Source organism: Schistocerca americana, chromosome 1 (assembly GCF_021461395.2).
Source record: "Schistocerca americana isolate TAMUIC-IGC-003095 chromosome 1, iqSchAmer2.1, whole genome shotgun sequence".
NCBI lineage: Eukaryota > Metazoa > Arthropoda > Insecta > Orthoptera > Acrididae > Schistocerca > Schistocerca americana.
Window position 1 is genome coordinate 554,970,847 of NC_060119.1, and position 213,394 is coordinate 555,184,240.

A 213,394-nucleotide genomic window follows, 5' to 3' on the forward strand; every position below is an offset into this window, starting at 1 on the left:
TCTTATGGAGTGGGTGTGTTGTTGTTGTAGTTGTTGTTGTCTTCAGTCTGAAGATTGGTTTAATGCAGCTCTCCACATTACTCTATCCTACGCAAGCCTCTTCATCTCCAAATAACTACTGCAACCTACACAGTTTTGAACCTGCCTACTTCATCTCTTTGTTTCCCTCTACAAGTTTTACCTCCCACTCTTCCCTCCAGTACTGAAGGGCGATCCCTTGTTGTCTCATAATGTTTCCTATCAACTGATCCCTGCTTCTTGTGAGGTTGTGCAAAAAGTTTTTTTTCTCATCAGTTCTGTAAGTACCTCATTAGTTACTTGATCTACCCATCTAATCGTCAGCATTCTTCTCTAACACCACATTACAAAAGCTTCTGTTCTTTTCTTTTTTACACTGTTTATCATCTATGTTTCACTTTCATATGTGGCAACATTCCAGAAAAATACTCTAGGAAAAGACTTCCTGACACTTAACTTTCTCTTCTTCATAAATGCTTTTCTTGCCAATGACAGTCTACTATCCTCTCTACTTTGGTCATCGTCAGTTGTTTTGCTACCCAAATAGTGAAACTCATCTACTGCTCTAAATGTCTCATTTCCTAATATAGTTCCCTTTCACCTGCTTCATTTACTGCATTTTTATGTTTTCTCCTTTCATCAATTAAATTCAATATCTCCTGAGTTATCAAAGAAATTCTATTAGGCATTGTCTTTTTATGTAATTGATCCTCTGCTGCCTTCACTATTTCATTTTCAAAGCTATTCACTCATCTTCTACAGTATTCTTTTCTGTGTTCTTGTCAATCATGGTCTAATGCTCCCTCTGAAACTCTTAACCACCTCTGGTTCTTTCAACTTATCCAGATCCCATCTCCTTAATTTGTGGGTGTTATGAGTGCACATTTCCAGTCCTTGGTATCTTTTGTGCTTTCCATATTTCTGATATAAGGTACTCCATCTGCAGTGACTTGCCCTTCGATCTTTGTGTTTTTTTTTTTATTTTCAATGTTTGTAAAAATGTCTTGGGGTCCTTTGGATGGCCAGCATCAGTCTTATTCCTTATTACCTTTCAGATATGTTTGATTTTATTGCTAAAAGTTATTTATTTTTTAGCTTAAATGTAAACCTTTGCATTTTTTAATAGTTTTACTTTGTATTTTGCAGTATTTTTAGTAGTAATTTAGCTGGGCTTGGTTGTTGGGAATGATTCATCTGATGTACAAATGTTGCTTTGTTTTACATGGAATCTTTGTAGCAGTAATGATCCTTTGTTTATTGATGGAATCTTTGATCTGAACCCTGTAAGTTCGTTTTGGAAAAGTACTATCAAATATTAGTGGTATTTCACCATTGAAGAAATGGCACTGTCTTCATCATACACAGGTCTCCAATCTTCTACTTCTACATCTACATACTGTAATCTTGCCCTCCCACACATCACCATTAAAATTCTCATTCTCGGCATAAATTTTGAAAACTTCGAGAAGAGTAAGATTACAAAAGAAGAACTTTTTACTTATCTAGTTTATCTCATTGTTGTTGTTGATGCTGGCTCAAAATCTTGTTTTGTCCATGAGTACATTCTTGCTGCCGAAAATTTTGTTTTAACATTGCGGGTTCTTGTTGCACTAAATAACTGATGAAGATCTGCCTGTTGCTGTTAATTTCTTTTTATTTTATTTTATCCCATTTTTCTAAATAACACTGACTTTACAATTTTCACTTCTATCACACCAAAAATTACATTGTTGTTGACAAGTTCATAAAAACGTCTACTTCCATCAGAAGCATGCCCACCACTACCTACTTTCTGCAGTACTAACTATTCCAAAGAGTTTACAAAGCAAAAGAGTTTACATATTTTCTTGACAACAGAAGAATCATCACCAAGATATAACATTATTTTATAGCTGAGCCTGGAAATATATTTATTAATTAGAGTTAGATTGTACAATTAATAATATGAATTTTAAATGTGCCAGAAATTTTGTAATTTCAAATATTTTTAAAAGAAGAGTAATTTTAACTGTTAGTAAATATCGATTATAACACAATAATTTCTTTTTATCCATTTTAGCCTGAAATATAATATATTGTATACAAAATCATATGAATTCTTTCAGTGAAATACTCTACAAGCCACTGTATGGTGCATGGCAGTGGTATCCTGTACCGCTACAACTCATTTGCTTTCCTGTTCCACTTGCAAATAGAGGAAGGGAAAAATGACTGTCTATCTGTCTCCATACAAGACCTAATCTCTCTAATCTTACCTTCATCATTCTGCAGTTACCCTCAAATGACAATTATCTAAATTCTCTCAATAGTTTTCCTTAAAAAGACTGTCCCATTCCCCCTAGTGATTCCAATCGAGTTGCTGAAGCATCTCCATAATCCTGGTGATTTGTTCGAACCTACAGCTTACAAAACATGCAACCCACCTCTTGATGTCTTCCTCAGATCCAACCTCGTGTGGATCCCAAACATAGGGACAATTCTCAACAACAGGTCGCACTGGTGCCCCATATGTGGTATCCTTTACAGATGAATCACACTAAGGCATGTTGGCTCATTCTTGTTTTTATATCCTTGACTACTGGTGAAATCCATCTCTGTCTAGTCACCCATAAGTTGAGTCTTTTGTTGTAGTTCCTTGGAGTAGCTTGTTGACCACATCAGCAGGTAGTCAACTGCAGTCAGGGAAGAGAGAGGTAAGAGACACATGTGACACGTGGTGGCCTGTTCACAGACCTTTCGAGCACACAGTTGTGTAAGTGGCCAGTTGTCACTAGAGTTGTGTTGGTTGGCAATATTTGCGTCTAATGTTGACACAGCCAATTTAACCTGCATTAAGGAGGCACAGTTGCTGTTGTGGGTGTTGGAGTGCTGTTCATTTTCTAGTCCCATCTGTTCTGCCCTTTGGGGTAAAGTATGCGTTACTTGATTGATTTATGTTCCAATGTTGAAGTTGGTCCCGCTACGCTGGACTGCCTGTGGTTCTCCATCACTGTGTCTGAAAAGTTAAATTTACACTTTGTTTCCTCTGTTTTAAATTATATGAGTGCCATATTCATGTATTTTAAAATTTCTTTTAACTACAACTTGTTCAATGTTAGCTTATTTGTCAGTTCTAGGCCATCACATGTGTTAGTGATCACTGAGATTGGAACTGAGTCCTATTTGTATTGGAAATTGTTGCTTGGTTGATTGATGTAGCAACTATAAAATTGTCTATGGCTGTGGTAAGCAAATGCTAGCACCATTGTGAATCTTGGCTCATTTGGGTAATTGAGTTCCATAGCTCAGATGAGATTTTGTCCCTTTAAGGAAAATTAATATTAATTGCTTCAAATATAATTATTATTGCAGTGTTTGGGTGTTTGCCTTCAAGATTTGCCTGTTACCTTTAAGTCACTTAAGTTGATGTGTCTGAGGGCTGTGTGATTTTCTGGTTATTACATTAACTTGTTACATTTTATTGTAAGATTAACTGGTAAACCCTTTTAGTAATTCATATTGTAAAATTCTTGTTGTTACACATAAGGTTTGGTTGGAGCTTAGGGTCATGCTCACATTGACCTTTTTGTCTTGGTCTGAGCATGTTCATATGTTCTACGATCATTATATGTGATTTATATGTTTGCTTGTTTTCTGTCAGCCTTCTGAGCAGTTTGTAGCATTTGGAGGCAGTGCTCTGGGCTGTTATTTGTTATCTGCTGGTCCATCAGGCATAGCCTGTCTGTGTCAGCTGTGTGCAATGTGCTGCGTCCCAGCTCATCACAGCCTCTGAGACATTACGGCGTCCTGGCTTGCTGTAGCATCCCTCATAAGTTGAGTTTCTACCTCTTAGCAATAGGATGTTAATGTACACAGTAGTGCTCATTATTCTAAACCACCTTATTCAGACCAGGCCTGCCATACCTGCACCTTCCATGTTTTCCCCGTCTGAAGTTTAGTTTTTAATGTTATAGTTTAATATTGCTGTAATGGTCAATTGTTAAATGGTATTTTATTATTTTTCCACATCAGTATCTTGAATATGCCCAAGGGCCTACCCTGATTGGCAAAATGTTTTCAGAGTTACGTGATTCAGTTTTGGCCAGTGTCATAAAAAAATATTTTTTATTTATTTACATTGAATCTATTTGTGTGCTGTTTACCTGTAAATCTGAACGGAGTTACCATTTTTAATGTATGTTTGAAAAACACAATGTATGTTTGGTGGTAAGATGGAGTAAGAAAATTCACAAGAAATGTGTTTTTGCCAGGCAACCTTCTCTGGTTGATCAAATATGTTTTCAGAATTATGTGATTCAACTTTGACTAGTGTTTTTTGCCAGGCAGCTGAATGATGAGATTTATCTGTGCAATAAAATATTGATGGACTCTTGTGAAGTAACGAATAGATTGAGATAAATTGCCTGCACCTTTCCATACCTATTCACTTGTTCCTTTATCCTGGGGCATCTGATGACATTTCAATGGTAGCCTCAGAGTGTGGTTGTCCTCTAACAAGTCATTCATTGCTGTTTACCATCTGTATTGTGCCTAACACATGGCATTGTAATTGTTTCAGATTTTGAGTTGGTTGTCTTATGTCTTTGGATCAAGCATCTTCAATATGAATTCTGGCTAGGAAACAAACAAGATGATGACAGAGAGGGAGGGGGGGAGGGAGAGGGTCCCTGAACTTGGGGCTTGTTTGCACGCCATCTGGTCCAGTCTGGTTAACATAACGGCGGACACTATTGGTGAGGTAGGTATTGCAATTTTTATGTTCTTCTGCCCTACAAGAAATTGATCAAAATTTGACCTTTCTCAGAGAGAGCAACCCCACTCAAAAACAATTGCTCAGGATACAAGCTCATCTTTGTCATTAGAACTATCTTTATCATTAGAACAATCTTTATCATTAGAACAATCATTTGGCCAATTTAGGGGGTCTCCAACTTAAGTCAGTCGCAGCAGGGGGTGGTTGATAAATTGCAGGGTGAGGTTTTGAAATTGTTAATCTCAATTGGTACCTCAGGGTTGAAAAAAGATCTCCTTGATAACTGGGTAGGTAGTTTGGCATCGGCTAACTTGGACCAGGGGACTTGGCCTGGGGGTTCTCTTGAAACTGAAGCACATGTTGCCTCTACTTTCGCCAGATTGCCTAATCCCATCATGTATTTGTTGAAGGGTCTGTCAGAATTGTCAGTTGATCAAGAAGATGTGATTTCAAGCATGTATTGTGGTTGGGCGTCCATTTCGAATGCCATACTAATGCTTTTAAGGTATGTCATTGTTTTCCTTAGTTTGTTGTAACCATTAGCTCATGGCTCCTTAAGTGATATTTTGATTGAGGCTCTTCAGAGTTGAGGTCATTCAACTGATCTGGGACAGCATATTCTCCAAGAGAAATTGTCACTATGTGCCTGCAGTGAATTAGAAGGGACACATTACTTGCACATCCAGTTGCCAAATGAGGCTTTGCTTCCCTACATAGAGCATATCTGCACTGCAATTGCCACCCTATAGATAACTATTGCAGAACAGGAGATCATTTCTACTGTCTTAGAAGGGACGAGACCCGAGGACTGGACACACAATTTTTGCCAGTAGACCTCCCACCTTTTCTGTATGACATCTGTTAGTGGGTTCAATTGAAGCCTTAAGGTTTGCTGATGAACAGCAGGGTCTGGATAAGGGGAAGAGAGTTTCAGGTCTTACCTCACGTAACAAATCTCATCCTTTTTCATCTGGCGAACACTCATGGAGACTGTGTTTTTTTTGCAGATTTAAAGATCATTTGGTGTGGGTATGTCTTGTTGAGCACCCACCCTGACAGAGTAGCAGACGCCAACAGAAGAAGGGAGGGAGTCGTCGGTGAAGAGGTCCAGCCAGTTGCACCTGTATCATTGTTGCTAAGGGTTCTTCCCTCCCCTTTGTTTGTGCTGGTCTGAAGGAAGAACTTGTTTGTGCATTCTTGGATTCTGGTAGCGCCATTTCAATTCTTGACTACAGGTAGTATTTAGAGTTCAGGAATATTTATAATTTCCTCCCCTTATAACTTTTCTCTAACTTTTATCGTAATAATGAAGTTGATTATAGTTACTCTTTGTCTGCTGCAGTCATGGTCCTGATAACATTACAGTCACTATAAAACAACTACTGAAGAGTTGACTTAGTTTAAGCTTGCATTAAGTTTCGTAGTTTTTTATTATACTTTCAAAACAAAATTAAAATATTATTACAAAGGCAAATAATACTTACAATACAAAAGGAGCAGTTATATGCTCACTGCTCAAAACCCAAAACCAGACTGATTCCCTATGCCAACATGGCAGTCACTATTTATAATTTCTTAAGAATCCTGAACAATACTCGACATTGTTTAAAATCATTATTTCATTAGTTAACAATTAAAACTCTTATCCTAAAACTAATTGCACATCTCATTGATTACCTAGATTCTTATATATTAAATACACGAGTGAATTCTAATGTTTATATAAGTTGAAGCAACTATAAACATTTAGGTATCAAATGTTAACAATACACTTGTTATATTTACTAATTGCAGGAGATTCATATCATATAAAATGTTCCCACAAATTAACAGACTTCTACGCATTAGTGTAATTAAGATTCCATAGTTATTTCCTTTGTAACTTTTTCACAAGTACATATTTCCATACACCACTATGTCAGAAACTACTGTTTGTGGTTAAAATTTATGTGTTTTTATTAGTTTTAATTGGACTGTTACGTTTCACTCTGTGCTCTCCTTCGCAGATATGTCATACTACAATGGGCAAGCGTTACCTCTGCTTGGAGAAATAAAGGGGAACCTCATGCTTTATTTTGGGCATGACACTTTTTAAATTTTCTTCCTTAGAGAAAATAGTGCTTTTTTGTTTGTGCCGTTTTGCCAGTAGCATTAATTCTGTTCAGCTTTAGGGTCCCCAATTTGATGTTGGCCATCTGGTTGTCAATGAAGTGCAGGAATTGTTAAGTGTTTTGCATGAGTTTTCTGATGTGTTATCTGTTAGACTCAGTGCTACTAATTTGATTCAGTGTAAGATCTGACTAGCTGATGACATTCTGGAACGACAGGCACCTTACCACTTACCTCCACCCAAGCTGGATGTCCTTTGCAAGAAGTTAAATCTTAAGCTTCATCAGGACGTCATTCAACCATCTACTTCACCCTAGGCCTCCCTGACCCTTTTGGTCCCAAAGGGTCAGACAGCAGTTATACAACAGTGGTTGAGTATTGTGTCCTAAATAAGAAAGTAGTGTTAAGAGTCAGTGCCACTTCTCGACGTTCATAATGCCTTTACGTGGTTTTCCAGTGCTGCTTATTTTACAGTGTTAGATTTAAACCAAGCGTATTATCAGTTACCTCTTACAGAGAACTCCAAGCTGGCCACTGCTTCCTGTACTGACTGGAACCTGTATGATTTCAACAGGGTTCCTTTTGGCTTATCTATTGGTGCAGCTATCCCGTCTTAGTTACTGGACCATACGCTGGTGGATTTGAGGTTCTGGTGTGTCTATAACTATGTGGGAAACATACTCTTTTATAGTCAGTCATTCAGTCAACATCCTGAACACCTCCATCAAGTTTTGATCAGGTTACGGAAGCCTGGTCTTGCCACTAAACTGTCGAAGTGGTAAAAAACGAAAGCTATTGCCAGGTTTGTTAGCATGGTTAACTAACCCTCTAGTCTTCGCTATCCCCAACATTGAGAAAAGGTTTACTGCCCAAATCGATGCATCCAGTGCCGGTGTGGCCACGGTGTTGCTTCAGGAAGGTAGAGGAATAGAGACGCACCCTTGCTTATATCTCTAGAAGATTGGCCAGCCCCGAACTTCGATACTCTATTTATGAGTGCGAGGCATTGGCTGTGTTGTTCCCTCTCACACCAGGAATTTGATCTTGAGACAGACAATCAAGATCTTAGGTGGGTCCTTGCTCAGCCTAGAATGACAGAAAGAATTGCTAGGTGGGCTGTCAGTATCTCCGCACTTTGTTGGGTGTTTGGGGAAGATAATGAGCCAGTTCCGCATCCTTCTTACTGAGGTTCCCCTGCTTTTTGATTATTTGAAAGGTTAGCAAGATCAAGACCCCAACCTATCCCGTAATTGTAGGCAGCTCCTTCCTGGTATTTTGGTTCCAGGATATACCTCACAAATGTGCATTCTTTTCCTGGAAGTGGGTAGGCCCTTGCAACCCAAAATTTGTTTGCCCTATCGAGCTCATTCCGTACATTTTTCTTTAGTATCATGGTTCTCTGTTGCAAGACCCCTTAGGCATCCACAAAACTATTGTGAAGATTTGGTACCATGTCACCTGACCCAATCTTTCCAGGGAGGTTCGCTGTCAAGTGTGGGAGTGTGAACTTTGTAAAATCACCAAACCTAACTTCAATTCAAACTGAGGCCTGTTTTGTTCAGAACGAGACAAGTACCCCATGGATAAGCTATTTATTGATAACGTTGGCCCTTACCCTGTACTAAGGATGGGAACCATTACATTCTAGTCATTATGGACACCCGTCTCCCATTTTCTTTGGCTCCTTACTACCTAGGTGATGACATCACCTGTTACTAACAATAGTTTCTCTGTTTGGCCATCCTAGGGCGATAGTGAGTGATAAAGCACTCACTTTCATTTCCAGGGATTTTAAGTGGTTTTGTTTTGGCAGTGGCATCAAGCATATCACCACCACTCCCTGTTACCCGCAGTCTTCCTTTGTGGAAAGGGTTAATAAAAACCTTAAGGCTGCTCTTATGATTTACATTCTAGGTCTCAGACCATGTGGGATAGTTCCATTCCTTGGACCAACCTTGCTTTTAATTCCGCTGAGCACGAAGTCCTCTGGGGCAGTCCCAGCCACCTCAATGCTTGCATTCCCTCTTAATTCTCCCTTGTTCAACCTTTGGAACATCACTTGTCTTCTACCCGAAACAATTGATTAAGCAGAATTGGGGGCAGGCCCAGAGAAATTTTAACTAGCCCATAACCGCCTGAAGAAGCATTATAATCAGGGGAGGTGACTCTTTCAGATTAAGCCAGAACACAGGATCTTCTTCCAAAATTTTAATCCCTTGTGAAACTCAACAGGAGCTGGCTCTAATAAGCTCATCCCCATGATTTCTAAGCCAATGTAGGTTCTGAGGGTTTCGAGTCCGTAAACCTTCTGGTGCATCACCCCTAGACTGGGAAAACTTTGAGGGTCCATGTTAGCCCAATCAGGAGCACTAATTGGGTCCACCTAATGGGCACCTGTAGAGAGGAGCAGGGAGCAGTGTGTTTGTCTGTAGTGGGGGAGTTTGAGCTGTGTTGGCTCATTCTTGTTTTTACATCTTTGCCAACCGGTGCAATCTATCTCTGTCTAGTTGGCAGGTGGTGCTTCGGTCACCTGTTAGTTGAGCCGCCTCCTTCACGTCTGCTGTGCAGCGAGCTACCTTAATTTAAGTATTAACTGTATTTTTATTACTTGTCACTTCTTCTTCCGTGTGTTTTTGCTTTTAGGAAGCTTTAATTGTTGAGTGCTAGTAATAGTGTTCCATAGATTTCGTGTTTGTTTTGAATACAGTCAGAGAGAGTCCCTTTAGTCAGACACAGTAGTGCTAGTGTTTGTCTTGAATACAGTCCAGAGACAGGTAGTGCTATTTTCATTGTTTTCTACAAGAAGTGGCTACCAATCACAGTTTAGTCAACAATCAGCCGCCTTTAGTGAATTAGCAGTCTAGTTAAAAGTTGATTAACTCTCTCCAGTAAATTGATTCCTTAGGATGGATAGGATGTGTGACTGCTGTGTACGGACGCAGGAGGAGCTGGCCACTGTTCGCGAACAGCTGTGCGTGTTGATGGTCGCGGTCAGCCGTCTTCAGGCTGTTGCCTCGGAGTGTATCGGCAGTGGGGAGTGTGGTGCATCGCATGGTACACCCCAGGTGTTACAGCTTCACCCACTGTCCCTGCTGTCGAGACATCTTCGCGGGTACCGGGCGCAGTTGGGCCACCCTCTCCCCAAGGGGAGTGGCAGGTTCAGCGGCGTTCGCGGCACACGAGGCGGAGGGTAAATGTGGAGGCTGGCCGTGTGGCATGGCCTGCTCTGCCTGTGAGTGGACATGTGGCTGCTCCTTCAGCAAGGTCCGAGCAGGGACACGGGGGGAGGGGTTTATTAGTTATTGGGAGCTCCAACGTTAGGCGGGTGATGGAGCCCCTTGGGGAGATAGCGGAAAGGTCAGGGAAGAAGGCCAGTGTTCAGTCTGTCTGCTTGCCGGGGGGTCTCATCTGAGTTGTGGAGGAGGCCCTGCCGGCGGCGATAGGGAGCACTGGGTGCACCTGACTGCAAATTGTTGCTCATGTTGGCACCAATGACTCCTGCCGTCTGGGTTCAGAGGTCATCCTCAGTTCGTACAGGCGGTTGGCGGAAATGGTGAAGGCGGAAAGCCTCGTTCGCGGGGTGGAATCGGAGCTACCTACTTGTAGTATCGTTCCCAGAACCAATCGCGGTCCTCTGGTTTGGAGCCAAGTGGAAGGCTTAAACCAGAGGCTCAGGCGATTCTGCGGAGATCTGGGGTGCAAATTTCTCAACCTCCGCTATCGGATGGAGAAATGTATGGTCCCCCTGAATAGGTCAGGCGTGAACTACACGCCGGAAGTGGCTACAAGGGTAGCGGAGTACGTGTGGAGTGCACATGGGGGTTTTTTAGGTTAGAGAATTCCCTCCCTAGGCCCGACAAGACGCCTCCTGAGACGCGGCAAGGTAGGAGTAGGCAAAATGCAACAGGGAATAACAATATTAATGTGCTAATAGTAAACTGCAGGAGCGTCTATAGAAAGGTCCCAGAACTGCTCTCATTAATAAACGGTCACAACTCCCATATAGTACTAGGGACAGAAAGTTGGCTGAAACCAGACGTAAACAGTAATGAAATCCTAAACTCAGATTGGAATGTATACCGCAGAGACAGGCTGGACAGTGAAGGGGGAGGTGTGTTTATAGCGATTAGAAGTGCAATAGTATCGAAGGAAATTGACGGAGATCCGAAATGTGAAATGATTTGGGTGAAGGTCACGCTTAAAGCAGGCTCAGACATGGAAATTGGATGTCTCTATGGGCCCCCTGGCTCAGCAGCTGTTGTGGCTGAGCACCTGAAGGATAATTTGGAAAATATTTCGAGTAGATTTCCCCACCATGTTATAGTTCTGGGTGGAGATTTTAATTTGCCGGATATAGACTGGGAGACTCAAACGTTCATAACAGGTGGCAGGGACAAAGAATCCAGTGAAATTTTTTTAAGTGCGTTATCTGAAAACTACCTTGAGCAGATAAACAGAGAACCGACTCGTGGCGATAACATATTAGACCTTCTGGTGACAAACAGACCCGAACTATTTGAAACAGTTAACGCAGAACAGGGAATCAGCCATCATAAAGCGGTTACAGCATCCATGATTTCAGCCGTAAATAGAAATATTAAACAAGGTAGGAAGATTTTCCTGTTTAGCAAAAGTGACAAAAAGCAGATTACAGAGTACCTGACGGCTCAACACAAAAGTTTTGTCTCAAGTACAGATAGTGTTGAGGATCAGTGGACAAAGTTCAAAACCATCGTACAATATGTGTTAGATGAGTATGTGCCAAGCAAGATCGTAAGAGATGGAACAGAGCAACCGAGTTAGAAAACTGCTGCGGAAGCAAAGTGAACTTCACAGCAAACATAAACATAGCCAAAGCCTTGCAGACAAACAAAAATTACGGGAAGCGAAATATAGTGTGAGGAGGGCTATGAGAGAGGCGTTCAATGAATTCAAAAGTAAAGTTCTATGTACTGACTTGGCAGAAAATCCTAAGAAATTTTGGTCTTATGTCAAAGTTGTAGGTGGATCAAAACAAAATGTCCAGACACTCTGTGACCAAAATGGTACTGAAACAGAGGATGACAGAATAAAGGCCGAAATACTAAATGTCTTTTTCCAAAGCTGTTTCACAGAGGAAGACTGCACTGTAGTTCCTTCTCTAGATTGTCGCACAGATGACAAAGTGGTAGATATCGAAATAGACGACAGAGGGACAGAGAAACAATTAAAATCGCTCCAAAGAGGGAAGGCCGCTGGACCTGATGGGATACCAGTTCGATTTTACACTGAGTACGCGAAGGAACTTGCCCCCCTTCTTGCAGCAGTGTACCGTAGGTCTCTAGAAGAGCGTAGCATTCCAGAGGATTGGAAAAGGGCACAGGTCATCCCCGTTTTCAAGAAGGGACGTTGAACAGATGTGCAGAACTATAGACCTATATCTCTAACACTGATCAGTTTAGAATTTTGGAACACGTATTATGTTCGAGTATAATGACTTTTCTGGAGACTAGAAATCTACTCTGTAGGAATCAGCATGGGTTTCGAAAAAGACGGTCGTGTGAAACCCAGCTCGCGCTATTCGTCCACGAGACTCAGAGGGCCATAGACACGAGTTCACAGGTAGATGCCGTGTTTCTTGCCTTCCGCAAGGCGTTCGATACAGATCCCCACAGTCATTTAATGAACAAAGTAAGAGCATATGGACTATCAGACCAATTGTGTGATTGGATTGAAGAGTTCCTAGATAACAGAACGCAGCATGTCATTCTCAATGGAGAGAAGTCTTCCGAAGTGAGAGTGACTTCAGGTGTGCCGCAGGGGAGTGTCATAGCACCGTTGCTATTCACAATATACATAAATGACCTTGTGGATGACATCGGAAGTTCACTGAGGCTTTTTGCAGATGATGCTGTGGTGCATCGAGGGGTTGTAACAATGGAAAATTGTACTGAAATACAGGAGGATCTGCAGCAAATTGACGCGTGGTGCAGGGAATGGCAACTGAATCTCAATGTAGGCAAGTGTAATGTGCTGTGAATACATAGAAAGATAGATCCCTTATCATTTAGCTACAAAATAGCAGGTCAGCAACTGGAAGCAGTTAATTCCATAAATTATCTGGGAGTACGCATTAGGAGTGATTTAAAATGGAATGATCATATAAAGTTGATCGTCGGTAAAGCAGATGCCAGACTGAGATTCATTGGAAGAATCCTAAGGAAATGCACGCCGAAAACAAAGGAAGTAGGTTACAGTACGCTTGTTCGCCCACTGCTTGAATACTGCTCAGCAGTGTGGGATCCGTACCAGGTAGGGTTGATAGAAGAGATAGAGAAGATCCAACGGAGAGCAGCGCGCTTCGTTACTGGATCATTTAGTAATCGTGAAAGCGTTACGGAGATGATAGATAAACTCCAGTGGAAGACTCTGCAGGAGAGACGCTCAGTGGCTTGGTACGGGCTTTTGTTAAAGTTTCAAGAACATACCTTCACCGAAGAGTCAAGCAGTAAAGCAGTATGTTGCTCCCTCCTACGTATATCTCGCGAAGAGACCATGAGGAAAAAATCAGAGATATTAGAGACCACACAGAAGGATACCGACAATCCTCCTTTCCACGAACAATACGAGACTGGAATAGAAGGGAGAACCGATAGAGGTACTCAGGGTACCCTCCGCCACACACCGTCAGGTGGCTTGCGGAGTATGGATGTAGATGTAGATGTAGTTCCTTGCAGCAGCTTGTTGACAACAACGACAGGTAGTTGGTCACAGTCAGGGAGAGGGGGCGGTGGGGGGGGGGGGGGGGGGTCTGAGCCTTTTCATATGTTCTGTGATTATTATGTATGATTTATATGTTTGCTTGTTTTCTGTCGGACTTCCAAGCTGTTCACAGCATTTGGAGGCACTGCTCTGGGGTGTTATTTGTTATCTGCTGGTCTACCAGGCGTAGCCTCCGTGCATCGTCTGTGTACATGGGTATGGGCGGCATGTTACTTCCCGTCTCACCATAGCCTTCGATGCATTATGGCATCTTGGCTTGTTGTGGCATCCCACTTCAGTTGAGTTTCTATCTCTTAGCAATAGGACATTAATTTATCCAGTAGTGCTTCTTATTCTAAACCACCTTCTTCAGACCTGGCGTGCCATACCTGCACCTTCCATGGTTTCCCTGTCTGAAGTTTAGTTTTTAATGTTATAGTTTAATATTGCAGTAATGGTCAATTGTTAAATGGTATTTTATTGTTTTTCCACATCAGTATCTTGCAAATATGTTTTCAGAATTATGTGATTCAGTTTTGGCCAGTGTTATAAAAAAAATATTTTTTATTTATTTATATTGAACCTATTTGTGTGTTGTTTAGCTGTAAATCTGAACTGAAGAGTTTCCATTTTTAGTGTATGTTTGAAGAATGCTATTTATGTATGGGGTAAGATGGAGTAAGAGAATTCAGAAGAAACGTTTCTGCCAGGCAGCCTTCTCTGATTGATCAAATATACTTTCAGAATTATGTGACTCAACTTTGGCCAGTGTTTTTTGCCAGGCAGCTGAATTATAAAATTTATCTGTGCAATAAAATATTGTTGGACTCTTGTGAAGTAACAAATGACTTCTGATAAATGGCCTGCATCTTTCCATACCCATTCAGTTGCTCCTTTATCAGGGGTGTCCACTGATATTTCACACACTTACCTAAAATTCTCCCAATAAACCAAAGTTGGCCATTCACCTTCCCTACTACAATCCTTACATGCTCTTTCCATTTCCTATTGCTTTACAGAGTTACACCTAGATATTTAAGCGACATAACTGATGATGTATTCGAACATTAAGGGTTTGTTTTTCCTTAACATCTGCAATTAATTACATTTTTCTATGTTTAGAGCTATCTGACATTCATCAGACCAACTAGAATTGTCTAAGCCATCTTGTATTCTCCTACAGACATTCATCTTCAATGCCTTCCAATATACCACAGTATCATCAGCAAAGAGCCGCAGACCACTACTTACCCTGTCTGCCGTATCATTTACATATATGTCCTATCACACGCCCTTAGGGCACCCCTGATTCTACTCTTGTCTCTGATGAAAACTCATGGTCGAGGGACAACATACTGTGTTCTGTTACTTAAGAAGTCATCAAGCCACTCGCATATCTAGGAACCTGTTCCATATTCTTGTAGCCTCTTTAATAGTCAGCTGGGTGGCACTGTGTCAAGATGCTTTTTGGAAGTCTAGGACTATGGAATCTGGCTGTTGGCCTTCATCTATAGTTCGCAGAATATCTTGTGAGAAAATATCAACCATAGTGCACAAACAATGCTTTATAAAACTGTGCCGATTCGGGGAACGAAAGCTTTTTACCTTCAAGGAAATTTATTATATTCAAACCAAGAATATACTCAAGGATTCTCCAGTAAACTGTAATTTCACGGGTCTGTTCTTTTACCCTTCTTATATACAGCAGTCACCTGCACATTTTTCCAGTTGCTTATGACTTTGCGCGGGTGAGAGATACATGATAAATGCAGGCTAAGTGAGGGGCCAATGCTGTAGAGTACTCTTTGTAAAACTTAATTGGGATTCCATGAGGAACTGGCAACTTCTTTGCTTTCAAATGTTTCAGTTGCTTCTCTATGCCACAGATGCTTACTGCTAAGTCCTCCATATGGGAGTCTGTGTGATGGTCTGTTTGTATTATTTTGCTGCATGAACCATTTCTTAAATGTTAAAGTTAAAACGTCCCTTTTGCTACCTTCTATTGCCACACCAGATTGGTCATTGAGTGACTGGATAGAAGCTTTAGAACCAGTTAGCAACTTTATGTAGGACCAGAATTTTCTCAGGCTCTTGACAAGATCTATTGCTAAGGTGGTGGTCATTGTTAGCTTTGCACATTGACGTTTTTAAAAGATGCACAAATTTCTGTTAATTTTGCCTGTGGTCATTTGCACATTCTCTTTTGAGGTGAGAAGGCAACAGTCTTTGCTTCCTGAGCATTTTTCATTAACCATTGTTAAATCACAGTGGTCCTTTCCATCCTTAATCCATTTACTTGGTACATACTTCTCCAGAGTATGATTCACAGTCTGTTTATCTGTTTGTTTATACTTTGTCCCTAATTCCTCTACATCCATCATACTGCCACTAAATGAGGTCAGTTCATTGTCTAATTGGGACGTTAATAATGTCTGTATGTTCTTTCTAATAGAAATACTCTCCCAACCCTCTTGACTGCTTTATTAACTTTAGTAACCAAAGCCATGGCAATAACATCATGATCACCTCTCTCAATACTGATGCTGTTGATTAGAGCAGGACTGTTCGTAGCTACGAGGTGTAAAATATTTCCATGGCATGTGGGCTGACAAGCTAGCTGCTCAAAACAGTTTTTGGAAAACTGTGTTCAAAAGAACAAGACTTTTGTCTGTAGACACAGCAATGAATCCATAGATGTCCCACTCTGTATTCGATAGGTGAAAGTTGGTTCCAACTAATATTGGATGATCTGGGTATTTCTGCACTATTGACCATAGACTTAATGTCTATGACTAAAACCATTAGAGAGGAGTAAGGTGGCCACTAAAAACATGTGACAAGTAACCCGATTTTCCCTGTTATACATAACCAGATAACTTCACGCCAAATTCAACGTCAGTAGAGAGAAAATTTTTGTAAACTGCAATTCACAGACTCCCTCCTACAGTGCATAATCCATCTCTCTGATATATGTTGCACGAATTACTAAATATCTCAGCTTTCTACTTCAGATTTCAACCAACTCTTGGTCCTGAGAACAATCTGAGCATGAGAAGTTTCCAGGAAGGAAGTAAATTTGGGAACTTTGTTACTAATATTTCACCAATTTACACATACAATTTTGACAGTCAAAGTGTCTACTCTGAATGCAGACTGATTTTGCAATCTGGAAGTCATCTGACAACTATTCACCTGAGAACCTCAACCTGTCACCTAGCCTGAAAGAACACCATGTTCTACTCTGCTACCACAGATGCTGCTTCCTTTTTGTAGTGCCCCCTGACCTGTCAATGGAAGTCCTAATATTACCCCACTGATAACACATGTCCAGAACTCTGCAGCCATGACCATCAGAGTGTCGACAAAACCTTTGGTTGAAATCCTCCACATTGCTCCAAACTTGCAGATGGCTGGCTGCACCCTGTGTGCTCAATAGCTACAGGCTAGGCCTCCTCCACATCACACCTAACTTTGGAGCATCTGATAACTAGGAAATCCATTCCCCACATGCCTGCTTGGACCCTGCTGGAAGAATAGCCACCAGTCCACTTGCAGGATGAATGGGTGAGGCCAGATGGTCAGCCTCCACACTGGATTGGCCCTCCGTCTCAAGGAACACCAACATGTTACCATCGACTACTCGTCTTCCTGTGAGGGCAGATCCTTTGTCTTGGGTACACTGGGAGGTGCCTTGGCAGCAGAGCTCATGTGAGAAACGAACACCACCTGAGGTGCCTCGTGCAGTGCATCATATTCTCTACCAGATTTTCACCACGAGGCAGCAGCCTGAAGACGACTGATTATAGCTAAAAGCACATTCAACAGTTAACAAACTGTGGCCAGCTACTCCTGCATCCATACACAGCATGGACACATCCATCCCATTTCAGTATTACAAACTTAAGAACTATCTATAAAAGCAGAGACAGAAATCCAGATATACAATTTGCTAACCTCCTGACATGGCACCAATGGAGGTTGAGGCCTTATGAGCCGTGAAGCTGGCTGTCCAGCACAAATGAAAACTACGCTACAGACTGCCTGGTAACACTTTAGTTATGTAAATGCAAGAATGAAACTCTCAGACAGAAAAAAAGCACTGAATTTAATAACTATATTACTAAGAAATCAGAGAAGAAGCTAAATATGTAATTTGCTCTTTCCAGGTGTGCATCAGATGGCTGTAGGAACCTGACTGACACACACTAGGCTCAAAATGAAAAATTCCTCGCTCTTCACAAACAAGTGAATGAATAGTGAACTACAGATTGCCTGAATTTAGACTTAGTTACAAAATGAAAGAATAAACCACTTAAATAGAGAAAAAAACACACATTAAATTTAAGGACTATACTACTAAGAGAACACAGAACAGCGAAGTATGTAACTTGCCATTTCTAGGTGTATACCAGATGGCATTTGGGAAACACGAATGCCTGAACAGTTTCTTCTTGTTTTAACCTCTTTACAACATCTTTTCTATAGTTGTTTACATCTACATCTACACACTGCATACCACCATGATGAGCATGGTAGATGGTACGTTGCCATTCCATTCACAGTAATTATTCTAATCTTATCCTCACGATCCTTTTGTGAGCAATACGTAGGAGATTGTAGTTTATTCCTAGAGTCATCATTTAAAGCTGGATCTTTAAACTTTGTTAATAGACATTCTCAGGGTAGTTTACGTCTATCTTCAAGAGGCTTCCAGTTCAGTTCCTTCAGTATCTCCGCAACACACTCCCAAGGATCAAACAAACTTGTGATCATTCGTGCTGCCCTTGTCTGTCTATGTTCAATACCCCCGTTAGTCCTATTTGGTACCATTATTCTAGAATCAGTTACACAAATGATTTGCAAGGAATCTACAGACTGATTGCACTTTCCCAGTATTCTACCAATAAGCCGAAGCTGACTGCCTGCTTTACCCATGACTTAGCCTATGTGATCATTCCATTTCATCCCTACAAATTTTTATGTCCAGGTATTTGTATGAGTTGGCCAATTCCAACAGCACCTTTCTGATGTATAGTCATTGGATACCATGTTCTGTGAAGTGCACAGTTTTAAATGTTTTGAATATTTAAAGGAAGTTTGCCAATCTTTGCATCACTTTGAAATCTTATCAAGATTTGACTGAAAATTTATGCAGCTTCTTTCAATAGTACTTCAATAATAATAACTGCATCACCTGCAAAAATCCTGAGGTTACTATCAGAACTGTCTGCATGGTCAATAACATACAACATGAACAGCAAGTGCCCCAACACACTTCCCTGGGGCACACCTGAAGTTACCTCTACATCTGACAATAATTCTCCATCCAAGATGATATACTGCGTCCTCCCTACCAAAAAGTCTTCGGTCCAGTCACAAATTTAACTTGATACCCCATACAATCTTAGTTTTGACAATAAGCATAGGAGTGGCCCCAAGTCAAATACTTTCCAGAAATCAAGAAATACTGCATCTACATGACAGCCTTGATCCAAGACTGTCAGTATGTCATGTGAGAAAAGTGCAAGTTGGATTTTGCACGATTGATGTTTCCAGAATTTATGCTGATTGGCATTGAGGAGGTCATTCTGTTCAGTTAACTCATTATGTTTGGTTCAGAATATGTTCTAAGATTCTACAACAAATCCATATGAAGGATACTGGGCAGTAGCTTCGTAGATCACTTCTACTACCCTTCTAGTAGATAGGTGGGACGCGTGCTTTTTTCCAAGAACTGGGTATGGTTTTTTGTTTAAGGGATCTACTGTAGATTACAGAAAAGGGGGGGGGGTCTAACTCAGTCACAAATTCAGTATAGAATCTGACAGGAATTTCATCCAGCCTTCGAACTTGGTTCAATTTTAATGATTTCAGCTGTTTCTCAGCACCACAGACACTAATACTTATTTCTTTCATCTTTCCAGTGGTACATTGATTAAACTGGACAATTCTCCTGGGTTTTCCTTTGTAAAGGAACAATTGAAAATGTAGTTAAGCATTTCAGCTTTTGCTTTACTACCCTCATATTCAGTCCCTGTCTCAGATCACAACTGAGTGGACACTAACTTTGGTGCCACATATGATCAAAATTTCTTTGGGTTTAATGAAATATCATTTGACAGTATTCTGCTATGTTAGTTACTGATGGCATCACACATTGTCCTCTTGACAGACAAATGAGTTTCATTTAGCATCTCACTACCTATAGCACTAGACTTTGTTTTATACCTATTATTTAGTAATTTCTGTTTTCTTATAAGTTTTTTACAGTGAGTGTATACTACAGAGGGTCCCTCCCATTACTGGATACATATCTGTCCAGTTCATGATCAATTATTCTTTTAAACTTGAGGCATAGTTGCTCTACATGCTTCTGCCCTGTGCTGAAAGTTTCAAGTTCCTCATTGAGATATGACACTACTGATTTTGTTATCTAGTTTACTGAACATATGTATTTCTTTCTGCTTGTTTTAGTCATCCTTTGTACTTTGGTAATCATTGTTGCTATTACAACTGTGTCATGGTCACTGATACCAGTTTCAATGTGGACATCCTCAAAGCGGTCAGGTCTATTTGTTGTCACTAGATCCAGGATATTTCCATCATGAGTGGTGTTCCTAACTACCAGTTCTAGGTAGTTTCCAGAGAAGGTATTTGGTAATGTTTCACAGGATGTGTTATCATGCCCACCCCAAGCAAAACTATAATTTTTCCAATTAATTATTGGACAATAGTGTCTCCACCTCTGATTACAGTATGTTTGTGGAACTTATGTACAAGTGAACTGAGCCTTTCTATAAAATTTTCATTTACATCAAGAGATGAGTGTTGTGGGAGATAGAAGGATCCAGTTACCATTTTATGCCCCCCCCCCCCCTCCCCCGATACTTAGTCTTGCCCAAACAGTCTCACATGCAGCTTCAGTGTATATCTTGTGGATTTGAGCTTTTTGTCTACTGCTTTAGCTTATCATCATCAGAAAAACCATTCAGAACTTGATAAACAGTGATGTCAAGTATTTCTGTCTGAGTTATAGATACATTAACATTTATATTCTGAAATAAGAAATTATTCTGATGGGAAAATTTACTGAATAGGCAAGATTCAGTGTGGCCATTTAATTTTGCAGACCAGATCTTCCACCTGTGTGTGCCAGAAAATTAACACTTAAGTCTTATAGTGTCATGTTTGAAAATGTACACTAGAAGTGAGTCAGTCTGCTTAAAAAAAAAAAAACTGGAGATACCATGAACACTGTCACAATAGCTAAAAATGATTAATGTACACTTTCACAATATATAATTATTTACACATAATTCTTTAGTAAACATTTCCACAAAATGTTGTTCTAAACAAAAACAGTTTACATAAGTTGACTAAAAGTGATGCTGTTCTCGGCAGATAACAACATCACCTTTTTTTTTAGTTTCAACAAAATGAAATTGCTAAATCAAAACTGTTAATCATTAGTTCTTCAATATCACATGTGACAAGCATACTTACTTCATCCATGTGTTTGCACTGTCCATTCAGTGCCATCAGAACATTGTGGTGATGTCTTAATTCTGGACACTCATTAAATGGAACAACAGAAAGAAACACAGTAGTTTTGTTTAAATGTATATTGTAACTTAAAATCTGACCATGTATCAACAAGTGACATACAGTACACGTTTACACACTAACATATGGAGATCTCTCTCCCTCAACAAACAAATGAACTCATCACAGTGGCAACAAAGTTCTTCCGAGCTATTTCATTAACACATGCAACCACATTGTGTTTTCTTCAAACAGACTTGGCTGTTAAGATTCAAGTTCAAGTGATTCTTCTGGCAATCACTTTTTTATTTGTACGAAATATAGGATAGTTTGTTTACGACTTCTTCCAGTTTCAACATTCTGTACACAACAATCACTATGGTTTCCATCACTGTCTTAATTTTAATTATTACATTTTTATATTAGTTATAATCAAAGATTTTATTCTGACTAGATTATTAGAATGAATGGCCGAAGAAAGAGGAATTACAATGATGCCTCAGAATTTAATTCCTCATAAAAAGATAAAGTAATACTGAACACAAATGTTAAACACCTGTCTCTCAAGAAATGAGAGATTTTAGTCCAAGGTTAGTCTACAAATCAAAGTTATTTCTCAATCTAAATTGCTACTAATAAAATTGTGCAGAATCTATTGTACATGTCAGTTTACTTCTTTTATATTTCACAACAAATGAAATATGACTTCTTCTAATCACATTACTATCACCAAAATAACCAAAAATTAAGGAAATTTTAAGGGGGCAAAATTTATAAAAGTGAAGGCACTGGTGCCAGCAAGTGAAATTTACACAAACCAAATCTTTAAAGAGTGACAGAAAACAACACAGTAAATAAGAAAATGATCCACTCACTTTTTTTTCTATGCCACATATCAATATCTGACTCCGAAGCTGAAGGCTCAAACTGTATTACTAATACAACTGCTAAATGCAGAAAAATGGCTCTTACATTAACTAAACATGCCACAGCTCACTTGTGGTATTATATCTGAAACAACTGTTTTCCATGTATAATTATCAGTCTACTTTTTCATTTTTCCATTTAAAAATAAAGAAGGCACAGACAGAAAGAAGAAGACATTTTTTAAGTCAGCTGTTTCTAGGAACTAAGCTTCATAATACTATTAACAACACAAATGATGTCACTTTCTGTAACTTTTTCCTATAGAGAAACAGATTTATTCAGTTTATCTTGCCGAGAAACAAGTAAATAAGTGAATGACATCCTCTAAGAAGTAAGTGATGTGCCAACTCATGATACAGTAGATAAACACATTACACAACTATTTAAAGTTTTCCATCGCTTCAAAAGTGACAAATGGAGAACTTGGAAATGAAGGGCATGTAAAGTCACATTTTTCCACATGGGGAGTAAATAGCATTTGTCTTCCAAGGCCATCGGAATGTGGAAAGACTTAAAATGACCATTATTCATATTTTCAGAAATTGTTCTGTCCTCTTTTAAAATGATCACAATAATAATATTAGCAATTTTTATGAAATGGTGGTGATCAAAAAGTTTCAATGGTACTGTGTTTTGGTATGTAAGCCTTTCTTCATATATCACATAGTTGTCTCCATGGAATAAGGCTTTGTGGGAGGACAAGGGAACAGTTACTTACAGAAAATAGTATTACACTTCAATAAAGATATTAACCCCAACTTCTAAATGAGTAAAAAAGTCAGTACTTACACCAAACTCAGTTAATGTACCTACGTAGTTAACTGTCTACAAATGTTACTCTATAATGGATAGCTGCCGATTCCAAGGTTCTTCCAAGTCAGATTTATATAATTTCAGGGCATTTTCTGTGTACTCTTCAAACTTGTAATTAACAGTTGTGATCTGTCCTGTTCGATGGAAATGTTTTCTTCCAATTCCCATCAGGTAAATTTTTGCATGCTAGTTCACTCCCTATGTTCTCCATTTGTATACTTTCTGGCACAGATGTCTGATTTTTAAAAACATAAGATAACACTAAACTCCATCTAGTGTAATGTCTCACTCATTTATCCAATCTCTATACTCATTTTTAATTTTTTTGTTTTGATTTGCAACTGTATTCATCATCATATTACAAATAGAAAATATAGTCAGCTACACACACACACACACACACACACACACACACACACACACACACACACACACACACACACACGAGTTTCAAGCATATTGGAAGGAATACAATTATTGTATTGTTACAAAACTGCATTCTGAAAAAATACTGAAATACGGTTGCATATGTGAAATTGGGCATTGAGAGAGAGAGAGGAGTGGGGGGAGGGGGGGAGCAAATATAAGAAAGGTATAGATTAAATACAAATGGAATGGAAGTTGAGAAGGGACAACAATGGATGAGAAGTGGATAAGGAAAGATGACAAACAAGCAGTGCGCAAATTCTAAAAGGAAAGGTAACTAACTTTTTTTTGGGACAGTGAATAGATTAAATAGCTATGTGTTCCACACTGTCAACTGTTTTGTGCCAATTTCACCTATGAACTTAAAAATTTCAGTAAAACATATAATACATAACATAATTCACATTACATTTGGCATTGAAGTATTCATGATTGTAACCTTACAGTCTATCACTTACGTCTATATCAATTAGAAACTGTGAAAAAATTTCTTTACTTTTCTATGTACAAATCTACAAAAGTAAAAACAATATTGACTGTATTAAAGAATGTGGGCTGCTACAAATAAATGTGAAGATATGACACAAATACTGTTAGTAAAAATAGTTATTACATGGCCATTGCTTTCTGACATGAAGACTTTTTAAAGGTGATAATAAAATTATCATGCTTATGCAGTTCATCATAGTTTGTAGTTCTAAAGTGAAATTAATAAAGGTTAAGTGAAGAAAATAGCTGTACTTTCTATTATTAATTTCATAGTTCTCCACAATGATTACATAATGACATTTACCAAAGAGAATACTGCAATTACCACATCTAACCATCCCAGACACACGTTTAACAGTCTTATGAAATCACTAACAGCTGTTGAAACAAGAACCTTTATCATTGTGTGTGTGTGTGTGTGTGTGTGTGTGTGTGTGTGTGTGTGTGACACAGGAAGAGGGAGGAGGGAGAGGGAGGGAGAGAGGGAGGGAAGGGGCAATACTGATGTAAACTATAGAAAGCATCAACTAATTCAAACCATAGCAAGCCATACCATAGTGATTGTGTCAAGAACATGCAAGTAAATAAAAAAAATGAGAGATTTATCAATATCAACAAAACTTTCAACAACTCTATCAAAGCAATTAATCGGGTGCATATTAGTGGCACATACTTTACACAATACCTTCAATGCCGGAAATGACTAGTTACATTGCACAGAGTACCAGAGTACTGGTACGACGTCCATCATCAAAAAATCCAGTGGGTTTTTCTCATAACTGAACTCTATAGAATAAAGATGTCAACGCAACAAATACTCAAGACAATGGGGGAATAAAACTCCACAATGAGGTAACATCAGAAAATTCTTCTTTGTGTCTAGAGACACTTTGAAAAAAACAGATGAAAGGCAATACAACTTTTATATAATTTTTTTCTCTCTCTCTATTTGCTATGAAGTGTATAATATTTCCCAGTGACATTATGCCCTAGTATTATTAGAACTATGCTCAGCACTGTTATTAATCTGCTTATGGATTTCAACAAGATACAGTCAACAATATAAAATGCTCTACAAAAATTTTTTAAAAATCAGTAAGGAACAAGAAGTCTTTTTTGGTAGTCGATGATGAAATTTACTCAGAGCTAACGGTGCAATACAAGTAACTTTTCTGCACTAAAGAACATAGCTTACATGTGAAAAATTTTATTTCCAGAAACATTTAAAGTGTTTTCCAGATACATGAATATTAACACACTGAGTGAAAATTGGTGCTGGAGTTAAATTAAGTATATTCAAAGGATTTTAAAGCATTTCTGTTGTAGTAAGGCACTCAAATCTGCAAAACTGGCAAAATTTCCTGAATTTTCTCAAAAGCAAAGACTGAAATGTGTAGGACATCTACATAGCATAACAATTTACTTATACAATTTTACATCTCACATTTCAGTAATGGACAGATTGTCGCATTGATTAGTGTGTCTGAGATGGTTTCTGGGTTCAGTACACAATGAAAATATTTACAATATGGTTACGTGTTAAAACAGTTCTGCCTCTAAAAATACTTTCATAAAATAAAATGAGGTGATGTCACTAAATAAAATATTTTCATTGCATAAAATGTAAATAAACTTAATGACCATTTATCATAACCATGCACTGAACAATCTTGCACAGTTTCTAAAAAGTCACAAAATTTTATATTATGACAGACAAAAGTCTTAAAGAATTATGGCAAAAATAGTGCTTAGAATATTATACCTTGATAAAATTTAAAAATACTGTGCACTTCCATATCAGAAATGCTTGAGACTAGCCAGACAAAAACTGCAGTTCTTAAGAAATAATTCCTCTTAACAAAATGAGAACTCCGTAGTATGTCACAATGAATGGCAAAAACCCTGTCACTGGCACCCAGAGCAAGCCCTCATTTTCTGGATACCAACAGCCCACTGAACTGCTAAAAAACCATTTCATGGCAACCAGCATCTCCAACTTAACCAGGAAAATATGCAAACTTCAAGCCTGCCTGTATTCATGAAAGCAGATACTTTAACACTGTTTCCATTCCATCTCATTTCAGTAACAATACAGCAGAATCACAAGAAACCCATTCTTTCGAAGCACGACATCGCCATTCAAAGAAGATACTTTAAGGGAAATGTCACAACTGGTAAGGCTTTGAAGTGCATTTTGAGAGCCACTGTTGTGGAACGTGACGTCTGATTTCGATTGCTCCACTCCAGTTCACAGCCAAGATGGCAGGCAGGTTCTGTTCTGCATGAAGCATTCTTCACGGCAACAACCTAGAAAAATTCACTGTCAGCAAAAGAATATATCTTTCATCTGATATTATGGGGTAATCTCTGTAAGAAACTAAAAATTATTTAAGGTAAAATGTATTGGCCACTTAACACTGTTGGTTTTTATGCACTTTTAATCAAATATGGAGTGTCACTTTAGTGAACCAAAATTGTAAGAAAAATTGAATTGTGTTATTGTGACAGTGAATAGCATATAAGAAATACATGGCACACCAGCGTGAGATCGCTTGGTCTACATGCATAATGTATATGGACACAGGTATGCAGTATGATGGTTCTGAGTGTGCACTGTGAATGTCTTAATGACGAAGGATAACACAGCTAATACTTTTGGCTTTCATTAATTATGGCTAGATTAGTGGCAAACTAGAGACCAGCCACAGTCATTACAAATTGAAATAGGAGTTGAACAACATCTTTATCATAATTTTGTTTCTACAGAGAATATTTCAGCAGAGAGAAAACATTCAATGGCAGTGCAGGAATGACTGACAACAAGCCACACCACAAGCTAGTGAAGGATTGTTATCTTGTCTTAAGCACCCAAAAAATTCCAACCAGTGCATCACCTTCCAGGCTACAGATATCACAGCTGACTAGGTCACACACATCCCACCCAACTGTGTACAGCATCTGTATGCACAGTGACCTGCCAGACACATCTGCATCCCCACCCCCAAGCACCACCAAACAGAACACAGCGAGTTACATTTTTGGCCTTGACAATGAGTCCTGTCACCTAAACATCTGATATATTTAATATGCAATACTGCAACTCCATCATGTTAATCTTGGGTGACATCCTAGTTAGGAGGTTAGAATAGTAAGTGTATATTTAGTGCATTCCGAACCACCCCCCAGCTGGTGGTCAAGAACACATGGTACGAGTGCACTGGTCAACTAGAGTGGCTGTGATATGCCCTGGAATTTAATCCAACTGGGCACCAACAGTACACTGAACATCTAAGGATTACATAATTACCACAGATCATGGCTCATCGATGGAAGCCAAAGTGGAGTGCCTGATCTCTAGCTGTTTTGCATCCCATACTTCCTTGACAGGGCATAACTCCCTACTAATATCCTACAACAATGAAAACAATCAATTTTGACAAAATAATGTAACTGGATGGATAAATAAAAAATCTACTCAAAGGTGGCAGCAGAACCCACACATAAAAGAAGGTTACGACTAGGCAAGCTTTCCAAACCAGTGGCTCCTCCTTCAAGCAGAAGGGCTAAAGGAAGAGGGCAGAGGGCTAAAGGAAGAGGGCAGAGGGCTAAAGGAAGAGGGGTAAAGGATGAGGGGTAAAGGATGAGGGGTAAAGGATGAGGGGTAAAGGATGAGGGGTAAAGGATGAGGGGTAAAGGATGAGGGGTAAAGGATGAGGGGTAAAGGATGAGGGGTAAAGGATGAGGGGTAAAGGATGAGGGGTAAAGGATGAGGGGTAAAGGATGAGGGGTAAAGGATGAGGGGTAAAGGATGAGGGGTAAAGGATGAGGGGTAAAGGATGAGGGGTAAAGGATGAGGGGTAAAGGATGAGGGGTAAAGGATGAGGACTGGAGAGGTCTAGGAAAAGGAATAGATTTCAAGAAAATCACCTAAAACAATGGGTCTGGGGAGACGGGATGTCTTTCCTTCTCATCGCCTGCAGTAAGTCTCTCCTGAGCCACGGCTCTGAATGACTTTCCTGGAATCTACCCCTTTTCCTACAACTCTCCAGTCCTTTTACCTTCTTTTAAGTGTGTGTTCTGCTGCCTACTAATATTTTGTATGCCACTAGTACAGGAACACCACATCATACAGTAAGTGACAGATTCTTTAGTACGCCCTATATCTGAAAGTTTATGGCATGTCACAAATTTGTCTGAGCACCTATCAGTGCATATATTACTGCTGTGTTTCGTATTTCAAGAGTGGAGAAGACACTATAACTTACACATTTACTATTTCAATTTGGAAATTAAAACTGGGAGGCAAAATTCTAAGTATTATCAATGGAAATATTTCAAAATAGGAAAACGGTTCTGCTTACAGAACTGTTAGATCCTTTCTCATGAATTATCTGAACCACTTTCCAATCTTCCACACCTGTCTTTTCAGTGTGTGTGTGTGTGTGTGTGTGTGTGTGGGGGGGGGGGGGGGGGGGGGGCTTGTTTATTTTTGTAATTTTACAGATATGAATATAGCTCAGATTATGAAAAAGTCAAAAAATTTGTCAACTGCTAAAATTATTTAATGAAACAACATGCTTTGAGGTACAAAATTTGTCCTCAAGTTGCAACGCAATACAAAACATATTTAATGTAAGTACACACAGATATTAACATTGTTTTTTTGAGTTCTGACGTGCTGCGGTCATCTTGTAGTGAAGGAGTAGAAAAACCTAATAAGAGGTCTGTTCAAATAAAATAAGAATTAGTAATCACTCACTCCATTCACACAAAATGGCTGTCTTCTTGTGGTGTTTTCAGTTACCTGCATTGTTATAGTTCCTTGAGCCTTGCTAACCACTGTTCACAAATTTCCAAAGGACACACAAAACACATCACTCCTCATTTTGTTTTTATTATCAGTAAGTCAATACTGGTGTTGTCAGCCAGTTGCAATGTCTCCTCCACAAAGCTATCTTAGCTATCTTACCTCTGATGTTGAAATATATTACCATAAGAGAGAATGATAATGTTATTTTTGAAAATAGTAGTGTAAAAGTTATTTTAAAGGATTACAAATGTATTGGTCGAACACCAACACTAATACATTATCATTTTTACAGATTTTCTATTTTAATAGTATTGAATTAAAGTTGGTGAAGAAATATGGGTTCTTAACATATTGTAATTACATTTAGGATCTCATTTTTCCACTTGAATATTTCAACTTCCTCCAAGATGTCCATTCTTCAGCTCTTCTCAAAAGTACACATTACTTTAAGATGGTTTCTATTGAAACACTGTGTGTTGTTTCATCTATGTTTTTCACTATAGCTGACTTGTTAACATTATCAAGTCTGAAGTATTTGTTGAAGCGAGTGCATCACGTTACTTTATAAATTCCCGATCAGCTAAGTGTGTCAGCTGATTGCGAGATGTCATGTACAGGTTTCTTCCTAAGTTATTGGTGGCGAGAGTTACAAATGTTTCTGTATTGCCACTGCAGCCTGAAGGTGAGGTTTATACCTCTTAACATGTTGATTAATTAAATAATTTATTAGTCAGCATAATTCTGACTGGTAGCAGCAGTCTCTGAGAAACTTTTTCATATTTTTGAAACAGTCCTAATGTCTCTAAATATTTCACACCACATAACACTTACAACCAAAGAGGTGCAAAGAGTGCAGGCACCATTTTGTCTCATTCCAGCAGTAGTGGTATTTTCAAAGGCTGACCACCAAGGCTATGTGGCTGCTAGTTTAAAGCAAGCAGGCAGGGAGTATCATAGTCTACACCTAGGGTTTCCAACCTGTTAGTTTACCTGGGCCACATTCAAAAAAGACAAGTATTTTAATGTAACACACACTGAAGAACCAAAGAAACTGGTACATCTGCCTAATATTGTGTAGGGCTCCCACAAACAAGCAGAAGTGCTCCAACACAACATGGCATGGATTTGACTAATGTCTGTAGTAGTGCTGGAGGGAACTGACACCATAAATTCTGCGGGGCTGTCCATAAATCCTTAACAGTATGAGGGAGTGGATATCTCTTCTCAACAGCACGTTGCAAGGTATCCCAGATATGCTCAATAATGTCTACGGCTGGGGAGTTTGGCGGCCAGCAAAAGTGTTTGAACTTAGAAGAATGTTCCTGGAGCAACTCTCTAGCAATTCTTGACACATGGGGTATCGCATTGTCCTGCTGGAATATCCCAAGTCTGTTGGAATGCACAATGGACATGAATGGTGCAGGTGATCAGACAGGATGCTTACGTACGTGTCACCTGGAATGTTTCCTTCTATTATATTGATATCACCTGTTAGAGTCATATGCAGATGTATAAGGGGTCCCATATCACTCCAACTGGACATGTCCCATACCATTCTGGAGCCTCCACCAGCTTGAGTAGTCCTCTGCTGACATGCAGGGTCCATGGATTCACAAGGCAGTATTCGCTCGATACAATCTGAAACGACTCATCCGACCAGGCAGCATGTGTCCAGTCACTAACAGTCCAATAGTGGTGTCAATGGGCCCAGGCAAGGTGTAAGGTCTTGTGCCATGCAGTCATTGAGGGTACACAAGTGGGCCTCCAGCTCTGAAAGCCCATATCCATGATGTTTCGATGTATGGTTCACACGCTGACACTCGCTGATGGCTCAGCACTATAATCTTCAACAATTTGCAGAGGGGTTGCACTTCTGTCACACTGAATGATTCTCTTCAGTCATCGTTGCTCCTATTCTTGCAGGATCTTTTTCCAGCCACAGCGATGTTGGATATTTGATGTTTTACTGGATTCCTGATATTCACAGCACACTCATGAAATGGTCATAAGGGAAAAATCCCCACTCCATCACTACCTCGGAGATGCTGTGTCCCATCGCTCTTGCACCAACTATAACACCATGTTCAAACTCACTCAAATCTTAATAACCTGCCATTGTAGCAGCAGCAGCAACTGATCTAACAACTGGCTGGACACTTGTTGTCTTATATAGGTGTTGCCAACCACAGCGCCATATTCTGCCCATTTACATATCTGCCTATAACAGTTTCTTTGGCACTTCAATGTACTAAGCACTAACAATAACTGCTGAGAGGGGGGAGGGGGGGGAGGGGGGGGAACCCACAGGACAGACCAACAAGAGAACAGCATCGTTTGATTGTGTAGCGAGAGTTTCAAATTGAAAATATTCAAGTTACCATAACTTTGCATAAGCAATTGTGTGAGAGATGTTCACCTTTTGAGTATCACTGATACTTGCATTCGGCTGCATGTGGCATGTGTATTGGACACCCCTGATCTAGACGGAATGGCAGGCCAGTACTTACCAGTAGGAGGAAAAATCTACGTGGGTGAGTCAAATGAAAACCTTAAATTTGTAATAACAAATCGAAATTTCACGGCGTTATCCTGCAGGTTGGTAAGCGTGCTACAAACAGCGTGCAGAATGGCCTGTAGGTGGCAGCATAGTGCAGATGCACACCTACCGTCGCAGTATCAGTATATAGACGGCCACCCCACTTGTGACTTGCATCAGGGAAGAATAGCGTTCCATTATTCGGTTTTTGCGTAGTGAAGGTGTGACACCTACTGAAATTCATCGACAAATGAAGGTTCAGTACGGTGATGCATGTTTGTCACAGCAGCAAGTCTATGAATGGAGTAGGAAGTTCACAAATGGTGTGACTTCAGTGGAAGATGCTCCTCGTCTAGGTCACGCACAATGAGTTGTGACTCCACAGAACATTGCAGCAGTTGAAGCCATAGTGAAGGAAAACTGCCAAGTGACACTGAATGACATTGCAGCATGTTTACAGATTAGTCATGGGTCAGTACACCACATTGTGCATTATGCGCTTCAGTTCCGCAAATCTGCAAGATGGGTGCCACGGCAGCTGTCTCCTGAAATGAGAGAATGACATGTTGATGCTTGTGAAGAACTTATTCGGCACTTTGAATGAGAAGGTGATGGCTTCCTTCCAAGAATCGTTACTGGGGATGAAACCTGGGTTCACATTCATCAACCAGAAACAAAGAGAGCGGGCAAGGAATGGTGCAGTTCCTCATCACCAAAACCAAAGAAGTTTCGGACAGAACCATCAGCAGAAGTTCCGTTCTGATGAAGAGGTATGCCATGTGGTGTATGAGTGGTTGCGCACACTACCAAAAGAATTTTTTTCTAACAGAATTTATGCACTTTGTAAGTGCTGGAGAACTTGCATTGAGTGTGGGGGATATTATGTTGAAAAGTGATACAGCTTTGTACCACTTCTGCACAATAAATAATACTTAAAAAATATTTAAGGTTTTCATTTGACTCACCCTCGTAAGTACTGCTAATAGACACACACGAAAGTAGAAATTTTTGCTTCTCCTCAGAGAAGAAAGAGGGACAGGTTGGAAAGGGGGTTCAGCTCACTTCAACCACAGGTAAGAGGTTCTGCCTTTGTTCCCTGAGAAAGAAACTAACAGTTCTGCATGCAGAACAGTTTTTATTATTTTGTGTGTGTCTATTGGCAGTACTTAGAATTTTGCCTCCCAGCCAACAAGCATTCTGTCTCTCTATAATTTTACAGGTTTTTTTTTAGATTAATTTCCCATTTGATATAAAATACCTGTAAGTTAAGGTGGCCTTTCCATTCCTGAAACATGAGGCACCGCAGTAATGTGCGCACTGACATGACAGCTATTTGGATATTGTGTGCTGAAAAATCAACCACTTACACTGGGTGGTGTTCATCTACCAACGGCACACAAAAGATTAGTACGAGGATGATACTCAAAGCAATACAGCATGTAAAACAGCTCCCCATGCCAGGAATCACATAATGACTGACTAAATCCATTTTTCATACTACTTCCTCCCTTTCACAATAAGACAATTGTCTTACGTACTCATGTCACCAATTAACACATGGAGATCATTGCAGCCTGCAGTTCTCACCAACAGAAGATGATATTGATGCCTTGACAAATGCTCCTAATCCTGAACTGTTGTAGGAAATGCTACAACCCTAATTAGAATTTAACAACTGTAATGGAGCGGACAGAAGAGTCCCTAGTATAACGCAACTATGCAGACTAAACTGGTTAGAAACATACTAGAGTTATTTGGTATTTTATTTATTTTGCACCACACCATAGTATTTTTAACCAGCGAAAAATGTAATAATATTATGAAACATTCAGAGCCAAGATGTTCCTACTTTCCCTAAGATTTTCCTCAGTAATGAGTAAAGGTGTAGCAACTTCACACGTCTTTTCTTATGTCATGATTGTGTGTTATTTCTATATGTTCCTAACTTCTATGTACCACAAACAACAGTGTTAGAAATAGTTACCAGTGACAATAGCAACTGCTAAGTACTGCCTTAGGTGCGCCTCACAGAGGGGCGACCTCGATGCCACCTTCAGGATGAATAGTAGAAGTTTGCAGCCCGGTTGATGTCATAATCAGCAGCAAGCGCCAACTGAAAGAGGATCAACTCTTACTAAATGCACAGCACGAGGGCACGGAAGCATAAATGCTGTTTACTTTACATACCAGGTTATGTGCGTCATCCAGAATAATCTTTTATAGAAATATTTTTTGAAGATACATTTGGAGTTTTCTTATTTCAGTTAATATTTATTTCTATTGCTAGTTACTTGAGGAAAAAACCATTAAGTTAATCACAGAGTGACACACTTTTCTCAATTGCTACGAGTTCAGCAATTTCGTTTCACCTGCCTTTTTACGTTATATTTTAAAGAAACCCTTATCCCCATCTTTTTCAGTTGGAAGGTTGTCTCCATAATATGTTTTCAGTCGATTTACTCACAGAAAGACAGTCTACCTTTACATTCTACTGACATTATAAAGAGAAACGATATCGTAAAATTGCAGTTAACCTCTTTTGTACTGTGCTGCATTCACGAACTGACTCACAGACCTACGCTTAATACAGCTGCTGTTTCACCAATACTATGTAATAAAGATTGTTCACCAGCTCCAGTTTTTGCTGAACCTAAGTGATTAAAACACACCAGAATTGAACAGTAGGCATACCTGCCAAGGAAAAAATGTGGGCATGCTACACCAGTTTGAATACTTGTCCCACAATATTTCAGTAAAGACACAATTTCCAGGTCATAAGTGTGAGCTGTTCCATTCTTCTGCCTTCTAGTCACTTCACTGAAGCTACAGACTTGCACTTTGATGATCAATATGAGAAGAATGTATGAAAACACAAGACCTAAGTTCTCTCGGGTACTTATAAAAGCAGCTCAGACTACCCAGAAAGAAATGTCTTTAAAGATTTACTAACTCTATATTCAAATTAATGCTTCAGTATTACAAATGTTTTTATTTACCCACCGGAACTTAAAACATAGTGTCAGTAAGTTGGAAGCTGTACAATATCAAACATTCTGCAACTATATAAAACTCTTCAATTATTCTTAGGGTGTTTTTATAAGATATATAGATTTCATTTGTTGGTGATCTCTCTCTCTCTCTCTCTCTCTCTCTCTCTCTCTCTCTCTCTCTCTCTCTCTCACACACACACACACACACACACACACACACACGCGCGCGCGCGCACGCAAGCAAGCAAGCACGCACGCGCGCACACGCACACGCGCGCGCACACACACACACACACACACACACACACACAACGCACGCACGCACGCACGCACGCACGCACGCGATAAAACTATTACCTGAACAAGTTCTTCACGCGATGCCTGTTCACCAACTATGTCCCTCAGCTGCACAATGCAGCTTTCTAAACGGGCAGAGTCTTGTGTTAGTGGAAGATCCTCCAGTGAACTGCTATCAGATGCTTCTACCTGGTTACAGAGAGGTAAAATGGACTCAAATTTCCATTTCCCTGATATAAGACCAGTTTAGAAACATGCCAACAACAACAAAAATGAGCCCAATGAAAGTTAAAATGTGGAAAATAATGACAGAGTTAGATGAAGTGTTCAGCACTAACAGTGATATATGCCTTAATATCAGCCTTAATTGCAGCAACTGAGATCAGTATTAAAGTATAATGACTTCATGTGAGAAGTTTCATCCATTTTAACAAAATAACTGTAAGCAATGAATAAACACCAAGACCTTGATATTTCAAAGGTGAGTGTGGTAATACTGTGAGAGTAACTAATGAGTGAAGCACGCACTGATATAGTACTGAATGAGTCTGGACAACTAATAATTTCCAAATTCATAATTGTGAAACAAAAATCCCAGAAAACTGCTTCAGACTGACATTTCCAACACAACATACATGATTTTTTTTAAACTGATAATGGAAATGACAGGATTAGTGAACTCTGCTACCAAGGCATTCAACACAAAATAGTTATTATTTTCTCGAATTATTAGTATTTTTGTAACTTTAAACATATAAGATTTACATATAGCAATTTTTCTCACCTTACTTCTGCAGCAAATATTTTGAAAGTATTTCTTATCATAAAATATGCAGTAACGCAATATATTTTTGAGTCAGTGCAAAAGAAGAAATACTGTGTCCTTGTTGCACACTTATTTCCATAATGATAACATCCTAAACCTATTGAAGACAAATACAATGACACGTTTCACTGGCAGCAACTGTAAGACAGACAGAACACCAGTGGGTAAATGGGAATTAATGTTTTACACAACCCCAATTTACATTTCAATTTCACAGTCTTCAGTATACAACAACAGTCTTTTACATACTATATCACGTAAACTGTGAGTCATTCTAAAACAAGATGGTTTGGTGTAAATTCCAGGTTTTTCCCTAAAGTACATACTGAGTGATGGGATAAAGTTCTGGGATCACATATACAATGGAGGGCAAGATAGTGCAAAACAATTTATTTTGAAGAGAAGGGTTCAGATAGAAAAATATGAGAAGACTCAGAAACAGTGTTTTGAGGTAGGTCCTGCATGAATACTTCAGTTATTAATTGCAGTTCAGAAGACAAGCATCAAAAATTGGTAATGAAGATTAGAAAAAATAATTTATATAAATAAGATACAATGCTCTAAGAAACTGCCATGTTAATTGGACTCCAGAAAGGTTGAAACTAATGTCTTAAATAATACATACAGCACCAATTATGTTTACTCACATGCAGCATGATGTGTTTCAGGAATTTCTTCACATTCCCCCCAAAAAAGTACGGTGTTCATTTGCTACAAACTGTTCCGAATGTGGCAAGAAAAGGCAGAAATGACAGTGATTAAAAAAGTACCCTCCACTGATCCCACCTGGGTAGCCGCGCGATCTAACACGCTGCTCCCTGAGCGGTAAGGTGTACCGGGCACCGGCACAAATCCACCCAGTGTATTGCTGTCAAGGTCTGGTGTGCCGGCCATACTGTGGATGGTTTTTAAGGCGGTTTTCCATCTGCCTCAGCGAATACAGGCTGGTTCCCCTTATTCTGCCTCAGTTACACTGTCGGAGATTGCTGCGCAAACACTGTCTCTGCATACGCATACACCATAATTACACTACCACGCAAACATTTGGGGCTACACTTATCTGGTATGAGACATTCCCAGGGAGGGGTCCACTGGGGGCTGAAATGCACAATAACCATGGGTTCGGTGTGGGGCGGCAGTGGGGTGGGTGGACTGCTGTGGCCTATCGTGGGGGGGTGAACCACTGAGGGCTATGCTGAGACAAACCCTCTCCGTCATTTCTAGGTCCCCGGTTCAATACACAATACATGCTCCACTGCACACCATAATATGGACAGAGGAATACAAATATATACAATAAGAAATGGAGACTACAGTATTTATCCAATTTGTGTCAAATAATGGCTTAAGGTAAACTCTTCCATTTTATGGCAAACTTTTATTCAGAATGAATACAAATCATGAAACATAATTCTCTATATTTCTTTCTTGTCCCACCTTTTTATTTGTTCATTTGAATTTCATTGTGAAATTCATCATTGCCAATAAGTGATATGGCTATCTGGAATCTGAAACACTGTATAACAATAATGCAATCTGCCCTTAGCCACATGTAACTTTATTATTTTGAAAAGAAAGTGTGCTGTAATTATTAGTTTAAAATAATGTTTGTGTTTTTCCTCTGATTTTCTTCTAAACTATTTTCTGCTGAAATTCTCTCTCCTTTTCTCCTCTGTCCGGCAGAACAAACATACTGAATGGTAAATGTAGCACAATAGCTTAACACAGGAAATCAGTGTTGGATATAGAAAAACTGGCAATGGGAGTGGGGGATAAATATGACAGAAGTATAAAGAAAGTCTTGAAATAGTCAAAACTCTAAATGGTATGAACACTGGCTGCAAAAGTATAATGGGGACCTGCTTTATATGAATTTCTACAATTGAAATTATTTGGAATTTCCAGTTCTGCTGTCTGTTACATAAGGCCGGAGTGCTTTTAGCACCTGACCTTTATACAATCACAAATTTTACTCTCACACCTATCACAGGAGCAGAACAATTATTTCTCCCACCACCACAAATGACACTTGTTTTTATCATGTTATAAGATTTTAGAAAAAGGTTCTATGTTTGTTTGAATTACTCAGTGAAAACTTCTCTTACCTCACGACTGTTAATATGAATGTTGGAAGCCATTTCTTCTATATCAGCCAGACTGGATGATACAGATGTTGGTGTCTCAGGACTAGGACAATGTGGGAAAAGCAGTAACTTCTCAGTTGTTTGTGATTTCCTGACAAATTGAAATACAAAGAATAGGCATATTTACCTCGACAGTAACACAAAAACATCAAAACAGACACCATTACACAACAACTGAAAATGTGAAATAGCGGATTGCGTCAATTTTGACAAACTCTTGGCCAGTTTAATGAGAGACAGTACCTGTGGAAGCAAGTTTAACACATAATTTCTCACTTTTTCATATGCAAATAAAGTGTGCGAGGAAGATGAGTACCTTTGTCCTCTAAATTTTATTAAAATTGCAGTGCTGCCAACAGAATTTGCCAATAAGAGAGATAATAATTATTTACAATTATTTCTCTATCTTCTCAAAACCAAGCATAATATTTTATGTTAAGCTTTCTCCCTGGTTTGCAGATGAAATTAATAATGCGCACACAGAGGAAGCACACATATGGCAACCTTATATCAAGAACATTTGTTAAAAGATCATGCTGAAACACCACAGGGTCAGTTCCTTGTTCAAAAGTTCCAATTTGCTGCTATATACTGTTCTTCAAAATAATCACAACTTAACAACGTCAGAAATAAAAAAACATTAAGTAATGTGTGCCATGAGAATCAGCCAATCATTATTTCCCTTGCTCCATTTGCAAGTGAAACAGGAAAGCAAATGCCTTGCAGTTGTACAGTGAACCCCCCACCACATGCTCCACAGTGGTTCACAGTTTTTCTAGATGCAACATCCAGAGTACAGGCTGAACATTTTGATTGCAAACTTAAAGAAAACATGTCACTCCTCTTCTCCACAACAAATTTACAATTAAAATAAATAAACAAAAAGTTACATCTAAATTGGTTGCTTACACTGCCACCATTACCACCACATTTGGTATAATATCAGTAAAATAATCTCTCACATACAATATAAGTTGCAAAAGTAAGCATCACTGAGCCACTTCTTAATACACTGTCAACATCAGAACAAAAACAACAACTGAAAGATGTTAAGTATGTGCACCATTACAAGTGAGATACAGCAACTAACCACCTCTCATTGTTGAACTTTTTTTAATTGTAAAAATCCACTGTCTGCAATTATTTTGTATAAAATATGAACTAAGAAAAGAAATTCTTAGTTTATTGTTTAGCACATTTACCTGGGTTTAGCCCATATGACTAGATCATAGATCTCAGCCTGCAGGTTTTGAGGCAGCTCTTCAAATAATTCACTATCCATAATGTCAGGATTCAAGGAGATGAAGTTTAAACAGGCACTCTAGAAGGATACAAATGCAATCCAATGTAACATTTAATTAACCAGAGATGAACACCTTAGATATACACTACAAATATCACTTATAAAATCGTCCATTCTGACCTTAACCTTTACCATAGCACAATCTCATAGTCAGGGGATATCACAAAACGTCGGCTGTAAAAAGTTATATAAGATGTATCATGTACAAATAACGGAGAATTAATAAAGTACTCTGCAATGTTTTGTTGTTTCCATTATGTTCATTGTTATATTTGTCAAACTATTCTAGACTGTTAGGTTTACTAGTTATAAATCATAGAAGTTTGAAGACTCTGGAATGCTACTGTTTTGTATATGCTCACAGCAATCTCCGATCTGACAACTGCAATACTGTATACAGCATTACAGTAACAATTATTGAATGTAATGTTTTGTTGTGCTATCTATTTGATTAGACATGCATGGTCCAACAATTCCAGGCCCGCAGTGGGCTACTCTTCATTTTTACATAATCTTTAAGCTTTTTTTTACTATTTCTGTGCATTACTTCTTTTGCAAATGCTCTGAATGAAGGATGAAGTACAATGTGGTAATGGTACTGCCTGGAGCTTGTTCCTCTTATATCATTACTCTCCCCTCTACTGTGTGTGTACCATACTGAGCCTACTCCAATCCCTTCAGTCATCCACTAGTAACAAAGAAAAATTTGAAAAAGGATGTTAAATACATGTACCAGAGGTTGCAACATTTTTACACAGATATTTTGAATGAAAATATCATGCCAAGTTAAAGAAGAATTATCTTCCTGTCACACTCTACTTTATATCTATTGCATTAAGAACAAAATAAAGTAATTAGAGAGCAGAGAGAATGCAGGATATAGCTATGGCTGTGGACTGAGAAGCAATGGAGTGACAGCATGGTCATGATAACTATTCTGCACATATTTTCCAAGTGGTTTTAACATTGGTATTCATGAGCAGTTCTCACCTAAGTACCTAATACATAATTTCTGAAGTGACTTACAGAAAATGAATGTTTTATCAGAGATGTAGAAGTCACATGACAACTTCAACACCATGTAGCTATAATGTTTTATACTGTAATTACAATGAACCTAAAATAAAGCAGCACATTCAATAAATTTGTAGTAAATCGTACATCAAATTCAGTTCTAAAATGAAATGAAATAAAATCTCTGTAACTTACCCGAAGAGTTTTTGCATTAATTTGGTCACTCATACTCAGGAAATAAAGCACTGAATCTTCATCAATGTGTCTTCTTAATCCCTGTTCGCATGCTTGTTTCAATGAGTCAACCTCGTATCGATCACTGAGAAGCATAAGGTCAGCTAACTGATCAGCAGTCAGCTCTCGGGTACGCAACTGTCCACTGTACAGGTAGTGAAGAAATGTTGAAAAAAGGAATGGATTTGTATCATGAACCACTATTTTCCTGTAAAAATTGAAACATTTACCCCTTTTACCACCATAAATTCAATACAAATACAACATGGAAATTTTGCTATAAATAGAAACATTTTAGGCAACCACTAGGATTATCTGCATTGAAAGCTTTAATATAACATTGAGGGTGTCAATGTAATAGTTCATATGTTTTACTCTTATGGTACACACTTCCTCGGTACATACTGGCTCACTAGTTCTCCAATCTTCAATCAGTTCAGAATACTGTACAAAGACAAGGGTCTATATAAAGTGCTAAGGATATGAAGGAAAGACTAGGGAGGTATTGCTATTAAGACCAGAAACACTGAGAAAATAAAATGTATAAATAGTTGCACCAAATTAGTTACAATTTAAAAAAAAGAAAGCAATCTCAAATGTTGTTTTGTTTTAGGGCACAAAAACAATTAAGGTCGTACGTTCCCTATAACACTAACACAAAAGAGAGAAGTTAAAAAAGACTACATATCAATCCCAATCAATGGATGAGGAGACAGCTAAAAACAGGAACGGGGAGGAAGTTCTATAAAAATGTGCCATAGAGAAACGAAGGTTCAGAACTAAAAATTAAATGGCCTTCGCCATGTTGCTATGACAGACAAAAAGTAAAACGCGGTCAGCAGCTCGCGCATCTTTCACTAAAACGGCCAATAACTACAACAGCAAACACAAACGAGAACATAAGCAGTTAAAAAAAGGTCATTCCATCAGGAAATGGTGGACCATCAAAAGCTGAGTACAATGTGCACAAAGTAGTGATGAGCACCATTTAACAAATGATGATGGCTAAAAAGCCAATGCCCAATATGTAACCTAGTTAAAATGATCTCCTTGTGGCGATGGGGCCACGAGGTGGTCATTCAAGCTGCTGGGAGAGGCTTAATAACCAATAGCTTCTTCCCATGAAGTGAGGACCAGTGGTGATGTCAATAGCCTTGGCAGTAGCGACAGTGGCCTCGTTTCCTGTCAGACCAACATGACCAGAAAACCACGTAGACATCCATCAAGAGTGAGCAAGTGGCATCTTTCCTGGACCCATTGCACTAAGGAATGGACAGTGCACAGCACACAAAAGGCTTTGAAGGGCACCAAGAGAGACTGAGCAGATGATGCAATTGAAAATCCCGTGTGGCCAGATACAGGGCAAAGAGCTCTGCTTTAAATACTGGGAAGTGTTCTGGAATGACAAAGGCACACCCAACACCATGGTCAGTCCGGGAACCATCAATGTACACAAAGATACTATCACGAAGTTTCGTGAGAAGGGGTCATGAAACTGAAAGCAATAGATTGAGGCTGGGGTAGTGTCATCAGGAAGCGAATGAAAGCCAAGGTGAACACAGGCCACAACATGATGTCAGGAAAATTGCAGGTAGTGTGAAGTTATGCTGCCAGAGCAAGAGCTGAAAGCAAACTCCAGGAGATAACAGAGAAGAGGGACGCACCCCATACTGGCAGTCAAAGGAGTCATAGAAGGAGGCGGCACAGGACGGGTGGCCACACATGGCAGACAAACGGCATGCATATATGCAGAGGAGAAAGCCACGGCTGTAGGACAGCCGTAGTTTGGCAGCTTCTGCATACAGAATGGGCTACTATACTATAAAAGGCACCAGCGGCCAAACAGATGCCACGATGGTGGATAGTATTTAGACGCCATAAGAGGGATGGATGTGCAGATGTATATATGAAGTACCCTTAGCCTAGTTTCGAACAGACAGGGGACTGGTGCAAACGGAGGAGGGTGGTTCGATCTGCTCCCCAGGAAGTACCATTGAGGACATCTAGAACATTGAGGGGCTACATACAGTGGGCTGCCAGGTAAGACATGTGGAGGACCCAGACAGTTTCCTATTGAGCAGGAGCCCCAGTAATTTTGTATTTTCAATGAATGGAAGGGCCAGAAATTCATACAAACAGTTTTGTCAGTGGAAAAACGAAAGCCACTGTTGACGTTCCATGAGTAATGACAATCAAGACATCGATGAAGAAACCACTCAATGAGACAAGTCCCTGGAGAACTGCAATAGATGGGAAAATCGTCAATGAAAAGGGAGCTGGAGATGCCTCGCAGGAGACAGACCATCATAGGGTGATAGCAAAGAGGATGGTGCTCACAATGGAATCCTGAGGCACACGAGTTTTCTGGATAAAGGTGTCCGAAAAGGAATAACCCACATATACCTAGAAAACTCGGTCTTTTAAAAATTCCTGAAGGAAATGAGGCATGCAGCCTCGGATGCCCCATGTGTAGAGAGTACGGAGGATACCAGTTCTCCAGTAGGTGTCGTAGGCTGGTTCCAAATTGAAAAACATTGCCACAGTCTGGGATTTCTGCAGAAAACCATTCATGACATGGGTGGACAAGTGACGAGATGGTCAACTGTAGAACGTTGCGTTCAAAATCCTTAATTTCAGTGGTTAGTAAATTGCGAGACTCTAGTCACCATACCAGCCGGGCATGAATCATACGTTCCATCATCTCACAAACACAGCTGGTGAGAGAAGTGGGGCGGTAAATGGAAGGAAGGTGTTCGTCCTTACCGGGCTTAGGTATGGGTATGACAGAGGCTTCACGTCAGCGTCTGGAGAATGTGCCTCTGCCCGGATGCGGTTGTATATATGAAGCAGAAAGTGTTTGCCCACAGGAGAAAGGTGCTGCAACATCAGAATGTGATCATCATCTGGGCCTCGGGTGGAGGATCAAGATGGAGTGAGAGCATGACCTAGATACCTCATAGTAAAGGCAGCTTGTAGCAATCATGATTCAGAGAAGAGAAGGGTATCATCAAAGCCTCCTCCACTCGTTTCCGATAGAGGAAGACAGGGTGAGGAGCTCGAAATCTCCACAAAATGGCGGCCTAAGATGTTGGAGATAGCAATGGGTCCACAAGGACATTGTCTCAGCCATCGGAGGTTGGCCCATATGACGGAAGAGGGAGTGGAACTGTTAAAAGTACTAGCGAAAAAAATCTAGCTAGCTTTTTTGCTATCCTGAATAACAAAACAACAGTGTGCATGCACAGGGTGTCTACGTGGACAAGAAAAAAAATTCCCAGATTTTTCCCGGATTTCCTGGGTAAAAACACAATTTCTCCCGGATGAAATTACGTATAAAGCAGGTGAAAATACATCCATGTTAAGCAACAGTATACTTTCCCTCGGGCTGTAAAACCTATCAGTCCTTTGAATAGTGAAGGTATAATACCGGCACTTAAGGAAACAGGAAAAACAATGCGTTTGGAAAGATGTTTGATGCGAGACAATATAGACAGATTTTATTTTCATATTGCGAAAGTATATACACAAAATCCAGTAGTTACAGCACGGTAGCTTCCAAAGCCTTAAAATAGAGATAGCGTTGATAGATGCACTTTTGTCAGCCAGTCATAGCTCAAGTCATGTGATCTCGCTAGCGAATGACAGCAGTTATTCAGAGCACGAGGCCTACGAGAAAGACAGGCCACTGCGCGTACGTTACGAACGTGGGCCGAGCTCGCTCAACTCAGCAAAGTGCGTTTCTACACCGGTTAGAGTAACTAAACGTGTATGTACGAACGAGAATTGCATCGACTATTGGAATCCACTATTATTAGCCCTACAATGATAGGAAGTCCGTAGGCCTACTAACAGGCTCTAATTTGGCAATTAAAATCATACCAAAATGATTATCAGTTGCGTAAGGCACCACATAATCTATGAAAGGAGAACTGTTACGAAGAAGAGACTAAATGCTGTAAATGAGCGGTTATACCATTTCTATCGAGAATTGATTTTAAATTTTGTTGTAAGAACAGTAATCAGTAAGACTTCATAATAACGGATTCCAGTACAAGATGAAATTCTCGTTAGTATGCACACACCTGGTTGCGAGTTAACAGATTTAAATACGCATTTTGCCCGCTGAGTTACGGGAACAAGCGAGCTCAGGCCGTTCTTCGTGACGTACGCGCCGTGGCCTGTCTTTCTCGTGGGCCTCGATCAGTGCATAATACATGTTATGTACTCAACCACTAGCAGCATCATTGTTAAGTAGCACAACCATACAAAGACGAAAGGTTAATGGGTTAAAGTAATGTAAGTACACTATATCTTCACAAAAAGCTGAACTTTCATGTATAATATTGGGCATTAACAATGTTTTGCTGCTTTTTCTCGAAGTGCTTGGTTAGGCAGGAACCTAAGAATGCTTCAGAAACTAAGCTGCTGTATTTGATGTATTTCATACATATGCTTTCGTATTACGCAAACATGCAGTCCAAATGCCGATGCGAATCAAAGATCTTTCCAAAACGCGTTGTTTTTTGCTGGATTTTGTTTCCTAAAGTGCTCGGAAGTATAAAACCCCTAAACTTTCCATAAGCCATTTTCCAATAACACTATTTCGTTTTTATTTCGTGATCATAGCTGCAGTGATTTAGGAGAACCATTACAAAGTGAAGTTTATACTTAGCTGTAGTCTGTGTCATGTTTTCTCGACGAGTGATGCATCAACTTTTACATTGTTTTTATTCGAAACTCTGAATATACTGTAGAACATTTAAACACCCACTGACGTAACGCTGCGAGCACTCACAACAAGGCCTAGGGATCTTTGAGAGAATTCTGCATTCTGCTTGACTGGGACTGGAGTCGCAATGAAGGATGGGACAGAATAGGAGTAACCATGGCGTCAGCTGGTCAATGCAAAGCGATCTAGTGACTGGATGAAGTGGGAAGAGACATCGCTGCGAGCTGAGGATGCGAGATGAGATGACCAAGCCAGCAATCTATCACACGAAAGACGAGCCATCGCTTTCAGCAGCTAACATCGTTACATGCCTGTTCAAAATCCCAATACCGTGAAACGCCGTAATAATACAGTCGCTGTTACCGTGATTAAATACAAATAAAACAATTGCCGTTTATACATTCAATGCCAAAAACTATAACTTGGTATATGTAAAGAGAGAGAGGGGGGGAAAAAAAAAAAAAAAAAAAAAAAAAAAAAAAAAAAAAAAAAAAAAAAAAAAAAAGTCGAGACAGTATTACAGGAAAATACTAGCTGGCAAATAAGTGGTAAAGAAAACATTACGTAAGTTGGTCAATAATAAAAGAAGAAAAGTCTGGAACAAGAGTCTTGAAATACAAGTTTATTGAGCCGAGTAGCATGTTCTTCAGATGATCATAGACTACCGTGTAGCTAGCACGTTTCGGTTTTTTTTGTGCTCTATCTTTGCAACAAACATTGGCAAATACAGGAGCAGTTACTAGAGCGCACTTCGCAACATCAAAGTTCTCCAGCCATCAGATCACGCAAATCTTCAAGGGCAAACGTTCCGATTCAATGGTCCAAATATACAGAGCTAGTCTGGAATGGAAATCCTTAAATAGGTTTTACAGGGCATGTACAAACTGAATTATCATCCAGAGTGTTTCCTTTACTGCGGACTTGATTAGCAGAAAAATATGGAGAGGGGGCTTGCAAGTACGTCAAAGAACAGCAAGAAAACATAACGTGAAGACAACAATAACAATTGAGCAGGGTTTGTTACGTTGCTAGGTACGGAGGGATACATAAAAAGCGACATTATCAATGTACTGGATGTCAAGTTAAATCATATTTTAAAATGAAGCGGGTAGATCATTCCTCTACAAGTAAATCAACATGTACGCTGCTACAGAATCTAGACTTTAAATTAAAATCAGTATACGTACAACAGAAGGTCTACAAAGTCCTAAAGCACTTCGGAAATTTTACACACAGTAGAGAGCCTCAGCTGTAAAGTAACTGGGAGGCCAAGTCATTCGTAACGAGCAGACTTCATAACTTAGTAATCGTGGATAGAAGACGAGAGCAAGCAACCAATAGCAGCCAATAGAAAGAAAGAAAGAAAGAAAGAAGAGAGAGAGAGAGAGAGAGAGAGAGAGAGAGAGAGAGAGAGAGAGAGAGAGAGAGAGAGAGAGAGAGAGAGAAGGAGAAGCCTCATGGTAAGGAATAAGCTAGAACGAAAAGGTGGCGAAGCCTTCAGAACTTTGGTCGATGAGCGCGGTGGCCTTAATATCTTTCGTCTTTATAATTGAGGTGCTGTGCTGTACATGTAAAATTAGCTAGAAACTTGCAACAGGTTACTGGAGTAAGACTGGTTGATACGTCTTGTCAGTCATAGTTTCTTAAAGGGTCAACAAACGCAGTGCTACTAATAATATCGTAATTAATGCCGATTGTTGCTTGGCAGAGACAGTGTTGTCAAACGTGCCTCGTTCGATTTTCAAATCACACAGTCTGTCAGTAGTCAGTATGCTCGGCTCGCCTGTTGAATTCAGTTCTGCGCACGTGCGGGGCAAAATTTTATAAACTGACAAGGTAGGTAACACTCATTGTATCATATTTCATTATGCACAATAACGAGGCGCAGCCTTATTTACATCCATCGTTCTTCTTTATCCAATAAAGGTTGCCCACCAACAACCACTGTGACTGCGCCATGTCGATTGGTTTTCAAGATAGCTGGCTTTCAGATCCAGCATTCAAGGACTGGTTGGTGAAAGTAGCTACAGACCTTTATAGTGCTAAATGTGGATTATGTCCAGGGACCCTCATTAACATCCGTACTATGGGAAGATCGGCTCTTACAAGTCACATGACAAAATCCAAGAAGCACGTCACGAAAGCAGCTGCCATGAGAAGCACAGCAAGTTTTTATGTCTACACCCGACCGGTGGCGACCACTTCAACCCAGCAGACAGATTCTACTTCCACTACCACATCTGCAGATTCAGCTGGGTCAACAACAGTGGCGTTGGCCGCTGGAATTGTTGCCCCTCCGCAGAAAGATGTCACTGCAATGTCAAAACCCGTGGATAAATTGAGAGGAATTGATCGGATGGCAATAAAGGACGAAGTAACAAAGGCGGAAATACTGTGGTGTTTGGAGTGCATCGTTTCACACAAGTCACTGCGTAGTTCTGCGAACGACGTGTTGCTTTTCCCCACAATGTTCCCCGAGAGTGAAGTGGCCAAGAGCATGCGTTTACAAAAGGACAAAATCGGTTATATCGTGCAATATGGACTAGCTCCCTTCTTTGAGTCTGAAATTAAATCTGACCTCGTAAATGCATCAAGGATTGTTGTTTGTTTTGACGAATCCTTGAACAAGGTGTGCAAAAGAATCCAGATGGACATTTTAGTGCGTTATTGGGACATTAAAAAAAAATCTAGTGTGCACCCGTAACTACGCATAAGCTTTTCCAGGCAGTTCGACGGCAGCTAAGCTACTCGAGTCCTTCAAGAAAAAAATTCCCAGCGAAGCAATGAGAAAACTTTTACAAATAACGATGGATGGCCCTAACGTCAACTTCGCGTTCTTAAGGGAACTTAAAATGTTTTTGAAAGAAATTGAAGGAGTAGACACCGTTTTACTGGAAATTGGAACGTGTGGACTTCACGTTGTTTACGGTGCCTTCTAGTCCGCAATTCAAGAAACACAGTGGATGATAATTCAGTTTTTACGTGCCTCACACAATCTTTTTAAGGATGTCCCTGCCAGAAGAGCTCTGTATATTTCGACAATGGAATCGGAACTGTTTCCCTTAAAGTTTTGTGTGATCCGATGGCTGGAAATGTGGAAGTTGCTGAGTGAGCTCTAGTAATGTTTCCGTTTCTGCGAATATTTGTTGGAAAACTGGAAGAAAAAAACAAACCAAAATGTGCTAGCTACAGATTACTGGAGGATCACCTCAAGGACAAGCTACTTGGTCCGAAAATTGCCTTTTTCAAGACTCTTGTTGGAGACTTGACACCTTTCCTAAAGGATTTCCAATCCGATTGGCCACTAGCACCATTCCTCCACTCTGCTTTGATAGAGATAATGGAGACAACGATGACACGATTTGTCCAGCCGATGAAGATCTCGCCATCAGTTAATTTGGACAAAGAATCCAATCTTTTGGGTGTGAACCACGTCAAGATTGGGTTCACCGTCAAGAATGAATTCAGAAAGTGCAGGTCTCTCACAGCCCTTGAAATCGCTAAGTTCTGGAGCGAATGCAGAAGAGGAATGATCAAGGTTGATGGAGAAATCTCTCTTACACTTTAGGTTGACAAAAGCTGTAAGCTGCTTTGATCCCACAATAGCGTGCAGGGAGGCTGGTCCCAAACGATTTCATTCCTTTCTACAGATTTTGGTGGAGAGCAATTGGATTAACGGTGTATGTGCCGATAAAGCAGAAGCACAATACGCTTCTGTTGTAAAGAAGAACTGCAAAACAAAATTCGAAACATTCAACAAAAAGGAGCAACGGCTGGATGAGTTCTGGATGAATTGTCTCAAGAACCAGAATGCAACGTGCCACGAGCTGGAACATCAAACAATAACTTTTGTGATTAAAAAATATTTGAAAAATAAACCTAATTTAAGAAATTAAGTATTAAAATAAAGACCGGAGCTAAAATTTAGCAACACGAATATCCGAAAAGAAGGGACTGTAAAAATGCACAAAATATTTTATGGAAAAAATCTCTTATTATTCTAAAACGAAAGACAGTAATTAAAGGTCTTTAACAACGACTAAACCGTAAGCTTTTGTATTTAAATAAAAAATAATAAAATAAGAAAAAATGAGGAATGGAAAAGGTAAAAGACATACTTGTCCTTACTGAAAGCAAATTTTCGAGCGGGAAATATAGTAGCTGTTCTTGACACAAGTTTTCGCTCTAAAACTGGACTAATTTCATACGAGAGCAAGGTACGGATGTCCCGCTACCTGTCGTGTGAGTGGTGCTGCCTTCTGTTGTCCATTTATAGGATTAGTTAGAAAGAAGAAGTAGCGAACGTTAGAGCTGTTCGGAGACGAAGATCCAATTCACCGGCAAAAAAGTAGAAAAGAAGCGAACTGGTATTGCTTTGCATGCCAGAACACTTCGTCTTCTCTATACTACAGAAAAGTCGAAGTGCTTTGGCATGAAGAGACTTGTGACATTGCTCAGTAACATATTATTCACTTTTTTTGAAGGTCAATTATACTTTTTGCCATCGATTGCATAATTTTTTATCTATGAAAGAACAACATTAAATATGAAAACTTACTTGAAGCTCGGTCTTTTTTTAACGTGTGTTACACGTTAAGTCTTATCAAATACAAATGTGCGGTAAAATTGTAAATAGTGGCATAAATGACTTCTCTTCTGGGCCCGAAATTTTTCAAATGGCTGATCCTCAAGTGTTACCAGTACGTTTTGAATGAGAGTTATAACGCCCTGTGATTTAAGTAATTCACTGCACATTCTCACACGTAACATACATCATCTTGCGTGGAAATTTACTTTGAAAGTAACGCTTCTCAAGTCACTATTCGTAATATTTTCCAGTGATCTGTTAGAAATATAAACAATTGCGATGCTAGCACATCGAATGCACGTTAGTTGTTATGCACGTACTGCATAATCTTCGACCTAAAGCCTTTGACACTTTTCGGTGTCAGCAAACTGGCCTGTGCATTGTGTAAATTACTCATTTTCTACGCAACTAAACTTTTATTTTGGTGTTATTCTCTGATTAATGTTTCATTGCTGCAGTATTATTCAGCAGTAGTGGGCTAAAGTTCTTTGTCAGCGTATCAGATCTTACATGCCAAAACTACAAAAATTTAACTGAAATCTAAAAGAATGAAAAATCCCGGAATTCTAAAAAATTCCCAAGTTTTTCCGGGATGAAAAAATTCCCGGGTTTTTCCCGGATCTCCCGGGCCGTATACACCCTGATGCAACCGTTTATAACGAATGCAGTTTGATATCTTAGGATGACGGTCAAATACATCGATAGCATGTCTCCGTGCACGAATTGCGTCGGGGCATGCCTCAGTTCACCAATAGACCAGGACATGGCTTGGTAAAGAGGAAGTGCGAGGAATGAAATGTTCTGTGACATCAAGGATAACTTTTTATGGTATTCTACATGCTCAACACAAGTGAGGAGATGTTTTTTGTCGAAGGCCACCAGGGAGGAGTAAAGCCTCCAGTAGACCTTAGTAAGCTGCCATTTGGGTGTGCAAGTTGGTGAGATAGGTGTCAGCAAACTGATAGCACACAGGAAATGGTGGTTCGAGTATGTGTCAGAGGGACCGGACCACTGAAGATGTAGGGCAAGCTGGGCAGTGCTGAAGGATATGTCCAACTGGGAAAAGGTGGGAGTGGAGTCTGAAAGGAATGTGGGTACTCCTGTGTTAAGGCAGAAGTTAAGTTGATTGAGAAGGTCAGCTAAGAGGGCACCTCTCAGACAGCCTCTGTTAGAATCCCAAAGGGGATGGTGCACATTAAAGTAACCAAGCAGCAGAAAAGGGTGAGGTAGCTGCCCAATAAGCTGGACATTGAATGATAGAGGGATATACACAGTACAAAGGGAAAGGACTAAGCGAGGGGGAAAGGACTAAGCGGGGGGGAAAGGACTAAGCGGGGGGGAAAGGACTAAGCGGGGGGGAAAGGACTAAGCGGGGGGGAAAGGACTAAGCGGGGGGGAAAGGACTAAGCGGGGGGGAAAGGACTAAGCGGGGGGGAAAGGACTAAGCGGGGGGGAAAAGGCTAAGCGGGGGGGAAAAGGCTAAGCGGGGGGGGGGGGGGGGGGGGGGGGGGGAAAGGCTAAGCGGGGGGGGGGGGGGGGGGGGAAGGCTAAGCGGGGGGGGAAAAGGCTAAGCGGGGGGGAAAAGGCTAAGCGGGGGGGGGGAAAAGGCTAAGCGGGGGGGGGGGGGGGGAAGGCTAAGCGGGGTGGGGGGGGGGGGGGAGGCTAAGCGGGGGGGGGGGGGAAAGGCTAAGCGGGGGGGGGGGGGGGGGAAGGCTAAGCGGGGGGGGGGGGGGAAAGGCTAAGCGGGGGGGGAAAGGCTAAGCGGGGGGGGAAAGGCTAAGCGGGGGGGAAAGGCTAAGCGGGGGGGGGGGGGGGGGGGGGGGGGGGGGGGGGGAAGGCTAAGCGGGGGGGGGAGGCTAAGCGGGGGGGGGGGGGGAAAGGCTAAGCGGGGGGGGAAAGGCTAAGCGGGGGGGGGGGGGGGGGGGGGAGGCTAAGCGGGGGGGAAAAGGCTAAGCGGGGGGGAAAAGGCTAAGTGGGGGGGGGGGGGGGGGAAAGGCTAAGCGGGGGGGGAAAAGGCTAAGCGGGGGGGGGGGGAAAAGGCTAAGCGGGGGGGAAAAGGCTAAGCGGGGGGGGAAAAGGCTAAGCGGGGGGGAAAAGGCTAAGCGGGGGGGAAAAGGCTAAGCGGGGGGGGGGGGGGGGGGGGGGGGGGGGAAGGCTAAGCGGGGGGGGGGGGAAAGGCTAAGCGGGGGGGGGGGGAAGGCTAAGCGGGGGGGGGGGGGGAAGGCTAAGCGGGGGGGGGGGGGGGGGAAGGCTAAGCGGGGGGGGGGGGGGGAAGGCTAAGCGGGGGGGGGGGGGGGGAAAAGGCTAAGCGGGGGGGGAAAAGGCTAAGCGGGGGGGGAAAAGGCTAAGCGGGGGGGGGGGGGGGGGGGGGGGGGGAAGGCTAAGCGGGGGGGGGAAAAGGCTAAGCGGGGGGGGGGGGGGAAAAGGCTAAGCGGGGGGGAAAAGGCTAAGCGGGGGGGAAAAGGCTAAGCGGGGGGGAAAAGGCTAAGCGGGGGGGGAAAAGGCTAAGCGGGGGGGAAAAGGCTAAGCGGGGGGGAAAAGGCTAAGCGGGGGGGAAAAGGCTAAGCGGGGGGGAAAAGGCTAAGCGAGGGGGAAAAGGCTAAGCGAGGGGGAAAAGGCTAAGCGAGGGGGAAAAGGCTAAGCGAGGGGGAAAAGGCTAAGCGAGGGGGAAAAGGCTAAGCGAGGGGGAAAAGGCTAAGCGAGGGGGAAAAGGCTAAGCGAGGGGGAAAAGGCTAAGCGAGGGGGAAAAGGCTAAGCGAGGGAAAAGACTAAGCGAGGGAAAAGACTAAGCGAGGGAAAAGACTAAGCGAGGGAAAAGACTAAGCGAGGGAAAAGACTAAGCGAGGGAAAAGACTAAGCGAGGGAAAAGACTAAGCGAGGGAAAAGACTAAGCGAGGGAAAAGACTAAGCGAGGGAAAAGACTAAGCGAGGGAAAAGACTAAGCGAGGGAAAAGACTAAGCGAGGGAAAAGACTAAGCGAGGGAAAAGACTAAGCGAGGGAAAAGACTAAGCGAGGGAAAAGACTAAGCGAGGGAAAAGACTAAGCGAGGGAAAAGACTAAGCGAGGGAAAAGACTAAGCGAGGGAAAAGACTAAGCGAGGGAAAAGACTAAGCGAGGGAAAAGACTAAGCGAGGGAAAAGACTAAGCGAGGGAAAAGACTAAGCGAGGGAAAAGACTAAGCGAGGGAAAAGACTAAGCGAGGGAAAAGACTAAGCGAGGGAAAAGACTAAGCGAGGGAAAAGACTAAGCGAGGGAAAAGACTAAGCGAGGGAAAAGACTAAGCGAGGGAAAAGACTAAGCGAGGGAAAAGACTAAGCGAGGGAAAAGACTAAGCGAGGGAAAAGACTAAGCGAGGGAAAAGACTAAGCGAGGGAAAAGACTAAGCGAGGGAAAAGACTAAGCAAGGGAAAAGATTAAGCGAGGGAGGAAACACTGAAATGCAACAGCTTGAAGGTGCATATCAGGTAGATGGGTTGACTATGAACGTCATCTAGTACAAGCACCATGACTCCCCCTCGAGATGGGACACCATCCTCTGGGGAAGGTTAAAGTGGACCAAGAAGAAATACGAGAGCTCAAAGCGGTCATGAGGATACAATTTTGTTTCCGGAAGGCAGAGAACAAGTGGATGCAGCAGTTCTATGAGCAGCAATCAATCCTCTTTGTTGGATCGAAGACTGAACATTCCACTGGCGGAGAGTCAAGACAAGGAAAAAAAACAAAGGGGTAGCTCCTTGGTGGCTGCCGAGTGGCAGCCTCTGAAGACTCGCTGCAGAGGCAGCTCCATGAGGTCTATAGAAGTGTCGGCATTCTTCTCTCAGCCTGTGGAATTCATGGCAGAAAAACAGTTGGTGTTGTGCACCGGTGACATGGATGTTGGCCGGGCAAGGGTAATACACGACAACATTGCTGATGAGGATATTCGAGTCGGCAAAGGACTTAGATGTTGGATGGCTGGAGGGACATAGGAAGTCTTCACGGGAGTAATCCTTCTGTTCTTTCTGGCCTGCCAGTTGTGTAGCTGTTGACTTCACCCCATGAAAAAGAGGAACCTCAAAACCCTAAGCGAAGGAAGAATAGGAGAAGGTGAACAAAGAGAGAGAAAAAAGGAATGAAAAACAGTGGAGGGCATTCTGATATTGACTACTGCAAATGAAGAATACATTTCCAAAAAAAGCCCAGACATGTTCCCCAAGGGAGTGGGAAAAGAACTGCAAGAGGATAGACATGCAGCATGGAAGGAGAAACAGGCTGCTATGGCTGGGGCCTTGTGGTAGCGTATCAGGAACCTGCCAAAGAGTGGCAAGTCCCCTGCAGGGGTGCCGTAAGTTTAGAAGGACGATACGTATCTACATCTGTACTCCCCAAACCACTATGGTGCAAGTGGTGGAGGGTACACTGTGTACCACTTATAGTCATGGAAAGTTCACGGGAAGAACGACTGCCAGTAAACCAATGTTTGGGCTCAAATAACTCTAACTTTATCTTCAGAGTCTTTTCATGAGATTTACAGAGGAAAAAGTAATACACCTGTTGACTCTCCTAGGAATGTACACTCTCAGAGCTTCAACAGTAACCCACACCGTGATGCAGAATATAGATATTTTACGGCAATAAGTGTTTCCAGTGATTGTTCTATGATTGTGTAGTCATAGAATAATGGCTCTTTTTGTCTATGTATACGCAATATGTTACATTTTTTTATGATGAGGGTCAATTGCCACTCCCTGTACTAAACATCAGTCCTCTGCAGGTGATCTTGCATTTTGCTTCAGTTTTGTAGCATTGCAACTTCTCTGTATACAACAGCATCATCTGCACACTTTTACACACACACACACACACACACACACACACACTGAGAATGACATGCTAGAAAGTCCAGAAACTATTTAATCCAATCACACAGTTGGTCTGATAGTCCGTACACTCCTATTTTATTCATTACGTGGCAGAGCAGAACTGTACTAAATGCCTTACAAAAGTTAAGGAACACAGCATCTACCGGGGTGCTGGTATCTGCCGCCTTCAGGGTCTCTTGACGAACAGAGCAAGTTGTGTTTCATGCAATCATTGTTTTTGGAGCCCATGTTTACTCCTTTTCAGAAGAGACTCATAATAATATGCTAGCATAAAACATGTTCCAAAATTCTACAAATGACAGATGTGAGAGATACAGGACTACAGTTTGTTTCCAAGAAGCTATCAGGTATGGAACTTCTCTTTTATTGTTGTGGTATTCTGTTATGAAAGATATCGATGCCTGGTCTGGAAGAATGAAAAAGGAAGAAAAACTGTCTCCATACTTCTAGAGACCAAAAAGCTACCAGCCTGTTTAACCGCTGCTAGACAGGTGTTCAAAATTTATAAGGGGAAAACAATGAAAAAGTCAAGATCTCAAGAAGCAAGCATGATCACTCAAGAACTAAATAAATCTTCCTATTTGACATAGGCCTACAGCTGTTTGCAAATGTGAAAAGTTAACACATAGCTAAAACCAGGGGCCCTATCCTGTATCTTTCTGCCATTTTGCCGATCGCTTCAGTACGCGAGCGCACCTAATGGTCTTGCTTTCGAAACAGAGCCCCAATATTATTCAGTAAGCATTTCGAAAGCGATGCCGAATGATCCTAGCAAACTGAAATGCTGTTGTCAGTTCTCCTCGTGCCAACTAATGAAAAGCAATTTACCTCAGGTCCGCCAACGCGCACTGCAGCGCCTTAGCGGCACGAACTCTAAGTGGGTAGCAGACGACACAGGCATGCCATTCTTCATAGTGCCAAAAAATGTGGTTAGAGTATGAATACTGTTCAAATTTCACTGACCACGGGCTTCCACGAATGCATGATAACAATAGAATATTGACTGTGTTCTGGAAAATGTTGTATATATCACATTATGTCATTTTATTCTCATTCACATCAACGTCTTGTTTTGGATTTTACGTTTCAGAATACAAGTTAGGAATGGAGCGTAGTACCACATTGTACAAATATATCAGTAGAAACCCAAAAAAATTCGTCGTTTTTTTCTGTTTTCCGCTGTTCCTTAGTTGCTTCAAAATTCATGGAGGTACGTTCCTTCTATGCAACTAATTGAAAGCAGTTTCTTTATTGCCACAAACGTTTCGCTTCCTTTATCCCTGATGATGTTTCACAAATAAAAGAAGTGAAACTCACACGGGAATAAACTGTCTTCAATTAGTTGCATGGACACAACACAAATCGACGAACCCGAAAAATTGTTTAAGAGAATGTCAAAGAACAACAAGTTGCATAGAATGTGGTCATAGCTCACTCCTAGAGATCCAAAAGATGAAGCAGCCTGCTTCCCTATTGGGTATATCAACGATTTGGTTCATAAAAACAAAATTTTAAAAATCAACTTTTCGAGCCCGTGTGGTGAGTGCAGCAATAGAACTTTGTTGTTGTTTATAACATGCATCTGATGAATCAAAATGTTTCATATATGGTGGTATAGTCTGAAAATATTGTGGTGGTAACCTTTCATCTCTGCCCACTGTCATTAAGGAATTGATCGCAGATAAATACTTGTGACAAGCCTGAGTATAAAGACGACTGCTGCTAGTTTCATTCGCAGTAAGTAACGTTGTGCTCTTAGATTCCTGTCTGACCACACTGTCGTAAATCGCTATGTATTAAAAAAAAAAAAAAAGGTGAATTATTTGTGACAAGTAGTAGTATAAATGCCAATGTCAGTTGTTTCATGCACAGTAATTTCATCCTTCACTTCTTAAGCATATGGAAGTCACGAAATCGGAGATACTCATTACTGAGAAAGCACGCTCTTATATGTAAATTCCAACGAATATTTCAGAAAAATGCTTAACTTTGATGATTAACGAAGTCTCAGAATGTGTTGGGGGGGGAAAAAAAAAAAAATTTATTCGCATCCAGCTGTATATATGAACCTACGCCCTTTGCCACAGCAGTCCATCGCCTTACCAACTTCGCTGCTACAACTTGCTTGCTGGTGGTGCTGTAGTTTACGTAATTTCATTTGAGAAAGACACAGACTGACTTCGTTGCCGAATGACACGGGCGTAAGCCGTAAATGCTTGAAATTTTGGAAGGTTTCCTCTATCAGACTTCACAAAATTCCTTTGAACTGTCACTTAAAAGTTTTAAACACTTTTTGATAATTAATATGTAAATCATTTGCAGAAAAGTACACAAAGTCACTAGTAATTTCAGCTAACACTCATGTAATATACGTAAGCAGAGCTGGTGTCTTGATATTTAATGATCTTTAAACTCTTAATTGCATAAACATAACACGTATTTTGAGAGAATATTGACCGAAAATGTGTTTTTTTTTATGTTGTAATCATTGGCAGTAACTACCTAACCAACCATATTTCTAACAAAGGATAATAGTCTATTATGAACTCGCTTTCCCACCAGATGCGTCCTATGGTGATTCTTTAATAACACAATCACTAAATCAAAAGCTAAAACTGCTCAATATGTTTAAAATAACAAATGATAGGTGTAAATAAACCACAGGTAACTGAACGACAGGGCCATACCGAAATCCAAAACCTCTCTGTACACTTGTCGAAAAATCGGCAGGAGGACCGTTCGGTAACAGGTCTCAGAAGCTTACTGAATAGGAAATTTGGATAAAGAACTGAAAATGATATCACTACCGAGACTAGCCTATTGCACAGATTGGTATGAACAATATAGAATAGGGCCCCAGTGCATGACTTTTTCAGGCTGCATCTGTTACTAGCAGAGCAGCTGATTCAAGTTGAAATGCTGATATTTTATATGATAAGATAACTGGAAAACCTTCAACCTTTTATTATATTGTACTAATGATCGTAATAAAACAGTTTATCCAAGATTGTGCATTACTCTGTGCCTCATAGACTATGTACCTATCAATTGCTTCTCTCATCCCAGACAAGAGAGCCCGACGAAACCAGTCACATCGAGCAGCAACTATAACTCTGTGTGCCCTCACACTGGCCGCTTCCTCAGGCTGTTCTTCTAACTGTTGAGGTTCCGGCTGTGGCTGTGGCTGCGGCTGTGGCTGGGATAACTGTAGCTGTGGCTCGCTGGAAGGTGATTGTTGTGCTTCTTCAGACCTGCTCCTCTCCTTGCCACCATGTCTTGAAGTTTCATTACCCTCCTCAGCTGCAGTCTGCTTTGTCTGACTAGCTGTGTGATCTATCACACAATCTGGAGCATCTGCAAGTTTACAAGATGGACATTTGCAGCATGGCAGTCACACTGTAAATTTATGTCAACAACTGACAAAGATGGTGATAATGCTGCTGCATCTGTTAGTGACTTGGGTTTAAGAAGTACAAACTACTATCTTATAAATGTTTGAATAAGGTTACCAAACGTCTTCAGTGAAGAACTAATGTTGGTAAAATTTGTGACTATACCCTAACCTTAATCAGATACAGTAAAATGTAATCTGAAATGGCCCATACACAATGAAGTTTTGCGTCCTATAATAAACAACTCCAATTAACTCTTGCTCATCACTACAAACTCTTTTATACTGCAGCATTCAACATCCTCATGCACATTGTTGAAAACAGCATGAAAGTTACAACTGTCTTGCATCACTGGAAAAAATGACACATTTGCAATTGTTGAAGCAAACTTACAGCTCTTATGAGTGGTGATACAATCATGCTGGAAATTCCTAATGTAAGCAATTATCAAGACAATTTCATGGTGAATAATTGATCAAAAAATTGCACATACTCGTTTTTGCATAACTTTTTTAAAAAAAGCATTCATAATTGCCTTTCTAAAAGACAAAGCAGCCATTAACAGAATTATAGAACACACTCATCTTTTAATTTTCAGGCTTTTACATAAATATTACTAAGCTGGTATATGTTAACTAAGGAGGAACCTATTTGTGATACTTGGGGTAGATGTTTCACTCGACTACAAGCCTGCCTGAAACTCACATGTTATGGGTTAATAAAAATTACAGGTTAAAAGTGTTTTGTGGTGTGTAGGCTGTGTTCAAATGTATAATTAGTCCCTAAAGCGAACAATTATCAGCTACCAATGTATAAATACTGCTTTGATTAAAATCAAAGTTTCAAGTTCTCATTACTGGAACATATGTATCACTAGCACTGAATGCTGGAGATCTGAGTATCATGCTGGGTTGCTGTCCTAAAGCCACTCTAAAGACAGTGACAAGTATTTCTTCCAAACAAAAACGTCTGATAGACCTAAACATATGTATTAAATACTGGAAAAATATAAATACCAGCAACCTGTCTTCTTGTTACTGTCCAAGAGTGTAATATTCATACATATTAACATGAATAAAATTTCTGTTGCACCACAACAGATCTGCAACACAAACCACCAATGATGAGAATTGGCCTGAAGGGTGCAGGCAATTAGCCACACTGCACTGCAGCGGGAACGGCCTACAATGCCAGTATCTCCAAGTCCTCTATTCAGGACAACTACCTATCAATCTATAAAATTCATAAACTTTTTTCCATTTGGTGTAACTGTGTAATACAATTAGAAGACAATGTATTCACTGTTTCCTGCATCAGTAAATCTGAGCATTCTGGACAAACTAACAGTATTTTAACAATGAAAATAAGCATGGGGTGTGTTCTCCTGCCGCTGCTTGATGAGTAGATTTTTTTTATCTATCCAGTCACATTAGATCAACAGTATTTTAAGATTTCCCCCCCTTAAGTGTCAAACAGTGAAAAGTCCAGGATGGAACAACAACTAATTGCAAAAGGACAGATTGCCACTCACCACATAGAGAAGACACTGAATCGCAGACAGATACAATGAAAACGCTAAATATTTCAGTTTTCAGATGAAATCCTTCTTCAGAGGTAGAAAACACAGACACATTCACACAAGCCTTTGTGAATTTGTGAGAATTTTCTTCTTTGGAAGAAGGAATTTGTATGGAAACTTAACTATTTAGCATCCTTTCGCATTGTGCCTGTCTGTGACTCAACACCACCTCTATGTAATGAGTAGCAATCTATCCATTTGTGCTTGGTTTTTCCTTGAGTAGTGTTCTCAATGTACAATCAGAGACTGAATTCCAAGCTGCTGAACTTTCGTTTTCATCTCCTATATCTGCTTGTCTGCAGCTGTTTTGTTACCCAGTTTTGACAAATAGATGGCTACTGTTGACATAGTTATCATATATGAGACTTATATAAAAAAAAGCCTTCATAATGTTATGAAAAGTAGAGCTGCCCCTCACCATATAGGGAGATGCTGAGTTGCAGACAGGACCAACAAAAAGACGCTAGAAACACACACACACACACACACACACACACACACACACACACACCCATGCGCGCGCGACTAAGTTTGAGGTCAGAAGGGGTACGAGAACATAGGATATACTGCAGGGAAAGTTCCCACCTGTGCAATCCAGAAAAGCTGGTGTTGATGGGAAGGATCCATGTGGCATAGGCTGTGAAGCAGTCACTGTAATGAAAAATGTCGTGGTGGGCAGTGCGCAGAGCAATAGGATGGCCCACTAGTTTCATGGGCACAGTTTGTCGGTGGACAGACAGCTTGTTGGTTGCCATGTCCACATAGAATGCAGCACAGTGGTTGCAGCTCAGCTTATAGATCATTTGACAGGTTTCACAGGTAGCCCTGCCTTTGATGGAATAGATGATGTTTGTGAATAGACTGGTGTAGGAGGTGGTGGGGGCTGTATAGGACACATCTCACATCTAAGTCTATTACAGAGACATGAGCCATGAGGTAAGGCATTCAGAGCAGGGGTTGTGTAGAGATGTAAGAGTATATTGTGTAGGTACAATGGACAGTGGAATACCACGGTAGGAGGGGTGGGAAGAATAGTGGGCAGGACATTTCTCATTTCAGAGCATAACGAGAGGTAATCAAAACCCTGGTGCAGAATGTAATTCAGTTGGTCCAGTCCCAGATGGTACTGAGTTACGAAGGAAATGCACATATGTGGGCAGACAGTGATACCTTTGGAGATGGTGGGAGACAGGAAAGGCAAGGCATGGGAGATTTGTTTTTGTTCAAGATTGGGAGGAAAGTTAATGTCTATGAAGGTTTCAGTCAGACTGTCAACATATTTTGAGAACAACTATTTGTCACTGCAGGTGTGACGACAGCGGGTGGGTAGGCTGTGTGGAAGGGACTTCTTGGTATGGAATAGGTAGCAGCTGTAGAAGTAGAGGTATTGCTGGTAGTTAGTAGGTTTAATATGGACAGAGGGATACTGATGTAGCCATCTTTAAGGTGGAGGTCAGCATCGAGGATGGGGGGTGGTTGTGTTGAGTAGGACCAGGTGAAGCGAATGGGTGAGAAGGTGTTGAGGTTCTGGAGGAATGTCTATAGCATGTCATCATCCAGATCACGAAGATGTCATCAAAGAATCTGAACCAGGTGAGTGGTTTGGTATTCTGGGTGTTTAGGAAGGATTCCTCTAGATGGCCCATCCTATGCCAACCCATTAATAGGCCATCTAGAGGAATCCTTCCTGAACACCCAGAATCCTAAGCCGCTCATCTGATTCAGATTCGTTGATGACATCTTTGTGATCTGGATCGAGGGTGAGGACACCCTATCCACAATCCTCCACAACGTCAACAGCTTCTCCCTCATTTGCTTCATCTGCTCCTACTCAACCCAACAAGCCACCTTAATAGATGTTGATCTCCACCTAAAAGATGATTACGTCAGTACCTCTGTCCATATCAAACCTACTAATCACCAGCAATACCTCCACTTCGACAGCTGCCACACATTCCATACTAAGACCTCCCTTCCATACAGCCTAGCCACCCATGGCCGTGCATCTGCAGTGATGAGCAGTCCTCCTCAAAATATACCGAGGGTCTCACTGAAGCCTTCACTGTCCGTAATTATCTTCCCAACCTTGTACAAAAACAAATCTCCCATGCCTTATCTTTACATTCTCCGACCACCTCCCGAAGTCCCACAGTCCGGCCACAGAGGAGCATTCCCTCGTAACTCAGTACCATCTGGGACTGGAGCAACTGAATTACATTCTCTGCCAGGGTTTTGATTACCTCTCGTCATGCCCTGAAATGAGAAATGTCCTGCCCACTACCCTTCCCACTCCTCCCACAGTGGTATTCCGTTGTCCACCAAACCGACACAATACACACTTCGATCTGTACACAGCCCCTGCTCCCAACCCCTTACCTCATGGCTCATATCCCTATAATAGATGCAAGATGTTTCCCATACATCCTCCTACCACCTACTCCTGTCCTGCCACAAATATCACCTATCCCATCAGAGGCAGGGCTACCTGTGAAACCCGTTAAGTGCTCTACAACCCAAGCTGCAACCACTGTGCTTCATTCTACGTGGATATGACAACCAACAAGCTGTCTGTTCGCATGAATGGCCACCGACAAACTGTGGCCAAGAAACTAGTGGACCACCCTGTTGCTCAGCACACTGCCAAACAAAACAGCCTTCATTTTCAATGACTGCTTCACAGGCTGTGTGCCACATGGATACTTCCCACCAACACCAGCTTTTCTGGATTGCACACGTGGGAACTTTCCCTGCAACATATCCTACATTCCCGTAACCCTTCTGGCCTCAAACTTCATTAGTCATTGTTCTCACCCATGCAGCTCCTTCCCTATTTCCATTCCAGCACTACACAGTCCTCATTCCACCATCCTACCCAGTCTTTTTACTTCTCTCCATTTCCCCTACTCCCCTCCACCAACCTCTCCCTTGCCCTCTGTCTAACCTTATGACTGCACACAGCTGCCCTACCCTCTCTCTCCACCTCATCCCTATGCAATACCCAGCAGCAGTTCAGTGTCCTCTACCCCTACCCTACTGTCCCTTCCCCTCCCCGCCCCAACCTCCTCCTTACCTCCACCAGTCACCACTTCCATCAGGGACTGGTGCTGCTGTCACACTGTGTGTGTGTGTGTGTGTGTGTGTGTGTGTGTGTGTGTGTGTGTGTGTGCGTGTGTGGAGGGGGGGGGGGGAGGTGTCTATTTTTGATGAAGCCCTTGCTGGCCAAAAACTTATTTGTGACAGTCTTTTTGTTGTGCCATTATATGGTGAGTGGCAACTCTCCTTTGTATAATATTGTTACACTCCATCCTAGATTTTTCACAGTCTTCACAAAGGAGGTATTGTAACACAGATAACAATCTGGAAAGATGTGAAGAGGCAATATTCTTTTACTCTAGAGCGTCACTTGTCTCACCAGCAGGAAAACATTTAAATCCAGAATCCAAATCCTGTTTTGGCCATAATGATCGTCATCCAAGTCAGAAGGGGAGTAGTTACTTGCCTTTTCTTACTCACAACCAAGCACTTATCACAACTGGGAATCAATCGTCTCACCTTGCCAGTCAAATCAGGTATATTCTTGTTTTGCTTCCTTTCAATTCATTTAACAGTGTAATGTACTGTCTCATGAACAAGCTCAATGATTTCATGTTACTAGTGTGTGAAATCACTAAAATTTATCCTCTTTCACTGGAAAGAAGTTTGGTTCTCCTTAACACTGAGGACTGGACAATAACAGTGACAATCAGCTGCCTGATGCCCGATAATGTGCTTTTTCACTGCTTTCTGAATTAGGTGCAGTAGGTTCTACAGCATAGAATTCAAGTCAGATTACTGCATTTGAAAAAGGGGTCCAATTTCTATAAATATTGCAAAGGAAATTAGATGTACGTCTGTGACAGATTTTTTATACTGAAATGCAAATGAGTTCTTTTCACTACAACACATATTTTCTTTCATCTTCTGTTTCCTAAATGGAGACATTGGTGCTTAAATTAAATAAATACGTGAACTTCATGAAACTTGGCAGATACGTAGAGGGTGCAAAATAATGCCTTTTTTTTTTTTTTGGTCCTATTTTACTTTTACGGGACACAACACACCCCAAAGGGTACTTTGACGTATTAGGTTTAGAGGGGATATATTGAAAATGATGATACATAAAAAACGTTTTTCCGTATCAATGTTCTTGAAAACTGTGTAATCAACTTCTGTAGCAGTTCGAAATTTTGCAAAATACCCCACCACTGTTGATTTTGAAAAATGAAAATTTTTGTTACACACAAATTAAAGCAGATTTCACAAGCCACATACATTTTTGTATAATAAAGCTAGTTTCTGAAATACCATTTTTGGAAAATAAACTGTACACAATGTGCTGTCATGCATATTTTCAACATACCTACTTAAATTATCTAAACATTCACTATGAGTCTAATTATTTATTTCACTTATATTTATATTATGTTCCTAAATTGTTATTTCATGTTTTACATTTTTTTCCAAATGTGTATTTTGTTAATTGAAAAGTAGTAATTGTAGTGGTTGTGCATCAAGGTGTAGAAGTGCACAAGCTGTACAGTGATTACACCTAGACATAATATCTTTGACGTCGTTTATTCCTTTTTTTAATAATTATTCTTTTTTTTTACTTTTTTACATTGACGTATTCCTGGATTGTGTTGTATGAACACATTATGCAATAAATGTAGCCTTAAAGTTAATTCCTAACGAGCTACAACATTTGTGGTACCCCAACATGATCGTAGATGGCAGCCAACGTCAACTAAGGTATTATTGGTGCTGTATCATTCCAAACATAAAGCAAAAATCAAGCATGCCAATCACACATCATCTGCATACTGCACCACCGATGTACTTTGAATGTCAAGAGCTGATCTGCAGTGTTAGCTGCACCATGCACCATCCACTTACTGAGATTTAGCCATGACAAAACCAGTACCATTTGCTGACGTGCCCCTAAGCGCTTCAGTTGACTGAGTCGCTGCCAAACTAGCACCTTTTTGGCAGCAGAACCTTTTCCTATGGTTTGCACAACTCAAGAGTCAGTTCATGTTTGCCAACATTACAGCTGATGAAACAAAGTACAGCTACATCGTCGTTGCACTTTATGAAGACACGGCTATCGAGATTCACAACATTTTGGACCTACCATCAAATACTGACTGATACGTGGCTCTGAAGAATGCCCTTGTCATTTGTCTATCACACTTGTGCAGGGCATCCACCAACTATCGAGCAGCAGGCAGGTCTCAATGCTACTCATAGTGCTCAAGAAGAACAATGGATGTTGTCTGTGAGGCAAGGACAATCTGGGACCACTACCTGTACAGCACACTGAGAACTTTACATTTAATATCTGTGATAAGCACAGATTCTCTACCTTAGACTTGATGCCTGCATATTATCAGGTACTGGTACTGCCAGAAGATACTACTAAAACTGCTGTCACCACCTCATTTGGCCTCCAAGTTCACAAAAATGCCATTCAGGTTGTACAATGCCACGCAAACATTCCAATGTTTCGTGGATGAAGCGATAACAGACTTGGACTTTTGCTATGTGTACATTGATGAGATATTAATTATGTCCAGTTCCAAAGCCAAACACATGGAACACCTGCACCAGATATTCCCAAACCTTCCTTCACAATGACTGCTTGTCAATCCTTCGAAATGTGTCTTTGGAGCTTCTGAAGTCTGCTTCCAGGGCAACACAATCAATGCCCATGGAATTCAGCCACCCCAAGACAAGGTAGACAGAACAGTTAATTATCCATGATCGGTGACTATTCTTATTGCAGTGATTTCTACCGTTGCCAGGTGTAGAACCATGCATTGTTAGCTGCTTCTCAGAACGATCTTCAACAAGGTTCACACAGACCAGAGTAGTGAAGATGAGACAGCTTTCAACACTGCAAAGACTGCTACTGCTGAGGCCGTTCTGCTGGTGCACCCTCTTCCAGAAGTGCTGCTTGTCTTAATGGTTGCTGCATCAGTGACCGCAATAGTTGCTGCACTAACAGCAGAGAGACAATCAGCAGCAAACTTTGGCATTCAACAGCAAAAAGCTAACTCCATCACAGAAGAACTGTCTACTTACAACTGTGAACTAAGCAGCATATGCTTCCATCAAGAAATTCAGATGCATGCTCGAAGGTAGACACTTCACTCTTGTCATGCTCAACAAACCACTGACATAAGCATCTCATTAACACCCAGACAAAGGTTTGCCACACCAGCTTCATTGGACAGTTTACAATTTACATTGCCCGCATGGAGGTAGAACTTAATGCCCTGGCAGACACACACTCTCGCATTGAGGTGATCTTGCGTGCAATCTATTATGAGGTACTGGCCTTTGCACATCAGTCCGATGAATGTATAATATACTGGCACAGTCATCTAGTCTTCAGCTCCATCTCATTCAAGTGCCGTCTTGAAGTCGAAGTCATGACCCTTTGTGACTCATGGTTTGCCACAGCAGGGCATCGCATCTCTGAATAACATGTCTCATCCTAGTGTTTGTGCTACAGCGCAGTTGGTGAAAAGAACTTTCATGTGGCTCGACATTGACAGAGACTCTCAAGACATTTGTCCATCAATGCACGGCCTGTCAAAGTAACAAAATCACTCATCTAATTAGCGCACCCCTCGGCATGTTCATTGCCCCTTATCAACAATTCGAAACGTTATTGGACCATTCCTGGCATCAGAGGGATGTAATTACTGTCTCACTGCCATAGACTGATTCACTCACTAATTGGAGGTATTCTCCATGTCCAACATCGTTGCCGAGTCCATCGCAACTACATTCTCCTGGGACTGGATTGCTTATTTCAGCATACCATTGTGCATTACGTAATGGATCTGGGAGATGTGTTATTTTCTACCAGATTTGTTGATACCAAATCTAATGAGGGAGGTTGTAAATGTTTTCTTATATTTTTGTCAGAATATTTTTTGTGAATTGTAATTTGCCTTATTTTATGCTAATTTGCTTATATGTTTGAAGTGACAGCGTATTGATTAATATTAGTATATGTGACGAAGAATATCAAAGAGACTGGTCACAAGTGGAAGCTTGTGTGTTGTGTGAAATGTCTTTGACGCTGGAGTCGTCTTTGACCGTAGTCAGTCGGCAGTGAACTCTTGGTGTGCGACGGTGGAACAGTGTACAGGTCCCCGTTATAATAATTTGCAAGTGGCCAGCAAAAATGAGTTATTCTGTTACTTTTATATAAACATCAAGAAGGAAGCACATTCGGAGAAATGGTATTTGAAGCACCAGAAATGAGGCAAATGCATTGAACCAGGACATTTCCGCAGCCGACGAAACAGCATTATGGAATCATACTTTCACTAGACGACTGAAGCCAACACAAAAATGTCAAATATCATCTAATAAACATTTCACGGAAAAGTGAGTACTGTCACGAAATATGCAAAATTCAAGTACATAAAAATAGTGAGCATATTTCAATTACCACTGAAGAGGGCCAGCAGTTTGAATCTTATCTATTCAAGGCACTCGCCGGCATGTTAGGCACGAACCTGATCTGGACAACTTCTTATCACCCGACAGGGAATGGTTTGGTAAAATGCTTGTACTGTCAGCTCAAAGCATCTCTTCAATATCACGACTAACAGTGTTGCACTGAGACCTTGCCAATCGTGCTACTGAGCCCTCTGCACTAAAGCTCTGTATAAAGGAAAGTATGGCCATTCTTTTCCCCTGCGTTTGCCGCCGTCCGCAGTTCAGGATTGGCTGAAACTGCATCACGTGACATTACCAGCCATTGTGGGCCCAATCATTACGTGTGAAGCATAGGAAGTGCTGTGTATCTTTCAAGTTTTAAGTACAATAATGCCTCAGTGCTATGCTTTTGGCTGCTTGTTTCGAGGCAAAACGGGAGGAAAACTGTACAGATTTCCTTCCAAAGGGAGAGATGCGACAAGAAGGAGAATACTGGTCACAATGGGAAAGGTTGCAGGAACTAGACTTAACCAATCAATTAATTTTATTTATTTCTGGCCTTTTGTCTGTCTCCTTTTTACATTTCTGTTACTTAGTTTCTAGTCCATCTGAACAGCAAAAAAAGTCAGAAGAGCTAATAGGATGGTTTAATGGTAGTTTAATTACAAAATAGAAATCTTAAGAGATAAAACTGCCACTGTTAGCATTTAAAACAAAAAATAGTAAGTGGACTGTACAAAATTAACATGACTGGCAAAATATTTGACCCAATTGACTATGCAATATGTTTTAAACTTACATTTACAATGCTCACAATAATAAATTTTACTTTGTTTCACACAATATAATGTAAAAAAAGAAAAAAAATGTGCACTAGGCAAGTACTGTACCTACCAAAATGGTTCAAACGGCTCTGAGCACTATGGGACTTAACATCTGAGGTCATTAGTCCCCTACAACTTAGAACTACTTAAACCTAACTAACCAAAAGACCTCACACACATCCATGCCCGAGGCAGGATTCGAACCTGCAACCGTAGCAGCAGCGCGGTTCCGGACAGAAGCGCCTAGAACCGCTCCGCCACAGTGGCCGGCACTGTACCTACCATCTTTCATTCAGTAACCATTAACCCGAATGCTAATCTACAGAGTACTAACACAAATACAGTTGTTACTGTTTCCTACAGCCTACTTTTGCTCGTAGGTCTACTTTTATTCGAACACATTTTAAAAATACTGTGTTCTCTTGGACTTTTGTAACTATTCTCCTACTGTCATAGAACAATTTGCAAACAAAGTTTTATGTGATAGTTCTGCCAAAAATATAAATCACGCGTAATCATATATGCATGTTTATTAATTCTATTTACTAAGGCAACGTGCACATATATTTGAATCCAATCCCTCATTTCATATAACAAAGAGACATTGGGCGAATTTTCACAGCACCGAGTAGCAGGAACAAGAAGTAAGTAGATATAGAGATTTAAGTTAGCGATGGATTTTTCCTCGCACTTGTGAACTAATATTGGTTCCCTTTCGTCATGCTGACTATTGGATAGAACCGAAAACAGATGTTCTAACTTCATACCGCAACAATAACTGTGAAATCTGCTTTCGCTTTTAATAAAGGATAGCAGGGGGGAAAAACTGTTTTTCGTGCTTGCCACAACAAAAGCTTTTCAACTCATTAACTTGAATTTGTTGAGATTTTTTGTTGCTAAAAATCCGATATGTTCCGTTTTAAGCCACTGAGCAGTTTTAGCAGTGCATTAGACAGCTAAGTACTCTTTCGATGTACTCAGTCAGTCCTATCTGGTAAGGATCCCACATCGTGCAACAGTATTCTAAAAGTGGACGGACAAGCGTAGTGTTGGCAGTCTCCTTAGTAGGTCTGTTACATTTTCTAAGTGTCCTGCCAATAAAACGCTGTCTTTGGTTAGCCTTCCCCACAACATTTTCTGTGTGTTCCTTCCAATTTAAACTGTTCTTAATTGTAATACCTAGGTATTTAGTTCGATTTACGGCTTTTAGATTAGACTGATTTTTCTTGTAACCGAAGTTTAACGAGTTTCTTTTAGCACTTATGTGGATGATCTCACACTTTTCTTTATTTAGGGTCAACTGCCACTTTTCGCATCATTCAGATATTTTTCCTAAATCATTTTGCAGCTTGTTTTTATCTTCTGATGACTTTATTAGTCGATAAACGGCAGCGTCATCTGCAAACAACCTAAGACGGCTGCTCAGAGTAGAGTATCTAAGTAGTCAGGATCAAATATTCAGTGATGAGGACGAAGACGTGAAGCACAAATGGAAAAAATTAAAGCGTCATTCAGTATGCCTAAGACAAGTATGTTCCGAGCATGGTCTTGAGGGATGGAAAAGACTCACCATGCTTTAATATCCTTTTTAGAAAAGTCCTCAGATTCAAGAGAAGTCAAAAACTAACTACAGACAAAAGCTGAACAAGCGCAAATGAGCGTCATCAGGACCATATGAAATATCTATAAAATTGTGCAAAAGTTATGCGAAGGAACATGCTTCCCTTCTAGCAGTAGTGTATCGTAGTTCGCTGGAGCAGCGAAGTCTCGCGACTGGAGAAAAGCGCACGTCATTCCCGTTTTCATGAACGGCCGCAGGAGACATCCACACAATTATAGACCTGTATCGTTAATGTAAGTATATTGCAGAATTACAGAACATGTTTTATGCATACGAATTATGACGTTTTTGGAGAACGAAAATGTCCTCTATGAAAATCAATATGGATCCGCAAATAGAGATCTTGCGAAACTCAGCTCGATCTGTTTCCCCATGAGATCCATAGCGCCGTGACCAACGGCGCTCAGGTTGATGCCGTGTTCCATGCCTTCATGAAGGTATTTGACAGCTTCTCACACTGTCGTTTAGTGGAAAAAATAACAGCATATCGAGTATCAGATTAGATTTGAGACTGGATTCACAGTTTCCTTGCAGATAGCACTCAGCCCGTCGCTCTTAACGGAACAAAATCTACAGATGTACAGGTAATTTCCGAAGTACCCCAGGGAAGTGTGATAGGACCGTTATTCTTTACAATGCATAAAATTATCTAGTAGACAGTGCCGGATGCTCTTTAGGACTGTTCGCACATGATGCGGCTGTCTGTATCGGAGACAGTATTGATTTGCAGAATGACCTGCAGAGAACTGATTAATTTTGCAGGCTCTGGCAGTTGACTGTGAATGTAAATAAACATAACATACCGCGCATACGTAGTAAACGAAATCCACTACCGTACAACTTACACTATTGATGACAAATTGCTGGAAGTAGTATCTACGTAAAAGATCTAGGATGGTTCAAATGGCTCTGAGCACTATGGGACTTAACATCTGTGGTCATCAGTCCCCTAGAACTTAGAACTACTTAAACCCAGCACACACATCCATGCCCGATTCAGGATTCGAACCTGCGACCGTAGCAGTCACGCGGTTCCAAACTGAAGCGCCTAGAACCACAAAGCCAAACCAAAAGATCTAGGAGTAACTATCTAGAACGGCCTTAAATAGAAAGACCACATAAAAGAAATAATGGGAAAAGCAGGTGCCAGACTGAGATTTATAGGAAGAATTCTAAAGAAATGTAATTCATTGACGAAGGAAGTGGCTTTATTAGGTGCTCGTTGACCGATTATTGAGTATTGTTCGTCAATATGGTACCCTCACTAGGTGCGTCTGGTAGAAGAGACAGAGAAGAGCGGCACATTTCGTCACTGGACCGTTTGGTCGGCATGAGAGTGTTACCGAGATGACCAACACAGCCTATTGGCAGGCGTTACAAGAGAGGCGTGCATCTCAAATATGTTTACTATTGAAATTTCGAGAAAGCACTTCCCGGGAAGAATTGGTTTACATATTACTTCCTCCCACATACTTCCCTCGTAATGGTCACAACAAGAATATTCGATAAATTAGAGCCAATAGAGAGGCTTGCCGACCATGATTTTTCCCACGCGCCATTCGCGAGTGGAACAGGGTAGGGGGTTTCAGTTAGTGGTGCTAGAAGTAACATCCGCCACACACCATTAGGTGGCTTGCGGTGTGTGATGTAGAAGAAGTGGACTTTAATATACACAACTAAATATGCTGCAGAAGGCAATGTTTCACCAGTGGTGCAGTGGGCCCAAAATGGCGGCCACTGGCAAGTTGGCAGTATTTTCCCTATTCAGAGCTTTACTCTGCACAGCCATCAAGAAAAATATGAAAACAACTGCAGTTGACCTTGTCTATGGACAACAAATAGACTACATGACGAATTGCTCTGCAACATGCTGGATACGCCCGTCAATGAAGCAGTCTTCGTCAGCTAGCTACACTCACAGGCACAGCAACTTTGGCCTATTTCAGTAAGAGAACAAGAGACTCAGTGTTCATTTGACATTATGTGGTATGTTAACCTCTGAAACCACTGTACAGTGGGCTATACACAGTACTTAGCACAAAGGATAAAACGTTTAGAACTGATGCCATGCGAACACCAACAACAGTTTCTACTGATCACCTCAAATCTGCGTTCAGTACTGCTTCCACCAAGGCAGACACGATACGTACTGCATCACCTTCAGACATGACAGAACCACCTGCTACCCTGTCACCAACAAAGCACCACAGGCATCAAGTACTACACCTCTGATGGCTCCACAACAGCAAAACCGGTCACCATGCAATCTGGACTAACGTCAAGTTTAATCACAAGTATTGTTAGCACTTAGGGGGAAGGGGGGGTGGCGAGGGGAGGGGGGGCAGTGATGCAGTTGTTGTGCATCAAGATCTAGAAGGCAAAAGTCTTACAGTGATTACGCCTAGATATAATGTCTTTAACATTATTTTTCCTTGTTTTGTATAATTATTATGTTATTGATTTTTCAAATTGCTGTAACACCTCGATTGCGTTGTATGAACACATTATGCAATAAATGTTGCCTTAAAGTTATAATGATGATAATTTGCAGATTAAAGCTTAAAATATAATGGGTTTTTACACCATATACACAAAATGAATAGAATTTCTGCACACAGTATACATGACGGAGAACGCAATAAACATGGTGAGTCCTACTATTGCCACCGAGAATGGGGAATGTAATATGACACTGGTTTTTTGTTGCTAGATGGGGGTCGCTTCAGAGATATGAAGGTCAACTTTGGTTTTTTTTTAATGGGATGCTATAGTTTGGTACTTCTTTTATGATAGCGACTATTGAGACAAATCCAATTATGGGTAACAGTACGGTCTCTGAAGGTCAATAAAAGTCACAAACGTGGTATGAATGTCCATTTACAGAAGGTGTTCGAAGTGATGACCATTGGTATCAATGCAGTGCTGCAATCTTCTTATCATGGATTGAGTGGTATTCCTTATCACTTTGGCACTTATTGAAGCACATGCTCTAACAATTCTCTCTCATTTATCATGCAAATAGTAAATATTCGCCGAATACGGCGTATCCATCTAACTTGCCATTGACATGTAAACACCTCTCTCGCCCCCTCCCTCTTTCACCCCCTCCCTCTCTCGCCCCCTCCTTCCCACCCTATTCTCTGCAAAATACACGTGACAAGCATTTGCAGTTGGTTTCAATAAATTAAGAACACTGGTGCCTCAAAATCCAAGATCCACTTTTTAACTACATACCAGTCACAGCTACTGCACAACTTAAGAGCACCCTCAACACCACACAACGTGGCTATGGCAGAAAGTGGGTTTGGGGTTCTGTGTGTTTTTGAGTGTGTGAAAGCATGTGCTTTTCCTAAAAGAAGAGAAACAGTATGGAAGCTAGTGTGAAGGCAGTTCCCTGTTATGTGTTGCTATGCTCAACAGATCAGTCTGCTATAGGTGAGTTGTGGCCCCACCCCTATTTTACCCCGGAATGTCCATTATTTTTGAACAATTATTTTTTTATTTAAATTTATTGAAGCTCTGCGTCTTCCTGCTGGTTTGCACCCACCACCAACAACTCTCTCTCAGTAAACACAGTGTTATTGTGAACAGAAATTGTTTGATTACATAATCACTTGCTTTTTAAACATGTACTGTCACTTGTCAGAAGTATTTTTTCCGAGAGAAATATGGCACCATTTGTTAACTTACTTTCATTAATGTAGTTTCAGATTATGAATCATCCTTGCTGGTACTGTATATCCCATTGAATTTATCTTCAGGACTACTTTTTATCCAGTCATGCGATTTATTCCATTCCCATGCTACTGAACATACCCACCTCACTGTTAAGTAAACATCTATTCACAAAAAATGGATGAAAAGCTAAACTAAAACCTACTTACCAGCACATACAAAATACCAAGTATCACAATGACAGTAACAGTGCTGACAGGTGATAACCCAGTGCACTCGGAAATAATGATTTAACAATCCCAAATGCATTGAATGTTTCTTCTGAGAACTGAGTGTTCCGGGGATTAGGTGATTGAAATTATCACTCCAAGCAGGCCAAAGGCGAGTTTACAGATTGTTTACAGTGATGGCGAGAGATGGGCTTGTCTATGAAATTGAAGTAATAATGTGTGAATGTGAATAGAACCGATTCACGCCCTGAAATGTTACTTTTCAAAGGCTGTGAAATGCACATTTGTATGCATGGGTAGGATTGGTATGTGTCTAGCAAATAACTTAATTCCCCGCAAAATATATTTACCTTTCAAACAAATGAATGACTTAATAAGAGCTACATTCAAATGATTTTTAATTACTAGACATCATCACACCTTTCCAGTAAAGTGGAATCATGTACCCCTAAGGAAAAATTTATGCTCAACTTTGTATGCCCAATGATTACATGTTAATTGCATCTGGAACAATTTAATATACAGTAATTTATTAATCAGTTTTAAATTATGAAAAGATGAATTAGTCTATTTACAATATAATTAAATAAATATGTATAATGCTTGTATTAACTTTGGCATACCCCTGACGTATCTTCATAAACACCCAAAAGTAGGGCTACCATCTTTAGGTGTGTGTATCCTGGTTGTATACCACTATTTTGTAAGGAATAATGAAAGTACTACAAAAAATGGTTCAAATGGCTCTGAGCACTATGGGACTTAACATCTAAGGTCATCAGTCCCCTAGAACTACTTAGAACTACTTAAACCTAACTAACCTAAGGACATCACACACATCCATGCCCGAGGCAGGATTCGAACCTGCGACCGTAGCGGTCGCGCGGTTCCAGACTGAAGCACCTTTAACCGCTTGGCCACACCGGCCGGCGAAAGTACTACAGACTGGTCTCATTCAGACGAATGAATGGATACCTCAGTCAACTGCAACACTTAAGAGTGGTTTCAATTCAAAGTATGAATAAATGGTTTGACTGGTTGACAAACTGGCAGAGTGCTTTTGCTTGAAAAGAAATAATGAGTAGCTCAGTCAGTATGCAAAACTACAATGTTTTGATTGTTTTCACGTGCTTCCTCCAATAGACCAGATTCACTCGAAAGAACGAACGAATACGTCAATGAAAAACTACAACAAAATGAGTTGACTGTTTTCCTACAACTCACAGAATTGACTTGCTTCATTCAGTTGTTCCCACCACCACTAGTAATGGTCAACAGCTGTCAAGATTGTTTAGGGCCTTTGGACACTGGAGTGGCAGTTGTGTTTAATTTAATTATTTGACATACAATTTTTTTAAATAAATGAGTTTACATTTAGCACTGTTGTGCTTCAGATAATTTCCCATCTTCTAAGAGGAAGACCTGCCTAGCTGCATTCACCAATGCAAATTTTATTTAAGATATGAGGACAGAATATATGTTACATCCAAGCACCTACTGCTGGACATCCTCAAAAAATTAACTTCAAGCCAATGACTTAAAGTAAACTGTTTCAGCTTGCATGCCTATCAACAAACAGTTGGACGTTCATGGGCACAGGTAGCAAGCAGACGGCTGACCTGTGGTGTCTGTAATCATACTACAGCAACCAGGAGCCTGTAGGCAGAGGTGACCAAGTGGCTAGCACAGCACTAAATGTGTGCAACAGGGCCACCAGGTAGGTAGCCTGCGAGAGAGATGATGGGCTGCCAGATGTGCCCGTCCTCTATGGAGCAATGCTGGAAAAGCCTAATTGAAAGTCACAATACACCAAGGAAGGCAGAGAGAGGCAGAGAGGCAGAGAGAGAGAGAGAGAGAGAGAGAGAGAGAGAGAGCGAGTACAAAATGAATGGTGCAACTACTGTAACTGTACTACTTCCCAGGTAACCCTCAACTGTACTGCAGAGTCAGCAGTGTCAAGATAATTATTTACATTGCTGTGGTCACATAATTATTTATCCCACTAAGGGGAAGGAAATCTGCCACAATTTCCAAGAAAGTACTGTCCCAATAGTCACCTTTAGTGTCAGCAGAACACGCCAAAATTGCGCCACTGTATTTTTTCCTATGTGTTCAGATGAAAAGGTACAAAAAGCCTTAACAACTGAATTGACTGAATCTGCGTACACCACACTCTGGTAATGTAGTGAGACATCTAGGGATAGGAAGTGAGCATTGTCACCTCCTCCTAAAAATTCAAAGCAGCATCATCAGGCAAGGTGGTGCCTGGGGTGCTCATGGAGGGAGCGATTCTGCTCCACGGTGACATGTTTCCACCAAGTCTTCAAGATCACAGAAAGTTTAATGGCCAAATTCAATTGGGAATAGCTCGAGCATGTGCCATACAGCCCAGACATGTCACACTGTGACTTCCATGTGTTCAAATCCACTAAAAAACATTTCAGTGAGAAGCACTTCAGCTCAAACTACAAACTGAAGGACACAATGGAGGACTGGCTCCTGTCCCCAACATAGGAATTTTGGGAGCATGGAATCCTTTGGCATGTAAAACAGTGGAGAAGTTGTGCTCAGGCTGCTGGTGATTATTTTGGGGGGGAAAAAACTTCAATTATACCCACAATGTTGTTTTGTACCTTTTTTTGAACACCCCTCACACATCAATTTGCTCAATTGTTCAGAAACTAGAGAATTTCAATACACTGCATTTCTTTGCGTATCACCAGTAGCGTAGTCATAAATGACCAAGTTAACACAATTTTGTGGATGTGCCCCACTGGGCATAAAATTAAAAAAAAAGAAAAAAAAAAAGAGTATAAATTTCCAGTCATCTTACCTGGAGAGGAGACAACTTCAAAGACCATGTCAGTGTCCTGACCCGATCTCAGTAACTGGACGGCAGCCTTAGACAGTCTACTGTTTCGAGAAAGTGGTGGTATACACAATGACTCCACAAGATTTAGCTGGAAATAAAAAATATTATTATTATATGCATGTTTATACGACACTATCATGAAATCTAAAAATGAAAGGAAGAAAGAGCTGTCTGATAACATCACAAATTGCAAATAGTAGTTTACTTGCCATTAAAACAATTTTAATGCAGTGAAATGTGATATTTGATCTAACAGTCATCAAAACGTAACAGACAGAGGTTAAATGATTAGAAGATATGAAATGGTACCAGGAGAAACACTTCTTGTAAACACAGACTGTTGCTGAATAGTGAGTTACTTGCATGTCCCATGTCCCATTCTCATTATGATGTGGAATGAATCAGTTACTTCATCACTAGAATACACTACCAGAAATTTATGGAGGCCAGTAACAAGATTGTGATGCTTTACGAGTGGGAAAAAAAGGGCAAGAAAGGGAAATTTAGAGTAGGTATAAGGAAAACAAATATGCAGAATAAATGACAAGGGAATTAGCAGCAGCAGCAGCAACAGCACTAAAAGGAGAGGGTAAAAATTATTAAACCTTAAAGCTTGTGGTACCAGTATCATTCCCTTCATATTTCATTTATCCATTTCTACTGTCAACTCTGGGAGATTAAACTACCTTAAATACTATCTCCTTCATAATCCATCTACCACCGCTTTTGGTGTCAACAGCGAAAGTGCTACACAAATCATACATCTCTGTGTCTTATTTCCTAACTAACCTACCTTGTACCCATGCTGTTTGGGAGTAGAGTGAAAATGCCCACTTGGATGACTATGATGATCTGCTGAATAATGAGCTGGATCAAGGAGCTCAAGGGCGAAGAGTGATCTCGTGAATGCTTCCCTTTGCACTAAGTCACATAGCTGAACCATAACTTCTTGCAAAGTCTCACGATGTGTCAGTAACTGCTGCAGGATCCCCGACTGCAACACAAAAATAAATGCAATTTTTTAAATTTCCTTCATTCTTGAAATATGTCAACCGTGTTAGTTGTTACATTTGGTACAGCCTCATGTTTAATTTTCATGATAGTTTTAAATATTGGAAATGAACTTATTTGTGAAGACAAAAAGCAGACAGTACTGAAGTAACTAATGAACTTGACACTAAGCCCATACATCAAACAAATCAACAATGAGAGCATATAAATGTGACTTAGCAGTAACAATTTTTTCCCCTTTTTTACTGAATCTCTGAATTTCTATTTTCAACATTTCTATACCAGTTCCAAACTCACTGCAATATTACTACTAACTTCTTCAGAAACTCATTGTTATACAAAATCGTACAGTGGAAATAAGTTTCAAATGTATTATCTGCAATATACGATAACGAAGCAACTGGAAAAGATGGAATGGCAGCATAGACAATAAAGTGGAGAGGGTAAACAACATGATCAAGATTCTCTGATATAAGAAGGGAGATGAGAGGGATGAAACATCTGCAGAGAAACATTACAACTAGATATTGGCTGCAAAGCATTGTCAAAACTATCACTAAAGAAAGCAGAACAGATATACAGTATACTTGGAGAATATCAAGTGAGCCTTAGAAAGGCAAGAAGATGCATGCAATGGATATTTACCCTTGAACGACCAATACATTATAGGATCTTAAAGAACAAAAAGGTGGTAGCAAACTTCCAAGATTATAAGAAATACACAATTCCATCACCAAACGGATTCTGAAGAATCTTTAAGAACAAAGGATCATATGGCACTACACCAAACTGTATATGGGAATTCTAACAGATGCATGGTGAAGGTATGATTGAGAGGAGCACTATCTGAAGAGTTTGAGATCAAGAAAGGTGCAGAACATCAATTTGACTGTCACTAATTTTGCTAAACATGATGATAGTGGAAAGCAATAAACAATGAAATAAGAATGCAAAAGATGCACATATAGCCCAAATGGTCTGCCTAGCCTTTGCAGGCAGTGTACCAATAGACAGCAAGACAAAAGCAGACACAAGGAAACAACTCGACAATCTAAACAAGGTAGCCAGCAGAATGGCACAAGAATGGATCACATTAATGTTCTATACATGGTCGCTTTTAAAGAAGAGTTACACTTTCCTACAAGGCTAATTTGGGCACTACAATTCAGCTACACAATCAGAAGAACAATGCTTTGAAGTGCTGTATTGTTATCAATCATTCATTCATTCATTCAAAGTATTAAAAATCCTTAATACAAATTTAAAATCACTGCAAATGATCTAATTGCAACATACCGCCAATGCACACCATTGATGGACATAAAACACTAAGGTAGCACAACTAAAGCAATTAATATAACGTAATAACCAGACTGTTTGCAACTGATTTTTTGTTTATTCTTTCCAGTTGCACCAAAACAAAACAAACCTTTGCACACTGAACATCTAGTGCTGACAATCTGACAGAGTGGTACTGCACTGTAACTGCAGATTTCAACTCTCCCAATAGAGCCTGCCACTGAAGTACGAACAGTTTCTTAAAGATTTAGTCTACGTAAAAAGTATTTCCATTTGTCATAGGGATATATTTCAGTAGTTTTAGTTACACAGAAACATACATTTTACCTATAAATTTAATCATGTTTAAGTACTAACAATACTACAAAAACTTGGCAATTTTTGGGAAGTAATTGGTATGAATATGGACAGAACCCCCCCCCCCCCCCCCCCCCGAACCATGGACCGTGCCGTTGGTGGGGAGGCTTGTGTGCCTCAGCGATACAGGTAGCCGTACCGTAGGTGCAACCACAATGGATGGGTATCTATTGAGAGGCCAGACAAACGTGTGGTTCCTGAATAGGGGCAGCAGCCTTTTCAGTAGTTGCAGGGGCAACAGTCTGGATGATTGACTGATCTGGCCTTGTAACACTAACCAAAACGGCCTTGCTGTGCTGGTACTGCGAACGGCTGAAAGCAAGGGGAAACTACAGCCGTAATTTTTCCCGAGGGCATGCAGCTTTATTGTATGGATAAATGATGACGACGTCCTCTTGGGTAAAATATTCCGGAGGTAAAATACTCCCCCATTCGGATCTCCGGGCGGGGACTATTCAGGAGGACGTTGTTATCAGGAGAAAGAAACTGGCGCTCTATAGATCGGAACGTGGAATGTCAGATCCCTTAATCGGGCAGGTAGGTTACAAAATTTAAAAAGAGAAATGGATAGGTTAAAGTTGGATATAGTGGGAATTAGTGAAGTTCGGTGGCAGGAGGAACAAGACTTTTGGTCAAGTGAATACAGGGTTATACATATAAAATCAAATAGAAGTAATGCAAGAGTAGGTAGGTTTAATAATGAATTTAAAAAAATTGGAGTGCAGGTAAGCTACTACAAACAGCATAGTGAATGCATTATTGTGGCCAAGATAGACATGAAGCCCATGCCTACTACATTAGTACAAGTTTATATACCAACTAGCTCTGCAGATGATGAAGGAATTGATGAAATTTATGATGAGAAAAAAGAAATTATTCGGATAGTGAAGGGAGATGGGTGACTGGAATTCGAGAGTAGGAAAAGGGAGAGAAGGAAACATAGTAGGCGAATATGGATTGGGGGTAAGAAATGAAAGAGGAAGCCGCCTGGTAGAATTTTGCACAGAGCATAACTTAATCATAGCTAACACTTGGTTCAAGAATCATGAAAGAAGGTTATATACATGGAAGAAGCCTGGAGATACTAGAAGGTATCAGATAGATTATATAATGGTAAGACAGAGATTTAGGAACCAGGTTTTAAATTGTAAGACATTTCCAGGGGCAGATGTGGACTCTGACCACAATCTATTGGTTATGAACTGTAGATTAAAACTGAAGAAACTGCAAAAAGGTGGGAATTTAAGGAGAAGGGACCTGGATAAACTGACTAAACCAGAGGTTGTACAGAGTTTCAGGGAGAGCATAAGGGAACAATTGACAGGAATGGGGGAAAGAAATACAGTAGAAGAAGAATGGATAGCTTTGAGAGATGAAGCAACAGGAGACATTTTGAATTTAATTGATGAAAGGAGAAAATATAAAAATGCAGTAAATGAAGCAGGCAAAAAGGAATACAAACGTCTCAAAAATGAGATCGACAGGAAGTGCAAAATGGCTAAGCAGAGATGGCTCGAGGACAATATAAGGTTGTAGGGGCTTATCTCACTAGGGGTAAGGTACATACCGCCTACAGGAAAATTAAAGAGACCTTTGGAGAAAAGAGAACCTCTTGTATGAATATCAAGAGCTCGGATGGAAACCCAGTTCCAAGCAAGGAAGGGAAAGCAGAAAGGTGGAAAGAGTATATAGAGGGTCTATACAAGGTCGACGTACTTAAGGACAATATTATGGAAATGGAAGAGGATGTGGATGTGGATGAAGATGAAATGGGAGATATGATACTCCGTGAAGAGTTTGACAGAGCACTGAAAGACCTGAGTCGAAACAAGGCCCCGGGAGCAGACTACATTCCATTAGAACTACTGACAGCCTTGGGTGAGCCAGTCCTGACAAAACTCTACGATCTGGTGAGCAGGATGTATGAGACAGGTGAAATACCCTCAGACATAAAGAAGAATATAATAATTCCAATCCTACAGAAAGAAGGTGTTGGCAGATGTGAAAATTACTGAACCATCAGTTTAATAAGTCACAGCTGCAAAATACTTTAATAAGTCACAGCTGCAAAATACTTTAATAAGTCACAGCTGCAAAATACTTTAATAAGTCACAGCTGCAAAATACTTTAATAAGTCACAGCTGCAAAATACTTACACGAATTCTTTACAGACGAATGGAAATACTGGTAGAAGTTGACCTCGGGGAAGATCAGTTTGGATTATGTAGAAATATTGGAACATATGAGGCAATAATGACCCAACGACTTATCTTAGAAGAAAAATTAAGGAAAGGCAAACCTACATTTCTAGCATTTGTAGACTTAGAGAAAGCTTTTGGAGAGCTCCATCAAACCAGTCTCAGGACTGAAGACCACAACAACAAACAATGGACAGAACAAGAGTAAAGACGGGAATAAGTTGTGGGACTGAACTCAGGGTAAAACTAAAAATCTTTTAAAGGCTTGTAAAATTTTTAGAGGTATGAGAATTCATTCTGATAGATATTGGCCTATTCATATATAACTGAGAAGTGGTACTAATCAGTAAGTTTTGTCATTTTCGTGCGTACAGTTCGAAGTATTAATCGCCTTCTGATGTGTTTTTGTCCCATCTGAACCAGATATTAATATTTCTTTTTATTTTTCCATTGACGTATGAAGTTAGCACGTTTCAATTGATTATTTCATTTTTATTTACATACATTTGAACGCAGAAGTATGACAAAAAATTCTACATTGCACATAAATTATTTAATTTTGTAGTCATCTAGGCCCATTGCATCATATATGTCATAGAAGGACATCATGAGACCAAGATGCTATCACAAAATGTCATTATGAAATAATCTTTCATACTTTCACAACAGCATAAATAATGCTCCAGCAAATATTTAACACCTGCCATAACTTCTACATCAAAGGAGCAAACTTATACAACAGTGTGACAGCAATTGAGACACAGACGTCATATGGATACCGAGATCACCTGATGTTTTTAGCAAACCATTATTCTATAAAACATTAAATTATCTACTTAAAAATTTGAAATATTGTACCAAACTATGTACTTTCCACAGATAACTATAGATGGCAGTCACGCTGAAGGCCTATAGTAGTAACACGGGAGTGTCTTTGTCACGGAACTTATGTCGTCATCATTTCATCATCATTGACTCGCAAGTCGCCGAAGTAGTGTCAACTAAAAAGGACTTGCAATACGGCGGCCGAACATCCCCGCATGGGGCCTCCCGGCCAACAACGCCATATGATAATTTCATTTCTTAAAGATTAAAATTTGTTGTTGTTGTTGTTTTTGTCTTCAGTCCTGAAACTGGTTTGATGCAGCTCTCCATGCTACTCTATCCTGTGCAAGTTGATTCATCTCCCAGTACTTACTGCAACCTACATCCTTCTGAATCTGCTTAGTGTATTCATCTCTTGGTCTTCCTCTATGATTTTTACCCTCCACGCTGCCCTCCAATGCTAAATCTTGTGATCCCTTGATGCCTCAGAACATGTCCTACAAACTGGTCCCTTCTTCTTGTCAAGTTGTGCCACAAACTCCCCTTCTCCCCAATTCTATTCAATACCTCCTCAATAGTTAGATGTGATCTATCCATCTAATCTTCAGCATTCCTCTGTAGCACCACATTTCGAAAGCTTCTATTCTCTTACTATCCAAACTATTTATCGTCCATGTTTCACTTCCACACATGGCTACATTCCATACAAATACTTTCAGAACCAACTTCCTGACACTTAAACCTATACTCGATGTCAACAAATTTCTCTTCTTCAGAAACGCTTTCCTTGCCATTGCCAGTATACATTCTATATCTTCTCTACTTCGACCATCCTCAGTTATTTTGCCCTCCAAATAGCAAAACTCCTTTACTACTTTAAGTGCCTCATTTCCTAATCTAATTCCCTCAGCATCACCCGACTTAATTCGACTACATTCCATTATCCTCATTTTGCTTTTGTTAATGTTCATCTTATATCCTCCTTTCATGACACTGTCCATTCTGTTAAACTGCGCTTCAAGTCCTTTGCTGTCTCTGACAGAATTACAATGTCATCGGCAAACCTCAACGTTTTTATTTCTTCTCCACGGACTTTACTACCTACTCCGAATTTTTCTTTTGTTTCATTTACTACTTGCTCAATATACAGATTGAATAAAATCGGGGACAGGCTACAACCCTGTCTCACTCCCTTCCCAACCGCTGCTTCCCTTTCATGCCCCTCGACTCATAATTGCCATCTGGTTTCTGTACAAATTGTGAATAGCCTTTCGCTCCCTGTATTTTACCCCTGCCACCTTTAGAATTTGAAAGAGAGTATTCCGGTCAACATTGTCAAAAGCTTTCTCAAAGTCTACAAATGCTAGAGATGTAGGTTTGCCTTTCCTAATCTATTTTCTAAGATAAGTCGTAGGGTCAGTATTGCCTCACGTGTTCCAACATTTCTGCAGAATCCAAACTGATCTTCGCCGAGGTCGGCTTGTACCAGTTTTTCCATTCATCTGTAAAGAATTCGCAATTTGTACCAATATGTATAATTCTTGGAGAATATTGTGTTGGTACTTTTGACAGTAGTTTTGTAAGTGTAAACAGAGATGGTGCAAGTTATTTAGCTCAGTTCTGTGGGGAAAAGTAATATCTGCTACATAAGATTAAATCAACTAACGGGAATAATGAAAAATCTGGAGAGATTAATTCAAAAATGACCAAAATCACCAATTCCACTTGCGGTATAAAAAAAATAAAAAATTAAAAAAAAAATAATCCGGCACTATTGTGCTTCCTCTTACCAAATACCTTTTTAAAAAACATTATAACATTAACAGAAATTCCAGGATGGAGCAGTATGTAAAATAAGGGAGAGGCAACCATTCACCGAAGACGGGATAGATAGAAATTACAGGATGGAGCAGCATGTAAAATAAGGGAGCTAGGCGACCATTCATCCAATAGGGGAACATTGTGTGGAGCCCAGAAAGACATAACAGAAAACAGCATTCACACTAACTTTCAAGCACTAGCTCCCTCTCTAGCAAAAATTCTCACATTGACACACACACACACACACACACACACACACACACACACACAACCATAACCATGGGAGTGTGTGTGTGTGTGTGTGTGTGTGTGTGTGTGTGTGTGTGTGTGTGTACTTTTGCTGAAAAAGAGCTGGTGCTTGAAGGCGAGTGTAAATGCTGTTTTCTGTTACATGTTTCTGTGCTACACACATTGGTCGGTTTAAAAAAACTTGCAATATACCCAATATGTTAGCATAAGTTGCACTTACAACTGAAGTTTGAACGTATGTTCAGTATTCGAGAAGAGGATGAGCATTCCATGCTTTGGTTATCTGGATCATCTATTGGTGTACGTCTTTTATGTACTAAATTACTTTTACTTTGAGCCCCATTTCTGATGATCAGTTTGTCTTATGAAATTACTCTTACATTCAACAACAGGGAAGGGATAAATTGGTACTCACCACATAGAGAGTAGAAGACCCCCTCCCAAAAACACACACACACACACACACACACACACACACACACACACAGTTTTTGGAGGGGGTATAGTGGAGACAACTGTATCTCGGCACTTGGGGCCCCGTTCCCGGAGACAGTGACCACATGTGAGTTGTGCTTGGAGGACTCTGTGCAAAAGCTTAAACGTTGAGCATTCTTCTTCATTACGCCGTTCCATGATTCAACGTTCCCTAACACAATATAAGCAGCAATCTATCCTTTCCATATTATTATTATTCCATCCTGGGCTAACCATTGTTTAATCTTACAGTCAACCATTCAGGCTGTCTTTTTCTGCTGTCTGATAAGTTAACAATATGGAATTACGATTAGAGTTTCTCAAATATAACTTTGTAAAATAACACAAAGACTTTCTACTCAAGAAAAGTTAAAACAAACTAGCTTAATCACTTCATTTAATTTGTACAAAAAAATGCAACCATATTTCTACTGTAATCAAGTTCCTGTTGACTAATCTGTTTATTTTAGTTCTTAAAATAATTCTATAATTATGACTGAAGGTTGAAAATGCTCATTGGTCAGTTTTAAGTACTACTGTGCATGATACTGCACACACTCACCACTTTGGAAGTTCCAACTTTAAAGCAAAATTTGAATTCATGCCATTCCAATCTATCATCAAGGGCAGCTGTTACTTCTTCCAGCCTCATAAGAAATATAGGCAGTTCCTCTATTAACTGCTCCAGGTTGCGAGCCACAGATCGTACTTTGTTGGCACTAGTCATTTCATTGAAACTCTCCCTGAAAAAGAAGAATATCACCCAGTCACACAGCAGTGGAACAAAAATTACACACTTTGAAGGAACACAATCTTTTCTCGTGTCATTAGCTGTAAACTAGATTCAGAAACAAATGATTTGTAAAAGTAATCAGAAAATAAACTACATTAAGATATACTGACTGGTAACTTTATTACATGCAAGCTTCATAAAATATAATTATGAGAAACTGAATCGGAAACACCTTAACAATGTGTCGAACTTTTTCTCCTTGCAGCAGTGAATTTTGATTCACACGTCTCAAGCCTACATACAGGAGACATCACAAATTATTACTGCAACTCACTCGTTCATTCACATAAAATAGTGGCAAATGAGAGAGTGCCCCCCACCCCCTTTTTTTTTTTTACACATATAATAGTTATCAAAGTTTACTTTACATTAAAAGGTTAATAATACACAACATTATTCTTCTTAAATTACCATCATGAACTCTTCAGTATTAACATCTCTATAGAGTACAGCAATTTCTTATCAATGGACATGTGTTCAAAAATGTTATCACCTTTTAATCTATAAATTTCCTTTCCTGTATACTGAGGAGACAGAACACCTAATGCTAATTTCATTCCAGTATAAAAATTATGTTCTGTTAATATAAGAAGACAATTTCACAGAAGTATAGGAACCAGGTTGTTTAAAGTTCTGGGTTTTAACACACTTTACACAACAGAAAGATTTTCTCAGGCTTGGACAGTACAGATTTCATAGTATGCATATTTGCTATCCTTCATCAGAATACCGTTCGTGCTTAACAGAATCAACAGCAGTTAACCTTGAAGAAGGTTCGGTGGGGTGTTATGGCGCCACTCAATTTCAATAAGTCAATGCTGCCTTTTTAAGAAATTCAGGAGTAATGAGAAAATTTGCTAACGGGCTAAATATTAAAATTTGTAAGATGTTACAGGGGCACAAAGAAGTAGGCATGTTTTTTTTTTTTTTTTTTTTTTGGTAGGGTTTAAGGGCGCTCAACTGCTGAGGTCATTAGCGCCCAGTCACTGGTGTTAGAGCACAAGGAACCTGCTAAAACTCAATGGGATGGGGGGACATCGAAAGGACCTGACAAAGATGCAGATTAAATAAGTAAAAAGGTTAAATGTCTTTGGTCAAGCCAGTTAAAGTTATAAAACGCAGAAGACGAGCAGCTGCTCGAGCGTCATCAGCTAAAACATCCGGTAAGGTAGATGGCAGGGACAGGACAACACGAAATTGGCTGAAACGGGGACACGACAATAAAACATGGCGCACCGTTAATGCCTGACCACAAGGGCACTGCGGGGCTGGGTCACCAGAGAGCAGGTAGCGGTGGCTAAACCGGCAATGCCCAATCCGCAACCTGGTCAGAAGGACCTCCTCGCGCCGAGATGGTCGGGAGGAAGTTGTCCAAGCAGTTGGGAGCGGTTTTACTGCCTGGAGCTTGTTTCCTTGGAGGGATGACCAAGCATCCCACCACAAGGACACAAGCCTCTTACATACATCCCCACAAACGTCAGATGACGGGACACAATGGGAGGCTGGCCGAGGCTGGAGGACTGCAGCCTTGGCTGCAGCATCCGCAGCCTCATTCCCAGGCACTCCTACATGTCCGGGGACCCACAGAAAGCTGACAGAACCGCCATTATCAGCGAAAGAATGGAGGGACTGCTGTATTCGTTGAATCAAGGGATGGACCGGATAGGGAGTCCCAAGGCTCTGAAGAGCACTGAGTGAGTCAGTGCAGAGTACATACGATGAATGGCGGTGGCGGCGGGCATACTGAATGGCCTGATGGAGAGCAAAAAGCTCGGCCGTAAAGCTGGAACATTGGTCAAGGAGCCTGTATTTAAAGGTGGCGGTCCCGACGACAAAGGCACAGCCGACACCATCGTCAGTTTTGGAGCCATCGGTGTAAATAAAGGTGTGACCAGCAAGTCGAGCACGAAGTTCGACAAACCGTGAGCAATACACTGCAGCCGGAGTACCCTCCTTCGGGAGTGAGCTGAGGTCGAGATAAATACGAACCGGAGCCTGGAGCCAAGGTGGTGTCGGGCTCTCACCCTCTCTGAAGGTGGTAGGGAGGGCAAAATCCAATTGTCGAAGCAGGCGACGGAAGCGGACTCCGAGGGGCAGCAGGGCAGACACATACAACCCGTACTGACGGTCGAGAGAATCGGCGAAGAAGGACTTGTAAGAGGGGTGTTCGGGCATAGACAACAGCCGGCAGGCATACCGACACAGCAGTATGTCGCGCCGGTAGGTCAATGGTAACTCGGCAGCTTCAGCATAAAGACTCTCGACAGGACTAGTGTAGAAGGCTCCGGTCGCAAGACGTATCCCCCGATGGTGGATGGAGTTGAGCCGGCGTAAGAGGGATGGCCGAGCGGACGAGTAGACGAAGCTCCCATAATCCAGCTTCGATCGGACTATGGACCGATACAAGCGAAGCAGGACAGTGCGATCCGCTCCCCAAGATGAACCGCTAAGAACTCTGAGGACATTAAGGGAACGTGTACAACGGGCCGCCAAATAAGAGACATGTGGAGACCAACACAGTTTCCGGTCCAACGTGAGCCCTAGAAACTTAGTTGTGTCCACGAATGGGAGAACAACGGGACCGAGATGTAAGGATGGCGGAAGGAACGCTTTATATCGCCAAAAGTTGATACAAACCGTCTTCTCTTCAGAGAACCGGAAGCCATTTGCCACGCTCCATGAGTAGAGGCTGTCTAGACAACGCTGAAGGCAGCGCTCCAGGAGGCATGTTCTCTGGGCACTGCAGTAGATCGCGAAGTCATCGACAAAGAGAGAGCCTGAGACATTAGGTGGAATGCAATCCATAATTGGATTGATCGCGATGGCAAAAAGGGCTACGCTCAAGACGGAGCCCTGAGGCACTCCGTTCTCCTGGAGGAAGACGTCGGACAATACGGAACCCACACGTACCCTAAACTTTCGATCTGTTAAAAAGGAATCAATAAAAAGGGGCAGACGACCGCGTAGGCCCCACTTGTGCATAGTGCGGAGGATACCCCCTCTCCAACAGGTATCATAAGCCTTCTCCAAGTCGAAGAACACGGCTACCGTTTGGCGCCTTCGCAAAAAGTTGTTCATGATGAATGTCGACAAGGTCACAAGGTGGTCAACAGCGGAGCGGCGGCGACGAAAGCCGCATTGGACATTAGTAAGTAGTCGTCGAGATTCAAGAATCCAAACTAACCGAGCATTAACCATGCACTCCATCACCTTACAGACACAGCTTGTAAGAGAAATGGGGCGGTAACTAGAAGGAAGGTGTCTATCCTTCCCGGGTTTGGGTATAGGAACAACAACGGCGTCACGCCAACGCATGGGGACCTGACCTTCGGTCCAGACGCGATTGTAGGTACGAAGAAGGAAGCTTTTGCCCGCCGGAGAAAGGTGTGCCAGCATCTGAACGTGAATGGCATCTGGCCCCGGAGCAGAGGACCGGGACAGTGCAAGCGCACGTTCGAGTTCCCGCATAGTAAAGGGGGCATTGTAAGTTTCCAGATTCAGGGAGTGGAAGGAAGGTCGCCGAGCCTCGTCTGCCTCTTTCCTGGGAAGGAAGGCAGGATGGTAATGGGCGGAGCTTGAAACCTCCGCGAAAAAGCGGCCAAAGGCGTTGGAGACAGCCACAGGATCAACAAGGACCTCATTACCTGAGGTCAGGCCAGGTACTGAGGAGTGGGCCTTAATGCCCGACAGCCGGCGCAGGCTACCCCAAACAACGGAAGAGGGAGTAAAACTGGTAAAGGAGCTCGTGAAAGAGGCCCAGCAAGCTTTTTTACTGTCTTTGATGACTCTACGGCATTGCGCTCGGAGTCGTTTGTATTCAATACAATTCACCAACGTAGGATGGCGGCGAAAGGTGCGTAAAGCACGTCGTCGAGCATGGATAGCGTCCCTACAAGCCTCGTTCCACCAGGGGACGGAAACGCGACGTGAAGAAGAAGAAGTAGTACGAGGTATGGAACGTTCGGCAGCATGGATAATAACAGCCGTGAGGTATTCGACCTGACTGTCACAACTGGGAAAATCGTGGTCCGGAAAGGTCGCCAGGGAGGAGTAAAGTCCCCAGTCAGCTTTCAGTATGTTCCAGCGCGAAGGACGTGGGGATGGGGTGTGGTGCAGGAGACGAACGACACAGGGGAAGTGGTCGCTCGAATAGGTGTCAGAAAGGACATACCACTCGAACCGACGGGCAAGAGTGGTAGAACAGATCGAGAGGTCCAAGTGGGAGTAGGTATGAGTAGAGTCCGAGAGGAAAGTCGGGGCGCCGGTATTGAGGCAGACAAGATTGAGATGGTTGAAGACATCCGCCAAGAGTGAGCCTCTTTGACAGGATGCAGGAGAGCCCCAAAGGGGATGATGGGCATTGAAGCCGCCAAACAATAAGAACGGCGGGGGAAGCTGATCGATCAGGTGCATCATGTCAGCCCGACTAACAGCAGACGACGGTGGAGTGTAGACGGTACAAACTGAAAAAGTAAAAGCAGAAAGAGTAATGCGGATAGCTATTGCTTGGAGTGGGGTGGTCAATGGGATGGGATGGTAATAGACATCGTCCCGAACGAGCAACATGACCCCACCATGAGCTGGGATACCGTCCACAGGGGTGAGGTCATACCGCTCCGAGGTATAGTGGGAAAAGGCAATACGGTCAGTCGGGCGCAACTTGGTTTCCTGGAGACCAAGGACGAGCGGACAGTGCAGGCGGAGGAGCAGTTGTAATTCCTCCCGATTAGATCGAATACCTCTTATGTTCCAATGAAACAACGCCATTGCTAGTCAAAAAGTTGGGGGAACGAGACGGGGAAGAGCTGGTCACCTCGATGGCCGCGGAGGGCCAGGTTGCGAGGCAACAACGCTACAACTGACGGCAGGCGGATCCTGTTCCATCGACTCGTCGCCAGCTGCGGCCGCTGTCCCTGATTGTGTAGGAGGGGCCGCATCATTTGCCGACGAAAGGCTGGCGGAACGCCTGGCAGCAGAGCGTCCCGGCGAAACTGAGGACGGCCGGGAGCAGCGACTCACGGATGAAGCGTCAGATGAAACGCGCCGGGGTGGAGAGGGGGATAGAGACTTCTTCTTGGAGGCCTTCTTGGAAGGCCGAGGAGGCACAGGGATGGTGGGCTGGACCTGAAGAAGGTCCTCACGCGCGGGGTCCGTTTTGGAACGCCGGACCTCGGAAGCTGGGGTCCGGAACGTTTCACCGATGGACGCCTGAGAAGAGGATCGCTTCTCAGGTGGCGTGGGGAGAGGAGGAGGAGGAGGAAGGGTGGCCCCTGGGGCAGGGGGGGTGGGGGCCGCGGGGGAGGAGGATTTGAAAGGGAGGGATTTGGGAGGCGCAGGCAGAGCCCCCTGATGGGCAGAGGAGGCGGAGGGGGGACAGGATAGAGGTGAGGATACAGCGGAAGGAGTGGACACAACTGAGGCAAACAAAGTGGCCAGTGACACGGGATGAAGGCGGTCATACTTCTTCCTGGCCTCAGAATAAGAGAGTCGATCCAAAGTTTTGATTTCTTGTATCTTTTTCTCCTTCTGATAGGCGGGGCAGTCTGGGGATCTAGGCGAGTGGACGCCAGGACAATTAGGGCACCGAGGTGGTGGGGTGCAAGTATGTTCCTCACGAAGAGGACGTCCACAGTCGCCACAAAGGGGCTCAGCCTCACACCGGGACGACATGTGCCCAAAGCGCAAACACCTAAAACAGCGCATAGGAGGCGGGACGTAAGGTCGCACGTCGCACCGGTAGCACATCACCTTTACCTTCTCCGGGAGAACGTCCCCCTCGAAGGCGAGGATAAAGGCCCCGGTGTCGATGCGACGGTCTTTGGGGCCGCGCTGGACTCGCCGGACGAAATGCACGCCGCGGCGCTCCAGGTTGGCCCTGAGCTCCTCATCAGATTGTAGCAGGAGGTCACGATGAAAAATAACCCCCTGCGTCCTATTTAGTGCCAGATGTGGGACAATGGATACGGGGATGTCCCCTAGGCGGTCGCACGCCTGGAGTGCCGCCGACTGGGTGACAGAGGTGGTCTTGATAAGAACGGACCCTGAGCGCATCTTGCTGAGAGCCTCGATTTCCCCGAAGACGTCCTCAATGTGCTGAACAAAGAACATGGGCTTGGAGGTGGCGAACGTCCCCCCATCTGTTCGAAAACAGACCAAATAGCGGGGGAAGTACTTCGCCCCAAGCCAGCGGGCCTGTCCCTCCTCCCATGGAGTGGCCAAGGGGGAAAGGGCAGGAGAACCAGAACTAGAAACAGTACCTTATCTTTTGGAAGACTCGGCCGCAGAGCGACCTGATACGTGTTGACGTTTCATGTGCGAAACGTCCGCCCCGATACCACCCACTCCGACCAGGGGCTCTCCCCACGGGCGCCACCCAGCCGCAGCAAGGGCCACCTGGCAGGATGACCATTGCCGGGAGTCCTGATGCCCCAAGGAGACGGGCATCTACTCCTTGGCCAACGTGGGGAGGGTGCAGCTCAGGTATCGGCAGTACGATCCCTGTGTTGTCAGGGGGCTACAACCTAGAGGGTACATGACGACCCCACCACAACGGGCTGGCTACCGTGCTGGATTTCTGGTGCCATGGAAAGTCCATCATGATCGCTGGTGCAGATGGAGATGCACTATGGGCGTAACTTGGACAACCCATCAGGCGTTTAGGCCCAATTTGAGGAATAATGGGTATGGTGACAACGCCGGTGCAATGCTGAGTGCCAAGGTCTTAGTGCACTTAGGACCAGTGGTACACCATGTAAGGTGTCCTTCCCCAAAAGGCTCGTACTTCTGTAGAATTTTGAAAAATGGAGGTCAAACCCCAAGGGGGACCATCACATAGAAGGCCGAAACGGTTGAAACTCCTTTTAGTCGCCTCTTACGACAGGCAGGAATACCTCGGGCCTATTCTTACCCCGGACCCGCAGGGGGTGAAGTAGGCATGATTTGCCAGAAGGTCCCAGCATAACTTAAATAAATAAATAAGAATGGAAGCTGAGATATCAAGACCATTAACAGTTCAGACCATTAACAGTTACCAACACATACCATCACAGGCCTAAATTCTATAATGCTGACTAGAGAAATGCATGACCACAAATGTGTTCAACACACCTATACAAAAAATTATTGCTGCTCATTAGTCCAGAAAATTAATTTGTATTCTCAATTCATATTCTCAGAGTCCAGTAATAGGATATTAATGACAAAGTCAAAAGCTAGCCCACTTGAGATTATTGTTATAATTCAAGTGTCTTTACCAATGGCGCATACTAATGAAGATGAAACAGAAAACATTTATAATAATAATCCCACTGAAGAATTAATGGAAATGAGAAAAAAACTAAAGACAATGTTATTCTAATGGGTGATTTTAATGTGTTGGTAGGCATACAAGAGAACCACAAGTGACCTGTCAAGTTTGGATTGAGAATTCAAGTGGTGAGAAAATATTACAATTTTGTGAACAAAACACATCATGAAGCTCCAAAGGGAAGATGCTAAATGTGGAAGACACTTGGTGGTAAAATGGGAAACCGATTATACAGGGTGTTACAAAAAGGTACAGCCAAACTTTCAGGAAACATTCTTCACACACAAAGAAAGAAAATATGTTATGTGGACATGTGTCTGGAAACGCTTACTTTCCATGTTAGAGCTCATTTTATTACTTCTCTTCAAATCACATTAATCACGGAATGGAAACACACAGCAACAGAACGTACCAGCATGACTTCAAACACTTGGTTACAGGAAATGTTCAAAATGTCCTCTGTTAGCGAGGATACATGCATCCACCCTCCGTCGCATGGAATCCCTGATGCGCTGATGCAGCCCTGGAGAATGGCGTATTGTATCACAGCTGTCCACAATACGAGCACGAAGAGTGTCTACATTTGGTGCTGGGGTTGCGTAGACAAGAGCTTTCAAACGCCCCCATCAATGAAAGTCAAGATGGTTGAGGTCAGGAGAGCGTGGAGGCAATGGAATTGGTCCACCTCTACCAATCCATCGGTCACCGAATCTGTTGTTGAGAAGCGTACGAACACTTCAACTGAAATGTGCAGGAGCTCCATCATGCATGAACCACATGTTGTGTCGTACTTGTAAAGGCACATGTTCTAGCAGCACAGGTAGAGTATCTCATGAAATCATGATAACGTGCTCCATTGAACGTAGGTGGAAGAACATGGGGCCCAATTAAGACATCACCAACAATGCCTGCCCAAACGTTCACAGAAAATCTGTGTTGATGACGTGATTGCTCAATTGCGTATGGATTCTCGTCAGCCCACACATGTTGATTGTGAAAATTTACAATTTGATCACGTTGGAATGAAGCCTCATCCGTAAAGAGAACATTTTCACTGAAATGAGGACTGACACATTGTTGGATGAACCATTCGCAGAAGTGTACCCGTGGAGGCCAATCAGCTGCTGATAGTGCCTGCACATGATGTACATGGTACGGAAACAACTGGTTCTCCCGTAGCACTCTCCATACAGTGACGTGGTCAACGTCACCTTGTACAGCAGCAACTTCTCTGACGCTGACATTAGGGCTATCGTCAACTGCACGAAGAATTGCCTCGTCCATTGCAGGTGTCCTCGTCATTCTAGGTCTTCCCCAGTTGCGAGTCATAGGCTGGAATGTTCCATGTTCCGTGCTCCCTAAGATGCCGATCAATTGCTTCGAACGTCTTCCTGTCGGGACACCTTCGTTCTGGAAATCTGTCTCGATACAAACGTACCGTGCCACGGCTATTGCCCCGTGGTAATCCATACATCAAATGGGCATCTGCCAACTCCACATTTGTGAACATTGCACTGACTGCAAAACCACGTTCGTGATGAACACTAACCTGTTGATGCTACGTACTGATGTGCTTGATGCTAGTACTGTAGAGTGATGAGTCGCATGTCAACACAAGCACCAAAGTCAACATTACCTTCCATCAATTGGGCCAACTGGTGGTGAATCGAGGAAGTACAGTACATACTGACGAAACTAAAATGAGCTCTAACATGGAAATTAAGTGTTTCCGGACACATGACCACATAACATCTTTTCTTTATTTCTATGTGAGGAATGTTTCCTGAAAGTTTGGCCGTACCTTTTTGTAACACCCTGTATAATAGTGACACACAGGTACAGGAATCAAGTAAAATGTACTCACTGTTACCCTGGCGCTAATATAGATAGTAACCACTTGTTGTGGGAAGATATAATATCAAATTTAAGAAGCACTAGCTGAAATATCCAATGAAATAGGCAATATATAAACTGATGGAAGCAGAGGTTGCACAAGAATTCACTAATAAAACAATGGAATCAGACAGAAAAAACCAGCTTGGATGATACCAAGTCAAATATGACAGTCGAATTAGGAATAATGAAAACAGGACCTTGGATGACCCCAGAAATAACTGAACTCACTGACAAAATGTGACAAAAAGAAAAGACTTAAAGTGCCTGGATCAATATAAACCATTCAAAAAACATAATAACAATGTGCTGTTCAAAGAAAAGTGGCTGGGCAAAATTAGCAAATAAATAGAACATGACTAAGTATGGGGAACAAGATGAAGCTTATTTGAAGATTAAACTGTTGCAGCACAGACAGAACCATGAGTAACATAGTGAGAGATAAAAATGGAACATTGCTGTTTGACATAGGAGATTTAAGTGACAGGTGCCTGTACAGATATGCTAAAACAAAGTTTACATGAGGTTACTGAAGATGAAAAACTGATTGAAAACAATAAAGGACCACTGATAGCGAAAGAAGAGATCCACCTTGCACTAAGCAGGTTAAAATCAAATAAAGCACTGGGTGTAGATGACATACTTGCAGAAGTCTTACAACACAGTTGTGTACCGTTTTATCTAAATGTTATATGGGAGGAATCACACTAGCTGACATAAGAAAAAGTGGACTAGTGCATTACCCAAGATAGCAGGTACAAAGGACTGTCTTAGATATAGAATACCAGCTCTTCTGCCACCTGCATTAAAAATATTACTGTCAATGGTTAAAGAGGGGACTGAAAAGAAAATAGACTGGAACTTAGCCAATCATCAGTTCGGCTCGAGATCAGGGAAAGGAACAAGCAAGGCAATATTGACACAACATCAAATTTTGAAAAGGAAATTAGAAGTAAACAGGAAAACATACATAGTATTTATAGAGCTGCAGGGTGTATACGCGGACAAGGAAAAAATTTCCCGGTTAAAAATACACTTTATACTGGACGAGGTAAGTGACATTATACTTTCCCTCGGAACTGTAAAACGTATCAACCCTTTGAATGGTTGTGGTTTTATATACTGGCGTAGAATTCCCCGGCACTTTAGAAAATAAAACTCACGGGGAGAGGGGGGGGGGGGGGGGGGGGGGAACACGTTTTGGAAAGATCTTTGATGTGTAATAACATGTATGCTGCTTATTTTCATACTACAAAAGTATAAATTCAAATTCCACCAATCACCGCACATTACTTTCCGAAGCATTGAAATTGAGATTGCGATGCACTTTTGTAAGCCAGTCATAGCTCATGTCACATGATCTCGCCAGTTGATGACAGCGGATAGTCAGAGCATAGGACACATGATGTAGTCAGCCAATAGCAACATCTCTGTTAAGTAGTGCAAACACACAAACAGCAAAAGCTAATCATAATTAACATACAGAGTGTCGCAGCAAGAAAAGCATAGCTTTCACTAAGCTTCCACATATAATGTTGATACTTTTTGCGCGTGTTGCACTTTAAGATGTATCACACAAATGTGCCAGTAAAATTTTTAATAACACCTAAATGTCCGATCTTCTGGGCTCTAAATTCTTCTAAATGGCTTATCATCAAAGAGTTATTTTTTAAATGAGAGTCAAATGCTCTGAGATTAAGAAATTCATTGTACATTCTCACACTTATTTCATTTTGCGTAAAAGGAAGTATACTTTGTTAGTAACACTTTTCAAACCGCCATTCCAAACATTTTCCAGCGACCTGTTAGCAATAGGTTTGTTTCAGCAGTCGCCAGAGCGCGCCAGACAACAGGCGTAACCGCGCTTGTGCAGCTACGATGACATAGGAAGCCCGTATTTTTGTATGTGTAAAACATTAAAAGGCATTACATTATGTCATAAAAGAAACAAGACATCAGAGGATACTCCAAGGGCATCAGAATTTCGTGAACCATACTAAAGTGCACACTCGCATGTCCAGATTCCCAATGAAGTAGGATTAAACCTGATATTAAGCTTTTCAATGTGGTTTTCTGGATGCAAATTCTCTTGGAGTACCAGCACTGTATTATCTCATGTTTGGCTCTTTATTATGGCATAATGCCATACGTACTAGTAGATGAAAATGTGCACTTGAAATGCAGTGAACACTTGAAACTAGCCAATAGTGTAGAATTAAACACTTCGTTTCAAATAAATTGACTCCCTCAGCGGAAAAGATTAATAAAAGCCAAATTTCTTTACTTGCTGTTTTGTGTAACATAAAATTACATATAGAGTACATAAAACCTGTAAAGACAGGAGATATGCAAGACAGTACACATTTCTTTAATCCATAGGTCCTAGCATTCCCCTCCCTCCACCCCCCCCCCCCCCCCCCCCCTCAACCCTGTTATGTTGCTACAGCTTTACATGGCATGCTTTCCTTTCCATGAAAGCTACATGAAAAATCGAAATGTCGCTGTATAATACTGAAAAAACTGTTAATACAAATAGTACCCAAGACTGGTGGGGTTTCTCGATCTGATTACATCTATTTTGTAACTGTCTGCTAGATAAACCAAAACAGGCCTTTCTAATAGTACAGCAATTTTAACACACGCCAAATAAACAAGACTGTTTTGGCACAAAAGGTCATTTTTATACCACGACAGAACATAATTCATGAAGTACCAATATCAAATGGCTACTAGCCCTACTACAAGCAAAAAGCTTTATGTTCGGTAGCAGTTTCACATTTCATTCATACACTCCAGTTTCTCAAGCATGAGATCGAAAAGTAGTAGTACGAAATTTTCAAATAAATTTGGAATAATCATATTCATTCACGATTTGTGTGATATCACCGTTTCTTCTACTTCCTCGTTTTAACAAACAATCTTGTCATCCCTAATTCTGTAACTATTCCTGTCATTGTCAAAACGTATTCTCTGGTTAACTTCACTAACCCTGCCACAATCACCAGTTTAGTTATCCTACAATTACTCTCCAGTTAAGTGTTATTACGTGTTCATGTAACGCGTTTTCCACGCTACTCCCAGAATAGAACTTAAGCGGCTGCTGGCCGGGGACTGTACAACTGGCCCTTACTAGTGTAGCAATGTGACCAAAAATTTCCTGCCAAAATTTCATTGTCTTGGATACTCCGAGAAGACAGTATGTAATCTTTCTTACCTGTTATTCCTGTTAGTCATTTATTTCCACACTGGTAGTCTAAATTTATGGATTTTGCTAGTAATTATGAAAATACTGATCATTCACAAACTCAGTGAACCACATAAACAAACAGCAATTGGCATTCATCCGTTTGGTTTTATTTCGCTCAGCTTGTTTAGCCCCATCCCTCTTTGTGGGCAGGACAGTTTATTTCTAGATGCGACAAGGATTCCCGTCAGAGACATCACGTACACTATGCACGCATTCAGAAATCAACTTGCAAGGATAGTCCCAAAAGTGAGGTCTCCTATTTTTTTATAAGTACATAGACCTGTTTATTTCTACAATGTTTTACATCAGTTTACAGCTTGAACATTTAGCTATTTTTCAACATAATCACCATTTCTATCGATGCATTTTTGTAGACGCTGTGGCAGTTTTTGTATGCCCATGTCATACCAGCTCACCACCATGCTGTTCAGAAAGTTATGAACCTCTTCTTTCACCTCGTTGTTGGAGCTGAATCGCTTTCCGGCCAAATGTTCTTTTAACCTAGGGAACAGGTGATAGTCACTGGGCGCCAAGTCAGGACTATAGGGTGGATGGGTGATTATGTTCCACTGAAACTTTTGCAAGAGAGTAACGGCTTGCTGAGCGATGTGTGAGCGAGTGTTGTCATGGAGAATGTTTACACCCTTGCTCAACATTCCTCTTCTCCGGTTCTGAATTGTCCATTTGAGTTTTTTCAGAGTCTCTCAGTACCTGTCAGCATTAATTATGGTCCCAGTGATTCACCTCCAATGACGAGTGAAAGAAGAGGTTCATAACTTTCTGAACAGCATGGCGGCAGGCTGGTATGATGTGGGCATACAAAAACTGCCACAGTGTTTACAAAACACTGCGCATGCGTGAATCTGGCAGCTTTGACGCACCAGTAAAATTTTTCCAGGTAGCATCTGGCTGCTTGCTGCCACTACTTCATAGCCCAAGGTCACATTTCTGCAGCCAGAAGTGAGAGAAGGTGGTAGTCATACGCGACTCAACTGTGCATGGGCACGAGCCCACTTGTAAGTGATCAAACGAATCTAATGTAAACAGTTGTGATGTCATGCTAATCAGAGGCAATTTGTTGTTACAAAGCACTGCATAGTCTTCTTATAGCCTTTGACACAGTTTGCTGTTGGCAGATGCTTGTATGAACACCGAGTTTTGTTACTGTATATGGGGCATTTCCTTTGCAATTTAAGTTTTGTTTTTGTTTTTTCTCTCATTCATGTTTTATTGCTGCAGCATTGTTCTGCAGTAGTGGGATATAATAATATCCTTTGTTACAGTATCAGTTCTTATCAGTCAAAATCACAAAAATGCAAGCGAAAACTCAAACAATGAAAAATTCCCGGGTTTTTCCCAGTTTTCTCCCGGATGTAAAAATTCCTGGATTTTTCCTGGTTTTCTCCCAGATGTCCCTGGTCATATACACCCTGTAAGAGAAAGTCGAACTATTGCATTACCCAAGATAGCAGGTATAAAGGACTTTCTTAGATATAGAACACCAGCTCTTCTGCCACCTGCATAAAAAATATTACTGTCAATGGTTAAAGAGGGGATTAAAAAGAAAAGACTGGAACTTAGCCAATCATTAGTTTGGCTTCAGATCAGGGAAAGGAACAAGCAAGGCAATATTGACACAACATCAAATTTTGGAATGGAAATTAGAAGTAAACAGGAAAACATATGTAGTATTTATTGACTTAGGAAAAGCATTATATGTGGTTGACTGAAAAAGTATGTCATTTACTGACCTAGTGAAAGCGTTTGATTTGGTTGATGGGAACTATCATTTAAGGCAAGGACAATTTGACTGGAAGAACAGCCAACTAATTTTGACTACACGCAAAAGTCAAAGTACTGCACTAGATATTAATGATGGCAAGAAAAAAGCAGAAATCAGGAGGGGAATTGGACAGTGGTGTCCTCTATTGCCTTATTTAATGTGTTCATTGAGGAGATACTAACAATAACGAAACGAGAGATGACTGGAATCAAAATTCATGGTATGCAGATTTACTGCCTCAGATTCGCACACTCGCAGAAAGAACTAAATCAAGGGATAACCAAACCGAAAATAAATACTAAGAAGACAAAAGTCAAACAATGGAAAATCCAGGATGGAATGTAACAATATCAAAAAAAGGAAACTTGCTACTCACCATATAGTGGAGATACTGAGTCACAGGTAGGCACAGCAAAAAGCCTCTCACAATTAAAGCTTTTGGCCATTAAGGCCTTCATCAACAATAGACGACACACACACACACACACACACACACACACACACACACACACACACACACACACACACAGGACTGCAGTCTCATGCAACTGAAACCACACTGCCAAGAACGATAAAAGTCATAGAAGACTTAAATAAAACCAGGCAGTGAGCAACATGTGGAAATAAACGAATTTTGCTATTTCTGTAGCACTGTGGAGGAAAACAACAAGTATCTCAAGGAAATCAAGAGAGGAATACGAATGGCCAAGAATGCTTTCCATATAAGAATACTCTTTTGCTTAAGAAACATATAAGTATCTAACTACGGAAAGACTTGTTAAGACCTTTGCATGGAATGTTCTGACATACAGACAGTAAAACAAATGAGATAGTACTATGAAAAAATCACTGGACACTTGATCACATAAGATATTCTTCTGTAAAAGATCTTCAAAGGCAAAGTCTTAGAGCAAAAAATTTGGGGACAACTGAGAACATTTATTTAAAAATATAACCTGTGAAATAGAATGATGTTATACATGAAGATGAAAATGACTGCTGAGGAGAGAAGGCTGAGCCTTTTAGAAAAGAAGGAGGAGGAGGAGGAGGAGGAGGAGGAAGAAGAAGAAGAAGAAGAAGACGAAGACAGTCCAGTGCCAGCATTACACCTTTCCTTTTGCTGACTGCAAGAGACAGATAACAGACAGTGGAAAAGCAGCTTTTGTACATCACAGTAAGGAGATGATTCTGAATGGCATGGTATTTCAAAAAATGATGAGTTATTGTTATTAATAATCCAGCACTGCAAAAGCAAATGATCACTAAACTGAGTACTTAAGAACATTTGTTTGTTTGTTCTCCCTACATATTACTTTACATATTGCTATATTTTCATGTTATCTACTTACTTCTTTTGTAGAAGATGAACTAAACTGAAAGTTATTCTCTGATGAAAATTTCTCAGTTTGCTAAGTTCTCTTCTGTACAAAACCTGTAAAATATGAAGTGTCTATCATAAAAACTGATATCCAGAAAACAGAAGAAAAGATAATAAATACAGTTCACTTACATTTTTCAAAGATTTAGTGAGTACTTCACCAACTTTTTCCTTCTGACTTTTTGGGTTTTCTGATGGAGAAAGAACAGTTATAATATGTTCCAGGGCTGATTTCACTTGTACTACTAGTGTAGAAACAGTATCCAAAATAGTTTCAATCTGTGTGCAAGAAGAAACCAGAATGAAGTTAGATAACTCACCATATTCTCTATCTGCAATATAACAGTGACTTACAATTTATCTTACACATACTTTCATTAACACAGTTTTATAAGTCCTTTATAGATTACTTATTCATTTAGTATACAACTATTTCTATCATCTTCATCATGTTCCATCCTAATCTATAATTTTGGAAACAATATTTTAAAAATTTTAAAATTTATCTAGATGATTTTTTAACACCAAATTTTTGCATATTTTTAATATTTTGTAGCACTTTGTGTGCAAAATACTTTTGCTCCTTAGGTTTTATACAGAGTATCTTAATTCAAATTCAGCATACCTTGGCAATTCTCGACAGACCATGTCACACATTTCAGTTTTCAGCTAGAACACACATGCATACTAAAGGTACTTAGTTGACATAAGATATTTTATGTACAAAACAAATTACAAGCCTATACATCCGCACAAGTAGAGAGTATAGACCAACACCCATTTAAAATCTTATTATTTGAACAAACTAAATTCTGTTATTTAGTTACTACTGCATATTTTTTTAAAAAGCAAAACTGAACTTAAGTTCCAAGGAAAATTTGTATTAAATAGGATGACAATTACTGGAGTCCAAAGCACATTCAAAAATCAAGATACATACAAGGGTGTTAAAACACTATTTGGGTTTCAGTGTAGCTTCAAATGTGGTAGAATATATGCCCTCACCTAATTAACAGTGATTTCCATTTTGAACTAATTACTGGCTCTAGTATGATAATAACTGTGACATTAACCTCAGGCACAAGATAAGTAGCGACTTCCTGTCGCTGGCTGGGTGACATACTGCTGAAAGTTGATTTTACACCTTGCAGGAAACGTTGGAGCTGGCTCATGAAAACCGGTAACCGCGACTTCGCATAGCGGATGATTTCATGCCGTTCCTCACGTGAGAGTTCAGCCTTGCGCTTTGTGAAAAGATCACAAAGCAACAACAATTTTGCACCAGCTGGGGAAAAAATCCCACATTAGTTCTGTTACAAAATGTATTCTTGTGCCAGTTTACACAACAAACAACAAGAACACAGTTACATAATAGATATGTTCCTCTATAAATCCTATCTGGTAAGTGCCCTGACTGACAAGCAATACTCCATAATTGGCTGAACCAGTGTTTAATAAGCCACTTTTGTGTATGAACTACACTTCCTTAGAACTCAGACAATCCACTGCAAATCACTCACGACAAATATTCCCAGGTATTTTATGGCTGCTACTGTATCCAGAGATTTATTTTCAACAATGCAATGAAACAAACACAGGTCTTCACAACTGTGTAAGCACGATGTATTACATGCCAATAACCTGTCCCTGCACCAATCATCAATCCTCTGCAGTTTTTATTACATGAAATAGTTTTCTGTCTTCAAAAATTTTCTGTATACAGCAGCAACACATGTGAATAGCCTTACAGACCTTCCTACTTTATTCACTGGATCATTTTTGAGTTTTGTATGTATGAGGTAGTTCTGAATACAGTTACAAAGCCGACAGCTATTTCCCTCGAAGATATCCGGGGTTAGTTTCATGTCAGTGCAACACAGAAAACATTTTCTACCAGAGCATCATGGATTTATTTCAAATTTGGTGCATACAATTATCCAGATGGAAAACTACCAATTTGCAGAGGTATAAAGGTCTTGTGAAGAAAGTTAAAGGTCTGAAAAATTTGGAAATTGTGTGAAATTTATGAGTTTCTCTCTCAACATAAATGACTATAATTCTGGTCCTAATCCAGATATAGCAATGAACATTATATAATTGAAAAAATAATGAGTACAGCTTCATGTTGATACACAACATGGTAGGTTTCTAAGAATCTCCACATCCAAGGTGACACTGAATCCTCAAAACACCCAAGTTCAGAAAATATATTGTATTGCCACAGTAAGCTACTATAAACATGGTAAATATCAACATGGAACATCAACGCATCATGCCCAAAAATTTATTTTGTCGGGAACAGCACACTATCAAATAGCACAATAAATATGAAAAGCAAACTATTAAAAACTACAAGTCATAAGTAATTACTGCAGTGATATTACATCCCATTTACCTTGTAGCTTCAAAGAAAAGGCAATAAAAATTGGTTACATCTCGTTTCACAAGTCTCCAATAATTAAATTGTTAATGTTCACCTTATCTGATATAGGGAGAGAGTACTTTCTTCCAGTCGATATCACTGGATCAGTCTTGTGAGAATGTCAAATCTTCTGATAACCAAAGTGTCTGGTATGGCAGAAAACACACAAGTCGTAGAGGTGATCCACGTAAATGCAGGAAGCTGGTCCGCACTTCATTTGCTTCTCCACAAGTCTACAAGACTTATGCAACCCACAAATGAATGTCAAACACATACGCCTGTTAACAGCATTTCTTTCCACATAGCAATCACTGACTGTCCACCGAAGAATGCAATATTTACACCAGGATATGTATCTTTGAGACATGCATACAATTCCTTAAGATTGTGCAACCCTAGCTGCCTCTGCTTATGTATGCCAATTCCATTTTCTTTCACAGACACAGTCTTCCACAGGAGACATGGGCGATGTGTCCGCGTCCATAGGAGGAGGAGGCGAGTAGAGTTGCTCTGACAGATGATGGTCATCTGGTTCCTGCATGGGTGCATCTCCTGTTGGTGTCAGTTCTTGTGCTGGCACCGATATGATGGTGAGAGGACTGTGTTGTAAGTAATGAGAGATTCCAGGATCCCGAGTGTCAGGTAGAGCCGAAGGTGGTGTAGCAGCATCTGGAACAGGCGTTGCCGGCACACGAGGCCGAAGCTGGTCCGAATGACGTACTGCAACACCCGTGTCCGCCTGGATTTCATAAAGGTGTTGGCCACGGTGTTGTAAGATGCTATATCCCCGTACCCATACAAGGTTGCTGGTGGTGAACCGGCCAAGCGAAGGCACCCGCTGCCGTGAGATGGAAGGCCGCAGAATTTGAAGTAGTGTGCAGGGCTGTCGGCCATGTAAGAGCTCAGCCGGGCTGTGGTCGCCCATTGGGTGAAACAGTAAGAAGCCAGAAATTGGAGAAGCGCATCATCAGCAGCAGAAGAAGCCAGGAGTTTCCTCATCTGATCCTTAAATGTGCGGACCAGTCATTCAACCTCACCGTTTGGCTGTGGATGGAACAGAGGGGCTGTGACATGCATGACGCCGTGACGGGCACAAAAATCCGCAAAATCAGAAGAGGCAAATTGCGGACCATTATCAGTAACAAGAGTAGAGGAAGGCCTTCCAAAGAGAAAATGCGAGCTAGAGCATTGGTGGTTGCCGCGGTGGTAGGCGACGTGCAACGCACAATGAAAGGAAAGTTAGAGTAGGCATCAATAACGAGAAGCCAATAAGTACCTAAAAAAGGTCCCGTGAAGTCAGTATGAATACGGTCCGAGGGCTTCTCAGGCGAAGGCCACGGTGGCAAAGATGACTTCGGGGCGGTGGCCTGTGACGTGACGCACAGGGGCCGCAGGCAGCGACCATGTGTGCGATTTCAGAGTCGATGCCGGGCCAGTACACATGACAGCGCGCCAGAGAGTTTGTGCGAGAGACACCCCAGTGCCCTTGGTGAAGGAGGCATAAGACCGAAGCCCGCAAAGACGCAGGGACCACAACACACTGCGAAGCATTTTCGGTGGAAAGGAGGGTAACACCATCCCTAGCCGTGAGGTGGTAACGCAAAGCGTAGTAGTTCCACAACGGATCAGAAGTCTTAGTGGACGGACGATCTGGCCAACCCTTCTGAATACAGCGTAAAACCCGGGAGAGGGTAGGGTCAGAACCCGTAGCAACCGCCAGCCGGTCCCCGGTGATGGGGAACCCATCCACAACCCGCTGCTCGGCAACATCCAGGTGGAAACACAAAAGTTCGTCCCTATCGAACGCCAGATCAGGACCCATGGGAAGACAAGACAGTGCATCAGCATTCGCATGTTGAGCCGTCGGCCGGAAATGAATCTCATAATTGAAACGAGACAAGTAAAGAGCCCAATGCTGGAGGCGGTGTGCAGCCTTGTCGGGAAGTGACATTGATGGATGAAACAAGGAAACAAGTGGTTTGTGATCCGTAACAAGATGTAATTTGGATCCATAGAGAAAAACACCAAACTTATGAAGAGCATAAATAATGGCCAAAGCTTCTCTTTCAATTTGAGAATACTTTTGTTGGGCATGCATGAGTGTTTTGGAGGCATAAGCAATGGGTTGTTCAGAACCGTCAGAAAAACGGTGCGCAAGGACTGCACCAACCCCATATTGAGAGGTGTCTGTGGCAAGAACAAGATGTTGGCCAGGTTGATAAGTAGCCACGCACAGGGCCTGTTTCAGCATAGTCTTCAATTTCTGGAAAGTCACATCACACGACGCGGACCAGTGAAAAGGCACATTTTTATGCAACAGGCGATGCATTGGCTGAGCCACCGAAGCAGCAGACAGTAAAAACCTGTGATAGTATGCTATTTTCCCCAAGAAGGCCTGCAGTGCCTTAACAGATGTAGGGCGAGGAACGGCATCGATCGCAGCGACAGTTTGCTGAAGCGGACGAATACCATCCCGAGAGAGTTGAAACCCCAAGTACATGATATATGCCTGAAAAAAATTTTGATTTCTGAAGATTACACTTAATACCGGCAGTCTGTAAGACATGAAAAAGTGTGCAGAGATTCTGAAGATATTCTTCAGTGGTGGAGCCAGTGACAACAATGCCGTCCATGTAATTTATACACCCAGGGACAGTGAGCAATAATTGTTCCAAGAATCGCTGAAAGAGAGCAGGGGCGCTGGCAACCCCGAATGGCAATCGTTGGTATTGATAGAGGCCGAAAGGCGTGTTAAGGACAAGAAACTGCCGGGAAGCAGTGTCAAGAGGAAGTTGATGATAAGCTTCTGACAGGTCAAGTTTAGAAAAATACTGGCCTCCAGCAAGTTTAGTGAACAATTCTTCAGGTCGAGGCATAGGGTAAGTGCCAATAAGGCATTGAGCATTTACAGTGGCTTTGAAATCGCCACAGAGACAAAGATCACCATTTGCCTTAGCAACGACAATAGGAGAGGACCACTCACTGGAAGTGACAGGAAGCAAGACCCCTGAAGCAGTGAGACGATCCAGCTCCCATTTAACCTGATAACGAAGGGCCACAGGAATGGGCCGAGCCCAAAAAAACTTAGACCGAGCAGTGGGTTTAAGCGTGAGACGAGCTTCAAAGTCGTTTGCACTACCTAACCCAGGAGAATAAAAGGGACGAAAATGTCATCGACAAGGAATCCAACTGAGCATAAGGAATAGCATCAGAGACGATATTGACAGAGTCATCTATGGAGAACACAAAAACGGGAAAGGCATCGAGACCAAAAAAAAATTCTCCACATTACTATGGTCGACCACAAATATGGAAACAGTGCGAACGACAGATTTGTAAGATACCTCAGCATCAAATTGTCCCAAGAGAGAAATCTTTTGTTTATTGTAAGTCCGTAATTGCCTAGTGGCAGGTGACAGGATTGGAGAACCAAACTGAAGACACATCTGAGAATTGATGATAGTGGCAGCAGAACCAGTATCCACCTGCATGCGAACATCTCAACCAAGTATTTGGACAGCGAGGAAAAACTTCCCTGAAAGGGAAGAAGTACAATTGACAGACAACACAGAATCAGAATCAGCGCAATCGTCATGAACATCATGTATGGAGGAGGAGGAGGAGATTAGTGTTTAACGTCCCGTCGACAACGAGGTCATTAGAGATGGAGCGCAAGCTCGGGTGAGGGAAGGACGGGGAAGGAAATCGGCCGTGCCCTTTCAAAAGAACCATCCCGGCATTTGCCTGAAGCGATTTAGGGAAATCACGGAAAACCTAAATCAGGATGGCTGGAGACGGGATTGAACCATCGTCCTCCCGAATGCGAGTCCAGTGTGCTAAGAACACCATGTATGCAGTCGGATTTGCAAACGGATGACACATGACCCTTTTTTTTGCATTTGTGACACACGGCCCAACGTTGTGGACAATCCTCTCGTGAATGTTTCGTAAAACACCGTGGACATGAAGGAAGTTGCCGGGGGTTTTGCTGCAGTTTCTTAGAGGGTTGTTTACGGTTAGGCCGAGGCTGCACTTGGGAGCGTACTGCGGCCACGTCGGCCAGCGGGGACACGCCACACGTTTCGTCAACAGCGCACAGAGGTTGCATTTCCCCGACATCACCCCATGCCTCTATTTGTGCTCCAGCGGCACGAGAAATTTCAAAAGACTGAGCGATGGATAGGACTTCATCTACAGTTGGATTTGCCAACTGAAGGGCACGTTGCCTAACTTCTTTGTCTGGCACCAACCGGATAATGGCATCCCGTACCATGGAATCGGCGTAGGATTCTTTGTGAACTTCAGTAACAAATGTACACTCTTGACTGAGGCCATGAAGTTCAGCAGCCCAAGCACGATAGGACTGATGCGGTTGTTTCTGACAACGATAAAAGGCAACACGAGAGGTGACCACATGCATATGCTTTTGAAAATAGACGGACAGAAGTGAGCACATTTCAGCAAAGGACAAAGACGCAGGCTCTTTCAAAGGAGCCAATTGCGACAACAAGCGATACATTTGAGGTGAAGTCCATGAAAGGAACAGAGACTTACATGTTTGGTCGTCCGCGACATGAAATGCCAAGAAGTGCTGTCGAAGACGTTTTTCGTAATCAGACCAGTCTTCCGCCGTCTTGTCATCAGGAGGAAAAGGAGGTAGAGACAATGACGAGAGACGCCCCGCGTTTGGTGCCGCAACGAAATCACGAATCGCATTTCTGAGAAGCATTTGCTGTTCAATGAGACCTTGCAATAGTTGCTCTAAAGTACCCATGGAAAATGTGGGTCAACGATGAAAAAGAAAAATTCACTACCTCGTCGCCAATTGTTATAACTTCAAGTTGAACAAATATATTTCAAAGACGACGCAATACATGTAAGTCACAGATCAAGTAAACAGAGTAAGACATGTATACACTTTAACAGTCAAATGATAACCAAGTCCGAGTCTAGCGGCCGCTGGCTGGCTGGCCGCTTAGGTGGCGCTGCTGCTGCATGGCTGGCAGACAGCGCCGCATGTAGAGGACGCGCGTAACAGCGCGGCGGCAGTTTGAAAGATCAGCGAGTCACAACAGGTATCTTGAGACATACAAGGTCAATGACCTTGAACTCATTAGCTTTTTCAATAATATAAGTTTCATTCCTATATCTGGATTAAAACCAGTATTACAGTCATTTATGAGACACTTATGTAAATTTCACAAAGTTTCCAAACTTTGCTGACCTGTGACTTTCGTCACAATTCTCAAATATATTTGAAAATTAGTAGTTTTCTATCTCTTATTGGGCTCATGGAATGCACTAAATTTCAAAGAAATCAGAGTGGGTCAGGTTGAGTGTTACATTTAAATGACATGGAATTAGCCCAGTGGAAATATCCAGAGAAGTCTCACTGTCTCCTTCATAATGTTTTTACTACTTTTTACAAAAAAAAAAAAAACAGTAAATTCAACATTGCTTTGTAACTACAAAGCTCTGCTGCAAGCAAAGGTAATATATTTCACTATTCTCTTTTCCAATACTTTCAAGTTGTCTAACTTTTGATTGAGCACATGTTATCTGCCATACAAGAATTCTTACTTCATTGATTTACTACAGTGTTTCACAATAAGATCCTTACATGAAGTCTTTCTATTGCTTGTTATCCTTTCCAGGAGATAGACTTGTGTAGCAGAATCTGTCAAGCTTTCAGAAAGTATGTAAAAAAATCTTCTGAAAATATTTGGCAACTCATCTACCTTTGTTTTTCCTCCTACTTGTTTTAATTTGTAAATTTTTCCCCAGATACAGTTGAAGAGAGGAAAAATAATCACTTTGCATTAAACCTTTCAACTGAAGCTATATTATTATATTCAGTCACTCTGGCACAGATAAAACTGATATTGCTTCTGGTCATTCAAGATTTATGTATAAATGACTAATAATGCAAGATTAAAAAATTAATTATTATTAATCAGAGTGATATTTTCACTCAGCAGTGGAGTGTGCACTGCTATGAAACTTCCTGGCAGATTAAAACTGTGTGCTAGACCGAGACTCGAACTTGAGACTGTTGCCTTTCGTGGGCAAGTGCTCTACCATCTGAGTTACCCAAGCACGACTCACACCCCGTCCTCACATCTTTACTTCTGCCAGTATCACCCTCCTACCTTCCAAACTACACACAAGTTCTCCTGAGAGGTCCTGAGTTCAAGTCTCAGTCCAGCACACAGTTTTAATCTGCCAGGAAGTTTCAATTATTGTTAATGTAAATTTAAGTAAAAAAACTGTAAGAACAAACCTACGGCAGCTTCTCTCACAGATTGCTTCACAACAAAACATAATTTGGCCGGATTAGAATTAAGGCTATCTGCAGAATGCTCGCCTGTGGAGGATTTGGCGCTGAAATGTTCGATGATTTGACTGGCACTGGCATGCATGTCGGAAACTAGGCCAATTATTTCTGTAAGAAACAAAGAAAAACATGTAGTATGCCAATTAGTTTCACATAATTGACTCAAAACTGTCAAAATATATGTAGGTTTTTTCTTTTAGTCATCATAAATCACCATCATTTACAGAAGCCAAAACACTGTAAATGAACATCAATGGCAGAATTATCTTAACTGTGCAACAAAATAGAAGTAAACTCCATTAACATGATTATACCTTGCATAAAATACTAGGTACCTCTGTGATTGACAGATTGCAGTTCACAAGACTCTGCATGTACCTACAAAATAGGCAACACTGCAGTACATGACACTCAAGAAAGACTGACTATTGGCTGGTGGCAGGCCTCTACAGCTTGACTAGCTGATATGTCAATCACAAAGATATTTTAATCAAAGTACGAGACTGCTGGAGAGCTAATTGTTCTGAGTGTTCACCTCTACATGTACTTCAGTGCTTTTCTTGATCAAGTTGGTAAATTTCATAATGAAACAGCTGTGGACTTCCTCTTTTGAAATAGTATTGCTATGAAAAATCCCAATTTTATCTCTTGTGTAGTGCTATTTGTTTTTGAACAGATAGAAATCCCTTCACACTTAGACACTATTTGTTCCCCTTAGTTCACTGGTATATCAATAACTGGAAGCTTGTGGCCAACATAGTGACAACAAAGAAATATCATGCATCGAATCAAAAACAGCGAATGTCTCCACATTTGCACTGGAGAAAAGAGATTTGACTCAAACACACGATCAATTGTTCTTTCAAGGCACTTCTTGATTTAGTTTTCCTTCCCCCTGGAGGGCACCTTGCTGAAGCTAGACTGGAGTACTGTATGAAATGCATTCCCAAATCTCATCCAGGTCTCTCAGTCACTGCCCCTTCTTGTTAGACAACCTCCTAACATGGGACGACAAATGTTATGTACAGTATTTTTGCATTAGTGGTGCTGATTTTTCACGATTCTTTCACGATTCGTAACAAAACTGGTATGTTTATGGTCAATGTGTATAATAATTCTGGCAAGGGCTGATGTTCTCTGAACAGATTATAGAAGTAGAGGCTGGAGCTTCAGGAAGTGTGTCTGTTAACTTCAGCCAGCACATATCTCAGTGAGATGACTATGGCCCTTAATGTGAGGTTAGAAGAACTAAAACTTATATTCCTTTTCTGGCGCTACAAAAAACCACACTCTTTCTAAGGGCAAATGACTAATTACACATATGGTACATAGTTTTACATTATCTTAATGCCATAAATAGTGTTAATACGTTATAACAACACAGATTAACACTGATTATGCCACATGGGGTTCTTTAATTTCAGGTAATTTTGATTTCCAGAATACAAAAATAACAATATTTTTGTTGAATTAATTCTACTTTTTGAGATAAAGGCAATCCATTTATAATGGCAATTAAATTATTAAAAAAAAAAAAATAGGAGAATATTTTTAAATCTTTTATTTTAAAGTTATCAGATTATTTCAACAAGCAAATTGCTGTAAATTATACAAGGAATAATAACATTAATCATAACAACAAAAACATATCAATAAGAATTAAGAAAAAGGTTTTGTATGAGATTTTCTTCAGTGTTTTTGGTCTGGCCAGTCTCTCTGCAAATTCCAGCAGTAGTCTGCCATCATATGGTGATCCCAACGGCATTGATATCTTTTCTTGACGTCCAACTGGAACTGTTCCCCTTGTTCTTGGCTGTAATTGCCCAAGTTCTCAGAAAATTTATCTAAATGACCGTGGATAAAAAAAAAAAAATGCAATTTGTCACTCATACTAGCTCCTAGTTTTTGGAAATTCTGGAGCACTTTGTCTGCTATTGAAGAACTGATAAAAAGCTTGTCCACACCTTTAATTCAACTTGAGTCGCTGTTTGTGAAATCATCATTGTTTATAAGAGTACAGATTTGTGGCCCATCAAAAATTCCTGCTTTTAACCAGAGAATGATTGACAAATGTATTTGAAGCCATTGCCATTCCTTTGTAAAGCTTTAACAAAATGTTTTATAGGAGCAGTGGAGCAAGAATGATTTTTTCCCGAATGACCAATGGTTCACGAATGATGTTATCTTTTCCTACAGTCAGGTTCATCCCCTGTGGCCAGTCTTTGCTCTCCAATGCTCATTTTTCGCACGACTATCCCACAGACAAAGAAAACGAGGATATTTAATGGTTCGCTGGTTGATTGGTTGGTTTAGAAGAGGGGAGAAGGGACCAAACTACGAGGTCATTGGTCCCTTGTACCTAATAAAGCAATGTGTGTCCGCTACAGTGAGTGGATCGTCATTAAAAGTGCTGGTTCCGGATGAACGGTACAATGCCGACAGAAATGCATGACACACGTCTCCATGGCGGAAAACTGGAAGCCATGGGCTAAAGCCCATGCTTGCACATTGTGGATGGCTTCCTGTAGGCGACGCTCAGGAACACCAGGACTGGAGCAGCCGAACAAAATGCAGAAGTCGTCTGCATACAGAGAAGGTGACACGGAGGGCCAAACAGTTGCTGCTAGACCATTAATGGCCACTAAAAAGAGAGAGACGCTCAATACAAAGCCCTGAAGGACTCCATTCTCCTGTATTTTGCTGGAACTATGGGAGGCACCAACTTGGGCACCCACAGTATGAAGCTAGATGAAGTTTTGGATAAAAATCGGGAGCAGGATCCGGAGACCTCATTCATGCAATATAAGATTATAAGTGGTAGAGCGACCCTGGCGGAAGCCACCCTGACATGAAGCCAGCATGCCATGTGACTCCATGACCCAACCCAACTGCCGACACACCATACGTTCCAGCAACCTCTCAAACAACGTGGGTGAGGCTGATGGGCCGATAGCTATCCACATCAAGTGGGTTTTTAACGGGTTTGAGCACTGGTATGACTGCTCTCCCACCATGCGATTGAAAGATCCCATTGCATCAGACCCAATTGAAGATTATGAAGATATGTCGCTTGTAGTCGATGAGAGATGTTTAATCATCTGGTTGTGGATCCGATCAGGCCCAGGAGCTGTGTCGGGGCAATGTGCAGGGGCACTAAGGTGCTCCCACTCTGTAAATGGGGTGTTATAGGATTCACTGTGGCGTGCAGTGCATGAGAGGACTTTCACTTCCACCCGCCGTTTGAGAGTGCAAAAGGCTGGGGGGTAATTCTTCGGCAAACAGAGTGCTCGGCAAACAGAGTGCTCGGCAAACAGAGTGCTCGGCAAACAGAGTGCTCGGCAAACAGAGTGCTCGGCAAACAGAGTGCTCGGCAAACAGAGTGCTCGGCAAACAGAGTGCTCGGCAAACAGAGTGCTCGGCAAACAGAGTGCTCGGCAAACAGAGTGCTCGGCAAACAGAGTGCTCGGCAAACAGAGTGCTCGGCATTAAAATCTCCCAAAAGTAGGAAATGTTTAGGTAGTTGATCAATCAGTGCAGTTAATACATTCAGGGGTACTGCACCATCTGGAGGAAGATATACATTGCAGACAGTTATTTTCTGTGTCGTCCTTATTCTGACAGCCACAGCTTCAAGAGGGGTTTGTAGGACCACAGTGTCACTACAGACTGAGTTTAGGACATGAACACAAACTCCACCTGACACTAGATTATAGTCGCTACGGTTCCTGTAACATTCCTTAGAGCCACGGAGAACCGGGATCCACATATCTGGGAACCAGGTTTCCTGGAGGGCAATGCAAACAGCAGGTGTAAAGCTTAACAGTTGCCGTAGCTCAGCCAGGCGGTGGAAAAAAGCGCCGCATTTCCTCAGAAGGATGACGTCATCGTGAGACTGGGAAGGAATGGAACATTCAATGAGGCAGTTTACGCATCAGGGTCACCTGCTGCCACTAACTTTTTGCCTGAGCAGTCTATATCCATTGTGTCTGAGGGTCTGGCAAGATCTAGGTCCTCAGCGGATGTGAGAATCTCCACCCTTTCCTCAGATGGCTAAATGGCTGATTGGTTCGTTGGTTTAAAGGTGGGAGAAGGGACCAAACTAAGATGCCATCGGTCCCTTGTTCCTAATAAAACAATGCCACATGTGTGAGAATAAAGTGGACGAAACACACAACACAAATGGAAAGAAAGGAAAAGCCACAAAAACGAAGGGAAGTCAATGAACACTAAAAGGAACAAAAGAGGACAAGAAAACAACAGTGAGATGCTAGAAACAGAAGAGAGTAAAACATGAAAGCAGATTACAGTGGCTGGCCAACCACAAGGATAAAAAGGAAAAGCCAGCCACTCTGCTCCCACCTCAAAAACTCCACCCTAAAAGCACTAGGGTGGAGGACACAGAGGGACAAAGGACATGCGCTAAAACCTATGTAGAAGTATAAAACCCACTCTCACGGATAAAACGTAAAACTGAAGGTGCTGTGGAGGCATTGTCACCCAACACCAAAGGCAGGGTGCTGAGAAAGTTGTAAGTCTGCCGCAGAGCGGCTAAAAGTGGGCAGTCCAGCAAGAGGTGGATGACTATCATTTGGGAGCCACAGCGACACTGAGGTGGGTCCTCGCAACGTAGTAGGTAACCATGCGTTAGCCACATATGGCCAATGCGGAGCCGGCAGAAAACAACCGATTCCCTGCAAGAGGCCTGCATGGAAGACTTCCACACATTCGTAGTCTCCTTAATGACACACAGTTTGTTGTGCATGCTGTTATGCCATTCCGTCTCCCAAAGCCAGAAAACCCTGCGGTGTAAGACAGAACACAGGTCTGCTTCGGAGATGCCTATATCTAGAAGCTGTTTCCGCATCGTCTATTTGGCCAGCCTGTCGGCAAGTTCATTGTCGGGGATTCAGACATGTCCTGGGGTCCACAAAAACACCACGGAACGGCAGGACTATTCCAGAGCATAGATGGACTCCTGAATGAATGCTACCAGAGGGTGGCGAGGGTAGCACTGGTTGATAGCTTGTAGGCTGCTCAGTGAGTCAGTACACAGGAGAAATGACTCACCAGGACATGAGCGGATGTATTCAAGAGCACGAGATATGGCCACCAGCTCTGCAGTGAAAACACTGCAGCCAACTGGCAAGGAATACTGCTCAATATGTCCTCCATGAACATATGCAAAGCCTACGTGACAGTCAGCCATTGAGTCATCGGTGTAAACCACTTCAGAGCCCCGAAACACGTTAAGAATTGAGAGGACATGACAGCGGAGAGTGGCAGGGTTAATGGAGTCCTTAGGGCCATACAAAAGGTCCAGACAAAGCTGCAGCCAAAGTGTTCACCATGGAGGCGTACATGAACAGACTGCAAGTAGAGGTGGTAAAGGAAAGGACTACAGTTCGGAGAGATGGGACGGCACGCAAACCGCAATCAATAGCCCCAATCTGGGCAGCCGATGCAGGAGATGGACTGCCACAGGCGGTAAAAGGAGATGGTAATTCGGATGCTCAGCGGAACTATGAATGTGTGCTGCATAACTGGTGAGCAGTTGTGCACGTCTGATCTGCAGTGGAGGGACACCAGCCTCTACCAGTACGGTGGTCACTGGACTCCTAAAAGCTCCTGTCGCTAATCAAACCCCACAGTGGTGCACAGGGTTGAGTAAATGCAATGCTGAAGGCGCTGCTGAACCATAAACCACACTCCCATAGTCAATTCGGGATTGGACAAGGGCTCTGTAGAGCTGCAGCAGAATACACCGATCTGCACCCCAATTGGTGTTACTCAGGCAATGGAGGGCATTGAGGTGCTACCAGCACTTCTGCTTAATCTGACAAAGATGAGAGAGCCAAGTCAATCGAGTGTCAAAAACCAGTCCTAGAAATTGATATGTCTCCACTACAGTGTGTGGATTGTCATTAAGGTAAAGTGCGGGTTCCAGATGAATGGTACGACGCCGACAGAAGTGCATGACACACGACTTTGCAGCTGAAAACTGGAAGCCGTGGGCTAGAGCCCATGACTGTACCTTGTGGATGGCTCCCTGGAGGCGCCGCCACTCAGCAACAACAGTACTGGAGCACCCGTACAAAATGCAGAAGTCATACATAGAAGGTGAGACGGAAGGCCCAACAGCTGCAGATAGACCGTTAATGGCCACTAAAAATAAAGAGACACTCAATACAGGGCCCTGCAGGACTCCATTCTCCTGGATATGGATGGAACTATGGGGGTCACCAACTTGGACAAGGAAAGTTCGGAGCAACAGGAAGTTTTGGATAAAAATCGGGAGAGGTCCCCGGAGACCCCACTCATACAATGTGGCAAGGATATGATGTCACCAAGTCGTGTCGTATGCTTCACGTAAGTCAAAAAAGACGGCAAGCAGGTGTTGCCATCTGAAAAAGACTGTTCGGATGCCAGACTCTACGGACACAAGATTATCAGTAGTACAGCGACCTTGGCGGAAGCCGCCCTGACATGGAGTCAGCAAGCCAAGTGACTCCACGACCCAACCCAACCGCCGCCATACCATACGTTCCAGCAGATTACAAAGAATGTTGGTGAGACTGATGGGCCAATAGCTATCCACATCGGGCGGGTTTTTACCAGTTTTGAGCACCGTAATAACAATGCTCTCCCACCACTGTGATGGAAAGACACCATCGCACCAGATCCGGTTGAAGATGAGAAGATGGCTGTGGATGCGATCAGGCCCAGGAGCTGTGTCGGGTCAATGTGCAAGGGTACTGAGGAGCTCCCACACTGTAAATGAGGCGTTATAGGATTCACTGTAGCGTGTAGTGAATGAGAGGACGTTCCCTTCCAGCCGCCGTTTGAGTGTGTGAAAGGCTGGGGGGTAATTCTCTGACGCAGAGGCTCGAGCATAGTGCACAGCAAAGTGTTTGACAATCGCGTTTGTGCCGGTACATAGCTCGCCATTTATGGTAACACCGGGGACACCTGTTGGGGCCTGGTACCCCGAAAGATGTTTTATCTTTGCCCAGACTTGGAAAGGTGACGTGTGGTACCCAATGGTGGAGACGTATCTCTCCCAGCATTCTTTCTTCCATTGTTTGATAAGGTAACGAACAGGGGCACGGAACCGTTTAAAGACTATGAGGTGCTCCAGAGAAGGGTGCCACTTATGCCGCTGTAGAAATTGCTTCAGCGACTTCTAGCAACCACCAAGGGACTGCCTTACACCTCGAGCACCCTAAATAGCGAGGGATCGCGTTTTCTGCCGCAGAAACAATTGTGCTAGTCACCTGCTCAACCATCACATTGATGTTACTGGGGAGGGGGGGGGGGGGGGGGGAGAGATTCTGCGGTGACAGCAGGGGTGAAAGTTCCCCAGTCCGCCTTCTTCAAAGTCCATCTAGGCAGGCATCCATTCGTCTGATGCTGGGGCAGTGATGACAGGAAGATGGGAACGTGGTCACTACCACACAGGTCATCATGTGCTCTCCAGTGGATAGATGGTAGAAGTTCTGGGATGCAAATTGATAAATCAATGGCCGAGTAACTACCATGAGCCACACTGAAATGTGTGGTGACCCCAGTACTGGAAAGGCATGGAACATTCAGTGAGGCACTTTACACCTCAGAGTCACCTGCTGCCACCAATTTATTGCCTGACCAATCTATACGCATTGTGTCTGAGGGTCTGGCAAGATCTAGGTCCTCAGCGGACGCCAAAATCTCCAAACCCATCCTAAGCCGCACTGCTTGTAGATAGCGGTGGTGTGGGTGCCAGCGCAATTTCCTTGGTATTAGGGGTTTTCTTTTTGGATTTCTCTCGTTGCTCCTTGGGTTTCCCTGGCTGGGAGGACTTCACTGGCTCAGTCTCGGGGACTGAGAATGAGCATGAAGCCCTACAACCAGCTGCTTTTGGGCTCTTCAGCCACTGGCGGGTGTCTTCTTTCCCACTAGACGAAACGTGGGAAGGGAGTGACCCAAGGGACCCCTTCCTAGTGAGAGAAGCCAAAGATACTTCTCCAGCTTAGAAGTGGTGACTGATGTCCCCGATGGTTGGGGGGGGGGGGGGGGGGGGGGGGGGGGGGGGTTGCCCCAGAAGTATGTGGAACAGGAGCAACAGGGAGGGAAATGCTCCCCACCATCTAGGGGGCAGGTGTGGTCTTCCGGCTAGGAGAGGTGACCTGGGATGGTGGAGCTCGTGGTGCCAGAACTGTTGTAGCAATGGCATAAGGCGATGTCATATGTACAGGATGCAGGCGTTCAAATTTTCTCTTAGCCTCAGTGTAGGTCAATCGGTCCAGGGTCTTTTACTCCACGATTTTCCTTTCTTTCTGGAGAATCCTGCAGTCTGGCGAACAAGGCGAATAGTGCTGTCCGCAGTTGACACAGATAGGAGGCATGGTACATGAAGTATTGGGATGTGATGGGCATCTGCAATCTCGACATGTGACACTGGAAGTACAGTGGGAAGACATGGCTAAACTTCCAGCACTTAAAGCACCGCATCGGGGGAGGAACATAGGGCTTTACATCACAGTGGTAGACCATCACCTTGACCTTCTCGTGCAAAGTATCACCCTCAAAGGCCAAGATGATGGCACCAGTGGCAACCTGATTATCCTTCGGGCCCCGGTGGACACGCCGGACGAAATATACACCTCGCCACTCTAAATTGGCGCGCAGCTCATCATCAGACTGTAAGAGAAGGTATCTGTGAAATATGATACCCTGGACCATATTTAAGCTCTTATGAGGCGTGATGGTTACAGAAACATTCCCCAGCTTGTCACAAGCGAGTAATTCCTGTGACTGGACAGAGGATGCTGTTTTGATCAAGACTGACCCAGATCTCATTTTGGACAAGCCCTCCACCTCCCCAAGGTATTCCTGCCTGTCTTCAGAGGCGACTAAAAGGAGTCTCACATGTTTTGGCCTTTGTGATGGTCCCCTGTAGGGTTTGACCTCCATTATTCCAAAATTTTCCCGAAGAGCGAGCCAATTAGGGAAGGGCGCCTAACTTGGTGCATCATGTCCATCATGCGCCGAGACCAATCACATCCTTTGTCACTGTGGATCTGCACTTCTGTTCATTCTCCAACTGTTGGGCGAGGTCACCCTCCTGGGTGCGTAATTTTCCATCAAGTATCATTTTCTACACTGATGATGATAATGGACTTGTATTCTTGGTTGATTCTGATATCCAGCATGGTAGCCAGTCCGTTGTGTTGGAGCCGCCTTGTACCCTGTTGGTTGTATCCCCCTGACTACACAGGGATTGCTCTGCTGATGCCTGCACTGCTAACCTCCCACAAATGCCAAGGGGTAGATGCCCACCAGGGGCATCGGGACTCCCAGCACTGGCCATCCTGTCAGGTGGCCTTTGCTGTGGCTGGGTGGCACCTGTGGAGAGGGCCCCTGGTCGGAGTGGGTGGCATCAGGGTGGATGACATGCAATGAAGCGTAGTCCATCATCTCTTGCTGGTGGTGAAACACCAGCAGTCTCTAAGCATTCATGAGCTCAATTCAATGCACAGAAGTACAACCCCAAATTGTTCCCCTGGCCACACCATGGGGGGATGTCAGGCTAAGGATGGCAGCGGATCTTATTTGCCCCGGTACCTTGTATGTTCGAGACCTAATAGTGAATCTTTCTTGACAATGAAGCCTTAGTTCCTTGTTGATCATTTAGAGAAGTTGGTAGAGCACTTGCCTGAGAAAGGCAAAGGTCCCAAGTTCGAGTCTCGGTCCGGAACACAGTTTTAATCTGCCAGGAAGTTTCATATCAGCGCACACTCCGCTGCAGAGTGAAAATCTCATTCTGGAATCCACCTCCTGTACAAGTCAATAAGAATGGGTTGAACAGAATAGACTCCCTAATTGTTCCAGGTTGTCTTGCAATTTATCATTTTTCTGAAATGAAAGATCTCAGTGGAAAAAGATACCTTGCATGATGTTAACACTATTAGGGGAACAACGGTGACTGGAATGTCCCCCACATTATCATACTTTTGAAGTGACAGTAATTGGGTAGTAGCTGATCATTAATCAGTAGATAACAAATTTTTATCTGTAAACTTACTTCAATGTGTCCCACAAAGAATAATAGTTTTATTACTATCTAGGAATCTTCTTCAGTTTTAGGGCACTTCTAAAAATGGATAAATTATTTAGTTCTTTTTCTCCAAGCATTTCTCTTGTCCCACCTTCTAAAATAGAATTGTTAACCCCAACAAGGGCTCAAGGGTACCACATTCACAAACAACATCCACACTAAAGAATTGTATGTGCATTAAGGAGTTTATTGAACTGTAGGAAACTGCAGTCATCAGTAAGGAAAACTTCGAATTCATCTGCTGAATAAAGGAACTCACTCTTTCCAACTCAAAGTTGCGGGTTACACCACACATTTTATGTGGGCAGTTGAAGAATCTGCATCTTAAGCATACATTCCAGTTTCCAATAGAATGTACAACAAAGTACTCACGCTGCTTGAGTGCCATGTTCTTGAGGTAGAGTTCGCAGAGACGAGCGAGAGGTTGCAGGCCTGGCAGAGCATGGGTGGCGACAGCACACTGGCGTGCAGTGCCCTCTGCCAGATTCGCTGGGAGGCACTCTGAATAAAGGTAGTGTAGCACAGTGCCCAATACATCCTCTGGAAGACCAGCCAATTGACGCCCCCAATCCACCTGTGCAAGCACAAGTTTTAACAGGTATTCCAATGAAGCATTTGTGGTAATCTTCTTTCTAAATTGCAGAAACATACTTATTATGGTCACAAAATAATTCAGAGAATGATTTCAAAATCAGATTTATTGCTTTCCACTGCCAGTTTTTTGTTTTTTTCCCCATCTTTTGAACAGTTCCTGGATGACCTTCCTGCACCTATCCCATCACTACTAAAAATTATCACCTTATCTCTCCCTTGTATATATGAAGGAAAATTAGAGAGAAAAGTATTGTCAACAGTGAGGTCATTAGGGACAGAGTACAATATATGATTATAAAAGTACATATAAGGAAATCTACTGTGCCCTCTTCAAAGGAACCATCCTGACATTTACCTGGAGCAATTTAGAGAAGTTTCTATAAACTTAAATCTGGATAACCATTGTCCTCCTAAATGCAAGTCCACTGTGCTAACCAACGTGCCACCTCACTCAGTGTCTTTTTGTAAATATGAAAATTTCATCACTTTGTGTGTAAGTATATTGCCATATTCCAACTAGTCACGTCTTTTATCTAACTCCTATACTGAAGTTTTCTTGTTGGCTAATATTCCCTCACCAGATACCCAAGTGCACAATTTTAGAGACAAATTTTTCATTTTGTAATAGACAAGATAAACATCCTAGTCTAACTTTCAATCTGACAGTTTTAAAATGTCACCAAGTTTCAGCCTCTTATTTCATTTCCACTTTATACTGGCAAGAACCACACAAATATATACACATAGTTATTATTTTCTTCCAATCTGTATATTATTCCATGAAATACATAAAAATTTAATTATAAGGGAAAAAACTGACAAACACCATAAAAAACGTAACCAAAGTTTTCTATTCACTGTCTACATATTTGGTTGGTTAGTGGGTTAAAGGGCTAAACAGCAAGCTACATCAGACCTCTGTCAATAGATAGGTCATCTGGAGTCACTGACATCCATCTAGTCAGCGATGGCAGCCAAAAATTTGCTCAAATTATGAAAGTATGCAGGAGAGGTTAAATCAAGGCACTGAAGGCAATACTGACACCAGAGCTGAGAAAAAATTTGGAGAGAGATTGGACCAGTTAAGCAGGTCAGAAGCAGACCAAGGCTCTCCCAGGGCTCGTCTTTGGCAAGAGAAGGCTCACCTGCTTCTGACTCCCGGGCTAAAACGGTAACAGAGGAAAGAAAGGCCGTGCCAGGAGATTCATAATAGTAAATGAGAGGAAGCTAAAAATGTAAAGAATATTATATGGCCTGACAATAATAAAATAAGGTGAGACAAATTAGATCAGCAAGTGGGTGGTGCCAGAAGAGTGTCCGTATGGACTCTGTATGTGGCAGGGGTCATCCTTCCCACAGTCATCCCACTCCTGATCCACTATCAAGTGTTACAGAGCAGACCACCACCACCAGTCACTGGAGTGTTAACCCTAAAACAGAATAAATGGTGTGACAGAATAAGCAGTTAACCGCATCTGAAAATGGGGTGACTAATGCAGCCAGCAAAGGATGGTCAAGGTCTCCAGAACCAGCATGCGACAGAAGCCACACCTACCCCATCTACCTTGCCCCGGATCAAAACTAGTTCAAAACATTAGATCTGAGAATAAAAACCACTTTCGCAGAGAAAAGAGATAACCAGTTCAACTGTCCGCCAATATTAGAGGCAGAGAATACGGAAGATCATGGTTCGCATGGAGACCCAGAAGGAGGGGTATTACACCTAGAGACCACTGTCTGAGAGACTCTTCAAGCGCAATGCAGTGGCAGCTCATTATATAAAATAATACTACAAGTTAATCCAATATGACACGAGAGGGCAACACAGGACGGTGGAATCCTTCCACGAGGAATAGAATGAGGATCACCATGCAGCAGTAGTCTCCTGGATAATGCAAAGATTATTAAAGGAGGCAGTAGCCTGCCAGATGATGTTTCAACTGTGAGTGAGTTGTTATTGACAAAGACCCTGAGTAGATGGAGTCTTTGAGTAACATTAAGATTTTGGATTGCCTGATTAAAAGTCAGGGTCTGGGACCATATCATGTGATGAGTGAAGAGCTTGAAGGAGATCCCACTTGATGAAAAGTCGCAAATGATAGGGGGATGTCTCCATCTTGTCTCGTGTGTTCAGAAGCTACAGTGTGTAAACTTTTAGATGGCAGACCTCTCCCTAGACCTGAATCGGTAGAAGTCGGTAAACGTCGGGAGGCTTCGGTAGGCACGCAGTTTCGACTGCTGCCAACATTACGTAGCTGACTGTGTTGTACAAGGTAGCCATTGTCGTCTGCTTCGTTATTGTTTTGCGCTGTATTGTTCTGCGTGTTTTTATTGTGCAGTTGTGCTAAAAATTATCAAAATGAGTGAAGAGGCAGTTGCTGGCCCATCTCGGGAGTCACCAATAACCCTACCGGTAGGCTTACGGTTAGAAGGAAACCGATATTACATAGCAATGCTCACAAAATTATATTGCGTGTGACTGAATGCTGCGAAAGAAAAAGGGAGCAGAAAAAATTGCTTCACCCCATTTACAAATCTGACGATTTCAGTTTCGTTTACGAACAACATTTTAAGCGAGTTTTACTTCCAAGCCTTTCGTCTGCTTTCGTGTAAGCATGACGCGCAACTTGTAGTGTCAGTACTGCAACTGGTAGGCGTGTCTTGTCCCCCCCCCACCAACGGCTCCTCTCCCCTCGCCAGCCAATGCTTGCTTCCTCCTCTCCCCGCACTCCCCTCACAACTCTGCCATCTTACAGTTAACACACTGTAGATGCATAAGAAGAGAATGCCAATACTGTTGCAAAATGACCCGCAAGGTGTTTAGCAAGAACAGATGCATCAGTAGAAATACAACCATAAAGGAGGGAACTTGGAACATTTGTTGATCTGTGGCAACACAGCAGGCTATGGAGCTTGGTCCACCTCGGATAAAGATGCATACATTCGGAAGGAGGGGGTGTAGCACTCCCAGCATTCTTTCTTACTGTGTTTAATTAGACAGTGAGGCTTAGTACGAAGCTCCTTGAAAGTTATGAGAGTTGTCTGACAGATACTCTTGAGACATAACAGGGCCCTTCGATGATCTACACAACCGCTGCAATGTCTTTAGTCCACTACAGCACCATTCGGGGTGGAGGTGGGGAGCCTGCAGATAGACAAATAGTACTTACTGTGAGGGATCATGTACGAAATGTCTCCTACAACCTTGTCAATACTATCTGACAGATGATGGAAGTGAGGGAAGAGGTGTACAACAGTCAGTTGACTCTTCAAACAACTCAATGTGAATGGTGACAACGTACGACACGATCACCAGAAAGTGATCACTGCCACGAATATCATCGTAGAATGACCATTCTAGTGAAGCCAAAGTTTCAGGGAAGATGCTGTAAGGGTGATGGCCAAATCAGCACCATGGATGGCAATGAAGTGGGTATGGATACAATCACTGAGGAGAGAGATCAAGATTGGAGAGAAGCTGGTTGATCAGAAGGCCCCTGTCAGACAACACGCTACTTCCCCACAGGGAGTGGAGCACAATGAAATCCCCAACCAGGAGGAAAGGGGAGGGAGAGGGGGCAGGGAAAGTTGTTGGACTGAAGTGATCATCTCAAAGTATTTAAATGCCATGCCTCATGGTAAAGAAAGGTTACAAATGACTGCTTCCACTGCACTATGGAGGAGAATCCACTCACTGATGGACATCTGTACAGACCAATAGACAGACCCCTCCAGATGCTCTTATGAGCAATGCATTTCTGATAGAACACATAGTAACTTCAAAGATATGGAGAATGGTCATCAGTGAGATGTGTTTCTTGGGGAGCAACACAGGTCACAGAACAGGATGAAATTAGTTGTTTTACAATGAAGCGCCAAAGAAACTGATAAATGCATGCATATTCAAATACAGGCAGGAAACAGTACTGCGATCGGCAGCACCTATATAAGACAACAAGCGTCTGGTGCAGTTGTTAGATTGGTTACTGCTGCTACAATGGCAGGTTATCAAGATTTAAGTGAGTTTAAAAGGGACACGAGTGATGGGACACAGCATATTCGAGTTAGCAATGAAGTGGGGAATTTCCTGTACGACCATTTGACGAGTGTGCTGTGAATATCAGGAATCCAGTAAAACATGAAAACTCCGACATCACTGTGGCTGTAAAAAGAACCTGCAAGAACAGAACAAACGATGATTGAAGAGAATCGTTCAATGTGACAGAAGTGCAACCCTTCCACAAATTGCTGCAGATTTCAATGCTGGGCCATCAACAAGTGTCAGTGTACAAACCATTCAATGAAACATCACCAATATGGGCTTTTGGAGCCGAAGGCCAGTCGCATGCCCTATGATTGCACAACACGAAGCTTTACACTTCACCAGGGCCTGACAACATGGACATTGGACTGTTGATGACTGGATAGATGTTTCCTGGTTGGACAAGTCTTGTGTCAAATTGTATCAAGTGGATGGACGTGTACATGCATGGAAACAACCTCATGAATCCATGGGCCCTGTATGTCACCAGGGGACTGATCAAGCTGGTGGAGGCTCTGTAATGGTGTGGGGCGTGTGCAGTTGGAGTGATATGGGACCCCTGATACATCTAGATACAACTCTGACAGGTGACACATATGTAAGCATCCTGCCTTATTACCTGCATCTATGCATGTCCTTTGTGCATTCTGACAGATTTGGGCTATTCCATCAGGACAATGTGACACCCCACATGTCCAGGATTTCTGCAGAGTGGTTTAGGAACACTCTTCTGAGCTTAAAAACTTCCACTGGCCACCAAACTCCCCAGACATAAGCATTATTGAGCATATCTGAGATGCCTCGCAACGTGCTGTTCTCAAGAGATCTCCACCCCCTCGCACTCTTATGGATTTATGGACAGCCTTGCAGGATACATGGTGTCAGTTTCCACCAGCACTCCTTCAGACTTTAGTTGAATCCATGCCACATCATGTTGGGTACTTCTGCATGCTTGCGGGGGCCCTACACAATATTAGGCAGGTGTACCAGTTTCTTTGGCTCTGCAGTTTAGTTCTCACAGGTGACAGTAATACATATTGAGTTCCATTGAATTATGTCATCATGGGCGTTCTGATTAAGTGTGGAGGAGTCAGGTAAACAGGTCATGTCCCAAGACAGAGGTGAGAGTGGAAAAAATATCAACTAACACCAGTTCAGAGTCTGTGTGGGAGGAACAGGAATCTCTGAGGACACCCCAGTAGCCTTCTTCCAAGATTTTTCTCTCTCTCTTTCACTGCTTCTGTCTGTCAATATTCTTGTAATAGCTTATCCAGTGTGGGTGTAGCAGAGAAAATGGAGAGAGCACTTCTGAACAGGTTTCCTGAGGGGAGTTCCTGGAAGGTAACCCTGTCACTATTTGTCAATGGAGGATGATGCTGTTTCTCTGGCTAGGAGGGTGGCCTTGTTCCTGAATATGGTGCTGCAGGAACCATGAGATGAGAGGGCTTATCACCCCCACAGTCGTCTAATTTATCTGCATAACTACTGGAAGTTGATGTTGAGTGAGTGAGTATACCAGGTACTGCCAATGTTTCGGCCACGGTAGTGGTAAAAGTCAATACCCTTCACACGATATTATCAATCATAAAAGTTTCAAAATATGAGAGGTAATTGGAGATCTCCCTGGATGTCACTTTCTTTAAACAAAGTAGCACATTTCGGGAATTGGGCAGGATGACTGATCCCACAATTGACACAGACACATGGCAGTGGACAGGGCTGTCACGAAGTGGCCAGGAACAGTCTCCACAAATTGGGTCACATGAATACTGGGAAACATATGCCTGATATGTTGGTGTTTAGATCATCACAGTTTCACATCACAGCCATAAAGCAAGATTTTGATCTTCTCTCGAAATGAATCCCCCCCACCCTCGAAAGTAGGGACAAATATTACAGTATCAACCTTGTCGTCTGGCAGGCTTGTGACATACGAAGTGTATTCATCACTTTATGAAGTGTTTGTATGATTCTTCGTTCACCTGCAGCATTAGGTAGTGGTGAAAATTAAACCTTGCACCACCTTTAGGTTCTTATAAGTTATGAGGTACATCACCAAGTTGTTTACAAGACAATAATGCCCAGGATTTGGTGGGAACTGCACCTTAATTAAGGACCCTCCGTCTGCTCAGGCACGAACTAGAAAAATACAAGAGTATGTGGCTGCATTCCTCCCTGGTGTGCCAAGGTGGAAAAATTCATGTGTTTGTAACAATTGGCACTAAATTGCAATCTATGGAAAGAGATTGCCAGGGCCTTATGATCATAGCTGATAACTTCAGTCTTTTCATACCACCAGATACCCACCATGAACCTGCTTGCTCTCAGTGCCAGCTCTCCCCATGGATGCCACAAAGCAGTGATGGGAGACCCAGTGCTCCTAACTGACAGGCACCTATACATTGGCATGTACAGGAAAGTGACAGCTCAGGCATTTATAGTGCGATCTCTGCATTATCAGGGGTCTACTACTTTGTGGGTGCATCACAAAACCCCATACGGACTGGCTACCATGCTGGATGTTTGGTAATCTTTCTCTAATGGCTTCTAATTCCATACAAAGTTTTGAAAAGGTGGAGGTCAAACCCAAATGTGGGGACTGAACTTATGTTAATCAAAATATACAATGCAAAATAAGAAACAAAGTGGGAGAAGTCATAACATATATCATACAAGCGAGCTAAGTTGTCAGCAGAGAATCAGTCCTAGAAAACGAGTCTGAGAAAAGATCCTCTGAGAATAAAATTGCAGCAAGGGGAAGGAAGAAGTACTGCAGTAGCTTGGGGACCCAACCTCACCACACAAATACCAACAAGAGAGTTGCGAGCCTCCTGGGAGGAAGTTTGCAGTACTTGAAAATTCTAAAGCAAAAATGCACTTAACATATCATTCCCAAATTCCTAGTTTTGAAAAACATGAAGACTGTTTAGTAGGCAACTCACTTGGAACTGAGATTGAATTTTACCTTTCTCTCTCAGCTCAGACACGAACTGAATTTACTGATTTCTTGTTAGAACTTCATTAACGACATCTGAAAGTAGATAAAGTGGGTCTTTGGTGAAACTGTGTAAATGAATTTTGAGTGTCCACAGAGCACTACTTACTGCTTGTAGAAACGAAGGAGGAAACAGAAGAAGAGCTGACAAATTATAATTGATACTCTGCTGCCAGGTTGTAATCCGTGAACAACTCACTGAAATTCGGAATGATCTTATGAGTATACATGACGGTAAGTGCCCAAGACAACTTGGCCAACTTGACAAACAAGTGGTACAACAACATCATAATTATTTGTATGAAGGTTGCTAAGTGAAGTCCACATGCTGGAATATACTGAAAGTACCCAGGTGAACAGGAATTTAATATCCATTTGAATGTGGTTGTGATGTCAACAAGGTAAGTATACAGACTGATTATGCATGACATAAAATTGAATTGCATGAATATTTCTCAGCAGTGCAACCCCTATCGGTTTTTGAGGCACTGTTGTAGACATGGCAAAATATGAATAAGTTACAGCCCACCCTCAAGAAAGAAACAATAAAACATGCAGACTTGGCCCACTGTAATATGCTACAATGCAGACAAAAACTATTCTGTCAACTGATAAACAAGGTCCATATTAAACCTTTCCACAGAATTTCACAAATGACTAGTCGAAAAGTAAACCCTTTTAGTGAACAATAAGATTTTCGTTAACCAATCTGAAACATCCACGATCTTGTTTAGTTGCTACAACAAAAATTGTCATGGTGTCCTACAGTTATTTCATCTGCTCTGCCTCCAAATTTGGGACACTGCAATAATTTACTGTTACAGTTGAAAAGTGATTTGGTGGATAAAAATTCACAATGGATGAAATAGCACACATTTTATAGAGTTCAAGGAATCATTTACTGGCAAGGCTTCTACTAATCACAAAAATGTTGACATTCCTCACTCAAAAGTCACTGTCTTTTTTACTTTTTTACCCACCAATTTGTGTGATATTTGCAGATAGTGCACAAAAATTAATTATGTGAAAGATATAAATAAATTTCTTTTGTACATATATTTCATAATAAAAGTTGAATTACATGTGACAAGAACTGAAAATAATGGCCAACACGTACCCCAGGAGCAGACAAATTGAGCACACACGAATGTGCCGCAAAGATGCGACCATTACTGGCAGTGATGGAGACATCAGAAAAATAGCCATCCTCAAGAGCTGGTAACAGTGAGAATGGAGCATCTCCAGGTGGGTCAGGGTCAGATTCCACCACACGTTTGCACCGCAGCATGCACCAAGCATCACAAGTCAGCACCATTGTATCCTGACCATCAGGATGGTCTACCTGCAATAAAAAGTACATATACCAATTCTTCAGACCCAAAACTTCAGACGAGTACAACAGAACAATTTGGGCTAAAAATGTGAAATGAAACTAGAGAGAAGGACACTATATTTATAGTCGGAAAGAAATTATGTCTAGATGGCAAAGACTGTATTAAACACTATGAATAAATTTTGAAACTCTAGCAAATATTTCTTTACATCTCTTACCAATTATAAAGGACAGTCAAATGAAAATGAGACAATGGACAAAAAGGAAGTGAACTGTCTATTATTGCAATAGAAATCACCATAACCATTAATACATTTATTCCACTATGAGACAAAATGGTCAATGCCCTAACGGAAAAATGTTTGTAGTTGCCTAAAGAACCCCGACTGTACTCAGACATGCTCCTCGTCATCCAAAGCTTATCATTGGCTATGAATGTCTTTCTTCAGGGCTCCAAAAATATGAGAATCACACAGGGAGAGGTTGAGACCGTATGGAGGATGTGTAAGGGCTTCCCAGCAACACTCCCTGCAGCATAGTTGAAACAACATGCCAAAAAAATGCCCACACGTGTTGGCAAGGTAGTTTCGACTATGCTGCAGAAGATTCACTAGGAAGCCCTTATACACCCTCCATACAGTCCTGATCTCTCCCCATACAGTTTTGATATTTTCGGTGACCTAAAGAAAAGATGTTTGAGGCCGTCAAGATGCTTTCAAGAGGTGTATGCCTGTGTACCATCATTGTTCCACAGACAACTGCAAACAGTATAAGGCTGGATGTGCATTCCTAGTGTATGTAAGGATAATTCATACCATTCTGTAGTTACTAATTTCACAGCTAATCTAACAGTTACCAATGAAACAGCACACACAGTGAAGTGTGAAATTTGTTACATAACAAAATAATGACTGCCAATTAGGTTATTAACCTATCGAGACACTACCACCATTAAATCATCTTTTATGTGAAACATGACAATATCAGGTAGAAACAGTCTGTCACACACTAACAAACTACAAAGCAGACACAATTTGAGCTTTGACATCTTTTCACTCACAAATCTTAGAAACATTGTGCAAGCTCCAATTTGACAAGAACGGAAAACAGAATCACCCATGTCCTTTTCAGAGGAACTACCCCCGTGTGTGTCTTAAGCAAAAGAGAAAAACCACGAAACTGTTACAATGAGTCAGCAATTGTAAATTTTCCTATGATTAGTGTGGACGAGACTAGAAACATAGTAGATAACATTCCTGTGTTAAAGACTATAAACAATAGATTAACATTTAGATTGAAAAATGAGATTTTGAACCATGTTGAGCTGCAAGAACACGACAATATCGCAGCCAAGTATTAACATGAAAAAGTACCTCATGATTTCACAACAGATTGATTTATGGGGAGTCTGTGCAGTGACAAGTGAAATGATACAAACCAAAACCTGTCATAGTAATACTAAATTTAACGCATTTCTAGATACATATTTCCATAGATTAAGGCTGCTTCCCAATAAAAACTAATTAAAAAACCACATCCAAATGAATAAATTATTTGGCATTCAATGGCTCACACAGGTTAACAGTTCTTGTAGGTTTCTGTGCCTGAAATGTTCCACAAACTCAGTAAACCACCTTTCAATGGCCACTATCAACAATTTTTACTCAGATGTCTGGTTTTGAGATTTTAAACTTCATTCTGAAATATTTTGTAGATCATTTTGTCATGCGGCCAAAAATTAGACATGGAAGTGATACAACACATCATCATTACATGACTGAATTGCTTTTAACGAATGCCAAACAAAAAATGACACTGTCAATGACTACAGGAGGCCACATTCAACCTCTAGTATAGCAATGGTAAATGGGTGAACAGGCAAAAGCCAATCAAAAACATTAATATAACTCCATATCTTTTTCACATTCATTGTTTTCAATCAACTCTCTCATCAATTTTTTGACTACATCTCTTGTTAACTGCCCAACAGTTCCCTTTATCACAGCATACTCTAAGATATTCCTATCATTTGCTTGAAACTTGCTTTATTGTTATCTCGTTCCAACTGAGATTTTATTTCTTTTACCTTCTTAAAGCCTACAGTAGCTTTGGGTGTTTCCCAAAGCATCCATGTTAAATAGCTGTACTTTTTATATCTGAACAAACTTGTTTTCTAAGACCCTGTGGCAAAACTTAACTCACTATAGGGAAACCTTATTCTTAAGAACACAGTCATGATATACAATTTGGACTTCCTGTCTAATCAATTTCTTTCCAACTTTGAATTTATTTCTACTCTCTATCTGATGATCTTTGATCACTTTAAATGCTAGAACGATTAAAAAATCATAATATTCTGCACAAAATTTAAAACAGTCCACTCACATTGGCAACATTAAAATTCCTACCTAGACAAAAGCCTTACATGGGTAAACCACATAAGCTTGATACGAGGGGAAAATTAGCTGTGGCATATCTGCTCACGCACCTACGGTATCAAAAGCAGCTGCCAGCGAAACATTAAGAATAGTTTCACAAGGCAAAATTTTCCCATACCTTAATTTACGGCATGCAATTGTGAAGTTGAGGTGCAGAATACTAATACCGCAGAAAATTACAATAAGTATAATGCAGGGATCAGGACACTGGTTCTCAGCCTGTGTGTTATCACCCCTAGAGGAGGCTTTTTCAATTCTTGATGACGACGACAATGATGATTATTTTGGATGTGGGGTATTCAACTTCATTAATGTCAATGCCCTGATGAAAAGTCAACATGCCATTCTCATGAGGGGAGTGGGGTGGGCGGCAGAGTAGTTTGTAATGCATTATAGTCCACCTTTCCTTCCCAACACTATAGGAATGAGGACTGACAATTCACAAAACAACAGGACCTGTGTAACACTGGTGTCAGTGTCTGTGAGCATGGTGAACAGGTCTCCAGCTAAACCAAGGGCTTCTCCGATGTCATACACAAGATATACAAAGCCAAATATGCTAAACCAAATGTGGTACACCACAAACTTCACAGAGTGGTGGACCCTCCTGCCACAAGAGGAAACCGTGTATTAAATGCCCATGTCCCATGTGAAGCTTGATGAGCACTACTACCTTCCACTGGTGAGGTGGGCATGACGTCTGCCAGCACCTTGAGTGACCACAGTTTATTTTCTGTCACCTCCAAACATTCAATTTCCCACAGACGTGTTATTCATCTGTCAAAAAGGAGATGACAGCATGTAAGGGAACGGCACATCAACATAAAACTCCATCCTGACATGCTTCTTCGGCTGCTTTATCACTATCGTGCTATCGTTTATGTCATTTCCTTGTTTCCCAATGTGTCCAGATAGTCAGCAAAAGATCACCACCTTGCCATGGTGTTGGGGCCACTGTAATGAGTTATGAATGATATGAATCAATTAGTGTGTGGACAGCTTGTAGCACACTGAGCAAGGCAGAATGGACAAGAAACTTTGTACTGTGATACCTGTATATTCACTCCAGTATCATCATAATGCCACATAACACCACTTCATAATTTGTACATTGATCCAAAATGTGCACTCTAAAAACCCAATCAGAGAAACAGCTGAACAACCTAGGGCATTCTCCTGCTAAGATCCATCCATATGAACAATAAAACTGTGTTAAGTTCTTAAAATGGAAGAAAACAGTTGTATAAATGTAATCTGAAGTACAAGTTTTCTTGTATTGTGTCAAGCTAAAAATCAGTTTGGGCCTATGAAGACACCAAGGCTACAATCTGTCCCTTCACCAAATGTGTATTCTGAGGTCTGGTATAACCAAATCCTCGAGACAGTCAACAGCACATATCTCTAAAGGCTTAGTCACATTGTGTCTAACTCTGAACAGCCACTCAAAGTTGGGATGGACTACTGCACTAAATGCCAATGACCAACACAGATTTTCAGGGTCTGCTGAGCCAGAAAGAGGTGCCACCAAATCTAGAGTGGTGGTTTACCAGCCTTTGCACACAGAGACTGAAGACAGTGTCTAACATCTTGAGACAAGAAATATGGGCTGATCCATAAATCACACTGCCATAAAATAACAGTGATCTGACAAATGCCATATAAAGTTGCAGGAGGAGAAACATGTCAGCTCCCCTCATCTTTCTGCCGAGGCATTTCAAATTATTCAATGATCTGAAGCCCTTTATTTGCAGATCTTTCAGGTGCAGGAGCCAGGTTAATTTTGATTCAAATTACAGGCCCAAAAAGTGCACTTTACCTTTAAGATGTGACAAATTTTTCCCTATTGTGAGCTCTGGATGAATAAAACATCAACAAGCACAGTTAAAACTGACATACATAGTCTTCTCTTGTGAGACCCTAAAACTAATTTTATTGGCCCAAGCTTCCAGCCTCCTGATGCTCAGCTGCAGTAGCTATGTTGTCATTTTACACCTGGAGGAATAGTAGAAGATTGCAAATTTATCCACAAATAAAGAGCTACGGAATGCTGAACAGATGCCATTGATAGGGATTGTAAACAGTGTGACACTTAGTGCAGTTCATAGGAGGACCCCATTCTCCTGAACACAGCAACCAGTCAAAGTATCATCAATGTAATATCGAAAGCACTAGTCCTTGAGGAATGACTGGATAAAAAGTGGCAGATGTCCACGTAGTCCTCATTCATGAAGTTGGCAAAGGGTGTTATACCTCCAAGCAGGTACACTTTTGCGAGCTCAAAAAAACACACCAACCAATTTCAGAGAGGGAATACTGTATTGCCGTCTCCAGCAGAATTAAGTTGTCAAGGGCAGAACAGTAGCACAATGGGAGGGCACAGGTGACCTCGGAATTCCGACAAGGTGGCATTTGTGGTGGTGGTTAACCACATGCTCTAAAGTGTTACCTGTACAACTGATACGGTCTCACTCTGGTAACTGTTAGGGTCAGTAGATCCTTGCCTGGTTTCCATGATGAAATTAATATTGCCTCTTTCCAAGTCACGGGGTACGGCCCATCAAACCAGATGTTATTGAAACAAGATAGGAGCTCCTTTGGCTCCAGAGCACAGATAACAGAGCCTGTCTTAAGGAATCTGATCCGGTCTTGGAGTAATGTCTCTGGCTATGCACAGAGATGATCCCACTTCCTACAAGGAGAATGGAAGATTGTAGACCATCTCAATATCTGAGAAGAAGGGTACTGCCTTATCTCCACAGTGCTCAGAACGCCTGATATGCAGGAGTTTGTCTGGATAACACATTGATGGTAAAAACATAATCAGCTAAAACCTGAGCTATATCTTTACACGCATCCAACGAGACCAAATTTCTCAACAAGGCCGTAAGGGGATGTGAAATGCCCTTGCCTGAAATCCAGCTTATTAAGTCCCAAGAATGAGCAGTGGAAGTGGACTGATTAATGGAAGTCATAAATTCCTTCCAGGAGTTCCTCTTCCATTTTTTTATCACTCACCTAACTTGCGCTCTCACAGATCTGAAGGTACAAAGCTTTTCAGTAATTGGACGGTGTGTGAATTTCCACAAAGCTGTACACTTGGCTCCAATTGCCAGTGACAATCATCATTCCACTAAGGGACAGGCTGTCCTCTGAGGTGGTTGCTAGATTGGGGAATAGAATCTGTGGCAGATTGTTGGATCATACAGGTGATACAGTCGACCATCTCCTGGGCACAATCCTGTTGTTCGAAGATGGCCTGCTGAATTTGCCTCTGAACCATCCACTTTTGTGGCCTCCTGTCAACCACCATCTGAGTCAGCAGAAAAATCCACACTGGAAAGTGGTTACTGGAATGCAAATCTGTAGAAATTTCCCACTGAACTGAGTCTGCAATAGCTGGGAAGCAAACACAAAGGTCAGTGGCTGATAATCACACTGTAGCTGTAGGAAAGTGTGTCACTTGACCAGAGTGCAACAGGCAGATATTCTCTGGATGGATGAAGTGCTCGATAATTTGACCCCCGCAGCAAGTGGTAGTGAAGTCCCACTGCACATTCTGTGCAATGAAGTCACCCACAAGAAGGAATGGATGGGGGGAGAGCCCCAAAGAGTTCTGTCTGTCCATCTGCATCCAGTGGCTCATTTAGTGGGATAGTAAGCATCCCAGGATGACTCATTGTGTCCAGTTTTAATGATGCCACAGAGAGAATTTCTACTCCAGTACACCAACTCATTCAGTCTATTACCTGCAACCTGCCCACCTATATTAAAAATACCAGCCAATTCGTCCACTGACTCTCCACAGTTCCTGTTCCTTTACCACTACTGATGCGACCTCCCTTACATTAACATCTCTAATACCCATGGCCTTACTGCTATTGACCACTACCTTTCCCAACACCCAATGAATTACAAAGCTATAGCCTTCCTAGTTGCCATGACAAACTATATCCTCACTTCCTTAAAAGACATTACCTACAAACAAATCCGAGGTACAGCTACGAGCACCCGCATGGCGTCCTCCTACGCCAACCTATTCATGGGTCATCTAGAGGAAACCTTCCTAAACACACAGGATTCCAAACCTGTCACCTTGTTCAGATTCAGTGATGATATCTTTGTGACCTGGATCGAGGGTATGATCACCCTATCCACAGTCCCCCAGACTCTCAACATCATCTCCCCCACTTGCTTTACCTGGTCCAACTCAACACAACACCTTTCCTTACGTTGACATCCACCTCAAAGACAGCTAAATTAGTATGTACAACTATATCAAACCTATAAGCCATCAGCAATATCCACTTCAAGAGCTGCCACCCATTCCATACCAATAAGTCCCTTCTGTACACCTAGCCACATGAGGCTGTTGCGTCTGTAGTGTCATGTGGTCCCTCTAGAAGTATTCCAAAGGTCTCACAGAGGCCTTCACAGGCCATAATTACCCTCCCAATCTAGTACAAATATGGATCTCCCATGCCTTATCTCTCCAGTCACCTGTCATCTTCCAAAGTCCCACCATGCATCCACAGAGCAGCATTCCCCTCATATCTCAAAACCACCCAGGACTAGAGAAACTGAATCACTTTCTCGACCAGAGTTTTGACTACCTCTTATTGTGCCCTAACATAATGAATGTCCAACTCATTACTCTTCCCACCCTCTCTTACTCCGAACCCATCCTCATTCATCCCTACATGAGTCCTGCTCCCAACCCCTTGCCTCATGGCTCATATATCCCTGTAATAGACCTAGATTCAAGACCTGCCCCACATCCTCCCACCACCATCACCACTCCAGTCTGGTCATAAGTGTCATCTATCCCACCAAAGGCAGGGTTACCTGCACAAACAGTCATGTGATCTACAACTAAGTTGCAACCACTACACTTCATTTAATGTTGGCATGACAGCCATAAGCTGTCATGTCTGCATGAATGGCCACCGATGAACTGTGGCCTCTAAACAGCTAGATCACCCTGCTGCTGAGCACTCCGTCCAATGTGAAGTTCTTCATTTCAATGACTGCTTCACTGTCTGTGACATCTGTATCCTTCCCACCAACACGAGCTTTTCTGAATTGTGGAGATGGGAACTCTTCCTTCAATATATCCTACATTCCCGTAACCCTCTCGGCTTCAACCTTTGTTAGTCATTGTCCTTACCAATCAGCCCCGTTCCGGTCCCCACTCCAACGTTATACAGGCCTCTATCCCACCAATGGACCCTCAGCCCATTCACTTCTCTCCTTTTCTGCTAGCCCCCCCCCCCTCCCCCAAACTTTGTCTACCTCCCGACTGCACCTAGCTGTGCTATCGTCTCTCCACCTCATCCCTGTATGCTCCCACAGGCAGCACTTTACTATCCGCGACCCGTACCCTGCTATCCTTCCCCCTCCCTGCCCCAGCCACCTCCTTATCCCACCACCTGGTTGCCTCTCACAACATGCGCTGTTGCTTGTACCTGGCTTCAGTAGCCATAGACTGTGGGCACGTGTGTGTGTGTGTGTGTGTGTGTGTGTGTGTGTGTGTGTGTGTGTGTGTGTTGGTTTTGGGGTTTGATGGGAGCTAAACATCGAGGTCATCAGTCCCCTGTTCCAAACAGACATACTTGTAAAAGGCCTACACAGTAAAAGCGTAACCTCTACACCCAGCTAAAATGAACACTGCAACAACACAAAATAGAGGACACTTAAAAGGAGCAGAGCAAATAGTTGACGAGAGAGAAACAGACTACAGTAGTTGATGGATCAGGTAAAAGCTCAACCAATCAACTACAAACGAAGAACCTCCAGCTGAAAAGCGTTGATAGAGGTAGCAACACAACCTGTTACCATAAAAGACACTATATTGGTATCCACATCACAATTAAAAGTCGCTGGAGTGGGTGTAGCCTGAGAAAGCATGCGCGAACACCCATACTAGAGCAAGTGATAAAACCCAGCTGCACGGATAAAACATAAAACTGAGTCAGCTATAGAGACATCGTCACCTAGAATTAAAGGAAGTGCAGCTGGTAAATTAAAGGACTGCCGCAAGGGGGCTAAAAGGGGGCAGTCCATCAGAAGATGTACCATGTCAGCCCTGCATCACAACGAATGAGATAGCTGTGGGTCAACTGCGTATGTCCAATTCGGAGACAGCAGAGAATAACTGAGTCCCTACGCGTGCCCCTCAAGGATGAGTTCCATACAGCCATGGACGACTTGACCATGCGGAGCTTATTTGGCATGTTCAAGACAGACCATTCAGAGCTCCAGACATCGCAGACCTGGCGATCTAGGGCTGACCAGAGGTCTCTTTCCACAAGACCAAGCTCCAGGGGTGGCGAAGTGGTGACCTGCTTGGCCAACCGATCGACATGTTCATTTCCTGGAATGCCGATGTGGCCCAGGGTCCACACAAACTTCACTGAACGACCACACTCAGCGAGAGCAAAAACAGCATCTTGAATACCGCGCACCAAAGGGTCCCGAGAAAAACACTGGTCAAGTGCTTGCAATACACTCAGGGAGTCACTGCATATGACAAATGACTCCCCAGGGCAGGAGGAAAGATGAGCGAGTGCACGATAAAGAGCAACCAGCTCCGCAGTGAAAACGCTGCTCCCACAAGGCAGGAAATGCTGCTCAACATAGTCTCTGTGGGTGAAAGCAAACCCAGTGCATCCATCGACCACAGAACCATCGGTGTAGACTACATCTGCATCGCGAAACGAGGCAAGAAGAGCCAGGAATTGTTGGCGAAGACTGGCAGGTGGAACAGAGGACTTGGAGTCGCAGGACAAATCCAAGCAAAGCCGCAAGCAAGGGAGGGACCAAGGAGGGGTAGAAGAAGAGGGCCGGAAGGATGGACGAAGGGGAAAGGACTCTAGTGACTAGAGAAGGGAACGAACACGGACTGCGATCGGGAGACCCGACCTAGGCCACCGTCGTGGGGAGGGGAGTGCAGAAGATGGAAAAGGAGCCTGCAGTTTGGGTGGTCGGGCGAGGCATGGACTCAGGCGATGTGTGACGCAAGCAACGTTGTCGGTGGAATCGTAGGGGAGGGATTCCAGCTTCTACAAGAAGGCTAGTCACCGAACTAGTGCGGAAGGCACCTGTCGCCAGTCTGATGCCACAATGGAGAATCGGGCCGAGGATCTGCAATGTTGAAGGTACTGCTGAGTCATACACCATGCTCCTGTAGTCGAGATGGAACTGGACTAAGGCCTTATAGAGCTGTAGGAGGGTTGTTCGTGCAGCCCTGAAACAGTGTGGCTGAGGCAGCGAAGGATGTTGAGGTGCCACCAGCACCGTTGTTTAAGCTCACGAAGATGAGGTGTCCAAGTGAGCTGAACATCAAACAACATGCCAAGGAAGTGATGCGTCTCCTCAATACGAAGGAGTTCATTAGCAAGGTATAGCTCTGGATGGAGGCGGACTGTTCGGCGACGACAGAAATGCATCACTCGGGCTGAGAACTGAAAACCATGGTTGGATGCCCAAAAATGTGCCTTATGGATACCTCCCTGCAGCCGCCGGTCAGCGACACTGATGCTTGGGGGACTGTAATAAAGACAAAAGTCATCGGCATATAGAGAGGAACAGACCAATGAGCCCACCGCAGCCGTAAGACCATTAATCGCCACCAAAAAGAGAACACTGAGAACCAAGCCCTGCAGGACACGGTTCTCCTGAATATGAGCAGAGCTAAAATAAGTGCCAACTGTAACCCGAAAGGAGCAATTGGAGAGAAAATTCTGTAGAAAAATTGCAAGTGGACCCCTTAAGCCCCATTTGTGCAGCGTAGCAAGGATATGATGGTGCCAGGTGGTATCGTACGCCTTCCGAAGAGCAAAGAAAACAGCAACTAGATGTTCTCGCCAGGTAAAAGCTGTACGAATAGCCGACTCTAGCGAGACTAAATTGTCGATCGCTGAGCGGCCCTGACGGAAGCCCCCCTGTTGCTGGGCTAGGAGGCCCTGAGCTTCGAGGATCCACATGAGCCGCCGACTCACCATCTGTTCCAGGAGTTTGCACATAACGTTGGTAAGGCTGATAGGGCGATAGCTATCAACCACCAGCGGATCTGCACCAGGTTTCAGCACCGGGATGGTAACGCTATCCTGCCAACGAGTTAGGAAAACGCCCTCCGTCCAGATGCGGTTAAACAGGGCGAGTAATTCACCCTGACAGTGCGCCTAGAGATGGCGAAGAAACTGGTTGTGCATTCGGTCTGGACATGGAGAGGTATCGGGGCAAGCTGTAAGGGCACTCTGGAACTCCCATTCACTAAACGGGGCATTGTATCATTCCAAACGGTGCGTGCAAAACGACAACTGCGTACTCTCAGCTTGCTCTTTTATGGTGCGGAATTCTGCGCTGTAGCCTGCTGTCACAGAAATACGACCGAAGTACTCCGCCAGATGCTCGACAATGGTGATTGGGTGAGTACAAAGTGAACCCTGAAGAGAAAGGCAAGGGACGGACGCATGAGGGCGAAAGCCAAAAATCCGCCGAACCCACGACCACACCTGAGATGGGGAGGTGCGAGAACCTATGGTGGCAACATATCGTTCCCAACAGCCCCGTTTGCTCCACCGGATTAACTGCCGAGCCCGGGCCCGCAGCCGTTTAAAGGCAACCAGATTCTCTAGGGAAGGATGACGCTGGTGTTGTCGTAGGGCTCGCTGGCGGTCCTGGATAGCTTCTGCAATCTCTGGTGTCCACCAAGGGACTGACTTATGCCTTAGGGAACTTTAAGAGCGGGGGACAGTTGCCTCGGCAGCAGAAACAATGGCCATAGTGACCTCGTCCACTGCCAAATCAATGTCACCAGGAAGCGGGGCAATGGCCATGGTAGCTGAGGTGTAGGCTGCCCAATCAGCTCCACGAAGAGACCATCGTAGCAGCTGCTCAGGGGGTTCGGATTGAAGAAGAGAAACCAGGATAGGAAAGTGGTCGCTATCACAGAGGTCGTCATGGACCATCCAACTGAGATATGGAAGAAGACCTGGGCTACTAAGAGTGAGGTCAATGGCCGAGTATGTGCCATGAGTCAAGCTAAAATATGTAGGAGCACCAGTGTTAAGGAGGCAAATGTCCTGCTGTGACAAGAGAGCCTCAACGTTCCTACCCTGGCCCGAGGTCTGGGCCCCACCCCATAAAGGGTGGTGGACATTAAAGTCCCCCAAAAGGAGGAATGGCGGGGGGAGCTGGGCGAACAAGGCAGCCAGGTCGGCAAGAGGGAGAACCGCATCCAGGGGAAGGTAGAGGGAACAGAGGGTAAGCTCCATTCCTGCCCGGATTTTAACAGCCACAGCCTCGAGAGCCGTGTGAAGTGGCACTGGGGCACTAGGAACAGTGGCAAGAACATAAACACAGACACCGCCAGACACCCTGTCATATTCTACGTGGTTCTTATAGTAACCCCGGTAGCCACAGAGGGAGGGGGTCCGCCAAACAGGAAACCAGGTTTCCTGTAGGGCCAGACAAGTGGCAGGGAAGCAGCACAAAAGCTGTTTAGCACAAAAGCTGTTTCAACACAGCAAGGTGGTGGAAAAAACCACGGCAATTCCATTGAAGGATAATGGTATCCGACTGTGAAGACATGAAAGAACCTGGGAGGAGGGGGGGGGGGGGGGGGGAGGGGGGGAGAGATAGGTCACACCTTAGATGTGCTCACCGCCACTGATTGCGAAGTAGCCTGATCAACTTCCATAGGAACTGCGGGTCGAGCAACATCTAGCTCCTGAGTGGATGCTAGATGTTCCACATCATCTTCTGGTGCAGTGGTGAACTCCTTTTCTGTCTCTACCTCCTTCTCCTTTTTCTTCTTTTTGGTAGGGTCCCGTTTGTACTTTGGTTTATCAGGCTGGGTGGGCTTTTCCGACCCAGTCTCATGGACCGAGGAAGACCTGGAAGCCCTACGGCCCACAGGTAGTGGCTTTTTCAGCCACTTGCTGACGTCTGGAGGGGCAGTAACCATGGAAGGGAGGGCACCAAGCGATCCCTTCCGTGCGAGGTCTTATACTCCATAATCTTCCGTTCCTTTTGATAAACCATGCAGTCCGACGAGCAAGGTGAATGATTCTGTCCGCAGTTGACACAAACAAGGGGCGGCGAACATGGAGCGTTGGGGTGGGAGGCACGTCCACAATCCCGACAGGTAGGGTTGGTGTCACATCTCGATGACATATGCCCATACCTCCAGCACTTAAAGCAGCGCATGGGACGAGGGACATAAGGCTTAACATCACATCAATATATCACCACCTTGACCTTCTCGGGCAGTGTGTCGCCCTCGGAAGCCAAGATGAAGGCACTGGTGGCGACCCTATTATCTTTAGGTTCCCTCAAGACACGTCATACAAAGTGGACACCCCGGCGTTCCAGATTTGCACAGAGCACGTCGTCAGACTGCAACAACAGATCACAATGAAAAATAAGTCCCTGAACCATATTGAGGCTCTTATGAGGCGTAATGGGAGACTGCAACATCACCGAGCTTGTCAGAAGCAAGCAATGCCCATGACTGTGCTGGGGATGCTGTCTGTATGAGGACTGCTCCAGACCTCATTTTAGACATGCCCTCAACTTCTCCAAACTTGTCCTCTAAATTTTCCACAAAAAACTGAGGCTTTGTGGTCAGAAATGAGTCCCCATCTGTTCGGCTGCAAACCAGAAATCGAGGAGAATACGTCTCACCAGGTAATTTAGACCACCGTTCCTCCCCTGGTGTGAGCAGGGAAGGGAACGATTGGGGGTCATACTTTGAAGCATTGAACTTTCCTTTCTTAGAGTCTTGTGCTTGCACACTATTCATATTTCATTTCATGGTGGTCCCACGAGCAGCTAGGGAAAGGAATGTCCACCCAGACAGAGCCCCACTTGCCTGGGTAAGCCTAATACAACCGGGGGGCGGCAGGTTCCCCAGAGGTCGCCCGCTAGCAACTGTTCTACCTCAACAGCCATGTGTCTCCTCAGCGCGCAGCACACCTCGAGATTGAAGTTTTTTTTATAGAGGTTTATACCATCCTCGCGACCCAGGCAGTTAAGCCAAGATCCCCAGGCTCTGTACCGTACAACGTTCCACCGTCGCACCTTACAGTGGTCGTTGAAGCACGCTCAGAGGTTACGGTATTGAAGACTGGTGGCGCTTTCCAGTCCCCAGCTCAGGGACCCCGGGGTCGCCAAGCCCGTACCAGCAACTAAACGCTGAGCCCCCTGAGGGGTGTGTGTGTGTGTGTGTGTGTGTGTGTGTGTGTGTGTGTGTGTGTGTGTTTTGTCTATTTAAGAAGAAGGCCTAGTTGGCTGAAAGCTCACTTCTGACAATTTTTTGCTGTGGCTATCTGCGACTCAGCATCTCCCCGATATGGTGAGTAGCAAAACTACTACAAATTGGAGAGTTGTAAGTGTAATTACTTTACTGCGAGGTAACACACTGTCAAGAGCGAAAAAGGAAAGCAATATTGTCAAGAATAAATACGGCAGTCACCGTCATGAAAGTGTATTTTTGTGAGGTAGTTTATTTATTTCATTCAAAATGTTCTGTGCACCCAATCAAAAGTGAGAACCCTCACAAATGCGCTAGGAGTTAAGACATTAGCAAAAGAAAAACTTGGGAATTTTATCAGAACACACTGTAACAACAAGCAATCCAAATATTGCTTAGTACTCTTTGTGATAATACCATCCAAAGTATCTTAGTCAATAAGCAGGATGGCCACCACTTCGGAAAAAAATAAATAAAGAAATAAAATCTGCTTCTTCGGGTTTCTGCTGTTGTTTCTATCTCAGTAGTAGGTTGAAAACATTGGCATTTTCAAAGAAAATAGTTTCATCCATAACATAAGAGGCTCATTTACAACACATTATTTCTTGTGCAACTTTGCAATGAGCATTGCCAATTGCCACGGAGCAAAAAGGGCATTTCTAACCTCAACTTTTGACACTGATCTCCCTGTAGGAATAGTTAACAATAAATCACTATTGTGACGTAAAGCCAAGTGGAAGAAAAAAATCACTGCTGCCATAAATAAAAATAAAAAAAACTATGCAAAGAAGTTATGTCCAACATAGTGCAGCAGGAATAAACTTTTTTTAAAAAATCAACCTTTCAGCAGTTGTATGACACAGCTCAGTGTCCCTCCCGCCATCAGAGCATTTGAAGTGAAGATACATTCATAAGTTGATCATTAACCTGAATGTATTACAAATATACAATATACACCAAATTTAATCAAGCAGCAGAGGCAGCAAAGAAATGATGTCATTCACCCCCATCTCACAACACAGCCACAAGATTTGTTTTCTTACAAAAGAAAGGAAGCTGATAGGCTTGTGGAGGACAGGCATTAGCAAAAGTTGAGAGAAAGACCCTCTCCTTCCCTGTCTTAGCAGAGTTTCTGACACCTCCCCACTGAAATATCCTTGACCATCCCTATTCCACCTCTGCTCTCAAAAAACTTGCCCCAGCTCATATCCCTGCAATACACCTAAATACAAAATCTGTCCCTAATGTCATCATCCTACTACCTACTCCAGCCCAGTCAAACGCACCTCCCATCCAATTAAAGGTAGGGCCACATGTACGCAACCATGTGGTCTACCAACTTAGCCGCAACCACAATGCTACATTCTATGTGGGCATGACCACTAACAAGGTGTTTGACTGTAATAATAGCCACAGCCAAACTATGGACAAGAGACAGCGGAACCATCCAGTTGCTGAAGATACCACCACACACAATGTGCTTGCCTTCAATGGCTGCTTCAAAGCCTTCCCATCTGGATTCTTTCCATCAACACCAACTTTTATGAACTGTGCATGTGGGAACTCTCGTTGCAACACATCCGCCTTTACTGTAATCCATCTGGCCTCAATCTTCACTGGTCCCTGTCCTCCACCTATCTATCCCATTACATGCTTCCATTCCAGCCTTACATACACCTATCTCACTAGTGCAACACCTGTAGAGTCCTTTGCCTGTCTACCTCTCTCCTCTCCCCTTCCTCCCCATCCCACAACACAGCCTCCCATAGCACAGTCTCCTGATGCCATATCTAACAGCCCACTATCCTGTCCCCACCACAGCCCTGCATGCTCCTGCAGCACTAGCTTTTACCGGCCTTCACCTTCCCTGTCTGATACCATCCAACACAGTAAATATCACTCGGCGGGGTGGCTTTTGTACTGTCTATGTCTGATGAATGACATAATCCAGCATCTGATTAATATTTAGCAGTCTTTTTCATTGTTTCTGTTTGTCACTCAATATCACTTGCATGTAGTGAAGAACATTGTATCTTTCTCATAATATTGGCATTTCATCCAGTGATTTTCCATTGTTTGGAGATCCTAAAAAGAAATTTCAAACAAAGTATTGACAAACAAGCAAAGATCTAACTACAGGCACCTAGAGTTGTAATTCAACATTTCAATTCACAAGGAAAGGAGTTTTATAGAATAAAGTAAATTATGTTTTTTTTTTCTTCTTCAGAATGATAAAAACAAAAAAATAAAAAAAATTCTGTTATCAATCTTGTCAGTGTTCCATTAGGAAAGTAAGTGCTTGCAAGCTATTAGCTGTAATGCTCACTGTTGTTAAACACACAAATCCTTTCTAAGAGCATCATAAGGAAAATTTTACTAATGCAGCGAATAAAAATAGGTAAAAATTTCTGGTTCATTCACAAAAGAGGAAACCATACAAATATTTTTCTAGTTTCAGCTGCTTTAGCTATTTCATAATGTAGTTTGAAAACTGGTAATGGGAGAAAGGAAGTTCTACTTCTATATCTATATCTATACTCAGCAAATCCCCGTATGGAGTGCGGGAAGAATGATTGTTTGAATGCCTCTGTGCATGCAGAATTATTCTAATCTTATCCTCACAATTCTCGTGTGAGTGATACTAGGGGTTGTCGTATATTCCTAGAGTAATCTTTTAAATCCAGCTCTTGAAATTTTGTTAATAGACTTTCTTGGGATAACTTACATCTATCTTCAAGAGTCTTCCAGTTCAGTTCCTACAGTATCTCCGAGACACTCTCCCAGGAATTAAACAAATCTGTGACCATTCAAGCTGTCCTTCTCAGTATACATTCAATATCCCCCTTAGTCCTGTCTGGTATGGGTGCCATAAACTTGAGCAATATTCTAGAACTGGCAACAATATCCTTTGTAGACTGACTGCACTTCCCCAGTATTCCACCAATAAACTGAAGTCTACCACCTGCTTTACTCACGACTGTACCTATGTCATCATTCCATTTCATATCCCTAAAAAGTGTTACACCCAGGTATTTGTATGAGTTGGCCGATTCCCACAGTGAATCACTGATATTATGGTCATAGGATACTACATTTTTTCGTTTTGTAAAGGGCAAAATTTTACATTTCTGAACATACAGAACAAGTTTCCAATCTCTGCACAAAGTTGCCTGAATATTTATGCAGCTTTTCCAATATTAATTCATTACAGATAACTGCATAATTCGCAAAATGCCTGATTTTAATATTAATTTTGTCTGCAAGTTCATTAATTGATCATATGAACAGAAAGAGCACCAACACACTTCCTTGGGGCACACCCGAAGTTACTTCTACATCTGATGAAGACTCTCCATCATTTCAATGAGGCTGTGTAAAGAAATTCACATTTCCTATAGGCCTACACGTATTGACAGTTTTTAGCCAGATCCTCCAAATCTTTATATTTATCTTTGGATCACAAGACATGTATCCCAACAAAACTTCAGTTACCTACTGGTTCATCTTGCAGCTTAAAAGGAGCAACTAGGTCATATCTCTATGAACATATCAAGTCTAAAAAAATTTTAAGAATTTCAGTTTCTCTTTAAATCTCAAGCAACATTTTTCTAACAAAGCCACTGGTTACAATGAACATTTCAAGCTTACAGTGTCATTAAGACTTCCTGTTCTCCATTTATTTACCTGAGTCAAAAGATAATGCTTGTTTCATCTGTGTACAGCAACCAATCTAAAATCAACGAAAATAGTTACTACACAAATTTAGTCTCTATTTAACAACTCAGCACTCCTTCTGAGGATAGCGATCTTTCACCAACCTTGTTTGCACAAATTAGTAGTTTGTTACCTCTACCGACAACTGCTCGTCATATGATAAACAGGATAATGTGGTAAATACATTCCAAATAAGACCAAGAAGCTTTATTCGATAAAGGAATGGATCCTATTTTAAGAAATACTACTGATACTCAGGTTAAGGAATTTTAAAACCGCAAAAACTTTAAATGTTAAAAAACCCACCCGAAACTCAATGACGTGACCCGCATACGCTCCGAATCTTATCACAACGCCCATGGGAGGTGAATTATAAACTTCATATGTTTCACAGTTAAACAGAGGTATAGCCTCAGCGTCATCCGGAACTGTCCACGTAACATCACCACTCTCATCCAGGCAAAAGCGGGTCCTAAAATGCAAACACAAATCTAGTTAAGAAAAATACTCTGCACATAAAGCATTTGTTTTGTTTTATTATTTTTTAAATACGAGATTCACTACTTACCCATCAACACCAGTGTTTTCCACCAGTCCAGTCTGGCGAGGAGTGCATGAAACAACCTGTAAAGCAGTATACGAACTCAGCTATATCCCGCACCTTTTCGTACAACACGAAGTTGTCAAACCTCTACATGTTATGTGTTGTGACAATTGCAACCAAAACATCACAACAGCTTCTCTGACGGCATCAGCTATCACACTAACCACAAAGTTCTGTCTAAACATGTCACTAACACAAAACTACACAAATGTTCCGCACTTTGCTTACCTCCCATGTCCCAAGTAGCTGGGAATCCATTGCTTACTCTCTACAAGATTGCCATATACTAGAGTGCACTACTTGTCATTTCAACACCAAAGCGGACAGTCAAAGACATTCGATAGTAAGTAACCTGTCTGCGCTTCTGCTGCTAATGAGCTAGAATCAATGATCACAGGCTTCATGTTATCTCGTAGGCGAAGAAAAAACCTAAACTGTTCTACGTGTAAAAGGAAGGGCACCAACTACAGTATGACAGTTCACTGATTAAAAACTGAAACTCTTAACATAAAACGCTGATCCCGAATATTTTTAAAAGATGTTGGAAATAGCTAATGTTTCAACATCAGGATCACTGATGTAATCAGGTTTAACGTGATAACAATAATCAGAAATAAAACAACTGCGCAAAAAATAAAATCAGTGAGCAATAGGAATCGAACTACAATGGGAAATGAGAGCATAGTAGCGGCTCAAAGAGGCTACGACGAGGAAACTTTTGTTCAGTCTATGGTACGTCTAAAACGTGGAAAAGTGGCGAGCTTAAAACAGTGTCAGAATAAAATTAGTCTCTAATCTGATGTAGAGATAATTATAATTTTAGGAAGAATAATTCCTCTTTATACAGAAAAGCGCCACTACAAAACATTTGTCATGGCAAGAAGAACACTGAACCATCTCCCGATTACAAGAAGGGTAACAGACGGGATACGCGAAACTACTGTCCACTATCGTTGACATCCATCTGTATAAGTATCTTGGATAGTATTCTGAGGTCCAACCAGGGATTTTGCAGTCCCATGCGAAAATTTCAGGTCCAGCCGCTCTTCGTATTTTCACACCTTTATCATAATATCATTCACCCATGACGTCTTATTTTCACATATAATATTTAATCATGCATATTTCTGACTTGATACGTATTTAAAGCCCGAGATAGTCAGAGAAACAGAACTGAAATGTTTGCAGTATAATACATTTTCAATTAAAACCTCAAAATAAACTGTTTTAACCGAAATTAAGAATATACAACTAACGTATGTTGGGAGGAGCACCAGGGCAGCCACAGGGAGATTAACAAGTGGGGAGTAGAGGTGTGTATTGAGTTGTTAGATGTCTGGCTATAACCAGTTATGAAACTTCCTGGCAGATTAAAACTGTGTACCGGACCGAGACTCGAACTCGGGACCTTTGCCTTTCGCAGGCAAGTGCTCTACCACTGAGCTACCCAAGCACGACTCACGCCCCGTCCTCACAGCTTTACTTCTGCCAGTACCTCGTCTCCTACCTTCCAAACTTTACAGAAGCTCTCCTGTGAACCTTGCAGAACCAGCACTCCTGAAAGAAAGGATATTGCGGAGACATGGCTTAGCCACAGCCTGGGGGATGTTTCCAGAATGAGATTTTCACTCTGCAGCGGAGTGTGCGCTGATATGAAACTTCCTGGCAGATTAAAAGTGTGTGCCAGACCGAGACTCGAACTCGGGACCTTTGCCTTTCGCGGGCAAGTGCTCTACCACTGAGCTACCCAAGCACGACTCACGCCCCGTCCTCACAGCTTTACTTCTGCCAGTACCTCGTCTCCTACCTTCCAAACTTTACAGAAGTTCTCCTGCGAACCTTGCAGAACTAGCACTCCTGAAAGAAAGGATATTGCGGAGACATGGCTTAGCCTATAACCAGTTATGTCCGGTTTTTTACGGTCGTGTCCAGCCAAATATGTAAGAGTCCGGCCAACCCGAGGTTTCTTAGGCTTTTTAGTTATGAACTGCAGAAAGCACAAGTTATGCTGCACAACAGAGACCTGTACCAAACTAATGATGCAAGTACGTGGAAAAGTATGAAGCAGATTAAGGAGATATTCTGTAAGAACTTAAAAATATATGTGTTAAGAAGTCTGAGCACCTGGTGATATTATAATTGGCGGATTATAAAGCTGTTTACTAATTTTGCTTTTTTAGTTTTTGCATGTTTAAGGTCAGTCTTGCAACAAACTGAGACTGTATTTCATTATTAATAACCGAGTGAAAATATCTAACTGTTTCTACTTCTATTTAATATCGGTAGTCTGACTTTTCGGAACAAATGTCCAACTAAATATAGCGCCGAGTTCGATTTATCTATTTTTATGACCTGGCTTTCATAGGTGAGTAGAGTTCTTGCAGTACTTTCAACGTTCACATTTTGTGTTGCATACTGATAGCTTGTGGACATGTAAATGATGTGCAGGATAGACAATATTCGTGAAAGTGCGTATATATCTCCACATGCAGTACATATTCACAGCACACCACAAAGTAAAAGAAACAAATGCACACCTGTTCACTGCGCACTGGAACGCCTCACTGCAGGGCAGGGCAGTGGTAGGTCGCTTACGTTGCCGAAGTTGGAAAAGGCACAAAACGTACTGAATTATGTCAGCGAGTTCTGAGCAGGGCTATGGGGTTCAAGGAACAAGAAACAGTAAACAGGCTATAGTATGTGAAATGGCACTTCCAATATTTCTGTGACAGAAACTGAGCTTGTATCTTAGATTCAGCGTTGTATGGTCATCATCTGGTTAGAATAAAACGAAACAACATCGTTACGATTTGGCTGCTGGCAGCAAGCAAATTTACAACGCAACCGTCAGGACAGAGTGACAGTTCTGGAGACAATAATTACGGCAAGAGACCTGTAGCGACATGCACATTTGAGTACTGCATTGTCGGTAATAACATTGCCGCTTCTCCTGTATGACGTGGAAGGTTGTAGAAGTGGTGGTGGTGGTGGTGGTTAGTGTTTAACGTCCCGTCGACAACGAGGTCATTAGAGACGGAGCGCAAGCTCGGGTTAGGAAAGGAAATCGGCCGTGCCCTTTCAAAGGAACCATCCCGGCATTTGCCTGAAACGATTTAGGAAAATCACGAAAAACCTAAATCAGGATGGCTGGAGACGGGATTGAACCTTCGTCCTCCCGAATGCGAGTCCAGTGTGCTAACCACTGCGCCACCTCGCTCGGTGGTTGTAGAACTAAGTGACTTTCCGATAAATGCTTTATTTATTGAAAAAGTCTATAAATCCTCAGTGCCTGTTTAATTTGTCTGTAGGATGTAAAACAAAAATGACGGTCGTCGGATATCGAAAGGGTATTATTTATAGCTCAAAACAAGCTTTTTTGAAAGAACTTTCATTTATTGTAGCGAAAAATAAATAAGGTTTAGGACGCAAACACTGTGAAGTACGACGAAACTGGATATACAATTCGTGCAGTGCAGATTAGTTGCTTCAGTTCCAAAGTAAGGATTTATATTTCTTTTCCATAAGACCTTAATGTTAGTATCTGTTGATTAGTGATTCAACACAGAGAAAGAAAATGGAATGAAAGAAAACTTGTTACAAGCAAACCAGAAAAAATTAATTAGAGAAGAGTGGCAAGAACGAGAATAATGTCACATCTAAAGGAGAGGGAGTTGTGTGAGAAGGATGCCATTCAATTTTCCCTGTGTAAACGCCACATAAACACGAAGTCTGGAATCAAAAGACTATCGCATGTGATGGGCAGTCCATATTTTACTAACTCTCTGCTTATTTATAACAAAGTGTTTGTCTCACAGATATTAGTATAGTTGGTTACATTTCCTGCATAGGAACTGTTAGTCTATAATGTGCTGACACTTATCTTTATTTTTTCGCCATAAAGTTTTCCATTTATGTACGAGGTTTTCAAGCTGGTGCAGCTATATTTCAAGAGTTGTGTAGGCACATGGTAGAAAATGAGTTGGCAAAACTGCCTCAAGCAAGCGTTGCTATTTTGAAAGATGCACCCAAGGTGACCAGCGTTTCATTTCTTGTCTATTTCACAATACTATAGATATTTTCCAGATTATATGAATGATTTGTACTTCCAACTTCTTTTCACAATTCTTCATTTATGCAAAACACAATTCATTGTCAAGTTTAAATTGTCCTTTTGGGCCCATATTAACATTCAAGAATCTGCTGCTCCCCTGAAAAGCAGCCATACTGGTCAGTGGCTCAGTTCGCCTGACTCCCCCCCCCCCCCTGACCGCCCCACTACATCTGGCCCTGGCTCAAATGAATCACTGGCAACACGAAACTAAATATGTACTTTTCTCACATGACATCTTAAGAGCTATGGATCAAGGCAGTCCTGTGGATGTAGTATTTCTAGGCTTTCAAAAAGTATTTAACTCACAGGCGTATCAATGCTTATTAATGTAAGTAGGAACTAATCACAACTGACTTTATACAAGCTGGAGTCTTGGCAAGAGCCAAAGCTGTGAAGAAAGCCTACAACTGAGGCAGTGTTGTATTCAGTGAAATACGAATTTTGACTTCAGTTGTTGTAATACGAGCAACGTCTGGTAAAATGTCTCTCCTAGGCAACCACAGACTACTGATTTGCCTGTAAAGCCGGGTTCTCTTCCTCATAGAACATATCTTGAACAGAATGACCTCATCAATGTCAACCAGCACAGATTCCAAAAACAACGGTCATGTGAAACCCAATTCGCACTTTTCTCACATGACATACTGAAAGCTTTGGATCAAATGGAGTATCAACAGAAATTTGTGACCGGATTGAGAATTTTTTGGTAGGGAGGACGCAGCATGTTATCTTATATGGAGAGTCGTCTTCATATGTAGAAGTAGCTTCAGATCTGCCCCATGGAAGTGTGTTGGAACCCTTGCTGTTCATCTTGTCTATTAATGACCTTGCAGACAATATTAAGGGGGGATGGAATGGATTTTGGTCCAAAAACTCGATTTTTCCAAAATATTATTTTCTTGATCTATGCAGTTTAATCTATTTTGTGTGTGAATTTTATCGTGATAGCAGGTATAGAAATGCCTTTAAATTGTTAAACTGTTTAACTCTGACATCTATATCTCTGGCTGACATCTATATATTTGCCTGCAAACTTTCTTGCATCTGGAAGGTTGAATTCGCAAACCTTTACGTGTAACTCAAGATTTATGCGTAATGGGTGGTGGAAAAACTGTGTTTAGGAAACGGAGATTTCATAGAAATCGGTTTATCAACAAAAAAGAGGAAGCAGCTCGAAATGAAGAACATAAGCTCTCAGATTCAGCATTGAAACTTGGGACAGGAGAATTGTACAGGTGTGTGAATGGTGTTGATATGAACTCCAGTGGATTCAGACTTATTGGTTTAGAGAATCTCTGCCAGGCTATAAAGTTTTAATGTTCATGTGTTAGCTGTAAAAATACACAATGCACGATTGTTATTGAAGAAAGATGAGTGGGAATAGCTTGTGATTTTTAAATTAATTCGTAATTCGTGTGGCCATTTACATTTTCCTCCTCCAAACAAACTGACACTGGCACCTATGAAAGCAATTTTAGGTTAGCATATGCTCTGAGGTGCCTTGGGCAGGGCAGGGGAAGGTAGTAATTAATTGTGCAGTTTTCTGAACATGCCTCCAACTTGTGCAAGGTTTGAAAAAATAAATAAAGAAGTGTCTGACGCTGTATGCGATACTTCCAAAGTTTCTATGAAGAAAGAAGTGAAGGAATTGGTGGAAATAAACGAAAAAGAAGTAGATGCTGGGGTAGGTATTCATCACAGCGACTCTACTACGAATGTTACTGACCCTTGTGTGTCTGTAGATGGGACCTGGATGAAAAGGGGTCACACATCTCTGTACGGAGTTGCATCTGTTCTTGGTACAGTATTGACTTGATTGACTTGGGTAGCGTTTTAGATGTAGAAATTATGTCAAAATTCTGCCACCAGTGTGCAACAAGGAAAATGTCTAACAACGAAGACAGTGAGAAATGGTGGCAAGAAAAGCATGCAGTAGCATGCTCTAAAAATTATAGTGACACAAGTGGGGACTGCTGAAAGTGGGATGATGTTCACCAGATCTGAGAACCAATATGGTGTTAGATATACTAAATACCTTGCTGATGGGGACTCCTTTCCGTTCAAAGCTGTAACAGATAAAAATCTATACAATACAACAATAAAGAAGTTGCAATGTATTGGCCACATCCAAAAGAGGCTTGGTGGAAGTCTTCCTCACTTGCTGAAAGAGAAGAAAGGCGAAGTAACTGAGAACGGAAAACCACTAGAAGGAAAATCCAGGCTTACTCTGAAAGACATTGGTTCTCTTCAGTTATTTTATGGGAGAGCTATCAGGGAAAACAAACACAATTTAGAGGCAATGAGGCGTGCTGTGTGGGTAATTTTTTGACACAAACTATCCACTGACTAAACACCAAGCACAATCTGTGTCTGACAGACATTAATGTAAGTTCAGCAACAGAAACGAGACATATTCATATAAACACTCATTACCAGAACCTGTTCTGATTGCGATTAAGCCCACATTTAGGTTTCTTGCCAACCTTGGTTTATTGAGGAAGTGTCTTTACAGAAATACACAAAATGCAAATGAAAGCCTCAATAATTTAATTTGGATTAGATACTCAAAAAGGACATTCGGTGGACTCCAAGTACTCAAAATAGGTGTCTTTGATGCATTTTTATCTTGAAATAACGGAAATAATGGCAGAATTAAATTGCTGAAGAAAGTTGGTATAGATCCTGGTGTGTTTACAACAAAAGCATTTTACACCATCCACGAGAGCAGGTTCAAGAAAGCTAACAAATTAGTGTCTTAACTGGAAATACAGCCAGGCAGATTCTAAGAGGAATTTACATTCAGATAATCTTGTATCTTTCTTCATACATATGATCTAATTTTTCTTTTTAAACTAAGAAACTGTGGCTATAGGGCGGCGAAAAACGAAGTATATATCAGTTTCAAACAACACCAAAAAAACCTTATACTGTCAGAAAAGTTAAAAACAGTTGCTAAAATGGAATTTATGTTCATATTGAGTATGTTTTCCTCTTTTCCATTATTTTTTACTTTCCTATTCAAGAGTGACTTCTGGATGTACAAACACCAGGAATGAGTCTACCAAACAGTTCATCAGAGTAGTATTGTTAGTTAAACCAGACATATCTATGTCTTACTGTTTACTCTAGAGAACCAGGTACTGAAATTCCCTTGAATTAAACGATTGTATAATAACATTACGAATGTTTATAATGTGTTATGTATGTGCATGAAACACATTCTGCCCTATACTTGATAGCTGCACAATATTTAGTTTTCATATAACATAATGTTCATCCTTCATTGAAGACCCATCTTACCCATGTAAATAGTAGTAGTTTTATTGATTTGATCTTCTGCACATGTGTTAATCATGGCATTGATTTGATGTTTGAGCATATGACACAACCAGTCATATGTGGTAGTTGATTTCTGCATTGTGCACCATGTTCTGTCCCTGTGTTACATAATCTGTTAAAAATAAGAAAATGTGAACGATTCATTCGTGTGTGCTTGTGTTAAACGCACATTTTCTTGAATTAGAGTGTAAAACAGCACGATGTTGGAATACTGAAGACTCTGGCTTTTGTAAAGTAGGCTATGATTCAAGATGCAACAAACAAAATTAGTGATTGTATTGATATTTCTGGGTGGGGAGGACACAGCATGTTACCTTGGATCAAGAGTTATCAACAGCTGTAGAAGCAAATTCAGACACGCTCCAGGAAGTGTTGTGGGACCCTTCCAATTTGTATTTATGTCAATGATCTGGCAGATAAAATTAATAACTTCGAATCTTTTTCAGATGACACAGGTGTCTGCTTGAAAAATGCTGCACAAATATCCAGGCAGATCTTGACAAGGTTTCACATTGGTGCAAATTTTCGCACATTGCTTCAAATGTTCAACAATATAAAACTGAGCACTTCCCAAAATGCAAAATTAGGCAAAGTACGTGACACAATGGATAATGTATGATATGTACAAGAGCGAGAGGGAACAATAAGACCAAGAACTAAGTACACAGCTTAAAAAAGGTTTAGGACAAGGTTGTACACTTTTGCTTCTTCTGTTCAAATTATTCATTGAAGAAGCAATGATGGAAACAAAAGAAAGATTCAAGTTGAAAGGATATCAATGCCAAGATTCATTGATGACAATGCTATCCAGAGTGAAAGTGAAGAAGAATTACAGTATCTGCCAGAATGGAATGAACAGTCTAATGAGTTCAGAGTATGGGTTAAGAGTAAATTGAAGAAAGAAAAAGTAGTGAGAATGTCAGAAATGAGAACAGTGAGAAACTATGAACTATGGTTTGCAGCAAAATAACCCATGATGGACAGAGCAAGAAGGATTTCAAAAGCAGACTGGCATTGGCAAAAAGGGCATTCCTAGCCAAGAGAAGTCTACTAGTTGCAAACGTAGGCCTTAGTTTGAGGAAGAAATTTCTGAGAATGCACATTTGGAGTACAGCATTGTATGACAGTGAAGCGTAGACTGTGGGAAAAACGGAAGAGAGGAGAATCGAAGTTGCACGAAGTGATGTTACAGATGAATGTTGAAAATTAACCCATCTGACAAGGTAAGGAACGAGGAGGTTTTTTATAGAATCAACGAGTAAAGGAATATATAGAAAACATGGACAAGAAGAAGGGACAAGAAGGAAGAGCATCTGTTAAGACATTAGGGAATAACTTCCATGGTCCTGAGGGAGCTGTAGAGAAAGACAAAGATTGGAATAGGTTGCAGGTGCTACTGTGAGATGAAGAGGTTGGGACAGGAGAGGAATTCGTGATGGGCCACACCAAAGCATTTAGAAGACTGATGACAAACAAGGGAACTGTACTTACTCACAGGAACCCAATGCTAATTTAAAATATAACTTATTTCATGATACACTTGTAAGAGAATTTGAAATCTGTTTCCCCAAGAAAGTAGTTAAATCTAATTATAAGAAACCATGCAAGAAACCTTGGCTTACTAAAGGAATAAAAATATCTTGTAACCACAAAAGCGAACTGTATCTAACAACAAGAAAGAGTAATAAACCAGAAACTGCCACATATTATAAAAACTACTGTGCTACATTAAGAAAGGTTATTAGAAAGTCCAGAAGCATGTGCATCATGTCTGAGATTAATACCTCTGATAACAAAATCAAAACAATTTGGAATATTATTACACGAGAGACAGGGCAACCAAGAGTACAGGATGACTGCATCACCATCAAACGAAATGGAAACTTGATAAACAGCAAACTGGAAGTCGAAAACATTTTAAACAATCATTTTTTAAATGTTGTAGAGAAAATAGTATCTAAATGTTCATTAGAAGAAGCAAGGTAGTTAATGAAAGAGGCCTTACCCACACCATTTGATACAATTGAAATTCCACACACCTCTCCTTCTGAAATTAGGAAGATAATAAACTCTATAAAGAATAAAAGCTCACATGGAATTGATGGCAAGGTAGTTAATGAAAGAGGCCTTACCCACACCATTTGATACAATTGAAATTCCACACACCTCTCCTTCTGAAATTAGGAAGATAATAAACTCTATAAAGAATAAAAGCTCACATGGAATTGATGGCATTTCCAGCAGGATAATAAAAGCTTGTTCCCAAGAAATAAGTGGGATTCTTAGCCACGTATGTAATAGCTCTCTGAAGCAGGGTATTTTCCCAGACAGACTGAAGTATGCCATTGTTAAACCACTGCATAAAAAAGGGGATACGTCTGATGTCAACAATTACCACCCAATCTCTCTTCTGACTGCCTTATCCAAAGTTCTTGAAAAAGTAATGTATTGTAGAGTAGCTTCACACCTTCGTAAAAATAAAGTTTTAACAAAATGTCAGTCTGGTTCCCAGAAGGGTTTTTCAACGGAAAATGCTGTATATAGTTTCACTAATGAAATATTAAATGTTCTGAGTAACCGGAAGTCCCCCATTGGGTTTTTTGTGATCTATCAAAGGCATTTGATTGTGTAAATCATGGAATACTTCTAGATAAGCTCAAGTACTGTGGTATGAATGGGACAGTGCTCAAATGGTTAAAATCATACCTAACTGGAAGAGTGCAGAAAGTTGAAATAAACAGTTCAAATAATACACAAAATACACAAAAAACTGGTGATTTCTCAAACTGGGGAGCAATCAAGAATGGGGTGCTGCAAGGTTTGGTCTTGGGTCCTCTGCTGTTCTTAATATATATTAATGACATACCATTCTATTTTCACGAAGATGCAAAGCTGGTACTTTTTGCCGATGATACAAGTATAGCTATCACACCCAACAGACAAGAATTAACTGGTGAAATTGTAAACAATGTTTTTCAGAAAATCATTAAGTGGTTCTCTGCAAATGGGCTCTCATTAAACTTTGACAAAACACAGTATATACAGTTCCACACAGTAAATGGAATGACACCATTAATAAATATAGACTTCGACCAGAAATCGGTAGCTAAGGTAGAATATTCAAAATTTCTGGGTGTATGCAGTGATGAGGGGTTGAACTGGAAAAAATACGCTGAGGATCTGCTGAAACGTTTGAGTTCAGCTACATATGCTATTAGGATCACTGCAAATTTTGGCGATATACATCTCAGTAAATTAGCTTACCATGCCTGTTTTCATTCTCTGCTTTCGTATGGCATCATATTGTGGGGTAACTCATCATTGAGCAAAAGAGTGTTCATTGCACAAAAGTGTGTTACCAGAATAATTGCTGGAGCTCATCCAAGATCATCCTGCAGACACTTATTTAAAGAGCTGGAAATCTTCGCTGTAGCTTCACAATATATATATTCACTTATGAAATTTGTTATTAACAATCCGAACGAATTCAAAAGTAATAGCAGTGTACATGGCCACAACACTAGGAGAAAGGATAATCTTCACTGCTCAAGGTTAAATCTAATTTTGGCTCAGAAGGGGGTAAATTATGCTGCCACAAAAGTCTTTGGTCACTTACCTAATAGCATCAAAACTCTGACAGATAACCATATAGTATTTAAAAGGAAATTAATAGAATTTCTTAATGGCAACTGCTTCTACTCATTAGGTGAATTTTTGGATATAGTAAGTGGATAATTTCCCAACTCCCACAAAAAAATATTGAGTGTCACGAAATATTTATATTTTGTCTAATGTAATATCTTGTATAGACACCTTTTATAAACCTGACATGTTCCACATCATTACCAAGTGTCATATTCATGATCTATGGAACGAGTACTAATATAATCTAATGTAATCTAATCTGCATTATTCATTACATGTTCGTTTCTTTTATAAGCTATAAACTGCCTGCTTTGGCAGAAAGAGGCAAGGCTTTTCTCAGTAACCAGTGTGCTATGAGTTGATCACAAGCTTCTACACCCAGCAGCCTCTGATCAGGGCCCTTGTAAAAATGTGCAGTCTGTGGATGCTTTGAGTACTAGGCTTACAAATAATTTTAAATTAATCCATGATTTCTGTACATAGTCTAGTAATGAGAGGATCCTTACCTAATTTACTGAAACCTTTTTTATTTCCTTTTTTAACCCATTCCAACTTGGTGAATTCGGTGTCATCTAAGATTCCATTGTCTACATTAAAATTCTGAGAGTTTAGTTTTATTGCCAAAAAATATAATATATTGCCATCAAAAGGCAGTTTACAAACTGTTTATTCTATGTAATTTTCTGGTATGACAAACTCACCTTTCCACTTACCATTACCAAAATCTAATAGAGAAACAAATAACTAGGTCTGTGATGAGAAGTCTCTTTGAATATATGGTGAAAAGCTAATCTTACATTAAAAATTTTAAAGCATCCATGTTGGATCTATCTACAAGCTTGAGTTGAACTATGATGGAGATAGAAAATAAAATATTTCACAACTAAATGCGACTTTATCTACAGGAAATAATCAATAGAATTTAATGAGACAAAATGGTAGATAGGCGAAACACAGTGCTGACTAATTCAAAACACTTTGAGTCCAGTCTGCAGTTGATGTTCATTTTTAACTTATTATTATATTATGTCATTGATAGTTAATTACGGTGGAATGTGTTAGAAGAGGAGTAATGTCGGTACATTCTTCTTGTTTTTGTAGTGGCAAATACCACTCCCATCCACTGCTGTATGTAAGCCTTACTTCTGGTATAGTCGACAGTTCTGGATTGATAAGAATCCTTATGTTGCTTTCCAAAGCCCTGTAGAATCATAAATACCAATTTTTCCTCTTATCACTGTGCACTCACATAACACTGTTATCTGGTTACATTCGTTGAGGTACTATCTCTCTGGTGACTTCCTTGTTGCTCTCGCTTCCTCAGCAGTCTTATTAATATTTTTCATCACTGGTACTGCAAGAAATAGTCCATTCCAAGATTCACAAAATTGTTGACGTCCTTTGCATTTCTCGGTCTTAATAAAAGATGACAAGAATATCAACAATTTCTATATATTGTTATCACTAACAATTCTCAATTAAAGATGTCAAACAAATGTTGGTGGATTTCAAGTATTAAAAATTATTCCTAATTCGAAACATTTCTCATTACTTGAAAAAACAGAGCAACTAGCGAATTTTAAACTTTATTGGCATATTTCTAATGAGGAAAACGTTTAATAATGTAAACAAAGACATTATGTACTACCTTCTAATATATTCACACTTAGCTTATTGTATTCTGGTCTGGGGTTGTGCTGCTTATGTATATAGACTCAAATATTGTTAAAACTTCAAAAGAAAGCCGTTAGGTGTAATGTCAAAATATCTTCTAGAAATTCTTGCAGAGACATATTTAAAGCTCTTCAGATATTAACTGTCCCTCAATGCACGTTTGTGAAGTCATTCGTTTTTTAAAGCTGAACTACTCAAGCAATCTTAACCAAGACATATGTGATTACAACACTGGAAATAGGATGAATTATCACATAGAAAGTAAGCATTTAGAACTAACTAATAAAGACACAAATTTGCACAGGTAATATTTACTTCTACACGGCGCAAAGAATAATTGTAATATTATTGGATTTCAGACACTTTGCATATGAGATATTTGTCATAAAAGAAAAGGACAGCCAACGAGCTGTAGTTTGTAAAGATGCTAAGCATCACAGTGCGAGAGTAAAGAGATGAAATATTTTTTTTTTAAATGTGCGCCTATACCAAGACGCGCGTCCAGCGTCTAAATCCCCTAAATAAACACTATGACCCGTTGGGCGCAGATATTTAAAATCATTGCCGCAGCACTTGATAGCAAGAAGCTGCAAAACAGAAGAAAGAACGATCTATCTTTTGTTAAGAAATATTCTAGAGACTTCATTATCCCTTGTACTTTTGGTCGCCGACATGTTAAGACATAGTGCAAAGCAATACTAAAAGTTGTATTTTTATTTTGTGTAAAAACTATGTGAAATGACGAACAAACATTTCGGTAACTCGGGTGTGGATACAATGTACTTACGCACACATATTTAATTTTAAGATGGAACAGACTGACAAAACAGCGATTATTGGACTGCGCCATCCAAAAAATAAATATCAGATGTAAAATATATTAATATTTTACGATGCAGTAATTTTCTTCTTATTCTTTTCTTTCACTAACCAAAAAAGATGTTCAAATTGTATATGAGCTATGTTACAGGTTCGCTCTTTATCGTGGTGTCTCGGTTGTATTTGGGAGACCACTAATGTGTTCAACTTTCGATTTGTTAACCTTTCTCTTACGAAATTCCAGTAATTTGCTTTCATTTCCATTTTTATATTCAAATAGGTCCCTTAGTTATTTTCACCGAAGATTCTGATTGCGTTGAAAGCAATCTGGGCCAAAAGGTCAATTATTTGCGTAATCAATCCGTACGTCTCCTGAACACAATCGAGAACCGATGCATCAGTGATCAATTAATAATCTCTCACTCTTTTAAAGTCGCACTAAAAAACGGCCACACAGGATAGCTATATATATATATATATATATATATATATATATATATATATATATATATATATATAGAGGGAAACATTCCATGTGGGAAAAATATATTTAAAAACAAAGATGATGTGACTTACCATACAAAAGCGCTGGCAGGTCGATAGAAACACAAACAAACACATACATACACACAAAATTCTAGCTTTCGCAACCAATGGTTGCTTCGTCAGGAAAGAGGGAAGGAGAGGGAAAGACGAAAGGATGTGGGTTTTAAGGGAGAGGGTAAGGAGTCATTCCAATCCTGGGAGTGGAAAGACTTACCTTAGGGGGAAAAAAGGACAGGTATACACTCGCACACACACACATATCAATTTGCCTTTACAAATGTCTGCTTGTGTCTGTGCATGTGCGGATGGATATGTGTGTGTGTGCGAGTGTATACCTGTCCTTTTTCCCCCCTAAGGTAAGTCTTTCCGCTCCCGGGATTGGAATGACTCCTTACCCTCTCCCTTAAAACCCACATCCTTTCATCTTTCCCTCTCCTTCCCTCTTTCCTGACGAAGCAACCATTGGTTGCGAAAGCTAGAATTTTGTGTGTATGTATGTGTTTGTTTGTGTTTCTATCGACCTGCCAGCGCTTTCGTACGGTAAGTCACATCATCTTTGTTTATATATATATACATATATATATATATATGTATCAGTAGAATACTAATGAATCATGACAGAGAGTATTTTGCCCACCCATTAAAATTGGGACAATGCTGGGAAATGTAAAGGATGACCTGGGGTTATCCAAGCCACATATTTACAACATCCCGTGCCACTGTGGGATGTCAGACGTTGGCCTGGCCACCAGGAGTGTGAACATCAGATGTAAAGAATACCAGAGAGACACCAGACTCAGACAACAAACTCAGCCATAGTAGAACACTGTGTAAAATTTGGTCGCTCGCTGAATTACAATGGCACCATGATTATCACACAGACCCCAAGACACTGCGAACATGTCACAAAAGAATCCATCCGTCTGAGGGTCACAGAAAATCCCATCAACTGTGATAGTGGATAGCTGCTCAGCACTGCTCGGGATCTGGTTCTTGAGCTTCTGAAAACTCAACATAGGACACTTCGAGATTTTACATGAAACGGTAGTGTAGACCGAGAAAACAGCCATGAAACAGAGCACCAGACATTACGGGTCGATTTGACACACCTGAGATGACGATCACAGCCCCAGATGACGACCGAGCCGGGCGTGGACGGCAGTCAGAACACCTGCGGCCAGAGAGGACCATTGGAGCTACTCCTACTGGGTGCAGATTGTGGACAGAACACCTGACACAGTGCGGACCAGTTACAGAGCGCCCAGGAAGACCCAAAGCTGAAGACTGAGGAAATAGCCATGTGACAGAGCACCAGATATTACACATTGGCTTTGACACAACTCAGATATCGATCACAACACCAGAGGTTGAGCGCGCACGGGCGTTGGATCACCGGCGACCAGAGAGGACCATTGGAGTCGCGCCTGGCGGGCACGGCCGCGAACGGAGCACTCAACGCGGCGCGGACCGATTACGGAGCGCCAGCACCATCCAGGCATAAATACTGGACTCAATCCATCCAAAAACAATTCTCAGGTAGCACCTACAGAGCACAGTGAGTTATGCCGTCGAAATATCGTGCTAGAACGACGCGAACATTGACAGAGATCCCGATTATTCAACATGTAAACATCCCGCCAGGAAAGCCTGAAGAATAAATTAGAATTTTGATGTGTATATAGTGTAATATAAATGTAAAAACGGGACTTTATGAACGAACGTGATTGTTGGATATATTTTCGATGTGAAAAGTTAGAAGAAGATCTTCCAGACGAAAAGAGTGAATGTCGGTCCAAATTTTGCCTAGAGGGTAAAGATAAAATGTCGTTGCTGTAGGAAGATAACCATCACATAAACACAAATTATGATACTCTACAAGTTATTTTATCTGCTTTAATAGAGGAGAACTTAACCATTGGCCAAAGAATATGGCAGGTTGAAAAAAGGAATATGCAATGACTGTTTTGGAACTCAGCCAATCAATGTATGCCAAAGTACAATTTACAAAGACACTGGGATATCGTTTCAATCACAAAAAGTTGCAATCCAATGCTGAAGAATGGGCACGTAAATTTTTTCACTCTTGAGTAACAGATTTAGTCTTCTTGAACATCTTGAAGTTTCAGATGAAACATTAAAGTATGCTTACAAATCAAACTGCCTAACCAAAGTAAGCCTAATGGAAATGAAGTGAGTAAATGGTGCAGTAAAAATTTTAGATCAGATGTCAATGGAACTAACTAAATGAAATGTTCAAAGATACCAAGCTGTGAAAATACATGTCTATGTTGACATCCAAGGACGAAAATGAGGAATATTATTGGCAACAGTTCAGGTCATCATATCTCAGCCATAATAAAAGCTGGTGCAAAATGCAGAGATGTTCTGACAAGTTCTTCACCAACAGATGCTACTAAAATGGCAGTTTTCCTTGTTGGAACAAATGTCATAGTGGGAAATGAGGGAAAAGGTCTTTTATTGTCATTAAGAAAAAAGGTGCATGAACTACACAACAGAAAAACTGTGCTCTTCTTAGTACCACTTCTTCCACTGTGGTCATGTGTGAACATGGAAGTAGTATGAATAAATGAGGAAATGAAGAAACTTTGTAAATATTTTAAAAAATGTCTCTTTTGTGAACATAATTGTCCTGGGTAAAAGACTTCATATCACTCATGGTGTCCATCTGAGTGAACTCGGAATAAAAATGTGAGTGATTAAATCGTCCTCCTCAGCGGACACCGCCTTAACATAGCAATGTAGCACTGTCCATATGGGCGAGGAGGCTTGTGGCTCTCGATCTGGAGGGCTACCAGTTGGGTCCCCCATGCCAGACAGGCCTAAGGGGAGAAGCCAGATGAAGTGTGTCACATAACGACCTATCAAGACTGTTTCCTGTTCTATCCTATTCTAAGCCTATCCTTTGTCCTTGTCATTTTCATTTCCCTACAACATAGCATATGGAGGGCTCTAGAGGTGTGGTGAAACGAGTCTTCCTAATGGAGTAAACACAACCCAAATCCAGGGCCTCCAGGGTGGGGGTTGATCATGGGGTAACAACCCCATATCAAGAAAAAACTCATTGTTCAGCAACCTATTCACAGAGAGAACTAGACTGTTTCAAACTTACGGCAGCCAAGGCATGTCAAATGGCAACGATTTTGGTATATCGGAACATGGAATGTAAGAAATATCTTTCAGGTGGGAGCCAGTAGGAAGCTCGGGGGGGAATTATTGAGGTACTGAATTGCCTTTGCAGCATTGCAGGAGATAAGATAGAAACAGAGGTGATTGATCTCGAGCATTATACCTTGATCAATAGCAGGGAATAAGAAAATAGATTGGGAACAGATTTTATGGTAAAGAAGTCTGTCACTCACGCCATGGTGGAATGTGAAACAATAAACCCAAGATTATGTCGATTGAGACTGAAGGGAAAATTTTCCAACTTATTATTGATGAGTGTGCATGCCCCAACGAAAGATGCTGCTGAAGAAGAGCAAGAAGAATTTTATGAGAAACTGGAGCAAGTATATGGTATGCTGCCAAAGTATGATGTTGAGATTATACTGGCGGATTGTAATGCTAAAGTAGGTAAAGAGAAAGAGAACCAACCGGTGTAAACACCTGGAATCAAATAATCAAGGTTGGAAACTGAATTTGCTTTTAGCAAAGATTACTGATTAAAAGCACATATTTCCCACACATAGACATCCATAAGTAGACTTGGATATCACCAGATGGGTTGACTAGAAATCAAATAGCTCATGTACTGATAGATGGATGGCATGCTTCAGATATTTTGGATGTGATTAGCTGCCGAGGATTAGATATTGACTCAGACCATTTTTGGTAAGAATCAAAACCTTAGAAAGGATTGCAGTTAAAGCCAGAAGGGCTGGGTTGGAGAAAAGTAAGGTCTACAATGTGGAGATGCTCAAAGATCAGAAGAAAAAGGAAAAGCATAGGAACGAAGTGCAAGAGAAGTTTTAAAAGATCTGCGGGATGGAGGGAAAGGATATCAACGTACTATAAGAGTAAACTAAGATAGCTTTAAATACAACAGCTCAAGAGGTACTTGGAGAAAGAGGAAAACAGAAAAGAAACGGATGGTTGGTGAGGAGATGTCAAAGGCGCTAGATGATAGAAATCAAGCTCGACAAAAATTTTTGCGAAATAATGTGGCTATGTTTAAAGAGAAGAAAAGGGTAGCTACGAATTTAGCATGGATTAAAAAGAGAGAAGAGGAAAAGGGAAGGGTGGATGAAATACAGAAGAACTTTTAAAATCAACAGGGGAGGAAATTCTGATATGGGGTGGGTCAAATAAAGAGAGGATATCAGCCAAGGATGGACATACTGAAAGATGAGACAGGCAGTTTGATAGTTGGAAAGGAAAAAATAATAGAAACATGGTCACAACATTTTGAAGTGTTACTGTCAAACAGACACATCATAAGTGAAGAAGAAATTGAGAGGCTAGAGAAGAAACCAAGAACAAGAGGTGAATGGAGATGATGATGTGGTGGGCACAGAACCACCATTGATAGAAGAGCTAAGAGTAATTATAAAGCAACTTGGGAATAACAAAGCTCCTGGATATGACACGGTAAAAGAGGAAATGATAAAACACGGAACTGAAATATTAGTACGTAGGATACATAAAATAATTACAATGGCCTGAAAAGCAGAGAAAATGCCAGAGGACCGTACGTTAGCAACCATCTGCCCCATGGATAAGAAAGGATCACACATGCAGTGTAGGAACTACCGAGGAATATCTCTGTTTAGTATGACCTACAAAATCCTTTCCACAGCTATAACAAGGACAGTAAGTAGAAGAGCAGAAAAGATTCTAGGTGAGTTCCAGGCACGTTTTAGAGCTGGGAGGTCTACAGCTGACCATATCTTTACAGTATGTATGATGCTGGAGAAGACTTACGAATATAATGTTAGATTAGAATATCTCTTTCTAGGCTTTAAACAGGCCTATGACGGAGTGAAAGATTAGCACTGTGGGAAACAATGCAGACATCCACATTTCCTAAGAAGCTAATAAAATTAACTAAGATGGCTGTGAAAAACAGCAAAAGCCAGGTTAAAGTTCAGGGATGTCTGTCGAGATGGTTCCCAATGGAAGAAGTACTAAGACAGAGAGACCCACTATCCCCAGTACTATTCAATCTGGTATTAGAGAAAGCAGTAAGATCAATAACCACAAACCCAGGAGGCAATATTTACAATAGACTTCTGGAAATATTAGCCTATACAGATGATGTAGTAATAAGTGCTAGAAGTATGTAGGTGCTCACATCAGCCTTCAAAGAGTTGAAGCCACTACCAAGAATCTTGGTTTAGAAATTAGTGAGACAAAAGCTAACTATATGGTAACTGAGAGAGATAGAAGATTGGTTGTTTTTGGGGAAGGAGACCAGACAGCGTGGTCATCGGTCTCATCGGATTAGGGAAGGATGGGGAAGGAAGTCGGCCGTGCCCTTTCAGAGGAACCATCCCGGCATTTGCCTCGAGTGATTTAGGGAAATCACGGAAAACCTAAATCAGGATGGCCGGACGTGGGATTGAACTGTCGGCCTCCCGAATGCGAGTCCAGTGTCTAACTACTGCGCCACCTCGCTCGGTAGAGATAGAAGAAACACAGGTTCTCTGCAGTTAGAAGGGTACAACTTCGAAAGAGTAGATAGCTTTATTTCTCTTGGCTCAGTAATAATATCAGAAAACAAATTGGAGGCAGATATAACAAATCGAATTAAGGCTGCAAACAGGTCATATAGAGCACTATATACCATGCTCGAAAGCAAGAACCTACATAGGAAATTAAAGCTGACACAGTACAAAACAGTGATCAAACCAGTTCTTATGTATGGCAGCGAGGCATGGGTACTGACGTAGGCTTTGGTGAAGAAACTAAATATATGGGAAAGGAAAGTGCTGAGGAAGACTTTTGGTCCTGTAAAAGAAGGCGAGATATGGAGAATTAGGACTAATGAAGAAATAAGGGCTCTGTGCAAAGAACCTGGTTTGGTAACCTAAATCAAAATGGAGAGGCTAAGATGGTTAGGACATGTCCATTGTATGACAGAAGAAAGGCCCCCAAAGAAGAAGATGATGAGACATATTGGAGGTAGAGTACGACCATGTGTGAGATGACTGGCAGACGTGGAAGCTGACCAGAGAGCAGTGGGAGTGAGGAGGTGGCACAGGCGTGCTGAAGACTGAGATGATTGGAAATCTGTGATTGAGGAGGCCAAGATCCTCAGAGGACCGTAGTGTCATCGGGTCAATCATTCAGATTAAATCATAAATCTAGATGATACTTAAGGCTTAGCACAAATTGGTAGGTTAGAGTCATTACCACTTAGCTTTAAGGAAAATTATTTTTTAGATGTAACATAGAAGGCATAGACTGTTTTAACTAGATTCACACTGGAGAACCAACTTAAAGATAAGCAAGATTTAGTAAATATCTGTATTGGTCCCATAAGATGGTCAGGGAAAATATCAAAGGTCAGAACAAAATTAGCCTTGAGAATTTTGCACATAGTTCTTCACTTTGTGACGTGATCCAGTCGGAAGTTAATCATTGTTTTGAGAAAAGTAGAAGGAATAATGATTCTCCTTATAACAGAACTTATTCATTAACTTATGTTATTCAAGAGAGGCTATTTCAATGTTGAAGATACATTTGGAAAACATGTAGTTTAAAATTATTTTGCAAATCAGAATATGGTCCATTTGTTTTGTTTGAGCAAACACTGCTGCAAGATAAATGAAATTTCTTTTCATGTATTAGATGATTTCCTGTTTGTTAATAGTTGTAGCAGAGAGCAGCATAATCATAAGGTTGTATCATTTTATGTTAAGAAAGCATTAGTAATTGGTAGTAGTGGATTAGACCCAGGTTTTTTGTGGACTGACTTGCACTTTGAAGGTACAGGTATATATTCTGAGCACTTAAAAATTGTTGTTGTATCAATATATAGGTTAACCAATGGTGATCCAGTAGTCTTTCTTCGAAAACATGAGAATTTATTTAAGTTTTATCATAGTCCTTAATGAAGAAAGTATAGTGTAGTGATTGATGGTGATATAAAGGCTTCATTTGATAAGACAGAAGATACACACAATGTAAATGAATTTAAAACATGTATTAAGACAGTTTAATTTTAGTTTTACTAAGTGTAAAACTACAAGAGACAGCTTGTCTTGACAGTATAATTACAAATGTTAGTAGAGATTTAATTTGTTCTAATGTAACTATTATTGCTTCCCAAGATTATGGTTCAATTTTAGTACAAATAAGTAAACCTAATGTGAAGTCTAAAGAACTCAAACAGCCTAAAGTGCCCATTACAAGACAATAAATGCCGGTCAGAAATTCTAATTTTATGGTTCTGCTCAAGAATTATGATTGGAAAACAATTGTTTAACAATGATAGTCACTGTTCTGCTAATATAACCTTTGATAGATTTTTTTATGCTTTCTTAAATATGTCTGAGACAAACTTTACTCAGTAGAAATGTTACATCAATCCCAACATAAATAAGCATAGGCATAAGAATGCATCATATATATCTCAACTAGGCAATGTGAAAAACAGATTGTTAACGTATTTCGATTTTTAAAGATTATACACAACAGATATGGCTACGCTAAGATACCTAAGAGCTCGAAAGTATTATGAATATTCAGTCAATGAGGCTAAGAAACAGCATAATTTGTTTAGTATAGAATCGTCCAAAAATAGATGCTACAAACCATGAAGTGTAGTACACTCAGTGGCTAAAAGCAAACAAAAAGAGAATTTAGCTGTATCACCAGTAGAATTTAATAACTTCTTTTAATGAAATTTGTGAAAGCATTGTTAGGCCTCATGAAACTGATACAATAAAATGTCGTATGCAAGCTATGCATAGAAAGAAAATATTTTTTGCTGTACTGGACCAGACGTTGTTTCAAGTATTATAAATAATTTTAAGCCTTCTGACAACGTAGATATATGCGATCTTCCTAATAATATGTCAAGAAAGACAGCTGAGTGTATAGTATTTCCTTTTATTTATTTACGCAAATAAATGTTTAATTGAAGGTGTATTCCCAGATGTGCTAATATTGTCAGGATTTGTGCCCATTTACAAGAAGGGAGATAGAAATTACTTCTCCAACTATTGCCCAGTATCTCTCAATAATTTTATCTAAAGTCTCAGAATCTGTCAGCTATTGCCAGTTATGTGATTATCTGGAGTACAATAACATTCTTTCTGCTACACAGCTGGGCTTTAGGAAGGGCAAATCTACTGTTCATGCTATTGACTCTTTGATTAAAAAGATGCTTAGTGCTTATGAGGAGAAAAACTTTACTCAGACTACATTTCGCAGATAACTGTGTACAGCATGATTCGCTTCTCAACAAATTAGTTTAATAGGGGATAATTAACAACATTATATGTAACATTTTTGAATCATTTCTTAACAACTTCAAACAAATTGTATTGAGAAGGAGAGATGGGAAATGGCAGGGATAAAGCCTCTCTGTCGTTTATAGGTCCCCAGTTCAATACATCCATACATACATACCTAAATCATTGAAGAGCTATGAAGTGATGGGTATGAAAATATTCAACAAACAACCTTCAGAATGGGCCGGAAGCTCCATTCGACTTCACAAATTGTACACATGGTTATCCAATAATACTTTACTCAGTTGATGAATATTATGAATTTGGAAATGTTACAGCATAGTGATAATTCTTTGGAGAGACTACCACAATTTCTTTAACATTGTTAATGCAAGACAATTTTGTTCAAATTGTTGGATTAAATATTTTACTTGATTGGAAATTTATTGCAGTTTTTATTTTTATGGACTTATCTTTTTGTGTATAGACTGTTTATTTATATATCATTGTAACTTGACAGTGTGTATTTCTGTACGAGTTGAACAACAGTTCAACACAGTCCCACAAGCTCTCAGAAATGTGAGGGCAAATAACAAAACTTTTAAAGATGGTATGATTCGAACCAAAGCAAACAAATTTTCAGTTATTTAGTGATGATGTGACCCACTCCACCAGAGTGACCAGTTTTGATTTATGTCACACATCACTGAAAGACTAGTAACTCATTATCTGCTATTTAATATCAATAAATTGCAGGTTTTCGAGAGATTCTTAGTGTACTAGTGTTGTGGAACAGCATTTATTTATAGGCCATTAGTTATAGTACAGTTGTAATACAAAACCCATCAAATGCGAGCTTGGCGAAATCCATATGGTTCACGCAAGAGCTTCAGCCAAAATATAACTTTGAAAGGAATGCAGATAGAGTACATCTCGTAATGTACATAGAGTAGAAATATCTCTGGTCTGCACATTACGTTCAGCGCATAATGTCAACATTATAAACTGCATGTGGCACTGACTTCGGGAGCATGGTGTTTGTGTTTGCTACAGAGTTCGCAACATTTAATATTACACATATTTGAAGCATTTTCACTGTTTGTTTATTCGTAACAGCAATGGAGATTTACTGTAGTTGCTACATGTGCGAAGAGAAATACATGAAAGGAGAGAAAGCTGGTATTGCATGTATAATTAGATGTACCAATACCATAGTGTGCTGATTTGGTTGGGTTTTAGTAAATGTTTTTAATACTTTTTCATATGTGCAGAATATGTAGGTTTGTCGAGTGAAGTCTTTGGTCATCTGTGGCAGCCATTTCTTGATATCTGTACACATATAAGGCAAGAAAACTACAGCTCGAAAAAACAGGCTTTTTTTTGACAGCTGTGAACCTAAATAAAAAAAGACTGGTAGAAGTTGACTTTTTTCCTTTTTATACTTTTCTGATAGCTCACACCTGTGTGATTTATGGTCAGTTTGTTTGTTTTAAACTGAACTAGGCTTCTCATATGGTAATATGTGGCATGAAAAAACAGTTTCATGTTTTATTCAAAATCGAAATGTTCCTCAAAAATTCCACTATTGGTTGGAGATTATATATGTAAGAGATGACCGCTAAGAAGCTAAAATAAATGTCGTGGAGGTAACTCTGTTGAACGTGTGTGTGGGTGTGGTAGGGGGAAAGTGGGGGGGGGGGGGCGATCGAGAGGAGAGTTAAATGTAGAGTTGTGGCGATTCGTGAATAAAGAATCGTAAGAATCGGATCGTGATACGGACGAATCGTTGTTCAAAAGAATCGTAAGAATGATTGCGTGTTTCCGAGTCGTGACGATTCCAAGTTCCAACGATTCATCGATTCTTAGAACGCTATGCTTCGAAGGCAACTTCCGAATTATGCCGAGACGTGCCAAAATCCAAATGATAACGTCCGCCAGATGGCAGTCAAGTGGTGGATGCGTGTGAACAAACGAAGCTCGGAACGAACAAACGAAGTTCGTGGGCCACAATATTACTCGTGAAAACCAAGCTGACACTTGGCGGTGACTGACGGGAACGAGCGTAAAGGCATTTCCCATTTACTATCGTTACCATCAGCCACCGCGCCGACGATATCTTAGCTTGCGCGAGTAATACATGTACTAGTGATGACAGAAACGATATACAGCGAGTACACAGCTCCCTATACACAAGATTAAAATCAAGAAATCCAAGTATGATGAATAAATACGTACCCCTTATTTGTTGCAGATACTATGCAAAACACACACACCTTCTTTACACATGAGCATTAGCACTTGGATTATGTATGATATTTCGTGTATCTCGAAAACGGCCCTAACGATTTGGATGAAATTTTGTATTTAGATTGGTTTTTGCTTTTTGAGTTCACCTACATAGTTCCATTCTTTCGTAAAAAGTCAATTTTACAACATATATATCCTACATAGTTCCATTCGTGAAAACACAATTTTATATTATAAAAACACTATTTCACATGTTTTTATAACGCGATCTTGTAAAACTTTGTTAGTACGTATTGAATGTAGTTAAGGTTTTGGTTTTTATGTTTATCTGTATACAGGTGTCTATCCTAAATGTAAACACCGGAACCTGCAGACCGGTTCACGTTGCCCGATCAGAGGATGCGCGGGTGATAGTCCTCACGCGAAAATGTGCATCCACACTAGATGACAATACCATGCGAAACTCATAGGGAACCATCTGATTTCTTGTGAAGCCGTTCATTTTAATTAAATTTTCTGAGAGCTTAAAGTTCATATTTCTTAAGTAGTTGTTATATTTTTAATTGTCATTTTTTATTGAGTAATTTTTCTCTCATAGAGCTATCACCGAATTATGCTACAGTATTAGTGTTCTGACTTATGGTCTCAACTATTTGTTTTATTTTATGGCACTTAAACTTGCACAAGCATATATTTATCTAAACTTACATTTATACAGCATTTCGCCCATGGAGGACGCATTGTTATTCGAGCTGCTGGCCTGTAACCCTTAAGATTAGGGCAGGATGACGACGACGAAAAGCCAGACGTTGTTGGGTTAAACCATGACTGGGAAGAAGGGACGAAGGCAGACGTAATGTGGCTCATATCTTACTATCAATGAAGAAGTTAGGTCCACACAGTTTATTCATTCATTTCGTGATCGGACCATCTTACCCACTTCTGTCAGTTTCTCTTTCCTGGCGTACTAAAATAAAACAAAACATGCAATCAAATCAAACGTGAACTTTCGTCAATTTTAAGACATTACCCATACAAGTCGGAAATGACACTTGTAAAGTCATATGCATCATTACTCGGAAATAAACGATTGGTGGCGTATCTTATCACGATGCAGTGGATCATGAGAAGAATTCAAACACCTTTCCTCGGAATTTGCCTGAATTAAGACGATTAATGCTTGTTTGATCCATTCTATTTCTAGAATACGAAGCAATCAAAGTACAAAGAATCTGTTTCGAAAATAGCTTGAGTAAAGAAAGTCTGCTTGAAAATAATTGTTTAGTTGCTACATTTATGAAAATTTGAAGAATGGACAAAATCTTCAATATAGAAACTTGAAGTTGGGATCTGGTCACAGAGGTTAATACCAACAGTAAACCATAAAAAAATAAGCAGAAAGCTGACTGTAGTACCCCCTCGTGCGCATGCGCGAGTTATCCCTATATAATTCACATGCGTGGATTCGTATCATCCTACGTTTTTCTGTGCTCTTTCCAATTCCACAGCACCTTATATTTCATAATGAAGCAGCTGTCAGCCCTCACACACTGCAAATTTAGCTTAACTTTTGTTTCGTCGAAATACAAAGCATAGGTATTTTGCTTTTAATTTGTCTGAGAACTTGCTTCTGCCACTACTGTTTATGTGAGAAGATGACATACTTCTAAAGTGTAGGATACAATCGTATACAGTGACATTACTTCACTGCTAATTCTGTTACTTCCACCAGGGCTGCCACTAAATGGCTGTCGCACTAGACCAATATTACAGACCCTATATAGAGAGAATAAAGGCTCTCTAACCAATACCTTTATTGGCAGATCGCCGTGTAATACCGTCTTTAAACAAAAGCTTTTTAATTCATAATTTCAAGTTCGAGTTTCGAATGTTAATCGTGTTCAGATTCATATTAAATTTTAGTGAAGTAATGTCGCTGTATACGATTGAATCTACTGTTTAGAAGTATGTCGTCTTATCACGCAAATAGTAGTGACAGCGGGAAGTTCTCAGACAAATTAAAAGAAAAATACCTATGCTTTGTATTTAGAAGAAATGAAAGTGAAGCTAAATTTGCTGTGTGGGAGGACTGACAGCTGCGTTATGAATTACAAGAGTGATGTGGACTTGGAAAGGCATCTTAGCACAGAAAAACTAAGGATCACATGAGCCAAATCACGTCTGCTTCACTGCTAGATTTTGTTACTATAAAACAAACGTCTGTAGTTAGATACATTCAAGCCACACAACCAAATTGGCATACCACGTAATTTTGCACCACCTATCGCACAAATCGAATCCTCTTTCCTGGCATACTGAAATAAAACAATAGATGCAATCAAATCAAACGTGACATTCCATCAATTAAAGCATTACACGTATAAATCGAGAATCACACTTGTAACGTCATATGCATGTTTACTCTACGGATTGGAGCGTGGAATGTCAGATCCCTTAATCGGGCAGGTAGGTTAGAAAATTTAAAAAGGGAAATGGATTGGTTAAAGTTAGATGTAGTGGGAATTAGTGAAGTTTGGTGGCAGGAGGAACAAGACTTTTGGTCAGGTGATTACAGGGTTATAAATACAAAATCAAATAGGGGTAATGCAGGAGTAGGTTTAATAATGAATAAAAAATAGGAGTGCGGGTTAGCTACTACAAACAGCATAGTGAACGCATTATTGTGGCGAAGATAGACACAAAGCCCATGCCTACTATAGTAGTACAAGTTTATATGCCAACTAGCTCTGCAGATGATGAAGAAATAGATGAAATGTATGATGAGATAAAAGAAATTATTCAGGTAGTGAAGGGAGACGAAAATTTAATAGTCATGGGTGACTGGAATTCGTCGGTAGGAAAAGGGAGAGAAGGAAACATAGTAGGTGAATATGGATTGGGGGGAAGAAATGAAAGAGGAAGCCGCCTTGTAGAATTTTGCACAGAGCATAACTTAATCATAGCTAACACTTGGTTCAAGAATCATAAAAGAAGGTTGTATACCTGGAAGAATCGTGGAGATACTAAAAGGTATCAGATAGATTATATAATGGTAAGACAGAGATTTAGGAACCAGGTTTTAAATTGTAAGACATTTCCAGGGGCAGATGAAGATTCTGACCACAATCTATTGGTTATGAACTGCAGATTGAAACTGAAGAAACTGCAAAATGGTGGGAATTTAAGGAGATGGGACCTGGATAAACTGAAAGAACCAGAGGTTGTAGAGAGTTTCAGGGAGAGCATAAGGGAACAATTGACAGGAATGGGGGAAGGAAATTCAGTAGAAGAAGAATAGGTAGCTCTGAGGGATGAAGTAGTGAAGGCAGCAGAGGATCAAGTAGGTAAAAGGACGAGGGCTAATAGAAATCCTTGGGTAACAGAAGAAATATCGAATTTAATCGATGAAAGGAGAAAATATAAAAATGCAGTAAATGAAGCAGGCAAAAAGGAATACAAACGTCTCAAAAATGAGATCGACAGGAAGTGCAAAATGGCTAAGCAGGGATGGCTAGAGGACAAATGTAAGGATGTAGAGTCTGATCTCACTAGGGGTAAGATAGATACTGCCTACAGGAAAATTAAAGAGACCTTTGGAGAGAAGAGAACCGCTTGTATGAATATCAAGAGCTCAGATGGCAACCCAGTTCTAAGCAAAGAAGGGAAGGCAGAAAGGTGGAAGGAGCATATAGAGGGTTTATACAAGGGCGATGTACTTGAGGACAATATTATGGAAATGGAAGAGGATGTAGATGAAGACGAAATGGGAGATAAGATACTGCGTGAAGAGTTTGACAGAGCACTGAAAGACCTGAGTCGAAACAAGGCCCCAGGAGTAGACAACATTCCATTAGAACTACTGATGGCCTTGGGAGAGCCAGTCATGACAAAACTCTACCATCTGGTGAGCAAGATGTATGAGACAGGCGAAATACCCTCAGACTTCAAGAAGAATATAATAATTCCAATCCCAAAGAAAGCAGGTGTTGACAGATGTGAAAATTACCGAACTATCAATTTAATAAGTCACAGCTGCAAAATACTAACGCGAATTCCTTACATACGAGTGGAAAAACTAGTAGAAGCGGACCTCGGGGAAGATCAGTTTGGGTTCCGTAGAAATGTTGGAACACGTGAGGCAATACTAACCTTACGACTTATCTTAGAAGAAAGATTAAGAAAAGGCAAACCTACGTTTCTAGCATTTGTAGACTTAGAGAAAGCTTTTGACAATGTTAACTGGAATACTCTCTTTCAAATTCTGAAGGTGGCAGGGTAAAATACAGGGAGCGAAAGGCTATTTACAATTTGTACAGAAACCAGATGGCAGTTATAAGAGTTGAGAGGCATGAAAGGGAAGCAGTGGTTGGGAAAGGAGTGAGACAGGGTCGTAGCCTCTTCCCAATGTTATTCAATCTGTATATTGAGCAAGCAGTAAAGGAAACAAAAGAAAAATTCGAAGTAGGTATTAAAATTCATGGAGAAGAAGTAAAAACTTTGAGGTTCGCCGATGACATTGTAATTCTGTCAGAGACAGCAAAGGACTTGGAAGAGCAGTTGAACAGAATGGACAGTGTCTTGAAAGGAGGATATAAGATGAACATCGACTAAAGCAAAACGAGGATAATGGAATGTAGTCAAATTAAATCGGGTGATCCTGAGGGAATTAGATTAGGAAATGAGACACTTAAAGTAGTAAAGGAGTTTTGCTATTTAGGGAGTAAAATAACTGATGATTGTCGAAGTAGAGAGGATATAAAATGTAGACTGGCAATGGCAAGGAAATCGTTTCTGAAGAAGAGAAATTTGTTAACATCGAGTATAGATTTAAGTGTCAGGAAGTCGTTTCTGAAAGTATTTGTATGGAGTGTAGCCATGTATGGAAGTGAAACATGGACGATAACTAGTTTGGACAAGAAGAGAATAGAAGCTTTCGAAATGTGGTGCTACAGAAGAATGCCGGAGATAAGGTGGGTAGATCACGTAACTAATGAGGAGGTATTGAATAGGATTGGGGAGAAGAGAAGTTTGTGGCACAACTTGACTAGAAGAAGGGATCGGTTGGTAAGACATGTTTTGAGGCATCAAGGGATCACAAATTTAGCATTGGAGGGCAGCGTGGAGGGTAAAAATCGTAGAGGGAGACCAAGAGATGAATACACTAAGCAGATTCAGAAGGATGTAGGTTGCAGTAAGTACTGGGAGATGAAGAAGCTTGCACAGGATAGTGTAGCATGGAGAGCTGCATCAAACCAGTCTCAGGACTGAAGACCATAACAACAACTCATAAATAAACTATTTATGGCATATCTTATCATGTTCCTTTGATTGCCCGTAACTAAGGCTCAGAGAAATTTGTAACCCATGAAACTGGATTCCAATCTTGGCTCCATGTCTTGAAAATTTCTGGAGCCTCTTTAATTGATGTTGTGTTTTCTACTTGAATGAAGAATATTCCAACTACTAAATAGCATACATTAAATTTCACTACCAAGAAAAATAATGGAATGTCATACTTCGTTGTCTTGCATGTTGCATTAAGCAAACGTACCCTATGATACTTTTTCAAAAGTTCCCTTTGCCACTCGATCTAGTAACAAAAGAGGAATGGCTGCACTTTTTCATTATCATCTGGAAACGGTGTGAAAAAAATTATCTCATCCTTCAATTCCTTTTCCCACTCATTAATTTGATTCCTTAACGCAACTTGGTCAATAACTTTTTTTTTATCAAACAGAGCTCGATACATATGGCAATAAATTGTACTACCTGTTGGGTAAAACATTATGTTCATCTGATCTGGTCTGTTTTCCCCAGCGAAATTTTTGTCCACAATTCTTTCCAGTTCTAACTAAATAATACGAACTGAGTTTTCCCCTTTGCAACCATATACCCGATCTCTCTTGAAAGCAAAGGGTGTACATGTCCAATTGCTTTCACACATTCAATGACATGATTATGGTGGCTTGCTTGGGAGGCAGCCACATAATACTGCAGACAGCTTTTTGGTGCCAGTGTCGACTCCAAGTCTCGTTTCAATTTCTCCATAACCTTTAACACAATACAAATTTATCAATGAATTACAAATATTTATAAACAAGAGCTAGTCAAATGACATACATGTAACTGATCAGGCTAATTCATCCACACGCATTTTTCAATTGGATACTAATTTTTTTTTTCTTTCTGTAACTGTCTGTTGCAGACTTTATTGCATAATTGGGGAATACCCGACACACTTAACATCCAGTGTCACTGGACAGTCTTTCTTTCTTGTGTCCATGATCACTTTTCCCTCCTTTTTTGGGTTAACATGGTTCACCTTTATGTATAAAATGAACAAAATTTAATACACTCTTGCCTGTAACTATTGCTTTTTGATTGAAAATATATATAATTGGAACTTAGAGCTTTATTTTACTTACCAGACGATCTGCAACAGGAGTCTCCTTTTTACTGTGATATAATGGGCAAGAGTACACTCTCTTTTTACAAGGCTTTCTATACAGAAAAAAGGCCAAAAATCTGGATCTGTATGTTTGCTTTTGTATAGCTGTAGTAGAAGCCTGTCTTGTCTGGTAAAAGCATAATTTTAATAAAACCTAAAATCATGTGATTGCACATACATGAAACTGGGGTAGGCCACTGATGTACATGGAAACTATTATGTAGCAGGCCTATGTAAAATATAAATGATAGCATCATGAAAAACCAACAGAATTTAGTGCAAAAACCAATTACCTTGTCACAACAGGAACTAGCACAATCAAGATCAGTTTATTCATACATGAATGGATATATTTTACAATTAGATACAAGTAGATGTCTTTGACCACGGAAGCAAACAGCATGGAAATGGTGTCACTACTTAGTTACAGTATTTTCACACACTAATGGGTAGATAGTTTCGTAAATTTAGCTGTTTTAACTGTACAGGAACTATGTACCAAATGACCAATAGATATACAATACAGAGTCACCTGTAGTCCATAAGGTTTAGGATACGCTGTAAAGTACCTTGACAGAGTAGAGGCAGGAAGATTGGCGTTTCGTGCGTGGATGCTGTTGTTACAATACTCAATAAAAAAAGTGTATCAGTATATACATTTGAGCTACATTTTAATCCTTACATGGCTTAAATGTTTCCAAAATCAAATTCTTTCATTTCTTCCATTCCCACATGCCCTTTGTTCACTGCATTCTGGTTAGTCTGTTAATGTGGGCATGTTTTTTTCTCCCAAATTTATCACTTCTCATGCATATGGAGAAAACTTCTCTTCACCCGAACGAACTAAGGAAGTGACGTCAAAGTGACGTAGCTCAGCGTTCGTAAATTATGTCGATATATCGAACGGCGACTACAACTGGAGGTGACGTGGGAGAGAATCGAGCTTACGTAAAAGGGGCGGGAGATTCGTGTGATGTAGAGTTCTGTCGCAGCAGTATGCCGCGAACTTTTGATTCAGGCACTTCTTCGACTATTCCTACTGACCGTGTTGTAGACCGGGAAGTAGACATGTTCGAGAGATTAATGCGGGGTTATTTCTGAAAGAGGTATGTCTTCATAGAGAGAAAATTTGAATCGGTCATTTCAACCACAACTATTGATTCGAAAAACCAAGCACCTACAACTACGAAAAACAAAACCAATACCACAACACCTCAAAAATTCAAAAGTCAAAGATCCCTAGTAAATTGAAACACATTGAATACACAAAACAAAACATTACAACTCGAGAAAAATAGACCAAAATAAAAAACACTTACCACCAACAAATTTCGTTACTGCAAAATAGGACACGCGCGCGCAGAGAGAGAGACACGTCACGGTCACACTCCACAACACCTTTACGCCATGGGTCAGAGCAGACGGGTGGAATCGGACGCTTCCGTTGCCCCATTTTCATTCTGTGAACACGTTACACTTTTCATTCTCGCAGTACGTACTGTTCAGTTGGGGAAATCAATCATAGTGGGATGGGGAAGGCAGCAAGTGATAAATCTGGGAGAAAAAAACATGTCCACATTAACAGACTAACCAGAATGCAGTGAACAAAGGGCATGTGGGAATGGAAGAAATGAAAGAATTTGATTTTGGAAACATTTAAGCCATGTAAGGATTAAAATGTAGCTCAAATGTATATACTGATACACTTTTTTTATTGAGTATTGTAACAACAGCATCCACGCACGAAACGCAATCTTCCTGCCTCTACTCTGTCAAGGTACTTTACAGCGTATCCTAAACCTCATGGACTACAGGTGACTCTGTATTGTATATCTATTGGTCATTTGGTACATAGTTCCTGTACAGTTAAAACAGCTAAATTTACGAAACTATCTACCCATTAGTGTGTGAAAATACTGTAACTAAGTACTGACATCATTTCCATGCTGTTTGCTTCCGTGGTCAAAGACATCTACTTGTATCCAATAGTAAACTACATCCATTCATGTATGAATAAACTGATCTTGATTGTGCTAGTTCCTGTTGTGACAAGGTAATTGGTTTTTGCACTAAATTCTGTTGGTTTTTCATGATGCTATCATTTATATTTTACATAGGCCTGCTACATAATAGTTTCCATGTACATCAGTGGCCTACCCCAGTTTCATGTATGTGCAATCACATGATTTTAGGTTTTATTAAAATTATGCTTTTACCAGACAAGACAGGCTTCTACTACAGCTATACAAAAGCAAACATACAGATCCAGATTTTTGGCCTTTTTTCTGTATAGAAAGCCTTGTAAAAAGAGAGTGTACTCTTGCCCATTATATCACAGTAAAAAGGAGACTCCTGTTGCAGATCGTCTGGTAAGTAAAATAAAGCTCTAAGTTCCAATTATATATATTTTCAATCAAAAAGCAATAGTTACAGGCAAGGGTGTATTAAATTTTGTTCATTTTATACATAAAGGTGAACCATGTTAACCCAAAAAAGGAGGGAAAAGTGATCATGGACACAAGAAAGAAAGACTGTCCAGTGACACTGGATGTTAAGTGTGTCGGGTATTCCCCAATTATGCAATAAAGTCTGCAACAGACAGTTAAAAAAAGAAAAAAAAAGTTAGTATCCAATTGAAAAATGCGTGTGGATATATTAGCCTGATCAGTTACATGTATGTCATTTGACTAGCCCTTGTTTATAAATATTTGTAATTCATTGATAAATTTGTATTGTGTTAAAGGTTATGGAGAAATTGAAATGAGACTTGGAGTCGACACTGGCACCAAAAAGCTATCTGCAGTATTATGTGGCTGCCTCCCAAGCAAGCCACCATAATCATGTCATTGAATGTGTGAAAGCAATTGGACATGTACACCCTTTGCTTTCAAGAGAGATCGGGTATATGGTTGCAAAGGGGAAAAGCTCAGTTCGGATTATTAAGTTAGAACTGGAAAGATTTGTGGACAAAAATTTCGCTGGGGAAAACAGACCAGATCGGATGAACATAATGTTTTACCCAACAGGTAGTACAATTTATTGCCATATGTATCGGGCTCTGTTTGATAAAAAAAAAGTTATTGACCAAGTTGCATTAAGGAATCAAATTATCGAGTGGGAAAAGGAATTGAAGGATGAGATAATTTTTTTCACACCGTTTCCAGATGATAATGAAAAAGTGCAGCCATTCCTCTTTTGTTACCAGCACAAGTGGCAAAGGGAACTTTTGAAAAAGTATCGTAGGGTATGTTTGCTTGATGCAACATGCAAGACAACGAAGTATGACATTCCATTATTTTTCTTGGTAGTGAAAGCTAATATATGCTATTTAGTAGTTGGAATATTCTTCATTCAAGTAGAAAACACCACATCAATTAAAGAGGCTCTAGAAATTTTCAAGACATGGAGCCAAGATTGGAATCCAGTTTCATGGGTTACAAATTTCTCTGAGCCTTAGTTACAGGCAATCGAAGGAACATTTCCAATGTCAAGGGTTTATCTTAGTTTATGTCATCGAAAGCAACCCTGGCTACAGTGGCTTAGCAAAAAGGACAATTTAGATGTACCGGGAGATAGTGAGCAAATTCTGAAGCTGTGGGAAGAAATTGCTGCATCACCATCTGAAGAACAATTTTTAACTGCAAAACAAAAACATCAGTCTCGTGAATTATTAACTAGAAATTTTGGTGCAGTTGACTATTTTAATAAGCAATGGCTTTCAATATCTGAAAGGTGGGTGAAGGTGTATGAGGACACGGAGAATTTCTTCACCAATATAACTACTACTAATGTACTGTAGATTTTCCCACAAATTCTGTAATAAAGATCTTTCACCAAAATGTTCAGTCCCTAAGCAATAAAGTAGAAGAACTAAATATTTTATTAATGCATGAACTAGAGGATATTTCCGTAATGTGTCTTTCAGATCACTGGCTTGACGAGAACTTAATTAAATCTGTCTGCCTACAGAATTTCACTCTGGCTGAGTGCTATTGTAGACCTAGTGGTCACTATGGAGGTGTAGCCATATATGTAAAAGATAATATAGAGGTTACTAAAATAGATAATGTCTCCTCCCTAAGTTGTGAAAAAGACTTTGAGATGACAGTGATAAAAATTCCAAAATTAGGTTTGATAATAGCTACAGTGTACCGCTCTCCAACGGGAAAGTTTGAGGTATTTTTAGAAAAAATGGAAATTTTCTTAAATAAGCTGCATAAAACAAGGTGTGATGTTGTAGTACGTGGTGACTTTAACATAGATTTTCTTAGTAAATGTAAAAATAAAACCGCCCTTGGCAATCTCATTAAAACACATAACCTTACAGCCACAGTTAAAGTTGCAACGAGAATAACACCAAACAGTCAGACAGGTTTAGATCAAATCCTGATTGATAAAGAGAAATTGGAGTGGTCAGTAAAAGTGTTTAACACAGGTTACAGTGACCACAAAGCTCAAATACTTGCCACCACAAAGGAAGGAAGACCAGTTAAGAATAACTTACTAAAGGTCAAGAGAAGGATCTGCAGGCAGAAAAGCATTGACCACTTTATCTCACTATTGCATACTGAAGACTGGTCTGATGGCTATGAAAAGCAAAATCTGAATTCAAAATTCAATATTTTTATAGAAAAAATGGTAAAGCATTTTGATACAGCCTTCCCTCAAAAAATGGTAAATATAAGAGAGACGACAAGAGGAAAGGGTTGGATTACTAAGGGAATCAGAACTTCTTGCCAGAAAAAAAAGGGAGCTCCACAGAATCTGCAAAGAAAATAATGCCACTGAGGAAATGCATACTCACTACAAAACATACACTAAAATCTTACAAAAGGTCATTAAACAGGCAAAAAGAATGTACAATGATTACTACATAAATAATTCTACAAATAAAGTGAAAGCTATGTGGGACATCATTAAAAAAGAAACAGGCAAAAATAAGAGAACTGAGGAGAACATTGTCTTGATACACAACAATAAAAAGATTTTACAGCTTACAGAAACAGCAAACATATTCAACAAATACTTCACTGGGATAGCTGAAAATTTAATAAAAACTAATTTTAGTTCAACTCAGCATCAAGTGGTAAACAAGTGCAACAGTCATAAATTTTCAATGTTTGTGGACCAAGTAAGCAGGGAGGAGACATTGAAGGCTGTCAGAGAGCTAAAGACAACATTCTCAGCAGGAATTGATGGTATACCGAACAGAATCCTAAAACTCTGTATCCAAAATATAATTGACCCCCTTACTCACTTATGCAACTGTTCCCTAGAGTCAGGCATCTTTCCAGATCAACTAAAAACATCAAAAGTCATCCCTATTTTCAAAGCTGGTGACAAAGATGAAGTAATAAACTATCGTCCCATTACATTAACATCCTGTTTCTCAAAAGTAATAGAAAAAATTATGTGTAGTAAGTTGTTAAAGTTTATAAACAAAAATAGTGTGCTATCTAATACCCAACATGGCTTTAGAAGCAAGAAATCAATGGAGACAGCAATCTATGAATGCATATCTACTGTATTAAAAACAATAGATGAAAAACAACAAACAACAGGTATATTTTTGAACCTAACCAAAGCCTTTGATATGGTAAACCACAGAACCCTATTGAAGAAGCTAGAGCACTATGGAATTAGGGGGTTGGCAAATGATTGGATTCGTTCATTTCTCAGCGACCGTAAACAAAAAGTATCCATCAGACATACAGATGATAAAGCACGAATAATCACAGAATATGTATCACCAGAAAGCCCGATCACTTACGGGGTACCGCAAGGGTCGGTAATGGGACCCCTACTTTTCTTGTTATATATCAATGATTTGGATATACATATTGATTCCCACAAAGTAATACTGTTTGCTGACGACACAACAATACTGGTAAAAGCAGCAAAAAATGAAGATGTACAAGAAGAAGTAAACACAGTTACAAAACATCTAAGTAATTGGACAGCAGAAAATCAGTTGATAATAAACTACAACAAAACAGTAGCCTTAAATTTCCATAACCACCAAAACACCTCATTGATATATCCAGAAATAAAAATCAATCAACACCCTATTGCAAATGATGAGGCTACAAAATTTCTTGGCATCTGGATACAAACACATAAAACAAATTAATGCCAAGCTGAGCACGGGCTGTTATCTTCTTAGGGTTCTCAAACGATGCATAAATGAACGGGCACTATTGTGTGCCTATTATGCGTACTTCAATGCCCATCTCAAGTATGGACTCATATTCTGGGGAAATTCCCCAGCAGCTCAAGGGACTTTCAGAATACAAAAAAGAGCCATTAGGATTACGACAGGGAGTGGTGCTCGACAGTCCTGCAAACCCATATTTAAAGCACTGAATATACTACCTCTACCATGTATGTTTATTGTTGACACACTAATGTACGTAAAAAAGTATATGATTGGAAATGATGATAATACTTTAAAAAACAAAGATATACATGATTATAATACTCGAATAAAATATAACTTGCATGTACTCCCAGCCAGTACCAGTTTGCATCAGAAAGGTGCATGCTATCTGGGTATTAAACTCTATAATAGACTATCAAATAGTATAAAATGCTTACAAAATATTAGTGCTTTTGAAAGATCTGTCAGAGAATATCTACAGTACCACTGTTTCTACTCAGTAAAGGAATACTTGGACCAGAATAACTGTTAAGAACTAAAGCTACTGTAATTTGTAACATTGTATCATTGTAAGAACTACAACTATTGAAATTGGTAGCATGTTGAAAAATGATTATTTAAATATGTATCATTTTGAACTATATGTATCATTTTGAACTTAGTAATAAGTCCAATATCATCCTGTACACTGTACTACATATGATCAAAGGACTCAATAAATAAATAAATAAAAATAAATAAATAAATAAAAATAAATAAATGGTGTTGAATCACTAAATAAAAGAGTGAAACATTTTTTTCTTAGACATTCAGTGGATAAAACATTGACAGGAGTTGTTAAAGTTTTAATAAATGATTTCCTCCCTAGCCTGTATAAAAAATATTGTCAAGAATTCAATTGTCAAATTTTACAGCAGAGAGATTCCTCATTTCTTACATAACAAGTCACACAAATTTGTGACTCACATAATGAAAAGATATTCTTCAGCGAAAACTGAATTTACTAAATGCTTAGTGAGAGAAATGAGTGAGGGAGTATTTTGCGTAGAAAGTGCTGAGTCCAAGGATTATTACTATGTGGTGAATTGTGCAAAGCCTAAGTGCATGTGTGAAGACTTCCAAAGGTGGAAATATCCATGCAAACATTTCTGCACTGTTTTCATTTATTACCCTAGATGGGGCTTTCATAAGTTGAATGACAGTTACAAGAACAGCCCTTTAATTTGTCTCAATGAGACATTTGGGTTTGGCTCAAGCAGCAGTCAGTTTGAACCCGCCAGTCATGTATTACAAAGGGTGGTGTGTGTGTGTGTGTGTGTGTGTGTGTGTGTGTGTGTGTGTGTGTGTGTGTGTGTGTAAGAAAATGGATGGAAGGGAGGAGTAAGAAACATGCTTAGTTCAAACAGATGGAGCCTGAAGTATCCTACATCTCTGCTGAGGCAAATTTACCTCCAAGAAAATGTAAGTGAAAATAAATTGTATAGGTATACATTTTCTAAAACTAATATACTATAACTGTAATCAGTGAAAGAATTACTTACTTGCATTGATGCACATACCGATCACCCTGGACTAAAAGAGGAACATAAATAAAACTCAAAATAAATCTCAGCCCCATGAATCAGTTAGGCATGAACATAGCAAGACAGCCAGTAGTATTTATTTAAATGTAATAAACCAGTTGCTGAAAACCAATTTGATTTTAAATAATTTGTGCTAAAATATAGATCAGGGCCAGCGATAGTCACAGAGGTGCTTATCTACTGCGCATTGGTTGGCGACGCGACAGTTTTGCGCAGCCAGAAGAATGATTCTTTGACATATTCAATGAGAGATGAGAACACACACAATGTACTTATAGTACTGAAATTGTAAAGCATTGTCATGTTTGCTGGATTTCAGTGTATTAGTGAGTTTTGAGAAATATTTTGTGATAAGGGACGCAAGCTATAAATTACTGATTTCAGTGATTGTTCTGCACGATGATGTCATCTGTTTGTGTATATCTCATGGATTAATTGCAGATATGTGAAAATGTCAGATGTGATGGTGAAATGACTCTTAAAGAGAGAGTGGGTGGAATCATCTGGAAGTGCAGCATAAGCCTCCACTTTGAGTAACAAGATCAATGTTTTTTTTAATTTCATCATGGAAGAAGGTAGGTGGATCAGTATTTATTGATAGTTGCATATGTTATACATTGAAAAACACCGATCCACCTGATTTAATTAAAAAACATTGATCCACTTACTCATTGTTCTCGTGTAGATAGATTGCATACCAACTCAAGAGGAGAGAAATATTTCACTGCTTTCTGGAATATACCATGGGTTGTGACACTGTACTTACTTTGCAGATACTAGCACAGTTTAAATAGCTGTGACTCAAACAGGGAGCAGTCAAATATATGATTCTTGTTTAAAGCAATGTTCCATCCTTTCTTTCAAATATATTACATCGAAACATGTAGTCTGCCTGCTGCTCTCTCATTGGCTGTGTAATACAGTGAACACACCCTCTTTTGTTCCCACGATACCTCACAAGAAGTGCTGACAACATTCCTGCACAAAATGCGTAAGTATGCTGCTGGCCCTAGTCTATATTTTTCACAATAGTTGGCTCACAACTTGGGCTGCTTCCACATAACACCCATTTGTCTAGCCTGCACAAGTGCCAACTGCCCCTAAATAACTGTTTTGCTCCCCCCCCCCCCCCCCTTCCTCCTCTCATAGTTCGTCTTACCTTACCAAAAACTTTTCTCTTCTAATAATGTGTGCCTTATAAAACTTACTGTAAGCAAATTCTTTGTCTATCTGCCCTCATTCTCTCCACCTTATCTCTTGTATAGATTCTTTGTCTTGCCTTTCACTATATATTACTATAATTACCGAAAGGTAGAGGCACCTAGGATGACTCAATCTACATGTTTCTTGTACTGTACTGTACTGTGGCGTACAGTTTTCAATCTTTTCGCTTGTGGAATTCGCTGTATACATTCTGGTGGTGATCAGACGAAAGGAGTTCTTGTCTTAGGTAGCTAATGCCTCATCACATGCATGAATGGGCTAAATGTTGTTGTACAGTTACTCTTACATGCAATTGGCTGTTATATAAAATTCCCAAATATTATTCAATTATTCTACCTGTATGTGTATACATACACGAATTTGTCTGAGGCTCTGGTCTGTAGATCCATTAATCACTAATAGTATTGCTATTTTCATCAGTAGTAATCATTCCAGTAGCCCCTTTCCCCCCTTCTTACCAATCTTGTTGAGAGATCGACACACACTCCTTGAGCTGCCCTCATTCGTTATCCTGCCCCTTTAACTTCTAACAGTGAGCTGTTATAGAGCCTTACCTATGTGGAAAGATTTACCTCAGGTAGCTCTGTCATTTGCATTGATGTATGAAGTGCAGGGATAAGTACGTAAAAAATGGCAACATTAATCTGTTGTATGATACTACTCATTCTTTGTGGGTAACTCCTAATATTTTATCAATTAATTGTATAGAATGTAGGGGTGCTTGGTAGAAGTCATTTCACACACAGCGCTTTATTTTTTCCATACTGAAATTTTAATGACACATTACATCTACAATTACTTCTGTAAAACAACTTGTTAAGACTACCAACCATGATATAAAGCAACCTTGCAGATATAGTAAACAATGTAGACAGTGTTGCAAGTGGATCTTTGATGGTTGATAATTATAGACAATAGGCTAAGCCCTTAATCACTGCTGATAAATGTATCCTGTAAATTGGAATTTACAACAATGAAATTTGTATGTCATGGCAGGCAGTGTTTTACTCTTTGCTAAAGATGAACTGACATGTTGCAGCTAATTCCAAATTCACACACTATGTTTGGCATTCACTATCCAAAAATTAGAAATTGTATGAAGACAAAGTCTGTTGAAGATCAACATTGATTGATGACTTCCCAATTGTGACAGACTTAATGAAGTAGGATATTAATGTTACGAAAAAAATAAGAGACGTTTTCGCAAACAGGCACAACGAAAAGACTGATAAATCTTAGCTTTCAGCCCAAAGGCCTTTGTCTGATGTAGGAAATACACACACATTTTCCCAAACACAGCTTGCACACACATGAGTAATGTCTCTCACTATTGTGGCCAGAATGTGTGTCTAATTTGTATTTCAATAATATTAGGAAGGAAAGTTGCTACTCACCATGTAGCGGAGATGCTTAGTCGAGATAGGCACAACAAAAAGATTCATACAATTATAGCTTTCGGCCATGAAGGCCTTTGTCTGCAATAGATGTGTATGTGTGTCTGTTGCTGACAAAGGCCTTGATGGCCAAAAGCTATAATTGTGTGAATCTTTTTGCTGTGCCTATTGCGACTCAGCATCTCCGCTATATGGTGAGTAGCAACTTTCCTTCTTACTATTGTTACATTCCATCCTGGATTATCCATTGTTTAGTTTGTATTTCAGTTGGAGGAGCTTTGGCTGAAAGCCAAGATGGATAACAGTGTAATATTGTTGTTATTCCATCCTGGACTTTCCATTGTTATAATATTACCATTCTTATATATGTTATGTGCACTCTGCATCAAGTAGAATGAATTTATACTGTTTACCACAGTTCCTCAGTGTACATACAGATTATTATATTGCAAAGGAAATTTTTATCAACACCTTGTCAGTAATATATAGATTGCAGTATCAATAGGTAAGAATTGCAATATATCTTTTATTTTAAAGCTGTGGGTGGTGTGGGAGTTATCCCCTTTTGCAGTTAAACATGTTACATATGTATTTCATCATTAAATATGTATTGTTTAGCCTTTTTTGCTCACTTCATGAAAAAACATTATTTCACTGTTCACAGTGCTCTGGTTGTGTTCGTGTGCCACATTTAAAAGCAACATTCAGATCAGATTTTTTGTTCTTTCATGTTGCCTGGAAGCAGTGGAGAAGCCACAAGTACAGTTTACAAGAGAGTTGCAGATCACCTCAGCAACATCAAAGTATGTCAGTATCTGCGTAGATTATTTGATTAAAATATCACTTGCAGGCCAAGTTATTTTAAAGTTAATCATTGTATTCCCATTCAGGTGACACAGTTGTCTTCTCCCAGCAGCGAGAGGCAATATTGTAGTCGTTTCTCTGTACCTCCTTCTCTCGTGGAAAATGTAATCAACACATAATGCATATCCAGGTGCAGTTGCCTCTACTGTTACAAATAAGGTTACTGTGGCATATTATTTGGATGTGTAACATCAAGATGCATAAAGATATAACATTTATTTATGTAAATGCTTATTACAAGGCAAATTTTTTAATTCATTTTGCTTTCTACACTTAGACCGTATCAGTCTAAGGAAAAACATGATGAATACAAATGAGTGAGTGCTCAGTCACAGTTTCACACAAATGGTTGAATTTTCCAGGTTTTCTGTTCGGTGAGAAAATTATCACTGGAAAACAAAAGTGAGTATAATATCTGATTGTGAATTATATTTCTAAGAACTTGTTATCGAACCACTTCACTGTACATGATTTGACAGCTTTTTATTGTTACAGGTTATTGGTATTCCTAAATTAATGATTGAGGTAGCTGCAGAAGTGGTCTTGGTGTTCAAGTAAGACAGAAAGGCAAATTTCTGAATTTTTGTTGAACATGCTGCTATTACATGTTGCTCAGGGTAAGACAATGTAATTAGTGCACACATTCTCAAAGTCTATTAATGTTTCTAGTGTTGTAGGTCAGGTTTATAACTAGCCTAGCTACCTGCCTTTCATCTTGTTCCTCTGGTGAAGTTGAGCTTCTGAGATTGTCACTACCTTAGTTTGCTGGCTGCTCATTGCTAGTACCCTCAGAAGTTTGTAATATGGGGCTGGCATATATAAACGAACTGCTGCTTGAGCCAAACCAATGTCCCATCGAGACAAACTAAAGCATTGTTCTTGTAACTTTCATTCAGTTTATGAAAGCCGCAGTAAGGGTAACAAATGAAAACAGTGCAGATATGTTTTTGGAAGTCTTCACACATGCAATTAGGCTTTGCAAAAGTCACCACATAATAATGGTTCCTGGACTTGGCACTTTCAACATAAAACAATCCCTCACCCATTTATCTCACTGAGCTTTCAGTAAATTCAGTTTGTGGTGACGAATACCTTTTCATTGCATGATTCACAAATTTGTATGACTAACTCTGCAAGAAATGAGGAATCTCTCTGTTGAAGCATTTGACAGCTGAATTCTTCAGACAATATTTTTTAAACAGGCTAGGGAGAAAACCATTTACTAAAAATTTAAAAACACCTGTCATTGGTCTGTCTGCTGAGTGTTTAAGGAAAAATGTTTTGTCTTCTAATGCACTGATTCATCAACATTAGTTGTTATATTGGTGAAGAAATTCTCCTTGTCCTCATGGGCCTTCACCCACTTTTCAGAGTTGAAAGCCATTGCTTATTAAAATAGTAAAGATCATCATAAATTCAGTTAATAATTTATGAGATTGAAGCTTTTATTTTCCAGCTAAGAACTGTTTTTCACATGGTGATGCAGCAATTTCTTCCCACAGCTTTAGAATTTGCTCGCTACCTCCTGGTGCAATTAAATTGTTCTTTTTGCTAAGCCACCATTGGCATGCATGCTTTCAGTGAAATAAACAAAGATTAACCCTTGACATTGGAAATGTTCCTTCAATTGTCCGTATCTCAGGCTCGGAGAAATCTGTAACCCATGAAATTGGAAATTTTGTATTTGTGGGGATACACAGCTTCCAGATGCTAAATAAATGTAAACATGGTCTGTAGTAGGCTGTAATACTATGTTTGTTTAATTGTGCAATTACCAAATTTTGACTGTCATTGTCCAGTACATTTGTAATATCTGTAGTACATATGTAATATCTGTATTTCGTGTCATTTTCAAATCACTTAATTAGAAGTAAGAAGTAGCCATATTCCACCATTTCACCAAAGGATGCACACTACAGTGACACCTTTTAAGATCGAATTCTGAACTTTGCTCTGTATACAACATAACTGTTACAAATGTGACTTGACGATGCTTAGTCGAAATTAGCTGATCAAACACTTAAGCAGTGCATTACAGCTTACTACGTACCATGTTTACATTTATTAACCGTGAAAATTTCTAGAGCCGCTTTAACTGATCTACTGTTTTCTACTTGAATGAAGAATATTACAACTACTAAACAGCGTACATTAGCTTTCACTACTAAGAAAAATAATGGAATGTCATACTTTGTTGTCTTGTATGTTGCATCAAACAAACATACCCTACCATACTTTTGAGAAAGTTCCATTTGTCACTTGTGCTGGTAACAAAGAGCAATGGCTGCACTTTTTCATTGTCACCTGAAAATGGTCTGAAAAAAATCTCTCATCCTTAGATTCCTTTTCCCACTCATTAATTTGATTCCTTAATGCAACTTGGTCAATAACGGTTTTCTTTAACTCGAATAGTACTATTTATGACCATACATATCAGGCTCTTCAGTTAGGTAAAACATTTTCATCTGATCTGGTCTGTTTTTCCAGCAACACTAAAGTGCACAAACCCTGAAAGTGTTAACCAACAAACTTTAGTTATGTTTTATTTGCAGCAAGTGTGTGTCTTTTTGTATTGCTTCCTGGCCAGTCACTGACTTCCTTACAACAAATAAGCTCTGTACACATGGGTGTAAGTTGTTTAAGCTGTGTGGTGAAACAATATTTGAGAAGAGGTTTTACATTTAGAAAACAGTAATCAAGTCAAAACACTTATGTGCATCGCTCGTTGTGGCTTTGCTATAATTTGTTGTGTAATCAGAATACACGTGCTGATTTTTGTTATGCCCTATTGGAATGAAGAAATTCAATTATGTAATTATCATTTCCTTTGGCGATGAATCATATGAGTTAAATATGACACTAGAGGGAAGAGCAATTTTCAAATCATCTTTGTCAGTGTATACTCTTATATATGCATTGTTCCTTTAAGCTTACACACAATCTGTTGTTCAAAATGACTAATAGTTACGGTGTTTTTAAAATGTTAATACTATTGTACATATCAATGTATTTTATATGTTTCGTGGTTTCTCTTTATGTGGAAGAGGCAGTTCAATATATACTGGCTGTAAACAGTCAGAACTCGTAACCTGGTGAAAATTGGTTTACAGTGGTCTGTTTTTTTGCTTGAAGTAATGATCCCCATTGCTTTCGTTCACAGTAAAAGTACATTCTTGCAGTCTGCAGAATGGCCCCAAAATGACAGCCCATAACTGATGTGGCTGTGTAACATTGCATAGTTCACAGTTTGCAGGTACTGTTCTGGTACTACACTTTTCAGTTTGCTCAAGAGCTACAGGACCCGGGAAAGGTTGGAACATACATGTTTGATGTGCTGTTGCCAGGTTAATTTGGTATCAATGAGAAATCCCAGAAGTTTAACATCTGCTGCATTACCCGGTGCTCCTGTATTTCTGAGACTGTATTATCATCCTCTGAGTTTTTTCTTCATTAATTTTCATTTTGTTCATGATAAACCAGGCCTTAGCTTCATTAAACAAGACTTGTGCTTGTTGGACTGCCTGTACAACATACTCTCCTTTTGAGAACAAGGTTGTATCATTCACAAACTGCAAGGTGTGTCCATTGGAGCCCATGTCATTTACGAAGATACGTAACAGCAGGGGCCCTATTGCCGATCCCTGTGGCACACCATGCTGTAGCTTCTTCTCACCTGAATCAGCTCCTTGCACAGAGACAATCTGTCGCCTGTTTCTCAGTTAGAATTCAAGAGTTTGCAGGACAGATCCCCTGTACCATATGTTTTTAGCTTTCTGAGTGGGGCCTTACGTGAGATTCAGTCAAATGCCTTACTAAGGTCACAGAGTATTAGTGCTATAGACTCTTTGTCTTCAAAAGCCTGACTTATGTTTATAACTAAGTCAAGTACAACTGATGTTGTTGACCTGCCCTTCCAAAAGCCACATTGCGCATCATAAAAAAGACTATTTCCTTCAAAGTAACTTAATAGTTGTTCTTTCATTATCGACTCCATCACCTTCACTAGTACTGGTATTATAGATATGGGCCTGTAGCTTGACAACTCGTGTGGACTGCCTTTTCTTCTTGTAAACAGGCACTGTGCGTGCTACTTTCAGGAAGTCTGTAAAGTCCCCTGCATGGAGTCTTTTATTTATTACTACTGTTAAAGGCTGGGCAATTTCACTGGTTGTAGTTTTTAACATAGTACAGGACATGCCATAAATATCTGGGCTCCCTGAAGATTTATAGCTTTTTACAATTTTTATTATTTCTTTTGGATACTCTCTCTTCCATATTACCATGCCGCATTTATTCTCAAATTTTACAGCAACTGCAGGATCTATTCCAAAGTCAGGAATTTCATCTACTGTGTTTTCCACTATTTTTGTAAAGTAGTCATTAAACTCATCTGGACTGCAAGAATTAGAGCAAGAGGTGGGCTTTTTCCTGTGCTCATTAACCAGATCCCATGCTGCTTTACAAGAATTGTGAGCTTCTTCAATAAATCTGGCATCCCTTTCCTTCTTTGCTTTTTCTACTTCTTTTCTGTAGATCCTTTTGGTCTGTAAATAACTAGAGTTCAGTCTATTCTTAATATCTATATCTTTGGCAAATTTGACCTTGTCATTTAGTATTTGGACAATACATTTTATTTTGGCTAGTCTAGGAGTATACCACCTCTTTACTTTATTAGTTTTTTGTCTACATTTTGATTTAGCATTTGAATATCTCTTGGTTTTTACTGGAAAATGTTCATCAAATTTCACTTTAAGAGTCTGGAACATGTGATTGAATGCAGAATTTTGTGGCAATTCATCAATTATTTGGTGCCAATCTATAGAAGACACGGTAGTTTTTAAATCATCTAAGCTTTTCTTTGTAGTAACTATTTCTGAATACATAATTTGAATGCCAGCTGGGAATTTGTTGTGTACTTACTGAGTTTGTCCATAACTTCATGATTACTGCATGGTGATCTGCTAATATAGGGTCCACCACTTTTACTTTGTAGTCCCAACTACTTAGGTTTGTCACAATTGTGTCTAGACAAATAGATCCTCTTGTTGGTAGAGAGTTTCCTACAAATAGCCCATATCTGCTTACTAAGTTCTTGAAAGTTAAGAAACATACCTGCTTCACCTAGTACTAAAAGAGAAATAATCTTGTGGGGAGTTCTTAATGTACATTATTTAAATGAAAGTGCCAAGAAAGACCTTAGTTGTTCAATGTTTTTGCAGTTTAGAACCATTTAGAGGTACAATGAAAAATCTGCAACCATAAACTCTAGCTTATGACAGTCTCCTGTGTATAGTACTGACAGTTTAATATTAAACATGCATAAATGAGTTTTCATCACAATTTCAAGAGGTATTTCCACAACCACCTAATTTCAATATCTAAGATGACAAAATTATTTGCCACAAATAGTAGCAAGGGTTAGTATTTGAAAAGGAAACTGATGTCTGAAAAATAATGAAAACTCCTTTGGGAACAGAGCAGACAAGTGCAACCCCATGAAATTCTGTCCTCTTGTACCATGGCCATTACTGTCTTGATCTGCACCCCTTCCTCCATGCCGTTCTGTAAAAGTGTAGTTAGGAGCTTTGTCCATACTGGTTTTTGGTTCCCTCATCTCCTCCAAGAATAAGCAAATATGGTCAAAGGATGAGGATAAAGAGTATTCTGTGCACCCACTGTTTACTGTTACCATTAATCTCTGCACAGGGCCTGCCAGTCTGTCTTGCTAACAGTTATCAAACATAATTTTAATCACAATAAATAAAATAGAGAATGATTGACACCAGACTGAACTGGACATTTGATATTCTACTACATTTGTAGAGGAAACCAGGCTCTGTGACTTTTGCTTTACATCTCACTTTCATGCCAAGAAGTTGACTGGTTTTATGCCACTGAAGAATGAGGTCCTCAGTGTCCTAGCATAAAATACTGTCACAAGTGTGGCTTAAACTATTGCAAATAACCTTTCTAAGACTGAGGGAACAGCAATTAACAACATGCACTAAATTCTGTGCGGGTGCATAGAAGAATCAATATTAAAACAATGTCACTATTGCAACAGTCTCCAATATCAGTATCTGGATACAAACAAATTAAACACACTTGTGGCTGTGTAACTGACATTCTTGTATGGGCTACCCAGCTACCTTCCAAAGAAGCTAACTAACTACTTTGGCAACTTCCATTCAGTATTGGCAAATGAGAATACATTCCAAACAGAGATGAGCACTTTATATATGATACAGTACACAAAGAAATAAATTCAGTGATGCACTTTTTTCAAACAATACAAATTGTTGCTGTTTACAAAATCCACCCCACCCCTAAGGGTAAAAAAGGTTCAGAAGGTGCATATATTATGCCAACCAATAGCCAGTCAAATCACACAGTTATCTCAATATTTAGTTTGTGAATTATGTTTGATCTCTACCACTCGGAAGGTAGCCATATATTATTTTCACTTTTTATTCATACCTTATTGCACACTATTTTTACAGTTCTGTATGAATGGAGCCATGATTGTGAGTGTGGCTGAAGACTGTACATTGCTCTTAATGAAAGCAGTAAAACAATACATACATTTTCAGAAGAAATAACATTCACATGAGAGTACTGGTAATTGTTTCATAATTTATTTACATTTTTTTTTTAATAATCGACTGAACATCCACGTTCAATTCTGATACGGCGTGGGAATGAATGTTCTAAATGATGTGCTGACACAAGTCGTTTCATATATACAGCAGCAAATATAGAGAAAGACATCTTTGAGTCTGTGACAACTTTCGTTTCTTAATCAGACTGGTGAATGCGTTGCAACAAATCAATTAATGACACTTCATTAGTCAACTAGGGAAAAGCACGTAAAATTTGGCAAATATAATTGCACGACAGGTCATGTGCATATTTTGCCATGGGTGAATGAACAGACACAGCAGAGTTAGTTAGAATACAACAGAAAACTCGATAACTGATCCACATGCTAACTACGTATTTTTACTGCATAGTTAACACATACTCCTCCTTCCTGGACACTCCGTGTGAGACTGCACCCAAAAAGGCCGTGGCTGGCCTAAGCTTTCACGTCAGCTCGATTTGTACTCGCCAATCGACATACTTCGCGAATGCTGGGCTACGTCATTTTGACATCACTTCCCTAGCTTGTTCGGGTGAAAAGAAGCTTTCCCGCATGTTGACAACACAAAATCTGTTCTGAGCATCCAAAAGTTCACACCAGAGATATTTCTACTCTATGGCAATGTATATGCAAATAAAGTCACATCAAAATGTACACCAGGTGCGATTTTTAAAAAATGTATCTGGCTTTCTTTCAAATTGATGCGACCAGCAGGGGCACCACTGTTTGCATCGTACGCCCAAGATACTGTTTTACCCATATTTGTCTTTGTGTTTGCTTATGCTGCAGCCTTTCATCTTGATAAACACAACACAAACTATCGAGCAAAGAAGTGGATGCACAATAGGTCAACATGTGCACACGAGTGCGCACATGTATACAGTACAGTCTTTCCTCCCATTTTTGCACATGAGAAAGAGACATCATGTGGACACAGGGAGGGCACACTTAAATAACGGCTGTTTCATCATTTTCAGTAAATTTAAACAACAGCTGTTTTGTCATTCTCAGTAAGTTTGTAGAGTGTCTTATTGGTGTTCTTGCTTTCAGCTTGGAGAAGACAACGCATTGGTTGTCTGCAAAGAGCTTTACCCTGGCGATTCATTGATAGAATGGGAAAACTATTTGTTTTGCTGCTTCTAGCATGTGATTGTCTTTCAAAATCACTTTTAGATGTAAATATCATATTGCGTTTAGGTTTAATAATAAGAGGTGAATAAACAAAGTAACACTAGTGATTTACATAACTGGAGGACTGATCATGGTCCTCAGCTAGTTACAGTATATGACATAGCTCCATTCAGTAATTCAAAACTACCCTCCAAAGTTGTGCGTTCAATTAATGACTCAACAATTAGAAATTTCAGGGAAAATCTTCAGCAGTTAGACTGGGATGAGGTGTACAAATGGGATGACGTGTACAATGAACCCAATGCTTATTTAAAATACAACTTATTTCATGATACACTTGTAAGAGAATTTGAAAACTGTTTCCCCAAGAAAGTAGTTAAATCTAATTATGAGAAACCATGCAAGAAACCTTGGCTTACTAAAGGAATAAAAATATCTTGTAACCACAAAAGGGAACTGTATCTAACAACAAGAAAGAGTAATGACCCAGAAACAGCCAAACATTATAAAAACTACTGTGCTACATTAAGAAAGGTTATCAAATAGTCCAGAAGCATGTGCATCATGTCTGAGATTAATAGCTCTGATAACAAAATCAAAACAATTGGAATATTATTACAAGGGAGACAGGGCAACCAAGAGTACAGGATGGCATTACTATCAAAGTGAATGGAAACTTGACAAGCAACAAGCTGGATGTTGAAAACATTTTGAATAATCATTTTTTAAATGTTGTAGAGAAAATAGGATCTAAATGTTTATTAGAAGAAGCAAGGCAGTTAATGGAAGAGGCCTTCCCCACACAATTTGATACAATTGAAATTCCACCTACCTCTCCTTCTGAAATCAGGAAGATAATAAACTCTCTCAAGAATAAAAGCTCACATGGAATTGATGGCATTTCCAGCAAGATAATAAAAGCTTCTTCCCAAGAGATAAGTGGGATTCTTAGCCACATATGTAATAGCTCTCTGAAGTGGAGTATTTTCCCAGATAGACTGAAGTATGCCATTGTTAAACCACTGCATAAAAAAGGGGATACGTCTGATGTCAATAACTACCACCCAATCTCTTTTCTGACTGCTTTATCCAAAATTCTTGAAAAACTAATGTATTGTAGAGTAGCGTCACACCTTTGTAAAAATAAAGTTTTAACAAAATATCAGTTTGGTTTCCAGAAAGGTTTTTCAACGGAAAATGCTGTATATAGTTTCACTAATGAAATATTAAATCTCTGAGTAACCGGAAGTCACCCGTTGGGATTTTTTGTGATCTCTCAAAGGTTTTTGATTGTGTAAATCATGGAATACTTCTAGATAAGCTCAAGTACTGTGGTATGAATGGGACAGTGCTCAAATGGTTTAAATCATACCTAACTGGAAGAGTGCAGAAAGTTGAAATAAGCAGTTCACACAATATGCAAAAAACGGTGATTTCTCAAACTGGCTATCAATCAAGAATTGCAAAGCTCGTACTTTTTGCCGATGATACGAGTACAGCTATCACACCCAACAGACAAGAATTAACTGGTGAAATTGTAAACAATGTTTTTCAGAAAATCATTAAGTGGTTCTCTGCAAATGGGCTCTCATTAAACTTTGACAAAACACAGTATATACAGTTCCACACAGTAAATGGAATGACACCATTAATAAATATAGACTTCGACCAGAAATCGGTAGCTAAGGTAGAATATTCAAAATTTCTAGCTACTTATGCTATTTTTGGCAATATACATCTCAGTAAATTAGCTCACCATGCCTATTTTCATTCTCTGCTTTCGTATGGCATCATATTCTGGGGTAACTCACATTGAGTAAAAGAGTGTTCATTGCACAAAAGCTTGTAATCAGAATAATTGCTGGAGCTTATCCAAGATCATCCTGCAGACACTTATTTAAAGAGCTATAGATCTTCACTGTAGCCTCACAACATATATATTCACTTATGAAATTTGTTATTAACAATTCGAACGAATTCAAAAATAATAGCAGTGTACATGGCTACAACACTAGGAGAAAGGATGATCTTCACTACTCAAGGTTAAATCTAACTTTGGCTCAGAAGGGCGTAAATTATGTTGCCACAAAAGTCTTTGGTCACTTAGCTAATAGCATCAAAAGTCTGACAGATAGCCATATAGCATTTAAAAGGAAATTAAAAGAATTTCTTAATGGCAACTCCTTCTACTCATTAGATGAATTTTTCGATATAGTAAGGGTTAATTTCCCCAACCCTCACAAGAAAAGTGTCATATGATATTTTGTGTAATGTAATATCTTCTACAGACACCTTTTATTAACCTGACACGTTCCACATCATCACAAAGTGTCGTATTCATGATCTATGGAACAAGTACTAATCTAATCTAACCTTTGTACGAACAAAACAGTATTGTTCACTAGCGGTAAACTGAATGCGACTGGGCTGTGTTAACACAACAGAATACGAATTGCCGCTTTTAGAGAAGAATCGGTGAAGGCAACAGACGATCAAATAGGTAAAAAGAAAGACAACACCCAGTAGAAACCCTCAGATAACTGTTCGTCATTGAATTTAATTTGCAAAAGGAGAAAGATAAAAATGAAGGAGGCAAAAGGGAATAAAGATGTTTAAAAAATGAGGTTGACTGAAAGAGCAAGAAGGAAAAACAGAGAGATCTCTGGAGAAAAGATAAGCAGCTCCATGAATATTAAGAGCTCAGGTGAAAAGCCAGTTCTAAGGAAATAATGAAAAGTTGAAAGCAATATTTATAAAGTCTGTACAAGGGAAATGAACTACAAAGCAATATTGCAGAAAGGAAAGAGGAAGTACATGAAGATGAGATGTGAGATACTATACTGCCAGAAGAATTTGGCAGATCACTGCACAACCTGAGTCAGAACACGATGACATTTCCTCAGAATTATTGAGATATTTGAGAGAGCTATCTGTACCTGGTATGCAAGAGATACGATAAAGGCAAAAAAAGCCTCACACTTCAATAACAATCCCAGTTTCAAAGGAGGTAGATGCTGATGGGTAAGAATATTTACAAACTAAGTGTCTGGCTGCAAAATATTTACAAAATGTAGGAAAAATACTTTGAAGCTAACCTTGGAAAATATCAGTTTAGGCTCAGGATAACTGCAGGAACACACAAATTATCTTACAAAATAGGTTGAAGAAATCAAACCAGATTTACAGTAGGGGGCCTATTTGTAGATTTAGCTGTCACTTTTGACAATGTTGATGGGAATACAGTCTTTGGAATTCTGAAAGTGGCAGGAATAAAATACAATGAGTGAAAATTTATAACATTTAGAGGAACTGGACTGCAGTTATAAGAGTCTTAGGACATGTAAGGGAAGTAGTAGCTGAGAAGGGAGCGAGACAGCGTGAGCTTGTCCCCAAAGCCATTCAATCTGTACACTGAACAAGCAGTAAAGGAAACCAAGGAGAAATTTGGAAAGTGAATCAAATTTTAGAGAGAAGAAATAAAAACTTTGAGTTTTGATGATAATATTTTAACTGTGTCAGAGATTGGAAAGGTGTTGGAATAGCAGTTGAACAGAAAGGGGAGTTTCTTGAGAAGAGGTTATAAGATGGACATCAACAAAAGTAATAAAATAGAATATAGTCAAATTAAATCAGGCAAATGCTGAGGGAATTAGATTAGAAAATGAGATACTGAAACTTGTTCTTAGGTTTTGATCTTTGGCCAGCAAAATGACAGACAATGGCTGAAGTAGAGGGGATACAAAATGCAGGTTGGCAATGGCAAGAAAAGAGTTTCTCAGAGAGAGATATTTGCTAACATTAAATACAGATTTATGTGCCTTTTCTGAAGGTATTTGTCTGAAGGGAAGATTTATATGAAAGTGAAGCATGGACACTAAACAGTCGAACAGCCCGTCAAAAGATGAACACAGAGCAAGCATAAAAACCAGAAGAAGGTGTACTAAACTGTGAAAAAAAAGTAAAATAGAAACAGTGAACAGTCCAAGCTCAAGATGTGCAACACCAAGCAGATCGGTGGTGCCAAGTCATCGTGGTTATGTGGTCCTGATGTTGGTCTGCAAAAGGGGAGATCCATGTTCAAATCTCCCTAGTGCCAAAAAAAGATTTTTTCCCCACAAAATTATGAATGTATCTGTTTGTTATATTCATATTTTAGTCTGTGTTGTGGTGTAACATCCATTTGCAACTGGGAGGTGTAAGGAAGGGACCTACAATGAAAGTTGATTCCAAGATCTTGTATGTTCCCACTAGTACTCGATACTGGAGACCCATGATTATGAGGCAATTAGTCTCCAGATGTACATACCTCCTATTTGTTCTACACAAGTACCACATGTTACGGCTCTTGTGTTCCATTTTGGAAATTTTCACTCTTGAATTCCTTTGTTTTAACATAGTTCACATCTGTTTATTTATTGTTTTCATTTCTGTGAAAAGCCTGTGCAGCATCTTGCCCACTCTCACTATTCATTACATTTACTTGTGACAGTAATATATTCTTACCGAATGACTCATATTCTATAACAATGTATAGTACGACAATGGCAAGAATACAGAAAGAGTACAAGTACATCAATGACTGCACGGACAGTTCATAATTTTGTGAAAAAAAAGGAAAAAAAAGTGGCACAAGCGAGATTTGAATGCAAATCTCCCACTCTGTAGTCCAACACCATGACCATATAACCATGACGCCATGGCTCTGCCAAGTTGCTTGGTGTTGCACATCTTGAGCTCCGACCATTCACCATTTCTGTTTTGCTTCTTTTTTCACAGTTCAGCACATTTTCTTTCTGTTTTCATGCTTGATCTGTGTTCAGTTTTTGATGGCCTATTCACTGGACTATCTTATCATTAAATCTCAGGGGCATGAATGAAAGTTTCCTTTGTAAGAAATTTGGATTCAGTAAGGGATGCTGTGCAAAGGAATGTTTTATAAAAACAAAACTAAAAACATCAAGAAGAGATCAATGGAAGAGTTTGGGCTACAGGGGCAAAGCACAGGCAAGATACATTGATTTTAAGTGTAACTGAAAAGGCAAAAAGAATCTTGAACGTCTACCAAACTAAGTCTGGTGAGAACTGTAGCTCTTCATGTATTTACCATGTAAAATGCAACAAGAATAGCACAAATGTAGTCTGTAAATCCCTTTTCCAGATGGATTTGCTTATTGTCAAAAAGCTTTTTTTAAAATGGACTAGAAAACAATAGAGACAGACCACTAACAGATCGAACAAAATAGCAATGGAAATTTGGGAAATGATCTGATCTCACTGGGAAAGTGTTCTTCCAAACCATCGCCTTATTATCAAATCAGATCCCATAGGGAAATATTTTGTCAATCCTGACTTTAGTGTAGAAAAATTATTCAGATGTCTCCAAAATTATTTTCTGCATGCAATTAGTATAGTACTCCAGTTAAAGCATAAAACCTTTCGCATATTCTTTAAAGAGAATAAATAGCCGGTATTCATTTCAAATACCAAGAGCTGATTTCTATCAGGAATGTGAAGTTACAGTGAGTGTCAACGAAAAAATCTTTGTAAACAAGTATATGAAGAATGAAAAATAAAAGTTGTCTAGTACCAAGAACTAAAGGAAAAGAATTTGAGGTTGGTCAATCGTGAAAACATGGATACCTTAGTGCTTGACTTTTATTACATGCAAGACTTGCCTCTGCCTAAACTGAGCATTAGTGTGGTGCTACGTTTTTTATGTTCACTGTCACAATGAACAATCCATTATTGTTTTCTAGAAGGTGTAGCAAAAAAGGTTCCAATTTTTCAGGTTTATATTTATACAATTTCATAACTACTAAAATCTAGGCTCCAAACAATATCAATACCATTATACTTCCATCAACTTCATGTTCAAGGCAAAATGAAAATATGTGTGTGTTAAGATTTTGTACACGCCTTTCAGAATCGAAAAACATAACCATACACCATTTCCAGTTAGGTGACACTCATACAGTCAATATGACCATAACTTCGACCTGTATGGAAAAATTCTAAAAGATATCAAAAACACTGACAATGTACACCAATATTTTACAGAGCTTCAGAGCTGCACAAAAGAATCCACCATACTTTGAAGTGGAAGAACAAATGGACATTACTGAGGACTGGGCATCAATTTTATCACCATGCTATGACAAGACACTCAAAGGAAGTCACAATTCGGAATACAAAAGTGTGTTATTTTGTATTACAACATATACTAATTGTTATAATTATTTATAAGTACATCACAACCAGAAGACTGAACACAAATTTATTTCACAGAAGCATTAACAACTTGAACACAGTATTTCAGTAATATTCAGCAAGAAAAAATTATGTACACAAAGAGAATGGAGGCTGAGTGTAGCTTGGCTAGCCTAAAATAGACTGAGACCTGTAGGGGAGGGGGGAGGGGGGGGTGCTCTGACAGTGATACAAAACTGCACTCCTTCTCTCTTAGGGAGATCATGGATTCTTGAGGCATCCATGCTGTCCTCCTCATCCCCTGGGCTCTGGCTAAGGTGTTGGGCTGTAATAGGAGCGTACAGTCTGAAGCACTTCAGGCGCAGTCAGATTTTGCGCCCACCTTTCCGTGTCAAACCATATGGCAACCCAGTGTCGCTGGGGCCATTTCCATGTCAATCTCTGGCATTGGTTCAGGGTGATGATGCTCATGGTCCTCATGATACTGGTATCAGTGGTTGCTCAGGAAAAGGTGACAGAATCCCTGATGATGGTGTCAGAAGCAGTAGAGGAACTGCAGGTTTGGCCACCGAGGACAGATGCCCTCCCCTGCGTGGAGTGGAGAACTGGCAGCAGCAGGTGATGTGACGCCTGATGTGGAAGGGCTCAGAGGTGATAGTGTGATGTCAGGGGGCACCTGGCTGTCCATGTGAAGGTGAAGCTGATCATGGTTCCTTGAGCAGAGGCTGTCCTCCGTGCAGATGTCACAGAGATGCCAGCCCCAGCATCTGGTGATGACAGGTGGAATCCATTCAGGATGACATCTGGAAATGCCCACCCAGACAGCCACGCCCAACTGGAGGAGGTGCAGCTGCTGCATCGGTTGATATCCAGATGGAAGATACATGAGGTGTGACATTGTCCTCAACTGGTGCCCGTGGAGTAGCTCTGTCGTGCTCTTCTTGCTGAATGGTGTGAAAGGGTACAAGGAGAGAAACTGATCTAAGGAAACTTCAGATGAAGAGTTGGCAACATATTTTTTGTCTGACTTTTGAACATTCACGTTAGGTGTTCCACCTCACTGTTAGATTGTGGATGGAACAGTTGGGTGGGGATGTAATGGATACTACAAGAATCACAAAATTTTGAAAACTCTTGCAATGAAAATTGAGGACAATTATTAGACACTAACATTGGGGGCAAGCTTTCGATTGAAAAAATTCTGGACAAGGCTGTGATGCTGGCAGTTGTGTACATGGAAACATAATGAACAACATGTGGAAATAAGAATATGAGTCAATGACCAACAACCAATAAGTGTTGAGAAAGGGGCCAGCAAAATCCATATATATTTTATATGGTGCCATGGATGTGACTGCATCAGCCAAGGAGACAAAAACACCGAGGAGCTGCTTTGTGTGTCACACACTGTGAATAGGAGGCAACCAGAGAGGCAACGTCACCATCCAAGCCCGGCCAAAATATGTGTCAACCAGCCAATGCTTTTTTGATTGATACACCCCAACGATCCACATCTAATAAATGGAGAACCTTCAAATGAAGCACTGAGGGGATCACTACACGAGGGGCAGCGTGATCTGTGTCTAAAAGCAGAACACCACCCACAACAGAGAATCAGTGTCGAAAGACGTAATAATTGTGGAGGGGTCAAATGCATGAGCAGACAGTGAATCTGGCCAACCATTTTGTACAAAAGTTATGACTTTCTGCAAAATGAGATCTGAAGCTAGAGTCTTTGTGATCCATGTGGTAGTTACAGGAAAACCATCAACCATCTGCTTTGTGGGACATCAATGTGGAAACAAAGCAATTCCTCCTGATCAAGTCATCGTTCCAGACTGGCCAGCAGTGGGGACAAAGCATCGGTGTTTGCATGTTGATTTGTCAGGTGGGAATTAATCTCATAGTTGCAACACAAAAGGAAACAGGCCCAACATTGAATGTGATGTGCTGCTTTAACAGGTAATGATCAAAAGCTTCCTTTTCTATCTGAGAGTACCTCATTTGAGCAAGAGTCAGTGTTTTGGAGGCATAAGCAGTAGGCTGCTCAGAGCCGTTGGGATATCTATGAGCCACTACTTCTCCCAACCCATACTGTGAAGTGTCTGCCATGAAAACCAAGTGGGGCTTGGTTGGTATGTCACTAAGCAGGGCGCAGACTACAACAAGGTCTTAAGGGATGAAAATTTGGTTTCACAAGCTGATAACCAGTAAAAGTGAGTGCCTTTGCACGGCAACGCATGTAACAGCTGGATGGTTGTCACTGCTCCAGGCAAAAATTTATGGGAGTCGGCGACTTTGTGTTGTGGATTGGCAGAAGAGCCAACCCAGGAATATTAGAGGAAGCCGAAAGGCACACGTTTTAGCTCACGCAGGCTGGCGTGAGGTCTGGAACAGGACAGGGAAATTAGAATTTAGAAAAACGGACGTAGCTGGTGGAATACTTAACTTTAATCCATTAATGGTGAATGTCGGTCTGATGGTACATGATTAACAAGATCAATAGCAACTGATAATGGCGCCTTGCTACGTCATAGCAAATGACGTAGCTGAAGGCTATGCTAACTATCGTCTCGGCAAATGAGAGCGTATTTTGTCAGTGAACCATCGCTAGCAAAGTCGGTTGTACAACTGGGCGAGTGCTAGGAAGTCTCTCTAGACCTGCCGTGTGGCGGCGCTTGGTCTGCAATCACTGATAGTGGCGACACGCGGGTCCGACGTATACTAACGGACCGCGGCCGATTTAGAGGCTACCACCTAGCAAGTGTGGTGTCTGGCGGTGACACCACACTTTGCCTAGAAAAACTGGAAGTTCTTTGGCTGGCATAGGGTGTAAAGTGACACAATATCAGGACCATATTGATGAAGGGGTTTGAAATCCTCATGGAAAACATCAGACCCAAGATAAACGATACAAGGTTGAAGAAACTGACACTTTTCTAAATTAAACTTCAGCCCATCAGCTTGGAGGCCAGAAAAAAAGACTACAGAGATTTTGTAAATGTTCCTCAGTGGAGGCACCAGGAACTACAGTGTCATCCAAATAGTTTGCACAACCTGGAACAGACACTGTAAGTAGTTGCAAAAAATGTTGAAAAATAACAGGAGTTCTGGTGACTCCAAAAGGCAATTGCAGATACTAGTCAAGTCCAAAAGGGGTATTGATAACTAATACATGTGATTCTGTATTTACAGAGAGTATTAAATAGGAATCTTACACATCAATTTCTGAGAAATATTGACCACCTGATAACTTTGCAAAGAGTTTGTCTGGGTGCTGTATTGGGTATGTATCCGCTATAGATTGTGCATTCTGAGGAACTTTAAAATCGCCACAAAGTCATAACTGGCCCAACGGTTTCTCTACTATAACTAAGAGGGTAGCATCTTAGACTTCCTCCCTGAGTGCCACTGGAACCACACGGGCCTGAAAAAGCTGAGCAGAAGGTTTCATGGTAATGTGCACTTGAAAATTGTTGGCACACCCCAATCCAGAAGAGAACAAAGAGGAAGATGCAGTACATAATGCATATAACTGTGTATACAGCACTTTTCATACACTACATTCACTTCATCTGAAATGGTAAAACCAAACAACTTAAAAGAAACTAATCCAAAAAGATTCTCCACACATGCATTATCTACAACAAGAAATGTAAGTGACGAGACTACTGACTTGTAGGTCGCTGGGGCAGAGGATTGGCAGAGAATATGAATACTCTGTTTATTTAATTTACTATCTTTCATGACAGGGAGAAGCAAAGTGGAGCCCAAGCCCCTATCAGTTAGTGAATTTAACAAGGACACTGCAGCTCCAGTATCCACTTGCATGTGCAGAACTTTACAAAAAAACATAACATCAATGAAAAGCTTGTTTGGCATAATAGGAACAGATGATATGATATCGGGTGTTCTGCCGGATATCAGCATACTTGCATGATATTTCGGTAATGTAGCTCGTTACCTTCATCAGGTGCAACCTGAGACTACTCCTCGAGTGGACCTGGTCCATTATTTATGCCTGTGGCCTTCCCCCTTCACCAGACGCTCCCTCTGTGGTCCGCTCCTGCTTGCTGCGATCTTCTGGAGCATTGCCTTCCCTTTTCATCCGCTGCCGTCCTGAGTGTTCTCTTTGCAGTCTGCGCCTACCAAGCACACTCCTGGGTGTTCCATCTTCAGTCAGGTGCGTTTGGAATCCCGTCTGTGGTACCAGGCATTCCCCCTGTGGTCCTCTCCCACTCACTGTGATCTGCTGGAGCGTTGCCATTCCATTTTTGGTCCACTGTGGTTCTAGATGTTCCCTCTGCGGTCTGCAGCCATCAGACCTGAACCTGGGTGTTCCATCATTGATATGGTGTGCCTGGAACTCTGTATGGGGATCGTTCTCCATGTCCACGCCTTCAGTTCTTCTATTTGTAGAGTGGTGCAGCTGTCCCCGTTGCTTCCAGAGCAGGATCCCAGGCTCTACTTAGCTGGTACCCCATGTCACAGTTCATGAGATTATCAGTCAGTTTTATCTCTATTGAGACTTGCAGGGCACTCACCAATGCCAGGCCTCCAAAATCGAACACCACATCTGAGGAGAGGCTTGCACTGAAGAAGCTCCAGGAAGGCAATGGTATTTTAGTAGGGATCTCTACAGTCATTTTACAGTGGGTGGATTATGATGAGAAAGTACGTCAACTTCTGGAGGACCCAGCATACAGAACTTCGGAGTGTGACCCCACTGACAAGCTGGACAAGAAGACCAGGGCTCTCCTGAAGGAGACAGGAATACCTGAGAAGATCATCAGACAACTTTAGGCAAAAGCACCAGTGCCACCTAGACTGTATGGTCTGCTTAAAATACACAAGGAGGGCGTGCCTCTATGCCCAACTGTCAGTAGCATTGGGGTAACTACGTATGCAACAGCCAAGTATTTGAAAAATCTGCTGTCTCTGTACGTGGGGAAATGTGTTCACCACATCCAAAACTCAGAAGACTTCCTGCAATGCCTCAAGCAACTACGCATCACAGATTCGGACATCATGGTTAGTTTTGATATGGTATCACTGTTCACTAGGGTCCCACTGAGAGACTCACTAGGACTGATTGCAGAAAAATTTGACGGTGCTCTGCTGGACCTGTTCAGGCATACACTGACATCCACGTATTTCCTGTATGGGAACCAATATTACAAGCAAACTGAAGGTGTAGCTGTGGGTAGCCCACTGTCTCCTGAGGTTGCCAACATGTTCATGGAGAGATTTGAGGAGAGGGCGTCAGAGACAGCCAGATATAAACCCACATACTTCTTCAGGTATGTGGATGACATCTTCGTGATCTGGCCTATGGGAAGGACAGGCTCAATGAGTTTATGGAACATCTTAACTCATGCCATCCAAATATCAAGTTCACCATAGAACAGGAGAAGAATGGCCAGCTACCGTTTCTGAATGTACTAGTAAAAAGGAAAGCAGATGGATCAATTTGCCACAGTGTGTATCGAAAACTCACACACACTGATTTATATCTGCAGGCCAGCAGCTCTCACCACCCTGGACAGAAGAACGGTGTTCTTAAGACACTGGTCCACAGAGTACTTGCCCTGTCAGACCAAGAAAGTCTACCGACAGAAATAGAGCATCTCAAAACAGTGTTCTGCAAAAATGGATACACCAAAACAAATTGAGATGGCACTCCAACCAGCCACAACACCACAAGTTCCAGCAGCAGAGAAAGCTGAAGCAAAGAAGGTGGGGTATTTTCCCTACACTGTTTCTGTTTCTGCCAGAATTAGTAGTATCCTCCATAAACACAATATCAAGTGTGTTTTCTGTTCATCCAGCAAGATCGGGGGACTGGCAGGAAATGTTAAGGACGAGCTGGGTTTACAGAAACCCGGGATTTATAATATACCTTGCCAATGTGGCATGCCTACATTGGCCAGACAACAAGAACAGTAGTTATCAGGTGCAACGAACATCAAAGGCACACCCAATTAAGACAGGCAACAAAATCAGTAATTGCTGAACACTATCTAGAGCTAGATCATGCCATGAATTATGAAGAAACCAAGTTTCTAGCACAGATGCCCAGATTTTGGGACAGTGTTATAAGGGAGTCAATAGAGATAAAAGTGACTGATAATCTCATGAACCATGACACGGGGTACCAGCTAAGTAGAGCCTGGGATCCTGCTCTGGAATTGTTGAAGAAGCAACTGGGACAGCTGCAGGACTCCACAAATAGAAGAACTGAAGGCATGGACATGGAGAACGATCCCCATACAGAGTTCTAGGTGCACCAGAACGAAGATGGAACACCAAGGTTCAGGTCTGATGGGCGCGGACCTCAGAGGGAGCATCTAGAACCACAGCAGACCAAAAATGGAATGGCAACGCTCCAGCAGATCACAGTGAGTGGGAGAGGACCACAGGGGGAATGCCTGGTACCACAGACGGGATTCCAAATGCACCAGACCGAAGATGGAACACCCAGGAGTGTGCTTGGTAGGCGCAGACTGCAAAGAGAACACTCAGGACTGCAGCGGATGAAAAGGGAAGGCAATGCTCCAGAAGATTGCAGAGAGCAGGCATGGACCTCAGAGGGAGCGTCTGGTGAAGGGGGCAGGCCACAGGCATAAATACTGGATCAGGTCCACTCAAGGAGTAGTCTCAGGTCGCACCTGATGAAGGTAACGAGCTACGTTATCAAAATATTGTGCAAGTACGACGCTGATATCTGGCAGAACACCCGAGAACCCAAGATGTTATTAGATCACTGGGAAAGCCTGAAGAATTACAGATGATATGATGTGTACATTCATTTCTGCACCACTGTCACTGTGCTGAATTTTTGCATTACAAACAAAAGCAACGTGACTTTTTTTCCTTGCAGTTATGACAGATAGCCCAATATTGTGGGCAGTCTGGGTGCTCATGGTTACTGAAACAATACGAGCAGGTTGGGAGCGTGGAATGTTTACATTGCTATTTACTAGCTTGTTTACTTTGTTTGTGTGGCTGCTGCAGGGAACAAGGCTGGCTGCCTTGATGCTGTGATCATGTGCTGACCGCCGCCACGATGTCTTCCCCGTGCGAACTATATGAAGCTTGGTGTGGAGGAGAGGGCTGGATTGCTGATACCTCACACAATGACTCAATTTGGTTACCCACAGCTTGTGACACCTCGAACGACTGTGGAATAGCTGAAACCTTGGAGAGGGATGGATTTTCACACTAAAGGGCATGCTCTCACACCTCAATATCTGGAGCTAAACAAATTACAGCCTCTCTCACCACCTGATCAACATACAGATCTTTATGCACATTGGCCACAAAATGACAAAAATGATTTAATCTATGGAGTTCACTTTCCTTTGCTCAACAGGATTGAGGGGGTTGCTTCCTACAGCAGTGAAACTCAACCCAGCATGCAATAACATGGGTGCATTTACAGTAGTATTTTGAAAGAAGTTTACACGTTTGGTCAAATGTTAAAGGTGATGGATCCTACAAAGGGGCAAATCAACATAGGACTTGATACATTCTTGGCGATATCCATGAAAGGAACAAGGCACAACATAAAATAGCATCAGCAATAGCAAAAACTTGAAAGTGTTGTCGCAGACATTTCCTGTATGCACCCCATTCCTCAATGGATTCATAGTATGTAGAAAAGGGAGGCAGATAAACTGTGGGGGCCATGGAGGGCAAAAAAGTAGGGAACACAGGCTGAGGAGCATGCTGACTAGGCAAAACAGAAGCCAATGATTGAAGTACCTGAGTTTGATTATCCAGTGCCTGTGATCGGTGGTGCAACGCTGTGGCGAATGATTCTTGTTGTTCGACCAACTGATGCAAAATGTCCTTCATAATGGCATCAGCCATAGTGAGAATAAATGGAGGACCAGCCATAGTAGAAATCTGCATGAAAAACAAGACCACACTCATTGCCAATCGTATTGATATTATGTATAAGCACAACCCCGAACATAGACTGAACACAACTTTATTCCATGGAAGCATTGAAAACTTGAGCACAATATTTCACTAACATTCAGCAGGAACCAATTCCATACACAAAAAGCTGTAGAATACATATAGAGAACTTAGGCTGAGTGTAGCTCAGTTAGCCTTAAATACACTGGGAAGAGGGTGTACATTGCTAATGCTGAAGACTGAAATGGTGATGTGAAAGATATCACATCCTGAGTTGACAGGCACAAAGAAGAAATATTTTTTGCACTACCCAAGTTCCTAAGAGAACAAAATGCAGAAATGCTGTAGACAATTAAAGTACCTATGCATCCACAAAGAAATGTGAATTCTCTGAATGTGGAACAGGAAAACTGTCATTAATTAATAGCCATACAAAGATTACTGAAGATCATTTGAGAGAAAGTCATTTTATGCCATTTATTTGTTTATTTTATTGAAAAGGTATTTATTTCACATTGTAAATGCTACTGTTACTAATAGGTTTTTAAAGAGAAAAAAATGGTTCAAATGGCTCTGAGCACTATGGGACTCAACTGCTGTGGTCATCAGTCCCCTAGAACTTAGAACTACTTAAACCTAACTAACCTAATGACATCACACACATCCATGCCCAAGGCAGGATTCGAACCTGCAACTGTAGCGGTCGCGCGGTTCCAGACTGTAGCGGCTAGAACCGCTCGGCCACTCTGGCCGGCAAAGAGAAATGTTATGTGTTTTTCTCTTTATTGTATAAAATGACTTAAAGAACAACTTTAAATATCCCATTATTTTGCAAAGTAAATTTGTTTGGTAAGAATATAGTTTTTGTTGGATTAAATTCTAAGAATAGTACCTTTATTTTTTCTTAATGTTTAACAGTAAAATATGCCAAATTTAATTTAATTTTTCCTATTATACAGTGATCTATATAAAAAAAACAACTTATGGAAAAATTAGTACTATATTATCACTTCAAATGAGATGCTGAGTCTAACATGTTAGACTATCACATCACATATTCTGAAACCGCAATATTGCAATTATATGTGTCTGAAATTTAGTCTATGTATGAGAGTTTAAAGTGAATAAAAAACAACTTAAAATGTTTGATGCGTGTAGCCCAATTTCAGTATATTTCAGTTAGGTAATAATTCCAGAGAACCGCTCAATAATTGTTTTTCATGTAAGATTTTAGTATACTGGGATCAAGTAGAGGCTGCAAATTTTAAATTACTTCTTATAATTGACTGCTGGAAGACAGCATTATAGCACACTGTTAAACTGAATCAGAAACAGCATTTGCCTTACGATACATTAAGAAATACTGTAAATGAATGTCCCATGTTTCCTTTGCCTCTTTGACAACAGTGGCTGCAGCAATGATAATGCTGCTGTCTTTTGTTTTTGCTGCAGTAGCTGTAACAGTTGTAACCATTGTTGCTGCTTTAGTGGTTGAAGTAGTTGTTGATGCTGATGGCTGCTGTTGCTGCAAAGGCTGTCTTCAAAATGTGAGAAAGTGTGAATCCACAGTGATCAAACACTGCATAATAGGAATGTTCCTCATTGCCAATCATCTATTAGCCAGAATAGGAACACCTGTACTTGCTGTCTTGCATAGAGCAGCTCAACTGAAAACTGAAGCAGTCACACTGCAGTAGCACAAGGTGCTGGAGCTGGAGGCAGTCCAGCCAGCAAGTAGAATGCTGGAGTAGATTGGTAGAGCAACTGAAAACTGGAAACAACCCAGAGCCAAGTCTGTAGTACCAAGAGAAAAGACTGTAAGCATAATCCAAAATATGATCACTGCGTCATTGTACTGATACTGTAATGGCACAATTTAAGGCATCATGTACAGATAGCAAGTGACAACTTGGCAACTGTGCATGACTTTAAAGTCACTACTAGTCAGAGGCCATATATGGCTACAGCTTGCTTGTTAGTGGACGTGCCCACTTTGTCCATTGCTGATACCTAGGGTGGACTTTATCAAAAGGCACTGACTCAGATAATGCTAAGATCTCTGCCTCTGAACTGATACCGACATCATAGAATACTATACGAGCACTGATTCAAAATTAATGGACTGCTCAGCTTATGAACAATAACAGAGATTAATATTACGATCTTTACAGTAGATGTAAGATTTTCAGTCAGATGCATTTTGCTTTGTTTTTAGTCTCCGAAAAAATAACACATTTTATTACCTGTTTACATAATCTTTTCACAAATATACAACATGTGTGAGAAATCTACCAAAAGTTTTATTTTTTTCAAACAACAGTATTGTCTCCTTCAAAATAATTCCCTTCAGCAGCTATACACAGATAGTCATTGTTCACAATCTTATTAGTGGCATTGAAAGGCTTCAACTGGTAGATCCTTTCACATGTCAGTCACATTTTTTTGAGCCCCAAAATGGGATTGTTTTAATACATTTTTCAATCGCAGGAAAAGAAAAAGTCATAAGAACGCAGATTGTATTAATGGGGGTGGGGCTATGGAACAACAGGAATGCCTTTTGAGATCAAAATTTCCATGATGGAAGTGGCTGTGTGATGTATGACATTGTCATGATGCAGCATTTGCTTGTCTGCAATGTCCAGTCTCACTTGATTCACCCTTTTCGTGAGCGTTTCAAGGACATCTTTATGAAACATTTGGTTGAGAGTCTATCCTGGATGAATATATT

General features: G+C 40.9%; 1 protein-coding gene across 1 annotated transcript; it reads right to left on the reverse strand.

Moving 5' to 3' along the window:
- Positions 1-21,228: 21,228 nt before the first annotated feature.
- Positions 21,229-146,631, reverse strand: LOC124606171. The gene is made up of 19 exons (XM_047138141.1): positions 146,526-146,631; positions 146,262-146,317; positions 146,000-146,165; positions 128,072-128,296; positions 119,696-119,897; positions 109,177-109,338; positions 101,548-101,759; positions 100,607-100,753; positions 100,446-100,528; positions 84,637-84,817; positions 76,633-76,833; positions 75,801-75,927; positions 57,194-57,506; positions 39,934-40,180; positions 38,624-38,742; positions 37,383-37,512; positions 34,512-34,640; positions 33,149-33,277; positions 21,229-26,138 (listed from the first exon to the last, which is right to left on the reverse strand). Exons 1-18 carry the CDS (start codon positions 146,553-146,555, stop codon positions 33,218-33,220), a joined length of 2,790 nt encoding a protein of 929 aa, XP_046994097.1. The 5' UTR covers positions 146,556-146,631; the 3' UTR covers positions 21,229-26,138; positions 33,149-33,217.
- Positions 146,632-213,394: the final 66,763 nt, after the last annotated feature.

Bases quoted from the DNA above. Each gene is read 5' to 3' on its own strand.
- LOC124606171 (XM_047138141.1), bottom strand. From the start codon at position 146,555: ATGGATTCCCAGCTACTTGGGACATGGGAG. The intron at 128,297-145,999 runs GTGGGTTTTTTA...TTTTTATTGCAG, and splicing joins GTCACGTCATTGAGTTTCGG to GTAGACCATCCTGATGGTCA. The intron at 109,339-119,695 runs GTGAGTACTTTG...TGTTTCTTACAG, and splicing joins GAACATGGCACTCAAGCAGC to AAATAATTGGCCTAGTTTCC.